The 288,358-nt window shown below is 45.6% G+C and overlaps 3 protein-coding genes and 1 non-coding gene across 7 annotated transcripts in view; 3 read left to right on the forward strand and 1 right to left on the reverse strand.

The window, feature by feature from the left end:
• The first annotated feature begins 27,153 nt into the window (after positions 1-27,153).
• Positions 27,154-79,113, forward strand: GLDN (gliomedin). The gene is made up of 10 exons (XM_055132114.1): positions 27,154-27,534; positions 53,449-53,500; positions 60,556-60,573; positions 60,670-60,777; positions 68,684-68,821; positions 70,792-70,920; positions 71,686-71,769; positions 71,889-72,014; positions 73,045-73,195; positions 75,024-79,113. Exons 1-10 carry the CDS (start codon positions 27,154-27,156, stop codon positions 75,499-75,501), a joined length of 1,665 nt encoding a protein of 554 aa, XP_054988089.1. The 3' UTR covers positions 75,502-79,113.
• An 18,229-nt stretch (positions 79,114-97,342) lies between these two features.
• DMXL2 (Dmx like 2) lies at positions 97,343-232,136 on the reverse strand. Of its 3 annotated transcripts, none has more exons than XM_055129849.1 (43): positions 231,575-232,136; positions 202,712-202,837; positions 200,986-201,057; positions 195,781-195,859; positions 194,697-194,832; positions 193,953-194,019; positions 175,106-175,284; positions 171,724-171,907; positions 170,443-170,617; positions 168,244-168,483; positions 166,225-166,496; positions 164,413-165,109; positions 163,682-163,803; positions 156,989-157,078; positions 154,381-154,498; positions 153,711-153,830; positions 147,231-147,446; positions 142,957-144,633; positions 141,961-142,071; positions 140,626-140,795; positions 138,169-138,266; positions 136,982-137,147; positions 135,377-135,641; positions 132,395-133,473; positions 131,326-131,517; positions 129,377-129,453; positions 127,461-127,588; positions 124,461-124,709; positions 121,610-121,788; positions 116,655-116,785; positions 115,520-115,605; positions 114,942-115,143; positions 113,972-114,089; positions 109,297-109,383; positions 109,095-109,216; positions 105,786-105,924; positions 104,916-104,976; positions 104,686-104,813; positions 104,296-104,373; positions 101,598-101,689; positions 100,996-101,048; positions 99,551-99,768; positions 97,343-98,756 (listed from the first exon to the last, which is right to left on the reverse strand). In XM_055129849.1, the coding sequence occupies exons 1-43, from the start codon at positions 231,659-231,661 to the stop codon at positions 98,547-98,549; spliced, it is 9,096 nt and encodes a 3,031-aa protein (XP_054985824.1). In that variant the 5' UTR covers positions 231,662-232,136; the 3' UTR covers positions 97,343-98,546. The 3 variants fall into 3 exon arrangements, with proteins under 3 accessions (XP_054985824.1, XP_054985823.1, XP_054985825.1); XM_055129848.1 differs by having other exon boundaries at positions 127,461-127,591; XM_055129850.1 differs by lacking the exons at positions 170,443-170,617; positions 171,724-171,907; positions 175,106-175,284; ... (4 more) ...; positions 202,712-202,837; positions 231,575-232,136 and adding an exon at positions 169,922-169,942 and having other exon boundaries at positions 127,461-127,591.
• On the forward strand, positions 178,359-178,564 carry LOC129403746 (small nucleolar RNA U3). Its single transcript, XR_008629424.1, has one exon. It is a non-coding gene; the product is annotated as a small nucleolar RNA U3 (small nucleolar RNA).
• Positions 232,137-266,346: 34,210 nt separating the features above from the next.
• The window catches only part of SCG3 (secretogranin III), a 44,128-nt gene continuing 22,116 nt past the window's right edge, over positions 266,347-288,358 (forward strand). The window contains exons 1-8 of one of the 2 annotated variants that reach the window (XM_004611768.2): positions 266,347-266,734; positions 267,401-267,453; positions 267,939-267,984; positions 268,090-268,305; positions 276,821-276,963; positions 277,975-278,124; positions 282,222-282,399; positions 284,972-285,088. In XM_004611768.2, the coding sequence (XP_004611825.1) occupies positions 266,644-266,734; positions 267,401-267,453; positions 267,939-267,984; positions 268,090-268,305; positions 276,821-276,963; positions 277,975-278,124; positions 282,222-282,399; positions 284,972-285,088 (994 nt within the window). In that variant the 5' untranslated portion in view covers positions 266,347-266,643. Of the gene's footprint in view, positions 266,735-267,400; positions 267,454-267,938; positions 267,985-268,089; positions 268,306-276,820; positions 276,964-277,974; positions 278,125-282,198; positions 282,400-284,971; positions 285,089-288,358 lie in introns of both variants that reach the window. The other variant, XM_055130290.1, reaches the window with a different exon arrangement.

A 288,358-nucleotide genomic window follows, 5' to 3' on the forward strand; every position in this document is an offset into this window, starting at 1 on the left:
CCAGAACTAGTACCAACTGAAAGTGAGACAGAATTTAGAGTTAAAAATTATTGGGCTTGATTCCCTGCCCAAATGAAACGAACAAACAAAATCAGCATGTCCTGATTTTAACAAGACACAGAGCCTCAAAACAGACCATCCCAAATATCCAGGGTCTAATATGAAATTAGTCAGCAGGATAACAAGCAGGAAGGGAAAAAAAAACCCTGCCCAATTCTCAAGGAAAAAGATAAGTCAGAATTATTAGGAAAAAAAATAGTTTAAAACAGCTATTCTATTCATCCTTCTTAATAGAAAGATAAATGCTCTCAAATGGAAAGATAGAAATTTTTTAGTTCAGGGATTATTTTATAAAAGAACTACATAGAACTTGCAGAACTGAGAAATATGAAAACCTTCACTGGATGGGCAAGAGAGCAGCATGTAAACAGCTGAGCAGACTGATCTGGAAGACAGAGCATTAGAAATGAATCCAACCTGGAGGGAAGAGAGAAAAAAAAATGATGGATAAAGCAAGCCTCAGGAGGTCTGTGAGAGAGTTAGCCTCATATTCTTGTCAGCAGAGTTCTTAAAGGAGAGGAAGAAGGAATCAGAGAGAAAGCACGTTAGGAAAATAAAATAATAATGACTGACGGTTTCCTACATTTGATGAAAGACGTAGACTTACAGATTCAAGCGGATGAGCAAACTCCAAAGGGGATACAAGTAAAGAAAGGGTAATTGGGCATCCCAGCATTTCTAATTCGAACTTCATCTGTCCTGACACAGCAGACAAGGAGTTTCTACCCCAGGGCAAGGGAAGGAGAGAAAAGGGATCTCAGCATACTGACTCCCATGACCATAAGTACCACTGCCTGAGCCTTAGTTCTAGAAAATTCTCAGGGTTGAACTGATCTTCTCATCTTCATCCATCTCTAAGGAACACCCATTATCATCTCCTATGAGGCCCTTTTCTGTTAAAAGATTACTTTTAAAAAATCACAGTGTGGGGCCAGAGAGCTAGCACTTCGGGTAGGTCGTTTGCCTTGCACGCAGCTGATCCGGGTTCCATCCCTGGCATCCCATATGGTCCCCCAAGCACAGCCTGAGTGCAGAGCCAGGAGTAACCCCTGAGCATCACCGAGTGTGACCCAAGAAGAGGAAGAAAAAAAAGAAAATTTAAAAATCGTAGTGCAACTGAAGAATCAACCACATTCCTGCCAAGATCTGTTTCAATGCTTATAATGATGAAGTAACTAAAAGGGAGATTCTCACCAAATGGAACCCAAAACTGAAGCTTCATAGCAACAAGATTCTGCAGAGCCTTGAAGCACAGAGAAGCCTGGAATCCATTACAAAGAAAAGGAAGCTGTGTGCAAATCTTTCCCCAGCCCTAATAAGTGCATTTTCAATGTCATCAAGTTCTTCAGCATTCCAAGAAATGGAGTGGAGTCCTCCACCACCTCAGATCCTGAGCGTGGCAGAGAGCCTGTCAGAATCTGCTCGTGGCCCCACATCTGTAAGTTCAGTCTGAGCCACCGCTCATATACACCTAGCAGTTCACAACAGCTTCCCCTGCCTGCATTCTCTCATTTCATCTTTCCTTGCCAGCAGCAGCCTCCGAGCTAGCGGTCATCTCCTCTTTCCTCAGAGGAGACAAATCTGGGAGAGGTTAAGAGTTTTACACCACACCAGGGTAGAGGAAAAACTACTCTGCTGGTTTCTAATAAATTCTAATAAGTTCTCTTCCCCCGCCAACCACCCCGGGGGGTTCCACCATACACCCACCCACGCCACACACCAGGCAGTCTATAAGCGGTGCAGATCCAAGCTGGGTGCTACTGGGCAGAGATCCAGTTACCTCACGTTTGAAAGGCAGGCTGTGATAGATTAGATCCTTCAGCTCCTCCCTTCTGAAAGGAACATGGTGTTGAGACTCGGGCTCCAAGACGCTCTGTCCCTCTTTTAGTCCCTCTCTGCCCCAGGCAGGCTGCTTGGCGTGGAAAGGTCCCTGGTGTTAGACACACAAAGTTCTCCAGCCCCAAACCCTGCATCTGAAGGCCCTCTAGAAACAGTCCTTCCTCCCTTCAGCCCCCCACAGCTGTGAACAGACTTGGTTTGCTTCAAGTGGGCTTCAGGGTTTGGTGGTGGTTCCTACAGGTCTGCCTCAAGCAGTGCCCACTCCCCCCCCCCCCCCATCATTGGATCTCTTGGGCGTTCCTCTCTCGGCACCAGGGACAGGGTGGGACTCACACCACTGCTGTCCCAGTCATTTGGTGGCCTTTGTTCTGCTCTGCTGTGCCCCGAGGTCATCCTTCCCTCCCTTTGGAAGCCATGTCCAGCTCATTTGTTCACACATTGTCTTTTCCGTTTCTTGAGAAAAGCACAAAGTGGTCTGTTTTCCTCTGATAATCTTGAGTCATGGCACATACTGTTGGCATGTCAGAGTAGCAGGAATGAAAAAAAAATGTGCCAAAGGTGGGTGGGCACTAGGTTTTCTCATCTTTCTCATCATCTTACTGACTCAACTGGAAGCAAAACCCAGTAGTCTTGGCCTGGGAACAGGATGTATGTGGGCAAGAGTCACTTGTGTGGGGTCTGGAAGGACAATGAATGGCTGGGCAGCCTGTTACTGTGGGGAACCATCCCCCCTCTCTGGACCTCCTTCTGTATAAAATGTCAAGAGTGGCCTGGGGGCATCTGATGTCCCTGGACCTCTCACTGAGGCTCCATGCCACCCTGCTTGTCGTCTTTAGAGCTCTGAGTAGAGCCGGCTTCTCCCACTTCCCCCCCACTCCCCTTATGTACCTGCTCTGAGAGGTGGTGGGAGAGAGGAGGCTTTGGTGTCAGGTAGACCTGGGGCTGGTTCCAGCCCCTGCCCCTTGCATGGCTGTGTAGCCTTGGAGTGATCCCCTTGCCCCTGTGAGTCTCCCCTTCATGGGTAGAAGAGAGAATAGTGGAGCTGATCCCCAAAAGGTTCTTGGAAAGAGTACAGCTGGCCCGCACCCTGGACCCTGGACTGGTGGATGGCATGGCCTTGCCCCACCTCCCTCATGGGCCCTCCCCTATCTTGTTCTTTGGTGAAAAGGCTTTGAAAAGGCTAACTTTGTGCTGTATGATTAGAGCATCAAGCAAGGTGCATGAGTCCCGCCAATCTCAGACACTGTGGATGCTGCCAGTGGATTCAGGGCTGGGATCACTGAGTTTATAGGGCACAGCCAGCAGGCACTTCGCAATTCTTTTTGTTGTTGCTGTTTGTTGTTGTTGTTCATTGGTTGGTTGGTTGGTTGGTTGGTTGGTTGGTTTTAGGGCTACACCCAGCAGTGCTGACTCCTGACTCTGGATTACTTCTGGTGGGAGTCGAGGGACCATAAGGGGTGCCAGAGACCTAACCGCCATGTGCAAGGCAGCAGCCCTCCTTTGTCCTACTGTCTCCAATGCCTGCAGCAATTCTTGACATGTGTGTGTTTGTGTGTGTGTGTATGTGTGTGTGTGTGTGTTGGGGGGCGAGGGAGAGGGTGCAAAGGATGCAACTTAGGCCAAATTCAGGAACCCTGGGGAGTTTAGAGTCAGAAAAGGGACCAGATTCCCCTTGCACTCAAGCCATGGCCAGGTGCAGAGGTGTGGGCCAGAGAAGTTGCCCCACTGCCATTTTTTCTAGAATGAATAAATAAATAAATAAATACTTTTGGATCATGACAGCATTTGTCTATGACCATGTTCTCTACTTATAGTTGAGTATTGTGGCTCTTTGGCCTGGCCCATTCTGATGCCAGGGTGTCTCACAGCTTGCCCTGGGTCCATTCCATCCCTCGTCGGGACCCTGCTTTTGGAGTGCTAGGAACTGAGGGCAGCTGAGTCGAGAAAGCAGATGCCCAGGAGTAAACATTATTAGAATCAATCGACTCCCAAGTTACAAAGCATATTTACTGTCTTCCTGTGTCCATACAGAAAGGACATTGCTTTAAGGGAAACTAAGTTCCCTGTGGCAAGGCTGAAAGGACAAACCCCATGTTATCCTGAAGCTCCTCAGCTGGGTTTCTGCAGTCTGGTCTGCAGAAGGTCCCACACACAGGCCGGCTGCAGGGCACAGCCCAGGATGGCTCTAACCCGGGGCTCCTGGGCTCTGCAGGACACCTTCAAGCCCCAAAGCGTTCCTTTGGGGAAAGGGCGAGTGTTTTTGCTCTTCTCCCGTGGAACACTGAGACCTGTGCGCTCTGGGCTGTTCTGAGCTGTGTAACGGTCTACAGGCCCCTGGAGGCGCCAACACAGGAAGGCCTCAGGGTACACACAGAACTCAGCTTCCTGGGGTGGGGTGGAGGGGGACAGACTCATCGCCCCAGTGCCTCCTGTCAGCTGGTGTTTCCCTGGCTTCCCTGGGAGAACCAGCTCTTTGTGCCTCTCCCAGAAAATGAGCAAAATGAGGTTGGCGTGGGGCGCGAGGGAGGTAAAACCATCTGCAAAACAAACCCCACACTGTTCTGCCTCTTGCATCAGAGCCCTTCCTTGCCTCATTGTTTAGCCTGGAATGTCCCCTCCACGCCCCCAAATCCTACTCATGTATGAGGCTCAGCTCCAAGCCCAGCTCTTCCAGGAAGCCCTCCAACGTGCTCCCACCCCCACAGTCCTCCCTCCCTCCCAAGCACAGGCATGCTGCCGTTTTCCTTCTGGACAGTGCTGCCTTGAGAGTCATATTTGTTAACATCCATCCTGATTGGGATTTGGTTTTGGGGGCCACACCCGGCTGTGCTCGGGCCTCTTCCTGGCTCGGTGCTCAAGAGTGAGCCCCAGCAGCAGCTTGGGGGGCCACATGTGATGCCAAAAATTCGAAGCATTCCGTAGTTTCCCATATTCCTGGCCTCTTCCCACAGCCTAGAAGCAGTTTTAGAAAAAGCGCCATAGCTGCAGGGGTCCAAGTTGTTTGTCCAAAGTCTTGCCCACTGTCTTTAGTAGCTGCTAAAGGAACAATTTGCGAAGGAATGTTTGGGGGGTGAAGGGGTAGGTGAATCTATGCACCCAGACCCTCCAGGGCTGCAACCATTCCTTAGGGTTCTCTCTGTCTTTCTTCCTGTGCTTTGGGGGCTCATGCCTTCTTGTTGACAAGAAGGGAATGACCGCCTATGGCAGAAAGGGCCCATTATGGCTTGCTCTGCTCTTTGCTGGCCTCCCCCTCTCTCTCCAGACCGAAGGCATGTTTGACCTTCGAGTGTGGCAGATAACCAGCGACTCTCTGGAACCACCTCTGGGTGGACTGGCAAGATCTCCCGCTAGAACGGGCAAATCCAGGCTGTTCGAGATCTCTAGAAGCTGGAAGTTCTGCTCCTCAGAGAGAGGGTTGGCACACAGGTTCTAGTTCCAGTTCCTCTTCACTCATCAGGCAGGAGGCTGAGGGCTAAATCACCTCACCTCAGGAGAGCTGTTTTCTCAGAGAACTGTGGTGAGGGAAGGCCTCTCTGCCCTAGAACCCAGACTTACCACTGAGGAAAGAGACACAGAGAGGAAGACGTGTGTCCTCTTAGCATTGTGCCTGGTGGAGGGGACGTCTGAGATGACAGACCGATGTATGTCCAACTTCAAATCCCCATTCTAACATCTCCCCCCGCCCTGCCCACTGAGACTTACCTTGGCGATGATTGGTGGGTGTTTGGGAAATCACACACTCATGGGCACCAGAGAGTCACGCCAGGAGCCTCCAGGAGTTGCGCCACCCACCCACGTCCTCTACTAGTGTGATCCCCAGGGCTCGAGGGAGTGGGGCTGATGGACACCCAGACTGCCCATGGCTTCAGGCCTCCTGGATGGTCCCCAGCCACACTGTTCCCATCTGGCCCAACCGCCTCGCTCCTGGACCAAACCGTCTCCGTGCGTCTCCAGGCTCAGCCCATGGCCCACATGCCTACCTTTTCTCCTCAGCTCAGGCTGAACCCAGAATGTATCGTCCTCATTTAATTGAAGCAAGATAAAGGCTTCCTCGAAGCCTAGCCAATCATCAGAGTTCTTAACGATTAATAGGATGGTTCATGATTAACGGTTCATCCCTTCCCCGCAAACATGACAGTCAGCATTCCCGTCCTCAGGAGGACCAGATGGGACATCGGGAATCCAACAGAGAGATTTATGCATGACAGAGTGTTCTGGAGAGAGCGGGGCCGATTCCCCACAGAAGCACACAGTGCAAATGCTTATGCTTCTGTGCCATGTAACTTGGGTGGAGCAAACTGGGCAGAACTTGTTGTCACCCCTTGTATACACTGCCCTGCCATAAACACCTTCATGAGCGCCTCAATTCCCACTGTCGCCATCAGAAGGGGCAGCCAGTTCGGTAGCAGCATCCTGCTGTGTCCCCATGCTGCCGTGTCCTGAGCCTTTCATCTGTTGGCCGCCCCCCACATCCCATCCCCCCACCTCCACCCTGCAAGAATCGAGAGTTGGACTTTGAAGTCCTAGATGCCATGACCCGTGTGTCATTGGTCTTTCATACCGACTGCGAAGGAATGGCCCGGCCCAAGTAAGGCTGGGCGCTGGGCCCAGGTCTAGCTCGTGCCAGGCCTTCTCTCGAAACCTCGGGAGTTTGGGCTGAAGATCGGGACGGAGAGGACCAGCCTGGCCAAGATCCACCCTGAGGTCAGGACAGGTCAGGGAAGGGGAAGCTGTTTCGGAGCCCTGAAGCCTCTCCCCACTGTTGGCATGCCCAGAGGTGGTTTCCGGTTTCCATCATCCAAGAGGTAGACACTTTCTTCTTGTCTTTTTCTTTTCTTTTCTTTTCTTTTCTTTTCTTTTCTTTTCTTTTCTTTTCTTTTCTTTTCTTTTCTTTTCTTTTCTTTTCTTTTCTTTTCTTTTCTTCTCTTTTCTTCTCTTTTCCTTTCTTTTCTTTTAATTTTAAACATTCCCGCCCCCCGCCCTCCTCCCTACCCTTCTATGTAGGGGCCTATATCCAGGAGCTACTCCAGGCTCTGAGCTGGGGACCATGTGGTGCCAGGAATCAAATAGGGGTCTTCTTCATGCCAAGCATGCATGCCACCCTGTCGGGCGATTTCCTCAACCCTCCTCTGACAGAATTGGACACTCTGTGAAAAAGCACAGTGGGGTGGGGTGAACGGGGGTGGGGGAGCTGAGGCCCCGAGCCCTCATTTCTCATCTGATACACTTCCTCAGGGCTGAGATGCTGCCGTGGATGGCCCCATCCCTCCTCTCAAAGGGGCCTGTCTGTCCCCATAAGAGCGTGCTTGCCCCACTCCTAGAAAGGGCTGCCTTCCTCCCAGCGCCTGTGCTGAAGATGCTCTGGGGGAAAGCCAGTGGCATCCAAAGGCTCTGGCCAAAGAGATTTGTCCAGCTAAGGCACAAGTTCAGAGGCACGGCTCTGCCACAGTTGGGCACATGCTAGCATGTGACCAGGCGCCCGGTGATTGGGACAAAGGGCCTTCTCCAATAGCTCCATTTGCTGGCACTGACCTCCCGGTGGTCCCCTGACAAATTCAGGAGAGACAGCACACTTACATCGTTCTGCCTCTTTGCTCAGTCATATTCTGGAGGTGCCCTTGAACCCTCCTCCTTCCTGTCCCCAGAGTGACTTCAGTCCCCCTCCCCTATGCCCTAAAAGTGACAGAAGTGGAATGTGAGCTCTGTGTGCAATTGTAAGTTTTCTAGCAGATATATTTTACAAAAGAAACAAATGCAGTCCAGGGGAAACAGATCCAGTTTATTTCACATCTTTCTTTTCTTTCCCCTTTTTGTTTTGGGGTCACACCCAGTGGTGCTGGGGACAAGCATTTGCATCCAGGAGAGTGCTTTGGGGTTGCTTCTGGAGGTGCTCGGGGGACCAGATGGTGGCGGGTTCAGACCAGAGGTTCCAGAGCAGCAAGATTGTCCGCCCCCAGCTCCTTTCCCAGAAATTACTATCAAATCATTCCTGCCTTTAATGTGTGTGTGTGTGTGTGTGTGTGTGTGTGTGCACTGTAGCACTGTAGTCCCGTCATCAATTTGCTCGAGCAGGCACCAATAACGTCTCCATTGTGAGACTTGTTACTGTTTTTGGCATATCAAATATGCCACAAGTAGCTTGCCAGGCTCTGTCATGCGGGCAGGATACTCTCAGTAGCTTTCTGGGGTCTCCAAGAGGGACGGAGGAATTGAACCCGCGTCAGCTGCGTGCAAGGCAAACGCCCTACCTGCCGTGCTATCACTCCAGTCCCATGTGTATATATGTACATGTGTATATACATATGTAATTACTTTATTTCAACACTGTGGCTTACAAAGTTGTTTATGATTTGTTACAGGCATTCAATATTCCAACACCAATCCCACCACCCCTGTCACCTTCCCTCCATCATTGTCACCATTTTCCCAAACACCCCTCAAGCCTGCTTTCATACCAGGCCCACAGTAGTTTGTTTTTATATTGCTTATTACCCACGGAACCTAGGACATTTTTCAGCAGAATCTCCTGCCCCCAGAATCTCCAGGCTTTCTTCACCGAAGCCCCCACAGAAGGGAGGCAGGTTGAGTTTTCCTTCCTGCCCCAAGCAGAGCTCTGGCAGCCGAAAACCTCCAGAACCCAGCCACAACCATGCTCAAGGCCACTATCCACATGCTCAGACAAGCCTCACGCATGAAGGAACAGGCAGAGGAACCCAGGCATGTGGGATCCGTGGCTGAGATCTCCAAGCCTGCTCTAATTGGGACTGGGCCTCCTCCACCCAGATCCCCATTTTCCCAGTAGCTTGGCAGACACACCCACAAACTGGCCCCAGTGCCATGTTTGTGAATAGGAGGAATTCAAGTTGTGAATAGGAGGAAAATTAACACAGGTTTACAGAAATAAGAAGAAAGAGTAAGGTCATGGAGGAAGTAGGGAAACTCATTCTGAAGTAGAAAAAAATCTAAGTTTTTTTTCACCCTTTCCTGATATAAGCTACTGAATGAATCCCGCTGGCATGGCAGAGCCTGGCAAGCTACCCGTGACATATTTGTATGCCAAAAACAGTAACAAGTCTCATAATGGAGATGTTATTAGTGCCCACTCGAGCAAATCGATGAACAATGGAATGACTGTGCTACAGTGCTACAGACAGACTTCCAAAGTGGGACACATGGTTTACACCTTAAGACATTGAAGCAATCTTATCAATGGCCACGATCCAGAGACTATAAAACAAAGCTCCTGGAAGAGAGCGACACAGTTTTTCCTCTTGGAGAGCCCAGCAAGCTACCGAGAGTATCCTGCCCCCACAGCAGAGCCTGGCAAGCTACTCGTGATGTATTTGATATGACAAAAACAGTAACAATAACGGGCATCATTCCCCTGGCCCTGAAAGAGCCCCCAATGCAGCAGCGTTGGGAAGGATGAGTAAGGGGAGGCTTCTAAAATCTCAGGTTCTTGTGTTCCTGAGGCGAGCAGACGCCATTGGGCTATACCAGCATGCGACAGGGACGAATGGAGATGTTACTGGCACCCGCTCCAGCAAATCAATGAACAATGTATGACAGTGATACCGTGATACAGCGATTGCTTGTTATCACTAAAAGCTAATGGAATGATTAAAAATATTTCTGTAGAAGAAAACTTGTGAAAATTATTGCATCTCACCATGGGTCATTAAGCCCTTTCCTGAGGCTTTACCAAGTTGTTGCAAGTGAAGCCTTCTGTGTTAATGCTTTTGTTAGTTGTGATTGATTAGCTTCTATGTTTTCCCATCCAATCTGGTGTGCTCTTACTGATATGTCAATGTTGCAGTGTTTGGAGGAAAGTTCCAGAAAATACAGAATATTTAACTGGGCAGGCTGGAGGCAGGGTGGTTGCTTTGGGGTATGGGAGCGGCAGCTGGAGCTCTGTTAGGGTGAGAGCTGGCCCTCCCCTCCTCCTGAGATCGCCCTCCTGGAGGTCTCAGCCAGGAATGGGTGTTCAAGACATTTTGGGGCTAGTTGATCTCTTTTCAATAATTATTTCTGAGTTTCTGGAACAAGGCTGGTAGAGTGCATTCCTGCTTTTCATCTATGTTAGTGTGATGGTAGGTTTTAATGTGTTTTCTTTGTGGTATGGTTTGGCCGGGAGTGGTCCTGGGAACACTCAAAACTTGTTCTATTTAAATAAGTGTGAATTGCTTTATTTATTTATTTATTTATTTTGGACTGGAGCAATAGCACATCAGGTAGGGCATTTGCCTTGCATGTGGCCAACGTGGGTTTGATTCCTCCGTCCCTCTCGGAGAGCCCGGCAAGCTACTAAGAGCTTCCCACCCACATGGCAGAGCCTGGCAAGCTCCCCATGGCATATTGGATATGCCAAAAACAGTAACAACAAGTCTCACAATGGAGACGTTACTGGTGCCCGCTCAAGCAAATTGATGAACAATAGGAAGACAGTGCTACAGGGCTATTTATATATTTGTTTGTTTGTTTATTGGTTTGGAGGCCATACCCTGTGGTGTTCAGGTCTTACTCTTGGCTCTGCACTCAGGAATCACTCCTGATGGGGCTGGGGGGACCATATGTGGTGTTGGAAATTGGAACCAGGTCAGCTCTGTGCAAGTCAAGCGACCTGCCAGCTATTCTTTCACTATAGTGATAGAAGAGTTGGAAAGTGCAGAAATTGTTTCTTGGCTCTACAGCATTGGAACTCATAAGAGTCCCAAGAAACGCTCCAAAATAGGAGAGGAAACTATAGAGCCCAATGCCTTCTTTTTATCTGCAGATCAATATTAAAGGTGACTGGGAAATCTTATATTTCTTCTATTTTTTTTATCCAAAATCTTGAAATCGGGTGTTCAAGATTCAGTCCTCCATTCTGCCTAGCTGTGCATGGTGCATGACCTCCTTGTACAGGGCGGACAGCTGGATCCCAATGGGCTGAATTGTTCCATCTCTCCATCAGTCCCCCCATCCCACCCCGACTCTGGACCCCAGCTGACTCTTGCTCACCCCCAAGAAATATAGTCTGTTCATTCATAGGCAAATCTCATGACTTCATATTCCTGACCACTGCATAGCAGTCAGCTGTGTAGATGCGCCATATTCTCCATTCATCTGTTCTTGGGCACTCAGGCTGTTTCCAGATTCCGGCTATGGGGAATAGTGCTGCAATGAGCATAGGAGTGCCAGTGGTGTCTCTGCTGTGTGTTTTGGGGGCCCCAGGCTATATTCCCAGAAGTGGTATTGCTGAGTCAAATGGGAGCTCAATTTCTAGGAACTAACCACAAGTGTGTGGGGACTGAGGGTAGGTAAGATAGAGAAGAGATCACTATGACAATAGTAGCTGGGAATGATCACGCTGGACAAGATTTGAGGGTTAAAAGTAGGTAAGGGATATTCTGGATAACCTTTCAGTATCAATATTACAAACCACAATGCACAAAAGGAGGTGATAGAGAGAAAGAGAGAGAGAGAGAGAGAGAGAGAGAGAGAGAGAGAGAGAGAGAAGAAAAAGCATCTGCCATAGAGGCAGGCAGGCAGTGGGGAATGAGGTTCATGAGAGGCAACTTGGGGACACTGGTGCTGGGAAATGTACACTGGTGGAGAGATGGGTGTTGGAATACTGTATGACTGAAATTCAATCATGAAAAGCTTCATAAGGGTTTATCTCACAGTGATTCAATTTAAAAAGTTTTATATATATACATATCATCATCATCATCATCATCATCATCATCCCATTGATCATCAAATTTCCCGAGTGGTCTCTATTTGTCCTAGCCCTGAGATTTTAGAAGGCGCTCTCTATTCGTCCTTCCCAACGATGCCGCATTGGAGGCTCTTTCAGGGTCAGGGAATGAGACCCAGCTTGTTACTGGTTTGGGCATATTAATACACCATGGGGACTTTGCGAGGCTCTCCCATGTGGGCAGGAAACTCTCGGTAGCTTGCCAGGTTCTCCCAGAGGGAGAAGTAGGCTATAAGATAAAAGATAAGATATCTTATCTTATACATATATATGTATATATATATCACTGTAGTAGCACTGTTGTCCTGTTGTTCATCAATTTGCTCTAGCGGGCACCAGTAATGTCTCCATTGTGAGACTTGTTACTGTTTTTGGCATATCAAATACACCACAGATAGCTTGCCAGGCTCTGCTGTGTGGGTGGGATACTCTTGGTAGCTTGCTAGGCTCTCCGAGAGGGACGGAGAAATCGAACCCAGGTTGGCCACGTGCAATGCAAATGCCCACCCTCTGCGCTATCGCTCCAGCCCATAAACATATATGTATATATGTATATATATATGTGTGTGTGTGTGTGTGTGTGTGTGTGTGTGTGTGTGTGTGGCACATCCTCTTCCCTTTCCAGTCCACCTTCCACACTGTCGCTGCCCTTGGAGGCACCCAGGACCCAACCTGTCCCCACAGCCTGGCCATGCTGCTCCTGCATCCTGAAACTCCTGTCTCTTTATCTGTCAGAATGCCGTTCACCTCTCATCACTCCCCTATCCCACCGCTTCCAGTTCCAGAAGTTCCTCCTCCAGGTGCTGCTCCCCACACCTGGGATTGGAAACCAGCCGCGAGGCCAGAGAACTAGTACGGCAGGTAAGGTGCTGGCCCTGTACGCTGCCAGCCTGGGTTCCATCTCCAGCACCCCAGATGGTTTCTTGAGCACCACCAGGTTGATTCTTGCGTGCAGAGCTAGGAATAAGCCCTGAGCATTGTTGGGTGTGGCCAAAAGTAGGGAAGAGAAAGGAGGTGGAGGGGAAGGGAGGGGGGATGGGGAGGGGAGGGTACAACTCAGCATGTGCCTACCCACAGTCCCCAGAGCGGCTCACTGCCTCCTCTTTGCCTCTTTTCTTCTGGGAGTCGAGCCAGATAAGGATCCCGAGGGTGACTCAGTTTCATCTGTCTCTGTCTTTGAGGTGATTTTTATGGGTCCCTTGGGTCCCTCCTCTCATCTGCAGCCAGTGTCCAGGCCCCCTGAGGTGAGCCCAACACAAGCCCCAGCTGCTGCAGAACCAGCACAAAACGCTCAGGTCGGTTCCCCAGCATCATTCTCTGACACAGAGGCCCATGACACGAGGCTGGACTGGGCTTGACCTCTTGAAAAGGGTTCCCAGAGGCCCACCTGGAAAGGGGAGACGCTCGAGGGAGCTCCCTGGGAGGAAAGGCAGAGAAAACCATGACATCCTAAGGACTCGTTAGAAAAGAACTCTTGTCTGTGCAGTGCAGAAAAGAAATTGAGGCCGTTCGGCAAAATAGCATAAGGGTTAAGGTGCTTGCTTTGCATACACCCAACCTGAGTTTGATGCCTGGCACCACATGGTCCCCACAGGCACCCCTGGAGGACCCTTGAGCATTACAGGACCCACACAGCTCCCCACCCCGGGGGCCCTAGCACTGAACAGCAGCCAGGAGTGGCCTTTGGGCTGTGAGCACCAATAAGGAGCTCTCCCTGCTATGAAAGGAAGGGAGGGAGGGAGGAAGGGAGGGGACAGAACAGGCATGTAGCTCCATGGATGTAGCTTACATGCTCACATACTCACATATATGAACCCCTGGGTTCTATTCCGATCCCCAGCCCCATCCCTAGCTCCAACATTTGTAGTACTAGAGAGATAGGGCAGGGGTGAAGGTGCTCGCCCTCCATGGACCCAACCCCATGTCCATCCCCAGCGCCACATACAGGCTCCAGAGCACGGGCAGGAGCAACCCCTAACTGCAGAATCAAAAACCAAAACTAAGTGAAAGCACCCCCTTATAACTGAGTTCCAGGCAGGTCCCCCAGTTCCCCGAGGGAAGCCTTCCTGCCCTGTGCCGTGCTGTGTCTCTGAGTCAAGGGCCAGTCCATGGACCTCAAGGTGGGGGAGATGCTGCAGCGAGTGAAGCCCAGAGCTTCAGAGTGGGGAGCCTCCCCCTGCCCCCAGGCCTTGTTCTGCCCCCTGCAGCCTCTTCCTGAGCTGGAGGGGGGAGGGAGGGAAGGGGCTTTCTGCTCGCACCCAGGCCTCTCCTTGGGTTTCTGTCTCGGCGCAGAATTCTCAGGGCGGCTGATGCTCCCGGCAGGTTTTCTGTGAGGGGTTGTTGTTGCTGCTGTGAACCAGGGTTGGAAATATCCCAATCCCAGGGCCACCGAAGCACTAAGGCATCCGCCCCGCGGCCCCTGCAGCTGTCACATGAGAAAATTAAATGTCTTCAAGAATGCTCTGCCAGAGAACTCCTAATCCAGCGCATGACAAACTGGTCCCCACCCGCTTGGCGGGCCCTGCTTCCCGCCAAGGGCATTTGCAGATGTGTTTGATTGCAACAACTGGTGTGTGGGGGGGGAGAGGGTTTAATTCATCCTATGACCTGGGGCCTGGGGCGTGTCCCTCTCCTTGTGGGTCTCTAGGGTTCACTCCTGCCTGAGACCGTGGGGTGGGGAGTGGGGGTGTCTCTTCCTGTCCCCATAAATTGGTAACCGCTGCCCCACTGGGGGCTGAGGGAGCCCCTTGGACTTTAGGCTACAGGGGCCCCACACTGCAGCTAACACAGGCCTCCTAGGCTTGCCCTGGCCAGGGCTCCAGGGAGCTCAGGACTTACTTTGTGCCAGAGAACTACCCAGAGCCACCTGTGCCCTGAAAAGCCCTTGTTGGCACCGTGGGAAAGGAAGGCAGCTGACCTTTGTCCCTCTGCTTTCCCTTCCTGTGACCACCTGGGCCACTGCCTCTGGGTTCCTCCTTACCCCCTGCCTGGTATCCACCCCTCACGACAGCCCCTATAGCACGGGCCCCTCTTCTGAGAAGCCTCTGCCCAGCAGCACGCCCTGGCTCCCCCTCAGGGTCTGGGTGCAGATGTCTGGGTGTGGAAACCAATCTGTCCAGTCCCCAAAGAAATAGACTTTGAAACAAAGACGTGGAGGGACGGAGGGCAGTTCTGTGGTGGGAGAAACCCTTCAGTGCCAGATTTGGGGCTTTGGGTGTAGCTCTATCCTTTTATTCACATAAACAAACATGCCAATGACTGTGGGCTCTGGGGGAATAGATTGATTCATACTGAGCTCCAGGGACTGTGTCATGGCCCTGAAGCCACAGAGCTGCCACCAAAGATTATGTGAGGGATGTTTGCAAGCTGGAGAGTTCAGTGCAGACCTCTGCGTGCCCCTGCACCCCTCTGCCGACTGACCCCTGAGCCATGTGAGAACACCGGGGTGGAGGGTGGAGGGGGGGCAAGGAGGATGTAATGGGGGGTGGGGTCTGTCCAACCTTCCCCATCTTCAGCCCTGCCCCTCCCCCCAGCCCCCAGAGGGATTCCCAGGATTCTCTCGGTGTGTGGGGATTGCAGCCCCCACCCTGCTCCAAGAGAACAATCCAAATCTCTGAAATGTATAGGCCGGATCTCACTGAGAGAGGTGTGCTGGGCAGAAAAGGGGGAGGGTCCGTGTGGAGCCTGTGGAGGCTTCCTGCTAAGGAAAACCAGGAGACAAGGGGATTTGCCTCAGAAACAAACCAGCAGGGGGATCCAGATGTTCCAGTAGTACAGTGGGCGCTTGTCTTGTACACGATCCTCCCGGGTTCAATCCCCGGCACCCCAGATGGTCCCCTGTGCCCTCCAGGAGTGATCCCTGAGAGCAGGGCCAGGAATAAGCCCTGAGCACAGCCAGGTGTGGCACAAAGCAATCAAAGCAGGACCCAGAGAGATAGTGCCAGGGTTGACCCCAGGGTCAGTCCCCAGCAGCACCTAGTCCCCTGGGTGAAGTCCCGTAGGGCCCTGAGCACCACTGCAGTGCCCTGTGTCAACCCCTCATACTGAACCACTGGTTTCATTGGTGGAGCATCCCTGGGGACACTCTGTGTCTTCTGAGCATGACTTACAAGCCCCTCGCCGCCACCACCACCCCACCCCGCCACCAAAACAAGAGGGGAAAAAGACTACATGTGTCCCTTCTATCAGTGCTCACAGCAGTTCTCAGCCTCCTGGAAGACGCAGCACAATTTTTTTGTTTTTAATTTTATTGAATCACCATGAGACAGTTATAAGCTTTCATGTTTGGGTTACAGTCTCACAATGATCAAACACCCATCCCTCCACCAGTGCACATTCCCCACCACCAATATCCTGGGTATACCCCCCCTTTCCCACCCTCCCCCTGCCTCTGTGGCAGACAATATTCCCCATACTCTCTCTCTACTTTGGGGCATTATTGCTTGCAACACAGACACTGAGAGGTCATCATGTTTGGTCCATTATCTACTTTCAGCACACATCCCGCATCCCGACTGATTCCTCCAGCCATCATTTTCTTAGTGATCCCTTCTCCATTCCATCTGCCTTCTCCCCTCCACTCATGAAGCAGGCTTCCAGCTATGGGGCAATCCCCCTAGCCCTTGTCTCTACTGTCCTTGGGTGTCAGCCACATGGCTTTGGGCTATGCCCACAGAGCCCTATAAATGGAGGGCAGCCCTCACCCCCCCACCCCGAGCCCCAACCCCCCTCAGAGCGCAAAATCCCTTTGTGTGCATATAGGCATTTCGGGTCATTTCCCAAGACTCATGTTTTCCTGCTTCAAAGCCTTAACTTACTGGAAGTGGTGCTCAGTGTCCCTAATTACCATCGGGATCCTCGGACAGCAGTTTATTTCCAAATACATTTGGGGGACTTTTCTTAAAAGCACTAACCCAGAAACAAGAGCGAGTCAGACAGAGCCAGTTTGCAGGCTCTGAAACACTCCCCAGAGAGGGACCTTTATGAAGCACCCGTTGGAAGTAAGTGAATGATCCGTGCCCGGGGACGAGGCCACAACGGTGCCCCGAGCCGGGCAGAACCCCGGCGGAGAAGGAAAGCACTGTCAAGATAATACGGACCGAAAGAGAATTAAGAACTGGGAAAATGAAAGGCAAATTCAAAGCCAGTTCAAAACAGACTAGCCAATTAAACCCAACTAACAAATACACTCGGAAATTAAATTTAATGTTGAAAAGGCGTAAATGGAAAATGCCAGTGCAGTGAGGTGGGGGCTGTGTTAAAAGGAGATTCGTGTCAGCTGCCCACTAACTCTCGTAGCTTAGTGGGGATCTGAGTGGGTCAAAGTGCTGGGATCTGAGTGAGTTTACATGGGGTAGACTAAGGTTCGAGGAAACAATAACAAAACACTAGCGCTTGCAGGTCGACCACATGCAAGGTCAACAGCCTCCCCACTGCACTATCACTCCAGCCCATTCTCCATATTTAAACTGAAGTATAAAGCTGCAGTGATAGCACAACAGGTAGGGCGTTTGCCTTGCATGTGGCTGACCCAGGTTCAATTCCTCTTTCCCTCTCAGGGAGCCTGGCAAGCTACTGAGAGTATCTCGCCCACATGGCAGAGCCTGGCAAGCTTCCCGTGACATATTCAATATGCCAAAAATAGTAACAACAATGGAGACATTACTGGTGCCCACTGGAGCAAATCTATGGGCAACAGGATGACAGTGATACAGTAATACAGTGATAAAGCTGCAGTAGTCAAAACATTGTGGAATTGATTCTATTTGCTGATATCAATTCCACAATGTTTTGATGGGTGCTTGAACATTGTTTGACTGAAATGCAATCATGAATATCTATAAGTCTGTAAATGTATCTCATGATGATTCATTAAAATAAATTTTTAAATTTTAAAAAGCATTGTGGAATTGAAATAAACCATGTGAACCTCTGGACTAGAGTTGAGAGTTCAGGATTGGAGAGCACAGTGAGTAGGGCATTTGCCTTGTACCCATCCTACCCAGGTTCAATCACCAGCATTCCATACAGTCCCTTAAGCCCTGACAGGAATGATCCCTGAGCACCCCTGGGTGTGGCCCCATAACAAAAAACAGTTGGAAGTCCAGAAATAAATCTCTGGCATATGAGTAGTAAGTTTATAGCAAAAAAGCCAAACGAATAAAAATTAAGAAAGGCTCTTTGACAAATGATATTGAGAACATTGGACAGCCCCATGCAGAAAGAATGAAATCTTTGCTTTCTCACACCATGCAAAGGTTAACTCAAAATAGATGAAAAACTTAGATCCAAATCCATAAAATTCATCAAAGAAAACATAGGCAATACAATCTATGGTGTTCATTTGGGTGGTTTCTTCAATAATTCTATCGCCGTGAAAAAAGCAAAAGTAAACAAATGGGATAAGATTAAACTAAAAAGCTTCTTATTGCTTTAAAAAAATCACAAAATCAGAAAGATATCTTATTGAATGAAAGAAAATATCTCACCAAATATGTAATAAATGGATAATATTTAAGATATATGAATTACTCACAAAAACCAACAATTAAAACAATTTTAAAAAACAAAACAATTTTTAAATGGGGATAATAACTTCATGGTGGTAGTGGTGATGGTGATGGTGATGGTGATGGTGATGATGATGATGATGATGATGATTATTGTTGCCTCAGTAAGAAGAGAAAAAGAAGGTAATGACATGAAAGCAAGAGAGGAGGAAGTGTCCAGGAGGAGGGAATGCTGAGGGCTGCCAATGGTGAGACGTCAGCTCATTTATGCATTGCACCAACAGGCCATCAGAGACTTGCTTCTTCTGCTTTCCTTGATGTTTATTCATTCATCCCTCTCTGCAGCTGTGGCTGCCTCAAGCCAGTATTCTTTCCTTTCCCTTGTTAATGTGGGCGGTCTCCTCCTCTTCCTCCTCTTTTTGTGGCTCCTAGTCAAACTGCCATTTTTTCCCAGTAGCAGAAGATGAGCGTGTTCTGTGTTCTGCGGGCGGGCGTTGTTCTTCCTCCCTGCAGGGTGAGGTCGCTTCTGTGCTCTCACTTTCTACGGTTCCACAGCAACGGGAGACCTGCTGACAACTTTCACTGCCCTTCTTTCTACTTTGGTACTCTTGGTTCCAGACTATTATTAACATCCCCCCCCCCGCCCCGAAATATGTCTCTGCTATTTGGTTCACCTCTAGTACACATTCCCAAAACTATTATTATTCATCCAAACGTAACTAATTATGTACTGTCAAGGCACTTGTTCATCACAATTTTTTTCTTTATCCTTTTTACCGTTCCCCGCCCAATCTTCCCTGAAACATTTAAATAGATTCATGTATTGTTTGGTGAGATCTTCTTTTGTTTTATTTTGTTTTGTTTCGAGGCTATGCCGGATGGTACTTGGAGCTTACTCTGCACACAGCCAACCCAGGTTCAATCAATCCCCAGCACCTAATGTAGTCCCCCCACTCCCATTAGGAGTGATCCCTGAGCACAGGAGTAAGTTCTGAGCACCGCTGAGTGTGGCCCAGAAAACAAACAAAAAGTTTATGTATAAAGAAATTAGCAATCCAATCAAAAAGAATTGAGTAGCTAGAAATAAATTTAACAAATGAGGTGAAAGACTTAGACATTAATAACTATAAGTCACTGTTGAAAAAAGTGGCAGTCACAAGAAGGTATTCTGTGATATTCTATGTTCATGGTTCATAAAAATGAATATTGTTCAAATGGTCTTTCGACCCCAAGAATTATATAAATTCAATAAAATCTCAATCAAAATTCTAATAACTTTCTTCAAAGAAATAGAGCATTATTGAAATTGATGTGGAACAGCAAATGACCCTGTTAACCACATAACGCTGAGGAAAAAGATGAGAGGTAGCACTTTCTCCAACTTAAAACAATGTATGTATCGTGTATATATAGATATATTACATTATATAACATATTATATGTATATTATATGATATATAATCTATAGCATGTGATATATTACAGTATATGCACAAAGTTACAAATATATCCAGTAGTACTTAGCTCTTAGAAAAGATGAGAACTTACCTGTGCCGCAGCATGACTGGTTGCAGAATTGGTGTGTATGTGCGGGTCGAGGCGAGTGGGGGCGGGGTGGTCACACCAAGTGAAATGAGTCAGAAGAAGAAAGACAAATACCCAGTGATCTTACTCTTGCATGTGAGATGAAGAAACAAAACAAGGGACCAGATGAAAAAAAAGAAAGTAAAGCTTATCCTCTGACTACACAGTTAAGGCTCCCAGAGGGGGAAGAAGAAGAGGAGAAATGGAGGGACCAAAGGGGATTGCTTGGAAAATAGTGATACTGGGTGATTGGTCTGGTATGAAAACCTACTTTTTATACTTTTTTTTGATAAGGAATCAAACTGTGCCCCTAAAACATGTAGTCTTGTGAATCAAAATTTTCTCAATTGAAAAATAAGAATAAAATACACACAATAAAACACACCAATCTCAGAGAGAAAGAGAAATGGAGAATTGGAGAAAATATTTTGGCAAAATATGTATTTGATAAAAGGGCTAATCTTAAAAATATATAATAAATTTCTGCAACTCGATAGCAGAAAATGTAATAACTTGACTTTAAGAACAGACTAAAAACTTATTGATATTTCTCCAAAGCCTATACAAAGGGCCAACAGATATATTATTTTAATTGTTCATGTACAGCAAAACTACAAAAAGATATCCCCTCACATTGGTCCAGATGGCTATGGTTATTATATATATAGATATGACAAAATAAAACAAAACAAGAGTTTGTCAGGTTGGGAGAAATGGGAAAGCTTGTACATTATTGACAGGACTATGAAATAGGACAGCCTCTATGAAAACAGTAAAAATATCACTGTATCACTGTCACTGTCATCACTGTCATCCCGTTGTTCATCGATTGGCTCGAGCGGGTGCCAGTAACGTCTCCATTTGTCCTAGCCCTGAGATTTTAGCAGCCTCTCTTTTACTTGTCCTTCCCAGCAGTGCCATATTAGAGGCTCTTTCAGGGTCAGGGGAATGAGACCCACCATTGTTACTGTTTTTGGCACATCAAATATGCCACAGGGAGCTTGCCAGGCTCTGCTGTATGGGCAGGATACTCTTGGTAGCTTGCCAGGTTCTCCAAGAGAGAGAACTATACAATAAGTTTCGGGAGCTTTGTTCTATAGTCTCTGGATCTTGGCCGTTGATGGGATTACACGGTGGCTGGGGGCAGTTTGTGGGTGTGGCTGCCTAGCACCTAGAAAATGGGGGATCTGGGTAGAGGAGGCCCAGTCCCAATCCGAGCAGGCTTGGAGATCTCAGCCCCGGGTCCCACATACCTAGGTTCCTCTGCCAGTTCCAATGTGTGAGGCTCGTCTGAGCGTGTGGAGGATGGCTGTGGCTGGGTTCCGGAGGTCTCCAGCTGCCGGGGCTCTGCTTGGGGTGGGGAGGGAAACTCAACCCACCCCCTCCAAGGGGCCCTGGTGAAGACAGCCAGGCAAGGGGTCAGGAGACTCTGCCAGTAAAAAGATATCTTAAAAAGAAAAAAAAACTATCACGTAATGTAGTGATCTTACTTCTCTTCAAAACCAGGGTCTCAACGAGATCTTTGCATTCACAATATCCAGATACCATTCACAATAGCCACAATGTGAAAATAATCTAAAGGCTCACTGACAGATGTGTGACTAGGAAAAAGGGTGGGAGAGCTACAGATGCAGAGATATGTATGGAATGTTATTCAATGTTGAGAAAGAAAGAAATCCTGTAACATGAGTCAACATAGATTAACCTGGAGGGTACTATGCAAAAAGAAATACATCTACTATAGACACACACTGCATGATTTCATTTAGATGAGATAGCCAGGATGGTCCAAGTCACAGAACCAAAGGGTGATAGGGCCTGGAGATGCTGGGGAAATGCAAAGTTAGGAATCAAAGGACAAAATGTTGTGGTCAAGAAAAATAAATACATTCAGGAGAGCTTCTTTCCAACTTCTTTCCAACCAGTAGCCAGGAATACTATAAACATTCAAGAGGGTGGACCTCACACTTTGCGTTCTTACCATATAACCTTTATCTTCCTAAAGAGAAGATAAAAATAACACACCAGCAATTATTCCATTCATTCCTAACAGTTTTGTGAGGTGAAAAAAGAAAAGCAAAAGAAAGAGCCAAAGAAAGAAACAAGAAGGAAAGAAGGAGGAAGGGATGTTGGGGGATGAATATAAAATGAGAAATTCAACCCAGCACCACAGCTGTAAATCTCTCTTAAAACAAACAGAAATAAATAAGGAAATCATTTGAGCCTGGTTCTGTGGGGTAACCTGGCTGGGGACAGGACTCCAGTGGTGACATTCAGTTCTGGCATCTATACCCTGCCAAGACAGACCATTCTTTTCAGGCATGGTGTTGGCAGAAATCCCTTTTGGTCCCTTCCACTGGGCCTCAGGAGAGGCCAGCCATATGGAATCTTGCTTTTCCCTCTGCTTCTGATGCCAAGGAGGGATGGTCCAACATGCTGGCCTCACATCAACCCCCTACTTAAAGGTTCCATGTTCATCTCTGAGAGGCAGAAATGGGACTCTGCTGTCTGGGAAGTCAAGTTCTGACATGTTTGCTCACTCTGAGTCTTCAATAAACTGCACAAGACTGGGGATAGAGTGATAGTACAGTGGGTAGGGCATTTGCCTTGCATTTGGCTGACCTGGGTTTGATTCCCAGCATCCCATATGGTCCCCTGAGCACTGCCAGGAGTAATTTTTGAGTGCAAAGCCAGGAGTAACCCCATTGCTAGGTGTACTAGGTGTGACCTAAAAAGAAAAAGAATAAACAAATAAACTGCACAAGACTGAAATGTTCTCTGTCTATTTCTCTGTCTGTTTCTCTCTCTGTCTCTCTCTCTCTCTCTGTTGTGTTGGATTGGTTGGTTTGTTTGGGGGCTACATCCAGTGGTGCTAGATGAGGGGCAGGGTCATTCCTGGCAGAGCTCAGAGGTACTGAAGATCAAACCCGGGCCTCCTGCATGCAAGCCCCTTTGTTTTCAAGTCTTGGAGCCCAGTCCTGCTCAAAGTCTTTTTGTCACTTTATCAGTTTGAATCCTTGCCCTGCCCTGTCCATGTCCTTGAATATTCCTGACTCTCAAAGATTTAGGCCAAGGATTCCCTCTGCTGATGAAGACAATAGGTTCCATGCTAGGGAGGATTCAACTGTAAGAACTTAGACAAGTCCCTTAGCTGTCCTGAGCGCTGCTTGCCCAACTGTGAACCGGCGACAAGAATCCTGCCTTACTCACTTACGGGGCTTATCCCAGGGCTCAGATGACATGAGAGCACCTTGAAAGCCGAGGTGTTCCATGCCTGTATACATTTCTTTTGTCTAAAACACAGCGGCTCAAGTTCCTTAAGTAGACTTTGTGGTATCAACTTACTTTCAGGGATTCAGCCATTTCGGAGCCACTAGTGGAATTCTTTCTGAAAACAGTCCCGTTTCTTTTGTCGTCTTTGTTGTTGAACCACACTCCGTGGTGCTGGAAGACTATCCCCAGCTCTGTGTTTGGGGCTTTCTTGCGGTGGTGCTTGGCAATTTGGGGGATCCAATCCAGGCCATTGCCATGGAGCCTGTGTCACTTGGGGGTTGCTCAAGCATCACATATGGTGGTTCTTGGGGGGGGATGGGGGACATATGTGATGTCATGATTTGAACCATTGACCTGAACACAGCTGCATATAAGGCAAGTGCTTAAACCTTTGAGTTATCTCTGGCTCTCCAAATCACTTTTTTTATTTATTGAAAGCCCATCACACCGGGCAGGAAAGGTTCCTCTGCAGTCTGGCATGGTTACAATAGAAAGCCTGCTGCTGTTGGAATTTGTAAGCCATGCTGACACTAATTGATGGCTAGCATGATAGACACAGAGAGGCCTTCCAGAACCCCCCACCCCTCACCCTCCACTTAGAAGGAAAGCTCATTGCCCAGCTCCAGGGAGTTGAGGTCTCGGTGTGCCCAAGCTTCAGGAGTTGCCTGACACGGGCCCTGTGGGTGGGCACTCCTCAATCTAGAGTTCCCCAAGAGGTTGTCCATGACCCAATATCCTGCACCTCAAACAAACTCTTCCAGTGTTGATATTCTCCCAGAAGCAAGCCCTTTCCCTTCAGTGCATGTGTAGCATTGTTTCATTTGGGATTTTGCTCCCGTGTCTGTGCTCACTTGCTATTTTTGGGTTTGTCCATATCAAGGCAGGAGCTTTGGGGGCTGGAGTAATAGGGACTACAACAGGAAGGGTGCTTGCCATGCATGTGGTCAAACTGGGTTCAATCCCTTGCACCCCATGTGGTCCTCTGAGCACAGAGCCAGGAATAAGCCTTGTGCCCCAAATCATCTCCTTCCCCCTGCACCCCAAATCCAGGGGCCTCAGGAAGACAGGAATGGTGTCTAATTTTGGTCTCCATCCTATGCCTTGCTCTTAGCATGATCTCTGGAAGATAGTAGTCCCCTGGTTACCATTTGTTGGATAAATTTATAAATTGAGTTGACAGAGTGAGTGATTGAACAAATTAAAGCGAAAGAAAAAGAATCGGTGTTAATTGGTGAAATTGAAGTTTTCTGGGAATTAAAATTAATTCCCAGAAACATTAAAATATAGTTAAAACCAGTGGTGGCTGAGCAGATGTCCACAGTGGCAACTATTGGAGATACTTTCTTCCTAAACTTTGGAAAGAGGAAGGTGGCAGGATGGAAAGCAACAAAGCACCAACAGAGCTGGAGACAGCGTTGAAGGGACTGAGCATGTGCTTTGCATGCAGGAGGCCCAGATTCAGTACTAGGCACCCCTGCTCCCCTTTGCAATGGCAGAGTGGTCCCCAAGCACAGAGTGGGAAGCAGCCAGTGAGCACTGCTGGATGCAGACCCCAAACCAACCAAATAAAAGTTGGAGGATAGTCTTGTATTGGATTTTATTCTTGAGTGCCCTAAAGTTAAGCAGCTGGGATCCTTTCTTAAGGACCAATCTATTTAACTTTTGGGAAGGAAGCATCTGCACGTTAATGGAAAAGCTACTTCTCATTATAAGGCTAGCACACGATGTTCTTGGTTTATCTGACCTGCTGAAAAAGAAGCTCAGATTGCTCCTGCTGTCCTCACTCTAGAAATCTCTCTGTCAACAAAACAGGGCAGACTAATAGCTTTTCATTTTTTTCAATCATAAAGAATTTTTAAATTTATTTAGCTACATTCAGGAAAGACTTTATTATAGGGACGGGAAAGGAAAAGCAAGGAGTGCAAGGAAGCTTCCAGATTATGGGACGGGTCTCCTAAAGAGGGATTCCTAACTCAAAAAAAAAAAAAAGGAAGTTAAAAGTACTGGCCCATCCTGAAAAAATCTCAATTGTCAGCAAAGCCACATTGGTCTCTCAGAGGAACAGATCAGGGAGCTAGCTCAAAGGGCTGAAGCTGTAAGCTATGCATGTTGGGTGAGATCCCCCAACACTTCGTGGCCCCCTAAGTCGGGATGCCTGTTCCCCAACTAAACAAAAATTCTGACACTCAGGAAGCAGCAATGAGTGCGATTAGCTCATTAGTCAAAGATTTCTCATTGGCACAGGGCCTCACTGTGAGGAATACAGGGAGGAGGTCCCTGCCTTACGCTCACTCTAACAATCACTGTAGCACCGTCGTCCCGTTTTCTCATCAATTTGCTCAATCAGGCACCAGTAACATCTCCACTGTGAGACTTGTTACTGTTTTTGGCATATGGAATATGCCTAGGGTAGCTTGCCAGGCTCTGCCATGCGGGCAGGATAATCCCCAGTATCTAACGATCCAACTGGAAAATTAAGGTCTAGAAAAGCTGATCTTTTGGCTGGGTATGGCTTCAGATTTCAGATAGTTCGTGGTCTAAGTCCTCCCATGTATTTTCTCCGTGAATCTTCGTAAGCCTATGAGATGCCATATTACAGTCTATGAGATGCCATATTACAGTCTCCCGAGAAAATCTGGATCCAAGACGCTTCTTTAAAAAGAAGTCTCAGGGGCTGGAGCGATAGCACAGCAGGTAGGGCTTTGCCTTGCACACAGCCAACACAGGTTCGATTCCCAGCAACCCATATGGTCCCCTGAGTACCGCCAAGAGTAAGTTCTGAGTGTAGAGCCAGGAGTAACCCCTGTGCATCACCGGGTGTTACCCAAAAAGAAAATGGAAAAGAAAAAGAAAAAAAGAAGTCTCAGGTCTGTCTGATCTCAAAGCTCATAAGCTCCAAGTTTCTGAGGCTCACTGAGCCCAGATGGAAGGAAAGTTTAAGGCCCACACAGAAAAATGAGCAGCACAGAAAAATGAGGCCAGTGGAGGAAGGGGGCTTGGCACTGAGCCTTAAAGTGGGGTACCACTGAGATGGACAGAAGAGGCAGGAGTAAGAACACAGTAAGAGCACAGTCAGCTCCTCTGTACCAGGCAGGCAGTGAGGGTTGGATGGAAGCATCTGCCTTGCCCGTCAGAGCAATATGCCCACGTTCTGCCAAATGCCATCACCCTGCAGGAAAGCTTTAAGAAGAAATAGGAAAATGGGTGGAGGGGATGAGGATTCTGGGTCTTTGCTTTCTCTCTGCCCTCTCTGATCTCCTCTATGCCCTAACCCCCTGAAACCTACATCCCAAGGAGGGCACCGCGTTGGCTCCAGGGGAGTTCCAGGCCTGCTGGTTCTGGGATCAATAGAAAAGTATGGGGGGGATGGGCAGAGTGTGGCAGGAGGGTGAGGGGGGCTACACTCCCACACCCAACCATTAAGCAAGTGGCCTTCCAAGGAGGGGCGTGTCAGTTCTGGGGCATATGCAGAGTTTTAACTCTTTTTATTGTCATCGTCAGGCTGTTTAGGGGTGGTGCTCAGGAGACGCACCCCCGGACGATTCCAGGTGATTGTCCCGCCAAGCCAGCAGGCGGTTCAACGCGCCGCCTAAGGATGTGGTTCTGCTGGGGCCCTGTGGTGTTGGAGATCCCCGGGCCACGCTGTGGGTCTCCAGCGCCACACCTCGCGGTGGTCTTTACGCTCCCACCCTTCAAGCTCCCACACACCTTTTCAGCTGAGAAGCCACAGCCGGGAGGAGGGATGGGCAGCCCCGGGGGGCTTGCCAATCACTAGGGCTTCCAGGTCCCCACCCCTGGGCACGGACCATGCTGAACCTCTCCACCCGAGAGGACTGAGTCGGGGCGCGGGGCGGTGGGCACGGAATGCACGGCTCCTCGGACCCTTAAAAATGCCTGCTCTCCTCCTCCTCTGACTCGCCGTGCCCGGGCCCGGGGCGGGCGCCCTGCCCTCCAGCGCGCATCTCCGCTCACTTCTCTGCCAGCGTCTGCCCCCAGCCCCCGCCCCGTCCTCCGGGCAGCTCGGGCGCCGCCACCAACTGCCCGCTGAGTCCCCAGGCGGGTGACTCAGAGCGCCGCCGCCAGCAGCCCACGGCTGGCCCCGGGCGGGCATATAAAGGCGACCCGAGCGGGACGCGGCGCGCTCCGAGCATGGCCCGCGGCGGCGGCGGTGGCCCGGGAGGCGGTGGCCCGGGAGGCGCGGGCTGGGGGCTGCGCGGGGCGCTGGCGGCGCTGGCCCTGCTGTCGGCGCTCAACGCCGCGGGCACCGTGTTCGCGCTGTGCCAGTGGCGCGGGCTGAGCGCGTCGCTACGGGCTCTCGAGGCGCAGCGGGGCCGGGAGCAGCGCGAGGACAGCGCCCTGCGCGCCTTCCTGGCCGAGCTGAGCCGTGAGCCGCGCCGGGCGCCCGCACCCGGCCCGGAGCCCGCGGGCGCCGCCGCGCGCAACAGGCGCAGCCACGCCGGGGAGCCCGCGCCGCACGTCCGCGCCGAGAGCCACGACATGCTGATGATGATGACCTACTCCATGGTGCCGGTAGGCCCAGAGGGGCCCCCTCCCGCCCCACAGGGCCCCCCGCACCTCTCCTGGGCCAGCCCCTGAGCCTGGAGCCAGTGCCCCCCTCTCTCTGACACGGGGCGGGAGGCGTTGCAAGTGGTTTCCCACCTTTGGGGCTGCAAGTGAATGAAGGGCATAAGCAGAAGTTTATTTTTTAACTTCATTTTCATTTTGGTGGTGGCGGTGGTGACAAAGAGTTGACTTGGTATGTGTAAAGGGGCTGCGTAGGCCCGCGTGAAATCCACAGGCGGCTCAGGCTGCAAACTCTCTCGGGTGGAGCTGAGCCTGCTGTGCGCAGGAAGGGTTTCTCTTCTCTCGCTTAGTTTGGGGGCCACACCCCAAAGTGCTAGGGGCTACTCCCGGCTCGGTGCTCCGGGGAGAATAAGGTTGTGCTCAGGATTGAACGAGCAAAGCCATCTTCCCCTTCGCCTATGGCAGAATGCCTTTAAAGCTACTTTACTCCTGGCACCCGGCAACCCCAGAACTCAGCCGCATCCAAGGACAGAGAGCAATCCTGAAAGAGCAAAGACACTCTCCTTGGCCGCCTAAATCCGTGGTCTGGCGTTTCACAGCATAGGATCTCCATCCCGAGGTGGCCCATCCAGTTGATACCGTTACCTGCAGACAATCAGCCCTAATTTTTATTACCTGGGACCTGGGTGCTGAGAAGGCTGTTCCTGTGTCGGACGTGGTTGAGACCGGGAGCGAGCCCTACAAAGCTATTTTCCAAACATTCCAAGTTAAAGCTGAGACTCTGGTGTTATGGGCTCTATGACGCTGCTGTGCCCAGGGCCACTAATCCAGCTCATGCATGTTGGGAGAATCCACAGTTTTTTACATTCTGAAAGGACCTTGGCCTGCGTTGGCCCCCAGCCCCCAGCCCCATTCCCACCCCAAGAAAGTAAAAAAAAATCTTTAAAGCAACATTTCAAATATCTTCTTTCCTGGTTTAAGTCATTTGCCTTTGCTGGGTTTACTCCATAGTTACCTTGCAGTTACATTTAGACTGAAGCTCCCCATTGCACTGTCCCCATCTTTCACTTCATAACAAGGAAGATGCCAGTGCTGTCCCCGTGAGCAAATTGCAGGATCCTGGGCATTCAGACACAGATTCACTTATGGCTTCTGCAGTTGAAGCTCTTTAATTCTTATTTGGGCTGAAATGCATTTTAAAGTGGTAATGAAGGACTATCCGTTTCAGACACCTTCTGACAGAGATCAAATTTTACAGTCCTGGCTTCGTTTTCACTCTTGTTGTCATTTGAAAAATCTTGGCCTAAGCAAAAATTTAAGCAAACAAGCAACAGTAACAACAAAAGACTTCAGGCTAGAGAGACAGTACAGCAGGTAGGGCACTTGCCTTGCACATGGTGGACTCAGGTTCAATCCCTTACACCCCATAAGGTTCCCCCCTAGCCTGGCCAGGAATGATCTCTGAGCATAGCCTGGAGTGGCTCAAAAACCCAAAACAAACCAAATAAAAGACCTGTATAAGTTGTAGACATCTTAGAGGAACTAGCTTCCTCTCTTGTTTTCTTACTGTGTCTGTTGAGGGTTTTTTTTTTTTTTTTTTTTGAGAAACTTCTCCAGAGGTACCTCTGAACATTGACATTTTAGTTTGTTTTTTTAGTTAGTTTTAGGAGTTTTGCAAGAGGTACTCATGGGTCTGGGGGGCACAGCAGTGTATGGCCTGGTGCTCGGGAAAGGTGGGATGCAGGCGGCCATTCTGAGCCATGCTTCGTGGCCACCAGAGCCCAACTCAGGTGTTGGGGAACACGCAGTTCTGGGCATTAAACTCTGGGCCTTGGGCCTGCAACTCATAGACTCCATCCCAGGAACCAACTCCCTGATCTTGAATCTAAGATCTAAGACTTAATTTTTAATCTCATCTTGTTTCTTACTTAAATTTTTAATGTAATATTGTTTCTAAGGAGAGACTTTCATGTGCAAATTGTCTAACCCAGGAGAATGGAGAAACTCACGTTTCAGCCATTGTGAGCTTCCACTGCCCGCCCTGTCAGAGGACAGACAGATGCAGCATTGCCAGGCTTAAGCCTTCAGAGGTTCCCACTGGCCCACGTCCACATGAGGGAGTAGGGTGAAGGGGTAAAGGTGAGGAGGTCTGTGCATGCGGACCAGGAGAAGATAGTCATTATATTGCTGCCTTTTCCCCCCGGGGATATTTTCTCAAACAATAGAATTAGGAATGACCCCTAGGAACATCATAAAATGCAGGTTCCAGGGCCCACCCAGATAATTAGGGGGGCTGTAACCTCTGAACTCTGCAGTCCTAAAAAGCCCCTGATATAGGCTAAGCAGACACCCCCAAAAATGTTCCACAGAATTAAGAGTTTTGTCTCAAATTAAGGAGCGTTTATTAGCTGGCCAGTGACTGCCCACTCAAGCCCAGCCTGGATGAGATAGGCAATTCTGAGAACAAAAGGTAAGGTCATATAGCACTGTAGCACTGTAGCACTGTCATCTGTTGCTCATCAGTTTGCTCGAGTGGGCACCAGTAACGTCTCCATTGTGAGACTTGTTACTGTTTTTGGCATATTGAATACGTCACAGGTAGCTTGCCAGGCTCTGCTATGCGGGCGGGATACTCTCGGTAGCTTGCCAGGTTCTCTGAGAGGGACAGAGGAATCGAATCTGGGTTGACTGCGTGCAAGGCAAATGCCCTACCCTGAATTTCACTAAGCAAGCAAGCAGGTCACAGAAGCAAGAATAAATAGTAGTCAGTGAAGCGTGCATCCTGACCCAAGCCGCAACTCAGACGTGGCGAAGTTACTCAAACCCTATCCTGAAAATAGACGCTACAAGTTCCTTTGTTCTGGGAACAGGGCACAGTAAATCCCATTCTTCTTTGTGTTATTTTCCCCCTTGTGTTTTTAGTTTAATTTCCTGATTTTAACACACCCTTAGCTCCAATTTACACCCGTCCCCATGGTCTAGGCCTGCCTTTGGCAAGTTTGAAACAATGCTTGGAGGAACCTCTCAATCACCATTCTCGTGAGTGCTCGCAGGCTCTGTGGAGGGGTTCTGGAGCCTGAGACCGCGTTTTCTCAGCCTCCAGGGCTACTACTCTGCCATCACTAGACCAGCACTTTGAGCTGCATGCTTCTGGTATGTGCACTCAAAAGGCGTCAGGGGCATCAGAGGGGAGCTTTGAGCATTGCTGCTGCCTCAGTCGTACCCCAATGCCCCCACCGCAGGCTCCACTAGCTTCTCGCTTCATACCCCTGGGCTGTGCTTTGCACAGAGCAGCCACTTTTCTTGCTGTAAAGTCTTTCTCTTTCTTCTAACAGTATTGGTCCTACTAAAGAGTCTCCTCTTTTGTCTTGGTGTACCCACAAGGAAACACATTTTAAGAAAGAAAATTCTCTAGCAGAAAAGCCCCTAGAAAAGGGGGGCAGGGCGCTCTCCTTGCATGTGGCCAAACTGGGTTTGATCCCAGGCATCCCTGAGACCTCCAGGAGTAATTCTTGAGCTCAGAGCCAGGAGTAATCCCTGAGCATCGCTGGGTGTGTTCCCCAAACAAACAAACATGAGGGTCACTAAGAGAAACTGTCTAGTTAGAAATGTGGAATGCACTGTTTCGGATGAAGCCTCTGTCCCCTCCGCTTTTCAGATGCTGCTGGAGTAGGTGGAATGGGGGAGGGGTGGAGGAACCCTCCTATCCCCAGGCCTTATTATGTCCGTAGACATCTGGGAACAAAGAAATAAGCTCTATGTCGACTCTTATGTCTGCTTTTCAAACCCCTGAGCACCAAGCTGGGAGTCACCCCTGAACACCACTGGGCATGGGCCCAAGATAGATGCCCCCCACCCCTGAATGGTTCGTTTCTCCAAGATGAGCCTCCTCTGGCTAACAGATGCTTCCAGGTTCTGAATATCCATTGGTATGGCTATTCTGGCTAGCAGCTCCTGAGCAGAAAATACTTGTCGGCCAACTGTGAATGTAGTCATTAAGGACTGCGGGAGCGAGTCGTTAAGTGCAGGGAGCTCGGTATGTCCCAAGCACATAATTCTTTCCAAGCGAGTCAGTGCTTTGGAGAAAAGTAATAAAAGGGCCCCTGGGCTCCAGTGAGTTTGTGCAGTATAGCGAGCCTTCTGCCAGGAAGCCCTGCAAGAGATGCTGCTTCTGTTCTGGCTTGGCCCTGCTGCTTCTCCTGCTCTCTCGCCCCTTCTTCAGGTCCCCTCCTCCCCCATCCCAGTCTAGGCTCACTTCTTACCATGCACCCCTTGAGGAACTCCAAATGGAGCCAGGAGTTAAAGTTAAGCAAGGGAAGGAAGGAAGGAAGGAAGGAAGGAAGGAAGGAAGGAAGGAAGGAAGGAAGGAAGGAAGGAAGGAAGGAAGGAAGGAAGGAAGGAAGGAAGGAAGGAAGGAAGGAAGGAAGGAAGGAAGGAAGGAAGACTAAACTTGCTAGATGAACACATGAGTGAATTCAGTTTTAATCTCTATAATGGGCAAATTATAGCAGAGAATCCAACAGTCAGGATATTTGGATACTACATTTGCACCTTGTGGCTGTGTGCCTTATTTTGACTTTGGAACTGAAATGTGTGACTGTGAGTGGAAATTTCATGTGCTGAGGGTCACAGGGAGTTTTCTGACAGTAGGGGGTGGGAGCTGTGTCCCTGAGGTCCAGAGCTCACAGTGCTCTGAGGGGTTAGCTCATGTGTATTGTTGGTGTAAAGAGTTCAGTGAGCTGCAGTCAAAGAGTGACTTTTCGGTATAATCTCCGGGCTTTTATTTATTTAGTTATTTTGGCTTTTTGGGTCACATTTGGCGATGCACAGGGGTTACTCCTGGCTTTACACTCAGAAATTACTCCTGGCAGTGCTCAGAGGATCATATGGGATGCTGGGAATTGAACCTGGGTTGGCCGCGTGCAAGGCAAATGCTCTACCCACTGTACTATCGCTCCAGCCTCATCTCCGGGCTTTTAAATATTGGCAACAGAATTTTCCTTTGTAAGTGTGTAGGTGGGCCGCCACCAGGTGTGGGGAAAACAACAATGACATTTTCAGGGCTGAGCTACATCCATGCTCAGGTGGAGGCCATCTCCTCAGAAAATCTGAGTGCTTCAGAACACAAATGGCATCATTCTACTAGCCTGAGACCCTGGAGTGCTTCCCCAGCCCTGTTCTGAAAGGGTTACAGCTGCTGGGCCGCCTTTGGTTGCGATGATTGAGTAGGGCTTCTTCCCTCGTGTTCGGTTTGAGTTTGGATTTTGTTTTGCTTTTATTTATTTGGGGGTGGGGGGTCACACCTGGCAATGCTCAGTGGTTAGACCTGAGCCACGTGCAAGTGCCTTCCCCGCCGGATTCTCTCTCGAGCCCCCTGGGTTTGGTTTTGTTGGCTGCTTCTGACAGTCATCTCCACCCATCCCTGGCATTGGAAGCCTGTGCACCCATTCTGTGGGCCGCTCTCAAGGAGGAGAGTCTGGCTCTGCTTGGCATCAGGGTGCCACTGCTGCCGACAGTGCAGTTTCCCAGGACGCAGCAGTGAGCGAGACGGAAGTGAGTGGAACTCTAAATCATCCTCGGGGTGGGGGGGCGGGGTGGGCTAGACTACCAATAGCCATTGCGTCTGTTGCCTTGGGTGCTCTGTTTTTCTTGGAACCCCTGAAATGGCCTGGGTCAGGGCCGACTTCCTGCTCCCTCCCTCGGGTCTGAGTTACTTACACAGAAGGTACGAAAGCCAGGGGTCAGCGGCCAGGGGCCCCAACTAGCCTGCACCGTGTCTGCGTGTGGATCCTGGGTAGAGAATGATTTTCACCAACACGCGTTTAGAAGAGAGTCTCGGGGGAGTAGTGTGCCATGCCACGTGGAAATTAGGTCAAACTTCGGTAGCACTGTAGCACTGTCGTCCCGTAGTTCATCGATTTGCTCAAGCAGGCACCTCTGCTGTGCGGGCGGGATACTCTCGGTAGCTTGCCGGGCTCTCCGACAGGGACGAAGGAATCGAACCCGGCTCAGCCGTGTGCAAGGCAAACACCCTCCCCACTGTGCCATAAATAAAGCCACTGTGGGCTCCATGTTTGCCCCTTTGCTTTCATGGCCTCCGTGGCTGCTCTCCCAAGGTAACTGCACAGCTGGGTAGCTGACACAAATGCCACCCGGGCCAACCTCAGGGCATTCCATATTGATCATTCCCTTTCTTTCAGACCGTATCTATAATCTTGCCCTATTCTCCTTTTGTACCTACCCATTAGACAGCTTTTTTTTTAATTTTTAAATTTTATCTTCATAAGGTTTTTCATAAGGTTTTGCCCCTGGTGCCATGTGATCCCATCAACGGCCAACATCCAGAGACTATAAAAACAAGCTCCTGGAAGCACCTAGTTCTCCCTTTAATAGCCTAGTTCTCCATATTGGAGAATTTGACAAGCTACTGAGAGTCTATTGCCCACTTGGGAGAGCCTGGCAAGCTCCCCATGGCTTATTCATATTCCAAATACAGTAACAAATATATACATACCTCTCGGAGAGCCCGGCAAGCTACCAAGAGTATCCTGCCCACATGGCAGAGCCTGGCAAGCTACTCTACCTGTGGCATATTCTATATGCAAAAAACAGTAATAGGTCTCATTCCCCTGACCCTGAAAGAGCCTCCAATCATTGGGAAATACGAGTAAGGAGAGGCTGCTGAAATCTCAGGGCTGAGTGTAATAGAGATGTTACTGGTGTCTGCTCGAGTAAATCGACAAACAACGGGATGGCAGTGACAGTGACAGTGAGGGTTTTTCACATTAATTGATTACATTTAATATTTCAACACCAATCTTACCACCCTTACACCTCCCCACCACCATTATTTTGAATTTTCCCACCACCATTCAAGCCTGCCTGCCACAGGCAGATGCTAGCTACTTTATTTTCTATTGCTTATTATGAATATCAGGAGAAGTCACGTGGCTGCTTTTGCAGTCGCACACCCCTGGAATTCTAAATATGTAAATGTTTGGGGTCCAGAGACATCTCTGTAGGGAGCTAGTCCATTTTGAGACTCATTTGGGAGTCTCTGGACCAAGGCTGTGAATGCGCTAAGATGACACCTGGGAGGTAATTCATGGGCGTGGCAGCCAGGCCCCCAAGCAGACAGGGAGAGGGGAAGGGGTGGCCTGTCCCTGCTATCACCATGTGGCCTGGCATCTTCAGTCTCTGCTCCCGTGTACCTGGGTTTTGCTACTGGAGGTTAATGGCCACCGGGGGCTCATTTGGAGTGGGCGGAGAGGGAACGGTTCCATCTGAGTTGCCCTGTTGGAATCGGCTCGACACAGGGTCTGGAGAGATCTCTGGCAAGCTGCCGTCTTCCGGGATTCACTGACGAGTCTCTCCCATTAGACAACTTTTAACCCAAACCAGGTCTTGTTGCAGACTCTGTCTGTTCTGGGCTAAAGAGATAGCACAAGACTTAAGATACTTACCTTGCGCACATGCTGCTCTGTTCCATACCAGGCATAATCTCTGGACATTGCTGGGAGTCGCCCCTGAGCACTGCAGGGAGTGGTCCCCAAAACGACAACAAGATGTGAGCCGTTGAGCTTCATCTGTTCTTTTAAAAGAGAGAGACATTAAAAGAGAGAGACATTCCCCTTAACACTTAAACCGCACGGTTCCCCACTGCTTGTCTAGAGCAGTTCTTGATGCGACATCAAGCCAGGAAGACAGGAAGTGGGAGAGACACACTATGGGAGCCTTACCCTCCCCTGCAACACTCCAAGCAGAGCTGGGGAAATGGATGGATTCATAGCCACATTTGTAGACAGACACTGGGGTGCCACATCCCACACCCTGTGGCTTGTTTGCATGTAGGAGTCTTTTTTGGTTGACAGCGAAAGGTAGAAACAAACTTAAAGAACACTTTCCTCTAAGGTGACATCTAGTGTGGCCAGCAGGGAGCCACCCCGAAACCCAGTTCGGTCCTGTCCCGGGGCCTCGTCTCAAGCCAGGGCGAGCTGACCCCCTAGAATAGCCTTTGGACACTGACATCATTGGCTCAGGTGGCGCACATGTGTCAGTAAAGCAGTCGGTGGGCAGGGAGGGAGCGCTGTCGAGGCCAATAAGGCTCTGTGTGAAAAACAGGAACCAAAGCCTGTGCTCTGGGACCTAGGAGAACAGGTACTTGTGTTGACTGCATGAACAGTGGGGGACTATGTGGACCTGCCCCTGGCTCTGAAACTATGATGCAGCTTCAAGTCTCGGCCAAAAGCAGCAGAGGGGAGGGCCATGGGGACCGCCTGCTGAGCTCGCCCGTTGAAGTGCCCATCTCCCCTGCGCTTTCCACCTTCACTCTCATAATGCAATGGATAAAATGGATTTTTTTATTTGCAAGTGGGTGAGGGTTTGGGTTATATCCAGCAGTGCTCAAGGCTGACTCCTGGCAGTACCTGGGGGCCCAAGCTCTCCAGAGTTCCTCTTCCATAGGGTCACTGATGTTAAGGTTTACAGCCAGACACACAGATTGTCCACACTCCTCTGATGGTTCCGTGTTAGCTTCTGAGTACTCCTGTAATTATGGTAGTCCTGAAAACACTATTCAAACGCTTTCATTTGGGGAAATTGAGATGATTTGACAAATCGCACTCATCTTAAAGAAAAATAGACATTTCTTTTCTCTCCACATTCCTCAAGTCCCCTCCCTACTTCCTCACCACCCCCTAGCCCCCCTTAAGAAATCCTTGGCCAAAGCTCTCCTTGACATTCAAGCTTAATTTACATGCATTTTATCTCCACCCTAAAGGTCACTTTGTGTGAAACAAACTGCACTTTGCAGTGGTGGTGATTTGACCACAAAGGGAGCATTTGTCAGCCCATCCTTTGCTTTTATGAGGCCCTTTAGGTCTTACCAATGCCAAGTTTTAAGTCCATACAATTTGCTTCTAATTTAACAAGATACACAGCAATCAGAATCTGTACCCAAAGGTAGAGTTAAAACTAGAGGCCCTTGGGGCTGTAGCGATAGCACAGTGGGTAGGGCGTTTGCCTTGCACGCGGCCAACCCGGGTTTGATTCCCAGCATCCCATATGGTCCCCTGAGCACCGCCAGGAGTAATTCCTGTGCATTGCCAGGTGTGACCCAAAAAGCAAAAAAGAAAAAAGAAAAAAAAAAAACTAGAGGCCCTTGGAAGACCATTGAAGGTGCAATTTGTGGGATTTGTTCTGAATGCACATAGAGTCATCTCATCTGCCACTCAGAGTGGTAGATGGAAAAAAAAATCATGTTCACCAGAGTGCTGGGAGTATTGGGGGCTCTACCTGGGCTGTATGTAGAAACTAAGTAGCTGTGTAGTGCATTGTGAATGACTGTACCCAACTTAGCCACGAAGAGCTTAACAGTAGCAAACTAATCCCCCAGGCTTCCACTACCTTAATGGTGAGTCTGGGCTTCTTCTCACTAGAAGGCAGAAAATGCCCTCCTAATCTAGAAAATGCTCGCAGACCTGAAATCAGTGCCTCTGAAAGGAAAGAAGCTCTTTAGAGCATCACTTCTCAATTGGGGGCTATATGGACATCTCTCAGCGGGTGGGCCACAGCTAAAGTCAAGTGGGTGAGGGATTACAGGAGAGAAACAGGGTCGGGAGGGGACCCCAGGTGACAGAAGTTTGAGAAACGCTGCTTTAGAGGACCAAACTCCCCCCTCCACCCCCAGGGCATGGGAGGTACTTCTGGAAGTTGCCCTACCCACTGCATCATCACTCTGGCCCTTAGAAGACCAATCTGCAATGAGGTGTACGAGGAGCATCAAGGCAGTTGAGAGAACACGAGCCCATAGTGAAGAGGTGAAGGACAGTTTCATGAGGAGACAGTACTTGGAAAGGGCCATGGCGGGCCGGTGAGATTTGGGAGGACAAATGTTCCCAGTGTGGGTAGTAACTTGAGGTCTAGGATTGGGAAGGAAAGTGGTAGCACGAGGAAGCTGGGAGAGCAGGAAGCTGAGAGTGCTTTTCCACAGCGAGTTTGGGTGAGAAGAGAGCCCGGGAGAACTAGGTCTGAGAGAGTCTTGAATTTCCAGTTTGGGGAACTTGAGAATGAATCTGCAAGGCCTGGTGGTCTGGTGGAAGTCGTGAGGAGAGGGCCTGGCCAGACAGTGCAGGAAAGCCTGGCAGCAGAGCCCAGGGCAAGAAGGAAGTGAGGAATTACTGTATTTGTTCAGGCAAGACAGTAGTCTATTTGGGGCTGGAGCGATAGCACAGCGGGTAGGGCATTTGCCTTGCATGTGGCCGACCCGGGTTCGATTCCCAGTATCCCATATGGTCCCCTGAGCACCACCAGGGGTAATTCCTGGGTGCAGAGCCAGGAGTAACCCCTGTGCATCGCTGGGTGTGACCCAAAAAGAAAAAAAAAAAAAGGACAGTAGTCCATTCTTGCGGATGTGGGGAGAAAGGGACTCTCCTTCACTGCTGGTGGGAATGCCGACTGGTTCAGCCCTTTTGGGCCATTCTCAAAAAATTAAAAGTTGAACTCCCATTTGACCCAGCAATACCACTTCTGGGAATATATCCCAGAAAGGCAAAAAAGTATAGTAGAAATGACATCTGTACTTGTATGTTCATTGCTGCACTGCTTACAATAGCCAAAATCTGGAAAAAACCCAAGTGCCCTAGAACAGATGACTGGTTAAAGAAACTTTGGTACATCTACACAATGGAATACTATAAGGCTGTTAGAAAAGATGAAGTCATGAAATTTGCATACAAGTAGATCAACATGGAAAGTATCATGTTAAGTGAAATTAGTCAGAAAGAGAGGGACAGACATAGAAAGATTGCACTCATCTGTTGAATATAAAGTAACAGAGTAGAAGACTAACATCCAAAAATAGTAGAAATAAGGACCATGAGGTTTGCCCCATGACTTGGAAGCTGGCCTCACATGCTGGGGGAAAGAACAGCTCAGTTCGAGAAGGGAACACCAAATAAAGGGTGTTGGGAGGACACGCTCCAGTTGGGAGATGTGTGCCGAATGTAGTCTATAGATTGAAAACAATGGCCACTCAATGCCTCTGTTGCAAACCACAACACCCAAAAAGAGAGAGAGAACAAAAGGGAATGCCCTGCCACAGAGGTTGGGAGGGTGGAATGGGATGGGGGTGGTGGGAGGGATGCTGGGACCATTGGTGGTGGAGAATGGGCACTGGTAGAGGGATGGGCACTCGACCATTGTATGCCTGAAACACAAGCACAAAAGTTTGTAAGTCTGTAACTGTACCTCATTGTGATTCACTAATAAAATTTTTTTTAAAAAAGGAATGAACTTGGTGAGGCTGGAGAGCTGGTAGAGTGCTTGCCTTGCCTGTAGCCCACACAGATGGTGCTTGCCTTGCTTGTAACTCACCCAGATTTGATCCCCAGCATATGGTCTCTGAGCCCACCAGAGATAATTCTGAGCACAGAGCCGGAGTAAGCTCTGAACATCCATTGAATGTGGCCCAAAAACAAAACAAAAGAAAAGAAAAGAAAAGAAAAGAATTGTACTTAATACAGTTGTGCATTGTACTTAGTAACTATTGGTTATAAGAAAAAGGGTGCTGTTCCAGATCCTTCCAACACTGTGACACTGAGAAAGACCCTGGCATCATGAACAGAAAAGAGGAAGCCCCGAGTGTGTCAGCTGAGGAGTAAATAGGCTGAATTTGTATTGGCTCTGAACGAGAGCTAAAATAGAAGGGGGATTAGGGAAGGGAAACTGAGGGAGGAAGAAGTATTCCAGAAAAAGAAAACATTCTATCTCCAAGAACTTGTCTTCTTCAGGAGAAAGGTCTTTTTGGGTCTGAATAGTAGAAGCCAGTGCCCAGATCTTTTATAATAAGCACAGAATTATACTGTGTGTACTCATGGCTCCCCCGTAGCTGTATGGCCTCTGACTGGCCACTCAACCTCTCTGTGTCTCAGTTCCTTCCTCCTTATGAAACAGTAGGAGGGGGTTGGAGTGATAGCACAGTGAGTAGGGTATTTGCCTTGCACGCGGCTGACCCAGGTTTGATTCCCAGCATCCCATATGGTCCCCTGAGTACCACCGGGGATAATTCATGAGTACAAAGCCATGAGTAAGGGGTTGGAGCAATAGCACAGCGGGTAGGGCATTTGCCTTGCACGTGACTGACCCGGGTTTGATTCCCAGCATCCCATATGGTCCCCTAAGCACCGACAGGAGAAATTCCTGAGTGCAGAGGCAGGAGTAACCTGCCTCTGGGTGTGACCCAAAAAGCTGGGGGAAAAGAAAAGCCAGCAGTAACCAGCAGTGCATCACTGGTGTGACCCAAAAAGAAAAAAAAAAACAGTGATAGCCTTTTTTTTTTCTTTGCATGGTGCCTAACATTTGATATATGTTGGCTTATCCTGGATATTTTAGAATTTTCTAAATGCTTTCTTTCTGAACTTCAGGGAATGTTGAAGCCTTGTAAACAGAACAGAAATAGAATGAGAAGAACCTACCAAAGTAAGGACAGGTTTTAAGATGACTCTACGTATAAATTCCACCCTCCCCACCTTTTTTTTGGTTCTTGGGCCACACCCAGCAGTTATCAGGATTTACTCCTAACTCTGACCTTAGGGTTTACATCTGGCAATTCTTGAGGAACTATACGGGGTGCCTGGTCAAAGTAAATCAGCCACATGCAAGGCTAGAGTCCTCCCGACTATACTATTGCTCCAGCCAATTAGTTTCAAATCTTTTATGACTGGGCCAAACACAAATACTTCTGGACAAGTATCTCCAAGAGCTCTACATCTGGTTGATGAGTCCCAAAGAAAGAACTGTGTTTTGCTTGTTGGCTCTGGAGAAGTTAATGATACTTTAATTTCCAAATATTTTCACCCATCGCCAATGGGTATTCAGGTGAATCCATTCGTTCACTGACCATCTTCCTCAACCCCATCCGAAGGGAATATTTGTCAGAACAGGTCCCATCCAGCCCATGTTCTGAAAACATTAAGTTGTTTTGCTGTGTGAGTAACTCGCTTGATTCCAGAGGACCTTGCCCAGACAGCTTCTGGAGCAATTAGTGCCCTGGCGGAGAGGGCTGAGCAGAGAGGAGGATAACAAAACATCTTGACAAATGTTTTTGCTGTGTGTATCCCCGGAGAGAATGTCCCAGACAGTCTTGGGATAATGGTTTTATTCTTTGTCCATTCCCCCAGCATCGGGCAAATTACTTTAGCCATGGTTTTTGTGTACTTTTCTGATTAATAGGATGAAGGGAACACTAAGGTTTTAAAAAATATATATCTAAAATTATCTGAAGACACTTTTCAAAGAGAACAATATGAACTCAGAATGTCTTATTAAGGGTTAGTGAGAGACTATGCTGTCTGCATTCCCTTTTCAGAAAGCTCCATTAGAGGCCTGAGAGAGACAAGTGGCTCTCAGCCCACTTCAGAGCACTCAGCTCTCCCTCCCCAAGCCCCTTCTGCATCACATATAAAAACTTTGTTTGTGTATAGTTATGGTCTTGAATGTGTTACCTTGTCTCTTCAAGGTAACACATTCTTTGCTATACCTCAGGAAAGGTATTCAAATTCCTCCACAGCTCAGTGAGTGCAAGCTTAAGGTTTTGCCATCTGCCCATTTCTCAAGTGGAGTTTGGGAGGTGAGTTCTGGATCATGTTGAAAAAAAAAACCCCTTCCTGGGAATTCATGTCTCCACCAAGAGGAGCTGGGACCAGGTCTTGGTAAGATGGATTCAAAGGCCCGAACCCTCCACCAACACCAACACCCCCGCTGCCACACACACCTCACCCCCGCCCCCAGTCAGGTCACTCATTCATTTGAGCTGCAGTTACTCACTTCTGGCTATATTCCAGGCGCAGCCGAGTGCATGTGAGGGAGCGTGTGAATCTCTGTCCTCATGGGCAGACCAAAACAAAACCGAGTAAATGAGGCCTGAGAGAGATGAGTACTACAGTATATCAGTACATCATGCATCACTTAAACTTGGGGTTATCGTCTGAGAAAAGTGGGTCATGACATCATGGAAATGATTTTAAAGTTGTGTGAACATCATAGAGTTTGATTTCCCAAATCTAGAGGACATCGTCTAGAATATCTCTAGGCTGTTGAAGGTAGAGTTTATTGGGACCAGACAGCTGTGTAGTTGGTGAATCAATGCATAACTCTTTGAGAAGCTGATAAGAGCACCACTGTAAATCAGATGTCCATTCTTTCACTGACCATCTATCTCTACAGTACATCAGTACATCATGCATCACTTAAATTTGGGGTTATCGTCTGAGAAAAATGGGAACTGACATCATGGAAATGATTTCAAAGTTGTGTGAACATCATAAAGTTTGATTTCCCAAATCTAGAAATTGCCTAGCATATCTCTAGGCTATTGAAGGTAGAGTTTATTGGGACCAGACAGATGTATAGTTGGTGAATCAATGCATGACTCTTTGAGAAGGTGATAAGAGCACCAGTGTAAGTCAGACGTCCATTCTTTCACTGACCATCTATCTCTTCCTTAGCCCTATCGGAATAGGATGTTTGCCAGAGTGGGCTCCATCCAGATAGTGTTCTGGAAACATGAACCCTTTAGAGAATGGTGAACCAGGGATGAGGATGAGGGTGGGGGAAACAGACAATGTCTTTAATTAGGTTGGGGATTGAGGCTCCCAGTGAGAAGATGTCATGGAGCAAAAGCTTGAAGGAGATGAGGGAGACCCTGTATGTCACTCAGAGAGGGCTGAGGGTCATCTGCAGAACCTGGAGCAGGAGTGGGAAAGAAGATTAGAGGTTGGAGGATCACTGGGTGAAGATGAGCAAGGGAACCAGTTCTTGTAGGGCTTTGAAGGCAACTGTCATTGGGGCACTGGCCTTTGTGAAACCCCATGATCCGATCTGCCTTTTCAGTGACCACTATGATGAGATTAGACTGCGTGGGCAGAGTAGGCCATGGAGACCTGGGAGGCCATTGAGATGCAGATGCTGGTGGGTCGTGTCTTGGGCTGGATGGGGCTGGGGACATGGTAAGTGGACAGAGTCTCGACTTTGCCTGATGGTGGGGCTGAAGAAACTTGCCACAGCCCGAAGAAGCAATGGGAGGGGGAAAGGGAGTGAAGTGGTGTCCAGTGTTGTGCGTGAGCCTTGGAGAGAGCAGAGTGCTCATCTGAGAGTCCACGGCTGTAGACAGAGTGGATTGGAGGGACGTGTGAGGAATTCCATTTGGGGCCTGCCAATCTCGGCTTTCCACTGGATGGCCAAGAATTGAGTCTGGGAAAGGGTCAGAGGCCAACCCAGGAAATAGTGAGGTGCTCTTCATGATGGTAACAGTCACCTCCTGGATTCCAGAAGGCTCCAGTCCAAAGGCTTTCTTTCTTTTTTTTTTTAATTTAAATTTTTTATTAATGAATCACCGTGGGGGTACAGATACAAGTTTACATATTCTCATGCTTGTGTTTCAGTCATATACAGCTTGAGTATCTATCCCTCCACCAGTACCCGTTCTCCACTGATGACCCCATCATCCCTCCCACCCCCCCATCCCCCTCCCCACCCCCCCCATCCCCCTCCCCACCCCGCCTTATTGGCAGAGCATTCTCCTCTGTTCCTTCTCTCCCTTTGGGCATTGTGGTTAGTAATGGAGGTCTTGGGTGGCCCCAAAGGCTTTCTAATCCTTATCAAACCTAGACTAAATTCCCAAAGCTCTTTTATCAAATGGCCAAATTAAATCAGCTGATGATCAAATTAAATCAGCCAATGATTTATTACAAGCCTTTTGTGCCCCGGAGATTTTTGTCTCATGTCTGATAAACACAAGCCCCCAGCTAATCAACTGCTGACAAATAAAGAGGTACTTGTAAGTCAATCTTGAACCATCTCAGAAAGAGTTTTAAAAGAAATCTTGAAGGAACTAAGTAATGCGAGAGTCAGTTTAATGAATGCTCGAATGCTCGGGGCCTGCCTTGGGTGAGTGGCCTGGGTGTGTCTTGTGGGCGAGAAGGAGGAGAAAGGAACCCTCAAGGAATTTCTTGGCCAGTGGGTGGAAGAAGACAAATCCTCACTCAGGACACAAAGCAAGGGATGAAAGGATGCTAAGAGAAGTGAAAATTAAAATCCAGTGGGTGAGGAGGAAAAGGGTCTGAGAAAGAGGTGGCATTTGTGCCTTGCCTCGAGGGACAAGCTGTACTTCTGCAGACAGTTGGAGAGCCAGTGGCTCATTTTAGTTGGCTCACAATACTAGTGGGCATAAACGTGTCTGGAAAGTGTCTGTGTTGCCTTTATTCCTGAAAACTAATTTGGATACCGAGTCGAGAGTGTTTTCTTTCCTCTCTCTCCTTGGTACTTTCCTCCCTTGAGTCTTCTCATTTGAGTCACTTCCATTGAGAAACCTGCTGCTTTTCTTCTCTGCATGGACACCTCCCTCTGTCCCCTACCTCTTGGTGACCCTAAGATTGTCCTCATAATTGCATGTGTTAAGTGATTCTGTTATGATGTGCCTTAGAATCACTTGCTTCCTGTCTCATGTGTTTGGGTTTTTTCTTTTTTTCTTTCTTTGTTGTTGCTGCTGTTGTTGTTGTGGTTTGGGGAACCACACCTAGTGGTGCTCAGGGCTTACTCCTGGCTTACTTACTCCTTACTCAGCGACCCCTTAGAGTGGTATTTTGGGGACTATAAGTGGTGCCAGGGATTGAACCCAGGTCTCTGCATGCAAGGCAAGCACCCTAGTTGCTGTTCTATAACTCTGGCCCATCTTTGGATTTCATTAGTTTGTTGGAGACGGGTGTTGAAGTTTTCATTAAATTTTGGAGATTTAGCTGCCATTATTTCTTCAATTATTTTTTCCTACCAGCCAGACCACTTACAGTTAACTCACTCAATAAGGATGTGTTCACATGTGGAGTGGAGGGGTGTGGGATGAGCACCCAGTTGTGCTCAGAGATTACTCTTGGCTCTGTGTTCAGGGATCATTCCTGGTCGTGCCCAGGGAAAAGATGTGGGGCTGGGGATGGAAGTGGAGGTCTGCCATGTGAAAAGCAAGCACCTAATCCACTGTACTCTCTCTTCAGCTCCATCTGTTCATGTTTTTGCTTATTGTTTTTGTTTGGGGGCTACACCTGGCTATGCTTACTCCTGGCAGAGTTCAGGAACCATATGGGATACTGGGGATCCAACTCAGCTCGGCCACATGTAAGGAAAGTGTTTTACCCACAGTACTATCACTCCAGCATCTAGTGCTTGAATTTTAAGGTCACATCATCTTTCATTCTCAGAGTCTAATCTGTTCTTAGTCTCATCTCATCCCTTTCCTCAGGCATGGTAGTTTTTATCTCTAAAAGTTTGAGTTGGGCGTTTTACTTTAACTTTTTTTATTGATATGTTCAGTCTTGCCTCTAACTTCTTGAACATTTAGGATACAGTAGAATAACGGTTTCATGGTCTTTGGTACTTCCTTCAATCATGTTATTTCTGGGTGTGTCTCCCTTGATTGACTCCCCCACAACCCCATGATTGTGGCTTGTATTTCCTTTTTCTTTGCAGGCTTGGAAATTCTTTACTGGAGGCTAGAATCTGTGACTTTTATCTTGTCTGGTAGTTTTGCACAATTCGGCACCCCTAATTGCTCAGAAGAATGATCACACAGCCTTTGCATAACTTCCACATGACTGGACCTCCCGGAAACTGCACGTTATGAACCTAAGCCAAAATATTTTTACTGTCTGTTTAACACACAAATTAGGAATGTAAGGTAACTCCCCCCCCACCCCACCAAAGGACGGGAGGTACATTTTGAAGCCAGAAGCCTTATGAGATGCCGAGAGAGGGAAAATAGCCATTTTATCATTTCCAGTGAAGGCTTAGTCAGTGCATGTTGGGTTTTAGAAATAAACGAGTTATATGCTTCCCTACCCCTCAAATGTTTGCAGCTTGTTGGGAACTAACCCATGAGTAGGCCATGAGGAAGCATCCTGATGTAGAACTTGATGGGGTCTCAGGCAGGGACAGGTGTCGGGGTTTCCTGGGAAAATGATATCGAAGCTACAACTAGAGTGAGACAAGGGCTGAGAGAATGACTGGGAGTTTTCTGAGTTTTTTTTCTGGTGGTTAGATTAGCATGTTCATGATAGGAAGCTGGAAAATACCGAAAGATGAAGAAATAAGAAATCAGGTAGGGCACTTGCCTTTCATGCAGCCAACCCCAATGGGTCTCTGGAACCCCATATAGTCCTCCCTGAGCACCACCAGATGTGCCTCCACTTTAATAAAAGAAGGAAAATATAGATATATAGAAAGATGTGGAGACTGCACTTTGGGGGGCTGGAGCAATAGCACAGCGGGTGGGGCGTTTGCTTTGCATGCGGCTGACTCAGGTTCGATTCCTCTGTCCCTCTTGGAGAGCCTGGCAAGCTACTGAGAGTATCCATCCTCATGGCAGAGCCTGGCAAGCTACCTGTGGTGTATTTGGTATGCCAAAAACAGTAACAAGTCTCACAATGGAGACGTTACTGGTGCCCACTCAAACAAATCAATGAGCAACGGGATGACAGGGATACAGTGATAGAGAATAAGTAATCTAATAAGTTAGTGTAGTGCAAGGACCCTGTGGTCCTTTTTTGGCTTTTTTTTTTCTTTTTTAACAGATGAAGGATCATGGGGCAAGGAGCAGAAAGGCAACCGTTTCCCACAGAGGGCAGGGCTGTGTCCTCAAAGTAGGGGAGGGTAGCTTTCAGGAAGTGGAAAAGGGGGCAGTTTGGTGACCTGGAAAATAGAGGTCAAGATGCAAAGTGGGCAAATTCCTTTTGGCTTCCCTTTTCTTGACTGGCCAGGGAGCACTGTCTGCAGGAGGAGGGGCAGCACAGAACCGGGAAGGCGGAAGCCCAAGGGATGCTGGGAATGAGTCTTGGAGAGTGGCACAGCCTTCCGGGGTCCAGAACTGGATCAGCGAGTTAAAAGCCCTGATGCTCCCATCCCCCAATACATGCAGTATACACACACACACACACACCACACATATACACTACATACACAACACTTGCAACGCACACATGTACACTACATCTGTAACACATACAACACACTATACTATACCCACTATACTCTCAGATAACACATACACAACACACAGACACACTCACATATACAAACACAACACATTGGCTACAGTCTCACAACACATACATGCACTATATTCTCACATGAATACAACATACACTCACATATGCATGTATACACAGCACACACATTCTACAGACACACATACAATGCACACTCCCACACCCACAGAACCACTCACCAGACACAGCACACTCACACACCAGACACGTAGTACACACACTCACACATTCTTACCCATTCACTTACACTCTTACACACACACACACACACACACACACACACACAGATCGAGCAGGAGGAAAACAGTGAAGGATCTGCAGCAGCCTACTCAGCAGACTGGGGGCCTCAGAACCCGGGACTAGGCTCTTGAGGGGCTCTTTGGGGAAGCTGGGAAATCTCAGAAGGGGCTTCGAGTGGCCAGGCTGGCTGATAGCTGTGGGGGGAGGCGCTGATTGGGTTGTGCTGTCTGGTGTCCTCCCGCTGTCCTGACGCATCTCATTTAGGATCCGGTTGTAAGCTGAGCTGCGATGAGTCATGCATGTTCCTCTGGTTAGGATGGACTGGATTGAGGATTTCTCAGGAAGAATCAGTTGGTTTATGCTCGAATCAGGAAACTGCAAGTTTCCATAACACCAGTATCAAAGACGCCTACTCAGCTCAGCCACGCTTTGGGGGCCTGGGGAACCTGTGGGGTCCCCGCGGCCATAAGGAACAAGGCAGTTACCCCCAGCCCTTCACTCCCTCAGTCTGACTGGGGGTATGAGGCTCTGGGAGTCCTGGAGGCACACGTAGGGGGAGGTGGGTGGAAAGAAATGCTTCTTGGAGGGTTTCCCTCCTGTGTTTCAGACACCCCAGATTAGAGCTGCGGCTTTGGGGAAAGGCTGGGTAGAAGTCAGCCGTGTCCTGAGGCCCGCAGACAGAAGAGCCATCCAGGGCTGTGGACATGGGAACTCGGGGCTTCCTCACTGCCTGGACCTTGACTGATCTTCCTGGGGCTTGGGGGCCTTGCAGGAAGAAGAGGCCTCAGCTTCCCCCCACCCCACCCCAACCTTAGCCCCTTTCCTTCCTCTGGGCTCACAGTAAACCCTGATGCATGGCGGGTCACAGGTCGCCATCCCCAATGTTTAGTTGCCCTGGGCCCCAGGTTAGCTCCTGCTGCTCACAGGGATGAGTCCAGAGCATCCCTTCTGCCATGGGCTGAGCCTTCTATAGAAGCAGCTGCCCCTCCCTTCCCTGCACACCCCCGTAGCCTTCTTTGCATCTTGGGTCCCTGGACTCTCAATGGCAGGCTGATTATTCAGCCCTCTTGAGCTGTTTCTAAAGAATCATCTGCATGCACATAATAACAGCAATCTGCATAATTAAGGAGTCTCATAAAGAGTATTCAATTGTGTACCGGAAGATGGAATTTAAGTTGCAAGAGAATAGGTCAGGCCTGAAAGGTGACTCAGAATTGGCAAATGTTCCAGGCAGCACAGCGGAACCTTCAAAGACGCCCCTAACAGGACACACTGGCTTAGCCACGTGCACTGCGGAGCTATTGAGTGATGACAGGCAAGTCTGAGCTCTGGCTTTTTCCATGAGTCCATCTGTCCATCCGTTCATCCTGGGAGTCAAAGGTTCGAGGAAGGCAGTAAAGGGAGCTTACATGGAGCAGGGGGGATGGGAGCAGCCAGCAAACACCACCTGGTTCTGTGATCTGGCATGCATTGGCTGCTCCTCACTTTTTAACTCTGTTCACGCTGATGAGAAACAAACACCTTTGATGAAACCTTCCACTTTGGCACTGGTTTGAAATAGATGCATTTTCATGAGTCCAAACTGCCTCTCCTGTTCATATTCTAAGGAGGCTAAAACTCAAACTTGCATGCCAAGTACAGTCCTGACAATTCCCTTAGCAAAGGCTAGGCAGGTTGTCAAAGTAGGTGTGAAGGGGAAAGTACTCAGCTCTGGCAGCTGCTTCACACCCTTTCTGTGCCATTGTGACCCCAGCCCCTTCCCTTACTCCAAGGACACTCTGCAAGAAGCTGGACTTCCACATGCGCAGTCACCTGCTGGGGAAGCGTTTGAGAATCATCTGTCTAATCAATCCTACCATCATTTGACAAGGAAGTAACTAAGGCCAACTCCAGCCCAGTTCCTCAAGAGCAGTTCCACTGTCCCTTGTTTTACACTGGGATTTGGGGGTGGGGGGGAGAGCATTGGCGATTTAAAGTGAAAAAGACTGTGGCTAGTGAATAATTTAAATATCACTGAACTTGAAAACGGTTCTAGTTCATTCTCTGTTCATCTGCCTAGAAGCAGGGAAATCAGTCCGATTGACTCCCAGTTGATGGAGTCCCTGTGAAAGTGTGATTTAGGGGTTCCTAGGGAAATCTAGGCCGTGAGATCCATCTTTTATGTTCACATAATGCTGGTTCTTGTCTTTCTGAATCCCCAAGCTACAGCAAAGAGACAGTCACCCAATTATCTCAACATATCAACATAACAGAAAACCTAAAAAATAATAATTAAAAAAAATCCTGGCCAAAGAGATAGTACGGTGGGTAAGGCACTTGCTTTGGGCCAGCCTGGGTTTGATCCCAACTGCCTATATGGTTCCCAGAGTCCCACCAGTGGTGATCTCTGAGCAGAGTCAGGAGTAACCCTGAGCACTGCTGGGTGTGCACCCCAATCCCCCCATCCCGAAAAGTATTTTATTCCCTATTCTCAGTCTCCTGAAGGGGAAAAAAATAAAGATTTAAATGAACCATTTTGTTTATGACTCTTCCACCTATGAGGTTTGCTTGGACAAAATTGCAACCAGGACCAAATAGCAACTGACTGATGGGACGGCAACATTCCCAGAATGTTATTCCCTGTCCCCAGCAAGGAAGACAGGACTTATGGCCCACCTGGAGCTAGGAAGCCACCATGCTGCATTCTGTGCTTCCTCACCATCAACCCCTATTCCACCTATGAGGTTTGCTTGGACAAAATCGCAACCGAGACCAAATGGCAACTGACTGATGAGACGCCAACATTCCCAGAATGTTATTCCCTGTCCTCAGCAAGGAAGACAGGACTTATGGCCCACCTGGAGCTAGGAAGCCACCATGCTGCATTCCGTGCTTCCTCGCCATCAAACCCCCTGCAGGTGACAGGAGCCAGACCAAGCACACCAGTTCCTCTAGTCTTGGTTCCCTTTTCCCACCCAAGACAACTTTAAAATCCCCCTTAGTCCCTCCCAGCGTACGACTCTAGCCCAGCCTCACCCAAGGCTCGTAGAGTCCAGCCTGGAGCACCCCCAGTAAACTTCTCCTATTTCCTTCATTTACTCATTTCTGTGCCTGTGTCTGCTGAGGGCATGGACCTATCACCGACTGTTCTCTCTGCTTCTCAGGACATATGGAGATAGACTTGCTTAACGAAAAAGCTGCAGTAGTCTTTCGTGGCCAGGCTTGCACTTTGCTCTGACCACCTCGTGGCTTGCCCAGCTGTCTGACTTTCCAGACTAGCGTATCAGGACCGACACCCTCCTTTTGCATCCTTCACTGAGTGCCTCCCCCCAGAGTGCTCGGCTTGAGTGCAGGAGAGCTGCGTGCTTGCACCCTCCTGCTGGTGGCCCGTGCCCGCTTCCGCTCCTCTCTCTGAGATCACTGCCACCTCAGGGGCTGTTTCCTTTCCGCTTGAGTTTAAAAACCAGCTCGCATGGTGCACTGTCCAACAAACCAGAAGTTTGTTTTCCTCCTGGTCCCTTTCCTTCGCCTGTCTTGCTCCACATACATCCCAGGACTTCTACTAACCAGGGAAGACCAGTTCTGTGTCCAGAGAGTCAATGGGAAGGTTTGGTCAGGCCACTGATGGAGACTCATTTCCGTTGATTTTTCTCCATGCTCAGTGTCCAAAGCATGTCCCCAAGCCATATGCTACACCCCTGTTAGGGACTGTCTTGACGGTGTCACTGGAGCTGATCGGCCACTGTTGGTGACCTGTAATGGGGTTTACTAAGTCTGAGCTCTCAAGAGGACTTCTGTTACCCTCAAAGTGACAACCACCGTTCCTCCATCCCCCAGGCACCGCGGGAGTGGCCCCTGAGCGCCACCAGATGTGTTTCTGTTCCCAGATTCAGTCTGCTCAGATCCTCAACAAAAGCATAGGGACTCCCCTGTGCCAAAGGGAATTCCTTAATTTGACGGTCTAGATTCTGTGACTGTCACTATTGGAATTCTTATTTTCATTCAGATTCTTATTATCAGAAGAAAATGTTTTTCTTCTTTTGACTTTTTTCACACCTAGCAGTGTTCAAGGCTTATTCCTAGCTCTGAGCTCAGGGATCACTCCTGGCTGGGCTCTGGGACCAGCTGAGGTGCCAGGGATCAAATCCCGATTGGTAACATACAAGGCCAGCACCCTTCCCACAGTGCTCTTGCTCTGTCCAAGAAAATTATTTTTCTTTTTTCTTTTATTTCTTCTCTTTTTTTGCTTAGTGTTGGTAGAGGTGCTGCAATACCAGGTTGATGTGTAAGGTAGCACTGTAGCACTGTCATCCCATTCGTTGTTCATCAATTTGCTCAAGCGGGCACCAGTAACGTCTCCATTGTGAGACTTGTTGTTACTGTTTTTGGCATATCAAATATGCCAAGAGTAGCTTGTCAGGTTCTGCCAGGTGGGCAGGATACTCTCAGTAGCTTGCCGGGCTCTCTGAGAGGGACGGAGGAATCGAACCTGGGTTGGCCACATGTAAGGCAAATGGCCTACCTGCCGTGCTGGGACAATTCCTTGTAGCAAGTTCAATTCCTTGCTCCAAAAATCCATTTTCAGAACCAGAGAGATAATGCAGTGGTAAAGCATTATCTGGACAACTCTGCTTCAGTCCCTCATTACTACATAAGGCACCCCCAGGGTACCACCAGGAGTAATAGTCTGAACACAGAGCCAGGAGTAAGCCCTGAGCATTGCTTAGGTGTGGCCCATTTATTGTCCTGGGAGAGAGATGTATCTGGATATTAAGCTGAAATGTGTGAGGCCCTGGATTTAATCTTCTGTACTGCAAGGCTCCCCATAACACTGCTGGAAGTGGCCCCCGTAACACTGAGGGACAAAGAAAACTCTATTAGCTGAAAAGCTGAGCAGTTATTTCTGGCTTTCTTATGGCCACATCTTCTCATTCTGTGTATTTCACCGACCTACAATGGCAGCTAGCCCATTTGTTAAAGGACAGTTCCAGAGTGAAGATTAACACAATTTCCTGGTAAATGTCTAAATTGACCCTTAGCAGATAAATGCAGCCCATAGGTCACGAGATGAAAGCTCCTTCTTCATCTTTTTTTTTGCCATTGTTATGGAAGTGGGGGATGGGGCGCACCCCAGACCACTGACAAGGAGACTAGAGAAAAGCTCATTTTTCCCTATTGATGCTCTGTTTTTTTTCCAAGTCCTTTTTCTATAGGGATCCCCCAGGCAACAAATGAAGTATTGTGCAGTCTTTCCCCATCCTGTCAATGGGCAATTAAACATTTTTTTTAAGACAATACATTTTGTCCATCGTGTAGCTGATTACATTCATTTATTTTAAAAAATGATGGGAAACGGCGGATGTCATTTTTCCCTATTTGGTGTCATTAGAGATCATCTTCTAGAGGCCATAATGGAAAGTGCAGCACACCTGGAGTGGGGGCGGGGCGCCCTCTCCAAGGAGGCTGTGTGGCCTTGAGCAAATGACCTCATCCAGCTGCTCTCAGCTTCACTGCTAGAAGTCAGAGAAAGACTGAGCACCCCAATTGGGGAACACTGAGGACCCCACTTGCATTCAGAGAGCTGGAGGGGTGGGGAGGGAAGGGGTGCTTCCTTGGGGGGGGAGTGTCTGGGCTGTTCCAAGGCATGGTCATTACTAGACAGGGGATCGATGTGTTTGCTTGATTACTTGTCCTGAAATGGTTCGTGCACTTCTTAAAATGCCTGTTATGTGAAATATGTTTCACAATAAAATTGGGGGGGGGGGCACACCTGGTGACGTTCAGGGCTTATTCCTGGCTCTGCACTCAGAAATTACTCCTGGCAGTATTCAGGGGACCATATGGGATGCCAGGGCTCGAACCCAGATCAACTCCATGCAAGGTAATTAATCGCCCTACCACTGGCCCCTTATATTTTACAACAAAATTTTAAATAAGCATCTGTTAGTGAATAGAGAGCATTAGCAACTCTCATACAAGGCTCATCAGAAAAATAAAAGAGGAAATAAAAAAGAATGTAAGGTCCAGAGAAATAGTAGAGCAGGCAGGGGGGTCTGCCTTCATGTGGCTGAATCTGAACCTCAATCCCCACATAGGGTCCCCTGTGTCCCACCAAGAGTGATCCCAGAGTGCAGAGCCAGGGGTAAGCCCTGAGCACCACCAGGTGTCACCCCCAAACCAACAGGAGATTCTGTTGAACTGCTGTTCTCAATGACAGTTAGCTATTTGAAGGGTTTCCTTGCCATTTTAGGTCGACATTAACTCGAACTTCTGCATCTGCTATTAAAGTCCCTGAGTGAGGACCTGGAGTGATAGTACAGCATGTCCAATTCCCAGCATCCCATAAGGTCCCCCAAGCATTACCAGGAGTAATTCCTGAGTGCAAAGCCAGAAGTAACCCCTATGCATTGCCAAGTGTGACCCAAAAGCATGTACATATGCTTTTATATATATATATATACATATATATATATATATATATATTCCTTGAGTGAGTTTTTTTTATCACTGCTACCCATGTCTGATTGGGTGAGTTCAGGGTGGCTGCCAGTGTGGGACGTTCCCACACAGTGTGGGACCATCCATGACTAACGGCGCTCTCTCCCCACAGGTCCGGGTGATGGTGGATCTGTGTAACAGCACCAAGGGCATCTGCCTGACAGGTAAGCCCTTCTCCAGGCACCCACAGGGTGGGCACCAGGTTACCCTGGGGCTAGCGGCAGAATGAATAGCACCCCAAAGTCTTTCTGTTATAAAAACATGTTGATTTATTTTTACCAGATGTTGTTAATGGGCTGAAAATTAATTATAATGTAATTATGAGAAAACAATATTTTTGATATTGCTATAGAAACAGAGCTTTGGAAAACAACTGAGTCTTGGGTAATTAGAAACGTGTGCTACCTTGAAGTGGGGCCATCAATGCGAGCTCCTTATTTTTATTAGTTCTTGAAGGAGGGAAGAAGCAGGGAAAGATTGATGCTTGGTGGTAGGTTTCCCTTCCTGGAGAAGGGCGTTGGGCATCCAGAGGGATGGGTGGCCTTGGAAGGGGTGGTGGGGGGGTTGTGAATCACTTTGGCTGGTGTCCTCCCAAACTTGTGGCAAACTGTATTGATTAATACAGTCCCATGGTGTAAATGTATTTCCCTCCCTTGTGATTTTCTTCATGCTCTTTCTGCTTTTATCAGAAGAATGCAGTCTGCAGTACATGTATTGTTTGCATGCTCACTGAGGCCTCCGGTACACAGCAACAATGCATATTTAGTAGTTACCTCTCTGGAGCAATCAAAGTTAGATGCAGAGAGAGATGTTTGACCACACAGGTCTTTACAAACCAGCTGTAACTGTTCCCTTACCTGGCACCGGGCATGAGTGGAAAACTCTAGAAGTCAGCTGCTTCCTTGGTAACCCACTCCGTGTGCCAGGAGAGGATGGAGGTGGAACACCTGTCATCTCTCCCCTCGGCGAAACAAGGACAGATGGACAAGGAGGAAGGACCTCCCATCATGACTAAGAGGAGCAGCCAGCCTTGGGATAGAAAGTGGAAGAGACACAGACAGAAGGTCAGGCTGGGGCCAGAGTGAAGAGCCCTAAAGAGATTGGCCCTAACTCCTGCCTTCAGGAGTTGGGGGCCAGGAAAAGGCCAGTTCCTAGAGGCATCACCCCCTTCTGTGTGCGCTTTGCCCGCCCAGGCTCTTTTTTTGCTGTCCTTGGTGGTGTTCAGGGACCATAGGGGGTGCCTGGGAATTGAACCTGGGTCAGCCGCATGCAAGGCAAGTGCCGTCCCTGCTGTGCTGTGGCTCCAGCCCCACCACATGGCATGTCTGGCCTTACCACGGGCCTGCAGAGTTTGACTTCACAACGCTGCATGCTCAGCCCTACAGAGGAAGCCTTGAGTTCCAAGGAAACAGGGAGATTGCGTTTGTGTTCAAACGCTATTATGGGGTGAACAAACACACAGGCCCTTGTGGAGTTTAAAAACAACCTGAGTCTTTTTTAAACATCTGATGCTTGTTCAAGCCTCCTTAGACCAGAGCCCAGGCTCTGAGGCAAGGCCTGTCCACACCTCCGGGAGCTGCAAGCTCTGAGGAGAAGCCTGAGGCATGTGGGGGTGCCAGACCCCTCACAGAGTCCCCTGTGAGTGTGGCACGTGTCAAACCATGGGGTGTTGGGATGGGGAGAGACACTTCCCAGAGGCGCCCCAAGTCCAAATCTGACTCTCGTTTCGGCCCTCTTGGCCACAGAGAAGAAGCACAAATCCTGTGATTTCTTGGGAAATGCTGATTGAAGTCACATTTCAGCCCTCAGGGAAAATTAAACATCTTCAGCCTGGTCCTTTAATCTCCATCTCTTGTGGCTAAAGCACCTTGCTGCCGGCTCTGGGAGCCCCCCTTTGCGGAGTGCCCACGCGTGGCTGTAATGAGAGCTAGAGAAACACGCGGATGGATGGAATTACAGGCACAAAAGCCCTGCTGAGAGGTCCAGGGAAAGCCTGTTTCTCTTTTATTTTTTCCTTTTATTTTTTTTTTTTAACTTTTATAGTGACACAAGGAGAGCCGGTGGCTCCGAGATTGTGAGGGAGGGAGCTATTGAGACCACTTAGGGGAGATTGCTAGGAGCTGTGGTCACCGTGACCGCACGGGAAACCAGATGAGGAGGTTATTCTTTGGCACCTCATAATGCTTTTCAGAAGCCGGCACCTTCTTCCTTTCATGCCTGCTTGAAATTGCACCTCCTTTCACACAGAAGGCTCTTCAGTCATAACTTGGGTGTGCAAAGTACGATTTGCAGGTGGTACCTTGGGAAAGACCAAACTGCAGGGGTGGGGGCATGGGGGCAAGAGGACTGGCGGCAGGGAGGCGAGAGGAGGCAGGACAGACTTGGGGAGCATCTAGGACAGGGCAGAGAGCAGCGCCACCCCCCCCACCCCACAGCCCGCCTCCTGCCAGGGCTTTGTTCTGGAGTCCTCTTTGAAGAATTAGTCCCAGGAGGCCGGTCCAGCTGTGACCCAGAAACTCCACGGCTGCTCCTTTCCCTGGAGTCGGCTCTGGTTGCCAAGGGGACAGGGATGAATGCCAGGTTGTCCTGTGCCACCTGGGTGATGCTGACCTGCCTCGGAGCCCAGATTTTCTCTGGCCTCTGAAAAGCTGCCTGCTGAAAGAGTGGCTGTTTGGGGCCAGAGTGATAGCACAGTGGGTAGGGCACTTGCCTTGCATGCGGCCAGCCTGAATTTGAATCCCGGCACCGCATTTGGTTCCCTGAGCACAGAGCCAAAAGTTAGCTTTGAGGGTAACTGGGTGTGGTCTAAAAAACAAAGCAAGAGTGGGTGCCTTAGGAAAGGCAGGGTCGTGGGTTACACTCCACTTCCAGTCGCCTGCACATCGGGACACATGGGAGATCTCTGACCTGCCCTATGGCTGGGGTCCTGTTTCAGAGTCTGTGCTCCCATCCCACTAACCGTGCTTCCACCCCGGCATCTGTGCTCCCATCCTGGGACCTGTGCTCCCATCCCAGCATCTGTGCTCCCATCCTGGGACCTGTGCTCCCATCCCAGCATCTGTGCTCCCATCCTGGGACCTGTGCTCCCATCCCACTAACCATGCTTCCACCCCGGCATCTGTGCTCCCATCCTGGGACCTGTGCTCCCATCCCAGCATCTGTGCTCCCATCCTGGGACCTGTGCTCCCGTCCCAACACCTGTGTTCCCATCCCAATAACCATGCTCCCATCCCAGCATCTGTGCTCCCAAATAACGTGCTCCCATCCCGGGACCTCTATTCCCATCCCAAGACCTATATTCTCATCCCAGCACCTGTGCTCCCATCCCAGCACCTGTGCTCCCATCCCAATAACATGCTCCCACCCCGGCATCTGTGTCCCACACCCGCAGCCCCTGGGCACCCTGCAGCAGTGTGGTTCCCAGCCAGGGATGCCAGCGGGCCCCAGGGGCAGTCCTGGCATGGAACAGACTGCAAGCCCAGGCTTGTGTCCTGTAGTCACCTGGTGGCACCTTTCCTGAAGTTATTGAGTATGGTGGTCAGGCAAGCCTCTGCCCACAGGTCCTCCCAGAGGGCCTGTGACCCACAAGGGCACCTGGCATACTCTAGCATGGCTGTGGCATCTGACATCAGATGTTCTTTTAAGTTGGAGCTTCTCCAGGGTGTCAGGAGCCCCCACCCGACTCCAAGAGGCCCCAGGCACGCTTTTGCTCTAACTCTGCTTCTGAGTCTTGGGAACTGCATATCCTCCCCTAGGACACAAAATTCTTTTCTGCAGAAGCCTCAGAACACAGTCCCCCAGATCCGCTCTACAGCCCTGGGTCTCCCTGCTCCTTTCCTGCTGCCTTTGTCTATCCCCTCCCCCTCCAGATGTGGGGGTGACTCCATCCCCTTGCCCCATCCTAAAATTTGGCCCATTTTCCTCTTGCCTTAAGCCTATTAGCTCTCATCCTGTTAGGGACCCTCTCAGGGTGACTGATCATCTTCCCAGAAGATAGTCTCGTTGTGTGTGTATGGGATGGAGGTGTGGGGCCATTCCCGGGACCCTGACATTCCATAAACCCGCAGGTTTCTAAGCCTCTAATTCCAACTGAACTAGAATCTTCGGGTCCCTGCATTTGACCAACATTTCAGATGGTTCTTTGTGCTCACATAGCTATGAACTATAGTCCCGGGAAACCCTAGGGTAAGCACTTCACGCTTGGCCACAGCTAAGGTGTCCTAAATAATCATTACTGCCAGGACTGTGGAAATGGCTATTGGATAGTCCTGGGATTTTTTTTTTTGTGTGTGTGTGTGTGAGGGGGGTTGAGGAGGGGCGAACCTGGAGGTGCTCCGGGGACACTCCCAGCAGTTCTGTATTCCCTGCGGTGCGTGGGAGACCCATGAGGTGTGCACACTGAGCCGGGGTCAGCCACATGCAAGGCAAGTGTCTTAATCCCTGCACATTCTCTTCGGTTCCTGTCCTGGGGATTTTTGAAATGACAGTGTGGTTGATTCTTACTAATTCACCTTTTTGGGAGTTGAATCCACATGTCTGAATTTGGTTCCTTCTGTGGTCAGGAATGATAGATTTTTTACAGGCCTGTGTCAGCTGTCCACATCACCCTCTTCAGAGAGAGACAGAGAGAGAGAGAGAGAGAGAGAGAGAGAGAGAGAGCGAGAGAGCGAGAGAGCGAGCGCACATGTGCATGAATGCCTGTGTATGTGTGTGTTAGGCGTGTCTGCAGGTGCAGGCGTGCGCACACACACCATCTGGTGGTAAAGTCGTGTATCCACAGGCTACACAGACCCTAGAAAATGTGCCGTGTCCAGAAAATTCTTTTTGTGCTATGGGGGGGCCTCTGTATTAGGAGCAGACCAGCAAACACGGACTCTGAGGTTCCCTGTCCCTGCAAACCCGCTTCAGGCAGCAATAACGCACCCTCTCTGAGGAGCCTCCTTTTTTGTCACCTCCTCTGCACAGAGACCTGCCCTTTGTTCTCAGGGGCTAATCTGGTCTCTGTGTTCAGGAGTGACCCCTGGCACTGCTCAGGGGGACCCTCCATGGTATCAGGGATCCAGCTGGGGTTGGACTCTCCCAAGGCAAGCGCCTTCACCCCTGGGACATCCCCTCAGCTATTCCTGTCTCCAGAGGGGATTTCTGACTCATGCTAATTCACAGCCTCATTTCCCCTGCTTAGCGCTTAACACCTGTGAAGAATTAAACCATATTCCAGTGTCTTCAGCATGTCAAAAGTCAACGCCCCGGGGCAAGCAATAGCACAGCAGCAGGCAGGGTGTTTACCTGGCACCTGGCTGACCTGGTTTGCTCTCTGACATCCCAGATGGTGCCCCGAGGCTAGGAGTGATCCCTGAGCACAGAGCCAGGAGTAATTCCCTGAGCACAACCAGGCAGGTGTGGCCCCAAACCAAACAAGAAAGGCCACCCTACTGAAGTGATGGCATAGCGCGTAGGGCACTTGCCTTGCCTGCAGCTGACCCTGGTTTGACCCCCAGACTCCCACATGGACTCCCGAGCCCTGCCAGGAGTAATTCCTGAATGCAAAGCCAGGGGTAACCCCTGAGCACCACCAGATGTGGCCCCAAAGCCCCAGACATAAAATAAACGAAAAAAAGGTCAACCCCCAGCTCCCTGCTACCTCACAGGAATCATCTACAGCTCTGGGTGTAGCTTTCAGGGACCCCCTCCCCACTGCCACCATCACACATACACCCATAGCTTCCTCTCTGCACCCACCAGCCTGCTTGCTCTTCTTCTTCTCTCTTGCCCTGGAAGTTCCCATATGTAATGTTGCCCTTTGAGGGGACAATGTCCAACCCTCAGCCCCAGGGTCTCCTGTCTCCCCGGGGGTGGGGGGGCATTGTTACTTCCCTGCCATCTCCCCCACCCCACGCCCCAGGGAGCCCAGCTGTACCTATTTGAGGAATAACTGCTCTATAGCCCTCTTCCAGACCTGCCCCGTGGCCAGAAGGTCCCGGGCCAGAAGGTCTCGGCACCCTTGAGTGCGCACACTGGGTGGTTAAGTCAGCGATGGTTTTCTGAGCGTTCATGGTCTTGGGGTTGGGGGGAATTTTTCCCACTCCAGCTTGGGTAGCCAGCATCTGAGGGGAGCAGACACCGGGGGTCTTCTCCAAGGCTCCTCACCAGCTGATCCATACACACAGCAGTGAGACTCTTGTTAGGGGGAGCAAAACGTTTGGTTAGTAGCATAAGCGTGAATGCTCCTCAAACCGCCTCCACAGCTCGGGTCATTAGGCACCAAGGAAGGTGTTGGTTACCTGATCTGGGCCCGCGATCTTTCCCAGGCTGCCGGATAGAATGAGAGGAAATAGAGACTCAGCCAACAGCTGCTTCTCTCAAGTGCCCTGGGTCTCAGGAACCCGCCTCAGCCGTGTAGGGACAGAATGAGGGCCAAACCTTATTTAGTAACATTGATTTCAAGATATCTGACCTATGAACCTCAGAAATTATTTTTGTTCCATTGATGTACTTGTGATTGGTTGGAGCGATAGCACAGCGGTTGGGCGTTTGCCTTTCACGCGGCTAACCCGTGTTCGATTCCTCTGACCCTCTTGGAGAGCCCGGCAAGCTACTGAGAGTATGGAGCCTGCACAGCAGAGCCTGGCAAACTACCCGTGCGTATTGGATAAGCCAAAAACAGTAATAATAAGTCTCTCAATGAGAGATGTTACTGGTGCCCACTCGAACAAATCGATGAGCAACGGGATGACAGTGACAGTGACAGTGATGTACTTGTGATTAGCACATCTCCTGTGTCAGGATCTTTCGAGCAAACAAGTTCTAAGTAGAAAGCAGGGGGCAGCCCCGTGGGGGCCAATGGGTGGTTGGTACATTTTTTGTTGGTTGGTTAGCTTTGGGAGCTTTTGAGCCACACCCAGCAGTGCTCAGAGGCTATGACTGGCTCTGTGCTCAGGGATCACCCCTAGCAGTGCTCAGGGGACAATTTGTGATGCCAGGGATCAGCCACCCACAAGGCAAGAGCCTTAACCCCTGCACCGTCTCTGTAGCCCAGGATTGATACATTTAAATATATTTTAATATGCTAATCTGGGTTAATTAAGCTACGTTTAAGTGCGCCTCCAATGGTCTGTGCACGATGGAGGGTTTGTGAAAGCGCCTTTGTTTTGGTGGGTGTCGGGTTTGCCCTCTTCCAACCATGACTTACCATGTAAATTTCTTTCTTTTCCCCTCATAGGCCCACCTGGCCCACCAGGTAAGAGGAACTGTGACTCTCCTTGGGGAAGATGCGGGTGGGGTCAGCAGCCTCCGGAAGACGGTCTCAGCGCTGCCCCTCTGTGCTTTGATGCAGGTCCTCCCGGAGCCGCCGGCTTCCCAGGTCACAACGGTTCAGACGGGCTCCCTGGGCCCCAGGGTCTGAAAGGCGACAAAGGAGCCAGTGGAAAAAGAGGGAAGATGGGTAGGTTGGCAGCTGCTCTCAGCCCCTTGTTACTTGTCTTCATTATTTGGTTTTGATCAGGACCAGATGACGGTGTTGCACCTTGCCAGGACAGTCTGGCCTCACTTTTTCATTTTTTTTTTGGGGGGGTGGGGGGTGAGGGACGTCACTCCTGGCAGTGTTCAGTGCTTACTCCTGGCTCTGCACTCAGGAATTGCTCCTGCCAGTGCATGGGGATGTCAAAAATTGAACCCGCCACCCGCAAGGCAAGTAAGTGCCCTACCTGCTCTACGACGGCGCACTCTTTGTGGAAGCTGCCGTGTGTGTGTCCCGCAGTACTGAGGCATTGAATCCAGCCCTTGTTTGTGGTAGGCAGGGGCTTCCCTGGGCCAGGAGGCAAAGCCCTCCCCGCACACCACGGTCAGTGCCTTCCTCCTCCCACCCAGAAAAATCTCTGACTTGAGATCAGTTTGTCTCCTGTATCCTGGGTTAGGCCATCTCGGAAATGTCCCCCAGAGGGTGGCATGTGGGCGCCGGGTCCCCGCCATCAGGGCCCCCTCTCCGAGAGTCAAAGAAAACCTCAAAGATGTGACTGGCGTCCCCCTGGCACTCACCTGTCCTGCCGTGAGCAGCGGCCCACTGTCACCCCCCTCCCCACCCAAAGGCCCTGAGCGAGCGTGGGGGTGTCGGCTGTATCTAGGAGCGGTGTGGAGTGAGGGCAGGTGTGGGGTGTGCTGAAGGCCGGGGTCCCCCGGGAGGAGGGTGCTCTCAAGGAGTCCCTGAGAGGCGTCAGCATGGGGTGGGAGCACATCAACGACAGCTCACGGTGGGCTTCTGGAAGGCTCTTGGTGGGGGGATGCTGGGGGGCTTCGAGCATGTGCCTGCGGATGGAGAGCAGATGTGGTGGCCTCTGAGGGGAGAGGGGTCCCGGGGAGCACCCCCTCCAGTTCCCGCAGCCTGAGGGCAGCCGTCAGACAGAGAGGAGACCAGAGGTGACCAGGAGAAGCCAGGCTGGAAGGAGCTTGCTGTGCAGATGAGAACCAAGTGTCCAGTGGACAGGGCACTGGGCAGCAGGGATGCAGGAGGCTGGGTAGAGGCGCTTAGGGGAGGGGCGGGGCAGCCAGGAGACTGCAACAGCCAGGCCAGCTGGGGCTGATTCTGCTGACCCACGGAGAGTCCACGGGGGCAGGGATGGACGTGACTTGCCCAAGGTAAAGATAAAGGTCCGTGGAGGGGGCAGGACTTAAAGTCAGGGCTTGTTCTCTGACCTCTAATCCCTGAAGCCAGGGTGCGTCCAGGCGGCAGGTCTGAGTGGGGAGAGGCCTCATGGAGGGGGCCTGGTACTGGGGGCTGGGGCCCGGGGATGGTCAGGCTGCCCCAGGCCATGGAGCCTCCACGCAAGCCAGCCTGGCCTGCAAGTTCTGTGCCAGGACCGTCCGGGGAGGTGAGCTGCCACGCAGGCACAGCCGCTTCCAGGCCTGTCTTGGCTCCCTGCGATGGAGGCAGAAGGCGGTGCAGGGAGGAGGAAGCGGTGGTTGTGCTGGCAGGTCTCTGTGTTCATTCGTGACTCCCAGGTTCTTCAGTAGTTTCAAGAGTGAAAGTGTTAACTGCTAAGGATGCTCAGACTCAGAGTGGGAAAGTAGAAAAGGTTATTGAAAAGTAGAAGAGAGAAGAAAAGAAGTTCCCCAAGCAGGGAGGAACTTAGTATAGGACTAAGTTAAGGTAAGGGAAATTTGTGTAGACCCTCTTAAAGGGCTCCTGGCGTCCCTTATCAGTTGGCAGATGTTTACAAAAGATACCAGAAAATGACGATGATACCTTAACTGGTCTAAATCTCTCCAGGACCAGTTGCCCATGATCTTAGTTTTCCTGTCAGTCCAGAACCCAGAGCAGAGTTTTATGTTCCTGGGAAGCCCCAGGAAGACAGAACCTTGGGGGTGTAATGCATGTCAGGTTGAATGGGGAGAGTTGGAACATCTTGGAGAGAGAAAACTGGCTTCCTGCCTCCCTGGCAAGGGGAAACTGAAACTTCCTCTTTCAAGGGGAGCAAAGAAATGCGTTTCAGGCCTGTGGCCTGTTTCGGGGGAGCACCCTGTAAGCCCAGGGAGAGTCACCCTACCATTGTCAATATTGGGGGCCAGCAGCTCTTACATACTTTCCCATTTATCTAGTTTTTGCTTTGGGGACCACAACTGACAGTGCATCAGGGAGCAACAATGCTCAGGAGACCACCATGGTGCCCGGAACCAACCCCGTGCCAGAGGGTCCCACAACCGAACCACACCCCCTGCAACTGTGTGTTGTCTCCTCAGCACTTGCAGCACGAAAGTGGCCTGCCCCAGTGCTGGCCGGTGAAGGAGAGACTTATTTCAGGCCATCTGTGACTTGGCCGAGTTCTCCATCCTACCTACGGCCAAGGCTCAGGAAATAAGGGATGTATGAATGAAAGAATAAGTGGCAGAACCTGGTCTCCATCCACATGGAAGTGGAAGGAGAAGATGGGCCTGAGCAGCAGGGTGCGCCCTGGGGTGTCACTGGAGCAGATCCTGAACCTTTTGGAGCCAGCCTGGAGGGAGGACTAAGAGGTGTTAGAGTTGTTTTGGGAAATCAGTCAGGAGGAGACAGCAGAGCTTTGTGACGAGAAACCTGATGTAGTTTAAAGCCATCCCGGGGAGAGTGGACTGGCGGAGCTCCCTGCAGTCCTAGGCCCTGGGAAGGCTGGGCCAGAGGCAACGGCTTTGAGATCTGGCTTCTACTGCCCACCCCCCTCCCCACGCACACACACACACACACACACACAGCTGTGTGCCCTTAATCACCATGTAAGTTACTTAATCACCGGGGGATCCTCCTCTAAGCAATGAGAAAATCGCGCCAACCCCACAGTTAGGAAATGAGTTTATAGATGTTTACTACTTAGAATACACCCCATGGGGAGACAATCTATTCCGATCTATTCCTGGGAATTATTACAATTGTTGCTGTTTCCAAAAGTAGACAAGGAAAAACTTTTGGTTTCAGACCAGAAGAGAATTTGAGGTTTGAAATTTGAAAGCCCCAAGTTAGATTTAGAGAGAAATGAACCACAGTTTCAATCAAATGTCTAAAACTTACCCACGGAACTGAATGCTATGTCGTTTCAAAACTGGGTATGTTCTTTGCACCCCCACCCCCGGTCTCCCCTCTTCTCCTCCCAGAGCTTACCTGCCATCCTCCTGATCCTACCCAGTCTTGAGATGGCAGCCCCTGATAGCCCCCGAGACAGCCTGGTCCTGCCAACAATACATTGTCCTCCCTCGGCCCCCTGACACTAAGGTGGAACAGCGAACCCCGGCAGCATCTCACCACTCAAACTCTAAAGCTGGTAGGACAATTAGATTTGAGTGGGTGCTGCTGGGCAAAGGGTATTGCAGAGAGCCACTTCTAGCTGCAGGATAGAGGAACAGAATTTTTCTTCCGGGCAGAATATGCTGACTTCGGGCCTGCCAGGAGTCATGGGACAGACAAGGCCGGGGAGGCCCTCACCGTGTCCAGGGGTCAGGGAGCATCACCCAACAGGCAAGGACCGAACCATCTCCTGATGGTGACTGTGACCTGTTGGTGGCCAAGGGCATTGCCCCGACAAAGAGGGAACACTGAGGGGTAGTGGTCACTGCATGTGGAGAGAACATCCCCAGTCCCTCTTTTTTTCATTTTTCTTTTCTTTGTTCATTTTTCTTTGTTTTTTGGGTCACATCTGGCTGTGGTCAGGGCTTACACCTGGCCTTGAGCATAGAGACCACTCTTGGGAGGGCTCTGGGATCATATATGGTGGCAGGGATAGAATTGGGGTCTGCTGCATGCAAGGAAAGTGCCTTACCAGCCCCCAATGTTTTCTTAAGAATTATAAACACCCAGCAATGCGTCAAAACACATGCCACAGAGATATTGTAGTGGTAGGGCACTTTCCTCACCCACAGCCCACTAGGGTTCGATCCCCTGCACCCCATATGGTCCCCTAAGCTTTCAGGAGTGATTCTTGAGCACAGAACCAGGAGTAATCTCTGAGCACCTCTGGGTATGGTCCAAAACCCAAATCCAAACAACAGCACATACTTAGACCTTGGGTAGCATCGTTTTGGACACTCATCCTGGGTGTCGGGGTGAGGGCAAGGGCTCCCTCGAGCAGCTGCAGTGGAACATGAGCTGTTTCCTGCTTCACACACAGCCTTCTGGAGGAAGAAAAGGCCAAGGAGGAAGGAATGAAAGGTAAGAAGGAGACTCAGCTGACAGTGCAGAAAGGCTCTTTGTAAGCGGGAGCAATGCCTGAGAAAGAAAAACGGGGGGGATGGGGGGTCACGGGAAGATCCATTTCCCTGAGCTTTGCTAAATCTGGGCATGTGAAACCTTTCGCGAGTATCAGTTATCCTCCCTGCATTGTGCCCGCCCGACTCTGTGGCAGCATTCTCACCTTTTGTGTCCTTCAGAGAATGCACCAAGTTGCCTATTTTAATGGCGGCTCCCACAGAGGGCGCTGGCTCAGGGCAGGTCTAAGGTGATGGAGCCACGTTCCAGCAAGACGAGCTGGTGAGCAGGGCGGGATGGAGGCTTGGCACTCAGCACCATAGAGACATGGCCCCACCATGCCCCCCGTGACTTGCCTCTCTGTTAACTGACTCGGGCAGAGCAGCGGGCACCCTACCCTGTGCAGGATCACCCCTGGCAGAGGCAGGGAGCCCCAACTCTTGACCCATAGCCGAGTTGCATGGCCCTCGTGGACATTTTCTTTATGGTGGGCTTCAGTGAGACCCGTTCCATTTCTTATCTGTGACATTTGCTCACTCTGGTCAATACTGTATTTTTTGGGTTTTTTTTCCCCAGCACTGCTGGCTTCCTGGAGTTAGTTTGTAGAGGAGCCCTTGATGGTGGGGGTGCAGAAACCATCTCTAAATGGTTATCACTCCTCCAGTATCAAGGGAAGGGGACAAATGCTCCAGGTCATTTCTAGGGGACAGTGGCCTTTGATGGCAGGACCAAGTATTCCAGAAGGATCCGTGGCGTCCTGTGAGGCCATGCCCTCCTACTGTGAGCAGGGCTGGGAAGAGCTCATCTGGTCTAGAGGGGGGCTTTAGCACTGACAGACATGAGCCTTCGGGATCTGCAAGTCTGAGTCTTTGAGCTGTTTCCACTGACTCCTCTGGTCTTGGCAGGAGGAAGGGTATGGACCACCCAGGTTTGGTTTCCCTGGAAACCTAGCGAGAGGACAGAGTGGGAGAATGGGCACCAGGGTGGTCACTGAGGCATAACCTGCAGGCTGGGACAGGGGGATCAGCAGGGCCATTAGCGGCGGTGATGGATCCGCACCTTCTTGGAGATTGACTGAGAGGAACCGATTTGCTGGCACTGAGCTTGCCTCCAGTGCTTCTCAGTTGCCTGAAAGTGTTGCCACTTTGAGCTGCATCTCTAGGGAGCAGTGTCCCAGAGATGCTGCTGTGGAGATGGGCAGACTGGCCCTAAATAGGGCAGTATGTGCCTTGCTTCACACCTGTCTGTTCCTCTGTTCCACGCGGGCAACAGGATTCTCAGTGTGACTAACTAGCTCTTTGATAAGTCCTTAGAGATTTTCTACACAACCAGCCACTATTGGGACAGGGGTGAGAGTACAGGAACCTAGATGGATGAGACCCCCAGCACCACACGACCTCCCAAACATCACTGCGTATGGCCCTGGCACTCCCCGGCACTCCCTGGCATGGAGGAACTTGACATGTGAATCCATGGTTTCCACCAGGTCCTCTGAGCACTGCTTGGGAGGCAAAAAGTTAAAAATTTTCTCCTCAAAGGAAAATTGGGGGGGGGCGAGGGCACACCTGACTGGTCAGGGCTTACTTCTGCCTCTGCACTCAGGGACCACTCTTGGCAGACTCAGTGGACCATATTGGGTGCTGAGATTAAACCCAGGTTGTTCAGCAGGCAGGGTACTTGTTGCCCTTCTGTGTGGAGCTGAGCCCTTGCGCGGATCTGGCTGTTTCTTGCTGTAGTTCCTGTAGGGGGCGCTGCCACAGGCAGAGGCAGAAATGGCATCTGCTGTAATTTGCTCATGTCTCTCTCTCTGTCTCTCTCAATCTCTCTCTGTCTCTGTCTGTCTCTGTCTCTGTCTGTCGCTGTCTCTCTGTCACTGTTTCTGTCTCTCTGTCGCTGTCTCTCTGACTCTCTGTCTCTCTGTCTCTTTCTCAGAAAATTTTCCTCTGACCTTTCCCACCCCTTGCCCATTTGGGTGGGGTTGGTTTTTTTTAATGAGTATTTTTTATGAGTATTTATTTTAAATTTTATTTTCCCCTTACGCCTTATTATAAACACTGTGGTTTACAAAGTTGTTTGTGATGATTTGCTGGAGACATTCAATATACCAACACCAGTTCCACCACTATTTCACCTTCGTACCACCATTGTCTCTGATTTTCCCAACCATCGGGGCTTGTTTTCATGAAGCGGGGCTGCACATATGCTCGTTGGGACTCACAGTCTTTAGTTCTGGTGTTCATACACACGTTGGGGGCCAGTGGCCACCGGGGTCTGTGCGTGTGGGTGCAGGGCTCACACACATGATTGCAGTGGTGCCCACACACACTTACTTGGGTGCCAGGGATGCCAGGCTGCTGCCAGGATCGCACTTGGCATGGGGGTGTGGGCGGGGCCCAACTCTCAGCCCTGCCCCCACCGCCGGCCCTCCCCCACTCCACGCCCCGCAGCCGCCTGCCACCCCCCTGCTCCTCCTAATACTCAGCTAAAACAGCTGGACGACTGTGCTGTTTTTATGAGTGGCATTTCGAATGGGAATGTCACCGAACAGGGGAATCGGGAGGTCCCTAGCTGCATCACTAACAGCTTCTGAGACCGGTTAGTGCCGATGCTCCCCGCCAACGAGTAGCCCTTCACCCTGACTTCCAATGAGAACTTAAATTCTCCCTGTTCAGGATGAAGTGATGATCTGTCTCGGGGTCTCTCCTCACTCTGACCCTTTGTTCCATCCTCATGCCTCTAAGAATGTTCTAGCAGACTCTGTTGGGGCGGAGAATTCACTCCCCCCCCCCCGGTTGTCCCAAATGAAACAGCCTGGCGTGGGGTCTGGAGGCATGTCTGTGCCATCTCGTTGTGTCTCTCTTCTGAGAGATTTATTGTTGAGCCAGCTCCGGCAGCCGAAAACCTCCAGAACTCAACAGCCGCCATACTCACGGCCGCTCTCCACACGCTCCGATGAGTCTCATCCATGAGTGAATCTATTCCTGGACATCTCATACTTTACACCACTAATATACGAAGAGCAGCACACCACATTTGATGGGGCTTAAAGTAGAAGGCGACCAACCTTAGGGGGAAATATATTTATACATATAGAGATTTAAGCACACAAGGCTCAACCTTTAACAATATGCTACTAATCTCTTACCGAACGGCTTAATGACTCCTGGATGAAATACAACAGTCTTCACACACTTTCCTCTAAGAAACCTTTTTTGAATCATTTTTAGCACATTGTTCATGACAAGCAATACAAAATAAATTATTTCACTTCTGCTTTGGGGGCAGGGTTTGGGGTTCCAGAAGAAAACATCCAAAATATGGTGGTGGGAAGGTGGAACAGTGGTGGGGTTGGTGTTTGAATAGCAAATGTAATCAAATATTGTGAACAAATTTATAAAAATAAAATAAAATTAGAAAAAAAAGAATGTTCTAGCAGAGTCACCCGGAAGTACTGCAATGGAATGTCTGAAAAAATCGGTGTTTTGACTCATCCGTAGCCATGCTGCCATGCCAGCACGGCTCCTGGTGTTGTATGTTTGGATTGGGAGCTGCTTCACCCTCTGGGTGCCAAGAACTTGTCCTGAGGTAGCATGAGCAGAATTTCCCTTTCAATAAGCAAATCTGCCTTATTTTCTTTTCCCAGGGCCACCCGGTGCCACCGGAAGTCCAGGGCAAAAGGGAGACCCTGGTGAACTGGGGTTGACTGGAAATGAGGGCCCAGCGGGGCAGAAGGGTGAAAAGGGGGACACGGGGGATGTGTCCAACGACGTGCTCCCCCCAGGTAAGAGGCTGTCCCCTGGGGCACACAGATGCAGACATTGCCTTCTCACTTGCCCTATCAGACTGTCTATTTTGCCACGTGTTTTGCAGTTCTGTGTTGTCTTAGTGAACTTTACAGTGGGGTGAGGCCCACTGTAGATTGGGGGTATAAATTGTAGCAGCCTAAAGAATCTGGAGCCAAATGCGGCGGTTGACTGAATTCATGTGAAGCAGCGGCTAGCACCACCCAGGACTAGATGGGCCCCTCTTTGGGCCACTGAAGACCAACCAGCTACCAGAAAGCGACTTCACAGTCAAGGTCAAACCACAGTCAAAGTCAAACCCTGCCTTTGAGTCTTTTGATATAGAATGGGGCTAAAAAAAGGTTGATGGTCTCTTTATTTTCTCTTTTTTGGGGGGAGGGGTGGTGAGAGGGGGTTGGATAGGGAGTTTTGGCCACACACAGTGGTGCTCTGGGCTTACTCCTGGCTCTGAGCTCAGGGATCACTCCTGGTGGCACTCAAGGAACATACAGGGTGCTGGGGCCTAAACCAGAGTCGGCCATATGCAAGGCAAGCCGCTTTAACCCCCTATATTCTCTCTCTCTCTCTCTCTCTCTCTCTCTCTCTCTCTCTCTCTCTCTCTCTCTCGCCCTGCTCATCTTTTCCTGGCATTCATGCCCGGTAGAGCCCAGAGCTGGTATCTGTAAGGGTGAGAGTAGAGAAGCAGGAAGAGACCACATGGTGGGGAGGTACCAGCTGAGGGACTTACAGGAGGAGAGAAGGGACAAACTCTAAAGCAGCAACAGGAAAATAAGCAAACCCTGGCGTCTGCCCACAAGAACTTAGGCTGTAAGATGTTCAGAACCAGAGCCCCGAGTCAGCCATCCCTGCCTCCATCCCCAGTGAACAGGGAACCTGTACTCGATGCTGCCCTTGAAGCAACAAGGAGAGATTTCAAGTTGCTCCCCCCGCTGTGCTGTGCAAACCACACAAGCTCTCGGGAGAGTTTGCACAGGGGCGCTAGCTGTGAATGTGTTTTGCCGGTACATGATCCAGCTACACTGTGTAGACTGTGTGTAGACTGGGAATCCACCCATCCCGGAGGCCCCGCTGTCCGCGGGAGGAGAAGGTGTGGAGGGACTGGCCTGTGTTTTCTCTGTCCTTGCCACGTGGCCCGTGACCCAGGCTGGGCTGTTCGAGAGGGACAGAAGCACCTTGTTTGTTCAGGTTGGGAGACCGTAGTCTACCAGTCCCAGTGCAGGACAAAGGAGGGACGGCCCAGTCCAGGGGCCTGAGCTGTGAACACCCCAGAAGCAAGGTCCTGCCCAGGGCTACAGTCACCCCAGAGTCAGAGACCAGCAGCCCAAAGTGGGAAGGGAGCATCCAACCATCCCATCATCCCAGCACTTAGAATTGGTGATTGGAGTGGACACTCACAGCATGATCTGGTCAGTGAGCCAGGTCAAACTTTAAACAGGAATAAGCAGGCCCAGACCCATTCATTTCCCTAACTCGAGCCCCCCATCTCTCCTCTGGAGCTTCTTGTGCCTGGCTGCAGAGTAGACGGATGTCAGAGCTCCTCCTTAGGCCATCTGCCTCCCTGCCCTAAGGGTTAGCTTGGTCTGGTCTGAGCCCAGGCACACAGAGCTTAAGGGGAGTCCCATGGGAGCTGTCATGGAGACCTCCTGACATCAGCCAGGGAAAACGGGGTGTCTCTGCCAGAGATGGGCCGAGGCTGAGTTCCAGCCTGCTTCCGGCCAGGCGGAGCCCTGACCTTCCCGAGGACTCAGGTCCAGAGGGGCTCCCAGCCCACCCGCAAGGTGCCCGGAAAAAAGACACATCACGCCCTCAGCCCATGGCACTGCGCTCTGCATGGGCCTGCAGCTCCCGTAGGGCTGCACAGACAGCCTGGGGCTGGGCAGGGGCAGGCCCTCCTTACACGAGTCTGGCCCTTTAATCGCTGTCTCTGTCTGTCTGTCTGTCTCTCTAGGTATCAAAGGTGACCCAGGCCCACCTGGCCCACCTGGACCCCCAGGTCCTCCAGGCCCCCCAGGGCCCCCGGGAAACAGAAGATCCAAAGGCCCTCGGCAGCCCAACATATTCAATGGCCAGTGCTCAGGTCTCTGCCTTCCGGGAACCCCCCCACCTTGTGCTCTGAGTGACCCCAACTCTCCGGCTTCACTCAGGCCTCTGAGGGAGAACCCGGGCACCGCAGTCACAGCTCACTCAAACCGGGGCTGAGCATGGTCCCCCACCCCTCCCACCTCCCTCTACCTGCCTCCCCCATCACCCAGATACCTGTGCTCTCCAGCCCGGCCCAGACACTCACTGAGGGGACACGGGCTGGAGTGAAGTCCCGGGCCTCAGACCCCTCCCACACCTGTCCTGGACGCTGCACCCTGGCAGTGTGCCGGGTGTGGCCCGCCTGGAGCCCCGTTCTCCCGACAATCCTTGGGAACCCTTCAGGTCACCCGTTGGCAAGTCTGAGTTGAGCTCCCAGCACCTTCCCTTCAGGGGTGAAAATTCACCACCCTCTGAGAGTCCGCTCATGAGGGCAGAGAATGCCCACACTCTGGCAGCCCCCGGCGGGCTTGACCCGGCCAGCTTGCTCCAAGTTGGGGGAAGTGGGGGCGCCATGGGAAATGGAGAGCCCTGTTGAGAGGGAATAACAAGGAGTGCTCCCACAAGGAGCCGCCAGGGAGCACTCCTTAACAGAGTCAGAAATGTGTCACTTGGTGTGGCCCAGCCCCTTCAGCCAGCACAACTGAACACCCACAGAGTGTTGGTGTGCCCGTTAAGGGCTGCAGGGATCAGAGTCCCAGTGTACAGGGGGCAGCTCACGGTCCCCCAACATGCTGAGTGCCCTCGGGTGCCGCTGTTACAGGGGAGACATGTGCTGTTCCCAACGACGACACCTTGGCCGGGAAAGCCGACGAGAAGGCCCACGAGCCACTCTCCCCAGGCGCAGGTAGGGAAGGGGAGCGACCTGCTGGGAAATGTGGATCTGGGACTACCTCCCTACCTCGCCCCGTCCCTCCAGCCTTCCCCAGCTCCAGAGAGCAGCTTTGCTTTCTCGTGCTCTGCCAGAGTCCACCATCGCCTCCATCGGAAGCCCGACGCAAGTGCTGAAGGTGTCGGAGACATTCGGGACTTGGATCCGAGAGTCTGCGAACAAGAGTGACGAGCGCATCTGGGTGACGGAGCACTTCTCAGGTACATGCACCTGGCCCTGCACTTCAGGTCACAGAGGCACCCCTCCCCCCCACTCATGACCCCAGTGTAATCTATCCAGCTTTATTTTATTTTATTTTATTTTGCTTTGGGGGTCACACCCAGCAATGCATGGGGGTGACTCCTGGCTCATGCACTCAGGAATTACTCCTGGCGGTGCTCGGGAGACCACACAGGATGCTAGGAATCGAACCCGGGTCGGCCGCATGCAAGGCAAACGCCCTACCCTCTGTGCTGTGGCTCCAGCCCCTCTAGCCCGCTTTAGACAAAGCACGGAGCAGGAAGTGAAACTGACCAGTAAGCCCCCCAACCCCCCACACCATCTCAAGCAGTGGAGGCAAAATCCTTTGCTTTCTGTTGATAACCAGGAGCCCAGGGTTAGGGCTGAGCCACCTTGCACACTCACTGCCCCCGTGTGGCCCCTGTCACAGCGCCCCCATGGGGTGTGATGAAGAATGGCTGGTGGTGCTGGCAGGCCCCTCAACCTCCCAGAGAACTGGCCTGGCCCTAGGGGTCAGAGCAAGAGCCGGAGGGAGCCGATGACAGAACCATCCCTGAGTGTCCGTGGTCCCTCGAAGAAGGCGTGTGTCCACCTGATAGTTGGTGTCATGGGCGCTAGACTGGGGTGTAGAGCGGGAGGAGGATTCCCAAGGAGGAGCAGAGGCAACTCTGGGGCTACGGACTTGGAGAGATGGTTCAGGAAGCCATGGAAGAACACGAGACTGAGTGTGGGCACCTGAGCCTCATCAAACTAGACCGAAGGGACTGGAGGGACGGCACGGGGGGGGGGGGGTAAGGTGCTCGTGGGGGCTCAATCGCTGCCACTGCCTTCCCAGATCCCGGAGCACAGAGCCAGGGGGAAGCCCCCAGCACTGCCGGCTGGGGCACAACATGCCCCTCCCCCACCCAAGCAAAGCAAAACCCCCACACCAGACCTAAGGACCCTTCCAGAGACTCCCTCTCTCTTGTCCCCCCTCCCGGGCCCTCCTCCCCACGGGGACCGCCTTTGCAGGCATCCGAGTGAAGGAATTCCAGGACCAGCCCGCGCTGCTCAACGGGAGCTTCGCGCTCATCCACCTGCCCTACTACTTCCACGGCTGCGGCCACGCCGTCCACAACAGCTCGCTCTACTACCACAAAGGCGGCTCCAGCACCATCATCAGGTGGGCACCCGGGACTTGGGTGTGCCTGGGGTGGGGACCCCTTGAGGTCCCTGCAGGTCCCTGGGGCCTAGTCAGCAGTGAGTAAGCACACCCCCGGGAGGAGAGGTGGGGCATTGGGGTGCCCACCTCCCAGCCTCTGCCTGCCCAGATCCCCCAGGGGTCCACGGAGGATGGTGGCACCCCAAGACCCTGTACCAGGAGGGTCATCTCACCCTCTCCTGGGGTGCAGCAGTGAAGCATTCCATGTCTCAGCCAGAGCACTGAGACTGAGGCATCCAACTGCCATCAGAAGTCTCACCACCCATGAGCGGGCCCTGTCACCTGGTAGGCCCCAGCAGGCCACCTGTCCTGTCCACTTCCCAGGCATCCCCGCCCCCTTCCCATGAGAGCTACTGGAGTCTCATCTTCCAGGTTCAAGTCTGGGGCTCTAGAGGTAGGCACGGGGCGTCCTGCAGGAATGTGGGGGCTGTGGCCTCAGCCCAGTTTCACCCCCTACTCCCACCCTCCACCCCAACCCCAAGCACAGTTCCAGAGGCGTGGAAGCTGGTTGGGTCATCACTGAAGGCTACGGACAGGGCTCTCAGGGAGCACCGGCCTTTCTGGCCCTCCTCTTCCTCATGAGGCAAGGGGGGGGGTGCGGGGCGGGGGGTGGAACAGCGCTGCCCACCTTGATGGGCCCGAGCAGGGAAAGTGGCATGACTGGGAGGGTCCCTCCTGTGAGCCCCCTCCCCTCTGGCGGGACCCCTCCTCTCTCAGGGTCTCCCCTCCTGGGCAGTCTTGTGCCCCCCCTGAAAGGACACTGGCCCCCACCCACTCCCCGCTCAGGGCTCACAGTGGCCTGCCAGCTTCCTTCCTGTGATGACCCCGCCCGCTCCTGGGGCCCTGGGCTGGGCTCCCCTGGGCCAGTGGGGAGGAAAGGCAGCTGGAGGCTAGGGCACCCCAGGAAGAGACCACATGCTCTAATGAAACGGAGCTGCTGCCCTGAACCCATCCAGAGACACCCCGCCCCCCCCCCCCCCCCCGTGCCAGGCCAGGCCATTGTCCCGTGTAGAAGCCACGGGCAGAGGGGGAGACAGCAGGAGGCAGGAGCCCAGCAGGCGTGCAGCAGCAGGCAGCCCCCAGGTCCAGCACTCAGGCTCCTGCTCGCCCGCAGGGGCTCCCCCACTCGGCCTGGCGTCTCCAGCATTTCTCTTCTCAGGCTCCTGGCTAGCGCCTGGTCCACTCAAGCTTCTGGGATCATCTGCTGCTCACGAGCACCCCCTAGTGTTCATTTCCTTTCTCTGCCTGCCCAGGGCGTTCCTTCCCCGCTGCTGACACCTTCTGAATCCTAATCCACTTTCCAAGAGATGTGAACTCGGCCCCCTTAGACAGCCCCCCTCCCATAGCCCCCAACAGTTCTGGCGTGTGAGGTGGTCAGCCGGGCCCTGGGGGGTTGTGATCCCAAGTTGAGGGCATGTGGGCTTTGTGAGTTGGGGCCGACTCCGGGAGGGTGCGGCCACCAGACTGCCACACAGTGAGCTTGTCACTCCCCCGAACACCTGCTGCTCAGAGCACTGTGAGCAGGACAGGCCCAGGAAACGATGAGAAATGCAGAGCCCCAGGCCCAGCCCAGTTTCATAGGGGACGGAATTGTTCTTGTGCACACTAAGGTGACTCTGTTTTATCTTGTTCCTCTCCCTCCCTTCATTCCGTCTTTCTTTTCTTTCTCTTCCCTCCTCCTCCTCCTCCTCCTGCTGCTTTTTCTTCTATTTTTCTTCTCCTGCCCTTCTTCCTCTTCCTCCTCCTCCTCTTCCTCCTCCTCCTCTTCCTCCTCCTCCTCCTATTTCAGATTTGAATTTGATCAGAAAACATCCCAAACGCTGAAGCTTGAGAATGCCTTCTATTTTGATCGGAAATACCTCTTTGCAAATTCCAAGACTTACTTCAATTTGGCTGCAGATGAAAAGGGCCTCTGGATTATCTACGCATCCAGCGTGGATGGCTCGAGCATCCTCGTGGCCCAGTTGGACGAGAGGACATTTTCTGTGGTACAGCACATCAACACCACCTACCCCAAGTCCAAGGCTGGCAATGCCTTCATTGCCCGAGGGATCCTCTATGTCACGGACACCAAAGACATGAGGATAACGTTTGCCTTTGATTTGTTAGGAGGGAAGCAGATCAATGCCAACTTTGATTTCAGAACTTCCCCATCTGTCCTCGCCATGTTGTCGTACAACATGAGAGATCAGCATTTATATTCTTGGGAAGATGGCCATTTAATGCTTTATCCCGTGCGGTTTCTGTCACCTACGCTAAACCAGTGAGGGGCTGTATGCTGTTCCCCTGGGCACATTTCTGATTTTCTCCGGGAATAGTCACATCCCACCATGAAAGTTGGTTTTAAGGGGAGCCAAGGGGAGCAGGGAAAGCGGGCACAGAGTAAGTAGGGCATTTGCCTTGCATGTGGCTGACCCAAGTTCAATCCCTGGCATCCCATATACTCCCCTGAGTGATCCCTGAGTGCAGAGCCGGTGGTGGTACAGTAGTGGGACAGTGGCAGCCACTACTTAGCACTCTGGCTGTGACCCAAACCTCCCCCCTTCGCCCCCCAAAAAAGGGACTGAGCTGTGATAACTTCACAACACAGTCATTTTAGGGTTCCCGAGAAGATTCTACGAGGGAAAAGAATAGATGGGAGTCAGTTTGACTACATATTGATCACTCCTTCAAAATTAGCTGGGCAAATCACCTCGCCTCTCCTCCTCCCTACACACACCCCAGCTCCTAGGAGAGGGCTGGCTGAGATGGTGGCGAGATTCCCTCTACCTGCAGGGAATTCCGTGCTTCTTGGCTCTTGCTACTTTTGACACTTTTACATGTGTGTGTGTGTGTGTGTGTGTGTGTGTGTGTGTGAGAGAGAGAGAGAGAGAGAGAGAGAGAGAGAGAGAGAGAGAGAGAGAGAGAGTCCTGAGCTAAGCAAACTGGCCTCGGAGTTGATGCACCCCAATCCTTTGAGGATTGTATTCTTTAGTGCTGAGTCCTAGTTGGAGCCGGGAAAAGCTGAACTGACCCTGCAGGCAGTGCCCACCCTATCGGGTACCACCTTTCTCTTGGTTGCACCTGCCCCAGGGCCATGTCTTCTTGGCCTTCATGGCCGCACCAGATTAGCAGCAGCCTGGCAGGGCAACAGTAGGCAGAGCCACAAACTCAGATGTTCTGGTTCCTGCCCCTTTTCCCACCAGCTGGTTGGCAGCTGCGGCTCCTACAGATTCTTGATATTTCCCCTGTTCCGCTAGCCCAGGCCTAGATCTGCGCTCAGCACTGAAGACGGTGTGAGCCCATGGGGTCTGCTGGCTAGAAGCATGGGCCGCTTCCTATAGTCTGCAACCCGGAATCTTCAGCTTCCAAGTCAGGCCCCACGGGTGAGCCTTTGCCACAATCTCCTCAGATCCCTTAGGTGGTTACTCTTGAGTTACATTTGGTCGTTGCACATTCGGAAAGCTTTTTACTGTTGCCAGAATTTTTTTTTTCCGGACACCAAGGTTCCATTACGTGAACATACACCACAACCCACAGTTGAAGGAAAGCTAGGAGCTATAGTGAGTGCAAAGGGAGCTGATCCTTTGAGCGACTGTCTCAGCCCAGCCTATTTGATAGGCTTTGTTTGGTTCGGGGAAAAAAAAAGGCATCATTTCTACAGCTTGAGTTTGGGTAGGGAGAGTTTGGGTGAGGCTCTGCTGAAACCAAGCAAGGGCCCTTCGGAGTAGTGGCAGTGGGTAGTGGACTGGATTTTTGCTTCCTATGTTTTGAGCTAGCGTGGCCAGCTCCCCGTTGCTGCCCAGAGAAAAGCCGTTTGAACTTGCTCCGACATTGCCCAAGAATCACAGGCTTTTGTTGCCAACAAGGTCCCAGGCAGGACCCCCAAGAGGTGGGAGAGGGAAGGGCCTCAGACTCGGTGCTGGGAAGGACAGAGGGAAAATCTTAGGGAAGAATTTTTCAACCACTTGGCTTGGCTGATGTGCAGGGTGGGAGGAGCTGCTAAAACTTTTTCACTGGGTCCAGATCCCTTCTCTCTGGCCCTGATTCCTGGCTTGATACCTTGAGTAGCGGAAGCATTTTAGAACTTAGAGAACGTAGGGTGGGAAAAAAATAGGACAGAGATTAAGGTGCTTCCCTTGCATGCCATTGACCCCAGTTCAATCTCCAACCCACCCTTCCAGCACTGCCAGGAGTAATCCCTGAACACAGAGCAAGGAGTAAGCCCAGAGCACCATAGGGAATGGCCCCCAAACCAAATTCCAACCCAAATTTTTTTCATTTGAGAATGCTTCCATGGATTTTTTTTTAGCAAGATTATTTTTTGTTTGGGGGTCACATCCGGCAGTGTTCAGCGATTACTCTTGGCTCTGCACTCAGGGATCACTCCTGATGTTGCTCAGGCAACCCTATGGCATGCCAGAGATTGAACCTGGTCAGCCACGTGCAAGGTAAGAGCTCTAACCATTGTACTATCTCTACAGCTCAGCTCACTTAAGTACTTTTGTTCAAATACTTTGACTTAAATACTTTTAAGTCTTATTTAGGTGTAAGATTTAAGCATTTACATTTCCCTACCCCTTGAAATATTTAGGCAGCTGTTAGGGACTTATCTATTGTGTTCTCAAAACACCGGGCATGTGAGAGTCCCTTGTCAAGTTTGATTGTGTCATGTCCTCCACAGCTTTTTTTTTTAATGCCCTTTTCATTTCATGTTGTATAACTAAGCAAAATAGAGTTTAAGTAAAAGTTTTATGTGCAAAATCAACATGTCAAATGAGTGCTAGTCTTTTAAAAACTATTTAGGTCTATGAGTCACTATTTCTAGACACGGGATATAATTACACGGTAATAGTCATATTAGTGATAGTAATAGCAAATATGTAATAGTAATTGTGTATATGGCAACAATCAAAGGAAGATAATTATTGAATTAGTACATATCCCCTTTAGAAAAAGATTAAAGGCTTTAGGACCCCCAGTCTTGAAACCTGACCTACCTTGATTCTCAGCAGTTAGGAATCATAGACACATAGATCTTACTTCCCCTACAGGAGAGAAATATAAGAACAATTGAGTTTAACCAGTTGTCAAAGGTTTAACAAGCAAATTCTATAATGTGTTAAAAGTTTATATTTATAGAGTGGGAAAAATAAGGATTTTGTTCTTTCCTGCAAAAATCCCTTGATTAAAAGGAAAACTCATTTGGATAGTTGTAGATATTCCAATACAGAATGCGTGTCTTGATGTTTCCAAATAAAGATAGTCATTTTGACAGCTTACAGGATCACTTCAAACCAAAGTTGCTTGCAAAACACTTTTCTAATATCTGTGCTTCTGATGTCAGAATCAAACCTAATAGTTCTTTCATCTAAGCAGATAGATGGCCCCCGGAAAGTAAACAAGACATCCCTCCCAACCTTCAACCTAGACTGGACCATATTTCAAAGCCTTTGCCCCCATCCCCCAACTGATAGCATGTCCTTTTGAAGGCTTCCAGGTGTTTAGGGCTCAATGGTGTACAGAACCCAGGTGTTGTGAGAGGGGTAGGGGGCGGGTGGGTGGGGGGTGGTTTCTGGGATGTAGATTTTAAAGTGAGGCGTTCCTTCAAGGCTGTAGGGTGAAAAGTCAAATTCTCTAAGAGCCAGTGGTCATTTTCCAGCAGCAGAGATTGGATGGGACTGGCACCCCTTGAGTTCATAGCAGCTGGAGTACGTGATAAGGCTTGCTGTTGCCCCCACACACACCCCTACCATATCTGTCATTCGTGAGAAGCCATTTCCGTGCCCATAACTGCAGATTCCGAACCATTCCAAATAACAAGTGAATAACAGCACTATGTCTCTTTTTTGGTTGTAATTTATTTAATTCAAGTTAGTCAATAAAATAATCATTGCTGATCACAATCACATGTTGAAAAAGACTGTTGATTTTCCCTATTGTGAATTTTCCTGTTATATTAAAAGGAAAAGAAAAACAGCCCAAATTTATTTGACACCAGTATTACAGTGATTGCTCCACTCTTAAAATGCTAGAAAATTTTCTAGGTCCCTCTGAAGACTGAAAAGTCATTGCTGAGGACAATATTGCTGCTTCAGCGCCCAGATCAAAGGAAGATGCTGTTTCCTGAGCCTGCTGCTGAACAAAGCCGCAATCAGCAGACGGACATGGTCCTTATAGTTGGAATGTTAGAATAATAATGACCTTTCTTTTCTTTAATTTTTTTAAGTTTTGTTTTGGGAAAATACTGATGATACTCAGGGTATACTCCTGGCTCTGCACTTAGGAATTATTCCTGGTGATTCAAGGGAGACAAAATGGAATGCCAGGGATCAAACCTGGGTTGACGGCATGCAAGGCAAATGCCCTACCTGCTGTACTATCAATCCAGCCTGAGTAATTCTTTTAAAGGCCAATATGATGAGATAAGATGAAAAAAAGAGGTTTTTAAGAGGAATATGCCAAACCCAGCACATCAGGCAGACAATATGCCCCAACAAAGAACTTGCTGTCACAGGCACAGCCATAAGCCAACACCCCCAGCTGGCAAGTAAATCTACTGCTAATGTGCAGCACCACTTGTTGTTCTAAGTTCTGCTGCCACCCTGGACAGCCCTTAGTCAACTGAATGGCTCCTACCTGGTGCTACCCAGTGTGTGGAAAGCACTACTGGGTATTTTGTTCACAGCATTTGTCTTCACCACGGATACTCAAGCAGCAAAGTCTTGGCACATCATCTCAACTCAAAGTCTTTATCCTCTGTACAAATGTAGTGGAGGCATGATGCAATCACAGCATGGACCCCACTTTAGGGAAGGGCTTGGATGATGCTGACTTTGGCATATTCTTTAGCCCAAGGACTGGGTGAATGTGCCCTCAGCCCCTCAGAAACTGCCACTGCAGGGGCTGGAGCAATAGAACAGCAGGTAAGATGCTTGTCTTGTATGCAGCTGACCTGGGTTCCATCCCTGGCACCACATATGGCCCTGGAGCCCCGTCATGAGTGATCCCTGAGCACCTCCAGGTATGGTCCAAAGAGACAAAAGAGAAAAGAACCCACACCCATCTCAGAGACCCATTTCCCCATTTCCCCAGGACCCACTCGGTCACCCGATGACCATTGTGTGAGAGCCAGAGGTCCAGGCCAGAGGGCGGCTCCACTTGGAACTTCATTCCTGAGGTGCGGACAGGTCTGTGCTGGCGCTCATCACGACAGACTTTTCCTTCATTCCCACCCCCTCCTTCCATGCTGTGGATGCCAAGGGCCCTCCTCACTGGCATCCTGTGGACTAGACTCCATCTTAGAGTGTGTTTTCCTGTTGAAGAGTTGCCGGGCAAAGTACAAGATACCAAGACAAATTTTAATTTCAGGGTAAAGGGGCCCGAGCAATAGTGCAGCGGGCAAGGTATTTACCTTGCATGCCACTGAGCTGGGTTCGATCCCTAGCATCCAATATATCCCCCAAGCATTGCCAGGCATACTTCGTGAGTGCAGAGTCAGGTCTGATCCCTGAGCTTCACCAAGTGTGTCCCCAAAACCAAAAAAAAAAAAAATTAAGGATAATTTGGGATAAAGAGCAACAATAGCAAGTTTTTAACCAGAGGCATATGGCATGATATTTGCTTTTTGGGTCACACCCAGCGATGCTCAGGGGTTACTCCTAGCTCTGCACTCAGGAATTACTGCTGGCTGTGCTCAGGGGACCATATGGGATGCTGGGAATCGAACTCAGCTTGGCCGCGTGCAAGGCAAACGCCCTCCCGGCTGTGCTATTGCTCCAGCCCGAAGGCATGGGAAAGACTCAAAGGTTGTTTGCTTATTCTGAAATTCAAATGTAACCAGAAATCTTGTGCTTAGTGTTCTTGAATCTAGCAACCCTCCGCACATGCTGCCCTAGAAAGACCCCTCTGAGATGGGGCTGGGGGCGGGGCTGGAGCTGGACCGTTCATGAGTTCTTGCCACAGAGAGCCCATTGCTGCTAGTAGACTGAGCAGATATAGCCACTCAGGCAAGGGGTCCAACTGTTCAATGTTCACAGGTAGAACAGTTGTACTAAATGCCAAAGGAAGGGACGCATCAGTCATCGCTGTATCAGGTGTCCATCAGTATGGAGAAATTGGGACTAAAGCCTCATGAGATCAGGTGGTTTTTGCTAAACTTAACTGACACTCGAGTAAACCATCAGAAAAAGCTGAGAATGATTCATTACCAGCTGAAAACTTCATGAGAAGGCAGAGCCTCAGCAGCGTATGAGGAGGTTCTCGCCTACCAGACAGGAGACGTCAAGGGTTACTCGGCAGAGGACAGGACCCCCGGGAAAAGTCTGCTGGACCAAGGCTAGGAGCTGGACGGGACGGGGACCTTCCCAGCATGGCTGCTTGCAACATGCCATTTTAATTTTGTTTTTGTTATTACATGGGGGGGAGAATGTTGGGGTCACACCTGGGAGTGCTCAGGGCTTACTCCCGGTTCCACATTCAGAGATTATTCCTGGCAGGCTGGGGCGGAGGGTGGGGCCAGGGGATGGAGGACAGTGGGGTGAGCCATATGGGTGCCAGGGATTGAACCTGGGTCGACTGCGTACAAGGCAAACACCCTACCTACTGTACCATCACTCCAGCCACTCGTTTATTTGTATTTTTATGGGCTTTTTGTTTCATTGGTTGATTGAGATTCTGTGATTTACAATCCTATTAATAATGTTTTCTCGTGCACACAAGTTCAACACACCCATCACCAGTGTACCCAACAGCATCCTTCTCCCATGGACCCCGATATCCCTCCCTCTCCACCCCCTCTCCCCACAAGTCAACCTTTGTATCTAATAATCTGGAAGTCATGCTTTGTAGGTAGTTTTCCTGCAAAAGTCTTGACAGTGAGTCCTGACAACTCTGAGCCTGGTGTACCCCACCACTCCCTAGCCCTACCCCTGCTGGACCTACTTACTTCCGCTGCTGTAGCCAACCACAAACCGCAGGCAGGACTCCCAAGGGGCCAACAGGCTTGCATTCCCTTGAGGCTGGGTGTTAAGTATCCTAACATTGATTATTTTCACATTACCAGTGTTTTTCTTGAGATTTAAAAGTGCTTTTGAAGAATGCAACTGCTTGAATCTTACAAAGGTCTGAACTGACTTTATTCAGAGATTCCAGAATTGGGCAAATTCTATCTGAGCCGGAACTACAGGGAATTGTTCAAAGTAAAAGGCGTGAGAAGGCAGCCCGCAGAGGAAGGAGGCTATTATGACCTCTGGCTCCCCCTGCCTTTGGAAGGCAGGAGGTGCCAGAGGTCTGGTAGATTACGTGGCTGGTGCTGCCAGTTGGTTCTGGAGTCACTGGTTTAACCGAATATTTCTGGGAGTCCGGTCTTGGTTAGGTGACAAGGTCCGTAGTGAGGACTCCATGTGGGGCTGGTGTCTTTTTGGCTAAGGCAAGCTGTTGGTGGTGGCAGACTGTATACAAACAGGTGTGGGCTGCACCTCAGTGGCAGTTTACTGCCCCTACTGTGATACTGTGATGGTGTGGTATTGTGACGTGGTGCGATGCTGTGACAGTGGGAAACACACTGCTGGCTCTTATGCCCTTTTCCGTGCTCTGGGCCTAAGACCCGGGGCATTCCCTGTCACAGCTGTTCTCCATGATCCTGGCCTAAAGAGGTGTGGGGACCCCTGCTCTGGATCAAGAGCCACAGAGCTCTGTTGGCTTTCTGGGGTGACTCGGAAGGTCCCTGCGAAACCTCCGAGTGGAGGAGGCCGAGGGCTGGGGATTGCCCGTGGGAGAAGGGCTGGACATGGGGCTGATTGCCAGTGATCTCCTCAGGCCTGCCTGTCCTGAAGTCCGGTGGGAAGCCAGCAGGAACAGTGAGCTGTGTTCACGGGGCCAACTCTGTTCGGGGGCCAGACAGGCATTAGCTCACCTGGTCTGCACAGGAAGCCCTTAGGCATGTCTCATCGTGTTCATGTCCAGCACCGTAGCACTGTTGCACTGTCATCCCGTTGTTCATAGATTTGCTCGAGCGGGCACCAGTAATGTCTCCATTGTAAGACTTGTTGTTACTGTTTTTGGCATATCAAATACACCACGGGTAGCTTGCCAGGCTCTGCTGTGCAGGCGGGATACACTCAGTAACTTGCCAGGCTCTTGGAGAGGGACGAATTGAACCCAAGTCAGCCTTGCACCCTACCCGTTGTGCTATCGCTCCAGTCCTTTCACGTCCAGATGAAAAGCAATGAGAATCAGGCCCATTGCTCCTCAGCCTGTGCTGGGTGGAACAAGGATTCGAATTCAGAGTCTGGTCACAGAGCCCACCGAATTAACAACTTCTTTCCTTCCCCTGTGTGGAATGCGAAGACTTCTCCATTCGTGGTTTCTCTGAGAGTTTTAGTAACAAGGACTAAAAGTGCCCCCACTTGTCTGTTTTTCATCTTACTTGTGAACCTTACTCCATACCTCACAGCATCAGAATTTATTTCTTTCAACCGCAGCTTTTCCTTCTTTTTTGTTTTTGGGCCACAGTCAGCCATGCTCAAGGGTTGCTGCTGGCTCTGCACTCAGGGTTACTCCTGGTGGGCATGAGACCATTTGGGATGCTGGTGGCTTAAGGGATGGGATGTCAGGGATCAAACGCAGGTCAGCTGTGTGTGAGGCAAGTGCCCACCAAAGGTACTATTGCTCTGGACTGCCTTAATGTTTTTAGGAACTTCCATGCTGTGTTCCAGAATGGTTACACCAGTTTATATTTCTACTGACAGTGTACAAGGATCTTCGCCCCCCCTTCATATTCTCATTAGCATTAATTTCATGATGACCATTCTGACAGGTGTGAGGTTTGGATTTACATTTCCCTGACGAGTGATGATAGTCCCTTCTCCTGTCACTTGTTTGCCGAATGGCCTAGTTATTATTTGGAAACTTGTATATTCAGATCCTGTGCCCATTTTTATGTTGTCTTTAGTTTGTTTGGGGGTTACACCCGGTAGCACCCGGGCTTACTCCTGGCTCTACACTCATGGATCATTCTTGGCAGTGCTCAGGAGACCATATGGGGTGCCAAGGATTGAACCTGTTTGGGTGCATACAAGGCAAAGGCCATACCTGCTGCACTATTGCTAGACCCCCATGCCCATTCTAAAAATCCAGATACTGGGGCCGGAGCGATAGTACAGCGGTTAGGGCGTTCGCCTTGCACGCGGCTGACCCGGGTTCGATCCCCGGCATCCCATATGGTACCCCAAGCACCGCCAGGAGTAATTCCTGAGTGCAAAGCCAGGAGTAACCCCTGAGCATCGCTGGGTGTGACCCAAAAAGCAAAAAATAAATAAAATAAAATAAAATAAAATAAAAATCCAGTTACTTTCTATATTTTCTTTATTCCATTCTTTCTTATTTCCTTTCAGTTTAGGGACACACGTGGTGGTACCTAGTTACTATTCCCAGCTCTGTGCACAGGAATGACCCCTGGAGATACTCAGCCGAGTCTATTGGCTCAGTCAATTCTTGTTGAATTGCTTTTGATGCAAGCGAAATGGAATTTTCTGAGTTTTTCTTTCTCAGTGTGTGTAGATAAGTAACTCAGTAGTATATAGATATGTAACAGAGGCCGGAGCCATAATATAAAGGGTAGACTGCTTGCTTTGTACACAGCCAACCCAGGTTCAATCTCTGGCATCCCATATGTTCTCTTGAGCACCTCCAGGAGTAATTCCTGGGGGCAGATTCAAGAGTAACCCCGAGCATCACCAAGTGTGATCCCCAAAATAGAAATCCAACTGATTTTTTTGCAGGTTGACTTTTTACCCCACAAATACTGAGTTTATTTGCAAATACTAGCATTCTTTTGGCCTTCATGATTTTTAGCCATCTCTGAGGTTTTCTACATAAAACACACCTCACCTGCAGATATAGTTTACTACCTTAAGGTATGGAAACTTTCATTTCTTGTTGAATTGCTCTAAGAATCTCAGTACCTTGTTGAATAACAGGGAAAAGAGTATGCATCTTTTTTCTCATTTCTGATCTTAGAAGAAATGTTTTTAGTTTCTTACCACTGAATATGATGATAGGTCTGGGTTTATCATATGTGGCCTTTATTATATTGAGTTTTGTTCCTTTATACCCAGTCTACTGCATTTTTCTCATAAGCAAGTGTTGATAAAGCAATAAAATGCTTTTTCCACATAGATTGAGATAATCATGTGATTTCTATTCTTTATCTTATTAACATGGTGTGTGTACCACAGTGACTGGCAGATGATGAATTGTCCTCACATCTTTAGAACAGAATAGTGGCATGTGGTATTTGCTAATATAGATGTGAGGATTTTCACATTGATACCCATTAACAATATTCCTGTATCTCTGTTTATTTTTGTCATTTTCTGGTTGTGTTGTCAGGATTATAGGTTATAGTGACCTTATAAAATGCTTGGGGAAAAATAATAAAAATTTCACCTTCATTTAATATTTTTTAACTGAGTGAAGAATTTCAGTTTATAACTTTTCATTCTTCCAGCACTTTATTTTTTTTGCTCAAATATATTGAATATATTATATATATTGTATATACAGTTGTATACTAGTTTTAGTATATACAGACCAAATAGTGCTTTGACATTTGTAAATATTGAGACACCAGTAGTTACCATTCACCTGACTTCTGGATCTGAGTCTGGGTTTTATTTTTGCTTTGTATTTTCTTCCTTAAAGTTCACGTGTAAGTGAAAATATAACATTAGTCTTTCTCTGCTTATTTCACTTTACATAAAACCTTCAAGGTATATATCCTTGTCAAAAGATTCCTTTTTATTTAGTTTGAACACAGGTCAGCTGCATGAAGGCCTATGCCCTACCCACTATACTATTGTTCCAGGCCCCCAAAACATTGCTATTTTAAACAAGCAATACTGTAGTTGAATATTAGTAATAACATGAATATCCTCATCTTGATCTCATCATAGAGGAAAGATTTCAGCTTTTTCACCATTTAATATGATGTTGGCTGTGGATTTGTCTCATGTGGCCTCTATTATGTTGAAACGCCTGGCAGAGTGTATGGGGTACCAGTTAACCTTGTGAAAGCAAGTACCTTACCCACTATACTAGCTTTCCAGCCTTGTTCAGTTTAACAAGTTGTGAAACACTACAGTTCATGAGTTTCAGAACAAAGCTGAACTCTGGGCTTTTTCCCCTCTGGAGAAGGGGGGTGGCACTGTTTTTGTTTTTTTTTGATCAAAACTGGCAATGCTCAGGAATCACTCCCGGCAGTGCTCAGGGACCATATGGGATGCTAGGGATAGAACCAGGGTCAGCCACATGCAAGGCAAACACCCAACCTGCGATACTATCACTCTGGCCCTGAGTTCTCTTTGGAACATGTATTTCTCTCTTTCTCTACCCTCACATTCTCCCTCTCAAAATTTGCTTCAATAAATACTGTTTTGCATCACTGAAAACAAAACCACACTGAGCTCTGTCAAAGTCCCCAGCGCAAGCCTTAAAGCAAACCTGTCCGGTGCGGGCAAGACCATGTCAGCTCTGGCTGCATCAGGCCTTTGTGGGCAGAGACTGGCCTACGGTCCTGTGGGGTGTGTCTCACCTGCATGTGGCCGCTCCCTGCTCTTGCTGTGATGGGTTGAGGACACGGAGTCTGTTTTAAGCTTCCTGCTGGGATAAAACCCATGTTCTCTAGGTCCGGTGTGCTAGCACCCTCTGGCCCTGGGCTGGCATTTTCCATCTGGTCTTTCTTGCTGTACTTGCTGGTCCCTTCTACTCTCTGCTTCTTCCAAGCTCTGAACATCTACAGTTCTGCATTCTGCAGAGTTGGGTCTCCCTGAAGTGTAAGTTGTTTCCTCCAGGGAAGTTTCTCCCGGGGTAAAATTTCTCTGTCTCATTTTCTGTGTTTTTTTGTTTGTTTTTTTTGTCACACGAAACTGCTCCTTTCACCCATTTGAACTCTTCCCAGGGGAATCTCCTAACCAATATGTCTAAAGGCACTGAAGCACCCCACTTTCTCCCTTTCAAAGTATTAGTTCTTGGTTCCATCTGTCCAGCTGTCATTCTCATTTTTATTATTTCCTTCCTTCCCCTGGCCATTGGCTTTGTATTTCTAGTTCCTTTAGGTCTAAGCTATAAGATTTGATTCATGATTGTTTTTGTTTCCTAAGGGGATTTATATTACCCGTAGGGCCACTTTTTACTACATCACATCATCATTCCATTGATCGTCGAATTTCTCAAGTGGTCTCAGTAACGTTTCCATTCGTCCTAACTCTGAGATTTTAGAAGCCTCTCTTTACTCATCCTTTGCAATGGTGCTGCATTGGAAACTCAGGGTCAGGGAATGAGATCCAGCATTGTTACTGGTTTTGGCATATGAATAAGCCATGGGGAGTTTGCGAGGCTCTCCTAGGAAACTCTCGGTAGCTTGCCAGGTTCTCCCAGAGGGAGAACTAGACTATAAGATGTCTGGGAGTTTGGTTTTATAGTCTCTGGATGTTGGCCATTGATGGGATTACATGGCATGGGGTGGGGGCAGTCCCTGGGTGTGTCTGCCTAGCTACTGGAAAATGGGGAATCTGGGCGGAAGAGGCCCAGTCCTGATCTGAGCAGGCTTAGAGGTCTCGACACCAGGTCCCACACACCTGGGTTCCTCTGCCGGTTCCTTCATACATAAGGCTCATCAGAACGTGTGGAGAGGGGCCTTGAGCGTGGCTGTGGCTGGGCTCTGGGAAGTCTTCAGCCAAGGGAGCTCTGCTTGGGGTGAGGAGGGAAACCGGAGTCCACCCCCTCTGAGGGGCCCCGGGGAAGACAGCCAAGTGTGGGGGCAAGAGACTGCTACATCACATAGGTTCCTATAACTTCATTTTAATTCCTCTGTGTATTTTCAGGTTCTCCTTTGATCTGCTCATATTCAACAGCGCAATTTTCAGAGACTTGTAGCCATCTCCTTTTTTCTTAGTTGATTTCTATTTCATACCACTAAGACATTAAAAAGATACACATTGCAATTATTTCAGTCTTCACAAATGTACTGACTTGTGTCCTAATATACGGTCTGTATTTGAGAATGTTCTATGTGCCCTTGAAGAATATGCTTTGTTTTGGGCAGAATGTTATAGAAATTCCTATGGAGTCCATCTCATCTAATTTTGTTTCCTGTTTTTCTGCCTGCCTGATCTTCTAGGCCATTGCTCTAAGAGGGTATTTAAAGTCCCTTACTATTATTACATTGTCAGTCTCTCTTTAGGTCCTTAAATATTTTTCTAATTTGATGGCCCTATATTGGGTGTATATATTTTATATCTTGATGTATTAATTTCTGTATGTATCCTTTCCCTCATTTTTTCCACTGAAAGATTTTTATTTGATAAGTATAGCAATTGCTATTTAAAATATTTTGTTGTTTCAGGGCTACACCTGACTCAGGGGTACCAGGGATCAAACTGTGGTCAAGTAAAGTGCCTTACCTGCTGTATTTTCTCTCCGGCCCCTTAAACTTTTTTTTCTATTGGCCTTGAATATAATTTTCCACATACTCTTAAGTCTGTTTATAGATTACGTATTTTAACTAAACCAGGTAGCATATAGTTGGGCTTTGGGTTTTGTTTTTCTCCTTGCCTAAAATCCTGGCATGGGTTGGTCAGAATTGCCTTAGCCCACGCACAGCCCTGGGCTGGAGCGATAGCACAGCGGGGAGGGCATTTGCCTTGCACACAGCGGACCCACGTTCGATTTTTCTGCCCCTCTCGGAGAGCCCGGCAAGCTACCAAGAGTGTCTCACCCGCACGGCAGAGCCTGGCAAGCTACTCATGGCGTATTTGATATGCCAAAAACAGTAACAACAAGTCTCACAATGGAGACGTTACTGGTGCCCACTTGAGCAAATCGATGAGCAAGGGGATGACAGTGACAGTGAGTGACGCACAGCCCTGAAGATTCAGCTCAGGCTTCTGCTGGTGCTGGTATATTGTCTTATTCCTCCTAAATCATGGAGCCCTCTACTGGGCCCTTTCCTGTTGGGGACCCCTAATAGCAGAGCTATCAGGATCCCTCATAGCGAGTGGTGGAACCTGGGTTTGAACTTGCCGTTTTAAGCTTGCTGGGCAAGTGTTTTAAGCCATTGAATCGTCGCAGGATCATTTGACTTTGCTCTTTAGTCAATCTCCCCGTTCCTGAGTTCAGTCCGTGGGTATTTAGCATGATTGTTAAAATACAGAAGCATGCTGCTATCATCTTATTCCCTGAATTTCTGTGGCCATATTCAGTATTTTAGTGAACTTTTATTTTTGAGGATAGAAATAGAAGAGCTCCTTTCAACATTTCTTATAGGGGCTGGGGAGAGATAGTTAAATGGGCTGAAAGCATGTTTTGCAGGAGACCCAGGTTCAATCCCCAGCATGGCATAGGGGCCCCTGAACACTGGCAGGAGTGCCTCTGAATAGCTGGGTATTGACCCAAACAAACAAACAAACAGGCTCCCAAATATTCCTCAAAAAGTAACCCCAAACTAAAAACCAGAACAAAATAAAACACCCCACAACATCTTGGTAAGGGAATTATAAAAGTAGTAATGAATTTGTTCATCATTTTTCTACCTGGGAAAGCCTTTTCCTCCCTCTATGTCTGAAATTTTGCAGGCAATTCTTCTTTACTGAGTTGTTTTCATCTTTGAGTGTTTTGAGTGGTAACTTTCTCTCCTGACCTACAGAGTTTGTGCTTTAGAAATCTGTCAGAAGCATGGTTGGTGTTAATGTGGGAAAATGGTATAACTATATAACCAAAACACAAGCTCAACAACACAGAAAACGTGAAATCTAAGCTGCAATCCCAGAATTTTGTAAAGGGCCTGTCAAGGTAACAGGCAGAGGTGGGGAGAGCGATGGAAACACTGAGGGAGGGAAGCTGACACTGGTGGTGGGACTAGTGTTAAAAACTTACATGCCTAAAACTCATCTGGGGCCAGAGAGATAGCACAGTGGGTAAAGCACCTGCTTTACACACAACTGACCTGGATTGGATCCCCAGCATCCCACAGGGTCCCCTGAGCACCACTAGGAGCGATTCCTGAGTGCAGTCGGATATAAACCCTGAGCATTGCCAGATGTGGCCCCCAAACAAAAATAACAACAGCAACAACAACAAAAAGGTGGTTTCTACCAAAACTAACATTAGCAGGATACAGGGAGAATTTTAAAGGTGGCACTTGGGTCCTGAAGAGATTCCCACAGTTCCTGCCCCTCTAGCTAAAATGTTAAGATTAGATGGACCCCTTACCTATAGTCTAGGAGCAAGCTTGCTTTCTTTCCTTTCTTTCTTTTCTTTTTCTTTCTTTCTTTCTTTCTTTCTTTCTTTTCTTTCTTTCTTTCTTTCTTTCTCTCTCCCTTTCTTTCTCTCTCCCTTTCTTTCTTTCTTTCTTTCTTTCTTTCTTTCTTTCTTTCTTTCTTTCTTTCTTTCTTTCTTTCTTTCTTTCTCTCTCCCTTTCTTTCTCTCTCCCTTTCTTTCTTTCTTTCTTTCTTTCTTTCTTTCTTTCTTTCTTTCTTTCTTTCTTTCTCTCTCCCTTTCTTTCTTTCTTTCTTTCTTTCCTTTTCTTTCTCTCTCTCTCTTTCTTTCTTTCTTTCTTTCTTTCTCTTTCCCTTTCTTTCTTTCTCCCTTTCTTTATTTTTCTTTCTTTCTTTCCTTCCTTTCTTTTCTCTCTCTCTTTCTTTCTTTTCTTTCTTTCTCTTTCCCTTTCTTTCTTTCTCTCTCTCCCTTTCTTTCTTTCTCTCTCCCTTTCTTTCTTTCTTTCCTTTTCTCTTTCTTTCTTTCTTTCTTTCTTTCCTCCCTTTCTTTTCTCTTTCTTTCTTTCTTTCTTTCTTTCTTTCTTTCTTTCTTTCTTTCTTTCTTTCTTTCTTTCTTTCTTTCTTTCTTTTTTCTTTCCTTTTCTCTTTCTTTCTTTCTTTCTTTCTTTCTTTCTTTCTTTCTTTCTTTCCTTCCTTTCTTTTCTCTTTCTTTCTTTCTTTCCTTCCTTTCTTTTCTCTTTCTTTCTTTCTCTTTCTTTCTTTCTTTCTTTCTTTCTTTCTTTCTTTCTTTCTTTCTTTCTTTCTTTCTTTCTTTTTAAATTTTATTGGGTCACTGTGAGATAGTTGCAAGCTTTCATGTTTGGGTTACAATCACACAATGATCAAACACTCAATATCAGACATGAATCTATAAGTTACATAGAGGAAAATGTAGGGAGAACTCTCCATGACATTGAAGCTAAAAGCATATTTAAGGACGAAACAGCACTGACCATGCAAGTGGAAGCAAACATAAACAAATGGGACTACATCAAATTAAGAAGCTTTGGCACTTCAAAAGAAACACTGACCAAAATACAGAAAGAGCCCACAGAATGGGAAAGAATATTTACCTAATACCCATCTGATAAGGGATTAATATCCAGGATATACAAGACACTAGTAGAATTGTACAAGAAAAAAACCTCCAACCCCATCAAAAAATGGAGAGAAAAAATGAACATGTTTCCTCAAAAAAGAATTACAAATGGCCAAAAGGCACATGAAAAAATGCTCCACAAATATAATGAAGCAGAGAGGTACGATCTGGCAATGTTGCAACTTCTGGCAGAAATGTCTCTGGACTTAGTTACTAAAATACTAAAATACAGAAATCCAAAACCTTGTGGCCGCTATTGTAGCCACACGACCACATATCTCTTCATTCTCAGCAATGGAAAACAAATTATCAAATGCTTCCTTTCCAGCAGGTCTGACTTTGGAGGGTGGGGGGACTCCAAACAATAATAGTGAGTTTTTTTGTTGAAATATTGAATGCAATCAAAGTAAAGAGAAAGTAAAGTGAAATTTATCAGCTACATAGGCGGGGTGGGGGGCTGGAGAGGTGGCGGGGTGGGGGAGGTTTACTGTGGTTCTTGGTGGTGGAATATGTATACTGGTGAAGGGATGGGTGTTTGAGCATTGTGTAACTGAGACATAAGCCTGAAAGCATTGTAACTTTCCACATGGTGATTCAATAAAAAATAAAAAAAAAATTTAAATTACAAAACAAAGCTTCACATCACTAGTCATCAGGGAGATGCAAATCAAAACAACAATGAGATATCATCTCACACCACAGAGACTGGCACACATTCAAAAGAACAAAAGCAACCAGTCCTGGTGTGGATGTGGGGGAAAAGGGACACTCTTCTTTTCTTCCTTTCTTTTCTTTCTCCTTTCTCTTTCTTTCTCTCTTTCTCTTTCTCTTTCTTGTACTATCTCCCTGGCTCTAGGAGGTGCTTTCAACTGGCTGCTTTTGTGCAACAATGAATGGACTCCACTATCTCCGGTCTAGGGGATCTGCTGAAACCAGCCCCATCATTTCTCGGAGACATTTTTGGGGCTTATCTCTCTGATATTAACCCCAAGCATTTGGGGTACGTGGTGTGTAATACAAATTTGTTGTTCCCCAGGGTGATGACCTCCTTGGAAAGGCACTGTAGCACTGTGGTCCCATTGTTCATTGATTTGCTCGAGCAGGCACCAGTAACATCTCCATTGTGAGATTTGTTGTTACTGTTTTTGGCATATCAAATATACCCCGGGTAGCTTGTCAGGTTCTGCCATGCAGGCGGGATACTCTTGCTAGCTTGCTGGGCTTTCCTAGAGGGACAGAGGAATCGAACCTGGGTTGGCCACATGCAAGGCATGCCCTACCCGCTGTGCTATCTCTCCAGTCCTTGGAAAGGATAGATCATAAATGCCGATCACCATGCCAGTGGCACTTCTCAGGGACACTTTCTCTGCCTCTCCTTGACACGGTTGCTGCTTCCCCCCACCACACCCCTCTAATATGGAGTGCTCTGGGGTTTGTTTTCCATTTAGTCCAGGGAACTTCTATTTTGTTGAGGATTAGGTCTGTGGGAGGAGATCAGGATTTTCCTGTGCTACCTTTAACCACCCTCTTCACGATGCTCCACTCTGGATTTGCTCTACTTCCAGCAGAAATCTGACATAAAAGGCCCGAGTTCCTCTGTATGAAATGTATCTGTTCTCCTATTAGTCTCAAGATCTCCAACTTGATCTGACCTTGGTGTGGCTTGATGCAAATTCTTTCATGTTTTCATTCTTTCAGTGTCTGTGACCAAGTTTCTGGATCTATAGTTCCTAGTCTGCACAAAATCAAAACATCTGGGCCATTATTTCATCAATTGCTTTCTATTCTCTTCCTCAAAGACTCCAGCTACACACGTATTGGGCTGCAGAAAGCTGTGATGTCCTTGTGGAAGGGCTATCCTGGGACAAACCTGGCCAATGGCTGAGTGCTTGGGCTGGTGATGTTGTGCTGCTGTGGCCAAACCATGCTGTGAGCCACCAGAACTTCCCTATGATGCTTGGAAGCCTCCAGGGCTACAGCAATGATGCTGGGCCTGGGGGTGGGTAGGTGCAGGATGTGGTACCTAGAACTCGGGGCCCGTGCATGCTTCAAGCTGCTTTTCACATATTGTCCCAGTGTCTATTTCATTTTGGATAGTTTCTATTGCCGTGGGGCTTTTTTTGGGGGGGAAGGGGGGCAGGGACGGCACCACCCCTGGCTGTGCTCAGGTCAGGATGGAACCAGGATCAGCTGCATGCAAGGCGAGAGCCTTATCCCCTGCCCTACCTCTCTGGCCCTGCTATGTCCTTGTAATCATTCTTTTCTTTAACATTTAATCCAATTTAAATGCATCTGTGTTGTTTCACAACTTGGTATTTTATTTTTCTAGAAATGTGGTGGTTTTCCTCCATGTCTTCCATATTCCCAGTTTAAAACATCAAGTCGTGAACTTGTCGGACACTTACAATAGTTACTTCAATATTCCTTCTAACAATTTTACCCCCATGATACAGTCATCTTGTATTTCTCCTCTAGGGTTCATACTGTCCTACTTCTCGTGCCTGGTCATATTTTTTATATATTAATATGTTTTATATGTTAGACATGTTTTATGTTAAAAATGACTTTGCCTGATAATATTTTTATGTTTTCATGTTTGCTGGATAGAGTGATAGCACAGCGGGTAGGGCATTTGCCTTGCACATGGCTGACCCGGGTTTGATTCCTCCATCCCTCTTGGAGAGCCTGGCAAGCTACTGAGAGTATCCCACCCACACGGCAGAGCCTGGCAAGCTACCCGTGGCATATTCGATATGCCAAAAACAGTAACAAGTCTCACAATGGAAACATTACCGGTGCCTGCTCAAGCAAATGACAGTGGGATGACAGTGCTAATGTTGATTGGGTGCTGAGGGTCCTTGTGTTCCTATAAACACCCAAGCAGTTTGCTGGGCATTTCAGTTTGGAAAGAGGTTGATGCTTTTGGAACTTGGCTACTTGAGACCTAGGCAGTGTTTTAGTGTAATATTAATCTATCCCTTCAGAATACTTAACTGAGTGCACCGTGAACTGTTTGTGGTAGGTGAGGACATGAACTTTGTGTGTGCAGTGAGGCTCTCCTTGGTTTTGTCATTCAGGTGCCCCGATCCATGTAAGCTGGCATTTGAAACCTGCAAAGATTTCTCTTCTCTGGCCTGAAAATGGTAGCTACTGTGTATTCCCTAGAATACTGTGTATTCCTATACCCATCCCACTTACGGCCTGGAAACTTCCAGGCTACTCGTTCGGGTCAGTGACAATGCTCCTCTCAGCAGTACTGCCCTTCATCACAATGGCCAATTGTTTTCTAAAGTCTCTGACAAGTTTACTTGATAAGGTTCTCCCAGTAGTACAGGCTTGAGGGGGAAGGGGCCAGGCGACAGCTCACAATGCTGAAGTCCCTTGGATCTAACTCAGGAACTTACACGTGCTGGGCTACTACTTAAGGTGGTTTGCATTGTTGTCTTCTGGTTTGATTGCGGGGATGGGGAGGAAGGCGCATACCCAGCAGTGCTCAAGACAGCATAAGTGGTGCTGGGGGCTGAGCCAGTGTTGTCTACATGCAGAGCAAGAGCCTTACCCTCCGTTTGAAAGCTCTCACTCAGAACATCTGGGCTGAAACTCTGCTACCCTCGGTAGCTTGGGCCATTTTGCTTTTAACACATTGATGCTGGTGTGTACCTCCATTGCTTCACACTTGCATATAGTTGAATTAACACATATTGCAGTGCCAGGTGTCAACAATAGGAATAGTCTTTTGCAAACTATTTTATCAGGCTATTATTATTATTATTATTATTATTATTATTATTATTATTATTGTGCCTACTCTGACTTCCCTTATTTTGGAAGAAGAATCAAAAGACAGAATGGAGTTTGGTGAAAGAAGTAGGGTACAAAGGATTTGTGTGGTTTGCTTTGGGAATTCAGAGCTACATGAAGAAATAAAGAGCAGAGAAGAAATAAATGTAAGAAAAACTCTTAATTGAGCTCGTGTAAGTGTAACACATGGCAGCAATGTTATACGGAAGGAATTAAAATATAACTGCACTACCTTTAATGACATGTTATTTGAAAGTAACAGAAATTAGTTTTAAGTGGCTGCTTTATGTGGTCTACAATAAGAACCCTTCACAGAAGTATAATTTATAGGGACTGGAATGATAGGACAGTGAGTAGGGCTTTTGCCTTGCGTGCGGCAGACCCAGGTTCGATTCCTCCGTCCCTCTCAGAGAGCCTGGCAAGCTACTGAGAGTATCGCGCCCACACGGCAGAGCCTGGCAAGCTACCCGTGGCATATTCGATATGCCAAAAACAGTAACAACAAGTCTCACAATGGAGACATTACTGGTGCCTGCTTGAGCAAATCAATGAACAACGGGATGACAGTGCTACAGTACAGTGGAATGATAGTACAGCACGTAGGGTGTTTGCCTTGTACATGGCAGACTCATGTTTGAACCCTGGCAGCTCATATGGTCTCCCAAAGCCCCCTCTCAAAATAAATTTTTTAAAGTATAATTTTATAGTAAAATGGAATCATAAAATGCTCAATAGAGAAGGCAGGCTGGAGAGAGTTCAATAGGCTGAGTACGAACAGGAGGCCTAGGTTCAATCCCAGCACTACATGGACCCCCTCCCACCACTGCGAGCAGCTCTTGGTCATGACCAGAACTGTCCCCAAAACCAAAGTTATCCCAGGAAATGAAAAACAATGTAGAAGGAGAACTTAAACTAGTGTTAGGAGAATAGCAGTGAGCGTAAGAGAGGTTGATGCAACAGAACTGAACACAGCTAGGCCAAGAACCACTTTAAATGAAAATGGTCTAAGTATATCAGTGAGATACAGAAGTCAGCAAATAATGCTTACTTTCAATATAATAAATTAAAAGAAAATGAAGAAAAGCCATGTAAACACAAGTCAAAAGCAAGCTAACAGTTATGAAGTTTGTTTTGTTTGAAAGTAGTGGAAGTACAATGGTTAAGGATAAAGGACATAACATGATAAATTCATTTTTAAAGAACATAGTCTTTCAACACATAAGCAACCCAAATAAGACTTAAAAGTGCAAAATGAAAGAAGAGCAAGGAAAAATGGAATAATTGGTTACTCTAGTTGAGGACTCTGACACCCCTTTATAGGTAGCTGATAGAAAATCAGAAAGAATCTAGTTAACAGTATCATCAATCACCTGGATACTTCATCTAGCAGGATTTTGCTGTTTTGGGGGCTATACCCAATGGGACTTGGGACAGTATGGAGTGCTGAAGGTCAGTCCCAGGACTCTCACGTGCAAGGAAAGTGCCCTGCCCCCTATACTACCTCTCCAGCTCCCTGAATATACACATTTTTAAACTCACATGACTAAGTACCAAGATTAGCCAAATTTAAAAGCATAGAGAACATACAATGTATACTCTGACCAAAAATGAACTTAATACACCAATGCATATATCAGTTACATAATTCTGCCACCTATAACTATGGTTTCCATGTTTGTCCAATGTGTGCACCTCAGTATTCAAGTGCTCCGTTATTCCTCTCCATGTCAGCAGCAATAACATGAACGTTTGAGGTTCTGTGAGGTTAGTTCTTACCAACAGTTCTAATATCCTTCTGACTCACCGGTGTGTTATCCCATTTCCTAGAATGTCCCAATACAAATAGCTTCAAACACCTCTAAAAGACGTTCTCAACTGTTGAAACGGACCAAAGAATGTCACAACAGACTAAACTAAGGTAAAACTCTAACAAATAACATTTATTTTTCTTTTACATGTGTATTTCATAGCTCGAACATCACATCGCCTTCAGAGAAAGGTGCTTTTGGGCCATTATAATTTACTATTTACTGCACAGGCATCAAACATTCTCATTAACATGATGAGACAATTTGCTGGTAAACACTTATAAACACAGACATTGGTTTCAATAATAGCTCAAGAACATATTTTTTGGTCATGACCAAGGAAATACATCAAAATATGACAACAGTTGCTAATATCTTACAAGCAAATAATATTTAGCTGCATAGTTTATACAATAGGCTGTGGTAATAAATAATATCACCAATCTCATCAACTATGAACAGGCCACAAAAAAGCCTAACATTCATCTTAAATATGACATGAAATGCTCTACTGGCGGAGTTTCAACATAGCCTTAAGATGCTGCGAGTGTGGAACCCTGATGTGTGAAAAGAAAAACGTATTCAGTCGGTATGTGTTGGTTAGCTACAAATGTCGATGTCATTTTCACATATTCCATTCCTAATATGAAGGCAAATATATAGGAGAGGAGAAAAATAAAATGCCCGAGCAGTCCAAAAGAGAAAAAAAAGTAAATGTGCAAATTGAGGACACTGCACTCTTTGCAAGTTACAGTACTAGCTCTGTGGAAACACTAACGGGAAAAATACTCAGCAGGAACGAATGGAAATGACCTCACAGCAGAGAACTAGTCACTGCACGCTGCTCAGTGCTCAGCAATTCTGAGTCTACGATTCTAACACGGTAGGACTACCCTTCGCTCAACATAAGAGACTGCAGGCATGCTTCAGTCAGCAGGAAGAGTAGGGAGGAACACGACGATATCTTCTTCCCTGTACAAAGACCTTCCTTGCTGTAACTGATTAATACGCAAACTTAGCCGCAAACGGTTTCTGAATCAGGTTTGCTAGATGCTTTAAGGATAGCTATCCTTCTCAGAACAGGAGGCTTGATTTTTTAAATATTTTTTTTCTTATGTCAGCATGATAACAAGGTACATGCAGCCATTCTACCCACCTGTACAGGCAACGGTCAGCTTGGATTGGATTTTACAGAGATTCTCTGTACTGTTTTAAATGTTTCAGCCGCTTGGAAAGGAGGAATGCCTAACTTCAGTATTTTTTTTTCTCAATTGGATTGTTTATAAAAAATAAAACCTCTATCCTTGAGTCTATAGAATGTCAAGAATTCTAGTTGGGAAGTTAAAAGCATTGGGTAGAACCCTGGTTTTCAGCGTCCCGTCTGCCCCACAGGAGAAGATCCGGTTGCCCTGGGTGATGTCAATCTGTGTAACTCCAGCCCCAATGTTCCGGAAGATGGACTGCTTAGCGTGTTCACTTTTAAATGAGTGAATCAGGCCGTGGCCTGTCAATCTCCAAACCTGGTTCAAAAACAAAAACAATGGGTATGTCAGAAAATCGTTTCTCTTGCCTAGACCCAAATTTCTCCCTACCGGCCAGCCTTCCAGCTACTGTGTCACGACTGACAGCTTACCTAAGTCCCTTCTTTGCCATTGCTCAGGTTCTCTTGTAGTTTTCTACCCAAATATACCCCTCTCCCCTAACTTGATTCATTACATCCATTGTCAAGGCTGGAGCTGCAGAATATTTAAAAACCACTCTTAGCCCCGCTATATAATCAGGGAGTGGTAAGGAGACAAAGTAGGAACCAGACCACCCCTGGCCCCACAAAAAATTCCAGGCATTAAAATCATACACTTAAGAATCTGACAATTTGGTTTTCCAGACCATCTGGAAACCTGATTAGAATGCTAGGCTGTGGTAGTCTATTTACTACACAGGCATCAAACAGTCCCAGTAACGTGGGACAATTTTCTGGTAAACATATAAAGGCAGATATTGGTTCCAATAGCTTAAGAACATAGTTGTGGTCATGACCGAGGAAATACATTGCTTACAGCTGTACCTATTTCCTTCAGTCAAGTGATCAAATTTTCTAATAATGTTTCTTAGAAAGAAATCTGATCTCTATAAGAGATCCTTGACACTCCAGAGTATGTGTGTTTTGTTGTTTTGGTTTTAATTCTAACCGGGTTTTTTTTTTTTTTTGGTTTATTTTTAGTTTTGGACGACATTCAGTGTTATGCGGGGGACAGAACCCAGGTGGGCCACGTGCAAGGCAGGAACTATCACTCCAGCCCCTGTTCAGACTCACCTTTATGTTCCCCTCTGCTGAGCCGGTAGTAAAATATTCCTCACAGGGATCCAGCGCCAAGGCCTTGATGGCCGAGTCATGGGCCTGGAACGTGTGCATCAGCTGTCTCTGGCGGATGTCGAACAGACACACCCAGCCTTTCCTGCCTCCCGAGATAAGCAGCTGGTGTTTGGGCGCATACTGGAGCACCGTGGCCCCATGGTCGTGGCACGTGAAGCCTGCAGGGAAACACCCAGGGTCCTTCACAAATGAACTCATTCTAGCGCTGCAGTTCCCGCTGAAGGGAGAACCCGGAAAGGCTGCTGTCACTGTCCATTCTCAGTTGATCTTAACACACTGCGGTGAGGAGTTGGGACCTGAAACCCAACTAATGTGTGTGCCACCTCACTGGAAATGTGCAGAAGTGACGACAGTTCTCCTGAGCTCTCCATGAAGGCCCCAGCGTCCACGAGCAGGGAAATGCTCAGTTGGTGAGTTACCGCAATTCCCAGTACTGGCCACACTGTGATACGGTGTAAGTCCTGGCAGCATGTTTGGTGGACACAGCACCCTGGGCTGGATCCCGGCCCTGCACGGGCCTCTCCCCTCCCCCGCCACCCCTGTGCTGGGGTTTAAATTTTAATCGAAATTAAAACTATGAGTAAAGCCTTAAACGAAAGAGCTGTCAATGATTTTGGAATTAAACAAAACTGGAAATGACATCTTTCAAAATGTACGTCAGCGTGTTAAAAGCCTGAAAGTCTTCTACTAAAATGTCTCTGCTTCAAGCAAGTTTATTTGAGCCTGGAGCACCTTTAGCAGCACTAGGTATGGAAGAAAGCACTTTTAAACCAAATATTTAAATGGGGGAGTTGGGAATGTGCCCCCACCAAACCGGAAGAATTTGCAATGGCATAGTTTTACTATTACAATAAGGTGAACTTGGCAGGGGGTGGGGGGGGCAGTAAAGGGGATTTAACCCAGAATCTCAGATTTTAGATGCAATTTACTTTTGTGTTTAATTCTTTAACTTGTATTGATTTTGATGAGTGTAAATAATTCCTTAAACAGCCAGGAGCACCATTCTCTATACTTTTTTTTTTTTGTCACACCTGGCGGTGCTCAGGGTTTACTTCTAACTCTGTGTTCAGGCTTGGCAGGCTCGAAGGCCCATATGGATGCCAGGATTGAACCTGGGTCAGCCACGTGCAACACAAATGCCCTATCCACTATACTACCACTATACTACCGCTCTGCCCCTGCTCCATGCCCTAGTTTAAATGAAGAGTATAACATAACACTAGGCTAGCTGGAATTCTACAGCTGTACCGTTTTCCCTGCAAACTTAGGTAATTTTAGTCCAAGCACTTTCCCACTTTTATCCTGCTGCTAAACCAGAAAGTCACTGTTGAAAATCGAGGAGGCACCGTCCCACCACCACCTGCTGTGTCCCGGCTGGCACTCACCATGAATGAGGCTGTTCCCGGGGGAGATCAGCGTGTCCCACAGGCAGACGTTTCTTACAAAGAGACAGTCTTAGTCATTCTTAGGCACACAGAATCCTCAAGTCTAATATCTTGACTAATTTTTTTTTAAAACTCACTGCTTCATTCACTCACTTCCACAAAGCAGCAATCCTAAACTGGGAGGAGACTAGGGGGGATCATTCGCCTGGGAGTTTATCCTTTCTAAATTACAAAATCACCAGTCTCATCTTCCAGCAAAAATGAGACATGATTTCCTGCGTAGAAGGGAAGCTCTCTCACCCCCTCACCCCTGTGGCAACCCCGTAGGGAGCTGAGAAATGGATTCCCAGGTGAGTGATGTCAATGAAAAAGATGTCTTAAGTGCCTGAGAGTGTTAACTGAGAAAGAATTTAAGATGCCCTGAAGGGCAAGCTTCAGTTTTCTCTTTTTAGTAACAAACAAAACAAAAACTACTTGAACTATGGTCACAGAAGTTTTTCTGTGTGTGTGGGATGGGAAATACTACTAAATAGAAATCTCTAGTTCATAGCGAGCTTCCTGCCCAACGCCGGCTTATTATTTCGTTTTCTCTACCCACCTACCTGTTGTCATTGGACTGTCCTGATGTGGCAACTAGACTTGAAGAGGTAATAAATGCGAAGTCACTGGTGGCTTTACTGTGGCACTGCCAACTCTAGAAAACACAGTGGAACTAATGTTACCTAAAAACCCAGTAAAATCTCTGTAGCACAGAATTCTACCAATAAAGTATACATGAGCTAAGAACATGAGCTTAAGGTAATAGAACAAAGGACCTGAATGCATGCTTTACACGTGAGAGCCTGAGTTTAATTCCCAACACCACATGGTTGCTTTTTTTCTTTTTTAATTTGCTAAATTCTTCACCATAGTCCTGGGTGAAAAATTTAGCAACCTAAAACAAAATCAAGTGGGGTACAAATAATCAAATTAAACACTACCCACAACAGGCCCCACGGATGTTCTGGCACTGTGGGGACCATTTATTTACAAAGCTAGGTGTTGTTGGATCATGTGGATGAATAAAAAACTGGAGGGGGGATCTAGAAGGAGGCTGTCAAAATTGAAAATAAAATTCTGCTTGGAGGGTTGGAGTGATATAGTACAGTGGGTAAGGTGTTTGCCTTGCATGTGGCTGACCCAGTTTCAATCCCCAGCATCCCATGTGGTCCCCCAAGCAATGCCAGGAGTACTTCCTGTGTGCAGAGCCAGGAGTAACCTTTGTGCATCGCTGGATAGGACCCAAAAAAGAAAAAAAAGATAAAATTCTGTTTGGAATAAGCTCTAACTGAAGGCAAAAAGGCAGATCAAAATCACTTCACACAAAGAATATGTTATTTATATAATATTTTAAACATTATTAGAAATATGGAGCTGTAGCAAGAGTGTGGAAGGTCGGCATGGTTGGCTTGCCTTGCATGTGGTCAACCCAGATTAAATCCCTGGCATCCCATATGGTCCCCTGAGCACCATCAGGAATAATTTTCTGATTTCAGAGACAGAAGTTACCCCTGAGCATTGCCAGGGTGGACCCAAAACAACAAAAAAGAAATGTGTGGATTCCCAGATAAACCCGGAGCCGCTGAGCGCGAATCGGACCCTCTGCGGCGCTTAAAGACTTTGACTCCAAAGATGTAACACATTCGGGCATCCAGCGCAGCACCCGAGAGCAATGCATTGGGACACCAAACTGGGCTACAACTCGGTGCTGCTGGGGGTGGATTTTTTTTCCCCCCCACCCTGTCTTCCTGCATGGAAAGCGGCGGGCTGGCGGCACCATGTGGCAGGCGCCATCTTCTGATTCCAGACCCACAGGTATTCGGATTTTACTTTGGGGGCTCCCAGGAACTCATGGGAAGGGGGCGTAACCGGCACGCCCTCGGCCCAGATAAACCCGGAGCCGCTGAGCACGAATCGGACCCTCTGCGCCTAAAGACTTTGAATTCAGAGACTTCTTACAGCAATGCACTGGGACTGTGAGCTGGGCTATGTAATTTCTGGCAGAATTCTCCCTGGACTTTATACAGAAATCCAAAACCGCGCGGACGCTGCCGCGTCCGCGCGACTTAACATTTATAATTGTTCAGCAATGTGAATTGGTTCCATTTGAACAGGTCTGACTTGGGGGGGAAACTCCAAACAATAACAGTAAGTTTTTGTTGAAAATATTGAAGGTTTTTAATGTAGCAGCCACCTCTGGACTGTGAACTAGGCAAAAGCCCCACGCTGGCCGACGTGGCGTGGCGTACACCATACTATGAGGCACAGGAAGGGGGATGAGGGGGAAAAAGAAAAAAAAAAAAGGGAAAAGGAAAAAGAGAAAAAAAGAGAGAGAGAGAGAGAGAGTTATGTCAACTATAGTGAGTTTTGTGTTGAATTATGGAATGTAATCAAGGTAAAGAAAAAATGAAGTGAAATTCATTAGTTATACAGTAGGGGGTAGGGGGGTGGGGGCGGGGGGTATACTGGGGTTTCTGGTGGTGGAATATGGGCACTGGTGAAGGGATGGGTGTTTGAATATTGTATAACTGACATATAAACCTGAGAACTTTGTAACTTTCCACATGGTGATTTAATAAAAATTAAAAAAAAAAAAAAAAAGAAATGTGTGGACAGTCAGGAAAACCAAAATATGAAGCCATGTAAGACAGCATTTCCTTCTACTCTCTTCTTATTCCATTCCCAAATATTAATTTGTATTAAAGTTTGAGTCTTACTGTTGTATCCAAAATAAATTTCTCCAAGACTGGAAGTAGGGCCCCTAGTTTGATCCGTGGCATTGACTGTTCCCTATAGCACTACCGGGAGTGCCCCCAAACCCGCCAATAAAAAAAAAAAATACAAAATAACTCTCCACAGAATTCTGTCATTAAGATGTTGGTAAATGGACAAAAACAATGTATAATCTATCTTAAATAGGACCAGAGAGAGGAAAAGACCCTGAAAATTTTCAAATAAAATAATTTCCTTCAAACTGAAGGAAGAACACTGTAGGTCATCTCAGTTTTAAACTAGGGGTCTGGGGCTGGAGAGATAGCACAGTGGGTAGGGCACTTGCCTCGAACGTGACCAACCTGGGTTCAATCTCTGGAACCACATATGGTCCACTGAGCAACTCCAGATGTCGCCTCCAAGTTAAATAAAACTAGGACACTGCGGTTGCTGAAGAACTGTCATTTCCTCTCCCCAGATACCTTAGTGAGGCTCAGAAACAGACATTTGGCTGATAATGTGGCCTCCATCAGTGCAGCCGACACTTACCATGTAAGGTTTAGGATTTGATGCCGTTTGGTTTACTTGCCAGATACTCAGAAAACCCTCTCCATCTGCAACACCGCACTGTAATAATGATATAAGTATTACACAAAGCCAAGTACTCCTATCACACACGAAAACACTGAGACTTGAGCAATTCCACTTCCTGACATCCACCCCTATAGCCCAAACATGATTACTTAAAAAAGACATCTGCATTCCATTGTAGCACTATTCACAATAGATCTGGAAACAACCCAAGTATCTAAGAACAAAGGAGTGGATCAAGAAATTGCGGCATATAAATTTGCTCTTTGGTGTTGGCTTGCTTCTATCTACACATAAATATCCACAACTATTTTCAGACGAACACAGCAGTAGCCTCCAAGAACTAACCTTGTTGCCCTGTGAGTTGAAATAGAGCCTGGTGACTCTTGCATTCCCGGCTTGGCGGAAGCAGACAAGTTGCTGGGGGCGCGTCCATTCGAACATTCGGACGCTGCCATCCTGAGCACCTGTGAGATCTGAAGCACGAAAGGAAAAAGAAATGAAGAACCAAAAAAAGTTCCACTATGTTCCATTCTGGAAATCAAAATGAAAGAGGCCCTGGATCAGAGAAGACTTACAGTATTGGTGGACGGGGTGTGAGGTCATTCTCTTAACATTATGTAGATTCCTTTTCATAAGCTTTGAAAGATAATAAAGAACAGGTTTGTTCTGTCATCACAGAAGAGGTGAATCAGGCCAACTCTGATTCTGATAACGCTTATTTCCTGGATTACTGCTAAAACCAGCACTGCTTTGAATATTTCTTTTCTTTTCTTTTCTTTTTTTTCAGGCCATACCCAGCAATGTTCAGAGCTTATTCCTTGCTTTGCACTCAGATCACTCCAGGTGGTACTCGGAGAACCATATGTAGTACTAGGGACTGAACCCGTGTTAGGCGCACGCAAGGCATGTGCCCTACTCACTGTCCTATCGCTCTGGCCTTGTTTTGAGTTTTCAAATCCACCTCATTTGTCTGAACAGATGGCAGAAGAAAACGTCGCTTACGGGCACAGCACCTGGCCCGTATGTTTCTGTGAGGACACCAAGAGTCTTCTCTAGTGGTAAGGATGTGCTCATGGGAGCACCCTATGCAGAGGACAGCCGGTGGGATTTCCAAACTCTTCTCAGCATGAGAAGGGCCCCCTTCAACTACAGTGACTAACCATGTCGTCAAACACATCTTCCCAAAACCTTGTCCACAGGAATTCCTCTGACTCTGCTTTCCTACTCTGTGGTCCCTGTTCGCTCATCTATAAACAATATGGGGAGGCAATAGCAGCACCTCTTAAGAGCAAACACAAGTACCGGATACACAGACACTCTTACTGTTGGCTATACTCATACACTAATGCCTTGTGGCTACTGACCCTGATCTGCCAAACCTTCCCCCTATCACTTAGTTTGAGGGAGCCCAGCCCCAGAAAGCACGCCTCCAAAAAGCCACATACCACACTGGCTCCGGTGCTGGTCTGTCCAGTGCCCAGCCATGGCATGGATGCTGCTGGATGTGCCTGAGCTGTGGAATGGGCTGACGCTGTAGGCTGATAGAGAGTTGTGGTGGAGCCACGATAATCGATGTCATCTGAGCTGTGAAAAGCATCCACATGTTACTCTGCCGCTACATTTTCTCTGAACTCAAACTCTAAGGACACAGCTGCCTATTATCTTCATTAAAAAAATTTTTTTAAGCACAGTAGAAATGACATCTGCACCTATATGTTCATTGCAGCACAGTTCACAATAGCCAGAATCTGGAAACAAACCGAGTGCCTGAGAACAGATGACTGGATAAAGAAATGTTGGTACATCTACACAATGGAATACTATGTGTAGATGTAGACGTAGCTGGTACATCTACACAATGGGATACCATTGTGTAGATGGGTACCTCTACACAATGGAATACTGGATAAAGAAATGCTGGTACATCTACACAATGTAACTGTTAGGAGAGATGAAGTCATGAAATTTGCTTATAAGTGATGGACATGGAGAGTATCATGCTAAGTGAAATGAGTCAGAAAGAGAGGGACAGACATAGAAGGCCTGCACTCATTTGTGGAATATAAAGTAACATGATTCGGACACCCAAGGACAGTAGACACAAGGGCCAGGAATATTGCCCCATAGTTGGAAGCCTGCCTCATGAGCTGGGGGGGAAGGCAGGTGGGATAGAGAAGGGATCACTAAGTCTATGATGGTTGGAGGGATCGTTCAGGATGGGAGATGTGTGCTGAAAGTAGATAAAGGACCAAACATGAAAACCTCTCAGTATCTGCATTGCAAACCATGATGCCCCAAAGTAAAGAGAGAGTATGGGGGAAATTGTCTGCCATAGAGAGTTGGAAAAGGGGAGTATACTGGGGACATTGGTGATGGAGAATGTGCACTGGTGGAGGGATGGGCGTTTGATCATTGCATGATTGAAATTCAAACACGAAAGCTGTAACTGTATCCCATGGTGATTCAACAATAAAAAATTTAAAAACTAAAAAAATAAAATTTTATTGTAACACCCTCGCTCAACAAGTTGTTCTTAATATAGTTGTTTCAGGTATTAAAATGTTCCACTACCAGGGATGGAGCTATAGTACAGTGGGGAGGACATTTGCCTTGCATGAGGCGGACCCGGGTTTAATCCCTGGCACCCGATATGGTCCTGACTGCTGAGCCAAGAGTAACCCCTAAGCATCATGGGGTGTGACTCCCTACCCCCCAAAAAATTCCTTCACCAATCCCAGGAAAGCACACCAGTGTGACCTTTCCTCCACCAATGTCCAGTTTCCCACCCACCACAACCCCATCTGCTCCCTTAGCAGGTGCAAATAAATATGAATTAAAAGAAAAATTGTTGTGGCAGCCATGTGGTGCCAGGGATCAAACCCAGGGCCGCGCTCCGTGAGGCATATGCTCTACCACCTAGCTACATCTCATTTTGGACCCCTACAAAGTCTTTTTAGTTTTTATTAAAAAAATATGTATATCCTTAAGGAATGTACAAGTCCTAATCACCTCTGATTTTAGTGCTGACTAACTTCTTCCTTTTGGGTAAAATAAACATTTAATCTAATGTTGTTTGGGAGCAGCTTCACTGAGGCATGGTTTTGAACAATTTTTTTTTTAAAGAGATTTTTGGGGCTGGAGCAATAGCACAGCGGGTAGGGCATTTGCCTTGCACGTGGCCAACCCGAGTTCAATTCCCAGCATCCCATATGGTTCCCCGAGCACCACCAGGGGTGATTCCTGAGTGCAGAGCCAGGAGTGACCTCTGTGCATTGCCGGGTGTAACCAAAAAAGCAAAAAATTAAAAAATAAAAAGAGAGATTTTCTTTTTACCATATACAGAAAACAGTGTATTTCTTTTAGAGTACCCCATGTATCAAATCCATACATTTCAAAGAACTTGAAGTTTGCCAAGCATCCCCCAAAGTGCCAGCGAGATAATACAGGAGAGAAGGCCTTGCTGTGTACACAGCTGACTAGTTCCACCCCCAGTCCCCAGAGTACTCTTAGGCAGAGCCAGGAATAGCCCCTGAACACGGAAGGGTGTGGCCCAAACCAATCTGCCCGTGAAAAAAGAAATTCTAGTTTATATATTTCTTATAGGTACTGTCCTCTATCGCTCCAGTCTGACAGCACAGCGGGTAGGGCAGTATACTAAGGGGTGAGGACATGTGTGGCAGGCAATGAGCTTGACCTCTGACATCAAGTGGACTCCAGTGTTATTTATTTTAAAAAATAAAATTTTGGGGCTGGAGAGATAGCACAGCGGGTAGGGCATTTGCCTTGCACGTGGCCGACCCGGGTTCAAATCCCAGCATCCCATGTGGTCCCCTGAGCACCGCCGGGGGTGATTCCTGGGTGCAGAGCCAGGAGTGGCCCTTGTGCATCGCCGGGTGTGACCCAAAAAGCAAAAAAAATAAATAAATAAAATTTTGTTCTGGCTTTGGTTTGGGGGGCACACAAGGTAATGCTTAGGGGACCACATGTGGTGAGGGAGATTCGAGCCCAGGTAGGGCACATGCAATGCAAGCACCTTAACCTCAGTACTAGCTCTTCTGCCTGATTTTTAAAAACTGTTTAAAACCACTATGAATAGTTCAAAATCTAACGGAAAAAGTATCACTGTAGCACCATCGTCCTTTCCTCATCAATTTGCACCAGTAACATCTCCATTGTGAGACTTGTTACTGTTTTTAGCATATCAAATACACCACAGGGAGCTTGCCAGGCTCTGCCCTGCGGGTGGGATACTCTCGGTAGCTTACTGGGCTCTCTGAGAGGGACAGAGGAAGCAAAACTGGGTCAGCCGTGTGCAAGGCAAACACCCTACCCACTGTGCTATCGCCCACCCCGGAAAAAGTATATATAATCTTTTTTCAATGATGTAAGTAGAGTGTTTTACTGTCAGCTAAACCAATTATGTTTTTGTTTGGGGTTTAGTTATTTGGGTCAGACCTGGCGATGCTCTGGGGTGACTCCAGTGTCTGCACTCAGGAATCACTCCGGATGAGGCTGGATAATGGGGATTGACCCTGAGTTGACCATGCGTGAGGCAAGTACCCTTCCCACTGCATTATCTCTCAGGCGCCTAAATCATGTTTCTCACCTACCCAGAAAAAGGGAAAATGATATCATTCCAATCATGTACACAGTCACTACTATGTTCTTGGGAGGTAGAGGCAGGGCCAGAGAGTGGGGGAGGGAGGACTGGTAAAAGGGAATACTACACTTAAAACTAACTCCAGCAGATCAACCTTTTAGATTCTCTGTCATATTCTTCTCCAATCCATATATATGACTGACAGGCCAATAGGGAAGTAACATCAAGTTCTTGGACGTCATGTGTTGAAGCCAAAACAATTTCATTACTGTTCGCCTGTAAAGCAAAGGCAGAGGCATTAACTTTCAGCAACTTTGCTAGAAAGAAGCAGTCTTTCGAGGGACTGCAGATTTTACCTTATTAACAGAAAACGCCATGATCATATCGGACTCCTTATGAATGATCTTCGCTTTTCCACCTGGATATCCCAGATCGGCTTCAACCTGCAAAACATTTGTCAACTACGTTAGTGGTGGCAGCACAGCTCCATGGAGATACACACACCCCAGCAGAGAAGGGCAAGAAGAAGATGGAGCAGGAGCAGCAGTATAAGAAAATAGGTGCCAGTCATTTTAGTGTGTTGAAAATTATCTTTGCACTTAAGTTGTCCGATGCCCTGCAATCACCCCAACTGTAAGTATTCTCATTGTGACTGCAGGAAAATGATTGTCACTTAAGATGGCCAATAGTTAATGCAGTTTTTATTAGTACTTAAGAGTAGTTCTATGTCTCTTTTTTCCTCTTCCAAACGTACAAAGGTTATGCAGTAAGGCACTGGGTGGAGGAAGTCAACAGAGAAAGACAAAAGAGTCCCACCTGAAATGAAGCATCCTTAAATAAGGATGAGGAGAGAGAACCACGAAATCAATGCAATGAAACAAAGTACAGTTAGAAAGGAAAGAAGGAGAACGAGAGGGCCGCTAGGGAGGGGGAAGAAAGCTGAGGCAGGATGGACTGTGGAGGAGGAAATGAGAAAACCATCACATTTCAGAAGAGGCTGAACAACGGACAGTGTGAGAATGAAGCAGGGTGTGAGAGAGAGAAGAACGGAGCACAGTGACACAGGCCAAGCCCAGTGCCACTGTGGTGGAAGGGAGCAATGTATACTCTGGTTAGCCAGGGTTAGCCTGAGAGTTGAGTCCTCAAGCTTCAGAGGAGGAGCTGAGTATAGGAGTATGGAACACTACCTTTGTATGGGATTCTCCGGCTATCAAGCGGTGTCTGACCTGCTTCACATGTTCTTCTATAGACTAAGTCACACCACACCGTCACAAACACAAACACATGCATGGAACAAAATTATACAGAGAATGAAAAATTTTAAACTGAAACCATCACTCCAGCACTTAAGGATGGTTAAACTTAATTTTCAAGCTTTCCTTTCAAAAGCACAAAATTAGGAAAGTAAATCGGATAAGATGTGATGTCATAAAAAAAGACGCAGAACAGGCAAAATTAAGGTTAATAAGCATACTACATGCACGATGACAAAAACATTTGTAAACTAAGTTCTTATTTAAACTGTAATCTCTAAAAATAAAATCTACTTGTATACACAGGTGCGTTCTATACTACACAGATTCCAATCCTACATGGATTTGCTCCAAAAATGAATTAAAGCAACTAACTTATTTCTAAATATAGATAGAAAATATTGGTAATTACTTCACCCTAACTCATGCATCAATGTTGTCAAAAATTAGTAATTCATACCACTTATTATCATCTTATTGGCTAAGTATTTTTTTAAATTTTACTAAATCACCGTGAGATAATTACAAGCTTTCATGTTTGGGTTACAATCACACAATGATCAAACACCCATCCCTCCACCAGTGCACATTCCCTACCACCAATATTCCCGGTATATCCCCCCTTTCCCACCCTCCCCCTGGAGGCAGACAATATTCCCCAAACTCTCTCTCTACTTTTGGGTATCATGGCTTGCAACACAGACACTGAGAGGTCATCATGTTTGGTCCGTTATCTACTTTCGGCACACATCTCCCATCCCGACTGATTCCTCCAGCCATCATTTTCTTAGTGTTGCCTTCTCTATTCCATCTGCCGTCTCCCCTCCGCTCATGAAGCAGTCTTCCAGCTATGGGGTAGTCCTCCTGGCCCTTGTTATCTACTGTCCTTGGGTGTCAGCCTCCTGTGATGTTATTCTATGCTCCACAAATGAGTGCAGTCCTTCTATGTCTGTCCCTCTCTTTCTGACTCATTTCACTTTGGCTAAGTAATTTTAACAAATGTGGCATATTTCTGAGCATCATAATGTTTGTCTTCTGACACACTGGAAATTTTTTTTTCTTAGTGAAAACAATTTTTCAGCCTACCTGTGCTACTCAATACAGTAGTAACTAACCACATGTGACTGAATTTAAAATTAATCAGTGACTTTAGTCACACAGGCCACATCTCAAGTGCTCAAGTGGAGGGTGACAACTATACCGAACAGATCCAAGTTTCCATTATAACGAAAATAAGGATGAGGGGGAAGAAAGCTGAGGCAGGATGGACTGTGGAGGAGGAACAGTCCTACTGAGCAACCCTGGACAGGATGACAATTTCATCCAATAATTTAAAATTCAAAGGAAAAAAAGAAATTTTTTTAATTAAAAAAATAAAATTCAAATGGTATAAAAGGCTCCAAGATTCCGTCTCCCATTCAAACCTGCAGTCATATTCGACTGCCTTTCCAGAGTTAACCAAGGCTCACACCGCCTTGAGTAAGGAAATACTCCTGGGGGATTTTTTTCTTGGCCCATTCACACCTTCCTGTTCACAGAGCACCCCTGGTGGTAGAAAAAGAAAACACACAGCTTAAGGGCTGTGGCATCCTAAAGGTACAGAGACCCAAGGGACATGCAGAAGGAGGGGGTCTAAGGAGAAGAGAGAGGAAGACCTATTCGGGTCTTGAATTCAAGACCCAAAGATCCCACGACTGGATGGGTCATGGGTGCAAGGAGCCTTGATGCTGGCTTCCCACGGCACTCCCCAGCTCTGACAGTCCAAACGAATCAAACTGCTATCAACCTCTCATTCCTCAGGAAACTGACCCTTCACTGAGCTTTCTGGGACTAATAAAACCCCAACTGAGGAACTTTGAAATCTATTTCTCAGGCACCTCTACCAGTTTTTATGTATTTTGGACTCAGCATCAGTATGTGAAACGCTATAGAGAGATGCTAAACGAAAGAGCCAACCAATTGGACTCGATTTCTCTAATCCTAAATCAAACATTCCAATCGTTCCAATCGTTTTTAAAAAATAGATTTTTAAAAAATGGCTCTAAAGAATCTTTATAGTTAATTTCCCCTACTCTTCATGGCAGTCCATATTTTTTATTTATTTTTATTTTTTAAAATTTTATTGATTCACTGAGATATAGTGACAAGCTTTCATGTCTGAGTTACAATCACACAATGATCAAACACCCATCCCTCCACCAGTGCACATTCCCCACCATCAATATCCCCAGTATATCCCCACCCTCCCACTGCCTCCATGGCAGACAATATTCCCCATATTCTCTCTCTACTTTGGGGCATTATGGTTTGCAATGCAGGCACTGAGAGCTTATCATGTTTGGTCCTTTATCTACTTTTGGCACACATCTCCCATCCCGACCAATTCCTCCAGCCATCATTTTCTTAGTGATCCCTTCTCTACTCCAGCTGTCCTCTCCCGGCCCGCTCTCGAGGCAGGCTTCCAACTAGGCAGTCCATAGTTTTTAAGTCCACTGAGAAACTAAAATGATGGCCATCAGGGCTGGCCACAATCACTGTCCAGGTAAGTGGGTGAAAAGAAAGTGTCCAGCAGTTACTGCTGCCCAGGAGACAGGGAGGCATTGAGAAGTGGGTGAATATTTTATGCTGGGAAACGGAACCAGCTCATGTGTGACCCTCAGGTTTCACTTTTCTAAGTGAAATATAATTTTCTCTTTTCTCATGGATTTTATTGAGCAAATCATTCATCATATATCTGACAATCCACTCTGAACACTCTCCAAACTACCCATTACCTCATTTTAAATGCTCAAATAGACTGAATGCTTTCTCTGTCATCTAAAAGAGGTCATTTGGAGTTCCAAAGTGCCAGTCTCCAAAAACCCAGCTTCTTCTTAAACCCTGTATTGCATTAATTACTCATGTACGTTCAGCTCAAAATTCAGTATTGTGCAATATCAGACTCTGCCTGCTTCAAAAAAGCAATCTCCCTTCATCTCATATTTTGTCATTTCATAGTTTTAGTCTCACAAAATTACTGTGAAGCTTAAAGTTTACCCTGAAGTTTATCCGCTTCCCATTTCTAGATGCTGAATGTTTTTTAAGGGCTATATTTTAAAAGAATTGTTACTTCCAATTAGATGCTATTTGGAAATCCGTGATATGAAGCACAGTCACTTATATATGAAGGCCTTCAAACCAGCCATCACAATGTTTATTATATGTAAAAGCTCACTGACAAGTACTATAAAGGAAGCACCCACATTCACTTGTTTGGACATGACTTATCAAAGAACCTAAGTTGTTTTATTGTTACGAAATTAAAACTACAGTTTTAATTTTGGGCAGAGTCATGCCTAGCAGTGCTCAGGAGTAACTCCTGCCTCTGCATTCGTGGGACCCAGAGGTGCTGGGACTTCTATGTGCAAAGCAAACACTCCATCCTGCTGAGCTACCTCCCTAAGCCCTAAAACCAAATTTGGTTTATAAAAAAACCCATTATAATTTTTTTTTTCTTTTTGGGTCACACCCAGCGATGCTCAGGGGTTACTCCTGGCTCTGCACTCAGGAATTACTCCTGGCAGTGCTTGGGGGACCATATGGGATGCCGGGGATCAAACCCGGGTCGGCCACGTGCAAGGCAAACGCCCTACCCGCTGTGCTATCACTCCGGCCCCCCATTATAATTTTTTACGATAACACCTTCCAACTAAGAAGTCAAAATAAATCAGGTACTGATTTTCACTGAAGTTATTAATACTAAAGTCACAACAGAAAAAAAAAAACTTTTCCAAATTACCTCGCTCTGTTTTCTTTTCTTTGTGAAAATATATCTAATAAATGTCTCTTGAAGGACTTCTTGTTTAACAAGGAAATGCCAAAGCCGTTTGACTGGAAGAGCTGAAGAATCCCGTGATCTATTTAAAAATGAAACAAAACATATACTGTGTTAGTCTTTAGAAAATGTGTTTCTTATTTCAAGATACTTAAAAAAAAACACCTATTTATTGCAAATAGATACAGCTCTTAGCTCAACAGTATTTTAGAGTTTATTCCGCTTTGAATTTTTGGTTTTTAAAAATCATCAAAACATTGGTGGTAGGAAATGTGCACTGGTGAAGGGTCAGGTGTTGGAACATTGTATGACTGAAACCCATGAACAACTTTGTAACTGTGTATCTCACCATGACTCCATTTTAAAAAAGTCATTCATCAAGGAATAATTCTCTAATCACAGGGTCTCTGGAGGAAGAGATTGAGCTAAGAGCCAGGTGAATCTCTTCTTCTCCTTTAAATTGTATTCTGGATTGCTGCTATCTCCTAGCCAGTGAATCCAATCACAGCTGTCATGCCTAACAGCCTAGTAAATGAGAAAGCCTGAGTCTTTTCAGTCTGTAAGTAACAGTCAGTCACAGCCAGGTACCGCAAAAGAAGCTTCTGTTTAAGAAAGCATTAAAACTTCCATTAAAAACCAATCACCGTAATGTTAATTGTTGCACCAAGCAGACTATTTGCATATGTAAATAACTCTTCCAACACTTTCCACAGTTCTCAACATAATGCTAAAAATGTATGAAAAAGTTTTTTTCCTGATTATAAAAGTAATATGTCTACTGAACTATTTTTACTGGGTAGATAACCCTATTACTAGAAGCACGAGTACAGTTTTAAAGTTATGACTGCTTTGAAGACTACAGGAATAACTTGTCAACTGGTCTTGGAAGGCTGAAACTGAATTCCACTCTCATCAGCATTATTAGTGTTCTTACTTGAACGGCGTGTTCTCAGGCTCTAGCATTGCTTTATTTCGAAGAATAGCTGGTCCAGCTCCAACGGAAAGGTCAGTTGGATATGTGTTGATATAGTTAGGGGGTGGGCCTTCAAACTGATCCATTTTGTCTTGCAAGATCTGTTCCCAGTTTTCCAAGTTCTTTATCACGGCAATACCCAGTGGTGATGTTACAGGCAATTCTGAAAGGTGACAGAATATGGCATTTTATTTTTATGTTTAAGATGCTGATCACTGCATAATTATAAAATTCAAGATCTCAATGAACCAAAACTTTGAAAATCTAATTAACCTAATATTGTTAGCATCTCAACGATTCCAACAAAACGGATCTCTAGAAAAGACTCCAGCGTCTCCAGTTTTTTCTCTCAACAACTAAGCCGATGAGTGACTCTTGTTTTGAATTAAATCATAGAGCAGAATCTAAAATACAAGACTTCATAAAATCTCCAAAGTGGTATTTTAATTCCAACTGCTTTTTTTTATATGATTTTGTAAAGAGTAACTTGGTGGCAACTTAATTATTTTAATAACATAAATTTCAAGTTCCAAACTTACCTGAGAATTCCAATCCAGCAATGGGAAAGAAATTCTTGACATTGTGAAGTGCTAGCTTGATCATTGTCAGATGCAGAAGAGCCCAGCTGTTCGAAGGGAATAAAAAAAAAAACATTCTCCTTAACTGGAAATCAGGAGAGAAACATAGCAATGATCCTTGCCATTTATTAGCTCAATCCCCAACCCAGAAAAAAAAATAGTGTTATTTTCTAATAGTCAACTACAAAAACGGTGCCTTTGTAGTCTCTGAAAATAAAAAAATATATGTAACACCTGAAAATTGTGTAATGCAAAAATATCATATGGTTTCATGTAGTCTAATAGACTATGAATAAACTATATGCTCTGACCATGGATGAATGAACTCCACGGTTCCAGGGACATAGCTCAGTTCTCTGAGTGCAGGCTCTGCATACAGAACACCCATGCCCCATCTCTGGCCCCATCTGGGTCCCTAAGGACTGACTGGAGCAAGCACAGAGCTGGGAGTAGCCCCTGAAAACTGTGATTTTGTGGCCCCTCAGTTTTATAATTTTCCTTACTAAAAGCGCTTGCACCCTGCATTAAAATTTATTCTTGGCTTGCTCTTTAGGCCCATGTTATTCCTTGAGCACATATTTCTCTTGCTAGTCTTTCTGTTTCTTTGCTTATATCCACGTTGGAGAAGCCTGTGTTCTCTCTTAAACACATTTCCCCTCTTTCCTCTCACATCTGTCAAAGCAAATTTTGTTCAATAAAAATTATCTTATAGGGCCAGAGTGATAGTACAGAGGGGATGGTGTCTGCTTAGCAGATAGCCAAGAGGGGTTCAATCCCCTGAGCATCGCTAGGAGTTAATTCCTGAGTGCAGGGCCAGGAGTAACTCCTGAGCATCACTGAGTGTGACCCAAAAAGCAAAATAATAATAATAATAATAATTTAAAAAAACACAAAAAACCTACCTTCCTACCTTGCTTCACCCTCCAAAAATATGTTTTTCTTTAAAGCAAATACTTGGCAAGCCAGAAATTCACCTCAAAGGTACTAAATTCCTAACCTGAAAACATAAGTCAGTTCTTCTATACATCATAAAGCTAGTTAAAATAAGTATTGTAACACCAGAGTTTTCTACAAGAGACAAAGGGGAAGACGTTACCTATAGGAATTTGGATCATGATGCTCCTGTATTTGTGTATCTGAAAAAAAAGCATCATCTTCATCTTCATCGCTATGAATACTTTCATCAGAATCATATATGACACCGCTATCAGACAAAGGAAGGAATGGCTGCCAAAAAAGGGCAAAGTTATTTTTTTTAATATTTACATGAGTGATTTCTGTCCTCATTTACTTAACACTAAACATTTTATTTTTTTGGTTTGTTCTTGGGCCACATGTGACAGTGTTCAGGGGTTAAACTGGCTCTGTGCTCAGGGATCACTCACAGTGGGGCTCAGGGGACCAAATGTTTTGTTGGGGATTGAACCTGGTTAAGTCCCATGCAAAGTAAGGACTCTACCTGCCACAATAGCTCTCCAGCCCCCAACAGTACACATTTTCAATGGTAACACTGTAGCACTGTTTTCCCATTGTTTATAGATTTAGCTACCCTTGGAGTATTCAATATGCCAAAAACAGTAACAAGTCTCACAATGAAGACGTTACTGTTGCCCACTCAAGCAAATCGAGCAAATTTCAATGGTATCAACCTATTTTATTTTCTGTCACAAATTATACTATGCCTACAAAAATCAAGAAAATCAGGTCACAGTGGTTCAATAAAATGAGAAACTAGACATAAGTTCTTTTAAAAATCATAAATTCTTTTAAAAAATCAAGCCTTTTTCTTTACATATCAGCAATAGTTTAGAAGTCTACAGAAAAGGACCATGGGAAACAAAAGACTAAAGGAAAAACTTCATGAAATTGTTAGAATCTATCATTCTAGATTAGAAAAGGAAATTTAAAAACATTCCTGAAGTTGTTTAAGGAGACCGAGAAGAATAAAATCTAATAAAATTCAACTTAAAATTTTAATTTATAAAGTTAATTTATACTTTTGAAATAACTGTAGCACTGTAGCACTGTTGTCCCCTTGTTCATCAATTTGCTCGAGTGGGCACCAGTAACGTCTCCATTGTGAGACTTGTTGTTACTACTTTTGGCATATCGGGTAGCTTGCCAGGCTCTGCCGTGCAGGTGGGTTGCTCTCGGTAGCTTACTGGGCTCTCCGAGAAGGGACGGAGGAATCAGCCAAGTGCAAGGCAAAAGCCCTACCTGCTGTGCTATGGCTCCAGCCCTTATAGAAAAGTAAAAATATAAAAGAAAACTTATTTTTCAGGAAATAATCAGAAACAAAAACTTATTAACTCTTCAAACATTCACTACGGGGAGGGGCTCCAGTGGACCATACAGAGAAATGTGGATATTCTGATGGCAGTGCTGTGTCTTAACATATTCTGAAGAGGTATATAACAATAAAAATTACCGTCTTTTCCTTTTTTGAAATTTTACAATGATTCTTATTTCACAGGGAATAAAATAAGAATATCAGGGGCCGGAGCAATAGTACAGAAGGTAGGGCTTTTGCCTTGCATGCTGCTAACCTAGGTTCAATCCCCCGTATCCCATATGGTCCCCCAAGCACCACCAGGAGTAATTCCTGAGTGCAGAGCTAGGAATAACCTCTGAGCATTGCCAGGTGTTTCTCTGCCACCCCCAAAGTCCACACACGAAACAGGATTAACTGAGGAATCTTTTTGAAATGAAAGAAATCATTTCAGGTGGATATTTTTAAAAGTGTAGATCAACAATTGATAAAAATAGTCTCAAAGTATGTGTGTGTATAATAAATTAATCTATGACAAAAATAATATGAGTGGAAAGTAAGAATTATTCAAGGAGAACTAGAGATGGTTTCAAAGGCAAAGCATGTGCTTGCAAGCATAAAACCTGGGTTTGATCCCTGGCACTGCAAAAAAAAAAAACCAATAACTTGTTGCTTAAAAAAAATTATTAATGAATGATGCTGCTCGAGCAAATCAATGAACAACAGGATGACAGTGCAGTGCAATGCAGATGCCAGACAACTACTTGGAATATAAAATAAAGATAGTGACCAAGTCAGATCCTCACTTAATTAGAGATGAAAGTTAAAAAGGAGGCAAGAGAAAGAAATAAATTCTGGATGAAAGTGCACATATATGTAGCATAAGAAAGTAAGAAAGAAAAAGAAAGAAAGAAAGAAAAAGAAAGACAGAGAAAGAAAGAAAGAAAGACAGAGAAAGAAAGAAAGAAAGAAAGAAAGAAAGAAAGAAAGAAAGAAAGAAAGAAAGAAAGAAAGAAAGAAAGAAAGAAAGAAAGAAAGAAAGAAAGAAAGAAAGGAGAGGAGAGGAGAGGAGAGGAGAGGAGAGGAGAGGAGAGGAGAGGAGAGGAGAGGAGAGGAGAGGAGAGGAGAGGAGAGGAGAGGAGAGGAGAGGAGAGGAGAGGAGAGGAAGAGGAAGAGGAAGAGGAGAGAAAAGGAAAGGACAGGAAAGGACAGGAAAGGACAGGACAGGAAAGGAAAGGAAAGGAAAGGAAAGGAAAGGAAAGGAAAGGAAAGGAAAGGAAAGGAAAGGAAAGGAAAGGAAAGGAAAGGAAAGGAAAGGAAAGGAAAGGAAAGGAAAGGAAAGGAAAGGAAAGGAAAGGAAAGGAAAGGAAAGGAAAGGAAAGGGCTGGAGTGAGTACATCAGGTAGGGCACTTGCCTTGCAGGTGCGCCTGAGCTGGGTTTAATCCCCGGCATCCCATACAGTCCCCAGATCAACAACAGGACTAAGTGCAGAGCCAGGAATAATCCCTGAGCATCACCAGGTATAGCTCCAAAACAAACAACAGTAAAGAAACAAGGCCCCCCCCCCCCCAAAAAAAAAAACCCTGACCATTCCCGGGAAGTTAGCCCTGAGACTCTGCCACCAGAGCAGTGAGCAGAGTGCAGAGGGTGAGGCATCAGGGGAGGTGAAGGGCCCCTGTGGCACTGCTGGTGGGGATTAGCTTTACATCTAAGCAGCATTAAACAGTTAATATGGAAACTCTTGTAAACCACGATAACTCAATCAACATTAACTAGAAAAAATGTTTAAGAGTGAAAGAGAAGAGGCTGGAGCAATAGCACAGCAGGTAGGGTGTTTGCCTTGCACATGGCTGACCTGGGTTCAATTCCAGCATCCCATATGGTCCCCTGGGCACCACCACGAGTAATTCCTGAGTGCATGAGCCAGGAGTAATCCCTGTGCATCATGTGATCCAAAAAGAAAAAAAAAACAGTGAAAGAGATGAAGAGCAGAAGGAGGAGTAGAGAGAGAATAAAATCATGAAAATAAATGTTTATCGGTGAAAAGGCCTGCCTCTGCTTAAGAACTGTACCAAACCCTAAAGAAAAGTAGGGACATGACTACATTAGTATTTCAAAACTTCTGCCTGGAGAGGGGGCTGGTAATGATGGTTGTGGGGTCTCTCTGCAAGGAAGACCATCCTAACCAATCTCTTTAGAAAGTAAAAGCCAGCCTTCCAAATTCACCCTGAAAGGCCCTCCCAGCATCTCGGCCAGCGGAGTCTGAGGTGGAATGCAAGTGCCTGGGATGCCAGGGACCACCGCAGAGATGTTAAAGATGAACTTAGCCTTCCCCAAACGGAAGTGAGCAGTTCCAAAACCCAAAGCTGAGGATACTGTTTCCACTAAAAGAGGCATGAGGGTGCATTTCCTTTTATGTGAGTGTGCATGCATGATGCACTTGCATGTGTGTGCGCGCACACACACACACACACACACACACACACACACACAAAATGACAGACAACACTAGGGCATGCTTCACAAGAGGAACACGGGGCCAGGAAAGAGTCCAGTGCTTAGGGAGCATGCCTCAATGCATCTCATGGGGATTTGATCCCCAGTACCAGATACCTCCATAGCATCGTCAGGTGTGGGCTGAAGGCCCAAGCACAGCTGGGTGGTCCTGGCAGTCCCCAGCACTAAAGGGCCCAAGCAGCACTGCTTCCTTAGCCCCGAGTGCTGAATCACTGACTTGGCAGACCAAATCACTGGGAGTGGCCACTCCCCCACCCCAGCCCCAGCCCCTGAGCACTGCTTGAGGGCCTTCCCCACCCCAAAAAAGGAAAGAAATATTAACAAAAGGGAGGCCATAAGCTAGAAAAAAACAAACCACAGCAAAGCAAGTATTAGCATGAACCAGGGACTATAATAGGTCTAGTCCCCAGGACTGTTCTTTTTCTGTTTTGTTTGCTTTTAGGGTCATGCTCAGCAATGCTCAGGGCTCAGGGGTTACTCCTGAATCTGCGCTTAAGAATTACTCCTAGTGGCTGAGACCGGAGGGATAGCACAGCGGGTAGGGCGTTTGCCTTGCACGCGGCCGACCCGGGTTCGATCCCCAGCATCCCATATGGTCCCCCAAGCACTGCCAGGAGCAATTCCTGAGTGCAGAGCCAGGAGTAACCCCTGAGCATCACTGGGTGTGACCCAAAAAGCAAAAAATAATAATAATAATAATTACTCCTGGTGGTGCTCGGGGGATCACATGGGATGCCATGAACTGAACCTGGGTTAGCCATGTGCAAGGCAAATGCCCTACCCACCATACCATGGCTCCAGACCTCACCCCTTCCCCTGCCCCCTTCCCCAGGACTGTTCTGATTCCTTATATGGAGGAAAAGTACACGCTGTCGAGGAGAAACAGAGTGTGTCTAGAAGATCAGGACACGCGTGGCCTGAGCAAACCATCAAACACCCAGCTATCTCCCTCTGCTCGAATTCCCTGCTGACCCCAAATCAGAGGACCTACGTGGTTGATGCCCATACTGAAGTTGCTAGAGGAGGGTGCTGCTAGAGAAGTTAAAACCTGATTTCTGGCTAATGCCCAAGTCCTATAATTTCATATATTTCACCTGCCACCAAGCATGGCGCTAAACATCAAGTATCTGGTCATCCCTGAATGTTTATTAGTTTACCCAACTTGTGAGATTATGTGTCCCAAGACCGGTGACTCATTTCAGAATCTGCCCATCGTCCCCTTAATTAACAAGACACAGAGAGCTGGCACTTCTTATGCACTTACCTTTGCGACAAAGTAATCCCACATGCTCAGTTCTGGAGGAATAAATTTTTCTTTGTAAGATGGTCTCTCTGCAGGCACGGGGGGTGGGGTGGCATCTTTCACAGGCCTTCCAGGAACCAGCATCCGCATGTTAAATCTCCGTCGGTGCTTATCTATGTCTTCAGAAGGAGTAGGGGGTGCTAAATTTTTTTTAAAGGGGAGAAAAACACCAAACATTTTTTTTAAAAATCAATTCAAAGAGTTAAATCTCATCATTCTACTCTTACCATGTTTCAGCCTAAGCTCAGAGCTTAGCTTTGTGTCTAGCTATTCAATCAGTTTTCCAGCAGTCACGGCACAGACGCATATACAGAGTAAAAATATAGCATAGCCTGCCACGAGCAGTCTAAGATATAATAAGGATTATAACAATAAGGATTGAAGTCATTCTACGTAACACTGTAGCACTGTCGTCCCGTTGTTCATCGATTTGCTTGAGCGGGCACCAGTAACTTCTCCATTGTGAGGCTTGTTATTTTGGCATATTAAATATGTCACAGGTAGCTTGCCAGGCTCTGCCATGCTGAGATTCTCTTGGTAGCTTGCTGGGCTCTCCAAGAGGGGCGGAGATATCCAACCCAGATCAGCCGCATGCAAGGCAAACGCCCTACTGTATTAAATATATATATCAGATTCAATAAGTAGAAAAGAGTACTTGAGTGATTATTTCTGGTGATGCAGTTCAAGGAAGATTCACAGGCTATGTAGGATGCAAATGCAAACTTCAAGGAAGGGCGGACACTCGATGTGAAAAGACAAACAGGAGGCAGAGGAGGCGTGGGTATAGATGGAGAGAGTAAACTATCTGAATCAGGGAACTGGGAGGGGAACAACAGTGACAGGCTCAAATTAGGGGAAGACTAGTCTGAGGCTGTAAGCTGGGGGCTTCCCACACTCCGGGTGATACTCACGGAAACCTCTTTTGCTGGTGATGAATAAGGTAGAGTCTGTGCATACGTGAAAGATGCAGATGGCCTAGGAAGAGTCTGAGCTAGGAGTGAAATGTAGCTCACATGGCAGAGAATCTGTCCAGAATCGTGTGCTAGGCTCTGGGCTCCCTCCCCAGAAGCGTTACCCTCCTGGGTAAGGCCCCACAGCAGAGCAGAGCTGTGCCAGGGAAGGGCACCACCCACGTGGCCAACATAACAAAAATCAAGCACAAGAGTCTGAACTCTTCTTACTGGTGGGTGAGAAAGACAGAGGCAGAGTTTTAAGGAACACAGATGGGGAATAATACTTCAAGACTCAGAACTAATTGGATATTAGAGGGGAAAATTTAAAAAGAGAACCCTCTCCCCAACACTGAAAATGAAAATCACCTCTGGACTCCTCCCCCACCCCCCCCCGCAAAACAATTCATCCACAAACTCGCCAGCAACTAGCTACAATTTTCATTTTTTTTAATGGTTGATGATTAATCCTCTAGGCTAAGCAATCTTTATCTTTTTAAAGTTGATGTATGAACTTACATATATAACTGAGAAGGATTTATTATGCCCCATTATTACACAACTAGCATTTCTATGTAGTTCTGAAACAATCTTCTGAGTTCGATGTCTAGCACCAGCCAAACAATTAAAAAAAAAACACTAAAACCACAATAGCACAGTGGGTAGGGCGTTTGCCTTGCACACAGCTGACATGGGTTCAGTTTCTCCATCCCTCTCGGAGAGCCCGGCAAGCTACCAAGAGTATCCCGCCCACATGGCAGAGCCTGGCAAGCTACCCATGGCATATTCGATATGCCAAAAACAGTAACAATAAGTCTCACAATGGAGACATTACTGGTGCCCGCTTGAGCAACTCTATGAGCAACGGGATGACAGTGATACAGTGACAGTGATACTAAAACCTCCAAATTATTAGCATTCCCCCCAAAAGGAAACCCAATGCCCATTAAGCAACCAATCCCCACTCTTCCCGCCCTCTAGCCAATGGCAATCACCAATCTTTTTTCTCTCTTTTTTGAGTCTGTGGTATTTGGATTATTTCACTTAGCATAATATAATTCTAGGGATTATGCTGGTTGCAACAGAACCCGCATAAGATTTTTTGTTTAAATAATCCCAGCATGTTTTGATTTTTGTTTTGCTTAGTGAAGCAAGATAGTTTTTACTGAAACTGATTTAGAGGATGCGAGAGGAAAGAAAGAGAGAAAATACAAGTGCAAGAGAGAACATAGGCCTCTCCCGAGTGGAAAAAGGAAAGATACACAGAGACAATCAAACAAGATACGTGTTAAAGAGAGAACACGGGCTTGAAGGGCAAGCCAAAATAGGAGCATTTAAAGGGGAATTGAGATTCTGTATTTCAATACCAACATGAAAATCTTTCTCATAGCATGCATGAATCTACATCTGACCATATCCTCCATCCTAAAATGTCGGATGAAAAATTTATTTTAGTCCACAAAAGAAGGAAGGAATATATGGAAAACAGGTTTTAAATGTGCATAAATTAAACAGCTATTTCATACATGGCCACAAACTTATTAGTCTGAAGACAACTGCTTGTACACCCTACATAGTTCATCTTTTTCTAATCAAAATCTATCCTTATTCCATTACCTCTTTCCTAATACTCCTCACTGATGCTTCAGTTTTCCGCCACATTTTTATCCTCACAAATACGTGGCTTATCAAAAATGTTTAAGTAAGATATTTTTGATATGAATTGAATTATTATTATCCTAATGAATAATTACATTTTAAACATCACTGAGTTCCAAACTAACTCAAAACACTTATAAAAAATATTGAACATGGGAAATGATTTACTTTTATATACATTACCAGTATCAAATTTTTCTTACCTGAAATATTTTCTGATTGTTTTTGAGGTTTCACAACAAGTTTCACACCCCCTCCAAAAACAGCGGCCCACATGCGATTATTTAGTGGGTGAGCTGCGAGTCGGAACAATTCATTGGAGGAATTGGTAGCAAGAGCATGGATCAGCAAACTTAAATAAACAGCGACAACGGCCTCACACAACAGAATGTTCAGTTTAGGCTGGTCTTCATCTTGAGCTGAACTCAAGAGATTAATAAGTGAACTCACACCTGCAAGGACACATAATATGACAGTAAATGTATCAGTGTAACACTCTAACGGGTGTGTGTGTTGGGGGGATATCCAAGTTTGCGATTTATTCAAAATTATGTATATACTAAGCAAAACACATGTCTTCATACTTTGAGCAAAAATAATAACAGCACTAGATTGTAGTTCAACAGAATAAAATAAGGATCCATTAGTCTTCATTAGTATAATAAATGAGTAAATAGAAGGGGAGGAGAAGCTACTCCACTTTAATGACACATTACAAGTAACTGTGACATGGGATATGGGGGGAGGGGACAACTGGGGAAATCTGTGGATTAGAGAAGAGTACTGCATTGATTTTAAGAGCTTGAATGATCTTAAATCAATGGGGCTGGAGAGATAGTACAGCAGGTACAGTGTTTTCCTTGTATGCCACGGACTAAGGTTCAATCCCCAGTAGCGCCTGGTCCCCCATGAACTGCCAGGAATAATTCTTGAGCACAAAGTTAAGAGTAAGCCCTGAGCATCACTAGGTGTGGCCCAAATTATCCCCTTACCCCCCAAAAAGAGAGACTGAACATGACCATGTCACTCTAGTGATGTAGAGAATGTCTATTTATAGGAAATATGTCTATTAGACATAAAAGGGTCTAGCTATAACTTACTCTAAAATTTTTTAGAAGAGAAAGCATAAAAACACATACACACCACACTCAGTTAAGTGACTGAGGGGGAAGAGTGACTGGCAAAGCAATTCACTATATCATTGTCACTGTCATCCCATTGCTCATCGATTTGCTCAAGCAAGCACCAGTAACGTCTCCATTGTGAGACTTGTTGTTACTGTTTTTGGCATAGCGAATACGCCACGGGGAACTTGCCAGTCTCTGCCGTGCGGGTAAGATACTCTTGGTAGCTTGCCAGGCTCTCTGAGAGGGGCGAAGAAACCAAACCCGGGTCGGGCAACCTATCCGCTGGGCTGGAGCATTTGCTAACGCTCCAGCCCAGCAAAGCAATTATGATGAAAAAAATTAACACCTGGAACATTGGAGTAAAAGTTGATTTTAAGAGCTTGGATGATTCTTATTACTATTTTTGCAAATTTGTTTTTGCAGTATTTACAAATCTGCAAAATTATTTCAGTAAGATCTTAAATCAATGTGTAAGATCCTGGGTTTGATCCTCAGCAGCACAAAATAAGGTTAAAATGTAAACAATATGTTTCCAGAAGGTCATGCAAATACCACTATGGATATTCCTAATGAACAACAACAACAAAACAGAAAGAAACCACCCCTGAGAACTGTGCTTCTCTGGTGTATCTGCGAGCATACATCCGTGGTACTGCACTGCAGGACTAGTTTGGAATGTCTCGATCCTTATGAAGGATTTCTAAACTTTGCTTTTTTGTTTCTGTTCAACATGGCAGCTGAATGAAACCGGAACTTTCTGAATCTCCAGACAACATGACAGAAATTTCTTAAGTATTCCTTCCTAAAAAACCCAAGTGCCCTAGAACAGATGACTGGTTAAAAAAAAAACTTTGGTACATCTATACAATGAAATACTATGCAGCTGTTAGAAAAATGAAGTCATGAACTTTGCATATAAGTGGATCAACATGGAAAGTATCATGCTAAGTGAAATGAGTCAGAAAGAGAGAGACAGACATAGAAAGACTGCACTCATCTGTGGAATATAAAATAACAGAGTAGGAGACTAACCCCCAAAAAATAGTAGAAATAAGTACCAGGAGGTTGGCTCCATGGCTTGGAAGCTGGCCTCACATTCTGGGGAAAAGGCAGCTCAAATAGAGAAGGGAATACCAAGTGAAATGTGGTTGGAGACCACGCGCGGGCAGGGAGATGCGCGCTGAAAGTAGACTAGAGACTGAACACAATGGCCACTCAGTACCCCTATTGCAAACCGCAACACCCAATTGGAGAGAGAGAACAAAAGGGAATGCCCTGCCACAGAGGCGGGGTGGGGTGGGGGGAGATGGGATTGGGGGGTAGGAGGGATGCTGGGTTTATTGGTGGTGGAGAATGGGCACTGGTGGAGGGATGGGTTCTCGAACATTGTATGAGGGAAACACGAGCCCAAAAATGTGTAAATCTATAACTGTTCTCTCATGGTGATTCACTAATTAAAAAATAAATAAATTTTTAAAAATTCTTTCCTAAACCACAGGAAGCAGCATCATCAAAAACATATGCCCTACACCAAATCCACAAAGAATTACAGTGAGGAAACCACTTAGCATCTTTTTCAAAATGTGCTGCCCACGGGTTGGGGGCAAAGCTCAGCAGCTACGCTAGTTAACTGGGTAGGCTCCTGGTTTTGATTCCCTGCACCACAAAGTTTTGAATTAAGAACATTTTTAATTAGAAGCACATGCTATGCATCTAGATTCAATATCTGGTGCCACCAAAACAAAGATTAAAGAAAAAAAAGTCACTGAAATTTCTGTTGTTCTGTTTCGTTTTGTTTAGGGGCCACACCCAGCAGTGTGTAAGCTTAGGACTTACTCCTGACTGTGTGCTCGGTGATCATTCCCTGCAGTGCTCCAGGAACCATGGGGTGCCAGAGATCGAACCAGGATTGGCTTCATGCAAGGCAAGGCCCCATCTTGCTGTGCTATCTCTCCAGTCCAGTACCAGGAGGTTGGCTCCATGGCTTGGGAGCTGGCCTCACATTCTGGGGAAAAGGCAGCTCAGATAGAGAAGGGAATACCACCTTAGATTCTTCTAAACCACTTAGATTCTTACCAGGCCACTGGGCAGGAGAAGAATTTGGTGTTGCGTGTTCTTCAATGCTTTCTGTTCTCAGTCTTCTTCGATCACTTAAAAGAAGTCCTTGATAAGCCATTCCTGTGAACTGATTTCCTTCTGTGAGACTGCTGAAAAAAAATAAAAGAGGCTCTGGGCTGGAGTGATAGCACAGCGGGTAGGGCGTTTGCCTTGCACGCGGCCGACCCGGGTTCGAATCCCAGCATCCCATATGGTCCCCTGAGCACCGCCAGGGGTGATTCCTGAGTGCATGAGCCAGGAGTGACCCCTGTGCATCGCCGGGTGTGACCCAAAAAGCAAAAAAATAAAAAAATAAAAAAATAAATAAATAAAAGAGGCTCAGTCAGTTATCATTCTAAAGGTGATAGTAACAACTGTTTTATATGTACATATAGATATAGATATAGATATAATGGTTTGGAGTTTTTAAAACTGAATGTAGGCTAGGGGTGTGGCTCAGTGGCAAGCGACCTGGGTTTGATCCCCTACAGCAAAAAAGCAAAAACCTGCTCTATTCTACTAACTCCACTATTCTATGAAGAATTAACTTTGGAAAGTTCTTCAAATTAGTTACATAGGTATAGTCATTTTTTAAAACAAAATACCAAATTGTACTCCTTTAACACAGTATTTCAAAATCTTTTCCAAATGCCACTTGGTAATTTAAAATTCACTCTGTAGGTACCAATTTTTTTTAATGTCTAAGGTAAGGAAACTATTGTTGGTGTTAGGAAATATTAGAAAGTTTAAAAGTACTCTGTGTGTGTGTGTGTGTGTGTGTGTGTGTGTGTGTGTACAAGCACACGTTTCTAAGAATAAAATCCAAGGTCTCACACTGGCAAGGCAAGAGAGCTACTTTAGTACCTCCCTGGGCCTTAATAGACTGTTTTGTGGCTTTTCTTAAGTTGCACAAGGTTGTATAAGCTTTAAACATGAGTTAAAATATTAACTAAACAGTAGAATCTGAAAATATAGCATAGAAAATGCCTAATCCTAAAGTAAAATACCCCTAAGTAGTTACGTCCCTCTCCGTAAGTAGCTATCTTTGGATTCACTCCAAGCAGAAGGTAAAGCCATACTCCTGACCATCCTAGCCTCAGGATGAGAAAATACACATTCAATTTTTTTCCATTTGCTCAAATCCAGTGACTGAAAGCGAACAAGATCTCTTTGATCATTAATTAAGATGACCACAGTTGAGGCTGGAGAGAAGAATCAAAGAGCACATGCTTGGCACATAGAAGTCCAGGTGTGACCCATGGCATCACATGCTCCCCTAGCACCAGTGCCAGAATTGGCCCCAGAAAACTTCCAAGTGTGACCAAAAAGACATGTGCACAGTCAACTCACAGCCTCTTATTTCCATTACTTACGTTACCAAGTCTTTGAAATTACGTATATATGGCTTAATAAGACTGAGTCAATAGTATACGTACAATTAAAAATTTTAGACATATTGGGAGCTGGAGCAATAGTACAGTGGGCAGGATGCTTTCCTTGTATGTGGCCAACCTGGGCTTCATCCCAGCACCGCATATGGACCACGGAACCCTATTTGGAAGGATCCCTCAGCAGAGAACCCGAAGTAATCCCTGAACACATCTGGGTGTGAACCTTCTGTCCCCCCCCCCAAAAAAAAAACCCACATTATAAATTATTTGGTATAGTGAGTATTTCTCAAAGGCAAAAGATGGTAATGATACTTTTCTAGTATTATTTGTTACTTTCTCTATTTGTTACCCTATCACAACTAATCTTGGATTTTACATTCTACCCACTAAAATATCCATAATGACAAGGGTATTGATCAGTTTCTAGGAAACAGAACCTCCATGTAAGTCTGGAGCAGTTTCCTATTCTTACTGCAATAATACTATTTGAATTTGTTTTCTTACCTGTAGCTATGACTGTCACATAATGCCTGGTAGATTGACGCGGAAAGGGATGCTGCCAGTGAATGAAGTATGTGAACCTAAAGCCAAAACAGCCACAATTATATTGTGCACTAACACTTCTATACAGTAGTTACTACCTTAAAAATTAGAAAATATCCAGGGAACTAGAAATATCATGACTAGATTCTATCTTGATGCTAGTATAGAAACTACAAACTCCATGTTAAAGCTTCTAAAATAACAGTCTCTTGACTTTACATGCATGCCCAGGTCAAAGCTAACTGATTCAGACACATCTTCATTAAATATTTACTTACAATGAACGTATCATTTACTAGGCCCTGAGGAAAGTGCCAATGTTCCTACTAACATGGACAGTCAGGCTGCTACAGATCAGTTTAAAAAGTAATATTCTAAAAGAGTAGAACCAAAAAAAGCATAAAATTTTCAAAATGTATTCAACTGGCCTTTATGAAATTTGCCTTGGTAAAAATAGGCTAGCCTGCCTAGAGTGATTCCTGAGCACAGAGCCAAGAGTAAACCCTGAGGACTACCAGGTGTGGCCCCCAAAAAACTTTCTAAATAAATAAAATAGAGGCTAGATCTTATCAATAAGAATGAATTTAACCCCAATGAGTTCAATATGTTTATCACTGTGTCAAATGACTGATTTTCAAGAAAGCAAGTAATCTATTCTGGGTAAGACAGCTGGTGGGTTGGTAGCAGAATAAATCTAGGGTTCCTCAGGAGAATGTTGTACCAAAGTGTGCGCTTTTCAAGCAAAAGGAAGAAAATAGTTTAAGTGATGGCAGAAAGGGCACCCGCCACTAGTATAAGAGACTGCACAAACACAGACCCAGTCTGATAGCTCTCCAGAACCTGGCAGCAGCTCACTAGCCTTTCCTGGAACCTATCAATGGTTAAGTTTTCAACAGAGGGTATAGGTTAAATTCTGCGTAGTCTCTTACCAAGGCTCTGATTGACCCCAACAATGAAGTGATATAAGAAATACCGTATCAGAGAAATGATAATGAGAACACTTTCACAGGCATGATTTCTGGTTTTCTGAAAGATATTACTAGAACTCATTTTTTTTTGCAGTCATCTTGGCACCAAAGAAAATAGTTATAAATATTTCTAATGTAAGGGTAATAGAAGAAAAGAAGGAATTGAGTGGCATGGTCATTGAGTGGCAATGATATAACCCAGAAAATCAATTTCATTACCAAGAAAGTTTGCCTTAAAAAAAAAAAAGACAACTTTTCCAAAAGTAAATGTAAGTAAATGTAAGTTTTACATTACATTCACTGGGAAAATCCATTTCGGAACTTATGGGAAGTGAGAAGGTACCAGATGAGGGTATTTGAAAGATCAGAGGGATAGTACAATGGGCAGGGTACTTGCCTTGTACACAGCCAACCCAGGTTCAATCCCTGATACCGCAGATGGTCCCCCAAGCACTGCTAGAAGTAAACCTGAAAACCTCTGGGTGTGGTCACAAAGCTAAAACTACTCTTTAAAAAATAAGAGTACTTATGGCATGCACCCAAACCAGTTTTGATCCCCGGCACCTCATATGGTCCCCCGAGCCCTGGCAGGAATGATCTCTGTGCACTGCCGGGGTGTGGCTCCCCAAACAAAAATGTAGCACTGTAGCACTGCCGTCCCGTTGTTCATCGATTTGCTTGAGTGAGCACCAGTAACATCTCCATTGTGAGACTTGTTGTTATTGTTTTTGGCCTATCAAATACACCACAGGGAGCTTGCCAGGCTCTGCCGTGCAGGCAGGATATTCTCAGTAGCTTGCTGGGCTCTCCGAGAGGGACAGAGGAATCGAACAAACAAAAAAAGTACTTGAAAGGATCTCCTAGGAGTTGGAACAGGAAGCCAAAGATAACATATTTGCAATGTCAGTATACAATATCAAAGAGTCACAAGCTTTACATTACCTTCACATCTTTGACAGTGGGATGAGGCGGTGTTTTCATCTGAACAATGGTATACAGTATATCGTGGATGTGGTTATTTAGGTACAACACGGGGTTAGCGATGACTGTCTTTGTGGAGGCCACGCTTGCTGACAGCAGGGGCAGGGTGGTAGGCAGGGGCAGTGGAGACTGGAGCTGTTTCACCGTAGTTTCCTGTGGGTGACAGAGCCTTGTTTGGACCAAAGCATGTGATATGAAAGAGGAAGGAAATGAAACAAAACCAGCAGTGGCGAGATAAAAGCACGGGTGATGAACACTGGGAGAAAAAGCAATGCCGACAATGTACTTATTCACGATGGGAGTCTGCAAACGCTACGTTAGACAGACACACGAGGTCAAAGAGCTGAGCCCCACCGGGCCCCGCGGGGCTCTCAGGCTCTGAAACTTCCTCCTAACTGCCAAATTGCTGCCGACAAAGACCCATTCCAAGTCTAAGGACCTGACCACTCTGGGGAGTGAGCCAAACACACTTAAGTTGTCAAAAAAAAGACTAAGTAGATTAATATGCTCTTAATATAAGATAAATATGCTTTTAACATACGATTAAATATGCTTTTTTTTTTTCCAGTTTTTGGGCCACACTCAACAATGCTCAGGGATCACTCCTGAGGCATTTGGGGGACCATGTGGGATGCCACGGACTGAACCCCAGTCAGCTGCATCAGGGCAAATGCCCTCCCCGCTGTGCTCTCTCTCCAGTCCCGAAGCAAATATGCTTTAAACTATAGCTATCAAGTGGAAGAACTACGAAAGCTACTTAAAAATAATAATAATAATAATAATAATGATAACCAAGACTGAGCCTGGAATGATAACTCCATGAGCTGAGCACATGCTTTGCAGGCAGAAGTCTGGACTCACTCCCAAGGCACCAGGAGACACCCCTCCCAACACCAACAGGAGTGACCCCTGAGCACTGAACCAGGAGCAGACCCCAAGCACTATGGTATGGCTCCCAGACAAAACAACAACAAAAAAACGCCAAAAGAATAAAAAAGACCAAAGACTGAAAATAAAGTTGTGTTCGTACCTGCTGTGATTCTTGCAACAGAAATTTGAGTTCCATTCTCACGGAGGCCAGCCCGCCCCCCTGCGCCCCATGCAGGCTACAGTAGCTCAGAAACACTCGCAAGAGATCCTGGTTTTTCTGCAACCATAACTTCCGCTTCTCGGCGTGCTCCCGCTTGGCCTGCAGTCTCCGCCGTTCTAGCTGGTGGCGTTCGTAGGAGCCGATGTCCGGCTTGTCCACCACCTCCTCCCGCTCCAGGAGCTCGCTCTCCGCCTGCGAGTACGCTTGGCTCGCGTACTCTTTGACGACCGACTCGTGGTTACAGATCTCGTGTAAGGCCGCGATCTCCTTCTCCAGCCAGTTATAGAGCTGGAATCGCAGCTTCCCTCCGTCGACTTCATACCCGGTGGCCAGTGTCCTCAGCTCGGTCATCAGGATCTTTAAACAAGCCCTGAATTTCAGTTGCTCCGCAATGACATCAACCTCCGTGTCACCTTCGGGCGAGTCCTCCTCCTGAGGTGTCTGTAACAGGTGAGGGTCCGAGGTTTGCTTCCCTCCTGGCCTCCCCTCCCCGGCATCTGTACTTTTCCTGACAGCACCACCGGTGCCTTCTTCCTCTTCCTCAACGGCACTATCATGCTCATCACCCCAGTCGAGAGTCAGAGGTTCTTCCTCCACTGTTATTGCCGGCTGACTCCAGTCAATCTGGGACGAAGTGACGGCTGACCAGTCGGTGGCAGCACTCGTGCCCCCGTCACTCTGAGTTTTCGAGACCGCGGGCGCATCACCCATCTTTTTAGAAACGAAGCCCGGCTGGTCTTTTTTCGTGGCTGGGGAGGATTTTACAGTGACTTTTGGAATTTTGGAAAGAACCTCCAAGGCCAGAACAGGGCACCCAACCTTAAAGTGAGCATTTGCTGTGGTGAAGAATAACTTTCTCTCTATGAGGTTGATTTTATCCACGTAGCTTTTCTCTGTTTTCAGGCCTAAGGTGGCCAGTGTGCCTTCCGGCGAGGCGAGGTTTCGGCGGATAATCAAAGGATGGGTCCGAAGGTAGTTGTAGAAGCTGAACACCACGGGATTGCAAGCCTTGATGATCCCTACAGAAACCAAACGGAAAAGACCCAAGGCATTCTGTTAATCTGCACCTACAGTAGGGAAAAATAAAATGCTCACCTTCCGTCCAAATAAATGACACTTTCAGATCAACCTAGAATGAAGAGCCTGGAAGGTGTTCAAGCTATAAAGCACACACCTAGCACGCAGGAGACCCTGGATTCAGTTCCAAGCACCCACGACTCCTAGAGCACTGAAAGGCTTTGGCCCTGGGACCCCCCAAGTGCCACCAAATCTAAGAACTGCTGAGAACATGGAAAAAGGCCCTATTAAAAAAATGCTAAGTCGGGGCTAGGAGATACTACAGTACAGAGGTGAGGGGAAACACACCTGCTAGGTATCCAGGCAGCACGGCAGGTCCCGAGGGTCACAATCACCAGTGGGACCCAGGAATTCCCATGGCTCTACTTGGGAGCAACCCCCGCCCCAAATAAACAATGAAAAGTATATGTAAGGCTAAAAAATAATCATTAAAGAAGTACAGAATGTAAGGTAGAAGTTAATTACCTCCCTAGTCTTATTCTAAAAATAATGTAACCATGGCTATAATTTAGTCTTGCAATGTGTGTCAGAAAACAACAAAGGGGTGAGAGAAAGAGAGAGACAACAGCATATGTGCGCACATGCATGCATGTGTGACATCTGTGCAAAATGTCCCAAGACTGTTCTATACATAAAAATTCTTATTACATTACAAACTATGCTAACACATTTGGTCTGCCATACATTTTAATGCACACTATTTCTGAAGTATGAATACCTAAGAATTCATCTAACTCTTTACTGGAAAAAAATAGAATGTTTCATTTTTTTAAAATTGTTTGAAACAATGCTGACAAATTAGCATTTAACAGATTGAAATTACTTGGATGCTTCAAAGATCCAAAGTTTTGGGGAAAACTAAGAGCAAAAAAAGTTTACCATACATGAACAGATTTCCCAGGCTCCTGCACTAAACCATGAGTATAACAGCCAAAGTTTTTGGGTTTGTTTTGTTTTCTTTTTGGGCCACACCCAGCAATGCAGAGGGGTTACTCCTGGCTCTGCACTCAGGAATTACTCCTGGCAGTGCTCAGGAGACCATATGGGATGCTGGGAATCGAACCCAAGTCGTCTGCGTGCAAGGCAAACGCCCTACCCGCTGTGCCATCACTCTAGCCCCAAAGTTTTTAATGGGGGAGGGGGGGAAATGGAGGCCAGAGAGGTAAGAGAGGGGTTGCCTTGCATGCAGCCAATTCTGGTTTTACCCTGAACCCCACACACGCCCCCCTGATCACTTCCAGGGGTGATCCCGGAGCACAGCTCTGCATGATATACACCTCCCTCCCGCCATATGCCAGATGGCTAAGTGATTACACAGGAAGAACTTCACAGTGTGGAAATATTCTGTATACTCAAGATCCCGGAAGAGAGCAATGCAGAATCTCGCATGGCAGAGCAAACTACCTGTGGCGTATTCGATATGCCAAAAACAGTAACAATAATGGGATTTATTCCCCTGACACTGAACGTGACAGGCACAAATGGAGACATTACTGGCACCTGCTCGAGCAAATCAATGAGCAACGGGACGACAGTGATGCTCAAAATACACAAAATGAGAATAGAACTATAATTCTATTCTATAGACCCTCGTATAAAACTGTAAGTGTGAAAATGTGTGTGATCTTAATACTACTCAAATCACATCAGAATCTATTACTCACCCTTCAGTCACACAGAAATGTGGGAAAAAACTTCTCAAAACTGAAAGTTAAGTCTGACAATGATTTTGGATGGGTAGTATGGTGGCTGTGGTGGGGTGTAAGTGTGTTTGTATGTGCGTGTGTGTGTGTGTCTCATCTATATGAGCACTAACTCAGACTCTGTCTTCAGGAATAGAAGCACCTTGATGTTCGTCCTCCTCCTTTGGCGTCTGTTCCAATAAGGTATCCAGGGCTCGGGTATAATCCTTCATCACCCAGTAGGCAAGGCTACGCAGGAAAGGGTCAGGGTGTAATCTTCTGCAGTCGAATCCCGAGCCATCCTTTGCACAACCCAAAATCTTCTGGTTTAGGATGGATATGTAAGTGGATGAAGTCTCAAATTCAGACTCATATAAACGGGCAATAATCATGGCCAGCTGAATATCTTCCATTTTTTCAAGACATACCTGGAAATTGGCAAATTAACATTGCATAGTTAAGATTTTTACAATTAATTTTTAATTAGGTGTAGGTAAATATTCATGTTCAAAGTTACTGCACCCATCACTACAAAATGCCCAGGACCCTCCACCAATGTCCCTGTATCACCTCTGGCCCAATCTTCATCCCCCAACACTGCGTGATCGTCTCAGTTTTATAACCCAAGACCAAGGGTTACGGTGAAAATAACTTAGATATGATAGTGCACTAATATTAATATCTAAATCCACTGTATCACTTTCATCCCATTGTTCATCGATTTGCTCAAGCAGGCGCCAGCAATGTCTCCATTCGTCCTAGCCCTGAGATTTTAGCAGCCTCTCCTTACACATCCTTTCCAATGGTGCTGCACTGGAGGCTCTTTCAGGGAAGGGGAATGAGACCCATCATTGTTACTGTTTTTGGCATATCAAATACGCCACGAGGAGCTTGCCAGGCTCTGCCATGTGGGCAAGATAACCTCAGTAGCTTGACGGGTTCTCCGAAAGAGAGAACTAGACAATAAGAGAACTAGACAATATCTAAATTATCAACCATATTTTCATAGTGGTGGGCATCATGAGGCTGATGGGTAGTTACATGATCATATATTTTAGATGAGCAAGACAAGGGGCTAGAGAGATAGTACAGTGGGGAAGGGACTTGCTTTGTGTGCATCTGACTCAGTACCACCAGATGTGGCCCAAACTCCCCCCCAAAAATCCATACACCTGAGATAATTTTGAAAAGATGATTAATTCCAAAGCACTTTATAGTATACAGGTTCTATCTTACCTCATCCCTGGAACAGCTCTGGACCTGGAGGTGGGGTGCCAGAGAGAGCTGCTTCTCAGGATCGGGCCCTTGGCAACCCATGTACCTGGAATCTCCTCATAATTCTCTCCAGATTCTTCTTTCCTTTGTGGTATTTCTGGGGTTTTTTTGTTTGGACTGGAGTAATAGCACAGCGGGCAGGACATTTGCAGCCTACCCGAGTTCGATTCCTCCATCCCTCTAGGAGAGTCCAGCAAGCTACCAAGAGTATCCCACCCACACGGCAGAGCCTGGCAAGCTACCCGTGGTGTATTCAATACACCAAAAACAGTGACAACAAGTCTCACAATGGAGACCTTACTGGTGCCCGCTCGAGCAAATCGATGAACAATGGGACGACAGTGCTACAGTGCTACCTTCATCTTATTTAGAAAGTGCAAATATTTTAAAGCTCAATGACTTGTTGCTCTCTATCCTTACAAACTACAACCTTTTCCACACCCTTTACAGGCTTCCACCTCTTACAGGTAATTCGTGGCATGTTTTTTTATACCTCAATGGCATCTTTCAGGGAACCGGCTAACAAGAAGAATGCAGCGGACTGTTCAAAGCGCTGTTTCCCGAGTAAAGCAAAAGCATTTTTCAAAGCAGCCTTGCGCCATCGGTCTTCATTAAAGTTGTGGCTGAAAAACGTTGTCATTTTTTCATCATGCTGTGACCTTGGAACCAGAACACAAACATCAATGGTTAAACCAAATTTAAAATATCTTGACTACTTCATAGGGATAGATGAAAGTATCAATGAAAAGCTGGCACAACTATCTAAAATATGTCAGTGACAATGTATTTCTTTTTAAAAATTTATTTCTGGGCCCCACCCAGAAGCACTCAGGGCTAACTCCTGGCTCTGTGCTCAGGGAACACTCCTGGCAGGAGACCAGAGGACCATATGGGATGCTAGAGATTGAATCTGGGTCTCCCACCTGCAAAGCAAATGCCCTGCCTTTACAAACAATATTCCACTCTTTGGGTTAAATTGAAACATCTTTTGCGCATTTCTTGCAGCTAACAGAACCAAGACACAAAGAATTAAGCTGTTTTGGAGCCAGGAAGAGAGCTCACGGGGCTGGAGTGCATAATTTGCATGCAGAATCCCTGGGTTGTATCTCCAGCACCTCACAGACCCCCAATCACGTAAAGAGCAGTTCCCTGAGCACTGTGCTGGGAGTAGCCCCCAAGTACCACCAGGAGGGGGCTCAGAAACAAAAAAAAAATAAAAGAGAAAAAAGCTGACTTGGTTCATTTTGTTGCATTTAAAAGAGTAGGTTTCTGGGGCCGGAGCGATAGCACAGCAGGTAGGGCGTTTGCCTTGCACGCGGCCGACCCGGGTTCGATCCCCGGCATCCCATATGGTCCCCCAAGCACTGCCAGGAGTAATTCCTGAGTGCAGAACCAGGAGTAACCCCTGAGCATCGCTGGGTGTGACCCAAAAAGCAAAAAAAAAAAAGAGTAGGTTTCTGCCTTGCAGCACCATTTTCATTCTGTTAATTCAGGTTAAACGTTGGGCCAGAGAGACTGTTCAGGGGATAAGGTATGTGCTTGCTTGCCTTGCACATGGCTGACCCCAGTTCTGTCCTTGGCACCACACGGTTTTCTGAACCCTAACAAGAGCCTGAAGGAACCCCCAAGCAGCACTGGATGTGCCCAAACTTCCCACAAAAGCACAGAGGGGCCGTTTACCTAAACAGACCCCACACTACCGCTTTCTTCTTCATAGAAAGGTAGAATAACGCAGCATCCAAGGCATCGTTATTCCTTTGAAAAGAAGCTTTGGCAACCTACAAGGTGAACAAAATGTTATATTAACTATCTGACAAAAGAATGACAACAAATTAATCCACAATTTATACTTCCCTGTTATTACTTACATATACCTCCCATTCATCTTACTGAATCAGCAGAACCCAGGAGCAACTATTAATACCCCCTTTCTACATCTGAAGTGATGGAGACAGAGTGAGTGGACTGTCTAAGCTACCCTCTAATAAGGGTCCATCTCACAGTGATTCAATTAAAAAAAAAATTTTTAAAGCCACTGCTAAGAGGAAACAGGGAACCAGAGCCCAGGGAGCAACTAAACAATTTTACCAAAGATAAAATCCTGCAATTATCAACAATAAAAATAGACCGTGAAGGGATTATGCTAATAAGTCAGACAGAGAGAGACAAACTGGGATGATTTCACTCATATGTGGAAGATAAAGACCAAATTCTTATTGCCCCATAAATGGAAGCCTGTCTCATGGGCTGGGGTGGGGGAAAAGGCAGCTGGAATAAAGAAGGGATCACTTGGTCAATGATGGTTGGAGGTATCATTTGGGATGGGAGGTGTATGCTGACAGTAGATCAAGGACCAAACATGATAGCCTCTCAATATCATTATTGCAGGCCATGATACCAAGAAGTAGAGAAAGAATGTCTCATGCCAACGTTACTCCAATTTTTAGAAAAAATTTTTATTAGTGGATCACTGTGAGGTACAGTTACAGACTTACAAATTTTTGTGCTTGCATTTCAGTTCTACAATGGTCTAGTACCCATCCCTCCACCAGTGCCCATTTTCCACCACCAATGGTCCCAGCATCCCTCCCACCACCCCCACCCTCCCTCTGTGCCAGGGCATTCCCTTTTGCGCGCTCTCTTTCTCTCTCTCTCTCTCTCTCTCTCTCTCTCTCTCTCTCTCTCTCTCTCTCTCTGGGTGTTGTGGCTTGCAATAGAGGTATTAAATGGCCATAATGTTCGGTCTATAGTCTATGAGGACCAAGTATAGCCCTCAGCATATGCTCATTCATAGTTTCTTCCACACTAGAACTCTCCAAGTCCACCACCAAATTTTCTTCAAAAGACACTTTATCTCAAGATTTAAAAAATCTTTTTCCCCCTCTCTCTCTATATATATACATAAATGTGTATAAATATGTATATATATACATGGATATATATATATGTTCAAGTGCACATCAGTCAAAACTTTTTACTGAATAGGTGTGCAAAGGGAGTTTGATATCACTAATCTAGTAATGTAGCAATGCACTGCACTGTAGCACTGTGGTCCCGTTGTTCATCGGTTTGCTCAAGTGGGCACCAGTAACATCTCCATTGTGAGACTTGTTACTGTTTTTGGCATACTGAATATTGCATATTGAATTTGGCATATTGAAGCCACGGGTAGCTTGCCAGGCTCTGCCATGTGATCGGGATACTCTCGATAGCTTGCCGAGCTCTCCGAGAGGGATGGAGGAATCAAACCTGGGTCGGCTACGTGCAAAGCAAAAGCTCTACCTGCTGTGCTACCACTCCAGTCCAATCTAGCAATACAATTTTTAAATTAAAAAAATGACTTTTCTATGTAATAAATATGACTGACAAGAACTTAAGTTTACTTTCTAGATTTAGATTTTTTTTCCCCTTACACTAGAACACACACACCTCGACTGGTAGAAAATAATCCTATTTTCATAAAAAGATTACAAGCTCAGTTTACATTACAAAAGATAATGAGTGTACTGTGCGGGTATTTTATAAAGGTCAGTTTCGAAATCTTAAATATTTGTATTAAGAAATTCTGAATATCTTAAGATGTATTATAAACAATACCTCACAAAGGAAAGGTTTCCTGGAACACATTATCTTTTATCTTTTAAAAAAAATACTTTTTTCCCCCACCTAAACCTCAAAACTTAAAGACACTGGGGGAATGGAGCAATAGCACAGCGGGTAGGGCATTTGTCTTGCACATGGCCAACCTGGGTTCGATCCCCAGCATCCCTTATGGTCCCCTGAGCACTGCCAGGAGTAATTCCTGAGTGCAGAGCCAGGAATATACCCTAAGCATCATTGGGTGTAACCCCACACTGTCACTGTCTCTGCCATCCCATTGCTCAAGCGGGCACCAGTAATGTCTCCATTGTGAGACTTGTTGTTACTGTTTTTGGCATATCGAATATGCCCAGGGTAGCTTGCCAGGCTCTGCCGTGTGGGCGGGATACTCTCAGTAGCTTGCCGGGCTCTCTGATAGGGACAGAGGAATCAAACACGGGTTGGCCGTGTGCAAGGCAAACGCCCTACCTACTATACTATCTCGTCTCACACACACACACACACACACACACACACACACAGAGTTAAAGACATTACCTTTTCCATGCATCGCCGAAGTGTATTAATATTCCTGACCCACCAGCCTATTCCCATAGCTCTTAACTCAGACCACTGAGGATCTCCTCTCTGAATTGCTGGAATTCTATTAATCAGTTCTTCTTCAGCCTCAGAATGAAAGGCCCAGGCAAAATGGCAAGTAGACACACCTAAAGAGGGGACACAAAATAGTAACTTCAGGACAGTATCAAACCAAAAAAGCACAAAACAACTCTTCACACAGTCAGGTATCCATTTGTGCTGGAAAGAGCTTTCAAGCAGAAAAAAAGATCAAAGGGAAAACTTTCATCATGCATGATTTTATAAACTTCAAAGATCCCAGATCAGTAAGGATATACAAAACCCCAAAATCTCTTTCTCCCAGACATAGCTGCTTTTTGATTTTACAAAAAGACACCAAAACTAAATGCCAGAAAGACATTTGAATTTGAAGCCGAAACGTATCAATGGTGAAAGCACTGATCAAGTTAAACTATCTTAAGCCCAGCTGGTGGGTGTGGCCTCACAGTGGCACCAGATCCCGGAACCAGCATCTTTAGCACATACTCAAAGTTCATTGTAAATGTCAAGAAAGTTCCAGGGTTGGGGGTGGAGCGATAGCACAGTGGGTAGGGCATTTGCCTTGCACGTGGCCGACCCAGGTTCGATTCCCAGCATCCCATATGGTCCCCTGAGCACCGCCAGGAGTAATTCCTGAGTGCATGAGCCAGGGGTAACCCCTGTGCATTGCTGGGTGTGATCCAAAAAGCAAAAAAAAAAAGAAAGAAAAAGAAAGTTCCAGGATAACAGTCCCTTGGCTTAATAATAATTTAGATGACCCATGAACAACACAAGGCCTTAAGAGGCATTGGCCTCCATAAATCCCGCCAGACTGAAAACAACCAGGCCAAGTACCCCAGAACTCTTCAGCCTTCCCATGGTATCTGTGAGAGACTAATTTCAAGCACTGCCCCGTACCCAAATCTGTGCTTGCTCAAAGTAACTTCTAGTCTGCCAACAGGGTCCGTATCTGTGAATGCAGAACCTTCGGGCGGGGAGAAGAGGAGAGAGCGGGAAGAGTAAGAGGCTGGAGGGACAGTACAGCAGGTAGAGCATTTGCCTTACACACGGCCAACCCGGCTCAATCCCCAGCACCCCATTTGTTCCCCTCAAGCACCACACCAGGAGTGAGCCCTGACAGTCGAGACAGGACTAAGCCCGGAGCATCACTGGGTGTGGCCCCAAGACAAAAGGAAAAAAAACATTCCACTCATGTCGTCCAAGGGTCAGCTGAGCCAGCTGTCTGGGGCCCAGTAAGACCTATTACGTCAATACCTTGATGAAGTAGCTGGACTCGGTATAGAGGAGGTAGTGAGGTCAAAAGGCAGGTGTGCAGGCGCATGGCAAGCAAGTATCTCAGACCACATTCATCCAGCGTGTCTCTCCCTGCAACGGAAATGGAAAATGTGTTTAAGGGAAAGGGAGTGTAACCAGCCACACACCAATAAAGAAGTCAGAAAGGAAGCGGTGCATCTGGCATCAACGTTTTCACAGAACATGTAGGACATTTTAGCGTACTACTGCAGAATACTTTAATATCTAGAGATGTGGCTCAATGACAGCATGCCCTGCGTGTGTGTGTGAGACCCCAGGCTCAACCCTGGGTACTCCCCAAAAAGAAAAAGTCTACACACATGAATGCAAACACTAAAACTCCTATATCAAAAAATATATGCTGAGGATAGTATCAGCATAGGTAACAGATTTATATTTGTAATAAATGGAAAGGAAAATCTCTTGAGATCTAGTTAAAATCAATTCACTGAGGTGACTTCATAACACATGATACGAGAGCATGACTAGGTACAGCTCTGAATGGTCGTGAACCACCACTGGGCATGGTCCTAGAGGCCACTGGGTACCACCAAAGTAGCCCAAGTAATCCCCAGCACCATATCCACTGCTCCAGTAAGTCAAGAATGACTGGAAGTGGCCCCTGAGAGGACCTCTCCCCCGCCAAAAAAAAAAAAGCCCCTAGAAACAGGAACAAATTTGAACTATAAGATTGTTCTAAGTCTCACGGTCCTAATAAAATTAACAACTGGTTCATTATCAAAGTGGAAAAATTAAAAATGAATTAGAGGAATAAATCTGTTTAAAACAGTAGAAGCCTATCTATCTGAAAGCAGATGAAAGTTTCTGCTGAAAACACATGTGAGAATGAAGACAGCACAAATCCACGGAGCTACCTGTGAACTTAAGAGTCCCCCCATCTGTTTTCCTTCACAACTTGGGCACACTGTGTCACCGTAACTGTGTGCGGGAATTTACCTGAGGAGCTCTTGTCTCTGCTTTCATCGAGCTCAGTGTTGGTAGTTGCCACGGTATCAGCCAAGGCTACGAGAAACATCTGCTCCAAGCGAGTGAGGCCGGGCAGACTTGAGTGCATGAGATGACTTGAAAGGACCCTGGCGTGTTCCTGGCCAAAGTACGATGGTCCATACTGAGAAAGATTGATGACTTTCGATTTGCTTTCTCTTTTTTCTGGCTCCAGATCAATATCATCCGTTGTTATGTCCTGGATTTGGAACAGCTCTGAGTACTGATCCTCTGGTTCGCTTTTGGTGTGATCGTCAAAGCTCTGTGGGACTTTTGTACTTTCTTCGGAAACCCGGTAGGTTGTGTCCTGATCTGCAGCGCGCAGGGCGTACAGCGGGAGGGGAGGGATGGAATCGATCTCGGTATAGTCTCGAGTACCGTCTTTCCCTATAGTGACTGTGTCCTTGGCTGTACTGCCACTGACACTGATGGTTCTAGAAAGATGCCGCTTGGTGCCTTCACCGGCATCAGGGTCTCGAACTATGGCAACTTCCCCGGCAATGCACTTCACTAAATGCGAGAGGATCGCTTTCGCCCTTCTGACTCTCCCTAGATCCATCAACTCCAGCAGCTGAGTCGGGTGGTATTGTGGGAGAGTCGGGGAGAGGATGTGGGCCGCCTCAAACAAACCACCATCCTGAACGATGGTTGGGGAACAAAACACGTCATCGGTCGTGGCTGTTCCCTCCACGATACTTTTCCTGGACAACAGATTCGCCTTAAAGGCAGAGTGGTCGTGTCCCCCCATCTCTTCTGGGTCAGGACTGTCAGCCTCAGCGTCGGCAGACTTGACAGCATGCTTCCACTGGGCATACACGTGCATTTCACAGTCCATGCCCACCACCAGTATCCCATCCCGTACCCAAGAGAGAGAAGCAGGCAGCGAAGGGGTGCCGTCCACAGAAGATACTAAGTCTATAGATCTCAGAAGAAACCATCTTGACCTAACTCCTTGTTTGATGCTACCACACAGTGGTAAAGTAATGAAAGCTACTCCATCCTTACTATTGGTCTGCTCCGTCACGATGCCTGAAAGCCGCCCATACATGAAGATATTAGCACCGACCCCGACTGTGAGAATGTGGGAACCATCTTCTTTGGATACCCAGTCCAGATGGACTAAATGCTTGATGTTTGAAGTAAGGTACCTGTCGCTGCTCAAAAGTGCATCTGTTTTACTGTACACGAACAGGTTGCTATCAACACTGACCCTTGAATCAAGGACACTCCCAACTTTGACCAGGTCATCAAGGTGGATTGTTTGTTCTAGAACCCACTCAGACCCTCCTGTTGATTCACATTCAAATATGCAAACGTGCATAGAAAACTCTTTAGACACAAAACCATTGTGCTGAACGGGTTGCTTGTAAGCCACAGCAAGGCGGCCCGTGTACGAGCAGCTCACCGCCACTGGGCGTCCCACAATGCTCACGGTACTGCTATTGTCTTCTCCTTCGTCATTCATCAAGGGCCACCGCCTCCAGTGATAGGTTTCCTTCTCACCGCTCTTACCCTCTGGGTTGGTTTCCATGCTGCATTTCCAGAAGCGGACTTTGTTGTCAGAACAAGTCGTGACCACTAAGTAAGGGGCAAGGCACACTGGATAGATTGAAGAGGAACTCAGATGCCCTGAACAAAGAAAGAGCAAAACATCAGTATCAGAACCACACAACGACCCATCACGTTCTACACCATAATACAAGGGCTGGAGTATAGTACAGCGGGGAGGGTGTTTGCATTGCACACAGACAACCCAGGCTCAATCCCCAGAATCCCATATGGTCTACCGAGCACCAACAGGAGTAATTCTTGAGTGCAGAGCTAGGAGTAACCCCTGAGCATCACCAGGTATGACAAAAAAGAAAAAAAAAAGAAAATTATATATCTGATATAGCACTGTAGCACTGTGGTCCTGTTGTTCATCAATTTGCTCAAGTGGGCACCATTGTGGACTGGAGCTATAGCACAGCGGATAGGGCATTTGCCTTGCATGTATACAACTAGGGTTCAGTTCCTCCGTCCCTCTTGGACAGCCCAGCAAGCTACCGAGAGTATCCTGCCTGCACAGCAGAGCCTGGCAAGCTACCTCTGGTGTGTTCAATATGGCAAAAAGAGTAACAGATCCAGAGCTGCCAAGCGAGAAATGGACCCTCTGCTCCTAAAGACTATGATCCGAGAGGTCTTCTAACCCATTTTGGCACCCAGAGTGGCTTCTTAAAGAAATGCATCTAGACTGTAAGCTGTGCTACAACTCTGTGCCACCCGGGGATGGATTTTTCCTCTCCACCCTGTTTTTCTGCAAAGAAAATCCATGTGGCGAGAGCCACCTTCTAAGACTCTCAACCCAGAGGTATGAATTTTGCAGTTTTGTGGTTCATAGGCGATCATGGGAAGGGGGCATTACCAGCACGCCCTCGGCCCAGATAAGATCCAGAGCTGCCTCTGCTCCTAAAGACTATGATACCAGAGGTGTTCTAACCCATTTTGGCACCCAGAGCAGCTTCTTACAGAAATGCATCTAGACTGTGAACTGAGCTAAAATATCAGAAATCCAAAACCGCGCAGCCGCGACAGCTCATAGAGTCTTCATTCTCAGCAATGAAAAGAAATTATTAAATGATGCCTTTTCAGCAGGCCTGATTGTTGGGGGGAAATTCCAAACAATAATAGTGAGTTCTCTATTGAAATATTGAATGTATTCAAAATATAGAGAGAATAAAGTGAAGATCATTAGCTACCTAGGTGGGGGCTAGGTGGGAGGGAGGTATTTTGGGGTTCTTGGTGGTGGAACATGTGCACTGGTGAAGGGATGGGGGTTCAATCATTATATGACTGAGACTTAAACCTGAAAGCTTTGTATTTTTTTTTCACAATGATTCAATAAAATAAAAACTTAAAAAAATACCCAATAACAAGTCTCACAATGGAGACGTTACTGGTAACCGCTCAAGCAAATCGATGAGCAAGGGGATGACAGTGATACAGTGATACTGCCAAAGATTAATGCTGCCCATCTGTTGCCAACAGGTAGGGAATAATGCCAATAGAAGTAAGATATGGGGTTGGTTACAAGACTTATTTTCAAACTCCACCAAGATTTTTGCAACAGTAGGCAAGTTTACTGTTTAAAACTCATTTAAAACAACCGAGTCTATCGAATCTAATTAACAAGGATGGTGTTGCTATTTTCCTTGAGTGTTGCTGACACATAAGGCACAGGGAAGGTATTTTACAAAACCCCTGCAAAATGCAAAACTTAATTCATCATTCTCAAGTCCCCCAAAAATACAGCTTATCTCAAAATAAACCTTCCAAATACTGTACAAGATTTTAAAAACTGGCCTAGAGCTACACCTCACACAAAAGCCCCGAGGAAAACCAATGTGGTCTTTCTGAACCTGAATCAAAGCTGTCTTTCTCAGGGATGAATAAGAGAATCCTCATACTTGGAAATCATCCCACTAGCAACTGGAATGATCTTAACTCAATTCCAGTTCCTCAAAAATTCTATGCTACGAACTTACCTGCCAGGAGCGACGGATCATCTGAAATACAACTGCAAGTCCCGCCTCCAAACTATTGTAAGCACTTGGTTATAAGCGAGTATCTTCTAGACTCTGCAAACCACAGTCTTTAGTCTACATCCCCCACCACTCCCCACCCACAGTTTCTATCTGCTCACTCTCATTTGAACATTGCTCATAAAAGTGAGACTAGTTAGTTCAGTGGGTAAAAAAGTCTCCATTTTTAAAAAATCAGCAATTTACAATGAACTAATTTGAGCTCTACAATTATACTATTATAGCATTCCTACATATAGACTACCACAGAGCAGGCTGAAGCCACGGAATGGGGGGTGGGGAGGGAACATCGTGTTAGACTATTTCCAACAATCTCTGTCAAGCTGATTAGTGTAGAAAATTATTGTAAAGACATGTTTCTCAACAGATATACCATTACTAGTAACTACTTATTTTATTTTTACTTACTTATATTGTTGGGTTTGGGGCCACGCCTGGAGATGCGAAGGGGTTACTCCTAGCTCTGCGCTCAGAAATCACTCCTGGCGGTGCTCAGGAGACCATGTGGGATGCTGGGGATCGAACCTGGATTAGCCATTTGCAAGGCAAGGGCCTTACCTGCTGTCCTATAGCTCGAGCCCAGTAACTATTTATTTCAATGTCAACATAACACGCTGAGTTCCAATTCACCCTGAGCGCTCTAACCTGCTGAAGGTGTTGCTCTGATCACTTCAACTCCTTCTGGAAGATCCAGAGGTTGGCTGTAGACGAGTCGAGAACTCAGAATAAGTTTACTAGCAGTCTGAAGATTTGCAATCGATAAAGAATGGGGCATGGGGCTCACAACAGGAGAAGTTTCTGGAGAAGAGTCTACAGTCTTCTGTCCAGGGACTGAAAGAAGATTCTCAGATGAGGCAACTTCTGAAGATTTAGATGAAAAGAAATGACTAAAGTTAGCAAATGTATTACTAGCATCACTATATATAGAAATCAGAACACTGTTGTCATTAAAAAAATTTTTATTCCCTAACTTTGGAGATTTTTAGACTTTTGCTCTGTTACCTTGATAAAGTTAGGCTTGTATTTTATAGAAAGATGTCACATTTACCCCATTTTTTGGAGAGGAGGATTCTGTTTGGGGGAGGAGGGGTCACACCCAGCACCATGCCTTTGGATCCTGCTACTCCTGGCTCTGTGCTCAGGGAAACTTGTGGTGCCAGGGATCAAAGCCAGGCAACCCTTAAGCAGAGCATGTATTCCATACGTGGAGCTATCTCTTTGGCCACTGATTTCACATTTCTTAGCATCACCAACTTCACCACGGTATACGACTCAGGGTAAATCATGACATGTAAAAACTAGGAAACAATCATATGTTTACAACTTCAAAGCTCTCAATCTTCAAAACACATCACATGCATGAGGCCCTCATTATCCTGAAAATCCCTGGCTCTAATCATAGAAACACTGGTGAAGTCATCTAGGTGCTTCTGAAACATGGATCACAAAGCAACTATATAAAACCGAAAGGTGGCTGCCTCATAGTTCATAGAGGAAGAAATGTAAACTTGGAGTGTTTACCTAAGATCATATAAATCCACATTGGTCAAAAAAATAAATAAATAAACATTAAAATACCAGTCACGTAACTATGAAGTATCAAAACAAGGTAACAACTTCAATACTATTGCACTGTTGTCCTGTTGTTCATTGATTTGTTCAAGCGGGTAACAGCAACTCTATTGTGAGACTTGTTGTTACTGTTTTTAGTATATCAAATATGCCATAGGTAGCTTGCTGGGCTCTGCCTTGTGGGCAGGATACTCCCAGTAGCTTGGCGGGCTCTCCAACAGGCAAAAAATAAAAACCTTAACAAAGTGAAGATATTATCAAGTAACTAAAGGTTTTTTTAAAATTTGCTTTAAATTTTAGCCATACTTCTACGATGTACATACATATTAATTTCTGAGAAAATTATGAAATCTTTAGTATGATGTAAATAAACTTATTTTAAATCTCAGCTTCCAAAGAGTTTCATGTTAAAAGGGTACTGTAATTCCTAAACAGAATCAGCTTTCTGCACTTTTGACAAACTTTAGAGATGCATTTGTATTTCCGATCAATTTGTGCTCCTGTCTCTGCCCATTATCACTGTCACTGTCACTGTCATCCCGTTGCTCATCAATTTGTTTGAGCGGGCACTAGTAACGTCTCTCATTGAGAGACTTATTGTTACTGTTTTTGGCATATCCAATAAGCACGGGTAGCTAGCAAGGCTCTGCCATGCAGGCAAGATACTCTCGGTAGCTTGCCGGGCTCTCTGAGAGGGGCGGAGGAATCGAACACAGGTTGGCTGTGTGAAAGGCGAACACCCTACCGCTGTGCTATCACTCCAGCCCCTGCCCATTATACAAAGAATTTATCAAGGGCTAGAATGGCATTTCAATGCTTTTTTGATTTGTTTCTTAAACTTTATTTTTATAAAGTTGTTCACAATAATTCATTACATTCAATATTCCAACACCCACCACCATCTCACCTTCCCACCACCAATATTCGAATTTTCCCACCGTTACCCAAGCCTGTCCCAAAGGCAGATCCTAAATAATTTATTTTGTATTGCTTGCTATGAATAATCCGCTAAAAATGATTCAAAGAAGTTTCGTTAGAGGAAAGTGTGTGAAAATTATTGTATCTCACCTTGGAGCCATTAAGCCCTTGTACAAGAGATCACTAACATGTTGCTACAGGTTGAGCCTTGAGTGCTTTTATTTATATAAATACATATGTGTATATATATATTTTGATCAAGATCTGTTGTCTTCTACTTTACACTCCATCAAATGTGGTGTGCTACTCTTGGTGTATCGGTGGCTTAGAGAATGAGATGTCATTAAGTAGGGTGATAGAGCTGGAGTTAAATTTTTCACTGGATGGTCACACTTTAGGCTCAGAAGGGATCTCTATAGCTTATTGCTCTCTTCCAAGATTTATTTGCGAGTCTCTGGACCATGGCCATTAATGAGCTTATATGGCACCGGAGGCAGTTCGTGGGCATGACTCTCAGGTTCCCAGAAGAACAGGGGAGTTGGGGGAGGTCACCCAATCCCAACCCCTCGAGAGCTGGAGATTTCAGTCACAAACAAGCATACCTGGGTTTTTCAGCTGATTCAAGGAATAACATTCCAATGTTTTGTATATCTCAAGAAGAAACCAAAACACGAATACCCATTATGATCTACATATGCTGAATAATAATGATACCTGATAATGGTAGGTCACTCAAAAACAGATTTTTTTTTCATGAAACAAGACGACAAACAAATGAGTAGTCACAGAAGGATTCTTGGCTCTGCCACTAAGTAGAGAGGTTTCCTTAAGTACAGCTTTCATCTCTGCCTATTTTCTCACCTGAAATTCCACCCCTTGGCACCTATCCCAATAACACAGAAACATTAATTCAAAAAAGATACACACATACCTATGTTTGATGCAGCACTATTCACAAGTCCAAGATATAGAAACAACCCAGACCGATGAAAGATGAGTGGATAAAGAAACCGTAGTACACATTCACACAGTGGGATACTACTTAGCTGATGAAAGCTAAGTACTACTAAGTACTAAGTACTACCTAGTACACTACTTAGAAAGATGAAATTATGCTGTCTGCTCTAAGTTGTATAAAACTAGATAGTCTCATGTTATATGAAATAAATTGGAGGAAGGAAGACTTATGCAGATGATCTCACTGCTATGTGGGATGTAAAGAAATACAGAATCCAGGCTGGAGCAAGAGCAAGAGTACAACAGGGAGTGTGCAGCCGGCCCAGGTTTGATCCCTGGCATTGCATATGGTCCCTGAATCCTGCCAGGAATAAATCCTGAGCGCAGAGACAGGTGTAACCCCTGAACATTGCAGGGCATGGCCCAAAAAACAAAAGGGAGGAAGGAAGGAAGGAAGGAAGGAAGGAAGGAAGGAAGGAAGGAAGGAAGGAAGGAAGGAAGGAAGGAAGGAAGGAAGGAAGGAAGGAAGGAAGGAAGGAAGGAAGGAAGGAAGGAAGGAGAGGAGAGGAGGGAGGGAGGGAGGGAGGGAAGGCGGGTGGGAAAGCAGGAGGGAGGGAGGTCAGAGGGAGTGATCCCTGGAGCAAGAACAAGAGAAAGGGAAAGAGCATTCAATGGCCTCTGACAACAGAGCTGAGGTCACCATGCAGGGGACGGGCAGACTGCAGCAGACTAGAAGAGACTTAAGGATGGAGCAGGGCCTTGAGCACTTTGATGGAGTAGAGTAGTAACTTGTACATCAAAGCAAAAACATTTAACTTCCTATAAATCAAATTATGGCAGAGCCTGGCAAGCTACCCGTGGCATACTTGACATGCCAAAAACAGTAACAACGACTGTCCTCATTCCCCAGATCCTGAAAGAGCCCTCAATATGCCATTGGGCTACACTAGCATGCGACAGGGATGAATGGAGACGTTACTGGCACTGCTCGAGCAAATCAGTGAACGGGATGACTGTGATACAGTGAAAAATCAAGTTACCTCTATTATTTTTTGAAAATAAAGGCTTATTTTAAATTAACATAAATGAAATGCAAAGGCTGTCCAAGAAGTTTTGGATTCTTACTACCTTAGATCATAGCTGTATGTAATTGGGTTGGACGACTTTCATGTCTGCTCTGGCCTAGTTAGAACTTTTTTCTTTCTTTTTTGTGTCATACCCGATGATGCTCAGGGGTTACTCCTGGCTCTGCACTCAGGAATTACTCCTGATGGTGGTCAGGATGTGATCGAATATGATCGAATCCAGGTCAGCTGCATGCAAGGCAAGCACCCTACATGCTGTATCATTGTCCCTGAGTTCACGATTTAAAGCAGATTCCATTTGATCTGACTATTGTGTGTGCAGCTCTTCATTTTAATCACCTTTCAGAAACTCAATCTGTTTTACAACAAACCATGCTAAATTTGTTGGCTACATACTACAGATTTCCTAATCTGCTATGAAATATGAATGTGAACAGCAAAGGTGTAATAGAAATAACATATCATTCGTGCATTTCTCAAATCATCTCCAAAAGTAATTCTGGTTGGGCTAAGGAGATAGACCAAAGAAAGGACTAGAGCACACCCCCAATCACGGGAAAACCCCGAGTTGAATTCCCAGCACCAGAGCAGTCCCAGCACTGGTGGGCTTGAGCAGCACCAAGCTGATTATCACTGGGAGTAGCTCTGGGGGCTCCTGAGAGCTTCAACTTATGTATGACATATGCTTCAGCATAGATAGAGTGCTCCTCATACATGGAATATAAAGTAGCAGAATGGGAGACTAACACCCAATAGTAGTACTGATAAGAACCAGGAGGTCTGCCCCACAGCTTGGAAACTGGCCTCACATGCTGGGGGAAAAGGCAGCAGAGACAGAGAAGGGAACACCTAGTAGAGAATGTTAGGAGGACCCACTTGGGTTGAAAGCTGCGTACCAAAAGTAGACTATAGACCGAACATGATGGCCACTCAATACCTCTATTGCAAACTACAACATCCAACAGAAGAGAGAACAAAAGGGAATGCCCTGCCGCAGAGGCAGGGTGGGAGGGATACTGGGAACACTGGTGGAGGAGAATGGGCACTGGTGAAGGGATGTAAACGAAATGCAAACATGAAAGTTCATAAATTTGTAACTATACCCCACGGTGATTCACTAATAAAAATTTTTAAAAAAAGAGAGTGCTCAACCAAACATTTCCAAATAGCAAATATGCCTCTATTAGTATTATTAAAACTACTATATACTCTATCAAATGGCAACAGAGAAGCATGATGCTAATTCCATATGCAAAACCAATCCCTAAGACAAAGCCATAGACAGCTCAGATAGAGAAGGGACCACCAAGTAAAGGGTGCTAGGAGGGCCCGCTCAGGATGGGAGATGCGAGCTGAAAGTAGACTATAGACCGAACATGATGGCCACTCAATCTCTATAATGCAACCACAACACCCAAAAGGAGAGAGAGAACAAAAGGAAATGCCCTGCCACAGAGGCAGGGTGGGGTGGGGGTGGTGGGAGGGATACTGGGATCATTGGTGTTGGAGAATAGGCACTGGTGGAGGGATGGGTACTCAATCATTGTATGACTGAAACATAAGCATGAAAGTTTCTAAGTTTGTAACTGTACCTCATGGCGATTCTTTTAAAAAAAAACGTACAAATTAATTTTCTTCAAATCATGCCAACAACAACAAAAGACAAAGCCATAGAGGCATTAGATAAATATTAGTCAAAATATAAAGTCTAGGGGGGCTGGAGTGATAGCACAGCAGGTAGGGCGTTTGCCTTGCACAAGGCCGACCCAGGTTCAAATCCCAGCATCCCATATGGTTCCCTGAGCACCACCAGGAGTAATTCCTGACTGCATGAGCCAGGAGTAACCCCTGTGCAAAAAAAGCAAAAAAATAAATAAATAAAAAATAATAATAATAAAGTCTAGGGGATGGAGATACTACAGTGGGGAGGGCATTTGCCTTGTAAGAGACCAAACCAGTTTTTTTTCTCTCTTTTATTTTTTTTTATTAATGAATCACCATGAGGCCGTGAGGTACAGTTACAAACTTACAAACTTTAATATTTGCATTTGGTTTATATCCCTCCACCAGTGCCCATTCTCCCCCACCAATGTTTCCAGTATCCCTCCCACCACCCCCACCCAAACCCTACGACCCCAACCTGCCTCTGCAACAGGGCATTCCCTTTTGTTCTCTCTCCTGTTGTATGCTGTAGTTTGCAATAGAGGTATTGAGTGGCCATCATGTTCGAGACCAAACCAGGCTTGATCCCTGGCATCCGATATGGTCCCCTGAGTAATGCCAGGAGTAATTCTTGAGTAGAGTCAGGAGTAACCCCTGAGCATTGCCAGGTATGACTCAAAAAGCCAAAATTTTTAAAAAACTAAATAAAAATAAAGTCTATTAAACTTTTTTTTCCAATATGTCACTCTTTGGCTTTTAGATTAACATATTTCATGAATGGTTTATGACCTTGCAATTAAAAGTCTGACACACACTTCAACTCAACAATAAGTAACAGTGCACCACCTCAACCGACCAAATACATATTAAGCTAGTGAATTTACTTCACATCATCTCTGTATACAACACACCTACACACCCAATCACTTACCTACACATGCCTGGACAGATTTAAGAAGAAGGTGCCACATATGAAGAATGGAGTAATTATTGCTGTCCTTTTCAATTACAACTAGAAAGAACTTTTCTGAAAATGGTGGTGGACGATATCCTAATTTTTGAAAGAAAGGGGTATTTAAGTTAAAATGTCTCCATAGGGTTAAAAAGATAGCAAACATCTCTTCGATATAAAGTTGGGAGAACAAGAATTGCTTAGAGCAGTTGTATAAAAATTGTGTATCAGAAGTTCAGTAGCTTTGAAATATAATAGATTATATCCCAAATACACAAAAGCCAATATGAAGGGGGTACCCATAAATGGGGTGTTCTGAGCATCAAGGAATAACAATGAATACAATTCAGTAAAATGCATTGATAAGAAAAACCAAATTAACAACAGAAATCAAGCAATTATAATTAAATAATTAAACTAGGTCTCATACATAATTTTCTTGGCCAAAGTCTGTGCTGCCAGTGAAACTGTCTTTCAAAATTTCTAATTCACCCACGTGTTCTCTTCTCCTAAAAACAAGCAATTTTGACATAACCGATGCCAAAAATTATAAGTAGTGATTTTTTCATATAAAATCCCACACTCTATAGCAAGGCTGCAAGTTATTTTACGATTAAGGTATCAAACTCAAGCTAATGTTTAAAAGTACCTTGTGAAGGCTGAAAAAATACTTCTGTTTCTTTTTTCTCCTTCTCTTCCTTATGTGGTTTATATCCTATAATAAAGTCTTCTTGAAACACATGGAGCAACTGTGTATTTGATCCACACTACAAATAGGAAAAAATGAAGAATTTAATATTTGAAATTCCCTATCTTCCCCGCCTCCACCACCTCTCCATAATAATGAAGCATAAGAAATAAATCTACCAGAAAAAAAAGGTGGGGGGGGAGGGTGGCCTGGGCGACAGTACAATGGGGAAAGCACTTGCCTTGCACACAGCCAACTCAGGTCTGATCCCCACAACCACACCAGGAATGATCCCTGGGCATAGAGCCAGGAAGAGGCCATGAACACCCATTGGGTGTAGCCCAAACACCAAAAAAAAGCAAAAATGTAGCACTGTAGTACTGTCCTCCCATTGTTCATCAATTTGCTCAAGCGGGCACCAGTAACGTCTCCATTGTGAGTCTTGTTGTTACTGTTTTTGGCATATCAAATATGCCACGGGGAGCTTGCCAGGCTCTGCTGTGCAGGCGGGATACTCTCGGTAGCTTGCCCAGCTCTCCGAGAGGGATGGAGGCATCAAACCCGGCAAACGCCCTACCCGCTGAGTATGGCTCCAGTTCACTGTATTACTGTATCACCAAAAAAGGAAAGAAAAAAAATAACAATTTCTCTCCCATCTTGACTGACAAATCAAAGGACAGAGCAACAAGGATAAAAGTATTTGAACTCCCTTAGCAGAGACCAATTAGTGGTGCTAGAGCCAACACTAATAAAATCCAAACAACAAGGGTCTGGGTTGAGAACCCAACAGACTGAGTACATACTTGGCCTGTAAGGAGGCTCCTGTTTGATCCCCAATACCAAATGGTTTCAAATATCAGCAAGGAGCAACTCCAAGCACAGGGGTCAGCATAGCCCCTGAGCACGAGTGGGGCTGGTCCTGGTGGGGCAGGGCAGAGCTGTGATCTCTACCACTCTGAACTCAAAAACAGCAGATGCCTGGAGCCAGAGCAATAGTACAGTGGCATGGCACTTGCTTTGCATGTGGCTGACCTGGGTTGGACCCCCAGGAGCCCATATGGTTCCCTGAGCCCCACCAGGAGTGATCCCTGTGCACTAATGAGTATGGCCCCCCAAACAAACCCTCAAAAATCTAATATTCCCTCTCTAATTAGCTGTTGTGGTTTGCAATAAAGGTGTTGAGTGGCCGCTGTGCTCAGTCTCTAGCCCTCATTCAGCCCGCAACTCCCTTCCCCCACATGGCCTTCGACTACAATGTAGTTGGTGATTGCTTCTCTGAGTTGACCTTTCCCCGGAACGTGAGGCCAGCCTCAAAGCCATGGAGTCAACCTCCTGGTACTTATTTCTACAGTTCTTGGGTGATAGTCTCCCACTCTGTTATTCTATATACCATAGATGAGTGCAATCTTTCTATGTCTGTCTCTCTTTTTCTGACTCATTTCACTCAGCATGAAACTTTTCATGCCCATCCACTTGACTACAAAATTCTTGACCTCCTTTTTTCTAACCTTGCCACAGTGGCAGGGTGGGGTGGGGGGGAGATGGGATTGGGGAGGGTGGGAGGGACACTGGGTTTACGGGTGGTGGAGAATGGGCACTGGTGAAGGGATGGGTTCCCAAACTTTGTATGAGGGAAGTATAAGCACAAAAGTGTATAAATCTGTAACTGTACCCTCACGGTGATTCTCTAATTAAAAATAAATAAATTTAAAAAAAAAATCTAATATTCCGCCTCGTAAGGCAAATACTCCAAAGCTGAATCTGAAATCAGTAGCAGTATAAAGAGATGACATAAACCAAGACTAAATGCATAATCCTTAACGCACAGTGAACTTCATTTTCCCTCCTGCCTTTCTGTGTGCCCTTTAAACAGGAAGTAAAATTACTGATTCAACTTAACTGGAAAAGAGTAATTCCTAAGTCACTAGGCTTTCACTATGAGTCAAGAGAAGCTGTTTTTCATCTCAAACAAGAGAATAATTCTGAGAAGGTGGTTTATCATCACGATCACAAAAATCCCATTGATCGTCGAATTTCTCTAGCGGTCTCAGTAACCTCTCCATTCGTCCTATTCCTGACATTTTAGAAGCCTCTCTTTACTCAGCCTTCCCAACGATGCCGCATTGGAAGCTATTTCAGGGTCAGAGAAATGAGATCCAGCTTGTTACTGGATTTGGCATATGAATACATCATGGGAAGCTTGTGAGGCTGTCCCATGTGGGCAGAAAACTCTCAGCAGCTTGCTAGTTTCTCCCAGAGAGAGAAGTAGGTTATAAGATATCGATTCTGGGAGCTTGCTTTTAAGTCTCTGGATATTGGCCGTTGATGGGATTACACACACCTGGGTTCCTCTGCCAGTACCTTCATGCATGAGGCTTGTCCAAACGTGTGGAGAGAGGCCTTAAGCATGGCTGTGGCTAGGTTCTGGTGGTCTTCGGCTGCCAAGAGCTCTGCTCGGGGCAGGGAGGGAAGCTGGAGCCCTTCCCCTCCAAGGGGTTTATCACATAAACATATTAAATGCTCTGGGACAAAGTTTTTTAATATAACCAATTCACAACTATGCTTTTACCTGGTTGGTTATCACATCGAGTTCAATTATGCATCCAGGTCGAGCAGTAGACTGTTGGCTCACAATATTGAATACTTCTCCGATGAGTTTCTATAAATAAAAATAACAAAATGTTAAGATTAGCAATTTATGAGTCTATGATAGCACAGCAGTTGGACGTTCGCCTTTCACGCGGCTGACCTGTGTTCGATTCCTCCGCCCCTCTCAGATAGCCCAGCAAGCTACCGAGAGTATTGAGCCTGAGCGGCAGAGCCTGGCAAGCTACCCGTGCATATTGGATATGCCAAAAACAGTAACAATAAGTCTCTCAATGAGAGACGTTACTGGTGCCCGCTCGAACAAATCGATGAGCAACGGATGACAGTGACAGTGACTGACAATATAAAACATCACGTCAGACATTAAAAGCCCCTCTAAATATTCAGATTGGCAATGGCAATTCATATGTTTTTAAAACCCTCAACTTTGTATACTCCTTTTCATTTTTAAAATTAACTAAGTGGTTAAGAATGTTTATACTGGGGCTGGAGCAATAGCACAGCGGGTAGGGTGTTTGCCTTGCATGCGGCCTACCCGGATTTGATTCCCAGCATCCTATATGGTTCCCCGAGCACCACCAGGAGTAATTCCTGAGTGCATGAGCCACAAGTAACCCCTGTGCATCGCTGGGTGTGACCCAAAAAGCCAAAAAAAAAAAAAATGTTTATAGTAATTCAAGGCCCAAAAAGCCAAAAAAAAAATGTTTATAGTATTTCAAGGCCATCTAGTTCTATTAATATGCTTTCCTCATTCTGCAACCATAAAACTCCAAATTAGACACAATTGAGAATTTGACCCAGTGCCAAAGGGTATGGTTTATAGATCTGAAATGTCATTTTATTTTTATTTATTTATTTATTTATTTTTTGGTTTTTGGGTCACACCTGGCGATGCACAGGGGTTACTCCTGGCTCTGCACTCAGGAATTACCCCTGGCGGTGCTCAGGGGACCATATGGGATGCTGGGATTTGAACCCAGGTCGGCCACGTGCAAGGCAAACGCCCTACCCGCTATGCTATCACTCCAGCCCCCTGAAATGTCATTTTAAAGCACCACTCTTACAGCTAGAAAGTAATGACCTTCCATTGAGAAGAACCAGGCTCTATATGTTGGAATGAAGATAAAGTAACCCCCAAACTAACCCAACCATTCTGTCTATTAAGGTTTTTCTGGGAGAAAATATTTGCCCACCACTCATCTGACAAAGGATTAATATCCACAAGAGATAAGCACCTGTAAAACTTAACAAGAACAAAAAAATATCCAAAAAAAAGTGGAAAGAAGAGATGAACTAAAATACACAGTTGGTCAATAGCTATATTTTTAAACATGCTTTCACTTATCAATAAATACAAATCAAAACAATGAGCAAGACTGGCACAAACAGAAAAAGTACCAGTGTTGGTGCAGATGTGGGAAAGGGGACATTCACCCACTACTAGTGGAATGTCAACTGTCTAACTTCCATGAAAAACAATATGAACACTCCGCAAGAAACTGAAAATTGAGCTCCCATACAACCCAGCAATTCCACTTCTCAGCATCTACTTTCCAACCCCCTAAAAAAACTATTTGTGTTCCTATGTCCCTTGCAGCAATATTTGCAACAGCCAAACTCTGCAAAAAAGCTACTGAAAACAGATGACTGGGTAAGGAAACCCTAGTCCATATTCACAGTGGAATACTGCTCGCTATAAGGAAAGACAAAATCATGACAGTTGAAACGACACTGGTGGAACTGGAAGGAATAACGATGAGTGAAGTCAGCCAGAAACAAGACAATGAATGAGCTCTCGCATACGTGAGATGTAAAGAAGCAGAGTCAGGGAACAAAAAATGGGCAAAGACAACAAAATGAGGCATAACTGGGGGGCCAGAGAGATAGTACACGGCGGACCCAGGTTCGAGCCCCAATATCCTATATGATCCCCTCAGCACTACCAGGAGTAATTCCTGATTATAGAGCCAGGGTAGTCCCTGAGCAATGCTAGGAGTAACAAGGAAGGAAGGAAGGAAGGAAGGAAGGGAGGGAGGGAGGGAGGGAGGGAGGGAGGGAGGGAGGGAGGGAGGGAGGGAGGGAGGGAGGGAGGAAGGAAGGAAGGAAGGAAGGAAGGAAGGAAGGAAGGAAGGAAGGAAGGAAGGAAGGAAGGAAGGAAGGAAGGAAGGAAGGAAGGAAGACACAACGTCACACCTACTTGAATCTGGGATCTTGTGTGGATACACCCATTCTTCCCTAGCCAACCACATATTTGTCTTCTCAACTGGGTAACCCTTAGCAGTACTGGGAGAATCCTGGAGGTCCCGCCCACTGAGGGCTGTAGCTCTGGAGGTTCTCAGGCCGTGAGCCACCCGGCATCCGCTGGCCTGAATTCTGAGCCCCTGGCCTGGTTGCTCATATTGCCAGGAGTGGCCCCAGGGCCACCACCTGGAAGATTTCCCCGTTTCAAAACAAAACAAAATAAAATATACTCAATAAAGCACAGGCTCTAATAGCATCTTAATGAGCCATAGTAAGGCTTGAGGCCAAACTCCAGGAATTTTTTTACATATTTCAAACAGTTAATATTTTCCAGCACAGTAAAATAATTGAAAAATGAAAAAGTAGTATATTAAAACTCACAACACTATTTTAAGTTTAAATGAGTGATAAAAAATACTGTAGCTAATTTTACTCGAGTGGTTGTAAACTTATCATGAATATCTTTAAGCATATTCTTAAGCAATACTTCTTTTAAATTTTTTTTATTAGTGAATCACCATGGGGTACAGTGCAGACTTACAAACTTTCATGCTTGTGTTTCAGCCATACAATGATCAAGTACCCATCCCTCCACCAGTGCCCATTCTCCACCAATGATTTCAGTATCCCTCCTAGCACCCCAACTCCCTCCCCCCCACACCCCACCCCGCCTCTGTGGCAGGGCATTCCCTTTTATTGTCTCTTTCCTTTTGGGTGTTGTAGTTTGCACTATAGGCACTGAGTGGCCATTGTGTTCGATCTATAGTCTACATTCAGTTTGCATCTCCCAACCCGAGTTGTTCCTCCAAATACCCTTTACTTGGTGTTCCCTTCTCTAGCTGAGCTGCCTTTTCCCCGAGCATTTGAGGCAACACTCTTTTTTAAAAAAATAAACTACCAAATTGCCTGAAAATTTTATTTCTTTTCAACTATAAAAGATTGGCCAGGGGCTAGAGCAATAGCACAGTGGGAAGAATGTTTGCCTTGCACGTGGCCTACTCAGGTTCGATTCCCAGCATCCCATATGGTCCCCAGAGCACCGCCAGGAGTTATTCCTGCGTGCAGAGCCAGGAGTTAACCCCTGTGCATCGTCAGGTGTGACCCAAAAAAAAGCAAAAAAAAAAAAAAAAAGATTGGCCTACAAGGTCTATTTTATTTCATTAAAGTGTATAACAAGCTGTTTCATGTAAATCTTTGGGGGAAAATGGAGATTTTTTTCAAGCATTTTTTACTATTAGGTCTCTTCACTCTCATCCTAGTTCAGCTTTTGTCTGTTTGGTTTATGTTTGTTTGGGGGGCATATCTGGTGATGCTCAGGTGTTACTTCTGACTCTGCACTCAGGAATTACTACTGGCAGTGTGCAGGGGGCCATAAGGATGCAGGGGATAGAACCCAGGTCAGCTATGTGCAAGGGAAATGCCCTACCCACTCTGCCATCTCTCCAGCCCCTGGGTCGGCAGTTTGACAACTGATTTGGATGAAGACACAGAAAAAGCATTTATCAAATATGCTGGTCCTGTCAGTCCTAAGGAATTAACAAATCATCTGGATTCAAAGAGATACTGCAAAGCAATACTAGTAAGCCACGCAAGATGAAACAGGATCGGGAAAATGGGCTATGTTTGTGCCCCAAATGCAAATGTAAGAATATGGAATAGCTCACTGAAAATAAGAGGGTCTGGGATATTTGAGAGTCAGCTCAGTGGAAACAACTACAGAAAACATCAAATGTGGCTGCCCAAAACAGCAGTATCCAATGAGACAGATCATAATGCTGCTGTGTTCTAGTGGTCCTACAATGCCGAGAGCATAGACCAACTGAGACTTGCTAAAGATGAGTAACCAGGATTTAATGTGCTATGAAGAGTAATTGGCAGGCCAGACACAGATCCAGCCTGAGAGAGGAGTCAGAAGACAATAACAGAGAGAAGGCGCTCCCATCTTCAAGAGGTAGATTTATTCTAAATGGAAACGGGGCAAGTAAATCTAATAAACGCACATTTGGGGACCTGGGTGGTAGTACAGCAGGTAGAATACCTGCCTTGCACACAGCCGACCCAGGTTCCATCCCCGCACCCAATGTAGTCCCCCAAGCCTCACCACAGTCTACCTGAGTGCAGAGGCAGGAGTAAGTCATTTAATGGCAATGTACATTTAATTTCAATATAATATACAGTGAGAATAATTCAAAGAAAGAACCTTTAGCATTGAGTTTTCTTCGTTAGATGCCAAATGACAAAGTGGCAGGGTTGCGGTGCTGGGGAACCAAGCATCAGAGGGCTCGTGAGACTAGCTGACCTTTAAAGTATCTTTCAGCTCTAATTTGGAGATGTGACTTTTCCACACTAGGTCTAAGGCAAGCTTTTGGCTCTGGTGCAATCAGCTCTCTCCCTGCTGAAACAAGCCTTGTGTTTCATGTACTTTCCTGTGTCATGTCCACATTTACTCTCAGGCCATTCTCTCTCATTCACGCAAAATACAAAGGATTCATCTTTCTAGACCTTATCCACCCATCAAAAATTAATCCAAACACTGCCCTTTTATTAAGGCTGCTTTGCCTATACTGATCTGGTCTCTTTCTCCTCTGCATTATGAACTAGTTCTAATACAATTAGTTCTAATTGTTTGGCAATTAATCATAGCCCACCCTGAGATGCCTTTTCTGTCTTAAACTGTTACTTAACCTTTTGTTGAGAATTCCTCTCTGAGACAGAGAAACAGACACACAGACACACAGACAGAAAGACAGAAAGACAGAGAGTGAGAGAGAGAGAGAGAGAGAGAGAGAGAGAGAGAGAGAGAGAGAGAGAGAGAAGAAAAGCGCCTGCCATAGAGGCGGGCAGGGGGTGGGGAGTGGGGGGTGATGGGAGGGAACCTGGGGAAACTGGTGCTGGGAAATGTATACTAGTGGTAAAAGGAGAGAGAGAGCAAAAGGGAATGCCCTGCCACAGAGGCAGGGTGGGGTGGGGGGAGGATGGGGTGGGGGTGGTGGGAGGGATGCTGGGACCATTGGTGGTGGAAAATGGGCACTGGTGGAGGGATTGGCACTCGACCACTGTATGACTGAAATGCAAGCACAAAAGTTTGTAAGTCTGTAACTGTACCTCATGGTGATTCACTAATAAAAAAAATTTTTAAATAAAATAAAATAAAAATGTACACTGGTGGAGTGATGGGTGTTGGAATACTGTATGACATAAATCCAATTATGAACAGTTTTGTAATGCTCTAAAAAAATAAAATTAAAAAAATGACAAAATTAAAAACAAAGAATTCCTCTCTGCAACTCAATTAAAAGCTCCTGAAAGTTAGACACTGAAGCTTACATACTATATATATATCTATATATATATATAGTACCCCTAGATATATACATGCATACATATATACATATATATATCTAGGGGTACAAGCGGACATTTAAGAATATTTTTTATGCTTTTCAGTATTGGGAAAATTTTAATTAGAATTGTTATTTTATAAAGCAGTATGTTATTACAGGCAAGTACAAACTTACCATACAAATCTGCATATTAATGTATGTGACTTCCAGTTCAGATAAAGAACTGCCAGAATAAAATACTTTTTTGGGAGGGGGTGTGGGGTCACACAGAGCAGTGCGCAGGGGCTGGCTCTGCACTCAGGAACTACTCCTGGCAGCACCCAGAGATTCCAGGGATGTGGGATTCCAGGGATCGAACCCAAGTAAGTAGCATGCAAAGCAAATGCCCTACACACTGTAATAATGCTGCAGCCCCTAAAATAAAATACTTTCACCCACTGATAACATGTTCTAACCACAGCATTCTTTTTTTAATTCTGAACACTTCATTTTGATAAATTAAGTAGAAACACAACTAAATTTAAGGGATCACTAAATTCACCACCACGGCTCACCGCAAACTACTGTCCAAATGTCAACAAAACGTCACTGTTGAATTTCTCCTGCATGTCTGTGACACCAAAACAAAATTTTTTTAAAAAGCTACAGTAAGTATTGAAAATAAAATAACTGATGTGGGGCTGGAATGACAGCACAGCGGCGAGGGCATTTTCCTTGGATGCAGTCAACCTGGCACTCTGTGTGTTTCCCTGCGCTCAGCAGGAGTAACCCCTGAGTGCAGGGCCAGGAGTAAGTCCTGGGCATCATCAGGCACAGCCCAAAACAAAAAGCAAACAAAAAAGAGTTACAGTATTGGGGAAGAGGGACATATTTCATTAAATATAAAAGGTACTGATGTGCAATGATTTGATCATAGTTTTTATTCATGCACCCCAAAACACATAAAGAAAAAACATTTTTGTCAAAGTCCAAAATATATTCTTGTCACCTAAACACTGACAAACACAACACAATAAAGAGAGAACTCTTTTTCAGCTCAGACGTATTCGTAAAGGTCAGGAAATACTTACTGAAGATTCCGGATCTGAAAGCTCATCCAATAATTTCCTTGCATCTACCACAGCTTGATAAAGTCTCAGATTTGTGCCATCAGATGCAACAAAGCAAGCACTTGCAGAATTACAGTATGTGCCTGAGAAATTAAACGCATTCAAATGCAGTCAATAAAATGCATTATTGACTCAAATATGAGAGATACTTGTCTTTTTAGGCAAAAAGTGATTCAGAATCATAATTAAACAACTAGAAAATATAAAATTGTGTTTTTAATTCAACAGAAAGTTGATGAGAAGGAAAAGATGGATCATAAGATTCTAGCTGTTGTAAGCATTAAGTTTAGTGTCTACACAATGAGTTACTATTTAAAAACATTTAACAGCACACATGCTGCCCGAGCCTATGTGCTGCTTATGCCCACATAGCCAAACACACGTGACACCGAACACATGTGTTGCCCACATCTCCCCTCTTGGGATGTGTACCTTCATGCTACAGTGTCTAAGGCTAGGATGTGTGTAGGGGCTCTCTCTGCCATTGGAGAAGCCCGCATTCGTTCTCTCCCTCTCCCCCCCACCCCTTTACTCTCTCTCCCTCCCCCACATATACCTTCAAAAACCCTCCAAATAAAATCATTTAACTTCAAATAAAAAAAACAACATTTAACAGCAACATATATGAGCCATTTTGTGGCTACAAAATAATTAAGCCTTCTATTATTTTTACAATGAAAACAAACACTTACCAAGACAATAACTGGGAATAAGAGTTGGAAGCCAAGCAACATTAGAGAAGGCTGAAGTATGTAAAGAATTAATTCTAGCCAATTCTGAGACTCCTCCAGTGTATGACAAAGGTCCAATTGGGTCTACACGCCATAGAATAAGTTCGCTGTAAATTGCATTTGGGTCATGAAATGTACACGTTGCTGCATTTCTAAGGGACTGTTTGGAGGGGCCTTTTAGATGTCTCATAGGATCCATAGATTTACTTAAATGAGCATCGGCGTCCCACTGACAATCGGATTCAGGCGTCAAGAGAGCGTTGTGATGAGACGAGGTAAGCAACAGTGGTAAGACTGAATGGCATGCCAGGTCATTGAGGTGAAATCGATGACCACAGTACCGAAACTTGTGAGATACGGTAAGGACAGTGGTAAAGGCAGACTTATCGGCAAACGTGACTGCCCACTGGTTTAGAGAGCCATCGATGTGTTTGGAGACCATCATGACCGTAGGAGCTACAATGTTCATATTCATGCCGTGTGAGCGAGACTGGGGCTGTGATTGGTGAGGGCTCTCTGCAGCCACCGAGTCTGCATGTGAATGGGTGTGGTGAGAATCTTTGGAAGCATTTATGCAGGCATACATCATGATATTTTTACTCAGAGAACTCGCATCGCCAGATGGGAATGCAACAGGTATCCGGGAAGAAAAAGAAACCTGCAAGACACAATGACACGACACAGCATGAGAAGCTGCCGCCTCCAGAAATACGTCCATTCCCAAGGTGCCAAACCCCAGCTCCTAAGTGGAGACAATCTCTTCGTGGTCGAGTCCCCTTTTCTCTGTTTATGTAACAGCTCTATTCATAGTCCCAGAAAAGACGGCAGAAAACCCACTTCAAGCATTTGCTGATACACCTAAATGGCCACAACCACAAATGTACATGAAGTTGAGAAAGATAACAGGTAAGAGGTAGCCAGATTTAAAAACCAGGACAAAGGAAGGTGAGTCACATTTTCAGTGTTGTTTCTTAGGCTCATTCAAAATACTGTCAATCCCCGAAAAGGGGAACTACCATATTTATATTCAAATATTCACGAATGAATTCAAAGTTAAATTCACTTGGCTTTTATTAATTAGGTTTGTAAAAATTTTGGTCACCGATTCCTCTTCCTAAGAATACCTCTTTTTGAGGCTGGAGTGATAGGACAGCGGGTAGGGCATTTGCCTTGCACGGGGCAGACCTGGGTTCAATTCCCAGCATCCCATATGGTCCCCTGAGCACTGCCAGGAGTAATTTCTGAGTGCATGAGCCAGGAGTAACCCCTGTGCATCGCCGGGTGTGACCCAAGAAAAGCAAATATATATATATACCCCCCTTTTTTCAGTTACTTTTTTCAAACAGATTATTACATATTTGCCATTGTTAATAACAGTACAGGAAGTAGGGCGTTTGCCTTGCACGCAGTCAACCTGGGTTCGATTCCTCCATCCCTCTTGGAGAACCCAGCAAACTACCCAGGTATCCCGTCGAGAGTATATCGCCAGCACAGCAGAGCCTGGCAAGCTACCCATGGCATATTCAATATGCCAAAAACAGTAACAACAAGTCTCACAATGGAGAGGTTACTGGTGCCCGCTCGAGTGGGCAATCAATGAGCAACGGGCTGACAGTGATACAGTGATACAATTAATATTGATGATTACTTTTATTATTAGTTTTTAAATAATTACCAGCCAAAAATGGTGTATTTGGGTAAATCTGAAAATCCACCCTATCTGCAGTGTTTTGTTTTTAGAGAAATGTAATAATTGCTTCATCAAATGCGTACCTGGACTTGTCTAAATATTCCAGGATTATATTCATCCAAATACTTTATGTGCCACACTAGGAAGGTACCATCTACCGGGTGGATAGTAAAAAGCATGTCAGGATTCTTGTTCCATTCGGCGAGCAGCATTTCAATCTTCCGGTCAAGCAAGACCGTGGGCAGAGGCAGAGAGGCTCGAGGGCGAGAGCAGGTTCTGGGACTTCCTTCTCGCTCCCCATCTTCATGTTCAGATGACCCAGTACCTGCCTCGGATTCTCGATCCAGGGACAAATCTGAATCAGGACATAAATAACACATCAACACAGGCAAAATATGAGAACATGAGAATAACATTTAAAAAGTGCAGTTATAAGCTAGGCTATCAAGAAATAACATATTAAGTTCAGAGTATATGCCCCTTTTACAATTTGGGGGCTGGAGACTATTCTCTGGTCTTATTGAAAAGCACTATATATCACTTGGAGATAAATTCAAATTTTATTTACCCTAGCATTACGACTATCCACTAGTAAAAACTCTTCGGGGGGGGGGGTGCAGCTGGAGTGATAGCACAGCGGGTAGGGCATTTGCCTTGCACACGGCTAACCCAGGTTCAATTCCCAGCATACTATATGGTCCCCTGAGCACTACCTGGAAATATCAGGGAATGGTAATTCCTGAGTGCAAAGCCAGGAGTAACCCCTATACATTGCCAGGTATGACCCAAAAAGCAAAAATATGGACAGTTCTTCAAAAACTAGAAATTGAGCTTCCATATGACCCTGCAATACTACTTCTGGGAATATATCCCAAAGATGCGAAAAAGCACAGTAGAAATGACATCTGTACCTATATGTTCATTGCAGCACTGTTCACAATAGCCAAAATCTGGAAATAACCCAAGTGCCCTAGAACAGATGGACTGGTTAAAGAAACTTTGGTACATCTACACAATGAAATACTATGCAGCTGTTAGAAGAGATGAAATCATGAAATTTACTTATAAATGGATAGATATGGAGAGTATAATGCTAAGTGAAATGAGTCAGAAAGAGAGGGACAGACATAGAAGGACTACACTCATTTGTGGAGCATAGAATAACATCACATGAGGCTGACACCCAAGGACAGTAGATACAAGGGCCAGGAGGACTACCCCATAGCTGGAAGACTGCTTCATGAGTGGAGGGGAGAAGGCAGATGGAATAGAGAAGGGATCACTAAGAAAATGATGGCCGGAGGAATCAGTCGGGATGGGAGATGTGTACCAAAAGTAGATAATGGGCCAAATATGATGACCCCTCAGTGTCTGTGTTGCAAGCCATAATGCCCAAAAGTAGAGAGAGAGTATGGGGAATATTGTCTGCCATGGAGGCAGGGGGAGGGTGGAAAAGGAGGGGTATATCGGGGATATTGGTGGTGAGGAATGTGCACTGGTGGAGGGATGGGTGTTTGATCATTGTGTGATTGTAACCCTAACATGAAAGCTTATAACTATGTCACAGTGATTCAATAAAATTTTTTTTTAAAAAAGTGAAAAAAGAAATATATGGGGCTGGAGTGATAGTACAGCAGGTAGGACTTTTCCAAGGTAAGACATCACTAAAAGCAGAATGTTACCAACACGCAGGCAAACTAGATGACCGACCATAAATAACACACAGCAAGTATTTGTGGAAATGGAAATGTTGAAGGGAAGGAGAACAAAATAAGTATGTATTACAAACTGGGGGCTGGAGCGATAGCACAGCGGTTGGATGTTCACCTTTCACGCTGCCAACCCAAGTTCGATTCCTCCGCCCCTCTCGGAGAGCCCGGCAAGCTACAGAGAGTATCAGACACTCGGCAGAGTCTGGCAAGCTACCCGTGCATACTGGATATACCAAAAACAGTAACAATAAGTCTCTCAATGTGAGACGTTACTGGTGCCTGCTCGAACAAACCGATGAGCAACAGGATGACAGTGACAGTGATTACAAACTGAAAGAGGAACCACTAAATTGCTAACTTGGAAAAAAAAATCTGAGCAAGGCTACTAACCATGGTCCAGCTTCATGCGCAAACCCCGCTCCCGTTCCTCCTGTGACCGCTCCTCGTCTTCTCTACTTGCATCATCACTTTCAAGATCGATCTGCTTTTCTGAAAGTTTTCGTAACTGCTGCATAAATATCTCAGTAGAGGATGTAAAATGGAATTCCTTGTTGTTCAGCCAGTGTACTACAAAGCCGCCGCTCCCGTCATCAATGTTAAACGCGGTGCCAATCAAGACATTAGGAATATCTATGGAAACAGAAAAGGCGGCATTGAAATGAATTTTAACATCTTCAAACAAAATATATTAAAACTGTTCATGTGAAGGAATAGGTCTATACTTACATAAAAAAGGTACTGAGCAATCTTTAATTGAATAGTGAATGTAAATATTAAATATAGTGCTTCACATTAATTGAATTAACTAATTTTAAAATGAAATACATGAAACGTACAAACCTTTACTAAATCCTGGTCTGGGGACAACAGAACAGAAAGATAAAATTGAAAATCAGCTATTAAAGATACTTTAGAAAGATGTGGAGAAATCTGAATATGAAGTGGGTATTAAAAGTTACAGAATTACTTCTGATTTCTTTAGATACTGTGACTGTGTGAACTGCCTTACTCTCTTCTAAAACCCTTACTTTGAGCCTGGCATTCATTCAGGCAATTATTGTTGCTCTCTACTAGATTAAGACGAGTTTGTTCACTGCTAGCTTACTAAGAGATGTGACACATTTTTAATTAAAAAAGTAATGTTGGGGCTGGAGCGATAGCACAGCGGGGAGGGCGTTTGCCTTGCACGCAGCCGACCCGGGTTCTAATCCCAGCATCCCATATGGTCCCCTGAGCTCTGCCAGGGTAATTCCTGAGTGAAGAGCCAGGAGTAACCCCTGTGCATCGCCGGGTGTGACCCAAAAACCAAAAAAAAAAAAAAACAAAAAGTAATGTTTTGGGGGCTGGAGCAATAGCACAGAGAGTAGGTCATTTGCCTTGCACGCAGCCGACCCAGGTTTGATTCCCAGAACCCCATATGGTCTCCTGAGCACCACCAGGGGTAATTCCTGAGTGCAGAGCCAGGAGTAACCCCTGTGCATCGCCAGGTGTGACCCAAAAAGGAAAAAAAAATTAGTGTTTCATTTATACTAGGAAGAAAAAAAAACTTGCTCAAGTGCAAAAGGATGATGTGCAATGACGGACATATTTTACATTGAATGACTAAAATTAAGGCCTTGGGAAAGGCACAGAGAGCAAAAGAGCATGCCTGGAAGCCTGAGGCCTAAAGTTTGATTCCCAATAGCACCCACAGAGGGACTGGAGCAATAGCACAGCGGGTATGGCGTTTGCCTTGCCAAAAGCACCCACAGAATGATTCCGGGAGCTCAGCGCTCTGGACCTGATCCCACAGCAGTATAAGATCTCTGCAGCGTGCTAACGTGTGTGACCCCAATAAACGCCACCCCACAAAGCATTCACCCTCACATTTGGTAAGCGCTATCCCAAACCAACACCACAGTGACCCCCGGTGAGTACTACAACCAGAATCAGTGTGAGTGCCACACTTGACTAGGATTTACTCTAAGTAGATCTAAAAATCTGAAAATATTTAGTCTTCTCCTATGTTTTTAATACCGAAAGAAAACAAAATTCACTCAAATATACTTTTTTGCCACATAGAACCCACCTTAAAACACTTCTCCACACCATGGGAAGAAAAGGAGTAAGAGAAAATATCAAGAGTAAAAATATCTTTCCTTAGGGTGGGACCAACAGACTGTGCAAGTAGAAACTAAAATATGCTGATATAGACTTAAAAACCTGCAAAAACACATTAAAGTTATTAAAATTTTGAAAAGGATATTAATGAAAATATAAGAGAAAGGGAAATTATATCTTTAACCAGACATCAGTAGTGCTCCAGGTTCAACAGATGCTCTGATTTACTCAGAACTCTTACTTATAATCTAGATGAAAACTTCTCACAGGCCAGAGAAACAAAGGTGCTCAAAGTACTTGTTGGAAGCTATTCCCTAAAAATCACATAGTCCAATTTAAGAAATGGTGCCTTATATTCCTATCCCAAGAGGAAGCATTCTATACAACAGTGTAGAATATTAACATCCAAATCTTATAGACAGCAGGAGTCTTCCTTTTGTGCTGCCCTTACCCTGGCATGTCTGTAAGAGACACTTGGCGAGCCCTTACCTGTGGCAGGATTGATGCTTGCAGCAATGTGGAAGTGACACAAGGCATTTGCATGGTGGGAAATGTGCCTCTGGACCTCATGCATGGGCCCCTGGTCAGGCAGAAGGTCAGTGTGAGTCACGAGAACAGATGACCTCCTTTGTCCTTTTCTCAAATTTTTTAAATGGTGTATTGTCTAAAATAGAAAAATAATTACTGAAGTCAATTCTGGAATATCTCATGAACACAAAAGCACTTTTAATTACTGAGGCTTTCTGATTCTTCTCTCTGCAAAACTTGACCACTTTAAAAAAAAAAACACTTTCTTAGCTATAATAAGATAATCCTGGATATCGTCTCCATAGTTCCTAGACATTTTGAGATTCGAGGCAAAAAAAAGCAGTTGCCCTAAATTAATTACTAATGTTTTAGTAGGATACTGATCACCTGCTAATATTATTTTGGATTTTGAGCTAATCATTTATTAATAACATCACTATACAGAGGCTTCAATAGATAAAGCATCCAAAGTCTTGGTTTTCCCAGGAAGGTCTCAGTAATGAAAAGGAATTACTTCACTGTACTTCCTTATATTCTGTAATTTAATCTACGCCCAGACCAGGCTTGATACTAATTTCCTTTTATTTTCAAGGACCTATACTGTTTAACCAAAGATGCTGACAACTATATATTTCTACATCTGAAATGCAAATTAAAGAATCATAATTACTGGGGCCAGGGATTTTTTTTTTACAGCTTAAAAAACTGAAGCACATGTATGGCATGTGTGAGGCCCCAAGTTTGCTCCCAATGCCACATAGTCAGCCCCCTGAAGTCTGTCAAGATTGTCCCTAGCCAGCCCTGGGTACCACTTCCCAAAGCAGCACCACGTTGCTGATGCTGAGCATGCACCACACCACTGGGTCCAGGGGAGCCAGACAGAAAACTGGGCCTCTGAGGACCACTGAGGAAGTACCTCCCCCAAAAAAGAGGCAACAATTAAAATTACTTATTTACCTAGACTGACCGCCTGTATGAGACCATTTCTGTCTATGGTTTCTAAGTGGCCTAAAATTAAGTAGTCTTATAGGGATAAAGAATTATTTACTGTTATTTTTATCACTTCATGTACCAGGTGCAATCTCTGCATCTTAACTTATGAATGTCTACCAGATAAATAATCAAAATGTACTGACCATCTAGAGCGAGAGAGCGAGAGAGTGAGAGAGAGCGAGCGAGAGAGAGAGAGAGAGAGAGAGAGAGAAAGAGAGAGAGAAAGAGAGAGAGAGAGAGAGAGAGTACCTCAAGGGCATGCTGTATTCTGTCTTTGTGTTTTCCATGATGAGCAATGTTGCCGGCAATGCTGGAAGTGGTGGTCTCACAAATCTGCTCACCCAAAAGACAGTCTTCGGGTAATAAGGTTTCTGCCCAGAGCCGACAGACACCATCATGGCATGAAGTCAGTAACACATTACAGACAGAACCTCTAATGACAAAGAGAAGGAAACAAAAGCTACTATGAGCACCGCCGCCATCAGCAAATTAAAGGCTACTCATGTCTGGTTCGTGGGTCAAGATGATTGGTACACAACAAGTAGCAAATCTGTATGCATTGCTCCTGTCCTGATCAGAGGGATCCACTATTTTGCACTATTTACCAAACACCAGTTTTCACCTGCTCCTACCCATTAGCTAGCAGGCTGGATAAAAGACCACAGGCCTTTTTTCCTCTACAATCTGTGCCCATGGTACATATTCTACTTTGTATTTTTAAATTCTGTATTACCATTTATTTTCTCACATTAAAGTGGGGATCACAGAACAGTAACCATGTCATCAGCATATCTTATCTCTAATAACTTAGAGTAAATGTTTTTTCAAGTGAATTCATAAATATCTGTGCTTAGCCTGCTGTCCCATACCATATGTGAATATTCAGTGATGATAATGGAAAAGGAGAAAAAAATGCTTTTCAACTACTGTTAGAAAAGAAAACCACATGTGACTCATTTAATTAAAAAAATACAGGGAAAAAAAAAGACCACATGCAAGTAGCATGAAACAGAACCCAATAAACTGACAGACACCAGAATTCTACTTATGTCTTGAACAGCCAAGCTAGATTAGTAAACAGTGCGTTTCCAGCTGCTTTAGAGATGTCTCTATACTAATTGCTTTACAAATGACACAGTACACAATGGAATACTATGCAGCTGTCAGGAAAAATGACGTCATGAAATTTGCCTATAAATGGATAGATGTGGAAAATACCATGCTGAGTGAAATGAGTCGGAGAGGGACAGATATAGAATGACGGCATTCATTTTGTAACACATAAAAATATATATTGTAGAAGAATAATATCCATGGCCAGGAAATACAGGGGTTAGGAGGACTGGGAAATGGTTGAAACTAATCACAAGTGCGTGGGGGGCTGAGGGTAGGTAAGATAGAGAAGAGACCAGAATGACAATAATAGCTGGGAATGACACACTGGACAAGATCTGAGGGTAAAAGTAGGTAAGGGGTATTCTTGATAACCTTTCATATCAATACTGCAAACCACAATGCTCAAAGGGGTGGTGGGGAGAAAGAGACAGAGACAGAGAAAAAAATACCTGCCATAGAGGCAGGCAGGGGGTGGGCAGTAGGTGGGGGGAGTGATGGGAGAGAACCTGGGGACACTGGTTCTGGAAAATGTACACTGGTGGGGGGATGGGTGTTGGAACACTGTATGACTGAAATTCAATGCGAACAGCTTTGTAATGGTCAATCTCACAGTGATCCCATTAAAAAGTTTAAAAAATAAATACAAGGGCTGGCGCAATAGCACAGCGGGTAGGGCGTATGCCTTGCATGCGGCCTACCCGGGTTTGATTCACAGCATCCCATATGGTCTCCTGAGCACCGCCAGGGGTAATTCCTAAGTGCAGAGCCAGGAATAACCCCTGTGTGTTGCCGAGTGTGACCCAAAAAAGTAAAATAAATAAATAAATAAAAATTAACAAATAAAAAAGAAATGGCACTGTACAGAAAAAGAGGAGTCAACTAAAGAGCTTAAAATCATATCAGGTATCACTGTGGACACCGCAACAACAAGGAAATGGTCATGGCAAAGGAAATAAATGAATGCCAGGTTCAAATATGTTCCTTGAAGGCTCTGCGTGAATACTAACATCTTCTCAACAAAATCAAGTAGCAAGAATGATCTTAATGCTAACTTGAGAGTAACTCTAAGAAAAGATGATTAAATGTCCAAGAGCCTCAAGGCGGCAGTCACGTCATTTTGCATCTTTCTTCTCATAATCTATGACAGTTACAATACATACACAACTCACCATTAATAACATGGTAAGAAGATAATACTTTCAAACTTTAAGTTAATTTCCACTTAAAGAAGTAAAAATGTCATAGCAGCTGATGGCTCAAGTACAGAACAAAAAGATTTTATTCTTCCTTTGAAAAAAAATACTTACATGAAATCTGAGTCAAAGTGTTTTAGAAATATTTTCATAGATGCAATAACTTAGGCATAATTAGCCTTTTATTTAGACTCAAAAAAATGAGTAAATTCTCCATGTTGCCATTTATAGCATACTTCCATTATGGGCACTTTACTTCCCATCAGGTATCTACAGTTCTTAGATATAATTAGTTGACACAAGAATCCTCCATCAGGAATGAATAGACTCGAACTGGAACCTCAGAATATGAGGTTCAGTGGGTAGAGCATTTGCCTTGCATGCAGCTGACCTGGATTCGAGTCCCAGAATTCTACATGGTCCCCTGAGCACCACCAGGAGTGATTCCTGAGTGCAGAGCCAGAATAAGCCTTGAGCATTTCAAGGTGTGACTCCCCCCAACCCCCAAAAAGTTAATAAATAGACTTTTGGGACCGGAGTGATAATACAGCAGGTAAGGCACTTGCCTTGCACCTGACAACCCAGGTTCAATCCCCAGATCCCCGCCAGGAGTGATCCCTGAGCGCAGAGCCAGGTAAGCCCTGAACACAGCAGGGTCTGACCCCAAAACAAAACAAAGAATGAGTAGATTCTTAGCAGATATTTTTAAGCAACCTTTTCTAAACTGTAAGTTTTAAATAGAAACCATTTGCATGAGTGGATTTGTACCTTCTTTAAACTTCTGAACACTCTGAAGGAAAGTTTTAACAAAGAAAAAAACATTTAAAAGTCTACTAAAAATGTCCTATTGGTAGCACTAGGAAAAACCCAGCCACTTTATTTCTGGGTAAGACATCCTTTATCACAGTATTTATTACTGATAGCTTTATTTCCCCATCAATATGTAACTTGCCAACATTTTCTAGAATCTTCTACTATTGCTGCTCCTACTAACATTTCTGGCTAATCTACCCGTGCACATAAAGCAAACTATGGACTCACATACTAAGCAATCATACACTCATACTTTTTTTGTCTGACGACTCTCTAACTCTCAATGTTCTCGTTCAACAGAGGAAAAACTGAGGCACACAGAGCTTAAGTAAGAAATAGCATCACAAGCTTCCAAGGCTGAAAACAGCAGCATGAACGGAAGGCAGGTGGCTGGGCCCAGAACCTCTGGTCCTTTGCAAGCGCGTGGCTGCACTGAAGGGACTTGTGCTTTCAGTGTCTTTATGAACATAGTAAGCATAAGGTGAAGTCGCACGAGGCGGCTCTCTAACCTGGGCATATACTTGCTAGTCTTACGCCATGAAAAGCCTGTCACAGCTCGCGGATGAGCCAAGTAAACAAAAGAGAACTGGGTGGCCGCCTGACGTTTTTTCACTTCGTGATGATCCTGAGGTATGATCGAAGACTTCCAACCAGTCATGGGATACCACACTTTCAAAAGACAGTCGTCCTGCAAAGACACAGAGGGCGACATCAATTCAATGTATACATACACAATTACTTCAGTGTCTCGAAAAAGGTTTAGAAGTTAAGTCACATATTTTAAAATGCACGTGACCTAAAGCACTTATAGGGTGGGAGAAAGCTCCAAAGGCCCAAGCACAGGACTTGCAAGAAGAAGTTCTAAGTTCCATCCGCAGTACCACATGGTTCCCCCCGAGTACTGCTGGAGTCAGTTGCTGGAGCAATGAGCCTGGGCTAGTGCCTCAATACTATAGTATGTTCCTTTTCCCCCTCCACCCACCAAAAAAAAAAAAAAAGAGGACTAACGATATGCTGGCCCTGGCTTGATCCCCCAGCACCAAATGTGGTCCCCCAAATACTGCCAGGAGACACTCCTGAGCATGGAGACAAGAGTAGCTCCTCTGCACCATTGGGTGTGGCCCAAACCTCCCTCCCCACAAAAGAATAGCATAAAATATTGTCATCATAATTCATGATACATATATATGGGCCAAAGGACAGTACAGCAGGGACGGTATATCCCTTGTATGTGGCTGACCTAGGTTTGATCCCCACCATCCCATTTGGTCCCCTGAGCACCGCAAGGATTAATTCCTGAGTGCAGAGCCAGGAATAACCCCTGAGCATTGCCGGGTGTGACTCAAAAACAAAACAAAACAATAACAAAGCCATAATTCATGATAGAATAACTAAATTGGCTTGAGAAATATGAGTCCATGAGCCTGAGAAAGAGCCAGAAGTAAGCCCTGAGCACTGCAAAATATTTCACTCCTCCACCCCGGAAAGGAAAAAAAAAAGGAAAAAAGAAATAAGAAGTCCATCAAAAGGCCAGGAATATAACTCACAGATAGAGCATATGCTTCATATGTATGAGGTCATGCACTAAATTTCTGGTACTTTCCACACACAAAACTAAAATATGCTCTCATAAAAGTGTCTATGTACTTGTATTTATACTTCTGTGTGCTTCATGAAAGGATCAGAAAGTCTGGCAGATTGCATACTATATACAGAAATCTGATTTTTACCCCCAATTTTAAAGCTAATTAGCAGGACATTTTATTTTCTCTGCCATTTTTTAATAAGCACATACTGTTTTAATAATAGGCATTTCCATTAAAGTGTGGGGTGGGGAAGGGAAACATCTGATAAACCAGTTCTTTAAAATCCAAAACACTGAATCTCGGAAGAGAGCAGCAGTCTGAAAAGCAAAAGCACGTGTGGAAACATTCTCTATCCTCTGCCTTCCCTTCCTGCCAAAATCAGCCTCCACAAAAATTCTCATCCTTTCCCTTAGGAAAGCCCAATTTTGTACTCTAAAGCAGCTTTCTTGTGGGGTGAGTATAGTGGGCAGGATTCTTGCCTTGCACACAGCTGACCCGGGTTCAATCCCTAGTATCCCATGTGGTCCCCCAAGGCCCACCACGAGTGATCCCTAAGCAGAGTCAGGAGAAAACCCTGCACAAACACCAAACCAAAAGTAAATAAAAGTTAAAATACTTGTGGGGCTGGAGCAATAGCACAGCAGATAGGGCATTTGCCTTGCACGCAGCCGACCTGGGTTCGATTCCCGGCATCCCATATAGTCCCCCGAGCACCGCCAGGAATAATTCCTGAGTGCGTGAACCAGGAGTAACCTCTGTGCATCGCTGGGTGTGACCCAAACCCCCCCCCCAAAAAAAAAGTTAAAACACTTGTTTAACTCAAGAAAAATTTAATTTACCACACTTATTTTTAAGTGCTCAATGAATTGCCTAATATATTAACTCCTGAAGGTAACAGCATTTAAATCCCACAACACCTTCTAGTGATGGATCCCACAGTTACCATCTGCTTCTTTGAGTCAGACAAAATCTGGCTTTATTAACAGAAACAAGGCAGATGGAAGAAGGCGGGGGGAACGCCAACACAACGAAGCTAAATTTCTGTTCTTTTTTACCAAAAGGATCTTAATTAGATGTGGTATCTTCTAAAAACACATGGAGATAAGCTTTTTTTCATTTCGTGACATTGTACTAACCTGCAGAGGAGCACTGACAGTAAGGCACTGTTATAGTTTCCACAAAAATTATAAAACAGTTCTTAGCACTGAATATAAAGAAATTAGAGAATTAGAATACAATTTTAAAAAATGTTGTCAATTGCGATGGCTTAGTATAATAAAAAAGTCAAAGAAGCTATTAAGCATGTTGGCACATACAAACAGTACCAACTCTAAGGAGCACAAAATCTAGCTGTCCCATTTAACAGGATGTGCTTTTAGTTACTTTATTTTTGTTTGAAACACAAAGGCACCTTTCCATACATAATAAGGTTCAGATGCTACAAAAATATTCAATGAATATTTATCATCTCACATGGATAATTAATAGTTTAGGTACTAATTGTGACCTTGTCAAAAAGTAATTCATAAATAGTGTCACGATTCACCCATCAGGTAAGCAAAGAGAGATGATCAGAAACATTATGAACATATAGAGAAAATGTATTCTTTGTTTTGTATGTAATTTGGTGGCTCATGTGTCTCTTGAAGGGAGAAATGGACATTCCGTAATTTCTATCAATAGACCACTCTTGATTCAATCCAATTACATGTGTTCAATTTATCTCAAAAGAACCAATGATGTTATGACATTTGATCATGATCTGGGGCTAGAGCAACAGTACAGCAGGTAGGGAGTTTGCTTTGCACACATTCAAACCCAAGTCCGATCTCTGGTATCCCATATGGCCCTCCAAGCACACTAGGAGTGATTTCTAAGCACACAGCCAGGAGTAATCCCTGAGCACTGCCAAGTGTGGCCCCTCAAAAAAAAAAAGCACACAAAAAAACATTTGACCATGATCTGATCCAGATTGATTAAAAAGCCAAACATCACTGAGTAAACTCAATAATTGTTTTCAGACTACTTCTGACATACAATCAGAATTGTTCTGCAGTGAACCAGGGGTAATGATTAGCCCACAGCGACTGCAGAAAAATGGCCCTAGGACACAGAAGAAGTGTGTGGTGGCTTAGAACAGCAGGTTGTGGCCTCAACCATTAAAGAATGCCTGTCAAAGACTACACTTTCAGGGATCATTCCTATAGCATGCTACTAGAGAAGTTTTTCCAGTGGAGCACCTGAAACCTTGAAGAATCAGAGCATCCTCTCCTGAGCACGAAGGTGGTACTAGGTGTAGCTTCTGCAACTGCCTTTTACCACTGGTAATCGTTCTTCTCTTTCTTTGGAAGAGGGAGAGGGAGAGGATGCCAGCTAAGTGGTCCTGGTAAGTCACCTTGATCATAAATGCCAGTCTGTGCACCTACATGCAGGACAGGCATGGTCCACAGGTGTAAAAAGGCAGAAGAATGCCAGCTTAGAGCACCTGCCTTGCAAGCACCAGTTCAAATCCCCACTGCCCTGCAGGTCAACAGACAAGATACTAGCAGTTATGTGCAGGCACTGACCAGTCACTGCTTTTTTGTGTAAGCTCTTAAGACAGCTAGGATCCTAGGATTCTACATGTTTATTATAATGTATGCACAAGTGGACTCTTCCTTTTTACACATATGTCCACACGGTTTCACTGTTTGTACATGTCCCAGTTAAGTACTTCCTCCTCCATGAATTCTCTTCACCCAACCCTTCATCCGACTGACTTCTCAAGCATCGCAGTATCCCGGTTTACTTTGAAGGCTTCTCCATCTTTTCTATTTCCACCTCTGTTCTTTTGTTGTAAGCCTCGATCTCTTCTGCCACACATTTTTGCCTCCAGCTGGCTTCACCACGGCCCTTAGTTTAAGACACCATCTTTTGACAACTCCAAAATTCGATCTCTCGGGGGGACTTCCCGCCAGATTGTACTACCTGGTATATTAACTTGCGTGTACCTCAAACTCTCACCTGGCCTCTACTCTCCATCTTTCTGCAAGCCCCACCAATTCCTAGCCCAGAGTCTCGGTACTTGGGGTTCCTTGGCCAAAATTACTCTTTCCTCTGAACTTCACCACTGTCTCCTTCCTACTATTCAGCTCTCAGTTAAAACTGATTTCCCTAGAAAACACAAAAGTTTTCTTTACAGATCACCCACACGAAGAGACACCAACACTGCCACGTCATCCCATCTTCATTTCCTAGGTAGCACTTATTAACACATAGTATTTTGTCTTTGTTCACTAGAATTTAAGAACCCTGAGGCCAGAACTCTTTATTACCAACTGTCTAGCAGAGGGCTGGGAAGATACCCCAAAGGGCAAGAGCACAAGCCCAGGGTGTGACCCACATGTCTTTCTGAGCACTGACTGGAGCAAACCCCAGGAGGACAAATGGTGACATTCAAAAATATGTCATTTTACATATGCATATATACATATACATTTGCTAAACATTTGCTAGTTTGCTGATTTCAAGTAAAATGCCAAATTATTTTCCCCCAAAATACACTACAGAGAAACAAAGTTAATATTTGGAAGGGGGTGTTTGGAGACTTCTCATGATGTGACTATGCTAATCAGAAGTCTTCAAGCCTTGTAAGAAAGGTTGTTAAAATTTTAAATTCATTTTACTAGTTTTGTGATAAAAAGTACACCCGATCTTATTGTTAGGTATGACCCCATCCCCAAATACCTAAATGTGTGTGTTTATGTGTGCATGCATGTGTGTGTTCTGTGTGTGTGTGTGTGTGTGTGCACGCACATGCAAAATCCAGTAAGGATCCCCTGGAGAATCCAGCCACCCTCTCCAAGAGAAGAACCACCTGAACCCTCAGGAACATGAGGGGGCCACAGGCTTGGGGGTGGGGAGGACGGCACAGGGAAAGGGAGAGCAAGCTGAAGGCCTGCACCCCAAATTCTACTCTACTCTGGCAAAGCCTGTTTAGGAGGCAACAGCTCTACTGGGCAAGCACTTCTGCCAGGACACACCTCAGAGGCAAGTGGCAGAGTTCTGATCCCTCTAGAACAAGGAACAGCCGAGGGCAAGTTCTACCCCGCCAAACCAAGTGCAGAGCTGCGGCAGGCTGAGTGACATCCGCTTGGCAGGGCCAGACAACACCAGCTCCTCCTCCACCCCCCTCACTCGGCCAATCCCAGCAGCGGGAATGAAAGCCTGGAACTAGAAAGATCTTCAGATCTTCAGAGAACAAAAATAGCACCAGCAAGCCCTCCCATGCCTGCTGTGCCCGTTTTCAGTATGAACACTCGAATACTGGAACTTGGTGGGGGGTGGGGGGTGGGGGAATTTTTGTTTTTTTAATTTTGGTTTTGGGTCACACCCAGCGATGCACAGACATTATTGTTGGGATTTTCCAGGAGACCATATGGGATGCCGGGGATCTAACCTGGACTGGTGGTATGCAAGGCAAGCACCCTACCCACTGTACTATCTCTCTAACCCAACACTTGAATATTTGCCCAGAGCCAAGGCAGGTCAAAATGATGACCTCAGGGGCTGGAGCGATAGCACAGTGGGTAGGGCATTTGCCTTGCATGCGGCCGACCTGGGTTCGATTCCCAGAATTCCATATGGTCCCCCAAGCACCGCCAGGAGTAATTCCTGAGTGCATGAGTCAGGAGTAACCCCTGTGCATTGCTGGTGTGACCCAAAAAGCAAACAAATAAAATAAAAGTATGGCCTCAGGGTCCCACGTGATGGGCACACAGATGGCTGCCCAGGCCAGTTTGAGTCTGGTGTCAGCTGTAATACAGTCTTGCAGTGAACACAGGTGTGCATGTATCTTTTATATCTTGAAGTGAATATGGTTGTCCATCTATCTTTTTGAGTTAGTGGATTTGTCATTTTTTTTTTATTCTTGGAATACATACAAAAGGTAAATAAATTTCTGGGTTACATGTAGTTCTATTTTCAATTCTTTGAGAATGCTCCAAGCTATTTCTCTACAGGCTAAACCAGTTCACATTCAATAGTGAATGATGACACCCTTTTCAACACAGTCCCATCAGCCCTGATTTGTTTTCAGACTTTTGTTTGCTTTATATTTCTAATTGAATTTTTTATTTGAATCACAGTGAGATATACAGTTACAAAGTTGTTCGTGAGTGGGTTCCAGTCACACATGTCCCGACACCCATTGTACATTCACCTTGGCACATTTCCTACCACCAGTGTCCTCTATGGCAGGCACTTTTCTTTTATCTCTCTCTGTCTCCTTCTGTATCTGTGTGTGTGTGTGTGTGTGTGTGTGCGTGCGCGCGCGCGCGCGTGTGTGTGTGTGTGTCTCCTTTTGGGCATTGTGGTCTGCAATACAGATACTGAAAGGTTATCAGTATATCCCTTTACCATTTTCAATGCTCAGTTCCTGTCCAAAATCATCATTTCCAACAAGTACTGTCATACTGGTCCCATTATCCTACCTGCTCTTCACCCCTCCCCCTAAAAACTCTCGTGGCAAGCTCCAACCACTGACCAGTCCTCCTGGCCCCTGTTTTCCCTGGCCTTGGATATTAGTCTCATACTATTTTTTTATATCCCACAAATGAATGCTATATAAATGCTATATAAATCATTCTATATCCGGGGGCTGGAGCGATAGCACAGTGGGTAGGGCGTTTGCCTTGCACACGGCTGACCCAGGTTCGATTCCCAAAATCCCATATGGTCCCCTGAGCACCGCTAGGAGTAATTCCTGAGTGCAGAGCCAGGAGCACCCCCTGTGCATCACCAGGTATGACCCAAAAGGCAAAAAAAAAAAAACAAAAAAATTTGCCAATAACCTGTTACCCACTTCAGTCAATAGCCATCTGAGCAAGTTGTTATTAAAGAAATTCATGGCAATTTCTTGAATAATAAAGAATTTATTAAAAATAAATTATTTAATTTATTCACCTTGAAGAAATTCAAGGCCTGTCTATTTTATTTTGTTGTGTTGTTCTTTTGGGGTCACACCCAGCGATCCTCAGGGGTTGCTCCTGGCTCTGTACCCAGGAATTACTCCTGGCGATATTCAAGGGACCATATGGGATGCTGGGAATCGAATCTGGGTCGGCCGTGTGCAAGGCAAACACCCTATCCATTGTATTATCATTCCAGCCCCAGCAAGGACTTGTCTAGAAAGATTTCAATTTTATGGCACTGCTCAATACATTTGAAGATGGTGTTTAATAAAGAAACCCAATCCCTTACCCTTCCATGTTGGTGTGAACACTCCACACAGCTGACTTGGATGTCATCGTTGGGGTGTGACCCAAAAAGAAAAAAAATCATTCTATATCCAACCCTCTCCTTCTGACTCATTTCACTCAGCATGATACTCTCCATGCCCATCCATTTATAAGCAAGTTTCATGATTTAATTTTATCCTAACAGCTGCATAGCATTCCATTGTGTAGATGCACTATGGTTTCTTTATCCAGTCATCTGTTCTTGGGCATTCAGGATGTTTCCAGATTCTGGCTACTGTGACTAGTGTGTTTCTAGCTTTTTAAATACAGACTATTCTCCCAAGGTTTACAATCAACACTATTTACAACAGCTAAGATCTGGATTCAACACATGAAAAATAAGTAGGTAGGAAATTATGGAATATGTGTGTGTTTGTGTAATGAAAAGTCCATGAGTTATAAGGAGAAAAAATGAAACCTTGCACTTTGCTCGCCAAAGGCAAGAGAACTGAACCTAGATTGGGGGAAAAGTGGATGAAAGGAAGGAACCCTTGGGGTCTTCAGGGAGGAAAGTGACCACTTTGGTGGTGGGTGAGTTATTCAAATATGTATGCACGAAACCATCATTAACAACAGTGTAAGTCAAAGCACCTAATACTTTTTTTGCAGGGAGGGTAAGAGGTTGGGGGGTCACACCTGGCAGTGCACTCCTGGCTCTGGGCTCTGAGATCACACCTGGCAGGAGGTTCAGGGGACAATATAAAGTTTATTGACAATATAAAGTATCAGGGATTGAACCCCAGTTTGGCAGCATGCAAGGTAAGTGCCCTCCACACTGTATTCTTGCTCTGAACCTGCCCCAGGTTTGGTTTTTTTTTTAATCTCTCATTTTGCTGTAATATGGATGGAAGTGTGTGAGGCCAAAGTAAATCAGAGGAGAAAGACAAATATCAGATGACCTATCTCACTCATCTGTGGTAAACAGAGAATGAGAGCCAGGGGATAGATGTGGCCAATGGAAACAAACTCTTAAACTCTTGTCAATAGAACTGAGTTTACCAAGTAGGAGGTGGCAAGAACGAAGGAAGAGGACAAGAAGGGACAGGAACCAGGAACGGAGGAAAGCAGGGACATTGACACTGGGGTGGCACAGCGAGACTTTGAATGCCTAAAGCATAAACGCTAACACTATTATAAACTATGTTACTTTTATTATAGTTATATCTAACTATTAGAAACTACGTTACCTCTATTATAGTTGTGTATAACTAAAAACATAAACACTATTATAAACTATGTTAAGACAATTAAAAGAACAAAGCAGGGGAGACATGGTGATAACAAGCTAATTGAAAGACGGCAAGCAAAAAAGTTGAAAGAAATCCAAGAGTGTTCTATGTCCCGGAAGTACACTGGAAAAAGGGTTGAGGGTGGGCGTGAGAAGCAGCTATATTACATCCTGTCCATCGGTTAGGAAAGAGCCAACCACAAGCTTCAGTAACGAACTAGCTGTGGACTTGCTGCTGTGTGGGTACAGCAGGAAATGAGGAAAACCTACAATCTACAGCAACCTTGTCTTCAAGGTGCTGTAAATCAGGCAGAGAAACATAGCCAAAGCTGGGAGTGAAGGTCAAGAAAAGACTTTTGTTATTGTGGCTTTTCTGTTTCGGAATGGGCCACCTGACAGCATGTCTGACACCGTTGGGCTGGATTTGTGAGCCTGGAGTGCCGTGATAAGAGGTCAGAGAGACTGGATGACTTAAAAAAAAAAATAAGTTTCCTTGAGGCGGGGAGGTAGCTCAACAGCTACTACAATACCTGCCTCAAAAACACAAGGACCCGGGTTCAATTCCTGGTGCTGTCCTGTGAGTTGAGTATGGAACCAACAACTCTGGAACTTGTGCCTGGCAGCTGTGCAGTCTGTGATCCCCAGAGCCACAAATCATTTTGTCTACACCACCAGCAGGGAATGAAGGCTGCAACCCCACCCTCCACGCCCATCCCAGCAAGCCCTGCAGCAAAAGGTGAGCACCGTGGCCAGGGGGACGGTCCTTGGCACACGCCACTGGAGCACTGCAGCAAGCACCACAACCAAACTTGGCTACAGCAGCACAATAGCAGCACAAGCCGCCCATTGGGTACTGTGACTGAGTACACATACCTCACACAAATCGGCAATCCCTGGTGGCCACAACTAAACTGAAAGGAGGGGACAAAAACTATGAACAATTGCCTTGGAAATGCATTTTCCCCTCATCCTGGAGCTGGAAATGTGAGCTCAGGGCTCTGCATGGTTCGTTCAGGAGAGAACTCTCTTACGAACTTGCAAACAGCCACCTCCTTGCTTGTCTCCAGGTGGGACGAAGGGGGGGCAGCTCTCCAGTGTCTGTTCTGCTAAGGGAAGCCCTCCCATCATGAGGCCCCAACCTCTGGACACCAATGAAACCTCAGCACCTCCCCAAGGCCCCATCTCCAAATGCCACCACAGTGGAACTTTCAGTGGGGAGGCCACAAACCACCAATTCATTCCACGCAAATGTGATGAGTCAGTGAAGAAGGGAAAACCAAGAGGAGAAAACTGCAATAAAGAGGCCCTGAGTGAGCAAGGACAAAGGGGGTCTGCCACACACTGGCAGAACTGGCTCCATAGCAAAGCACAGACGGCACCCACAGCAGCACACAGGCTGGCCACAGTACATGCACAAATGTGGGATGAAGAATGGACAGAGCTAGACAGCACAGCCTGGTCAGAGAGGGGGTATACAGGGGATACTGGTGGTGGGGAATGTGCACTAGTGGAAGGATGGGTGTTTGATCATTGTGTGACTGTAACCCAAACATGAAAGCTTGTAACTATCTCACAGTGATTCAATTAAAAAAAAAAAAAGTCAAAAGAAAAATAAATCCTTGTTTGACTCTCCATTGGAAAGAATTCTGAGAAAAATATAGGGCTAGAGAGATAGTACAGAGGATAAGGAGATTGCCTTCATGAAGTCAACTCATATTTGCTTCCGGCACCCCATACGGTCGTTCCCTGAGCACCACCAAGAACGAACCCAAAGTGCAGAGCCAGGAGGAAGCCCTGGTCCAAAAATAAACAAACAAAAAAAAATTCCTAGAAAAGGGCGCGATAGCACAGCAGGTAGAGCATTTGCCTCACACAGAGCCGACTTGGGTTTGATTCCCAGCATCCCATATGGTCCCCTGAGCACCGCCAGGAGTAATTCCTGAGTGCAAAGCCAGGAGTAATCCCTGTGCATCACCGGGTGTAACCCAAAAAGCAAGTAAAAAAATTCCTAGAAAAACAGACTAGAGAAATAATAATTGGCCAGCAGGTGGGAGACAGAGGGGTGATAAGGAGGGAGGAAGGAGGTTACACACCTGGTGATGCTCAGGGGTTACTCCTGGTTCTGCACTCAGGAATCATTTCTGGTGGCGGTCAGGGAACCATATGGGATGCCAGTTATTGAACCTGCGTCAGCTGCATGCAAAGCAAGCAGTTTACCCACTGTGCCATAAGAGAAATAGCACCAAATAAGCTGGAGTACATGCTTTTGCATGCAGGACGCACAGGTTCGATCCCTGGCACTGCATATGGTCCCCCAAGCACTTCCAGGAGCGATTCCCCTCCCCCAACAGCACTGAGCCAGTAGTAGCCTAGAGCATTGTCAGGAAGCCAAAAAAAAAAAAAAAAAAAAACCCTCATAACAAATTCTGAACGGGTGAGTAGATGTTCATAGGGAATCTCCCAATAATCAGTGAGTGGCAAAAAGCTCCTGTTCTAGAAGTTACACAGAAACCACAAGAGAGTTCACACAAGGTAGGATGTCAGGACAGAGGCACCCGCAAATGCCAATAAAACTGCTAAGAAAACCCCTAAATAAAAGCAATAAATCGAGATACGCCTATTGAAGAGTAAAGGGTCTCTGAGTGGAAGAAAAAGTCCACCAAAGAAAACTCACAGTCCTAATCACCATCAGGAAATATTTAAGAGGGGCTGGAGAGATAGTAAAGCAGGTAGGGTCCCTGCCGTGCACAAAGCCAACCTAAATTCAATCCCTGGCATCCCATATGGCCCCCAAGCACCATCAGGAGTGCAGAAGTGATTCCTGAGTTCAGAGCCAGGAGTAACCCTGAGCACTGCCGGGTAGCACTAGCACTGTTCTCCTGTTGTTCATCGATTTGCTGGAGCGGGCACCAGTAACATCTCCATTGTGAGACTTGTTGTTACTGTTTTTGGCACATCAAATATGCCACAGGGAACTTGCCAGGCTCTGCTGTGCGAGCGGGATACTCTTGGTAGCTTGCCAGACTCTCCGAGAGGAGCAGAGGGATTGAACCTGGGTCGGCTGCGTGCAAGACAAACGCCTTACCCACTGTGCTATCGCTCCAGCATTGCCGGATATGGTGCAAAAATGAACCAAAAAAGCAAACGGCAGAGGGTAGAAAGAGGTATCTCGATCAACAGTGCTTGACAACCAGGCACGCATACAGGATTAAAAAGAAACTTGATCTCTTTCTCAAACTGTATGTAAGAACTATTCCACCTATATTCAGACCTAACTGGGGCAGACAAGAAAGTTTCTAGGTTATATCTAGTGCAAAATTCTATAGCATGGTTCTTCCTTTACCTGAGATCCTCTGACCCAAGGACCAAAGGAGAGAGTCTCAAGACATAAAAGATACTTCTGAGGGGCTGGGGGAAGCTGCTTAAAAGTTAGGGGTCCATGCAAAACCCTTGGACCTGAGTTCACACCCAAGCACCCTATGATCTGCCCAACACAGGAGGCCACTAAGCAGACTGGGGGTGGCCCCTCACGCGTAGAGCAGCACCACCTCCCCAGGCCTAGCTTTGAACCACTCCTAGGCCCCCAGAACTATTTGGGTGGCCCAAATAACAGAAGCACTCGGGGCTGGAGTGATAGCACAGCGGGTAGGGTGTTTGTCTTGGAAGCGGCCAACCCAGGTTCGATTCCCAGCATCCCACATGGTCCCCCGAGCACCACCAGGAGTAATTCCTGAATGCAGAGCCAGGAGTAACCCCTGTGCATCGCCGGGCATGACCCAGAAAACAAAACAAAACAAAAAAACCCAAATAACAGAAGGACAAACAGATGGTATTTTTGATGCATCACATGTATCCACGCTTCAGTGGGTAGATCCAATGGACAGTGTCTGTGTGCCTGGTTTTTCTAGGAGATTCTGTGTGGGCTGAAGACTCAAGTTTTGCCCTGAGCAGTTCCTCAGCCAATGACCAGTGTTTGTGAAGAACAGATGTGACGAGGGTGCCATTGTGTGAATGTGGCTCCAAGAGTTACCCCACAAACCCAAGCCTATCAATCAGCCTTACGGTAACACCTATCTAGGGCCTTTATTTCCCTGCCCCCAACCCAGTTTCTCTGAGATCACTCTCCATCCTCATTATTTTACTTAAACCCCCACCACAAGGTCTGTTTGTCAGAAAACCCAAAGTTGCCAAATACTTCAGGGGGTAAGATGAGGGGGGGGGAAGAACAGTTTCCTAACTACAAAATGAAGGCAATGCAGAGTAATAGTACAGGAGGTAGTGGGCTTGCCTTGCACACAGGAGACCCAAGTTTGATCCCTGGCACCGCATATGGTCCCCTGAGCACAGCCAGGAGAATCCCCAAGCACAGAGCCAGAAGTAAGCCCTGAGTACCACCAGATATAACCTAGAAACTTTTTTTCAAAAAATATGGAGAGTGAGGGAGAGAAAATGCAAATTTTCCATTATGAATGACTGTAAACAACGTAAGCAAAATAGTTATTAGCAGCAGTAATAGTTCATGTGACTTTTCCGGAAATAACAAGTTTTTTGTTATTATATGGAAGTTGGTGCAGATGACTCAAAATATATTCCACTCCTCACCACTGTGCAGTTGCTCATGAGACCCGCTCCTAAACTGCACGTGACTGCTATCTTCCTGTCCAGGAACTCAGAGGCGGTTGAGTAACCGCCTCTTTGCCACGTTGTTACACAGCCACAGAACACTGGCACAATCTGCAACTAGAGATGAACTCAAAAAGCCTCAGGTGCTGTTCTTGGAAAACATGCCCTTGCCTTACAAAGCATTACAGGAAAATCTTCATCCCTATTCAATAATTAAATACAATTCAACTTTGACTCATGATTTAGGGCTCGGGGGAGGGTGCTAGGGATCAAGCCAGCTCTCATACAAGCAAAGCATGTACTCTACCACCGAGCTAGCCCACAACTTGCAATTTCCATGTATGTATGTATTTATTTATTTATTTATTTTGGCGGAACCTGGAAAGCTCCCCATGGCGTATTCGATATGCCAAAGACAGTAACAGTGATGGGTCTCATTCCCCTGACCTGAAAGAGCCTCCAATGTGGCACCGTTGGGAAGGACAAGTCAAGAGAAGCTTAAAAATCTCAGGGCTATCCTTCTGGAAAACAATTTGGACGACTCTCAAAAAATTAGATATTGAATTCCCATTTGACCCAGCAATACCACTGCTGGGAATATATCCCAGAGAGGCAAAAAAGTACAATCGAAACAACATCTGCACATGTATGTTCATCGCAGCACTGTTTACAATAGCCAAAATCTGGAAAAAACCCGAATGCCCCAGAACGGATGACTGGTTGAGGAAACTTTGGTACATCTATACAATGGAATACTATGCAGCTGTTAGAAAAAAGGAGGTCAAGAATTTTGTAGTCAAGTGGATGGGCATGAAAAGTTTCATGCTGAGTGAAATGAGTCAGAAAGAGAGAGACAGACATAGAAAGATTGCACTCATCTATGGTATATAGAATAACAGAGTGGGAGACTAACACCCAAGAACTGTAGAAATAAGTACCAGGAGGTTGACTCCATGGCTTCGAGGCTGGCCTCACGTTCCGGGGAAAGGTCAACTCAGAGAAGCGATCACCAACTACATTGTAGTCGAAGGCCATGTGGGGGAAGGGAGTTGCGGGCTGAATGAGGGCTAGAGACTGAGCACAGCGGCCACTCAACACCTTTATTGCAAACCACAACAGCTAATTAGAGAGAGAAAACAGAAGGGAATGCCTTGCCACAGTGGCAGGGTGGGGTGGGGGGGAGATGGGATTGGGGAGGGTGGGAGAGACACTGGGTTTACGGGTGGTGGAGAATGGGCACTGGTGAAGGGATGGGTTCCCAAACTTTGTATGAGGGAAGTATAAGCACAAAAGTGTATAAATCTGTAACTGTACCCTCACGGTGATTCTCTAATTAAAAATAAATAAATTTAAAATAAAAAAATAAATAAAAAAAAAATCTCAGGGCTAGGACGAATGGAGACATTACTGGCTCCCGCTCGAGCAACTCGAAGATCAATGGGATGACAGTGATACAATGATTTATTTATTTATTTATTTATTTTTCATTTACAGGGGACTCACACAGAAATGCTCAGGGGCCTGACGCCACTCCCAGAGGTGCCATCTAACGCTGGGAATCAAACGCAGGGCCTCACATGTGCTAAGTGTGTGCTCTAGTATTTGAGCTACCTTTATAGAAAATAATGTGTGATTTTTATTTGTTTTATTTTTGTTGTTGTTGTTTTTGTCATGCTGAGGATCCACCCAGGACCTCCAGATGCAAGGCAAATGCTTTATTGCTGAGATACATTCCCAGTCTTAAATATAATTTTAAAAAGTAAATTGTTACCAAGTGTATTCATTAAAATGGACACAATGGGGAGCCAGAGAGATAAGGCACTTGCTTTGCAGGACATCAGCTTGGGATTGCTTCCCCAGCATCCGTTATGGTCCCCTGAGCCCACCCATACTGATACCTGAGTGCAGAGACAGGAGTAAGGCCTGGGCACAGCCAGCTGTGGGTCGGGGAGAGTTGCCAAAAACTTCAGGGAGTGGTGAGGGTGGGGGGAAGAATAATTTCCTAACTGCAAAATGAAGGAAATACAGGCCAGAGTCATGGTGCAGGATTTTCTTCACCAATAAAAAAAGGCATACAATGATGATTATCAGAAATTGTTACTGTGGATATACTTTAATGACTACAGAGTATAAATTTTACAGAAACAAAAAAAACTATTAAAAATATTTTATCTCATGAAATGATACATTCCTTGGGAATTTTTACGAGTGAAACTGTTAAACGAAGATGAAATAAAACATACAATTCAAGATTCTGGCTGTGTAAAAGGACAAAAGAAGAGGCAAGCATGAAGACAAGAAAACAAAATTAAGGTCAAAGACAACACATAGGGGTTGAGGCATTTGTCTTTCATGTAGCCCCAGGTCAACCCCCCATACTGCATATGGTGTCCCAAACACTGACAGAGCCAGGAGTATGCCCTGAGCACTGCCAGGGATGGGAAGGAAAGAAAGGAGAGGGGAAGGGAGGGGGAAGGGAGGGAAGGAACGGAGAGATCAGATTATGAGCTTTTACTTTATAAGTAAAAGTATTGGTATTGGTCTCAAACTGGGTAGTGAATGCCTCTGTATTTGTTATTATATTTTATAAAACGTATTTTTTTTATTTTTTACTTACAAAGTATTATTTTTCATTTGAAAAGGAGCACTCAGAATATGAGGGGCGAACACTATCAAAAGGTTGGAATGTGATTGCAAGAAAGATTGCTTCAAAGTTAAAGCCAAAAATTTCCCCAGAATGTAAAGATGAGTTGCTAGTTAATAGGAAAAGGAGGGGGAAAAAGTAAGAAATCTATATAGAAGGATCTATATATGAACAACAGATATCCAGAAAGAGTTCACTGTCTGTAGCATTGTTGTCAGATTGTTCATCGGTTTGCTAGAGCGGGCACCAGTAAGTCTCCATTGTGAGACTTGTTGTTACTGTTTTTGGCATATCGAATATGCCACGGGTAGCTTGCCAGGTTCCACCGTGCAGGCAGGATACTCTTGGTAGCTTGCCAGGCTCTGTGAGAGTGACAGAGGAATCAAACCCAGGTCGGCTGCATGCAAAGCAAACACCCTACCTGCTGTGCTATCTAAAATGAAAAAAAGAAATAACAACAACAAAAAAATAGCATGAAGTAATAATTTCTGGGGGCAGTGGGTTGAGGGATGGGAGGGAGCCTCTTGTAGGGGTGTTGGAACACTGTATGCCTGAAACCTATCAATATCAAAGTGCTGAAAATTAAAATATTGAAAAAATATTTTTCAATAAACAACTTCCCTGAAATGAAGAGCATGAGTTTTCAGGCAGTAGGCCCAACTCACTGCCTGGACACACAAGTACCTTTATTCCTTAGAGATAAATGTTGGGGACCAGAGTGGTATCACAGTGGTTCAGATGCTACCTTTGCACGTGGCCAACCAAGTTTAATCCCTGGCACCCCACATGGTCCCCTGAGCACCACCCGAAGTGACTTTTGAATGTAGAGCCAGGAGTAACCCCTGAGCATTGCCACCAAAAAAAAAAAAAAAAGTAAATAATTTTTTTTTTAAGAGAGATAGGGATTGGAGCAATAGTACAGTGGGTAGGGTGTTTGCCTTGCATGTAGCTAACCTAGGTTCAATCCCCGGCATCCCATAGGGCCCCCCAAGCACTGTCAGGAATGATTTCTGAGTGTAGAGCCGAGAGTAATCCCTGAGCATTGCCAGGTATGACCCCAAAAGCAAAAAAATAAAAATAAATTAAAAAATTAAAAAGAGATAAATGCTGGAAGATGGAGAGATGACCAACCCATTTCACAAACTCACCACAGAAGTTCACAGCACCAGGATAAAGGGAAAGTTCTTTTGCTAATTTAGCACTGCACTGTCGCAGCACTGTTGTCCCATTGTTCATCAATTTGCTCGAGCGGGCACCAGTAACATCTCCATCCGTGAGACTTGTTACCGTTTTTGGCATATCAAATATGCCATAGATAGCTTGCCAGGCTCTGCCATGTGGGCAGAATACTCTTGGTAGCTTGCCGGGCTCTCTGAGAGGGACGGGGGAATTGAACCTGGGTTGGCCACATGCAAAGCAAACGCCTTGACCAGTGGGTTAATTTAAAAAGAAAAAAAAAATTTTTTAATAGGGCCCAAACACAGTGGCATCAGAGGCCCCAGGGACTGGACTCAGGGGCTTTCACTTGTCAGGCAAAGCTCTGAAAGGAAAGAGTCTTTAACCCAATAGAGCTGGCAATGGGGAGAATGAGGCCACAAAAACACTATCCTCAAAAAAAGCAACACTAAAAGCCATAACTTCCAAAATCCTGAGGGGAAATCATTTTTATCCTGTGACCAGCCAAAGCAAGCATCAAAGAAGAAGAAACCACTATTCAGATTTGCAAGGCCTTCGAGATGCTTCCCCCACCCCCACCTGCCCATTCCTCTCTGTCCAGGACCTACTAGCGGGTCCGCCATCAAAATCGGAGGGACATCCACCATGCTGAGAACCGGGGCATCCACAGAGGAGAGAGGCACAGAGAGTCTTCTGAAGATAATAAAAGAATATTCCAAAGTGAGGGCTCTGCTATTTCGGACCCAAGGGCACCTTAGGAAACTGGAGCAAAGAAGAGCACGCACTTCTCGGCCACCACCTCTATTTTGTTCACGCTTCGAGAAATTCCAGGCCTGTCATAGGCCTGGGGGTATGACTCAGGTACACAGAAAACTTGGCAAATAGCAAAACAATGTAACTATTCACTCCACAGTAATCTCTCTGCTAACAGCATTTTATACCATATTAATCCCCTCAACAACAGATACTGACATACCCAAATATGTCAAGAAAGGAAGGGGACATGCGTGCCATTATTTTATTGCATAATCCACCACTTAATTATTTCTTAATGCAGGGACAATTATTTTTTTTGCAAGAAACAAAAAGTGATGTAAAATGTGGAACACTTCTGCAGTGAAACAGGTCCATCCCAGGTACAAGGGGCTGGGGCATCCACTAAAGCACAGTTTATTAAACTTTTTCCTCTTGTGATCCCTTTTCACTCAAGAATTTGATTTTGGGGGAGCAGGGCCCACACCCAGCAATACTCAGGGACTACTCCTGGCTCTGTTCTTGGGGCTACTCCTCGCTCACTCAGGAAATTCTTATGCAAGCATGAGCATTTGCATATGTACACTAAGTATACAAATGATACATCTATTGATCATAAATCATAATTAAATTTAAGTGCCAGAGAGATAGTTCTACAGAATATCTCTGGCACAAGCAGAGTCCAGATGGAGAAGGCCTGGGTAACCCAGATACCTCATGGTCTCCTGAGCACTGCCAAGAGCGACCCCCAAACACTGAACTGGGAGTAGCCCCTGAGCACCCACAAAAAAACAAAGAGACAGGGACAACTGAAAAAGATATTTATTCTGGGGTTGGAGGGATAGTACAGCAGGGAGGGTGCTTGCCTTGCATGCAGCTGACCCAGGTTTGATCCCTGACACCACATTTGGGCAAAGTTCCCCAAATTTGCAGGAGAGATCTCTGAATGCAGAGCAAGGAGTAAGAGGGTGCCGTGTTTCCCCCCAAAAGAAAAATAAAAGAAAACTGAAAATATGAGTAAGAAACACTTTCAATTGTTTAATTTTTCTGTCTTATTTGGTCCTTTACCTTTCCAGCAGTAGCAAAATATTCACCATCAGGGGACCATTCCATCAACTGAACAGAGACGGAGGTTCTAAAAATACAAACAAAAAGAGTTAAGCAGCAGTTTTAAAATCTGCAAGACTGTAAATATAAATAGCCAAAACAAGATTTTCATTAAGGAGCAGAGTGTTCTTACCACTTTAAGACGAAAGAACTATTTCACGTCCTAAAATATAAGTTAATTAAAACTAAGCCAAAGTTCACTCTGGAAATCCAAAGAATGTAAATTAATATGCATAGTTTATATTTCAACCTACAAACATGTCACCAGCAGTATCCTAAATATAACATGATAAAAACTGAGCCCATCATCATCTTCTCAGTTTACTGGGCCTGCATGAATGGTACACCCATCTTCCCACTACAAAGTGGCAGGAAACATCCACCTCCTCCTCCCCTTCCCTGACAGAGCCACATCTTAGCTCTCAATGAGTTATTTCCATGCATCCGCCGTGACCAACCAAGTCCTGACATTATTACTAAGAACTGTTTCTTCTTTTTCTTTCTGTTTGTTTTGTTCTGTTTCTTTTTTTTTAACAATCAATGGTAGCACAAACAGAAATACGATGTGATAATGGATTAAGGTTCTCATGTTTTTAGGAAGGTTTCCAAATGCAATGGTATCGTCAAACAAGGAAGATCATTTTGAAAGGGACTGTATTTTAGAAAGCATTTTTATTAATAAACACAATAGCATCAGACACTAACTTGCACTGCCAGATGCACTTCCAGTCATTTAAAACAGGAGGGACTTTATTATCGGTTTCTTCCTCCTCTTCCAGTATGTCACCTCCTGGGGGGGCCCACAACTGAATAGAATCAGTTGCTGTCAACAATCTGTTGTCTGAAAATTAAAGAATGTTCTGATGAATAAGCCAGGATTACCTAGAGAACAAAATGCACAGATGGGCTTCTACTTAGGTATATGGACTATTTAGTCTATGAAAAATACGCAACATTGTCTATGAAAAACAGTGTATTTCAACTAAGAGGTTTTTTTTTAATATTTGAGAATTTTAAGAATGCATTAGGTCTGGGGAGATTTAACAAAATGTTGACTGACAAAAGCTGTATCCGATTAAAATCTTACACATTCACACTCCCAATCACACACAAAGAATAACAAAAGATGCCCACCAAACTGATACACACAACTCAGAATACGGTCTCAAGATTAGAGATACAGGGCTAGGGATATGACTCATTAGAACTCTTGCCTTGTAGAAGTTTCCAATCTTTCAAAATTAAAGATGATTTCTGTGTGTGTGGAGGGGGGGCACACCCAGCAATACTCAGGGCTCATTCAGCAATACTCATTCCTGGCTCTGCTCAGGGCTCAATCCTGACAGGGTTTTGAGGACCAAGGCCAAGGGTTGAACCTGGATCAGCCACTTGCAAGGAAAGTGGCATGCCTGCTGAACTATCTCTCCAACCCTAAACACAGTTACTTCTTGACATAGAAAGAACAAAATGAGGTATGGTCTTTTTGTTCCTCTTCTCTCCTCCTCCACTTTCTACTCCTCCTCCCTTCCTCTTCCCCCCCTCACTTTCCCTCTCTCTCTCTCTCTCTCTCTCTCTCTCTCTCTCTCTCTCTCTCTCTCTCTCTCTCTCTCTCTCTCTCTCTCTCTCGCTCTCTCGCTCTCTCGCTCTCTCGCTCTCCTCTCTCTTCCCCCCTTTCTCCCTCTCTTCCCCCTCCCTACCCTCCCTCTCTCTCATTTCCAAAGGGAGATAAAGTTAAGCAAAACAATCATCGATCTTTTTCCTATAATAGGAGATGAGTATAATCACATACCTTGAGGGTCCCATGCTAAATTGTATGTCACAGAACTCAAAAAAAACTGTCCAGTTTTAAGCCACTGACACTTGAGTTGCTGAAACAGGTAGAGGAAAAAAGGAGTTAGTTACATATTATCCATAAACACCATGGTTCTATCATTTTCTTTAATTCAAGAGCTCATCTGAAACAAAGGCTTAAATATTTCACTATCACTTGCAGAATAGCATATTGAAAGTAACTTCCCATGGCTTGGTTTACTATCCATCTCTCTCCCTACCAAGCTGCCGGCAAACAAAGAATGTGCCCTCCGGCCTCCTCTGGGGCCTCTCTCTTCTGTGCTTTCAAATTCAAAGTCCTACAGGAAATGTTACCTCTGCTACAAAGCCCTAACCTCTGACAGCACCCAGAGCACTTTTAACATTGTACCATTAGAAAACTGGCCACCTTGAACTATTACTTCCTCTTACATCTGACTCACCTATTAAACTGCACTTCCTGGGGCTGGAGCCATAGTGCTGCAGGTAGGGCATTTGCTCTGCACGTGCCTAACCCGTGTCCCATCCCTGGCACTCCATATGGTCCCCTGAGCCCACCAGGAGTGACCCCTGAGCATAAAGCCAGGTGTAAGCCCTGGGCACTGCTTCGTGCGTGGCCCCCCCAAAAAAAAATAATAAAAAAATAAAGTAAACTGCACCTCCCAAAGAGAAAGAACTATGCCCAACTCATGACAGTTTCCCCAGGGGCCCAAAGGCCAATGCCAGTTTGTTCAGGAAAAGTTTAAATACAAGTTTCAGATGCACTGTCTAACATGAAGCCAGAGCACATCCCCAACAAGTCAACACACTGGAACAATGTGATATATACAATCCACAAACCTGACCTATACTTATTTGAATAATGGTCATCCTTTTCTCACTAAGGTCAGATTAACAGACAGAAGCAATCATTTAAAGTCTAGGACTTTTGACATGATAGTACCTAAGTAGGAAAACATAAATAAAAAAAGGAATTCTTAGATATAGTTGTTGAAATATATCCTTGCAGTACATCTTCTATAAAACGTCCTGTTAGCAATGCATAGTACAAGACAGAGCTGTAGCCCCATTTGCAAATGGTACAGTTATTGCTTGGCAAGTAATAATAACCTAATTACACACAGAAATTCCTTCTCAGTTGACAATACTTGAAAAATATTTCACAAGGGGCCAGGGAGGGGTCAGAGAGATAACTCAGTGGGCTGTGCAGATGCTCTGCATGCAGAAGGCCTGGGTTCAATTCCCAGTACCACATGGTCCCCCAAGCACTACCAGGAGTGACCTCCGAGCACAGAGCTAGGAGTAGCCTCCAAGCATCACCGGGGGTGGTCCAAAACAACACTCAAAAAAAAATTTTTATAAAAAGGAAAAATCAAGGGCCATTGTGATAATGCAAAGGCTGGAGCACATGCCAGATGACCAGGTTTGATCCACAGCACCTCGTGGCGTCCCTTGTGCTACCAAGAGTCACTGTCACACTGTCACTGTTATCCCGTTGCTCATCAATTTGTTTGAGTGGGCACCAGAAAATCTCTCATTGTGAGACTTCTTGTTACTGTTTTTGGCATATCTATCCAATACACCACGGGTAGCTTGCCAGGCTCTGCCGTGCGGGCTCGATACTCTCAGTAGCTTGCCAGGCTCTCCAAGAAGGCCCTAAAAATCATCAGCGTGGTCCAAACCATTTCCATATATATATAATATATATGTATACATATATACTTAACGGTTATTTATTCAAGATTCCATGACTATCTAAAGGTAAAATTTAGAAATATAATTAGAAAACATGAAGTTTTCTATCTAAAAAATGTTTATATATATATATTTGGGGGGGGGTAGCACCTGGCAATGCACAGGGGTTACTCCTGGCTCTGCAGTCAAGAATCACCCCTGGCCATGCTCAGAGGACCATATGGGATGCTGGGAATCGAACCCGGGTTGGCCGCATGCAAGGCAAATGCCCTACCCACTGTGCTATTGCTCCAGCCCCAAAATATGTTTATATCTTGTAATCAATAAAAATGCTAGTTTTCAAATCCTACTATTCCTAACCAAGTAATCTGTCACGATAATATTTAGAACCTTGGACAACAGGTATATTTTAGAGCAATAATTAAATCATTTCAGGTAGTCTTTCTCTTAATGTTTTTAATAGTATGAAACAGCTGCATAGTAGAAATTTTGTCTTAAGACCTGGAATCTTAAATTTTAAATGTGCACTAGATCACTGGTTTTTAATTGCCAGTTCACAGAAATTTTTAGTTAGTCTTCAAAAAAGTTAATGCCAGAGCCAGAGAAATAGTATAGCGGGTCAAGTGGCTGACACAGGTTAAATCCTTGTTATCTCATATGGTACCCTAAGCATCATCAGGTGTGGTCCAAAAACAAACCAAAAAAGGTAATACTATATGCATGATATATGCCTGAACCATGCATGCAGTGGTTACAAAGTGGCAGAAAAATTTCTGCATACTGGCAGCAATCCATGGACCATGCATTAAAAACCACTGTTCTAGGTGACCCTGAAGCACTCCAACATTCGATACCTACTTCCTAAAACTCTGAGAAAAGAAAGCTTTTGCTTTCTGGGTCTTGGGCAGGCGGGGAGAATGTCTTGGTTTGGCTTTTGGTTTCTGTGCTACACATAAATGCTTTGCTCAGAGCTTACTCCGCTGTGTCCGGGAATCACTCCTGGTGGTGATCAAAGCACCATATGTGGGGCCGAGGATCAAATTCCTAGGTTGGCTATGCTCAAGGCCAAGGGTCTGAGCCATGTACCATCTCTCCTATCCATGACTATGATGTAATAATTTGGGGGAAATGTGGTGCGTGGGAAATCGAATACATATATAATAAAAAATATATATACCAAAAGAACTTTTGTTTGCTACATTTAAATGCAGAATTCTGGGGGAGGCTGGTGGGGAGATACCACATCCACCATGCTCAGAGCTTATTCCTGGCTCTGCACTCAGGCATCACTCATGGCAAAGCTCGAGGGACTATATGGGGTGATTAAAACCTACCAGCCACATGCAAGGTAAGCACCCCACCCACTTTATGTTCTCTCCAGCACCAAAAAAGATTTTTTTAATACTGGTACATGCACTGGTGGCACTCAAATCTCACATTGCCAGTTTGAGTGATGATGGGCTTTCTAGAATGCATGGAGTAATTTTTAAGGTGGGTAATAATGAATTTTAATGGTTAATAGCAGATCTCAATGTGATCTGCTATAGTACTTAGTTGGTGTCTGGGTTTACCTAAGTTCCTCCTCATTTCAACAAATACATAGGAGTACCTAACAGGGTCCAGATAAAAAACAAAGTGAAAAGAAGAAACAAATATCCCTATTTTTATGGAGTCAGGAAGTCTACCTAGGTATTTAGATTTTAAAGAGTAGTAACAAATCAATCAATCAATCAATCAATACTATCTTATTAAAGGTTTAAAAAGTAGTTTAAAATAGTGTGGAGGGGGACAAAAATAGAGGGACAAGAGGGCTAGAAATAAAGGTGGCAAAAGTGGCATTTTTTTTTTATTATGCTATCAAACTCAGTGCCTCAGATGTGCAAAAGTATGCGCTTTGGCACTGAACTACATGCAGCTGAGGGGGAAGAAAACCAGTAGCAATACATAAAGGAGAGATCATGTAGATTTTACTGAGATGCACAGGGGTTACTGAGCAAAATCGAAGAATCTGTGAGAGCTGGGTCCATGACCAATTAGAGGGAAAAAGGAATACAGTTCAGACAGGAGAACCATCAGTGTGAAAGACCCTGCCGGAAAACTTCTGCTTGAAGAAAATTAAGTGCCAACCACCTAGAGCCACGTCAGCAAGGGCATTAGTAGGAGATGAGATCTAAGAGGTGATAAAGATGTGCTGGAGGAAAGGAAGGTGGCATCTTTTATTTATTTTTGGTTTGGGGGCCTGGCAAGCTACTGAGAGTATCTTGCCTGCCTGCACGGCAGAGCCTGGCAAGCTCCCCGAGGTGTATTCGGTATGCCAAAAACAGTAACAAGTCTCACAATGGAGACGTTACTGGTGCCTGCTCGAGTAAATTGATGAGCAACAGGGTGACTGATACAGTGACAGTGATTGGGGGCCACACCTGGTAGTGTTCTGGTTCTGCACGCAGGAATCACTCCTGAAGATCTCAGAGGACCATAGGAGACGCCAGGGATAGAACCTGGGTCTGCTGCATGGAAGGCAAGCAGCCAACCTGCTCAACTATCTCTGACCCCAGTGGCATCTTTTTTTTTCTTTTTTTTTTCTTTTTGGGTCACACCCAGCGATGCTCAGGGGTTACTCCTGGCTTTGCACTCAGGAATTACTCCTGGCGGTGCTTGGGGGACCATATGGGATGCCGGGGATCGAACCCGGGTCGGCCACGTGCAAGGCAAACACCCTACCCGCTGTGCTATCGCTCCGGCCCCCCAGTGGCATCTTTTAATCAGAGAAATATGGAGCAACTGTGACTCTTATTTATTAGTTATTTATTTATTGGTTGTGGCGTCAAACCCAGCAATGCTCAGGGGCTAGTCTTGGCTCTGTACAAAGAGATCACTTCTGGTTGGTGCTCAGAGAACCAAAAAATAGTTCCAGTGATCAACTCATGTCTGTCCCATGCAAGACAAGCACTGAAAGCCCTGTACTATCTTTCTGGCCCCATTTTCAGAGGTCTTTATTGGTTTTTTTTGTGGGGGATCGACTCAGCAGTGTTCAGACTTACTCCTGGCTCTGGGCTTAGGGATCAAATGCCAAGGATCAAACCCAGGTTGAGCACATGCCGGACAAGTGACTGGCTGTACTATCATTCTGGCCCCCAATTACAGGATTTTAATGATAAGTATTATTATTGACTCTGTTGTAAACGAAGATTATGGGGTAGGAGATAGAAAACATGTATCAGATAGAGACCAGTGTAGTAATATAGGCAAGAAATAACAGTAATTCACAACTAGATCTCCATTTACTAAGTAAGTCTCAATTAGAAATATTCTGAACAATTCCTCAAAGGCTTATGAATTTACTTCCGGCATCTATAAAAAGCCCTTACCACAAAGAACCAAGAACCAGATCAACTTCATAATAATATTCCACTCCACCATCAGCACTGCTGTCGAGTGAATTCTCGAGTAAACAATTCTTAAAAGTTCTCCACTACTATTAAATACTTACACAATTTCTCTTATGAGAGTTTATGCCCAAGGGCTCAAAAATACAAACAGCATTACCATATGAAGCTGCAATCTAAAAAATAAAAATGAAGCATTAATATTCAGTTAAAGATCAATGCATTTTACTATTAATACATAAGCTACATATATTAAAAATAAAAAAAAAGAGTAGACATGGTTTACTCCACCCCACAAATAAAACTGGAAAAAGTATTATACCTAAGAATTTCAAACCAAGGGGCCGGAGAGATAGTACAGTGGGAGAGACATTACAGCAGGTAGGGCATTTGCCTTGCATATGCCAACTCAGGTTCGATCTCTGGCATCCCATATGGTCCCCTGAGTATCACTAGGAGTAATTCCTAAGTGCAGAGCCAGGAGTAACCCCTAAGAATTGCCAGGTGTGACCCAAAAAGCCAAAAATATATATAATAATAATAAATAAATAATTTCAAACCAGGGACCGAAGTGATAGAACAGCAGGTAGAGCACTTTCTAGAATACTGAGATACTTTAGTTGTTACTGGAAAACATCTTGTTTTTAGATTCTTATAGAGCATTCAACTATGCTACACAATATTAGCTTGACTAAATGAGAATACATAATAAAAATGTTAATATTTTACATTTAATAAAAATGTTTGAGTGTGTGTGTGTGTGTGTGTGTGTGTGTGTGTGTGTGTGTGTGTGTGTGTGTAGTGGCGGGAAATTTTGGTGATATCAGGCAGTGCTAAGGGCTCACTTCTGGTTCTGGGTCCAGGTGTCACTCCTGGAGGTGTTCCAGGACCAAGAAGTGACAAGAATTGAGTGAGGGTCATTGCACATAAGGCAAGCACCTTCACCCAATTTACTACCTCTCCAGCCCTGTCTTAAAATTTTAAGAGGTATACATGAAGTTTGAATTATTTCCAAAAAAATCCTGTTCCAAAGAGTGAATGAACTTTTAAGGTGCTTCATTCCACAGAAACTTTATAAGTAACTGTCACACAAATATGTCACACTAACAACTTACTACATTTCTTGATAAAATTTTTATCATATTTGGTAGTAAAGAATATCAGGTAGAAAAGATGAAAAGTTTACTTTTATGCACAGGATAGTGAGACCTACAGATCTTTCTAGACAGTATACATCTATAAAGCATTTAAATATTGTCAACTTAATGGTGCTTTAAAATTTGCAAATAGGGGCTGGAGTGATAGCACAGTGGGTAGGGCATTTGCCTTGCACACAGCCAACCCGGGTTCGATTCCCAGCATCTCGTATGGTCTCCCAAGCACCGCCAGGAGTAATTCCTGAGTGCAGTGCCAGGAGCAACCCCTGTGCATCACCAGGTATGACCCAAAAGGCAAAAAAAAGCCAAAAAAATTTGCAAATAACCTGTTACCCACTTCAGTCAATAGCCATCTGAGCAAGTTATGTTATTAAAGAAATTCATGGCAAAGACCTGTCTATTTTATTTTGTTGTTGTTGTTCTTTTTGGGTCACACCCAGCGATCCTCAGGGGTTACTCCTGGCTCTGCACCCAGGAATTACTCCTGGCGATATTCAAGGGACCATATGGGATGCTGGGAATCGAATCTGGGTCGGCCGTGTGCAAGGCAAACACCCTATCCATTGTATTATCATTCCAGCCCCAGCAAGGACTTGTCTAGAAAGATTTCAATGTTATGGCACTGCTCAATACATTTGAAGATGGTGTTTAATAAAGAAACCCAATCCCTTACCCTTCCATGTTGGTGTGAACACTCCACACAGCTGACTTGGATGTTTCCATGCTTAGCACCAGGAATGATCTGTACACATTCAAAGTCACTGGCCAAAATAACAATGTCACAGCCTGATCCATAAGCCTAAAAAGAAAAGCACAATCTTAGATTTTGTTGCCTGTTATAAAGCATACTGACATATTTTATGATAGTCAATACAATAATATGGAGCACATCAATTTCCAAATGAGAATAGTAAAGAAGAAAATAGAGTGAAATACAACCCCATGAATTATCTTTAAATAACCGTGAACCGCAAAGGCCTTCTTCTGGTTCTTCAACACTAAAATCTGTTCCTGCAGGTCACAAGAGTTTCTCTCAGAGCTAGAAAGTTGGCTGACAGGGCTAGGGCACTGGGCTTGCATGCAGGAGGGGCCCAAGTTCAATCTTGGTACCTCTTAGTCCACAAAGCACCACCAGAAGTGATCCAGGAGCATCCCCCAGGAGGAGTCCACCTGAGCATCATTGAGTAGGGCCCAACAACAAGCCCACACCCCCCCACACACACACCCCGCCAAAAAAAAAGTTATCTCAAAAATTCACTATAGGAGACTAGAGCTATAGTACAGCGGTAGGGCATTTGCCCTGCATGCAGCCGACCCAGGTTCAATTCCCAGAATCCCATACAGTCCCCTGTGCACCACCTGGAGTAATTCCTGAGTGCAGAGCCAGGAGTAACCCCCTGAGCATTGCTGGATGTGACCCAAAAAGAAAAAAAAATCATTATAGTCTTATAGTAAAACCGCAGGAATAAAACTCCATCTGATAGTTTTAAGGCACTGATGACTGCAAGTGTGCGTCCGGGCTTAAAACAGGTGCGAGAAAGTTCCACGGAGATATCAGATACATTTTTCAACACACTTGCACGTGGCTTAAGGAACTAGTTAAAAAGACATGAACGCCCAAGATGAAATTACATACGCTAAGACAAGGAATAAATTAAGCTCACTGACTACCCACTGAAATCATCATACAGGCTGTCCAGCCCCCCTCCCCTAAATCTATCAAACATGATGGAGAAAGGATATCAATGAGGTCTCATTTAAAAAGGAAAAAAAATAGGGGCCAGATACTACAGTGAATAGGGCACTTGCAGACCTAAATTCAATCTCTGGCTCCCCAAATGGTGCCCTAAACCCCGCCAGGAGTGATCCCTGAGCGCAGAGGCAGGAGCAAGCCCTGAGCACTGCTGGGTGTGGCCCACGAACAAAACAAACAAAAAACTTAAGGTTAAATACAAAATAAACTGAATTATATATATAAAAAAAAAGCGGGTAAATATAACTATTGGTCTGGAAAATCAATTGCAACAAAAAATGAGTTCCTGGAAAATTCCCTCCTTCAACCTAACTATGAGTAAAACCACATATTTCACATAGTTGCCACACTTCTGAGTGCACACTAGTTCTGCTTTGTAATTCTGTGAATCTTATGAAGACATAAGGCGCACAGAGAGTAGGGACATTTCCATTGTTCTTCAAAAACTGACTTCACTTAAATTACTAAAGACAACCGAAATCATTCTCGAAACTGGAAAGATATTATAGTGGTGAAAGTGTTGACCTTCAGGCAATCCCCAGCAACCCACCCCAAACCCACCAGAAGTGATCCCTGAGCACAAAGCCAGAAGTAAGCCCTGAGCACAGCTGGATGAGGCTCCAAAAACAATCTTCAAAATAAAAATCTCATTTGAAAAAAAACAAGACCATTTTTATGAGGTGGCATTTTCCCCACAATTTCTATATCCTTACACGATAAGGTCATGTTCTAGAAAATACAGTGTTCAATAGGCAAGGCTGACAGGTGATGTATCTAAGCTCTGACCTATGCCTTACGATCCAACTAGGGGCTGGAGTGATAGTACAGCGGGTAGGGAATTTGCCTTACATGCGGCCGACCTGGGTTTGATTCCCAGCATCCCATATGGTCCCCCAAACACCACCAGGAGTAATTCCTAAGTGCAGAGCCAGGAGTAACCCTGGGTGTGACCCAAAAAGCAAAAAAAAAAAAAAAGAAGAAGAAGAAGAAGATCCAACTAAAGCTGCTCCTGAAAGAGGGAAATGGAGAAAAGGATTTGATAGACTTGTTTCAAATGCTTTCAATACATCCAATACTGCAAAAACTAAACCGTCTTCAATTCATGTGTATACAAATACCGAAGTGCCCACCAAAGAAAAAGCAAAGACAGAAGGGAAATCATGTATTTATGAAAGCTAAATTGAAAGAGAATAATTGTGTACAGGCAGAAGAAATGTTCCCTAGTATTGGGTTCATCTTTAAAATTATATTTTTTATGGCCCAGTGAGCACCACTAGGATCACTTCTGAGGACAGAGTCAGGAGTCCCTTTAGGTGTCATCCAAACCTGTCCCAAAAAATTAAAACTAAAGACTGGAGTGCTAGAACACCAGATTGAGCATTTGCCTTGCATGCAGCCAATCCAGGTTCAATGCCAAGCACCCTAAATAATCCAAAGCCCATCCAGCAGTGATAATAATAAAATTAATAAAACATTATTTGCATGTCAATGGATTGAACTCCCCAATCAAAAGATACAGAGTAGCAGGTTGGATCATAAAATAAAATTCAGGCCCAGAGCGATAATGCAACAGGTAAAGCATTTGCCTAGCATGTGGCCAAGCGGGAATGACTGTGGTTTGATCCCTGGCATCCTCTATGGTCTCCCGAGCACCATTAGGAGTAATTCCTGAGTGAAAAACCAAAGAGTGAAGCCAGAGTGATAGTACAGTGGGGAGGGCACGCGTCTTGCATGCGGCCGACTCAGGTTTCATCCCCAGCATCCCATATGTGGTCCCCCTGAGCACCGCCAGGAGAAATTCCCAAGTGCAGAGTCAGGAGTAACCCTGGAGCATTGCAGTGTGCTACCCAAATAAATATAAATAAATAAATAAATAAAATAAAATAAAGGAAAAAAAAACAGCAGTAACCCCTGAGCATCGCTGGGTGTGGCCAAAAAATAATAATAATAATTAAATTCAACCTGCTGCTGCTTATAAGACACACTTGAACTCTCATGATAAACACAAGCGCAGAGTGAAAGGCTGGACGACAATCACACAGACCAACTCGAGAATGAAAAAAGCAGGGACAGCCACACTTGTACCAGACCAAAGAGCATTCAAGCTAAAGCACACAGGAAGAGATAGGGCCAGGCCTCGTGAGGTTGGGACTGGGCCACCCCTTCCCATCTCCTGGCCCCTCCGGTGTCCTGGCTGTCACGCCTACGAACTGCCTCTGGGTGCCATTTAAGCGCATTAATGGCTATGACCCTGAGTCACAAATGAGCAGCTCCACGCAGGGATAGTTCTGGACTCCAATGATTTAAATTTTTACCTTCCCAGGACTGCACAGCGGCAAGAGCAGACATGAAGCATCTCGTATATACATATAGCACTGTCGTTCCATTGTTCATCGATTTGCTCAAGCGGGCACCAGTAACGTCTCCATTGTGAAACTTGTTGTTACTGTTTTGGGCATATCAAATATGCCACGGGGAGTTTGCCAGGCTCTGCTGTGTGGTTGGGATACTCTCAGTAGCTTACCGGGCTCTCCAAGAGGGACAGAGGAATCAAACCCAGATCGGCTGCGTGCAAGGCAAACGCCCTACCTGCTGTGCTATCGCTCTAGTCCATATATGCATATCTTTTTCTCTTTTTTTTTTTTTTTGTTTGTTGAAACACTGTGAGAACATGGTGCCTGGGTTCTGGAAGTTTTCGGCTACCAGGGCTCTGTTTGGGGTGGGGAGGGAGACTCAACCCGCCCCCCTCCAAGGTGCCCCGGTGAGGACAGCCTGGTGTGGGGTCAGGAGATTCTGTAGCGCTCTCTTCTGGGAGCTTTAGTTTATAGTCTCTGGGTCTTGGCGGTTGCTGAGATTGCATGGCACAGGGGCAGTCCGTGGGTGTGACTGCCAAGCTACTGGGGAGAGGAGGCCCAGTCCCAATCCAAGCGGGCCTGGAAATCTCAGTCATGGGTTCTCACCTACCTCTGCGCTACAGGCCCTATCTACATCTTTTGATCTCTTTCAAGATTTATGGATCTCTGAAATAAGGTCAATAAGTGAGCTTATATAGCTGAGCTGGAGGTGAGATGTGGGTGCCAAAATACATATAAGGAATATTTGCTGACTCATTATGTATGGCAACAAAATCTGAAAATAAACCTGTAAGTAGGAGAGTGGCTAAATTACTGAATATTCATCTACTGAGACACTACAATGCATGTACTAAAAGTTTAGAGATTAGTAGTCTGAAAAGGTCTTAAATTCCTTATCAAAATAGTAACTCCCATTAACACACAACAACTGATTTCCTGTGCAGCCATGCTCAGGCAAGTCTTCCCACTTAACATGCAATTCATGATGTGGCTACAATGGAATCCCCAAAATAACTGCACAACAGCCTGCAAAAGTACAAGGGAAGAATATTAATAATTCTTGACCCTTTTCTAAAGAGTCTAAATAAAGCACAGATAACCCAAGTGTGAAAGACTCTGTCAGAACTGAATCACATGCATCCATATGTGAAGGCTCTCAAGACCACAATGATTTTTTGTAACCTGGTGTTTTAATGTCTGTCTGTCCTCAGTACACTGACAGGTCCCTTGGAGCAAGGATCACGTCCTTGCTTACCACTGTAGTAACAGGGGAGCACATGGCAGCCTCAAACAATAAGTGGGACAAATAGATACTCAAAATCTTCCCACACAGATTTTTTTTTCACTTTTTGGGTCACACCTGGCATTGCACAGGGGTTACTCTTGGCTCATGCACTCAGGAATTACTCCTGACAGTGCTCGGGGGACTACATATAGGATGCTGGGAATGGAGCCCAAGTTGGTGCATGAAAGGCAGACGCCCTACCCCCACGTAGTTTTTGGCTTCAGAAGTCTAAGTATTTGGTCAGGGAACATGGCGGTGCAGAAGCTAATTTCACCAAGCTCGTGAGAGTAGCTATACAAAGAAAGAATTTTCCAGTTCACATCCTGGATATAAAGTTCTCCCAGAAAGGAATCTGCCAAACCTTCCCTCAAGCATTTCCCATTTAGCCCTGGGTTCCTACTGAAAAGAGAGAAAAGAATAAATTATTCATGAAAAAAATAAATGATTTACCATTTAAGACCAGGCTGTGTGTAGTCTTTATGAAAATTATATTTTCACGGGCTCCTCTTAAAGAAACTGAGACTGTAAGGAAGCAGCACTCTGCCCAAATTTACAAAGATTAATTTTTGCTTCTCAATAAAGTTACTGCTTTTTCTAGCCAATCCCATCTCTAACCCATTAAGATGTCTCAAACACTGAGGAAAAATAGCCACCCTTAATTTGGACAAGAAATTCTTAACCAAATCTCGGTTGCCAAGTTAAAAGCCTGTTAGTTATAAACATTTCCTAAGATGTATGTTTTTAGCTAAAAATACATTAAACATGAATAGTTTATGCTATATAAAAATAATTCTGTATTGTATTTTCTACTTCCAATAGTATATCTTAAAGATTTTCCTAATAATGCAAAAGAAATGACCTCATTCTTCTTAATGATTTCAAAACACTTCATTTTGGGGCTTTATCATAATTAATTGAGTTAGGCTATTTCCAATCTTTCACGATTATAATAGATATGTCTGCCTGTGCTCAAATATACACACAGGATAAGTTTTAAGAAATTATTTGCGGGGGCTGGAGCAATAGCACAGCGGGTAGGGCATTTGCCTTGCACACAGCCGACCCGGGTTCGATTCCCAGCATCCCATATGGTCCCCTGAGCACCGCCAGGAGTAATTCCTGAGTGCATGAGCCACGAGTAGTCCCTATGCATCACTGGGTGTGACCCAAAAAGCAAAAAAAAAAAAATTATTTGCTGGGTCGGTGATTGGACTGGAGCCATAGCACAGCGGGTAGGACGTTTGCTTACACATGGCGGAGCCAGGTTCAATTCCTCCACACCTCTCGGAGACCCCGGCAAGCTATCGAGAGTATCCCGCCCGCTCAGCAGAGCCTGGCAAGCTACCCATGGAGTATTTGATATGCCAAAAACAGTAACAACAAGTCTCACAATGGAGACGTGACTGGTGCCCACTCGAGCACATCGATGAACAAGGGGATGACAGGGTCGGTGATTAAGACAAATACTGCAAATTGCCCTCCAAAGAGATCCTACTCCAAGGTATATAAAGTACCTGCTCTGTGGGCAGCAGGGACAGTACAGCAAGGGTACGAGTAGGGGGCGGTGAATGCTTTCCTTCTACATGGCCGACACAGGTTTGACTGCTGGCATCCCAGACAGTTCCCCAGCACCACCAGAAGTAAACTCTGAACCCAGAGCTAGGGGTAAGTCCTGAGGAGGGAAAACAGCACTTGTTTCTCAGGGTGGGGAGGTGCTCAAAGGGCGGGAGTACAAGGCCTGCATGCACAGTACGCAGGCTTGGCCCTCAGCACTGCATGTCTTCCCAGCCACAACATGGAGACCCCACCATTAGTGAGCACCCCCTCCTGCCATGTTTTATGTTGTTACAAAAGATCTTAATTGGGGGGGGGGGAGGGAGTCACACCTAGCTATGCTCAGAACTTATTCCTGGCTCTGCACTCAGAGATCACTCCTGGCAGTGCTAAGGGGAAAGACGGGGTGACCAAAACCCAGATCATCTGCATGCAAGGCAAGTACCCTACCCACTGTACAATCTCTCCACGGACTATTAACTTTTCTATTGAATCACTGTGAGACAGACCCTTACAAAGCTGTTCTTGATTGGATTTCAGTCATACATACAGTGCTCCAATACCTATCCCTCCACCCGTGCACATTTCCCAGCATCAGAGTCCCCAGGTTCCCTCCCATAACCCCCCCACCCCCTGACTGCCTCTATGGCAGGCGCTTTTCTTCTCTCTCCCTCTCTCCCCCTCCCTCCCTTCCTCCCTCCTTCTGTCTCTCACTCCCTCTCTTCCCCTCTCTGTCTCCCTCCCTCATTCTCCCTCCCTCATTCTCCCTCATTCCCTCTCCCTCCCTCTCTCTCTCCTTTTGGGTATTGTGGTTTGCAATACTGATACTGAAAGGTTATCTATAATATCCCTTTACCTATTGTTGGCCCTCAGATCTTGTCCAGTGTGATCATTCCACAGACTATCTTAAAGGCCCAATTCTAGATCAGATATGTAGCTCAAAGGGCTGGGCACAGGCTCTTCTTGAAGGACAAGCTCCAAGCACTAGGAACAGCTCCTGAGTACAGAGTTGGAACCAGCTCTTGGGCACCGCTGGGGTGGACCCCAAACCAAATCATTTATGGGGGGAAACTATCCATTACCAGAAAGCTTTATTTAATGTATCAAAAGGACAACGCTAGGGTGCTGGAGGGCAAGCACAGGGGTGACGGTGCTTGCCACACATCCAGCTAACCCCAGTTTGGATCCCCAACACTTCCCATGGTCCCCCAAGCCACTGCCAGGGGTTACTCTTGAGCACGAAGCCAGGAATAGCCCCTGAGTGCTACGGATGGCCCTGAACTCTAAATAAAAAAATTAAAAACACACAGAGCAAATGAGTTCTTAATATTCAGCCGAAATGTTGGAGACGAGCAATATATTTAATCACCCTCATTTGGCCTTTCTACCAATTTCTATGACCATTTTGTCGTGGTGACTTTGGGGCCACACCCAACAGGGTTCAGGGGTTACTTCCGGTGGTGTTTGGGGGACCATATGGGGTGCTGGAAATCAAATCAGTCAGTCCCATGCAAGGCAGGTTCTACAGTCCCTGTCATGTCTCTCGCCCCACCCCACCCGCCAGTTTCCATATCTAAGTCAAACCCTTTCCACAATCAACTATTGCTTAACACACCTACACCCCCAAATAAGCTTCCTGTTACTCAGACATAAACCCATGACTCTGTTAGAGAAGTGGGGGAAAGGAGCACTTAGGAACAAAGCTATTCTTTGTACATCACTAAGAACACACTATACTGAGTCAATAATTCTAACAGACTAAAATCCACCTAAGTGTGCTGAATAAACAAATGGGCAAGAAATGAAAAAGGCTTGGTGAAGAAAAAATGAGGCTGGAGAGACAGCAGAGGGGGGCAGGATGCTTAACTTGCATGCAGCTGCCCCAGTTAGATCCCCAGCACCCCATACAGTGCCCCCAAGCACCACCAGGAGTGATCCCTGAGCACAGAGCCAGGAGTAAGCCCTGAGCACTGCTCGGTGAGGTCCTTCCCCCCAAAAGCAAACAAGAAAGTCTCAAGAGCAGAATCAAGGAAGAGGAAGCCACCAATAATAAACAAGTTGGTTTCTGAAACTGAAACTAGTTTGACAAGCGAATTGATCAACTATGCATGCAACAGAAAACAAAGATATAAATGACCCGGAAGGCTTGATTATTTAGCTCTTACCACTCAGAAGTCCCAATACTTGCTTTTCTTTAATGGTTAGCTGTGTGTCCTGAAGTAAGCTTTCCCTTCACCTTACCTGACTACATGTCCTGGAACATCGGCTGGGGAGATGCAGCAAAGAGCTTCAAAGAAAATGTGGACTTAGCCATAATATCAAAATACGGAGTAAAATGAGAAAGCTTGAATGAAAAATAAGCAAACCTGGATGTATAAAATAACTACTTAAAGCCAACCAACATCTGTGATCCCTTGGGCCCAGATATGTAAGGCCCTGGAACACTGGAGAGTCAAATATACTTTTTTTTCCCTATCTTAAATAAAGCAAAAACATGAATAAGAGGTGGGTATACCTCTTCTCATTCTCATACATCACTGTGAATCTTTTTCTAAATATGACTAGGCCAGAAATGTGCTCCAAAGGCCAAGCACTTGCTTCTGTCAGAAAGGAAGCCCTGGGGGCTGGAGTGATAGCACAGTGAGTAGCGCGTTTGCCTTGCACTCGGCCAACCCATGTTCGATTCCTAGCATCCCATGTGGTCGTCATCCCCGGAGCACTGCAGGAAGCAACCACCAAGTACCGAGCTGGGAATAGCCCCAACACTGCTAGGCATGACCCCAAGCAAGAGCAAAAAAGAACAGGACTTCTCTGAAAAGTAATCTAGTAACATGAATTAAGAAATTTAATATGAATTAAACCAAAAAGATGGTACAGGTGTAAGCCTGTTGCCTTGCACCAGGGTGACCCAAATTCAATTCCTGGCACCACATACGGTCCCTCACCAGAAGTGATCCCCGAGACAGAGCACCACTGGGGCGGTGGGGGAGGAGGGAGAGAGGAAGGGCAGGAATGAAGGAAATTAAAAAGTGCTTTGATTATGTCTATCTAAATAGTCTATCCTAAGAAATTAGTCTATTATTCTTACAATTATTATTTAACATTTAATTATCCAATAATTATTATCTATCATCTGCATTGTTTTATTAATATACTGCTACCCGTGGCATACTTGATATGCCAAAAACAGTAACAACGATGGTCCTCATTCCCCTGACCCTGAAAAAGCAACAGGCATGAATGGAGATGTTACTGGTACCTGCTTGAGCAAATCGATGAGCAATGGGATGACACTGATACAGGGATAATTGTTATATATAATTATATAATATATTATTTCATTATTATGTAGGTACTATATTGCCTACATTATTATCTAACATTCTTACAATTATCATTGCAATTTTTATTGCAACATTAAATTTTTTAATGAAATCAAAAGGTCCAATAAAAAATGTGTGCTTTATCATGTCATATGGATTGTCCATCTTACATAGATCTTTCTAGGCAAAAATCATTGCACCCAAAATCCTTCTGAAAGGGCCACATTGGCAGACAGATGAGTAACTTCCACTGAATACAATCAATTGGACCAGAGATTGACCTTGGTTCCCAAAGCCAAGAATTTAATACCAAAAGCTGTCAGCTGGCCAGCAATCTGTATGTGTCTGGCTTTTAAAGATGAGCTGGGGACCAAATATAGCTCAATGGGCTGAAGCACATGCTTCGCACACAGAAACCTAGAATCCAGGAATAACCCCTGAGCATACCCAGGTGTGGCCCAAAAATAACAATCATGAAAAAAAACATATGTTTTGGGTGAGCCTGGCTCTACTTTCTATTTGTTTATTTGTTTGGGGGCCACACCCAATGGTGCTCAGGGCTTATTCCTAGCTCTTCACTCAGGGATTACTCCTGGCAGGCTCAGGAGACCATATGGGATGCTAGGGATTGAACCTGAGTCGGCCACATGCAAGGCAAACACCCTCCCCTCTGTACCGTTGCTCCAGCTGTACCCAACTCCATTTTCTAGATACTCTATTAGGTATTACTAAGGGAGCACTGGAGTTAACAGGCACCAGGTTCAAAAAGAGAATACCCCTTTTCTGTATTCGTAGTCATACTGGCGGCCAACACAATCCCTAGGATCCTCATCAGACAAGCCAGTTTTAATAGATTAATCAGAGAGAGAGAGAGAGGGCTAGACCCTAACAGCCTCAGAATCCACTCGTGACAGCATAACCAGTCATCCAAGTTGACCAAGTTCTTGAGAATAACAATAACTTGATTCCTAGAAGATTTGTCTACTTTTCTTCTGTATTCCATTTTATACAAAGAGAGGCTTCCCTAGTATTACTCAAGGAACACAAGGACTACAACCAGCACTAATGTAGGTGTCTTGGGGGAGGAAGATGGAGGGAGGGAGAGGAGTTGGTGAGACATAGTATTGGGGATCAAATTCAGAGCTTCCAACATGGAAAACATGCCCTCCACCCCTTTGACTATCTCCCTGGCTCCTTTCCTGTATTCTAACAATCAATTCCCCATAACTTTTTTTTTGCCCTGCTCTATTTACATTTTAGCAAATATTGAGAGCATAATCGCCTAGGGATTCAATTCCTTTTGAATAGTATTTATTGAGCCAAGGCTGGAACTGACACAAAGAACATAATGCCTCAGAAGACTTGGTCTCTTCCACACCAAATTGTGTCTGTGCATCTTTTGTTTTTTAATTTGCAAAGAAGGCTCATGATTCTCATTAAAAATAGTAGACAATGAGCCAGGGATGAGCTCTGAGAGTTAGGGCACTTCCCTGACAGGTGCGAGGCCCTACGTTCCATCCTGCCACCAGAACAATAGGCAACATACTTTCTATATCCACTCCCTCACTATTCTATTCTATTAAAAATCTATTCAACTGGTATTTTGTGAAATGTAGTTGTATATAAGACCAATGCACATCAAAAAATAGGAAATGAAGATGTGGTATCATCACTTCAAAAAGGAGATACGGGAGGGAAGGCATCTTCCTTGCTTGTGGGCCACCTGGATTCAGTTCTCAGCACAAAGCATGGTGCCGGAAGACTGCCAGGAGAGATCCCTGAGCACTTCTGGGTATGGCCCAAAAGAAGAAGAAACTATTTCCTGCAACCCAAGACTATTCCTTCAAAAGCACACTTCTTGGGGCTGGAGCAAGAGCACAGCGGGTAGGGCGTTTGCCTTGCACGCGGCCGACCCGGTTCGATTCCCAGCATCCCATATGGTCCCCTGAGCACCGCCAGGGGTAATTCCTGAGTGCAGAGCCAGGAGTAACCCTTGTGCACCGCCAGGTGTGACCCAAAAAGCAAAAAAAAAAAAAAGCACACTTCTTGACTTCTTGAGCTGAGTGATAGTGCAGCGAGTAGGGGTTTGCCTTACATGCGGCCAACCTAGGTCCAATCCCCAGCAACTCATATAGTCCCCCAAGCACCACGCAGAGTGATTTTTGGGTGCAGAGCCAGGAGCAATCCCTGAGCTCTGGGTGAGGCTAAAACAACTAAATAAATAAATAAAGCAAACTTCTCTCTCTAGCAAAAGAATACTTCCCTAACTTTCTGGGAAATCACCTCCTTACTTTTACATTTCCTCTGGTTTATCTTCCCCTAAACACAAGCCTAAACAATGATCTACGGGGAAGGAGGGGGGAAACTGGGGACATTGGTGGTGGGAAATATACACTGGTGAAGGGACGGGTGTTGGATCATCATATGCCTGAAACCCAATCATGAACAGTTTTGTTAACTGTGTAGCTCACTGTGATTCAATTAAGAAAAAAGATTTTAAAAAAATTTTTAAATGATCTACTTTACATGTCTTCTGGACTTTGTGTAAATGAAATCACACTGTATGTATCTTTTCTTGTCTTGAACTACTGATCATGGGTTTATTCATGGGTATTAACTATGATGCACTCATTTGCTTTACTTATAAACACTCACTTATATGTACCACCAGTAAGTGGTACATATGTACCACAAAATATTCAAATAAGCAATGCAGCTTTGCGCATTCTGTGGGAATACCCAGCATATATCCTTGCATTTCTCTAGAAATACATAGAGGGGGATCAGAGAAATAGTACAGCAAGTAGTGTATTTGTATTGCACACGGCTGACCTGGATTCCCTCGCCAGTACCCCATATGGTTCCCTGAACTCTGCCAGGAGCAATCCCTGAGTGCAGAGCCAGGAGTAAGCTCTGACCACCGCCAAGTATGGCCCCAAAACAAACCAAAAATATAGAACATACATAGAGATGAACTAGCGTATGCATATGTATGTACAGATATTTGTATAGCTCAAGGATTTTTGTTTTTGTTTTTGTTTTTTAATGAATCCCCGTGAGATAGTTAGAAACTTACAAACTTTCGTGATTACGTTTCAGTCACACAATGATTGAGTACCCATCCCTCCACCAGTGCTCATTCCACCCAATGTTCCCAGTATCCCCCCAACCCCTCACCCCCTACCTCTGTGGCAGGCACATTCCCTTTTACTCTCTCTCCCCTTTTGGGTGTTGTGGTTTGCAATACAGGTACTAGGTGGCCATCATGTTTGGTCTATAGTCTACTTTCAGCACGCATCTCCCATCCCGGGTGAGCCCTCTAAACACTATTCACTTAATGACCCCTTCTCTATCCCAGCTGCCTTTTACCCCAGGAGCTCAAGGTTCTGGAATACAATGATAAAGCCTTGCCAGGAGTTCCTGAGCACAGCACCAGGAGTGAGCCCTAGCACTGCCGAATGTGGCCTAAAAACCAAACAATGGAAGTTTTTAAAATTTTAAATTATTTTTCTTAGACAACCTAGTACTGGCCAGTGCACTAACTTAGAGCTAATTAGACATGATCCTAAAAATAGGATAAGCACAAGGATTAGGAAAAAGTATCTGGGACCAGAGGAAGAGCTCCTACATGGAGGACGCCCAAGTTTGAGGCCTGGTACAACATGGGCCCCTGAACACTAAGCCAGGAATAGTTCTAGCGTACCACCAGGTGTGGCCCAAGAGCAAATTTAAAAAGAATTAACCAAAAGAGCTGGAATGTGAATCAAGTGGTAGAGCCCTAACCTTATGTGTGCAAGGCCCTGAGTTTGTCCCCAGGCACCACATGGTCTTTTGGAACACCTCAGGGTGTAGCCCAGAGGATGTAGCTGGCACTTCTGGGTGTGGCCCCAGAGCCCTCAGGCACCAAGGGCCTAAGCACTGAGCCTCAGAGTGATCATCACTGGGTGGATGCTCCCTACTTAGCAAACACTACAGGACTAGGAATAAACCCTGAGCAGCAAGTGTTGTCCCAAAACCAAAAAGAAAAGCTGAAAGTCTGTGGCAACTGTAAGCAAGTTTACAGAAGCCATTTTTCTAACAGCTTGTGCTCACTTCCTACCTATGTCACATTTTAGTTAATTCTTGCAATATTTCATAATTTTTAATAATTATTATTATTATACCTATCATCATGAACTGTAATCTCTAATATTTCCACTGTAACTGTTCCAGGTCACCCAAAATCATGGCCAAATAAGATAGGAAACGTGTGTGTGTGTGTGTGTGTGTGTGTGTGTGTGTGTGTGTGTGCGCGTGCATGCACACACGTGCACATTGTTCTAACTGACCCAACAGCAATTCCCCTGCTCTCTCCCCTCAAGTCTGCCTTACCTAGTATACAACACTAAATGACTAGCCCTATAATGTTCAAATGAGAGTAATCATCCCAAGTCTCTCACTCTAACTCAAAAGCAGGAAAGGACTCAGCTTGGTGAGGAGGGTATGGAGAAGGCCTAGGCTTAATGTTAATCTTCACATCTATCTATACAATACAGATTGTGCACTATCTACACCCTCTTGCATGAGAAGGCAAGTTGTGTCTTCAAAGTTCTCAAAGGGAGTGAAAAGTGCTACGTCAGTGACTGTGCGAATGATAAGGAACAAGAGCTAAGGTCTAGGTGGTCTGTACAGATCAGACACTGTCCAGCCTTTTCCATAGGCTGGAGCCTAATCTTAGAGCCACAGCTAACTCTCCTCAACTATCGAAGATGCTAGAGGTGAGGAGGCTGGAAGGAAAGCGGGAATCTTGTAGAGGCTGGTTGAGGCCGAAGGAAAGAAGCCATAGCTATAAAAGGCGGTTGGGGGTGAAACAGCAATAGCCACTGCAGACGCCACAGCAAATGATCAGAAAGATTTGGCTAAGGTCATTGGTGAAGGTGGCTCCACTACAGTACAGTGCAAATTAAAGGGTTTTCCATTGGAAGGCAACATCTAGGCCTTTCATATCTAAAACCAGGCCTGGCATCAAAGCTCCCAAAAATGGATTCTTCTGGCTTCCAAGCTGATTCTCATCGTGGACAAATACAGCTGGTAACTTTCAGTTGAAGCCCATGTTCATTTACCATTCCAATTAGCTTAGGGTCCTCACTACTCTTCCTGTGCTCTGTAAATGGAACAACAAAACCTGGGCGACAGCCCATCTGTTTCCAATATAAAAAATAAATACATAAATCTACTGAATATTTTAAGCCCCCTACCCAGAGGCCAAGACGAGTGCTCAGGAAAAGATTTGTCTCAAAGGACTACTCGATGCAGTTCACTTGGTCACCCCAGCATCCTGGTGGATGTATACAAGACTCGTGATGCCTTCATGCCTGCCACAGCATGTATTCCTCAGCACAAGAGCCAAGGAGTAATCTAGACTTTCCAATCTCATTATTTACAAAGTACAGTGTGGCTGGTGCTTTTTGAGGGGGACCACACCCAGACATGCTCAGGGACCCCTCCTCTGCAATGCTCAGACCATATGCGGTACAGAACAGAACCAGCTTCTGATGCATGCATGCCAGGCAAACACGTTAACCCCTATACTCTCTCTCCAGCCAAAAAATACATTTGTTTGGTTTTGGAGCCATACCCAGCAATGCTCGTGTCTGGAGCAATAGCACAAGTGGGTAGGATATTTGCCTTGCATGCAGCCAACCCGGGTTTGATTCCTCCACCCCTCTCAGAGAGCCCGGCAAGTTACCGAGAGTATCCCGCCCACACAGCAGAGCCTGGCAAGCTACCCGTGGCATATTCGATATGCCAAAAACGGTAACAACAAGTCTCACAATGGAAATGTTACTGGTTCCTGCTCGAGCAAATCAATGAACAACAGGACGACAGTGGACAGTGCAGTGCTACCCAGCAATACTCAGGCCTTACTCATGGCTTCATACACAGGGATCACTCATGGCAGGGTTTGGGGGGACCACATGTGTTGCCAGGGATCAAACCCAGGTGAGTTGCCCACAAGGTAAGCACCTTGTCCGCAATACCACCTCTCTGGCCTCCAAGATATTTTTTAATGTAAACCTCCCACCCCCCCACACACACACTTCCTTTCCTTTGTTGAGGTGGTGATGTGAGATCATGTACTTGGTTTTGTTACTCACCACTTTAACACACACCTGGTTGAGAGCTTCGAGTGCAGGAGGCTCAAGCTTATACCCCTGTGATCCCCAGTACCACATCAGATAGGGATGTGAACCAGAAACAACAAGTGTTGATTCCAAGGCCAGAGCAATTGTACCGCAGGTAGGATGCTTGCCTTTCACACGGCTGACCTGGGTTCCATCCTAGCACTACATAAGGTCTCACATTCACCAGGAGTGATCTCTGCACACAGAACCAGGAAGAAACCCTGAGCACTGCTGGTGTGGCCCCCCAAAAACCATCACACAACAGAAAGTTGATTCCAACTCTACTGAGTGTCTTTGAGGGGCTCAGCACTCCAGCAGATACACATGGGGCAGAAACAGAGAACTACAACTAGAAGCAGCTGAAGATGTGAATAAATTGCAAGAATCCCATGACGCAAATCTAACATACCCAGACAAAGTGGCTTCAATGAGCTGAAATCTGCTGGTGAAGGTCATCCATGAGGGCTGGAATCAACTTCCTCTACGCCTCTGCTGATGCTGATATTCTGACCTCCCATGACTCACACATGACAGCCAAATATCCCATAGGGAACAAGACTGCATCCAGTGGAAAGCCGCCAGTGGAAAGCCGCCAGCAGAAATGTTAGGGGGGATCTCGCTGGAAACACAGATAAACCATGCACTCACGGAAGGATAGCTCTGCACAGTGACAAATGATTAGCGTCTTCTCAAGTGACGGCTGACCATCTGTACGTCTGCTTTAGAGAAGCGTCCATTCACATCCTCCACCCACTTCTACTTGGGGTTTTCAGGAGGAAGTGGGCGACACCCAGCTGTACCCAGGGATCACTGCGGGTGGTACTCAAGGAATCATACACACGCCAGGGATGGAACAAGGAAAGTACCTTAGCCCCTGTACTATCTCTTTATTGTCTGACTGATTTGCTCAGCAGGTTGTTTTGTGGTTGAGAGGGTTTTTTTTAATGAAGTAATTTATTAAGCCACTATCAGCTGTTCTCATGCTTCTTGGCAGCTGCCTCTTCTCTGGTGACTTTGCCCAGATCTCCATGTCCCCGAAACGTCAGGATGGTGTCTCCGCACTGTTCTTTTCCACCATCTCTGGCACCTCCAGACTGTGGGCGACCAATGGTGATGCTCTTGGAGCCTCTGCTGGAAGTGACAGGGAAGGCACCATTCCCTTAAAAACCTTCACAGAGCCTGGTCCTGGGCCCCAGAAGCATGGCTGCTGCACTGTGGAAGCAGCTCGGGTGTGGGGCCAGTTCTCATCCTGGGGAGCAAGACCCCCATGCCTGGCCACCCTGACCACGCCACCCTCTCAGGGACTATCTGTCTCCCAGAGTTTCTCGAGGACACTGTCAGCGCTGACAAGCTACTGCTGGTTCACATGTTGCTTTTGTATTTTTTTTGTTTTCTGGGTCATACCTGGCAATGCTTGGAACAACTGCCAGCACTGTGCTCAGGGTCATTCCCCAATAATGATGCTGAAGGGATCGCGCGGCTCCAGGCCCCCTGTGTGCCTTGCACACAGTCAGCCCAGGTTCAATTCCACATATGGTCCCCGAAGCCCTGCCAGACTGATCCCTGAGCACCACCAGGTATGGCCCAAAAAACAAACAAAGACAATGCAAACACTCAACCCCTTGAGCTAACTCTCCAGCCCCTTAGTCACATCTCTTTTTGTGGGGGTGGGAGGAGGAAGCCCCTGGTAGAAGCTGCGACATTTACTGTACAGGAAATCACTCCTGGTGGTGCCCGGGAGCCCATACAGTGCTGGGGATGGAACCAGCCCTCCTCCACACAAAACCTGTGCTCAGTCTTTCGAGCCGTGTCTAGGGCCTTAAGTTATGTGCGCACGTGTGCGTGTTTGTGTTCGTGTATGTGTATGTGTATCTTTCTGTCCCCGTCTTGCCTAATGCCCAGAGGGCCTCAGATTTCCTGAGTTTCCCCTGAACTCACATGAAGAATACATCACAAATTAGCATAAACTGTTACTCCTGGGAGAGCTCAATTTTTTTTGGGGGGGTCACACCCGGAGATGCACACAAGGGTTACTCCTGGCTCTGCACTCAGGAATTACCCCTGGCGGTGCTCCGGGGACCATACGGGATGCTGGGAATCGAACACGGGTCGGCCACGTGCAAGGCAAACGCCCTACCCACTGTGCTACTGCTCCAGCCCTGGAGAGATCTCAATTTTTAGAGGATATTAAGATTCAGAAGAAGTTGCCCTAATGAAATACACCTCCAATGCCAAACTAACAGGTTTTTTTTTCTTTTTGGGTCACACCCAGCGATGCACAAGGGTTACTCCTGGCTCTGCACTCAGGAATTACTCCTGACGGTGCTCAGGGAACCATATGGGATGCTGGGATTTGAACCCAGGTTGGCCATGTGCAAAGCAAACGCTCACCTGCTGTGCTATTGCTCCAGCCCCGCCCCAAACTAAAGATATTTTTATGCTTTTCATAATCATCAAATGATTCTGAGCTGTGTCTAAAGAGTCCATCTTTATCCACTGGCCCTTTTTTTATACGAGGTGGGGGCACGAGTATGGGTTTGGACCACACCCAGCAATTCTCAGGGGTTAGTCCTGGCTCTGTGCTCAAAAATTACTCCTGGCAGTGTTCAGGGAACCATATGGAATGCCAGGGACCAAATCCAGGTCAGCTGCATGCAAGGCAAACACCCTATCTATCTATTGTACTACAGCTTCAGCCTTTAAACCCTAAAGCTCCTGACTTCCCAGAGGATATAAGATAACCATCACAGTTTTCGCTTTTGCTTGGGGGCCACACCCAGCTGTGCTCAGGGGTCATTCCTAGCTAGGCTAGGGGGACCATATGAAATACCATGGATTGAACCGGGGTTGGCTGCATGCAATAAAAAGCACCTTAAGCTCTGAACTATGGCTCTAGTCCAACCATCATATTTTAACTGCACTTAGGATGGGGAGGTAAGGGAGAAATAAAGGAGCCCCTGGAAATCATGAAAAGAGAAGGTCTGAGGTTTAAAAAAAAAAAAAAAAAAACCTGGCTTCATTTATATACATAAGTCCTACAGTTAGTTACAACGTTATCTTGGAAAGAAAAAATAAATAAATACCATCATAACACCTTTATAATTTTAACTGCTTTTTTCATAAGAGGTTTCATCCTGTGACATACTTTAATGGTTCCTTACCAAAAATATAATAGCAAAGGATTCTACAACTCCACCAAGATTGAATAACATCAAATGTCTACAAATATTTGGTTCCCAAACATTTTTGAAAGGATAACCCACAGGCTGAAAGAGGCTTACTAAATCTACATGACAAATATTCTCTATTATTATCCCCCTTTTAAGCACTGCGTGACTTTCTATTATAGAAAGAAATTAAATTGGTCGAGCATGACTAGCTTTTCCTCTGTGCCCTTGTGGTTATAACCCAACATCTTCCAGTCTCTCCCATGGTGAAATATTAAACCTGATTTGTTCTAAAATTTTTCCCAAGATCCAAGTTAAGAGGCTGATTATAATTTCTAAGGCCATCTTTTAAATTGCCCAAATCCTAAGAAAAGTAAAAACAGTCAACATTTTTAGGGAATTGAAGATCTACCTGTAGGAACCGGAGAAATACAGTACCGGGGCTAGGGTGCTTGCCTGGCACACAGCCAACCCCGGTTGAAGCCTCAGCATCCCACAGGGTCCCCTGAGTACTGCCAAGAATGATTTCTGAGCACAAAGCCAGGAGTAGCCTTTGTGCACCACGCCCAAATAATAAAAATTATATATTTTTTTAAAATACCTACCTATAAACTATCACACTGAACCAACCCCAACTCCCCACCCCAAGGATACTGTGGCAGACCCCAGCTACTTCCATCTACCTGAGGCTAAGGACAATCATGAACAAGCAAGTCACTACTTCACATAGCATAAAGGCTCTGTGGATGCAGTTTTGCACATACAAACAAAAGTGTCATGTCTGACAGAGACTCCTGACCCATGGGCCCCCCATAACTACATTGGTGCTGATACCCCTGCAAATGTAGAGTGGTCCAGGTAATGCTAGTCAAGATTTGAATATCTAAATAAAACCTCATGTAAAGAACCTCATTTTTCAGAATGAAAAACCAAAACACGCTTCTGTGATTAGTCTCTGCCCCCTCCCAGTCTCCTTCCCTCCCCCACCCCCATCCCCGACCCCTACGACATTTCCAGAGAGAGAGGTTATGGTTAACTCGGTTAGCTGCTTAGAGGTTTTCTCAATAAAGGCAGGAAAGCAAATTAGCAATCCCCAAAGGAACTTCAGAACTAATCCAACCTCACTCATCCAACCTACAAGCTGACACCAAACACAAGTCCACAAACTTTGTAACTTGCTGATTTAAATAAGAAGTATACTGCAAGAACAGAAAGGGACCAATTTATTTGGGAAAAACAAGTCTGCCCCACGCCACACTGCAGGCCGGAGACCAAACCCAGGGCCTCACAGACTCAAGGCAGAGATGCTCTTCCACAGAGCTAAATTCCCAGCTCCAGTCTAAATTCCTTTCTGTGCTTGTTTTTGTTCTGAGGCCACACCTGGCAGTGCCCAGGGTCAGGGTGTTCTCTGCTCAGTGAACATCCCCCCACCAGGCTCTACATGGGGTGCTGGGGATCGAATCTGAGCAGGGCACAAGCAAAGCAAGAACCCTACCCTCTGTACTAAACTTCTCTGCTCCTCCACGCTAAAGGCTTTACCTTTATTTCCCTCTGCTGTCAAAGGGAGGGTGCACTGTGAAACCAGAGAGAGTTACTGCAGAGCATTTCTCTGTTCAATTCCCAATCCCACCGCCAAAGTGATCTGCTGCTCCTGAATTTTCACAAGAATTAAGACATCTCTCAAAACCGTACAGTTGAGCATATAATAAAAACCATGTTTTGACACACGTGATATTAAGTACATGTCCTTACTCTCCTACTAGAGTACCAAGTTCCTGAAACTTCTGTAATGAATTCTCAGGAATCAGGAACATGCCTTCATTTTCTTCCTCTCCACAGTTTCAACTCTTAGTAAATATATAATCAGACTGATCATTTTCAAAGGTTGACACTGGCATAATTACAGCACTGAAATGTTATTAAACTACAGAAGAATTAATATATATCCAAATGCCAGTAAAAGACATCAGGGAACATGATCATCTAACTCTTTATTCTATCAACCTCCTGGTCACTGTCACTGTCACCCCATTGCTCATCGATTTGCTCAAGCGGGCACCAGTAACATCTCCATTGTGAGACTTGTTACTGTTTTTGATATCAAATACGCCACAGGGAGCTTGCCAGGCTCTCCCATGCAGGCAAGATACTCTCAGTAGCTTGCTGGATTCTCCAAGAGGGGCAGAGGAATTGAACCCGGTCGGCGGCATGCAAGGCAAACGCCCTATCCGCTGTGCTATCTCTCCAGCCCATCGACCTCCTGGCATATTTCAAAATAAAAAAACAGTCAAGAAATGTTAGAATACATCAATTTTATCATAAAAAGCAATGGGGGGGGCTGGAGTGATAGCACAGCAGGTAGGGCGTTTGCCTTGCACGTGGCCGACCCAGGTTCTATCCCCAGCATCCCATATGGTCCCCTGAGTACTGCCAGGAGTAATTCCTGAGTGCAAAGCCAGGAGTAACCCCTGTGCATCGCCAGGTGTGACCCAAAAAGCAAAAAAAAAAAAAGGCAATGGGGCATATGTGCAAATTTTACTTTCATCGTGTAGAGAAGATATTCACTTTTTTTGGTTGTGGACCACATCTGGTGATGCTCAGGGGCTCAGGGAGTCCCCAGTAAGTGTTGGGGGACTATATATGGTCTATATATGGGGATCAAACCAGTGTCACGGAGGCAAGACAAGCGCCTTAGTCCCTGTGCTAATCTCACCGACCCAGGGTATTTGCTTTTAATAAAATCCATTTAATAATTTCCTTTTAAAAATGCCTTCTGTGGGTCTGAGCAATAATACAGAGGTAGGGCATTTGCCTTCCACACAGGCCAACCCAGACCTGACAGCCAGCACCCCATAGGATCCCCCAAGCTCTGCCAGGAGTGATTCCCTGAGTACAAATCCAGGAGTGATCCCAGGAGTCTAAAGCCAGTGGGCATAGCCAGGTGTGTTCCTCACCCCCCACAAAATAAAATGACTTCTGTGGCTGCGGGAGAAATAGTACATTGACTAGACTACTCAGCATGCGACAACTCAGTTCAATGTCTACCATCACATACAAGTCCCCTGGTGTATGCCGGTGTGGCTCTGGACCACCAGGGGATTGTCTAGCCCCCTGAGCATCCCTTTAGAGGCCCAAAATAAGCCCAAAAAAATCACTTTCATAAAGAGACTAGTCACCCAATAATTTACCCTTTATATTACACGTTCTCTGCCTTGTTATTCTTGCCATTTAGAAAGCTCTCATACAAACAGAGCCCCAGCAGCTGACAACCTCCAGAACCCAATCACCGTCATGCTCAAGGCAGGACTCCACAGACTTGGGATGAGCCTTATCCAGGAATAAATCTTCTGAAAAACTCAGGTATGCGGATTTTGTGACCGAAATCTCTCCAGGCTCTCAGAGTTGGGGATGGGCAACCTCCCTCCATACCCCTGATCTTTTGGGAGCCGGGCAGTCATGCCCATGAACTGCCTGTGGCACCATCTAAGCTCATTAACCAGCCATGATACAGAGACTCATAAAAAAAATCTCAAAAGAGAGCTGCTGAGATGCTTCTAGACCCCAAAGTCACCATCCAATTAAAAAGTTAACTCCAACTATAACACCCTATTTGAAATTTTAAAATTCCTGGAGCATGGGGAAGCATGACATCTCATACTCTACACCACTGATATACCATGAGTCACACACCACACTGGATGGGATGTAAAGTAGAAGGTAAACAATCTCCATTAAGAAAATATTAACACACTAGGCTTAACCTGTAACAACATGTTAGTAATCTCTTATACAAGGGCTTCATTGCTCCAGGGTGCAATCTTCACAAACTACTAAGGAATTTCTTTTATCATTTTTAGCAAAGTATTCATAACAAGCAATACAAAATAAATTATTTAGGGCATGCTATTGGGGCAGGCTTCGGTGGTGGTTGGGAAAATTGAAAATAATGGTGGTGGGATTGGTGTTGGAATATTGAATATAATAAAGCATCATGAACACCTTTATGTCACTGTCACTGTCATGTCACTGTCATCCCATTGCTCATCAATTTGTTCGAGCAGGCACCAGTAACATCTCTTGATTGTGAGACTTATTTGTTACTGTTTTTGGCAAATCCAATACGCCACGGGTAGCTTGCCAGGCTCTCCGAGAAGGATGGAGGAATCGAACATGGGTCAGCCGCATGAAAGGCGAATGCCCTACCGCTGTGCCTTTATAGAAATAAATTTTAAAAAGTTCTAATACCTGTCTTTTCCTATGTCAATCTTCCATGAAATTTACCTTTCCAGCTATATATAAACCTTTGCTAGCCATTCTAAGTATGTATATCATAGAGATATTTAAATCTCTATCAGAATAACACAGACTCCCTGAAAATAAAATAACTGCCCCTATATGTCCAGAAATACCATCCATAGTGAAAATATGGGCTGGAGTGATAGCACAGCGGGTAGGGCATTTGCCTTGCATGCAGCCAACCCGGGTTCAATTCCTCTGCCCCTCTCAGAGAGCCCAGCAAGCTACTGAGAGTATCTAGCCTGCACGGCAGAGCCTAGCAAGCTCCCCGTGGCATATTCAATATGTCAAAAACAGTAACAAGTATCACAATGGAGATGCTACTGGTGCCTGCTCGAGCAAATCGAGGAGCAATGGGATGACTTTCACTGTGACTAAGTGAAAATATATACATTATATTAATAGTCATCATGGTCATTATTATTTTTAATATTTTAATGCTTATTGAAAAGTAAAAAAATAAAACTTATTTTTCAGGAAGTAATCGGAAACAAAAATTTATTAAATCTTCAAACATTCACTACAGGGAAGGGGCCCCAGAGAAATATGCAGAGGAACATGGCTATTCTGATGGCAGTGATGTGTCTTAACATATTTTGAAGAGGTATAAAATTGTACCCCTGAGAAATATATGCAACCTTGTAAATCACTACTTCAATTTTTAAAAATGCACTTAGGGGCCAAGAGCTGGGTTAGAGGGTTGCAGAACATGCTCTCCGTCCAGGTTCAATTGCCAGCACCCCATGGTTCCCCAAGCATGACTGGGTGTGGCCCAAAATATCATTTTCATTTATTTTTAACAGGATAATTGAAGATAGTTAAAAACATCTTACAGAGCCAAGAGATGATACAGCAGAGAAGGTGCTTGCCCGACACACAGCCAACCCAGTTCAATCCCCAGAACCACATACGGTTCCAGGAGCACCACTAGGAGTAAATCCTGAGCACATAGAGAGGAGCAGCCCCTGAAAACTACTGAGTGTAGCCCAAATTCCCCACCACCACCCCCAAGAAGTCTTAGGGACCAAAGAAATAGCACAGAGCTTAGGACACTTGCCATGCATGCAGAGACCCTGTGCAATGAATCCCTAGCACCTCATTTGGTGCCCCCAAGCCCCACCAGAAGTAATCTCTGCGCAAAGGAGCCAGGAGCTAGCCCTGAGCACACCACGTATGGCCCAAGGCCCCCCCTTCCCCCAAAAAAGAAAAATATCTTCAAGGCAACATAAATCCAAAACACAAAGAGAAAAATGGCACAGCTCACTTTATCACTAAAATTACACACACTGAGGCCTCAGAGATAAGACAGCCGATAAGACACTTGCCTTGCACACAACTGACCGGGGTTCAGTCCCCAGCACCACATATGATTCCCCAAGCCCTGCCACAAGTGATCCCTGAGCACAGGAGTCAGCCCTGAGATTCACGGGGTATGCCCCTCCAAAAACTAAAAAATAAGATAAAGCTCCATATATCGCTAAGATCATCCACTACAAACCACACCGCCAGATCAACACTGCACAGACTGAGCCTTAGTGACATAATCAGTCACTCACAGCCCAAACGATCACACCACCCACCACACACACTGGACTACATACATATGTATATACATATAGCACACCGTTTTCCGTTATAATGTCATGAATGCTTAAAAATCTGGGATGTGGCTCCAGTGGTAGAGCAAGCCTTGCTTATCTGAGGCCCTGGATTCCACTACGTGCAGAAAAAAAAAAATTAACTTGACCATACACAGACTCCAAAATGAACAAGATCCTCAGCTTACCATGGGAACAACCATCAGCTAAGAATCACTGACTAGATGCAAGAAAGTCCTCTGCCTCAACACCAGCTCCAGCTAGATTTGAAGCCTAGACTAGCGCTTGCACGCCCAGGCCCCTGAGAGCAAGCACTCTGCTCATGAAGAGACCCACCACAGAGAAAGCACCCCTGACGAGGGTGGAGTCATAAGACCACCAATGGCAGCCCAGGCTGACCCCCTTTTTTCAGTCCCAGAACTAAAATGTCATCACTGATGGCTTCACAAATCAAACGACAAAGCTCTCCATTGAAAGGCACTTTTTTTTAACGATAAAACTATACCAATATAGGCATTCAAATATTTGTTAGATCATACTAGAGCACCTAGAAGCAGTTTGTTCTTATTCTATTTTCCAGAGAAATCTGTTCAGAGTTCAGAAGTTCACTTCTAACTCATAACAAAATTATAACTGGATCGGCGCCTTCAAAACTGAGATATTAAAATGAGATGGTATGCAAAATGGATTTGTAGATGTCACAGGGTCAAAATCATTAGGGTTCCAACCAGGCTTTGGAAACCAAGTGAAATGTAGGTCTAGGTCTTGCCTGGGAAGATGTGAGAAGTTCTCTTATTGTAAATCAAAAATGTATGCTAGTCCAAAAGTAGAGAGAGAGTATGGGGGAAACTGTCTGTCATGGAGGCAGGGGAAGGGTTGGAAAACTGGAAGTGGGGGAGGGGATTTGCTGAAGACATTGGTGGTAGAGGATGTGCACTGGTGGAGGGATGGGTGTTTGATCATTGTATGACTGAAACTAAAACATGAAAGCTTTGTAACTGTATCTCACGGTGATTAAATTTAAAAAAAAAACCTGCAGGCTAGAGCAACCACCTTTTTCCAATAGTGACCTCCTTCCAACCTTGTTTCCTTCCTGGGCGCACCCTGTCCACCAGGCTGGCTCTCTTGACTCATACCATGGCCCCCTTGGACTAGCCTAGGGGCTCACAAGGGCCAAATGTTCCCAGCTGAGAATCACTAAGAGGCTGGGAAACAGCTGAGCGCTTCACAATTCTGGGGTCTTGGGTTCAATCCTATAATCTCCCACCCTCCAACAACAACAAAAAAAAAAGTAAGGTAGCAGAGGAGTCAAGGCAAAGAGTAAAACTCATCAAAGATTAAGTGAAGTGGGCTGGAGCAATAGCACAGCAAGCAGGGCATTTGCCTTGCACACGGCCGACCCGGGTTCGATTCCCAGCATCCTATATGGTCCCCTGAGCACCGCCAGGAGTAATTCCTGAGTGCAAAGCCAGGAGTAGCTGCTGTGCATCGCCGGGTGTGACCCAAAAAGCAAAAAGATTAAGTGAGGGAGCTGGTGTAACAGTACAGCTTGCCTTATACCCAGCCCAACCCAGGTTCTATCCCCAACAGCCTTAAAGGCGAGAGCAACCTAAGCACCACCAGGTGTAGGTAGTTCCTGAGGGCAGAGCCAGGAGTAACCCCACGAGCACTGCTAGGTGTGGCCCCCAAACCAAAAACAAACAAAAAAGATTAACTGAAAAATAGTGTGTGGGGGAGGGTGGCAGCAAAAAGTGTGCAATGGCAGCATCTTAGAAAAGTTGAATTTCCTAACAGCCCTGTTAAAGAACAGGTGAATATTCTTTAATCCATAAGTGATACTGTAAAGCAATACTTATCCCAACAGCTGTGAAGAGGAAAAAATGAAGAGATGAATTGAAGAGATGAATGTCAGGGAAAGCAGTCTGTAAGTATTAATGGGAAAAAAAAAGGTGCAGAAAGAGGTGATAGCTAAGGTCATGAAAGGGGGTCAGTCTGATGGAGCCTGCAGAGAGCCGATCTGGTGGCAAGGTGGATAAGGGACATGCTAAAAGATGCTCCCCAGGACTGGGGGGGAAGGGGGGGCTACAGCATGTCCACGCCTGAGTAGTACCAACAAGTCCTCCACTGGGGTTTTCCAGATGGCATTTAAAACCATGCAGCCTTTAAAGAGAGGTACCACTCCATTTCAGAAGAAAACAGAAAACTAACACCACTGTCAAAATAATGTGGAAATACCCCAAACCCCAAGGTGCCAGATTTGTCCCTTCACAGGGGAAGCCAGCTTGTCCAACCCAGGGGAACTTCCTCTCCACCTACACAAAACTGCAGGAGAGGAAAATTCCTTCTCTCCATGCCCCAGAGATCTCTCCACATCAGACGCTCACACTCAGTTCTGTATGAATATTGTGGGTCACATGCACACCATTGATAAGGACACGTTGTCACAAGTCAAGCAAATTAGAGTTCTAATGGTTGCCTGCTGCTGGAACAAAGCCAAGAAGTTCCTAATTAAAATTTGAAAGGGGGAGTGGGCAGAAATATGGCATATGTGGGAAGACCTAGGTTTGCTCCCAGGCACCTATGGTCCCCCTGTGCAGCTGGGTGTGGCCTGGTGCCCCCCCCACTCCACTGCCTGGAGCGACAGTGGGCCCTTAACTCTGCAGGGTGTGGCCCCCATGCAGCAATAATTTTTTTTCTTAATTTTAAATGCCCAAAATGATATCTGATGGGGTGATTTTTAATGTCCCAAATGATAAATTCTGCTCCAGAATGCACTGTGCTACATAATGATTCTGCAGTTTTACAGGCCTTTTATTTTCTGCAGCTTCAAAAACATGCAGTTGGAAAGCAGACATCAAAGTGTTCCCCTTGTCTAAAAAGCCTTCCATGATGCGATTTCCAATGTTACCAAGCAGAATGGCTGTCAATAACAGTGTATTGACTGCCTAAATTCCTTCTATGGATAATCACGTAAATTGAATACAAAAATTTATATATATATATATATATATATATATATATATATCCTCATCCTAACTAACCCGTGGGATTCTATCTAGGGGCAAAAGGAGCCCGAGGGCTTGATTCGAATTAGCTCAATTAGCCACGTCCCATCCTCAGAAAGGTTTAATCACCCACCAGATTACTAAAGACGATCCAACACGTTATTTACATACACATTTCTCGCATAAACGGGGGCGTGGAGGAGGGGGGGAGCGAATTCCATCGCTTCAGTTTAAAAACAAACCCGCCAGCCTGCCTTGCAAATGGATTTTTTTTTTTTTCATCACCCAGGAGGGCCACCGAGCTGTGACCTCGTGATAAATAAGCGCTCCCTGAGCGCCCTCCCCGGCCCCGCTCCGGCCGTCCTTAAACCCTTCCAACTCTAGGTCTCTCTCGGACCGAGTCCCTGAGAATAAAACCTTTGGCTGGGGAAATGAGGATCCCGCAGCTCGGGAGTGCAGCGGGCTGCGCCGGGTTGAGAGCGCGGCTCCCGGGAGGCGCAGCCCCGCTCCCCGCCGCCGCCGCCCGGCCAGCGCGGACGGGGGAGTCGCGCCGCCTCCACGCGGCGCCGGGTGCCGCGTCTGCCCAGCGCCCGGCCGAGGGCAGGTGCGAAACGCACGCCCGGCGCCCGCAGCCGCTACCTTCTTGTACCGCAGCGCGGGGCCGCGGGAAGCTCCCAGCCCGTCGGTGACCCCCACCCCCACCCACACCCCCCCCCAACAACACCACCACCACCACCCAGGCCCGTTTGCAAAGGACGACAGTGCGGCCGATTGCTGATCCTCTCCCCAGCCGGTAACTTCCCACCCCGAGCCTGAGCACTCGCCGTCCCACGCTCTCCCCACGGCCGGGCTGCAAAAGGGGGCGGCGGGCGAGGCCCACCCGCACCTTGCAGCCTGCCGGGGAGGCGTGGGCCCGGGACCAGGATCGGGGTGCGGGGGATGCCTCGGGCTCCGCGTCCCGACCCCTGTCTCCCCCACCCCACCCCACCCCCACCCCCACCGCACCCTCTACCCCTCGGACTCCGGACGCCGCTCACCGTGAAGGGGACATCCCCGACGCTGCCCACGGAGTAGCAGTTGTCTCCAGGGTTGACAGCCCCGGTGAGGACCTGATGCAGATGCATCTCCGGATCCCGGGTGGGCGAGGGCAGAGAGCGCGGCGAAAACGAGCCCCGAGCCCGGCCCTCCGGGGGCCGCGAAAGCCGCTTCCCCCCTCCGCCTCCCTCCGGACCCCGCCGCGCCGCGGCTCGGGCTTAACGCCTCGCCCCCCTCTCGCCGGCGCCCGGCGTCGTCCCTGCCATGGGGAGCTCGGGGATCGCCGCGGTCGCCCGGATCGCCGCTCGGCAGCAGAAATGCCCGGATGCTCCCCCAGCCTGCTGCACCGGCGCACAAATGCGGGAGGAGGGTCAGGGTGCGGGTGAGGCGGGGAGCGCGCGAGCGGGGCGCGTGCTGGGCAGGGGACGCTCCGCCCGAGGGAGGCTGGGCGGCGCGCACGCCCACCCGCCGGGGGAGCGACCGGCGAGGGGGCGGGTCAGTCCCGCCTCCTGCTGCTGCTGCTGCCGCCGCCGCTGCTCCAGCCGGGGGCTGGCCCGGCCCGCCGCGCCGCGATTACGCGTGCGCGCGCGGTGGTTTCCAGGGCGATGGAGCGCGCGCGTACCGCGCGGCTCTTCCCCCCCCCCCCACCTCACACCCCACCCGCCCCGACACGGGGTTGCGCGCGCAGTCGTGCGGGGGTTCCCTCGGAGCCTCCCGGGCTGCGGCCCCCGGGGGCGGGGACGGGGGCGGGGCGGAGGCCGCTCGGGGCCACTCAGCGCTCCCAACTCCCTGGACGCACGGCCGGTCTGTTTTGCAGCGGCTGATCTGTTTCCTATGACACGGGGGTGATGGGCAGTGGATCTCTGCAGGCCAGCCGTCCCGAGGAAATTCCACCCCGGGGAATCTGAGATCCCTTAGGTCTACCGCGGGCTCGTGCATAAAATATTTCACTTCCACCGCGGAGGCATCCGGCGACTGTTGGGAACAGTCGTACTCCCCTGATGGCAAGTTATTTTCCTGCCACCTTGTATCACCGTTGCTCTAGACAGCGGAAAGGCTCCCTAGAGACGGGTGTCTTGAGACTTTCCCTCCCCCGCCCCCCACCCATGCGTGATGTCATGGATTCGCAGCATCGCCTGATTTTTTCCAGACAGTCTGGCTCAACTTTGGTTGAGTCCACCGACGCAGATTCTTGCTCCAAGTTCAATTCATCACAGACGTCTGAGTCTGGCTGTGTAAGCTCACAGGGAGGAATTAAAAGGGGTACTAAGACTCAATGACCAGTAAGTAAACAGGGAGAATACCAGGTACTGTGATTGAGACACAAAAGTTATACACTTCTTTTTTTTTTAATCAAAGGCATGTGTAAATGGGGACACTAACATAAACGGTGGGTAGAATGCTGGCAGCTTGAAATTGACAAGAAGCAGGGCATTCAAATAGAAATCACGTGAGCTAAAGTTTTTTTGGTGTAAAATGATAGAAAGTGTTAGAGGAACAATGATAAATGTTCGAGGTAGATAATAGGAGTGGTACCCTGGGGTGGATTTGAAGGTTCCAAGTACTGCAGAGACCTGAATTCCATTCTACACTCAGACAGTGAACCACTGAAATCCGTATCCGCAGAGCTGCTTTAGGAGGATGACTTTGTCACACTATGAAGAATAATTAAAAGGGTAGAGAAAATTGGAGGCAAAAGTCTGGCAGAAAATTGGCCATTTGTTCCATTTGTGAAAATGAGCAGAAGTCAAAGATATGCCCAATGACCTGAGCTATTTCTTTGTCACTTCATAGCATGACTAATCCCTGTCACCTAGACCAGTACCTCAGAACCTCAGAGCTCACTCCCTCTCCCTCTCTCCCTCCCCACCTCTGTCCTCTCGTCCCCAAGTCCTGGTTCACGCCCCTATCATCTATCATCCCCACTGCCATTACCTTCTTTTCGGATTTCATCATTTCTTACTCAGTTACCAGAATAGCCTCTAAACTGGTTTGACTGCCCTGTTTGTTTGCTCTCCAGTCCATCTGCCACTACAGCCCAAGAGACCATTTTAAAGCAAAAGCTCCTCTGTTCAAAATGCCCCACTCCCTACCAAATAAAGCTGAGATTCTTTTTCCTTGGCCGAGAAACCATCCCATCCTGAAGTTCGCCTAATCTTGAAGGGCTTTATCTCAAGACTGTTCCCTCACACCCACGACAATTCAGCTCCATCCAAATGTTTCTCTTTGCTGTTTCTAGAGCATACCATGTTTTTCTAGGCTTCCTTGTTTACATTCATGCCTTCACTCCTCTGACATGCCCTTCTGCCTCTTGACTGGAGAAACCATGGATTAATTTAAAAGTTATCTACTCATGGGGGCTGGGGAGGTAGTCCAGAGAATAGGGTGCTTGCCATGCTTTACGGCTGAGCAGAATGCAATCCCCAGCACCCTACATGGTCCCCCAGTCCCTGCCAGGAGTCATCTGTGAGCACGCACAAGGAAGGAAGCCCTGAGAGCCACTGGGTGTGACCCCCAAAATACAAGTAAATAAAAAATAAAATAAAACTTAACTATTCTGGGTGCCAGAGCAATAGTGTAGTGGGTAGGCATTCGACTTGCATACAGCTGACCCAGGTTTGATCCCCGGCACCCCCTGTGATTTCTGGAGTCTCCCAGAGTCACCCCTGAGTGGAGAACAAGTAGTAAGCCCTCCCTCAGCAACATCTTGTTTTGTTTTTTTTACCACCCTCTTGTTCTGTGACACCCCCAAAAAAGTTACCTATTAGTATTCAGGCCTGGGACATAGCTCAGGGCAGAATGCTGTCCTGGATGTATTTGATTGCCTGGGTTCAATTTCCAGTACCACACAAAAAAATGAACTGTGATTTGGACTGGGAAAATAGCTCAAGGATCTACATGTGGGACACCTGAATTTCATCTCTGGCACCTTCAGGTCCCTGAAAGCATTACCAGGAATGACCCCAAACACCAAGCTGAGAGTAGTCCCTGAGCACTGTTGCCCTTCCCTAAAAAGGGGTTACCTATTCTGAATCCCCACTACCCCAATCAAACATGCCAATGTGTGAGCGTCTAATGAGAATAAGTGAACCCAAATGAAATGGGACATGAACCTCTTATTATAATAATATTTGTTTGTAAATGTGTTATATGATGATTTTTACAGTAGCTTGGGGTGAAAGGTATACATGCTAGTGTGAATTTTAGTATTCTGTGTACAGAATATTGGGTTTTAAGAAATCACAGGATCTGTTAAATTATTTAGTACTAACCATGAACCACTAAAGAAAATTTACCAGACAACAAAACAAAGCATGGGTAAGTGAAATGAGTCAGAAAGAGAGTGACAGACATAGAAGGACTGCACTCATTTGTGGAGTATAGAATAGCGTCCCATGAAGCTGACACCCAAGGACAGTAGATACAAGGGCCAGGGAGATTGCCCCATAACTTGAAGACTGCCTCATGAGCGGAGGAGAGAAGGCAGATGGAATAGAGAAGGGATCACTAAGAAAATGATGGCTGGAGGAATCAGTCGGGATGGGAGATATGTGCCAAAAGTAGATAATGGACCAAACATGATGAGCTCTCAGTGTCTGTGTTGCAAGTCATAAATCCCCAAAGTAGAGAGAGAGTATGGGGGATATTGTCTGCCACGGAGGCAGGGGGAAGGTGGAAAAGGGGGGTATACCCGGGATATTGGTGGTGGGAAATGTGTACTGGTGGAGGGATGGGTGTTTGATCATTGTGTGATTGTAACCCAAACATGAAAGCTTGTAACTTCTCACAGTGATTCAATAAAAAATTTTTAAAAGCATGGGTATATGAAACCCTGTACTATGTAATAGATACCATGAAGAAAAGTATTGATGCTGTGTCTTGGCAGTAGCAACTAAGGAGCATGCCAAAGGACCAAATAAGTTTGAAATTATTTCTATACCTTCAGCTTATATCTTTAATGTATGGTACAAACAGTCAGAAATGTGGCTTAAAGGACCAGAGCACATACTTCACATGCAGGATCCTTGGATTCAAAGCCGAGCACCTCATTGTCCCTTGAGCACCTCTGCGAGGGACACTTAACACATAATATGGAGTGGACTCCAAACTCATAATAAGGAGTACCCCAAAGTACTGCTGGGGATGGCACCTCCAAAATTTTTTTAATTGGTATAAAGCAAGTAGTTAAATACTCCAAATAAACTCCTTTATAAGAAAGTTAACACATTTAGACACACACCAATAGAATCACTGAATCACTGTATCACTGTCATCCTGTTGTTCGTCAATTTACTTGAGCAGGCACCAGTAACATCTCTATTCCTCCCAGCCCTGATATTTTAGCAGCCTCCCCTTACTCATCTTTCCCAATGATTGGAAGCTCTCTCAGGGTCAGGGAAGTGAGACCTATCGTTACTGTTTCTGGAATATCGAATATGCCATGGGTAGCTTGCCAGGCTCTGCCCATGTGGGTGGGATTTTGAAAGGCATATATATAGCTCTATCACTATAGCACTGTCATCCCATTATTCATCAATTTGCTTGAGCAGGCACCAGTAACGTCTCCATTGTGAGACTCGTTGTTACTGTTTTTGGCATATCAAATACACCACGGGGAGCTTGCCAGGCTCTGCCATGTGGGCGGGATACTCTCAGTAGCTTGCCGGGCTCTCTGAGAAGGATGGAGGAATCAAACCCAGGTTGGCTGCATGCAAGGCAAACACCCTACCCACTGTGCTAGCACTCCAGTCATACTACTCTCTATGATTTGTTGCCTACTGTCTGAACTCCATCAAATATGGTGTGGTAATGATGGAAAATGGGTAGGAAGTGTCTTATAATGAGCGGCCTGGAGTGTGGCAGTGGTTGGGTAGTGAAGGTCAACTGCCGGGGCTGGGTCCCTTGGGGTGGGGAGGGTTCTTACCCACTCCCCTCTGGGGCACCCTGAGTGAAAACAGCCTACAAGGAGTTTCTACACCAGTAGAACTAGTACAAAATATAGCAAAATAACATTTGAAGAAATTTCAACATCCGAAACAAACAAACAAACAAAAAATCCAACAACATGATAATATATAAAGGTGAAACCTTTTTTTTACTATCAACACACATTGAACAACAAGGAGAAAAATTGCACAAGAAAAATATATAAAAGACAGTGTTCTCATGAATAACAGTTACATTTTTAAAAGAACACTATACCTCAGGGTCAAAGATTTTAATCTTTGTTTTGTTTGGGGGCTACACCCAGGCTTTGAACTCAGGGATCATTCCTGGCCAACTAGTGGGGGCAGAGTGGGGTAACTAATCTGGGTCAGCCATACGCAAGGCAAGCACCCTACCTGCTGTGCTAGCTCTCCAGCCCCTAAGTTTTGAATCTTAACTCTCAATTTTTAAAAGTCTTAAAAATCATAAGACTTAAAAATCATAGCTACAGGGCCAGAGTTATAGTACAGCGGGGAGGGCATTTGCCTTGCACTCAGCCGACCTGGGTTCCATATCTGGTATCCCATATGGTCCCCTGAACAATGCCAGGAGTAATTCCTGAATGCAGAGACAGGAGTAAGCCCTTAGTATCACCAGATATGATCCGAAAAGCCAAAAAAAGTAAAGAAAGGAAAAAAGAAAGAGAGAGAGAAAGAGAGAAAGAAAGAAGGAGAAAGAAAGAAAGAAAGAAAGAAAGAAAGAAAGAAAGAAAGAAAGAAAGAAAGAAAGAAAGAAAGAAAGAAAGAAAGAAAGAAAGAAAGAAAGAAAGAAAGAAGGAAGGAAGGAAGAAAAAGTTATAGCTACTACTGGACTCTTAATGGTCCTATTCATCTTCAACCTTCTCTGCAGCAGAAGGAGAACCAAAACCAACATCAAACAATCAAATATACTCAGGCTGTCAAGAACGTTCTAAATCCCATGTTATTTAAACCATTTCACAATTATTCTTGCTGCACAGCATTCCATGAAGTTTTGAGCCATTCACACAGAGTTGTGAAATGACAAGCTTCTTCCTGCTTCCTTTTGGTTTTCACTCGAACTCTGAGATTGTGGCCACCTGTTTCTTTTTCCCTCATGAATCTTTTAAATTAGTTCTTGATAGGGACATGTGACATGAGCCAGTTTAGGTTCCTGAAATAATAGCTGAGTCTTTTGTTATACAAGCTGATCAATCGAAACTCATTCCAGATTAATATGACAAGTTTTCATAGTTACCACCCCTCAACGAGGCTCACGGAAGCACATTTTGACATCCACAACTTCATTTTCTTCTATTTCCTTTTTGTTATTGTTGTTCACTTATTTATGCTCCAAAGTTGCTGCTTCTGGCAATGCTGGGGAGCTATATAATGCTGGGACTCAAACTTGGGCCTTCTGCAAGCAGAGCCTATGCGCCAGCCCTTGCGGCCATTTTCCTGGCCCTTCATTTCCTTCTTTTTCATACAAACTTTTACATGTACGTAAGGTAGGAACTTCCTTCTCAGTTAGAGATAGCATTTAAAAAAAAAAAAGTAATAAAAGGAGCCAGAGAGATAGTACAATGATTCAACGAGCAGGGCATGGCTAACCTGGGTTCCATTCCCTGCATGGTCCCCCAAACACCACCTGGAGTGATCCCTGAGCACAGGGTCAGGAGTAAGCCCTGAGTACAGCTGGGTGTGCCCCCCCCCATAATAAAAATGTAGCACTGTCTTCCCATTGTTCATTGATTTGCTCTAGCGGGCACTAGTAACATCTCCATTGTGAGACTTGTTGCTACTGTTTTTGGCATATCAAATACACCACGGGTAGCTTGCCAGGCTCTACCATGTGGGTGGGATATTCTCAGTAGCTCACGGGGCTCTCCAAGAGGGATGTAGGAATCGAACCCAGGTCAGCCCCATGCAAGGCAAATGCCCTATCCGCTGTGCTATCGTAGGGGGAAAGTATTAGATTTGGTTCATTAACAAAATATGTGAGATATAACTATAAGGTACCATTTCTTTTTGGTTGGTTGGCTGGTTTTTTTTTTTTGCTTTTTGGGTCACACCTGGCGATGCACAGAGGTTACTCCTGGCTCTGCACTCAGGAATTACTCCTGGCGGTGCTCAGGGGACCATATGGGATGCTGGGAATCGAACCTGGGTTGGCCGAGTGCAAGGCAAACGCCCTACCCGCTGTGCTATCACTCCAGCCCCGGCTGGTTGGTTTTGGCCTGGGGCCACACCCAGAAGTGTTCAGGACTTATTCCTGGCTGTGCACTCAGGGATCATGGCTGGAGGAGCTGGGGATGGAACCTAGGTTGGCCACATGCAAAGCAAGCGCCTTAGCCTTTGTACTGTCTCTCCAGCACCCCTGTCTTTTGTTTTGCCTCCACACCTAGCTGAACACCACTGGGGGGATCCCTATACTGAAATATTCACAAATTTAGAGCTTAATTGGTTTTACTAAGTGATTCATCAATTAAGTAACAGCCTATTTAGTAAGGAGAAAAGAACTACCAGTTTTGTAGAGTTTTATAGACTGAAAAGGGGTGGGACAAGGTACTCCAGCCTTACCATCCTGATAAAAATACCGAATGCCCTGAACAAACAGCATGACCTCTAAGCATCTGTACTTCAAACCATAATGTAGAAAAGGAAAAGGAGAAAGAGAGCAAGAAGGAAATTACCTCCCATAGAAGGAGGCTGGGGGCGGGGGGCAGGGTGTTGGGGTATGGTGGGAGGGAAATAGGAGACATTGGTGGTGGGAAATGTATACTGGTGGAGAGATGGGTGCTGGATCATTGTATGACTGAAACCCAATTATGAACAGCTTTATAATGGTCTATTACAGATATTCAATTAAAAAAATTTTTTTAAAGTAATGTGGAGTTCATGCCCAATTCAATCAGCTTAATCAATGGCTGAATAAATATCAGTGCTCCTACTTTTTTTTTTAAAAAAAAAAAGAGGGTGGGACAAGGTTACTGGCTAAAGTAGAGATTTTGGGGCCGGGAAGATGACTCAGAGAGCTGGAGCTCTCGGAGGAGGAGGAGGGCTGGTAAGGTGCTTGCCTTGCTTGTTCAATGCTGGCACCTAGTATTGTCCCCCAAGCCCCACCAGGAGTGATCCCTGAGAGCAGAGTCAGGGATAAGCCCTGAGCACCACTGCAGACTGACTGGGGAGGGGCTGGAACTGCTGTTAGATTTGGTGTTAAATTTGGCGGCCCCTCCCATCTCCACTGGGGGCCTGTTCTTTCTGGTTTGGATTCTTGGGGAGAATTTTGGGGTGCCACACGTGGCAATGCTCCTGGCTCTGCACTCAGGAATCATTCCTGGTGGTGTTCAGGGGACCACATGGGATGTCGTATGAGATCTAACCTTTGTCAGTCATATGTAAGGCAAGTGCTCTACCTGCTGTACTATTACTCCGGCCCTCTTTCTGTTTTTAACACCAACACTAAACATTCATTATCTCAGTTTTCAGAACTCAACACTGGATTTAACTGAGAGATTCTGGAATCTCTCATGAGATTGTCCAGTATGTTAACTAAATATTAAATTAAAAAGGGAGTACTCCACCCACAGTCACTCCCGTCCCAGCTCAGGCACACAATTGCTCTTCCTTTACCTTACCAGATTTTCTTTTCTTTCTTCTACTGTGCTTCCTACATAGAATGGTTTTGCTTCACTAAAAATAAGAAATAAGAAACACAAGCGTTTGGGATATAGTTTAGTGTATAAGGCCCTGGGTAATCCCCAGCATTCCCCCCCCCACTACACACACAGACACACACACACACACACACACACACTCATATCACAAAAGATCACATTGTGATTCTATTTCAATTGCCTTCTGAAAAGGCAAATCTATACAGAACTGAAAATAGACTCATGGTTGGTCACCTGGGGCTGAGAAAGAATAGGAGGTAACTGCTAATGGATATGGGGTTTCTTTTGGCTTGATGGAAATATTCTAAAATTAGGTTGTGATCAGGCTAGATACTTAATAAATTTACTCAAAATAGTTGAATTATATACTTAAAATTAGTAAATTGTGTGCTAAACAATCTATTACTTCAATAAAGCTATCTTTTAATAAAAAAAGAAAAGTCAACGAGGCCTACAGAAGCCTTGTCTGAGATTAAAATTCTTCCAAGATAGTGGCTGTTCCTAGCCACCAACTTTATTTTGGGGATTCCTGGAAGGTCTTGTGGTCTTACTCTATGACTTCTCCCCCAGAGTTATCTGAGTATCCTCAAAACAGAGCAGCTGGATTCCCCTACAGCTAGTGATCCGAGGACGGGGCATATGGCTCCAGAAACATAGCATATGCCTGGCATATTCATCCGGGTCCCTCCCTGGCACAGTAGGCCTGCCACCCCACACTGCCTGGTAAGGCCTTAGCAGCCTCCCAGCATCAGTTGGGTAGTAGCCAGAGGAGGAAAAAAAAATGAGAAAGTCATCCAAGAAAAAGACCAAAATGGGAATGCAATGTCTTTTATAATTTAGCCTTAGAAGTCACAAACCGTCACTTTCACCATGTATTATTGAATAGACAAGCCACCCATGATTCAGTGAGGGGCAGTATCCCAAGAGTGATATGGAGTATCCCTGGAATGAGAACCGAAGCAGGCAGCATCTACACCGGTGTTCTTCAACTTTCTTATACCTGCAGACTGGCACTCATCCATGGACCAGCCACTGGAGATCACTTCAAAACTGACATCATTGACATCATCTTGAATTTTGATTCTTAGCTGCAGAAGAAGCTTTAACCTAGAGTACTGTGAATAATGCTGACCTTTGTTCTGCTACTACCCGTAGTGCTCAGTGCTCCTCAGGGCTCAGGACTCCTCCTGGTTCTTAGGGGACCATGTAGTGTAGGGGATAAACTTGGGCTTCCCACATGCAAAGCATGTGAACTCGCCCTGTCAGCCTGTTAAAAAAAAAAAAAGGTTCCTCATTGGGAAACTATTTATTTTTTAAATGTTAAATTTTCCAAGTGAGTTTATTTGTTTAAAGGATCAAATACCCATGTTCCTAAATAGTTCTTCTAGTTGTGAAGATCCTACAATTTTCTGAGATGTCTTACACCTTAAGCTGCCTTTCTGTTTTTGTCCTGGGGTGGGGGTGGGGGGTGGGGGTTGTGGATTGTTTTCTGTTTGTTTTTGCCAATGTGTTGGTGCCACACCTAGCTGTGCTGGGATTATTCCAAGCTAGGTGTTTGGGGATCACTCCAGCAGTGCTCAGGGGACCACACAGTGCTGAGAATTAGACATAGGGCCTTCCAAATGTAAAGCAACAGTTTTACCACTGAGTCAATTCCCTGGGCCCTTAACTGTTCTTTTCTTCAGCTGCTGTTCTCTTCACATTCTGAAAACTCCTATTCCCTATTCCCAGTTCATTTTGAAAAGTCTATGACACTAAGCCCAAAATTGGTGAAATAGCAATGCCTTTGTTTCTTTTGAGTGACTAAGGTGGTTTTTTAAATCTAAAAGGGGGGCTGGAGCAATAGCACAGCGAGTGGAGAGTTTGCCTTGCACGCTGCCAACCCGGGTTCGGTTCCCAGCGTCCCATGTGGTCCCCTGAACACCTCCAGGGGTAGCTCCTGAGTGCAGTCAGGAGTGACCCCTGTGCATCGCCAGGTGTGACCCACCAGGAGTGATCCCTGGAGTTCAGAGCCAGAATTAAACCCTGAGCACAGCTGGGGTTGGCCTCCAAGCCAACATAAATAAGCAAATAGCATAAAATATCAAAGATCTGACCTTATGTCAGTTATCTACTGCTTTGTAACGACTACTCTGAAAATTAGTGCTTTGAGACAATAGTAATGTTGGGGCCAGAGTACAGTGGGGAGGGCGTTTGCCTTGCATGCAGCCAACATGGGTTCAGTCCCCTGCACCCGATATGGTCCCCCAAGCCCCACCAGGCATATGTCATGCATACTGCTGGGTGTGGACCAGAAGTCAAAAAAATAAAATCACTGTATCACTGTCACTGTCCTCCTGTTGTTCATCGATTTGCTCGAGCGGGCACCAGTAATGTCTCCGTTGTGAGACTTGTTACTGTTTTTGGCATATTGAATACGCCACGGGTAGCTTGCCAGGCTCTGCTGAGTGTCTGATACTCTCGGTAGCTTGCCGGGCTCTCCGAGAGGAATGGAGGAATCGAACCCAGTTCAGCCACGTACAAGGCGAACGCCCTATCCACTGCGCTATCACTCCAGCCCCCCAAAAATAAAATAGGGAAAAAAATGTCTATATAATAAAACAGTGACATCTATGCCTGTGCTCTGTGAACTGGCTGGGGAGCTCCCAGTTGGTCACATCTGGGCTCATTCATGCCGCTCACTGCATTCAGCTGCAGAGCTCGCCTGTGGTGGCCTGGCTGCCCGCTGATGCTGGTTACGGCTGTGGCATGTTGGTGTCTTTCCATGCAGCCTCTCTCATTCTCCATAGTGTGGGTCAGCAACGCAGTCGAACACCTAAAACACGCGTAAAACCACACATGGAATTGGAGGGTGGGGCAAAGAGATAGCACAGCGCGGATTGCACGCAGCCAACCTGGTTTGGTCCCTGGCACCACGCATTGTCCCTTGAGCCCCACCAGGAGCCGTGCTTGAGCACAGAGCCAGGAATGAGCCCTGAGCATTGCAGGTGTGACCCAAAAACCAAAACGAAAAATAAGTAAAATAGAGTTGTGATCTGTGATGGCTGGAGATGTGGATTGAAATGAAAGGCTGAGGTATATAACTTCAGGTGACAAAGAAAGCAAGACATTTTTTAGTCAGTCCCAAGCTTGGGGGACCTTACCAGCAAATGGCTTCTATATCAGAATGACAGTAAATTTTTATTTTTTTTGTCACACCCAGGGGTGCTCCAGAGTACTCCTGGTTCTGAAGTCAGGAATCACTCCTGGCAGGTTCAGGGGGAACCATATGGAATGCCGGGGATCAAACCTGGGCCAGGAGCGTGCAAGCCCCTACCCACTGTACTGTCTCCAGCCCCAGGGCAACAGAAACTTCTGCCTTGTTTAGGCCACTACCTTTTGTGCCACTGTAATCGTTTTCCGAATTTGAACTCATTATTTTAGCACTTTTATTTTTTCATTCCTGCCTGGCAGAATGCCTAGAACACAGTAGGAACTCAAGAAATGTTTATTAAGCCAAGTAGTGATTAACTATATTGGGGATACATTATATAAATTAAGTTAGTGAAAATGTCACAAATATTTTAGAACTCATGTATCTTCCCAAGGCCTTAGAAAACAATAGCAGGCATGCAGTGGGGAGGGGCCAGGGTGGCTGTGGGAACAGAAGGGCATGGTGATGAGGGATAAAGAAGCAACAAGAGTTGAACATGGGTAGCAAAGCCCGGTATGGCCTGCTAAGTATCAAGCAAGACGCACCAATTCTGTGACACTGTTGGGTGAGTTTGTGTGACTGGTGCTTGAGAAAAGATCATTTTTATTATTTATTGCATTGTTGCTTTGGATACCACACCCAGCAATGGAAATACTTTTTTTAAAAAAATTCTTCTTTTTTTACAGTGGGGTGGAGGGGGGTGTTGGAGCCACACCTGGATGTGTTCAGGGCTCACTCCTGGCTCTGCACTCAGGGATCACTCCTGGCATGCCTAAGGGGACCCTATGAAGTGCTGGGGATTGAACCCTGGTCTGCCACGTGCAAGGCAAGCACCCTACCTGAAGGAAGTATCATCTCTCCTGACCCTTTTTCCTTTTTTCACAGTAGTGATTCTGTTGTCTGCCTCACTCCTCCTCAGAGGGAAGAAAAATAATGCCAACTCCTAATTTATAGAGGTCTTGAGTTATTCATTTAAGAAGTCTGAAGATGCACAAACACCATGGAACACCAGTATGTGGAGTGCTCAGAAAAGGCTGAACCCGTGTGAAGACTGAGGCTGCAGGTTATGATCTCTCAGATTTGCACGCTGAGGTTCTACTCTGAGAGCTCTTTTTTTTTCTTTAGCTTTTTTTGGGTCACACCGGCAATACTCAGGGTTACTCCTGGCTCTGCACCCAGAAATTACTTCTGGTGATGATCAGGCCACCATATGGGATGTCCGGGATCCGGGTCGACCACCTGCAAGGCAAACACCCTACCCACTGTGCTGTCTTCGGCCCCATACTCTGGGAGCTCTTGCTTGCAGGACTTGTTCTTTCTTCTCAAGCCTGCTCCCTGTATTGTGTTTGCAGAGGTGTCCTCCTGGCTCCACTCTTGGCAGTATGAGCATCCTTCTGTACTCCCACATGCCTTCATTTCACACTAAGTGACACACTTGTGGATTTGAACAGACAGTATGGTGAGTGAGTGCCAAGTCCAAAGGTTGCCTCTATACATTGGCAGAGTCTCAGATCCCCAATTCACAGGGATAGGTTCCAGGTCTATGACTCAAGACAATTACCTATGAATATAATACAGTTTTACTGGAGGGAAATCCACATTAGAGGGTCCACAGATCCAATGTGATTGACAGTGAAGGGTGGAAAGAGAGGGTGCAGCACATAAGAGACACATAGATGACAAGCAGAGTGGAGGTCCAAGGAGTTTCTTCTCAGCTGCTCCTTCACAGGGAAGGAAGAGGGCATCCCGGCCATTCTTATTGGGAAAGGATTCAGGATCTCAGGGGACCCTGAAAGTGTCTAAAGCTGGAACCAATTCAACGCTTGCATTTACTATATTTCAGAGGTGTCTCATCAGGCCCATCTATAAGTTTAATAAGGGGGTGCAGTTCTCACATGGTCAGGTTTTTGTTCTTGCCTTTACATGTCTGCTTTTTAATTTAATTTCATTTTGTTTGGGGACCACACCCAGCAGTGCTCTTACTTCTGACTCTGCACTCTTAGGTCTCTCCTGGCAAGACTTGGGGGATCATATGCGGTGCTGGATATTGAGCCTGAGTTGGCCACGTGCAAGGTAAGCTCCTTATCCACTGGACTATCTCTTTGGTCCCTTTAATTTTAATCTAATTCTTTTTCTCTGGGAACAAGAGGTTGGAAAGCCACACCTAATGTGCTCAGGGGCTGTTCCTGACTCTGTGCTCAGGAGAGATCCCTGGTGATGCTTGGAAAATGTGGTGCTGGGAATCAAAGCTAAGTAGTTCATGTGCAAGGCCTTAAGCCCTGTACTACCTTTCCACCCTACATTCAAAATATAGGTCACATAGAAGCAGGGGGCGGGGTGGAAGGAATACTGGGGACATTGGTGGTGGAAAAGGTACACTGGTAGAGGGATGGTGTTTGATCACTGTATGACTAAAACTCAAACATGAAAGTTTTGTGATTCAATTAAAAAAATTTTTTTAAGATATTTGTAAGGCTTTACCATGGCCAAATCAAAGCCAAAATAAATAACAAGGTGGTATCTCCTAAAGAGACATCACAATTTTCAAATTCTCCCTCTATATATATGTATATATATGTGTGTGCATGTATATATATATATATGTCACTGTCACTGCCACTGTCATCCCATTACTCATTGATTTTGCTCAGTGAGCACCAGTAACGTCTCCATTGTGAGACTTGTTGTTACTATTTTTGGTATATTGAATACCAGACGGGTAGCTTGCCAGGCTCTCTCTCTCTCTCTCTCTCTCTCTCTCTCTCTCTCGATAGATAGATATAGATAGATAGATAGATAGATAGATAGATAGATAGATAGATAGATAGATAGATAGATAGATAGATATCACTCTCTCTTGTCCCCACCCATGCATCATTGAGGTGCTTTTCCATCTCAGAGGCCACCATCTTTTCATCAGCCAAGGTCATTCTAATGTCAAGGCACATACCAGTTCAGTCTGTCCCAGGACCCCTATAGTTATTTGTACAAATTATATGGGCCACGGTTTTTGTTCAGACAGATATTGTACAACTGGAATTTTACTCATCATTTTTTTCCCTAACAAAACTTGAATGGTTCTGGGCCCAGAGAAATCAATGGGCTGATCAGTGGGCTGAGTGCAGGGGATCCCACCCCCAGCACCGCATGTTCCTCTGAGCATCTTGGAAAAGGGTTCCTGGCACAGAGCTGGGAGTTGCCACTTAGCAACGTTAGGTGTGGCCCAAATAAAACCAAACAACTCCCCAGATTGAACAGTTCCTTTTTTTTTTCTTTTTGCTCTTTGGGTTATGTGCTCATGATAATACACTTTGCTCTGGAGAAGCTGGAGGTCCCAAACCATAGTGCCACTGGAATTGCACTAGACATGCGACACGCTGAGGGCACGACCAGGGATCAAATCTCTGACCGCACATTTGCAAAGCATGCATTATTGATACCCACCTTTTTCTGGGCCCCTAAGAGATGTTTTATTAGTCTTCTAGATTATCTTTTTTTCCAGATAAGTGACTAATATATACATCAATGCAGTATAGCACTGTCGACCCATTACTCATAGATTTTCTAGAACAGGCACCAGTAACGTCTCCATTGTGAGACTTGTTACTGTTTTTGGCATATCGAATACGCCATGGGTAGCTTGCCAGGCTCTGCCATGCGGGTGGGATACTCTTGGAAGCTTACAGGACTCTCTGAGAGGGAAGGAGGAATCAAACCCAGGTCAGCCACGTGCAAGGCAAATGCCCTACCTGCTGTGCTATCACTCCAGTCCATATACATCAATAATATTAATAATATGAATATTATTATTAATAATAATAGAATAGTAGTAATATTCATAAACAGGTATTCTTTGGGGGTCAGGGTGGTAGTACAGCTATTACGACACTTGCCTTGCATGCAGCTGACCCAGAATCATAATGCTACGTATGGTCCTCCAGCCTTACCAGGAGTGATCCCCAAGCCAAGAGTCAGAAGTAAGCCCTGAGCACTGTCAGGTATGGCCCAAAACAAACCAAACAAAACCCCAACCAAAATAAACTGGCATCTTTGTTTTGAGGGGCCTCCAAGCAGTACTCAGGGGCCTGGGGAACACCCTCAGTGATACTCAGCCACCCTGTCTAGACCATTCAAGGCTGGTACTGAGGACATGATGCTGCCCAACCCCTATGGTTGTGAGGCCGCAGGGTCTACACCTGGCAGGGCCTGGCAAGGAGGGCATGAGTTTCGAGGCTTCAAGCTCAGATCTGGTGCTTGCTATGGGATACATCCCATCTACTTAGCTATCTTCCTGGCCCAGATAAGGAAGCTTAACTAGGATTCTTCTTTGGAAAGAAACCAGAATGCTTAGTTACAAAGTAAGAAGCAGTGTTGTGAAACCAGATGGTAAAACCTAGAACATTCCTTCACTCTTCCCCTCTTTCACTTAGTTCTGATTTGCTGGAAATGTTGAGATGGGGTAAGGGGGAAGTTGATGGCAGAACTACTAGCTGGGGGAGTGATAGGTTACATCTAATGGGTTTGAGTAACTCTTCTTAAAGGGCCAGCGTGATTCTCCCGGGTGTTTAATTTACCATGCTGGCTCCTCTTAGAATCTAGGCAAGATTTAGTAACCGAGCTTCGTCAAACTGTATCTACTCAGATGATATCTAACAGTAATTTGTTCCCATAGACACAATTAATTCATAACTTTCTGCCAATGTATTAACTAGAGTTTAAGAAAAACACTATTAAAAAGCATGACAAAAGCAAGGACAGAGTTTGAAAGCTAGCCAATAGTCAACGACCTGTCACAGAAGAATTAAAATAGATAAAATTCACAAAACAAATTATGTGGCCAGTCACAGAAAAATAAAACATAAAAAATATTTTTAGGACTGATGAGAGCATAGGGAAAGCACCTTATTGGAGATGGAAAGTATGAACTATCTGAAACTAGGTTTGGTACCTTTAGAATAGTTTCCCAGAGGATTTGTTGGCTACAGACCAATTGCCAAAGCTCTGACATTTCTCTCTTTTCATTTCATAAAATGATTGTGGTTTTTCTTTTTTACTTTAACAGTAAGGTATTTTAGCATGCTACATTTAGAGCTATCCTTGAAAGAAATATTGTTAAAATTAAATTACCGGGGCCAGAGTGATAGTACAGCAAGCATTTGCCTTGCACACAACCAACCTAGGTTCAATCCCCGGCATCCCATATCGTCCCCCAAGCACCACCAGGAGTAATTCCTGAGTGCAGAGCAGAGCCAAGAATAACCTCTGAGCATCACCAAGTGTGACCCAAAAAGCAACCCCCCCAAAAAAAAAGGTACAAGAGGACCAGAGAGATAGCTCAACAGGTTACATACATACAGTGCTCTGGGTATGGGAAAGGCCTTGATTCAAGCCTCAGCTCCACATAGTCCCTGGAGCACTGTCAGGAGTGACCCATGAGTATGGAACAAGGAGGAGGAGAAGGCCAAAGAGATAAGAGAGAAGGGGAAAGGAAAAATACATATAAGTCCAGCAAATAGGTCCACCTGTTCTAAAAGTGACTCGTACTCATACTCCAACTCTACTGAATCCCTTTTCAGCTCAGAACTGCCAATGATGGCTCCTTCCTGCACCATGTCATACTCTACAGACTTTCAACTTTTCATACCTGAAGACCGGGCCTGAATGTTGCATAGGCAACTGAAAAACTGCTCTCCACTATCAAGAGTGCTGAAGTCAAAGACTCTCTCCCAGAGCTCAGCAGACACCGGGCATCTGGGAGTTTCTCCAGGATTCTGACATCCAGTGTAAGGAACTGACATACGTGTCCAGGCAGCCACAGCTGCTGTGTCATGATGGTTGCCTGAACTATAGTGGCAAGTGTCTGAGAAACATAGGGCTCTGGTTCCGAAATGTCCATCACTGGTGCTCAGCAAACTGCAAGGGACCTCCTGGGAAGCCTGTTAAAATTCAAGCTCAAAAGCCCTGACTCTTAGAGGTTGATGGAGCAGAGAGATGGAGGGTTTCTAAATGAAAAGCTCACTGATAAAAGTACACTCTAGGCAAATGAAGCTTGCTAGGTTCAAGACCTAGCACTACTATTCATTAATCTCGTTGTCATCTGCTCCCCACCCCTTCTCCTCTTCTTCTTCTTTCTCCTCCTCCTCCTCTTCTTCCTCCTCCTCCTTTTCCTCCTTCTCATCTTTCTCCTCCATATCCCGTGGTACTCAGCGAATATTCCTGGATTTGTACTCAGGAGAAACATAGATTTGAAATGGGGTAGGCTGCATGCAAGGCAAACACTAAACCCTTATACCCTTTAGAAAGCTCTATTTTGGGGCGAGGGGGCACACCTGTCAGGGCTTATTCCTGTCCTAGCTCAGAAATCACCCCTGGCAGGAAACCATATGGGGTGCTGGGGGTAGAACCCCATTTGACTGGGTGCAAAGCAAGCGCGCTACCTGCTATATTATTCCAGTTCCTGCTAGTCTTCTTAAAGAGCCTCCCATGATGGGTCACACTACTGGAGAGCAGACATAGATATTTTGTTTTTAGCTTTGGATTAAGATTATTTGCTTTTGGTCACTTCCACTTGGTTTTATTTTTTATATGTTTTATTTTGTTTTGGCAGCCACACCGGGTCATGCTTGTCCTCAGAACTTATTCCTAGCTCTGTGTTCAGGGATCATTCCCAGCAGTGCTCTGGGGATCATAATTGGTACCAGGGATCAAACCAGGATCAACCAAGAACAGGCAATCCCTTTATCTCCTGCACTACCTCTTCCACCCCTTTATATAGATTTATTTGACTTGATTTTGGCTTTCAGTTTGGGGGCCATATTTGCAGTGCTCAAGGGTAACTCCTGGCTCTGTGCTCAGGGGTCACTCTTGGTGGTGCTCAAGACCACCTGCTCGAAACACATGCATTCAGCCCATTGATATCTCTCTTCAGCCAATCTTTTTTTTCCTTTTTGGGTCACAACCAGCGATGCTCAGGGGTTACTCCTGGCTCTACACTCAGGTATTACTCCTAGAGGGGCTTGGAGGACCATATGGGATGCCGAGGATCAAACTCGGGTTGACAGCATGCAAGACAAACACCCTCCCCGCTATTCTAGTACTCCGGCCCCTCTTTCCAGGCAATATTAAGATTTTTTTTAAGTATATTTTTAGAGGTAAGGGAACTCAAGTCACATCTGGTGTTCAGAGGCTGCTTCTGGTGCTGTGCTCAGAGGTTGCTCCTGATGGTGCTTGAGGAACCATATGTGGTGTCAGGAATCAAACCAGATTCATTTGCACACAAAGCAAGCACCTTAATCCCTGTACTATCTCTCCAGACCTGAGACTTGGGTTTCACCTCCTAGTACTACACACATACACCAACACACACACACACACACATACACACTTCTAAAACAAATGTTAAGGGAGTGCTACACCCAGCAGTGCTTAGGAGCTACTTCCAGCTTTGTGCTCTGGGTTTTCTCCTGGGAGTGCTCAGAAGACCCTATGTGGTGCCCATGATTCACTTGGGCATCCTGCATGCAAAGTATGTGCTCTGGCCTTTGAACTATCCCCTATTTCTGTTTCAGAAAAAATAAAAAAATTTTTGACTTTTTGGGTCACACCTGGCGATGCACAGGTGCTACTCCTGGCTCATGCACTCAGGAATTAACTCCTGGCGGTGCTCAGGGGACCATATGGGATGCTGGGAATCGAACCTGGGTCAGTCGCATCCAATGCTAATGCCCTACCTGCTGTGCTATCACTCCAACTCCAGAAATTTTTAGTGGGTCAAAGTTTCCATTTAAAAACAATGTTTTACAAAAGCTACTGTATTAGTGAAAGCAAAATTTAATTTTATCCCGTATTGATACAGACTACAGCCAAGCAATCTTTTTTTTTTTTAAATTCTGGAAACCATAAATTGAGAGAAACTCATAGAGATGACTAGCACTAAATTATTCATTCAACAAATATTTTATATTTACTTCATGCCATGCATGCACTATCATACTGGCTGGGGAATAACAGCAAAGAAAATGATGAAAGTCCTAAAAAATAAAATAAAAAAAAAGAAAATGATGAAAGTCCTGCCTCATGCAGAAGGGAAAACTAAAAGAAACAAATGAATATAACTGGTTGGATCTGGAGGCGTTCAATAAAGGAATAAGAAAGAGAGGGCCAGAGCGATAGTACAGCAGGTAGGATGTTTGCCTTGCATGTGACTGACCAGAGTTCAATCCCCAGCATCCCATATAGTTGCCTGAATACTGCCAGGAGTAATTTCTGAACCCCTGAGCAACATCAGGTGTGACCCAAAAAAGAAAGAAAAGAAAGAGAGAATGAATGAATGGAAGAAAAGAAAGGTAAAAAAAGAAAAGAAAGAAAGAAAGATGGAAGAAAAAATGGAAGAAAAGAAAAAGGAATAAGAAAGAGGAAGGCTATTTGGAATAGCCAGAGTTCTCCAAAGAAGCTCTGCTTAGAGAGAGACCTGAACTTCACAAGGCGGGACTTGGCAAACTATATCTTATGGCCAAGTTTGACTGAAATAAATATTTTTTTGTGGGGGAAGGAGTTTGGGGCCAGACCCAGCTGTATTCTGGTCTTTTTCCTGGCTCTGCACTCAGGGATCCCCTGGCAGGGCTCAGAGGACCATAAGGGGTGCTGGGGATGAGACCCAGGTTAGATGCATGCAAGGCAAGTGCCTTACTCACTGTACTATGGCTCTGGCCCTTGATTAATCATTTTGAAGAATAATATTTTATGATATGAATATTATGCTTTAAATTTAAAATTTTAAATTTCATTGCCACTGAACCACAACCATTCCCATTTATTTATATCTATGTCTATGCACTTTGCAGTAGAGACCATCTAGTTACATAAATTAAAACATTTACAATCTTGCCTTTTATGGAAAATATGCATTCACCCTGAAATAAAGAAACAAGTCCTGCCAATATCAAAGAGAAGAACGCCTGGCAGAAAGAGAGGCAGAGGCCAGGACTGTGGCTGGCTTGCGTTGAAAGAGCATCTGGAAGGCAGTGTGCCGGAGGGAGCCGGAGGGAGAGCCTGGGAGGAGATGGCAGGAAATGAGGCCAGCAAGGGAACAGGGGGCCAGATCTCAGGTTGGACTAAGGACTTTGAGACATGTGGAAATCCATTTAAGGGTTAGGAAAGGAAACACGATTTGACCACTGACTGGAAAATAGATTAAAAGACAGTGGTCTTCTATTTTGCCCTGCCTTTCTGTCGATGTGGTGTGGTGGCAGAGGCAGGGATCACACCAAGGGTTGCTTCCATCCCGAACCCCAATCCCTGCCCCAAAGCAGAACTGAAAGAATATATTTGTATTGTTTGTTCTGGGCTGGAGCGATAGCACAGCGGTTGGGTGTTCGCCTTTCACGCGGCCGACCCGAGTTCGATTCCTCCGCCCCTCTTGGAGAGCCCAGCAAGCTACCAAGAGTATTGAGCCCGCACGGCAGAGCCTGGCAAGCTACCCGTGTGTATTGGATATGCCAAAAACAGTAACAATAAGTCTCTCAATGAGAGATGTTACTGGTGCCCGCTCAAACAAATCGATGAGCAACGAGATGACAGTGACAGTGTTTGCTCTGAAAATGCAATAAATAAAAGTATCCTTAGAGGAAAGAGGGTGAGGATTGTTGTATTCCACCCAGGGGCCATTAAACCCTTCTAGAAGATCTCACTGACATATTGTTAGAAGTTGAGCCTTGTGTGCATATATATATATATATATATATATATATGTATATACATATATATATCTGTAAAAATAAAATTCCTCTAAGATTGGTTGTCTCCTACTTTGAACCCCATCAAATGTGGTGTGGTACTCTTGGAGTATGGGGAGGGTGTATGGTATGAAGTGTCCAGGAATAGGCTCACTCGTGGATGAGGCTCGACCCAAGCGTGTGGAGAGTGGCCGTGAGCATAGCGGTGGTTGGGTTCTGGAGGTTTCCAATTGCTGGTGCTGGGTCCCTTGAGGTAGGGAGGAGTCTCACCCACCCCCCTCTGGGGCACCCTGAGTGACACAGCCTGTCTCGGTGTCTGGTGGCATGGTTATGGTGAGCGTCATGTTATCTCCCTTCTGGGAGAGAAGGACGTGCGATCTCGTCATACTTTTTTTTAAAGATATTTTTCTCGTTGGTTTCTGTTTTTGTGGTGGCAGGAGTTGAACCCAAGGCCCCAGATATGCAAAGCAAGTGCTCTAACTCTGATATGCATCCTAGCCAGTATTTGTATTTTAATATAATTTTGTTTCCTGTTCTAAAATAGCTGGAGTTTGTGTTTGTTGCTGTGGTTTGGTTTGGGTTTTGGGTCACTCCCAGCTGTGCTCAGGCCTTACTCCTGGCTCTATGCTTAGGAATCATTCCTGGCAGCCTCAGAGGACCATATGTGGTAGCAGGGATCAAACCCAAGGCAAGGACCTTAACCGCTGTACTGTCTCTTCAGTCCAATACTGTATGTTTTATATTCATCATCATCATCATCATCATCATCATCATCATCATCCCGTTGATCATCGAATTTCTCGAGCAGTCTCAGTAACGTCTCCATTTGTTCTAGCCCTGAGATTTTAGAAGCCTCTATCTACTTGTCCTTTCCAATGGTCAGGGAATGCTTAAAAATTATATTAAGCATTTAAAAACATTATTTGGGAGTCCATATATTTAACAGGCTGGTAAAGAGGTACAGGCCCTAGGGTATACCAGTGATGTGGGAGAGTGATTTAGCTATATGTCCAAAGCACAAACTCAACAACACTGAAAACATGAGATTTAAACTACAACCACTAAGCTTTGAAATGTGCCTGACAAAGAGGCAGGTAGGGGAAGGAGGGACAGACAGTGGCGGGAGATTGCACAGGAACACTGGTGGGGGGAAGTAGACACGGTGGTGGGATTGGTGTTTGAATATTGTGTGCCTAATACTCGACTGTCAATAACTTTGTAAATCACAGTTCTTTTTTTTTTTTTTTTTTGCTTTCTGGGTCACACCCGGCAATGGCGATGCTCAGGGGACCATATGAGATGCTGGGAATCGAACCCAGGTTGATCGCATGCAAGGCAAACGCCCTACCCGCTGTGCTATTGCTCCAGCCCCTAAATCACAGTTCTTTTTTTTTTTTGCTTTTTGGGTCACACCCAGCGATGCACAGGGGTTACTCCTGGCTCTATACTCAGGAATTACTCCTGGAAGTGCTGAAGGACCATATGGGATGCTGGAAATCGAACCCGGGTTGGCCACGTGCAAGGCAAACGCCCTACCTGCTGTGCTATCACTCCAGCCCCTTTTTTTTTTCATTTATTTATTTTTTTTGCTTTAAATCACAGTTCTTAAATAAATTAAAAAAGTTAAGTGCTAATAATAATAATAATCCCGTTGCTCATCGATTTGTTCGAGCGGGCACCAGTAACGTCTCTCATTGAGAGATTTATTGTTACTGTTTTTGGCATATCCAATATGCACGGGTAGCTTGCCAGGCTCTGCCGAGTGGGCTTGATACTCTTGGTAGCTTGCCAGGCTCTCTGAGAGGGGTGGAGGAATTGAACTCGGGTCGGCCGCATGAAAGGTGAAAGCCTAACCGCTGTGCTATTGCTCCAGCCCAATAATAATGATAATGATAATAATAATAATAATAATAATAATAATAAAAAGGTACAGTCCCCGAGAAAGGCTAGGGCTAGAAGCAGAAAGAAGCATGAGAAGGACTAGATTATTATTATTATTATTACATTAGGAGAGAAGACTAAGTGGGTCTGAGATACGTATTGGAGAGCAGTGGTTAGAGTTTACTCACAGCACTTGCTGCTGCTGCTGCTGCTGCTGTGTGTGTGTGTGTGTGTGTGTGTGTGTGTGTGTGTTGGGAAGGGGTTGCTCTCAGCAGGGTTCTGGGGATCATCAGGTGCCAGGCTGAACCCAGACTTCCCACATGCAAAGCTCTCATGCTAATTCTTTGAGCTATGTTCCCAGGCCCCCCAAATGCCTATTTTAATCTATCTGGCATATTATAAGCACTAAATAAATGTTCATTATTTTTGCTATTAGATGTGAGATGTCGCTTTCTGGCCCCCATTTTTTCACAAAAAAATGTGAATATTGTTCCTTATCACTGCACATGTTTTATCACTTCAGTGATCAAAGAGTAGTTTATTATAATGACATACCATTCCTTATTCCCTTCACCCTCCATCTTTGGACGTTCACAGGCTTGTTTGTCTTCATCTTTGCATAGTGATGCACAATTTGGGATGAATGCAAAAGTTGGAAGTTGGAACTAGAGAAAATCACTCAGGATGCTGCATGCACAATTCAGGCATGGGGAGAGATCCACCTCAGTTCCCTCCTAGCTGAAATCCCATCTCTCCTCCTTGGCTCACACATACATTCCCATCAACCTGATTTAACCCTCCAAGTTCAACATAAGCCCCCAGCCCCAGCCCCAAGGTTCCCTAGACACCCACACACATCCTTGGTGTGGTCTGTTCTGCATTTAGCAAATTAAGGCTCCAGGGCCAGCAATACAGCTCAGCAATAGAGCACTTGCCTTGTTTACTTCATGTGTGTGGTCTGGGTTTGATCCCCAGGGCTGAGGTGAGGAGGGAGATACGGCTTAAAATTAAATTTTGTTTGTGGATTTTTTTTTCTTTTTGCGTCACAGCCGGAGATGCACAGGGGTCACTCCTGACTCTGCACTCAGAATTACCCCTGGTGCTGCTCAGGGGACCATATGGGATGCTGAAAATCGAACCTGGGTCGACCACTTGCAAGGCAAATGCCCTACCCGCTGTGCTTTCACTCCAGCCCCCTTAAAATTAAATTTTAATTCTAAAATTTAAAATTTAAATGAAAGCTGTTTAGTGACTGGACAGCAGATAGGGTATTTGCCTTGCACAAGCCTAAACCGGTTCGATCCTTGCCATCTCATATAGTTCCCCGAGCACCACCAGGAGGGATGCCTGAGTGCGGAGCCAGGAGCAATCCCTGAGCAGTGCTAGGGTTGACCCTAAAATAACAAAAAATTAAAGGCATTTAAAATCAGTAGATCCAAGCTAAATTCCTACTGTCCGCGTGGTGGCAGTGTTTCCCAAATGTTGGGTAGAATACCCCAGAGGAAAAGAGTATACCTTCTGCTATTTCAAGAGCACTTTTCCATGTAAACCAGTCCTAATAAAGTCTTGTCCAATGTCACATGAACGGAAAGAGGTAGGATGACTCTGGCAACTACTACTAGGTCAGTTCAGTTGTGTGGTCATTCGAGAAGTTTTCTTTAAGGATTGTTTCAACAAATACCCTCCTTTTAAAAAGTTCATTATGTTGTTTTTTTCCCCCTTTCTGGTTAAAATATCAACTTTCCTAAGTATTTAAAAGTAGAGAAAAGAAACCCCATGTACTTATACTAATATAACTTATTAGTCTCTCATTATATTCCTTTATAATCCTTTTCCGCCTTCAAGGCATATTTTACAGTTGAATCAAAACAGTATATGAAATTGACTTCCACATAGCACCCAGCACTAATCAAAATTTTTTTTTTTTTGCTTTTTGGGTCACACCCAGTGATGCTCAGGGGTTACTCCTGGCTTTGCACTCAGGAACTACTCCTGGCGGTGCTTGGGGGACCATATGGGATGCCGGGGATCGAACCCGGGTCGGCCGCGTGCAAGGCAAACGCCCTACCCGCTGTGCTATCGCTCCGGCCCCCAGCACTAATCAAATTAAAAATTAATCTATTGAGGACTGTAGCAATAGTACATCTGGTAGGGCACTTGCCTTGCACTCAGCAGATCTGGGTTCCATCCTCAGCATTCCATATAGTCCCCTGGGGCACCTCCAGGAGTAATTCCTGAGTGTAGAGCCAGAAGTAACCCCTGAGTATTGCCAGGTATGGCCCAAAAAGCCAAAAAGTAAGTTTAAAAAAATGAATCTATTGAAGGCTAGAGAGATGGCTCAAAGAACTGGAGTGTGTGTTTTGCATACCAGAGACTTGCGGGTGGAGGTCTGGCAAGAGAAGAGAGGGAGGGAAGAAAAGGAGTTTCCCTGACATACTTCCTCAGCTCCATCCTTCGGTTTGTCTCCTGCTAGCTGAAACCCTTACCAAAGCAAGCACCCTGGTCAGTTGGCCCTCGGCCCTCGGCCCCCTGCTTGGCACTCAGCCCTGGTGCAGTGCACTGAGAAAGGATTCCCTGGTGACGAGGCTAAACCCTCGCACATTGCTTTGCTTTTCCCTTCGATCAGACTGACTGGGGCCCACATCCCAAGATCCTTGAAGGACCATGAAGTGCTGAGGGTCAAACCCATGGTCTTGTACATGCAAGGCCTGTGCTCTTTCTCTTATTTAAAAAAAATTTATTTGCATGCTTTCATGGCAGCCATATTAATGAGTATGAAGTGATATCTGGTTTTGTTTTGTTTTGTTTTTCTTAATCACCATGAATTACAGTTACAAAAGCTTTCATGTTTGAGTTTAAGTATATTTGGTTTGGGGATCTCACCCAGCAGTACTCAAGGGCGATTCCTGGCTATAGGAGTGACCCCGGGTGCTGCTTGGAGTTCTGTGTGCAGTTCCAGGTTGACCTTTTACTAATAGAACCTTCGGATCCCCCTCCAGACCTATATTTTCAGAAAGTGACTCCAGTGCCTTTAAACTATAAACTGGAGGGATGGAGCACCACTCGAGTGGCTCCGGTAATACACAGCACCACATCCTCAGACTCTAGTCTTGAAACGCTATCTGGAAGTTGGAGGGATAGTACAGCAGGTAGGGATTTCCTTGCATGCAGCTTGCCCATGTTCAATCCCTGGCATCCCATATGGTCTACCAAGACCTGCCAGAAGTTCTCCCCTAACCACAGAGTCAGGAGCAAGTCCTGAGCACTGCTGGATGTAACCCCTAGACAAAAACGAACAAACAAAAACAGGAGGTGCTGTCCTGGTTGGCTGATTATCACAAGGAGGGGCCCCTGGATCTCCTGGGTATGGCTTAGAGCAAAAATTAAAAAATAAAGAAAATTCGGCCTCCCTCCCCTAATCTATATGCAGCATGGGAACCCCAGGCCATCCCAGCAGGGACTCTTCAAACATTATTACCAGGCAAAGAAAGGCTGGCTTGACCCAAGCCAGTGGGTTCCAGAGGGTCAGGGGCTCATTCATCCCTAAGCTCCCAGAGAGAGAGGCTTAGGAATCCTCCTGTAGAGCAACTGAATGTGGAGTCAAGGCAAGGAACAAGCTGACTATCGTCTTTGCAAACTCCTGCATCTGGACATTACAACAACCCCTCCATTCCTGGATGTGCTCATAGTCAGACAGCAGCTGGTCCCGATAAGGAAAAGCTGCTTCCCACTGTCTGCTTGGGCAGAGCTCCAGAGAGATCCCTTGGAGACCTCCCACCCAGAAACCAGCCTAACACCATACTCCATTGTAAAGTCTGAAACTTAGAAGATCCAGACCCTTTGGTATTCAGACAAATCCTTTAAGCATGGACCCAATAGAAACAAATTCCAGTTTGTACTCGTGATCCATTTTCCCTCTTAGCCCCAATTCTGCGTCACTGAATGGGAAAAGACATGGCATTATCTTCTGAGTTACATTTCTGAGAATAATTTTTGCATTTCCAGAGCCACAGAGGCTAGCTGCAGGATCTGAGAGGTCATAGGGTAGGTCCTGACCCATGGAGACTTCAGATTCTGATCACCCAGAGGACCAGCACCTGGGAAGGAAAGGCATTGGATAGTTGACAGGGAAGATGGGTCTGGTGCAAGCAGGCTACTTAAGCTACCCTTATGGTTTGACAATACATACCAAGACTCATGTAAGAAGTATATTTATTTATATATATTTATCATAAATATATTTATATATTTATCATCTAAGTGTATATTTATTTTGTCATGTTGTCATAGCACTGAAGCACTGTTGTCCCATTGTTCATCAATTTGCTCAAGTGGGCACAGGTATATTTATAAGACAATCAAATACCTTTACACAAACATTTATAGACTCTACTATATGCCAGACATTGAGATAAAGAGATGAATCCTGACAAAACGTCCCCCTTAAAGGGGTCACAATAAAAATAACATAAGCATGCATTGCAGAGCCCTATGAAAATTATTTAGGATGAAATTCAAGTAGTAGCAGAGTGTCGGGGAGACAGGAAACACTCCTACCCACTGACCTTATTACAATCTGGCCTCATCTTGTGGAAAAAATAATTCATTACAACTGCTAGAAGCATAATGGAATATGTTTGTAGCATACAAAACTATTTATATGGATTTTGTTGTTGTATCCATTTTTCTAATGAGAAAACCAATACATACTCATATTTAAAAATCTAAAAATTCAGAACAGCCTAATTAACAACAAAAGCAAGTCTAACCGACAACCACCAAACATTATGAAAACAGCTTTTTTTTTTAAAGGTAGATAACTAGTGCACATGTACATGCATACACATGTGTTTTATAATGGGAATCAAAATGCTATTTTACTCAATCATGCTTAATCCAGGGCTCGAGAGAGTATAGTGCATAGGGTGCTTGCTTTGCATGCAGCCAACCAGGGTTCGATCTCTGCCAGGACTGATCCCTGAGCACAGAGTCAGGAGTAAGCCCTGAGCACCACAGGGTGTGGCCCAAACACCAAAGATCAAATGAAATAGTGATAGATCCACCTTTAATACTTCATTCTCTGGTAAAGTGATAATCAATGGGGAAGAGTGTTTGCCTCATCCCATTAGGCTGATTCCTTCTGAGAAACTGCTTCACCCCTGTAGTTCTGTAAAGAGCCTTCAATCACAGTATTTCATACCACTTTTCTCTGGCTTTTTGGGCAGATGAGAGTCCTCATACAGTTCAACCATGGTACAAGCAAGGTAAATTAAATAAACAACTAAATTTTACTCTCCTGCTCACTCTCAGATTCAGTTCTAGCACTTTATTTCTTTGTGAGCCACATAAAATAACTTGTTGTTTGGGTTTCTCTCCTTCCTTTTCCTTCTTTCTCTCTTTCTCTCTTTTTCTCTCTTTCTCTCTCTTTCTTTCTTTCCCTCTCTCTTCCTTTCCTTCTTTCCTCATATATTTTTCTTTTTACTTCCATACTTTCACTTTCTTTGATTGTCCCAGTGCTTTTTTTTTCTTTTTGGGTCATGCCCAGTGATGCATAGGGGTTACTCCTGGCTTTGCACTCAGGAATTACTCCTGCCAGTGCTTGGGGGACCATGTGGGATGCTGGGAATTGAACCCAGGTTGGCCGCGTGCAAGGCAAATGCCCTACGTGCTGTACTATAGCTCCAGCCCCAACTGTCCTAGTCTTTTTACTTGCACAGTTTACATTATTCTGGGTTATGTCAACATTCCTCTGATGGAAAATTTCTGTATTGCATCCTGACTTCTTTGAGCTGTGTCAGCAGCTTTAAGAGCATGTGATCCATTCTTTTCATTCTGTAACTATGGGGGCCTTTGCCAGCTCTGGTTCCCTGTTTTGAGGTTTTTTACAATTACTTCTACAAGACTTCTCTTGGAAAGGAAATGCTGAGTAGAAAATTTACTGGTAGAGTGTCTTAGTGCGATTCAAGGAGCTGGTGGTTCCTAGCACTGCAAGACATACATACAAGACATACATGACTCTCCAACGTAGGTTGGAAATCATAGTACCAGAACTTGAAGGCCAAACACAAACTGGTAACTCTCCATTACTCTATTCATTTCTCTTAGCAAATGGATTTCTAGATGCTGTAAGAAGGGTCAAAAATGAAAGATAAGTAAGACAAGATCTTTTCCCTCAAAGGGTTCATAGTTTACTGGGATAGAGAGCCAGATATATAAGCAGATAGTGACAGGGAAGACAGAGTTTTTAAAATGCTTAATATAAAATATTTTGCTAGAGGGGCTGGAGAGATAGTGCAGTAGGTAGGGTGTTTGTCCTACATGCAGTCAATCTGGGTTCTATCCTTGTGGTCCCCCAGATATGGTCCCCTGAGTCTGACAGGAGTTATCCCTAGGCACAGAACTAGAAATGAGCCTTGAACACCACCAGGTGTCCCAAAACCCAATACTTCCTCTAATATTTTGATAGAAAAATATGTTCCAAAGAGACAAACCATAAGTTAGCAGTAGTTATCTCTACTTGATGATGTTTTCATTCATCTAGGTCATTTTTAAAATAAGGGGAAAAGGAGCATCTACCAAAAGTAGCATGATGAATTATAGCACTGAGAAAACAACTAACATGTCTGAAAAAGTCAAAGAAAAGCTCGGATAGCTGCCTAATTTCATACTCATGTGATTCCCACATACCAACAAAATGTGATGCCTAACCTCCAAATGAATCCAAGCTAACCAAACCAACTATAAAAATATTTACAAAGCAAGTGAGGAAAATTTGAAATCTACATATAGGCATGATATGGAATTACAAACAATGTTATGAAAAAAGAATCCGTCCTTATGTTTTAGGTAAATATACCGACATACATGTGGAAGAAATTATATAAAGTTTGGGATTTTGATGAACCCATATTCCATTGTGCGTCCAAAGGGTCATAAGTTCATAAGGAAATGTAAACATGTTTCCCTGCTCATGGATTGGGAGAGTTAACATTGTTAAATGGAAATACTCCACGAAGCATTATACTGATTCAATGTGATCCCTATTCAATGTGATCCCTAATTTCATAGGATACCATTGAAATTCTTCAAGGAAATGGATCAAACACTTCTAAAATTCATATGGAACAACAAATTCTCATGAATAGCTAAAACAATTCTGGGGGAAAAGAAGATGGGATGCATCACTTTCCCCAACCTCAAACTCTACTACAAAGCAGTAATAATTAAAACAGCATGGTACTGGAACAAAGGCAGAACTGCAGACCAATGGAACAGGGTTGAAGATCCTTACACACACCCTCAAACATATGATCATCTAATCTTTGATAAAGGAGCAAGAAATCTGAAGTAGAGCAAGGAAAGCCTCTTTAACAAATGGTGCTGGCAAAACTGGACAGCTACATGCAAAAAAAATGGGCTCACACCTCTATCTAACACCATGCACAAAAGTCAGATAAAAATGGATTAAAGAGCTCAACATCAGACCAGAATTCATAGGGTACATTGAAGACAAAGTCAGCAAAACCCTCCATGACATTGAAGCTAAAGGTATCTTCAAAGATGACATACCACTGGCCAAGCAAGTGGAAACAGATAAGCAAATGGGACTCTACAAGAAAAGAACATCCAACCCCATCAGAAAATGGGGCAATTAAATGAACAGAAACTTTCTTTTTTTTTTTTTTGGTTTTTGGGTCACACCCGGCGATGCACAGGGGTTACTCCTGGCTCTGCACTCAGGAATTACCCCTGGCGGTGCTCAGGGGACCATATGGGATGCTGGGATTAGAACCCGGGTCGGCTGCATGCAAGGCAAACGCCCTACCCGCTGTGCTATTGCTCCAGCCCCAGAACAGAAACTTTCTTAAGAAGAAATATGAATGGCCAAGAGGCACATGAGAAAATGCTCTTTATCACTAACCATCAGGGAGACACAGATCAAAACAACAATGAGATATCATCTCACACCACAGAGACTGACCCACATCCAAAAGAACAAAAGCAACTGGTGTTGGCACGTATGTGGGGAGAAAGAGACTCTCCTTCACTGCTGGTGGGAATGCCTACTGGTACAGCCCTTTTGGAAAACAGTATGGACATTTCTCAAAAAATTAGAAATTGAGCACCCATTTGACCCAGCAATACCACTCCTGGGAATATATACCGGAGATGCAAAAAGTATAGTAGAAATGACATCTGCACTTGTATGTTCATTGCAGCACCATTTACAATATCCAGAATCTGGAAAAAAAAAGCAAGTGCCCGAGAACAGATGACTGGCTAAAGAAACTTTGGTACATCTACACAATGGAATACCATGAGCTGTTAGAAAAGATGAAGTCATGAAATTTGCATATAAGTGAATCAACATGGAGATTATCGTGCTAAGTGAAATGACTCAGAAAGAGAGGGACAGACATAAAAAGACTGAACTCATTTGTGGAATATAAAGTAACAGAATGGGAGACTAACACCTAAGGATAGTAAAGATAAGGACCATGAGGACTGCTCCACGGGTTGGAAGCCAGCCTCACATGCTGGGGAAAAAGGCAGCTCAGATAGAGAAGGGACCACCAAGTAAAGGATGCTTGGAGGACCTGTTAGGGATGGGAGATGTACACTGAAAGTAGACTATAGGCTGAACATGATGGCCACTTAATACTTGCATTGCAGACCACAACATCCTAAAGGAGAGAGAGAGAGAGAGAGAGAGAGAGAGAGAGAGAGAGAGAGAGAGAGAGAGAGAGAATAAAAGGGAATGTGCCTGCCACAGAGGCAGGGTGGGGTGGATGGGTAGGGGTAATGGAAGGGATACTGGGAATATTAGCAGTGGAGAACAGACACTGGTGGAAGTATGGGTACTCGATAATTGTATGGCTGAAATGTAAGCACGAAAGTTTGTAAGTCGGTAACTATACCTCACGGTGATTCATTAAAAAAAGTGGTTATGAATTAATAAGTATTGAAGTAGGTAATGAATTTAGGAGCACTCATTTGACTATTTTCTCTAATTTCCACATTTGTTTGAAATATTCTAAAATACAATGTTTCTATAATAAAATATCATGGGGGGCCGCTGGAGCACTAATACAGTAGGAAGGGTACTTGCCTTGCACATGGCCAACCCAGGCTCAATCCCTGGCACCCCATATGGTCCTCAGAACACCACCAGGAATGATCTCTAACAGACTGGAGCTATAGAACAGTGAGTTGGGCACTTTTCTTGTATGTGGCCGACCCAGGTTTGATCCCAGGCACTGCATATGATGCCCTAAGCTAACCAGTAGTGATCCCTGAGCATAGAGCCAGGAACAAACCCTGAGCACCGCCAGTCATGGCCCAAACAAACAAAATCTTTTAAGAATCTTTATTTTCTTGGGGCCGGATCGATAGCACAGCGGGTAGGGCGTTTGCCTTGCACACGGCCGACCCGGGTTCGATCCCCGGCATCCCATATGGTCCCCCAAGCACCGCCAGGAGTGATTCCTGAGTGCAAAGCCAGGAGTAACCCCTGAGCAGCGCTGGGTGTGACCCAAAAAGCAAAAAAAAAAAAAAAAAGAATCTTTATTTTCTTAAGACTCAGTTCAAAAGATATTTTTTTCACCAGTGAATGAGCATACAACCACCAATCTTACTATAGTAAATACTCCTAGGATCAAAATTTACCAGACATACTCACTTGTGCACAAGAGCAGTGTGAAATACACAGAAACTGCCATCTTGGTTTTCGAGAAGAGGAAATGAAAGAAATTTACCCTCCACTCAACTGGTACTTTTTAAAAAATTCTGTTTGTTTTGGGGCCTTACCCAGCAATGCTCAGAACTTACTCCAGGCTGTGTACTCAGGAAACACTCCCAAAGGGGTTTGAGAAATCATTTTAGGTTGTCAGGGATAGAACCTGGGTAGGCTGCGTGCAAGGCAAGCACCCCACTCACTGTACTATTGCTGCAACCGCTCAACTGGGATTTTCAAGCGTGACTTAATTTTTGAATGCAGTGTATGAATTTAATGTTATCACTGCTAAGAACCAGCTATTTGTCTGAAGTAGCTGTCAGATGAAAAGCATTCTTTAGATTCTTAAAGGAAGTGTTTGAGCTTCTTCCAAAGAGTGGGGGGGAAAAGAAAAAGAAATCTCCAGTAGGGAAGAGATTTTTTTTTTTTGTTAGCTAGTTTGTTTGTTTTTAGGTTCTTGAATGACTAACTTGCTCCTTGAAAAGCAAGAGCACAGAAATCAAAGGCCTGATTATGCTGAATCCTTCTCTTTGGTTATTATTCAAACTGGTTCCCAGCATGCCACGGTAAGAAAGAAAGGGTTCACAGGCCCTGTTTGAAAAACAGACTAAAGAGCTTACTCAGCACTCAGCTCACATTGTTTTTGCCTGTATTCATCATTTAAAAGCCTTTTGATCTGTCCTTTTGTGCAACACTTTTTGGCTTCTGGGATTATTCTCAGAATATAGGAAGCACCTTCCTGACCTAGTTATAATAATTGTTTTAAATATATATTTTTTGTGACCCCCCCCTTTCTCTTGAAGGATGTCTGGAATGGAAGAGGCCGATCTGTATGCATACTTGAATCATGGGGTAACTTGTACAAAAAAACGTAATTTCTTTCGTTCGTTCCTTTCCTGCTTAAGTAGTGGTTAAACTGGGTGTGTGTTAGCGGTAGGGGGTAGGATGGGGGGGTTGCCTCTTGTTGGAGAAGGGTCATTTTTAGAATGAAACCAACTCAGGGCGTTTGAGGACATTCGCGCTTCGGTGAATAGGCAATGCTTTTTCGGTTTTGTTCCAGCCTGAAAGAAAGCGAGTGTGTTGCCGTGGTTGATTGGAAGGATGTTTTAGAAAATTTCCTAATCCGAAAGATTCCAGAGATCCTCCGAGGCGCAAAATAAAAGAGCTGAGGAATCCTAGGGCTATCACAAAAGGCTAGTCACTCCTTTCATTTTATTTATTTATTTATTTGAGAGCGAAATACCTTTAGGGTGCAGAAGGTGGAATGCAAAGGAGAGACTCCAGTCGGGGCGGGGGAGGAAGGGAGGGAGGACAGTTAAGTCATTCCGAGAGGAACAATCCAAGAGGACAGCCCGCCACCCCAGGCCCTGCGCACGGACGGAGCAAGCGTTGGGTCCTCTGGGTGCCGTTCACTGGGGAGGTCGGCACAGCTGAGCGCGCGGGTGACCCTGAGCGCCCGCGCCCGCCGGCACTGCGGCACGGACATCACGCCGCGCGCCCGCTCGCCCCGCCCGCCGTCGGTTCCCTTTGGGTGGGTGGGTGGGGGGATCCGAGTAGCGTAGGAGCCGCTGACGCCATCGCCCCCGCCCCCGGCTCGCAGGGAGCATGCGTCTGCGCGCTCACTTCCTCCCGAGCGCCGAGCGCAGCGTGCAGCCTCCGCCCTAGCGGAGCGGCCACTTCAGCACCCGCGGGCTGGACAGCGCCCGCCGCCCCCCAAGGCGTCCCGCCGCGCCCCGCGCCCGCGCCCGCCCCTGGCCGCGGGGGTCCCGGCCGCGCTCGCCCCCCGCACCCTCCCGCCTCGCTCTCCCGGCCACCCCCACCGCCCCAGACTCCCTCTTTTTCATTCATAACAAAAGCTGCAGCTCCGGGAGCCCGGCGCCAGGCTTGCTCCGAGCCAAGAGCGGGCAAGAATGGGATTTCTTTGGACGGGCACTTGGATCCTGGTGCTGGTGCTGCACAGCAGCCCCATTCAAGCGTTCCCCAAGCCCGGAGGCAGCCAAGGTAGGTGGGCACGGCTCTCCCCCCACGGTCCCAGCTCATTTCCCCGCGGAGACACGCAGGTTTGACATAATCCCGTGAGCCTGTGCATCCTCGCCTCGACTCGTTTTCTGATCAAGTTCTCCGGACCGAAATCGTTCAGGGACAATAGACAGACTCTTCCCCCGCCCCCTCCATCCCACTCTCCCACCCCCCCACCTACCCCTCCTAGCTATTTAAAAGCTGGCGTAATAACATGAGTGGTTTTGAAAGATCTTTGAAGAGAGGAGGATGCCTGACTTGTTTTATTTTGTTTTAGTTGTCTTACAACCTTTCTCATGTATCTTATTAGCATGCGAAGAAAGGCCGTACCAATAATGCCCATTCAAATCAGGCTCTGTCTCCTTGAAAACAGCAGGTAAAGCTTTATTTCTTAGGAGAGTCAGGATAGCTGTATCAACTCGGGTCAGGAAAAAAAAAAGTGTAATTGTATCAACACGGGAAAGAAGGATAATAAGCTTGACAATGTTCATGATTATGATTGTATAATTTCGATCGTCTTCATTAATAAACATGTTTGTTTCAGCCATCCAACACCGGTTTTTCTAGCAGTTTTGCTTTAACCTTTTTTATATAATAGGAGGTGTGTTTTGTTTCCATTGCACAATTGAGTTTATATTTGTATTTCAGACAAGCCTCTACATAATAGAGAACTGAGTGCAGAAAGACCTTTGAATGAACAGGTAAGTTAAAAGTAAAATCTAAATGCTATTTAATTTTACTTTAGTTATTGACAGTACAGTTGTGCTGTGACATTTTAACTGGTTTGAATTCACAAATTTCAGAACCTAATAACCTTTTTATAGGATACAAAATATAGTTTGGGCAATTTCTGTGTCCTTAAAATTAGAGAGTTACATCTACTGTATAGAGCTGACTACAATAACCCAGTAAGTTCAACACTTTTTTCATTGACTCTTGTAAGGTTGTTTCATTTACCCTACACTTGTCTTTCACCAACATTATAAAGAGGGATTAATATTTGTAGAGCACCTGCCATTATTTTTATCTTACTTAATCCTTTTGATACTACTTTGAGATAGAAAATTTCTACACTGTACAAACAAGAAAACTAAAATCCACAGAGATTTAAATCATTTAGCTGTCATACTTGGTAAGCAGCGGAGCAGTCATTAAAAACCAGCTCTATCTCTGGTTTGTTTCACAGATTGCTGAAGCAGAGGCAGACAAGATTAAAAAAACATATTCCCCAGGTAAAAAAAAAAAGAAAAAACCTATACTGATGTTAATGTAAGTTATGCCGGTTATGAGAATCTTAACTAAAATAAATGTATTGGGCTTGGGGGCTTTGCTTACAGAAAGCAAACCAGGTGAAAGCAATTTTTCCTTTGTTGAGAACTTGAACCTGCTAAAGGCAATAACAGAAAAGGGAAATAATGAGAAGGAAAGACAATTTATGAGAAGCTCCCCATATGATAATAAGTTGAACATGGAAGATGTTGACTCAACCAAAAACCGAAGACTGATTGATGATTATGATTCTACTAAGAGTGGAGTGGATCATAAATTTCAAGGTAATTTAGGACAAAGAACTTTTGTCACGAATATTCTCAAAATTGGGGTTTTCTGTTATTGGTTGGCAGAAAGTTCTGTTTCTTCAAAATACATATGTTCTACTATCAATTTTTAATTCAGTCTAAAATACAAGTCTAAATGTACTGATAATGTGTAAAGCCCTAGCTGCACAGATGCCAAAATTTTATTTTCTCCTTAAACATTTCTTCACTGAATTTTTTTAAATTATATGGTAGCACTGTTGTCATCCCACTGTTCATCGATTTGCTCGAGTGGGCACCAGTAACATCTCCATTGTGAGACTTGTTGCTGTTTTTGGCACCCATGGTGTATTCAATAATCCAAAAACAGTAACAACAAGTCTCACAATGGAGATGTTACTGGTGCCTGCTCGAGCAAATTGATGAGCAATGGGATGACAATGATACAGTGATACAGTGATTATATATTATAATATGTATAATATATTATAGTCTATTAATACAAGCAAATGTTATAATTCTCATATAATTAAATCAATAAAATACCCCCAAAAGGTGAAATAGCCATTACCTCCTTTTTTGGTCTTAGGGTCACACCCAGCAGTGCTCAGGGCTTACTCCTTGCTCTATGCTCAGAGATCACTCCTGGCAGTACTTAGGAGCTCATATGTAATTAAACCAGGGATTAAACCAGGCTGGCCTCATTCAAGGCAAGCATCTTAACCCTTGCACTATGTCTCTGGCCTTCATTACTTCCTTTACAGCCTTCTCTTTCTATCCTTTCATAGCCTCAGTTACCATTTATTCTAATGTCTCATCTATTATTCATGCAAATTTCTTTGAACTATAGACCTGTATCACACTTACATTAAGAGTGTTTCCCAAAGTAGGGGATACCACCCTCTGGGTTTTCCTGGAATGATGGGGGAAGGTGACTGGATCGATAGCACAGCGGGTAGGGTGTTTGCCTGGCACAGGGCTAACCGGGTTCGATTCCTCTGTCCCTCTCGGAGAGCCCGGCAAGCTACCGAGAGTATCCTGCCCTCACGGCAGAGCCTGGCAAGCTACCCGTGGTGTATTCGATATGCCAAAAACAGTAACAACAAGTCTCACAGTGGAGATGTTACTAGTGCCCGCTCAAGCAAAATCAATGGGGAAGGCAGTAATAGGCACTGGGGGGCATATTCTAAGATTGATGTCTAAGAAGGTTCTGAGTAATATTTTTTTCTGAAAAGGCGGAGATAGTCAAATAACTTTTGTGAATCTCTGCCTGAGTACCTCCTTGTAAGTCTCTGAAATACCTCAAGTTTATGCAGGAGCCAGTGAATTATTGCTGTTTGACTTATAATCTAGTCCCTACAGAGTACTCTCTCTAGGAAAAAATACTACTACTTACCCAATTTTCAGAATAGAAATCTTAGAATTAAACGCTCTCCATTTGTTTACCTCTTAAACTGTAATCCACCAATCTTAACCATTTCACATCCTCTATATGTCTTTGGTAGAAGGAGGGGTTGACTCCCAAGGAATGTTCAGAGGCTTCCCGGGGCCCTTCCAGTGATATTCATCAGCTGGTCCAGATGATTCAACACTAGGGCTCAAGGATGTTGCGCTGCTCAGGCTCTGTGGTGCTGTTTCTGCACATCTCTTCACTTTTTCCTCTTTTCCCATCAGCACTAACATTTTCCAAGATCAAACCATGTCTCACTTGACCACAGCAAAGTCTTCTCATGGGCTTTGTCCCTTTCTAACTCATTCTTCAAGTAGCACCCAGAGGGATCATTTCAACACACACTTTTAGTATTCACTTTTTTGCACAAAACACATAGATTCCCAGTTCTTTTGGAAAAAGACCCAAATTCCTTAACGTAGCCTCTGCTGTTCTCCATGGACTGGCCAGCTCAGATACATTTCGAGATCATCCAGAGCCAAGATGTGACTCCAGCAGTAAAATATATGCCTTGCATGCACGAGACCTGGGTTCAATCTCTGGAATTGGAAAATAAAATAATCTCATATCATTCAGCACACATGATCAGATAGAAGCAACCTTCTTGGAGTTGGAACAATGATACAGCAGGTGAGGGTCTTGCCTTGCATGTGGCTGACTCAGGTCCGATCCCCAGCACCCCATAGGGGGTCCCCCAAGCTCTGCCAGGAATGATCTTGGAGTGCAGAGCCAGGATTAAGTTCTAAACAAACAAACAAACAAACAACAACAAAAAAGCAGAGGGAGGTGTAAGAGAAAGAAACGTCCCTTTTTCCTTTCTGTCACCTAATGCAGTTTTACTTCCCTCGCCTTGACTATGTAGCAGGGTTTTATTCCCCTCTGAAACTAAATTGAGAACTTTATGAGAGCAAAGACTACTGTCTGGATGCTCATGAACTCACTGCAGAAACTGATAAATGAACAAATAGAAGAATAGAACAAATGAAAGAAGACAAGGCACTAACAGCACTATTGTCCCTAGGTACTGGAGGAGATAGCACGTTTCTCATTCTGAAGACCCATGTCCCAATTTTCTAACATGTCCTTACACTGTTCCATGGTCACTAGAAATGCTGCAGATAATCACTGCCAGAAAGCAAATACTCATTAGATTTTCCTCTTAGAAGTTCTCATAGCTGGAGGCAATATCAGAGTATGCTGTGCGTGTTTGGAAGAGGGGTCATGGTTTATATTGGGACATATATTATGTTGTGTATGATTTAGGGAAATTGCTTATTTTTCTCTTGAATTCTACTTTCTGTTTCTTGAGTTTGGGGTTTCTAGGGAGGGGCAGTTATGGAGATCAAACTTGGGGCTTCACACGTGCAGGACACTTACTCTAGCACTGAGCCAAACCTCCTGCCCTGACATACATTTTAACCTAAAAATACTTGTATTCTCAGAGTGATAGCACAGACGGTAAGGCTCTTGCCTTGCACACAGTTGACTCAGGTCCAATCCCTGGCACCCCATATGGTCCCCCAATTTCTTCCAGGAGTGATTTCTGAGTGCAGAACCAGGATTAATTCCTGAGGTATTACCAGATGTGGCACAAAAACAAAAACAAGAAACCACCCCCAAAAAGAAAATATTTGAACTAGAATACACTGGACATTGTTTATAATGGCATGCAAAAATAGAGTCAACTCCTTTGAACTGACCATTTAATAAAATTTAAAACAGTGGGTTTTTTTTTATCACTGTATCATTATCATCTTGTTGCTCACCAGTTTGCTCGAGCAGGCGCCAGTAAAGTCTCCACTGTGAGACTTGCTGTTACTGTTTTTGGCATATCAAATATGCCACAAGTAGCTTGCTAGGCTCTGACATGCTGGTGGGATACTCTTGGTAGCTTGTCAGGCTCTCTAAGAGGGACAAAGGAATCAAACCTGGGTCAGCTGTGTGCAAAGCAAATGCCCTACCCACTGTGCTATCGCTCCTTATTAATAATTTGGGGGTTATATTGGTAGTCCTTGCAGGCAGTAGCACATATATACTTATGATATAGCCACTAAGTTTACCAACTTATTTTGAAATTGTTCATCATTTTTATTATAATCCCAGTGGGATCAGAGCTATCCGGTGCTAGTCCTGATGGCTCACAGTTTTACCACAGGACTCATCATGAGTTTATCTGGGATTATAGAGAAGATTCTTGGAGACAATGATCTATGAGTTAAGTTACTCATTTCCTAGAAATTCTGCAGCCAGAGGGTTTGGGACCACAAAGGTGACTAAAGCCTCAGCAATGTGCAGACTTACCTTGCAACGGGAGGAGAGGGAGCTTACCTGCAGGTATTTTCTCAGCTCAGTCACACCTGTAAGAAAACTCTAAATGGGCTTGTGCTATCGAGCTGATCAGTTATTGTTTTCGATGTTTTCTGTAGTACATGCAACTCAGGTTTTCCCCAAACTTGGAGGGTTTTATGTTTGTTTTCTTGTGAAGTAATGCTTTGGGGTTCCTACATGCATCTCCCAAATACTCATTTGTCAATTCTGCATGTCAGATGATGAAATGGACAGTTAGCTCTATGCATTTAGGGACCATAACTAAACAAACCCTATTTCCAGTTTGGTCCCTGTTAAGACTCTTAAAAAAAAATCTACCAAACAGAAATCAAGGGGAGAGCTGAAAGGGCTGGAGCAATGGTCCACTCAAATACCAGCAGGTATATATAACCCTGGTGGTGGCCTCCAGCCCCCCTGGGCCCAAGCAGTTCAGTACTGCCCCACTGAGCATGGCTAAGTATCACCAGGAGTGACTCCCGGACCCCAAACACTGCTCAGAAGTGCCTCTGTAAAATGTATTGAACAAGTAAATATCAAATGCCAAATTGGATGCTTGGAATTCAAAACATTACTGTGCCGATGGGACTGGAGCGATAGCACCAAGCAGGGCCTTGCACGCCTTGCACGCGGCCGACCTGGGTTCAATTCCTCTGTCCCTCTCAGAGAGCCCGGCAAGCTACCCGGGGCTTATTTGATATGACAAAAACAGTAACAACAAGTCTCACAATGGAGACGTTACTGGTGCCCGCAAGCAAATCGATGGACAACGGGACGACAGTGCTACAGTGATACTGTGCAGATGATGACTTAGTATGTGACTTTCATGTCCACCCAAAATGTTGAAAGCTGCCTTTAAAATGTTCTACTTGGGAGGCTAGAGGGATAGCACAGTGGGTAGGGCATTTGCCTTGCACGCGGCTGACCTGGGCTTGATCTTCGGCATCCCATATGGTCTCCCGAGCACCGCCAGGAGTAATTCCTGAGTGCAAGAGCCAGGAGTAGGCCCCTGAGGATTGTCGGGTGTGACCCAAAAAAGAAAAAAAAAGTTCTACTTGGGCTGGAGTGATAGTACAGTGGGTAGGGCAATTGCCTTGCATGCAGCTGGCCCGGGTTCAATCCCCAGCATCCCGTATGGTCTACCAGCACCACCAGGAGTAATTCCTGACTGCAGAGCCAGGAATAATCCCTGAGCATTACCAGGTGTGACCCCCAAAATGTAAAACAAACAAAAAAGTTCTACAGGAGCCAGAGTGATAGTACAGTGGGTAGGGTGCTCCCTTGCATGCAGCTGACCTGGGTTTTATCCCCAGCACCATATACAGTCCCCTGAGCCCTGCCAGGAGTGACCCCTGTGTGCCCAACAAACAGCAACTAAAAATAGTTGTATTTGTTGAAGCCGTTCGGCTTCCCTCTGAAGGGTTTCTTAGGAGGGTGAAATATCCCTTCGTGAGCAATAGAGAATTCATCCTGCATAACTCCGTTTCCAAGGGGTTAGGGAAAAGCAGTGACCCGAAAGGAGCAGCACCTTGGTATTCCTCTAGTACCCCTCTGAGCACAGCTGCACTAGAGGAGACCCACGTTCTGGCTGAAGACCGCACAGAGTACAGCTGAGGAGAAAGGCTATATTTTTTCAGGGCTGTTCTCCCTGTTGTGAAGTAACTGAACTGAAAAGCAGTCATCTCAGTTATTTTCCAGCTCCATCAGGCAGCCAGTATTCTTCCTTTGTCATATCCAGAGGGATAAGAGACAAGGGAAATAAATTCTCCACCTCTCCTTAGACCTAGGCTGTTTCTGCTCCACATGTTCCCAAGAGTCTTGGCTTGCAACCCACAAATGGAAAAACCAGACCAACATGATCATAAGGCTTGGCTGCTGAATTTAAGGATGATGAACCAGATTCTCAGTCCCCCAGAAGGAAAACTGAGATTTGGGGAGGTTTTGCTTAGGGGCTTCTCAGCTCATTAGTCATGCTGGTACACAGGGTTCAAAGGGCTCACTGTATCTGGGTTAGCCAGCAGCTTGGCAGCAACAGACAGCCAGAGAAGCTCCGTGTGTAATCTCCAACTCAGCCCCTTTCCGTACAACGAGATCTCTGCACCAGGCTCAACACATTGCCCTCTTCACAGAGTCTGCAAGGTGGGCTATGGAAGAGTCCTGTCCAGATCCTCAGAAAAGAGCAAAAGCAGAAGGGGAAAAAAGGCCAGGCTCTTCTTTCTCTGAGTGAATAAGATCAGAGTTGTTTAGGCAGAATTTGGCTAGCAACGCAGTCTACTTTCTCAGAAGAAAATTGCAGTTCCGTTATTTCAGGGACAGATCCACAGTTTATAGTTGCAGTGTAACATTTGTGTTCACATAATATTTCATGGTTTTTATAGAAGTTTATTATTTTTGGTTTGGGGGGGGACACACTGGAAGTGCTCCGGGGTCACTTTGTGCCCCAGAGGAGGTCCCTGATGCTCGGGGGACCACATGCTGCTGGGAATCAAGTCAGATCCCCTGCATGCAAAGTTTGTGCTCAGCCTGCTGAGCTTTCTCTCCAGCCCCAGCTATTTAGTGATTGAAAGGTACTTTTTACCTTATTTAACCTGAACCTCTTGCCCGTGTGCCTGGCTGTCTTCCCCAGGGCCCCTCGGAGGGGATAGGCTCCAGCTTCCCTCCCTGCCCCAAGTAGAGCTCCCGGTGGCGGAAGACCACCGGAACCTAGCCACAGCCATGCTCAAGGCCCCTCTCCATACGTTCGGACAAGCCTCACGCATGAAGGTACCGGCAGAGGAACCCAGGTGTGTGTAATCCTATCAAGGGCCAACATCCAGAGACTTAAAAACCAGCTCCCAAAAACTCTGAGATATCTTATAAGCTACTTCTCCCTCTGGGAGAAACTAGCAAGCTACTGAGAGTTTCCTGCCCACATGGGACAGCCTTGCAAGCTTCCCATGATGTATTCATATGTTAAAGCCAGTAACAAGTTGAATCTCATTTCCCTGACCCTGAAAGAGCCTCCAATGTGGCATCTTTGGGAAGGCCGAGTGGAGAGAGGCTTCTAAAATCTCGGGGATAGGATGAATGGAGAGGTTACTGAGCCCGCTCGAGAAATTGACGATCAGTGGGATTTCGTGATTCGTGATTCATGATTAACCTGCACCTCATAATTATGTAATTGTTTTGGGCCACATGTGGCAGTTCTCAGGGCTTACTTGTGGCTTTGAGCTCAGGGATCACTCCTGACAGGTCTCAGGGGACCCTATTTGGTACCAGAGATTGAACCTATTAGGTACATACCAGTCAAACGCCTTACCCACTGAACTATCTCTCCAGTTCCATGAGTCTCATAATTGCATTGAATATCTTCCTTTACTGTTACCCAAGGATTTGTTGATAATAAGAGGTCTTATTGGGGCTAGAAATATGATTTTTTTTCTAGTCTACCCAAAAGATGACAAGTGCTAGTGACTTTTAAACTTGCAGATAGTTATATGCTGCTCAGTGTCCTAGAGACTGGAAAACACCAATCAATTCCTGGGACTGTTTTTTTCTTTTTGGGTCACACCTGAAGATGCACAGGTGTTATTCCTGGCTTTGCATTTAGGAATTACTCTTGGTGGTGCTCGGAGACTATCGGGGGTGCTGGGAATTGAACCCAGGTTGGCTGCGTGCAAGGCAAATGACCTACCTTTTGTACTATCACTCCAGCCCCTCCTAGGAATTTTTCATGGACATAGAGCAATGCTTCCTTCCACCAAATCCCTGTAAGTTCTTTTTTTTTTTTTTTTTTGCTTTTTGGGTCACACCTGGCAATGCTCAGGGGTTACTCCTGGCTTTGCACTCAGGAATTACTCCTGGCGGTGCTTGGGGGACCATATGGGATGCCGGGGATCGAACCCGGGTCGGCCGCATGCAAGGCAAATGCCCTACCCGCTGTGCTATCGCTCCAGCCCCATGTAAGTTCTTTTTCTCTTAGAATGGACCCTCCTTTAGCCTAAAGTAGTGCTGCTAAAAGCTAACGATACATACAAGCTCCTCTGCAAATATTGACGTAGATTTCAAGTGGCTTTGTGTCATTCTGTTGTCACATTTTGTTATTTGTTTTTATATTTGGGCCATACCCAGCAGTGCTTAAGGCTTACTCCTGGCTCTGTGCTTAAGGATCACTCCCTGGCAGGGCTTAGGGGACCATATGGGGTGCTAGGGATTGAATCCAGGTCAACCATGTGCTAGGCAAGCACCCTACCTGCTTGTTCTAGCACTCTCTGCCGTGTTATTGTTGCTTGCCAGAGATCACACATCAGGTTGTGGTGCTTAATATTGCTAGCATAATATTGTTTGCATTATTAATGATAATAAAAATAGAGAGGCCTTTTGGGGGGATTTTGTTGGTTAGGTTTTCTTGTTTGTTTCTTTCAGGGACACACTGAGCAGTGTTCAGGGCTATTCCTGGCTCTGTGTTCAGGAGTGACCCCTACATGGTATAGGGAAGAACTTTACCTGCCAGGCAAGAACTATGACCCCTGTTTATCTCTCCAGCCCAAGGAGAAGCCTTTTCTATTTGTCACATCAGATGCTTTCAGAATCTTTCTTTTATCATCAGGCTGTTCACTTAGAGTCAAATATTATTTGAAAACCACAGGTTTACATGGACCTCTGTAAATATATTCCAAGCATAGTTGAATACACTAGAGCAAAGACAGATTATGATGATGTGATCCATGAAATAGGCTTGCACACATCGTGGGGTGAAATTGTGATCGCTCTCTTTAGATGATCCAGACGGCCTTCATCAGCTAGATGGAACTCCTTTAACTGCTGAAGACATTGTCCAGAAAATTGCTACCAGGATTTATGAGGAAAATGACAGAGGCGTATTTGACAAGATTGTTTCTAAACTGCTGAATCTTGGCCTAGTAAGTTATTTGCATGAGAAGAAACCAAAGTTCTTGGTCTAGTTTGGAATAAGCTAAGAAACTAAGACACTTGTTTCAAGTGTCAAATGTTTACAGTGAACTTACTTTGGACAAGGCACTGTAGGTTTCAAGGACAGATTAGACGCTATTCTTTCCAGTAGGAACTCTGTCTCAGAGGAACTAAACAAGTATATACATGTCTATAGTGCAAATTGCGTAAGAACCAGAGAAGTGGTTTCACTGTGCCAGAGGTTGAATTTTATCCAGCTGGGAAATTAGCTACAGAGGAGGAGGAGGTATTTGATGAAAGCCTTGAAGGATGTCTAGGACTTAGCCAGCAGAAGTAAAAGCCATATGTACAGCCAGAAGGAGCAGAGATTTGCAATGTTGGATGGAGTTTTTGCAATGTTGGAGAGAGAGAGGGTACAGGGAGTAAGGCACTTGCCTTGCGTGCAGCTTACCTGGATTCTGTTCCTGGCACCATTTATGGTTTCCAGAGCACTGCCAAGAATGATATCTGAGAACAGAGCCAGGAATAGCCTCTGAACTTCTCCAGGTATGGAGCCCAAATAAAATACAAAATAAGGCAAACAAAAACCAATATGCAATATTTGGGAAATCTAAGTGAGGACCCTACCCTCAGACAACCCTGGCAGGCTTTAGTTGGGACATAAATTTGCAGAGTTTCAAAGGTTATTGGACCTCCCATAGTTGAGGGCTGAGAAACAAGTTCTAAGGAGTTTTTCAGAATCAATCCCATGGGTTTCAGGAAGGACTGACCTCTGCATAGTGGACAGGCAGACACTTCTTCCGACAGTGCTGAGCAATTACCTCTAAAGTTACTCTCTCACAGAGGATCCCACATACAGGCTGAGAGAGTTCACAGAGTCTGTCTACAGACTAGGTCCATAAAGAGTGTCTTGTCATCTAAATATACATCTTCAGCTACAGAGTTTGCGACTTTTTTAAATTACAAAAGTTGGAATAACGTACATGTTTTGACTATACTAGATTACAGAAAGCCAGGCACAGACACTGGAGGATGAAGTAGCAGAAGTTTTACAGAAATTGATCTCTAAGGAAGCCAATAACTATGAGGAGGAGCCCAATACACCTACGAGCAGGACTGAGAGTCAGGCTGGAAAACTCCCAGGCAAAGTGGTGAGTACACGTGAGTGCATCTGCCTGTGTTGTATCTGCCTGGCTGTGTCTCTACACATACTTTGAAAATAATTCAAAGGTGCATATCATATTATGGAACAAAAGTTAGATCCTATATGCCACAGTAAAGTATTATTTCTTGAAAGGTTTCATTTTACATAAAAGCTATTTGTATGAATCCAGTGAACTGGAATCAAACATTTTTTGGTCCCTCCCAGTGATGCTCAGGGGTTACTCCTGGCTCTGCATTCAGTAATTACTTCTGGCAGTGCTTGGGGAACCATATGGGATACCAGGGATCGAACCTAGAGTTGGCCGCTTGCAAGGCAAGTGCCCTACCTACTGTACTATCACTCCAGCCCCTGGAATCAATTATTTTATAGTTGTTCTGCTATCCAAGTTGTGTAGATAGAATTTGCCCCCAAATTCCTAAAAAAAAAAAAACTTGGTTTGATGTGCCTTGTGCCAACCAATTTCCAGATTCCCAGAGCAACTTCCACCCTAATATCTATTCGCTGATGCTGCCTCTGGTCTACCCTGTGCCCTTCCCTCTGCTCCCCCCTTTTCTGTTTGTTCAGAAGTTCATTGGCTGTCCTTGGCATGGACCGACAGTTCAGCCTGCCTTCCCTGTGCTGGACTCCTTGTCTCTTTATCTTTTTGGTTGGCATTAAACAGGTGATTAAAACCTTTCTCCTCACCTTGAATTCTTGAGTATACTCTAGAAACTCAAGCTCCTCATGTCTCCTTTGCTTTTCCCTACCATGACTCCCTGTCACCATGACTCCCCATCACTATGACTCCCCGTCACCATGATTCCCCATCACCATGACTCCCCGTCCCATGACTCCCCATCACCATGACTCCCCATCACCATGACTCCCTATCTCTATGACTCCCCATCTGTTACAACATGAATCCCAAATACAAGGACCCAGGATGCATATGCTACAGGGGTAAGCTAGGGGAAGCTAGAAAACAGAATTGGGTTTGGACTTCTGTTTTGTTTTGCTTGGGGACTACATTCATGGTGGTCAAGGCTTACTCCTGGCTCTAAGTTCAGGAGTCACTCCCAGAGGGCCTCAGGGGACCATAGGTGGTGCTGGCAATCAAACCCAGGTTTTCTGTGTGCAAGGCAAGCCTCCTTCCTGCTGGACTATCTCTCTGGCCCCAATGGATCTGGGTCTGTTTGTTTGTTTGTTTGTTTGTTTGTTTGTTTTTTAATGCTGATTAAATAGTCTGAAAACTCTTTTGCTCCCCTTACTTCTTTTTATTGTTTTTTTTTTTCTTTTTGGGTCACGCTTGGCGATGCACAAGGGTTACTCCTGGCTCCACACTCAGGAATTCCTCCTGGCAGTGCTCAGAGGACCATATGGGATGCTGGGAATCAAACCCGGTGGGCCGCATGCAAGGCAAACGCCCTACCCGCTGTGCTATCGCGCCAGCCCCACCAAAAAAATTTTTTTTAATTAATTAAAAACTTATTTATTTTGGGACAGTATTTGGGCCACATCCAGAGGTGCCCAGGGGCTTTTCCAGCCCCGCCCCTTACTTCTTTTGTTTTATCTTGTTTGGGGGCTATACCACAGTAATGTTTAGCAGCTACTCCCAGCCCCATACTCAAGGGTGGCCCCGAGTCACAGCCACATTGCTCGGGGAGGATTCTGGGCTTCCAGCACACAAAGGCTGAGCTCAGCCCATCAAGCACTCTCTCCCGCTCTGCTACCCCCTCCAACTTCCATATTTTTGGTAAATAGCTTTTGAAGATCTCCACTCTAAAATTTTTTTCCTAGATTTTGTCAAAGTGCTCATGACTTTCACGCAAGCTTATCCCTGGACTGAACCTAACTATTTCTGAGCTCCTTCCCTCCTCTTATGGTCTTTTTTTTTTTTTAATTTTTAAATTTTTTTTTTTTTTTTTTTTTTTTTGCTTTTTAGGTCACACCCAGCAGTGCCCAGGGGTTACTCCTGACTCTGCACTCAGGAATTACTCCTGGCGGTGGTGGGGGACCATATGGGAACCGAACCCGGGTTGGCCGTGTGCAAAGCAAACACCCTACCCGCTGTGCTATCACTCCAGCCCCTCTTATGGTCTTCTTGCCTGCCCATCTCCAAACTGTGTCTGACCTGTGCGCTGAATGCAGCAGTGCACTGAAAGGTCCCTTCAGTAAATATTTTGGTTTAGTTGGAGGGAGCTATAGGAGGCAAGCCCAGTGGTTCTCTGAGGACCACCAGGGCTACCCCGGCAATGTTTGAGACTGGGAATCCGTGCAGTATCAGGGGTTAACCCCATGGTCCTGCGGGAGAAAGGCATGTGCTCTACCACTTGAGCCACAGCTCTGGCTCCTAAATATTTGCTGATTTAACAGTTGGATCGTAAGTACTGGGGATCCAGTGCACATTTCAAAAGATGGAATACCTGAGGGTATTGAGATAGTATAGTGGGTAAGGAATTTGCCTTGCATGTGGCTGACCTGGGGGTGATATCATCCCTTGGGCCCCACAGGGGGTGATCCCTGATATATATAGCCAAGAGTCAACCCTGCGCACAGATGGGTATGGCCAAAAGAGGTGTAAGGTGTAAGAGGAAACAGACCATCTTCATGCAGCCATGTGCCTGAATGACAGCTCATTCAGTGCTCGGAGGAGAGAAACTTGGTGCTGTGAGATCTCATAAAAAGAGTCTCTGCCAGAAATTTAGCCTTAGGAAAGATGTTTCTGGCAAGTGACTTGAGCCCAGAACTGAAGACTGGATAGGAGTCAACTTGTGAACGTGAGAGAAGCGTGCAGGAAAGGATGTGGGGGAACCAGGCTGTTGGCACGCATGGTGTGGCTGGCACAGCAGGCCTTCAGGGATGTTTCGGGGAAGGTGGACCCAGGCCAAAGCAGGAAGGACCACCAAACCAAAGAGGGACCCTGATCCTTACTTGAAAAGCCATGGGAAAACGCCAAAGGATTTTCAAGCAGCGAAGTTCCATGGTGAGTTTAAGCAAGGTTACCATGTGGGGAATGGACCGGAGGTGCTTGGCGGCCCACTTTGAAAGTGAGACATGCAGGCAGCTGTGAGAGAGTGGGATGGGGAAAAGAGAGAGAGAGAGAAATGTACATATATGGGATCAGTTTTGAAGATCAGGCGACTGGTGGGCTGAATGGAGGAAAAGAAGGTGGAAGAGGCCAGAAAAGTGCTTAGGTTTCAGTCTAATCCACTGAGTAGATGGTGCCTCATTAACTAAGATGGCAAGCAAAGGGGTCACATCAAGTCTGGGAGGAAGTCCTCTGGCTTCTTCCATAAATCCCTGAAAATGTCCCCAAGTGTTGTGCTTCTCTGTTGATATTGAACATTCTGACCAATTTCCCTTACCAGGGCACCATCCTTCTAGATATATTCTGGGGAACTCCAAGCTCCCATCCTCAGAAAAAGTCCTATTTTTGGTGTTTTGGTTGGTTTTTTTTTCCTTTTTGCCCCACACTTGGCAGTGTTCAGGGGTTGCTCCTGATGATGCTCAGAGGACCTTATGTGGTGCTAGGGATTGGACCAGAGTCAGCAGTGTACAAGACAAGTGCCTTACTTGCAATGCTATCTCACCGAACCCAGAAAAAACATTTCTATATGTCACTTAAGAGACCCACTGAAGGGGAACTTGGTCAGAGAAGAAACCTAGAAATCACTTCCCCCGAGCAGGATCAGGGTCTTTAGGGTAAGCGTCAATCTCTTAAGTATCAGCAACACCTCCATGGGCCTCTGTGCCCTCATGTGAGATTACGGTTGGATCCCTCAGAGACCAGCACAGAAGAGGCATTCTTTTTTTTTTTTTCCTTTTTGAGTCACACCCAGTGATGCACAGGCGTTACTCGTGGCTCTGCACTCAGGAATTACTCCTGGCAGTGCCCAGGGGACCATATGAGATGCTGGGAATCAAACCCATGTTGACCGAGTGCAAGGCAAACGCCCTACCTACTGTGCTATCGCTCCAGCCCCGGAAGAGGCATTCTTGAACTTGGCGTAAGTCAAAAGGATAAATCAAGCTGGAGGGCCATTAGTTCTAGCAAAAGGCTTATTCGTTTATTTATCTTTATTGATTCCCCCACTCCCCCTGGAGCCTTCCGTGGCAGCCATTCAAGAAGGTTTTCCTAATAAGGAGAACGATGAGACCGTCTCAAACACCTTAACCTTGGCCAGTGGCTTGCAAAGGAGAACTAAAACCTACAGTGAAGATCATTTTGAAGAACTTCAGTATTTCCCAAACTTCTATACGCTGCTCAAAAGTATTGATTCAGGTAAGCCTGATGTTTTGTTCAGATGAGGTGGAACAGAATGGCAACTCCAGGAAATGTGTGGGTGGGGTCTTGTTCTTCCTGTTTTCAGTGTTCAAATGCAGTCCTGGGTGACATCTCTGCTGGCCTCCGGGAAGAGTGCACATTGATTTCTTTTTAAGTTTATGTACACTAGTCATGGAAATATTTTTTTTAAACAGCAATCAGGAAGGAGGGAGTTACTGGATAGTTTAATCTTTCTGTTAACAGAGGGTTCATTTATTTGTTCAACAAATACTTGCTGAGCATGCACTGTGTTCAGGGGATGAGATGAATATTGAACAGATGTGGAGATGAGTCAGTGTCCCTGACTTGACCCAGTTCAGCCTCAACTTATTACAAATATCATATAAAAGATTTATTTTCCTCTGTTAGTGGAGGGCACAGAACATAGAACAGTGTGTGTGTGTGTGTGTGTGTGTATGTGTGTGTGTGTGTGTGTGTGTGTGTGTGTGTGTGTGTGGTGATCAGGATAAACCTAGGGCCTTACACATGCAAGGTAAGTGCCCTGCTGCTGAGCTACATCCCTCACCTATAATTTATTCTTTTTTCTTTCTTTTTTTTTGGGGGGGGGTCACAACTGGCGTTGCACAGGGGTTACCCCTGGCTCATGTACTCAGGAATTACTCCTGGCAGTGCTCAGGGGACCCTATGGGATGCTGGGAATCAAACCCAGGTTGGCCGTGTGCAAGGCCAATGCCCTACCTGCTGTGTTATCACTCCAGTCCCTCTTTTCTTTATAATAAATTTTTCTTTTTAGATATTTTCAACTCAGTCTCCAAATGAATTAAAATAGCTAAACAATGAACTGGAGGAGGTCAGGAGCCCAAAACACACCAGGGAAATTATTTGTTCTTTAAAAACAAAGTTCTTGAGACGAGGCAAGAGTTCAAAGGCCTGGCGTGCACAGAGCCCGGGAAATAGGCAGCAGCATAGGGGCTCAGTGGCATCTGGCTAAGGCCTGGAGTCAAAGGACCAAGGATGGTCTCCAGAAGCAGAAGCTCATTCTAAAGTCATTTCCAGGGGAAACAAGTTACATGTACAAGCGTTTTTATTGCCATCATTCATTCCAGGGTTTGAATGAACCCTACAAAAACAACAACCAAAAAACTGAATTATGGATTAGGCACAGTCATCTCACTACTAGTGTAATTTGTGCCAAAAGAGCTTGAATAATCTGGGAACCAGAATTGCCCAGCCTGATAATGAAATGAACCAGAGGTTTTCACCCCTTTATAGATCTAACTCAAGAACAGACATTTCAGGGCTGGAGCGATAGCACAGCAGTAGGGCATTTGCCTTGCACACAGCTGACCTGAGTTCGATTCCTAGCATCCCATATGGTTCCCTGAGTACCTCCAGGAGTGATTCTTGAGTGCAGAGCCAGGAGTAACCCCTGTGCATTGCTGGATGTGACCCAAAACACACACCAAAAAATGAACAGACATTTCACATTTGTTTCGGATAGAGAGCAAGAGTGGGGAAGCCACGAAGGCCAAGCGAGGCCTGTGTCTATATAACAAACAAAAATTTGATCACTGTTGTTGATGTAGACAGCCTGAAAATAATAAACTGAAATCTTCGGCTACTCTGGAGTATGCAAAGCAGAAAATAACAAGGGATGCTCACAACTTTGTTTTTATTGGTTTTTCTTGTGGGGTGAGGGTGAGGTCCTCCCTAGACATGCTGGAGCCACTGGGGCTACACCTGGTGATGCTCAGGTGCCAGGGTGGAATCCAGGGCAGCTGCATGCAGGCAGGACACCTTAATCCCTGCACTATCTCTCAGGCCCTTGGATGGTGTTTAAAAGATCCACCTTATGGAATTTTCTTTATTTATTTTTATTTTTCATTTTTCCTCATCTTGGCCCATATTCTTTTTTCCTTTTTTTCCCCCTTTATATAGAAAGATATAGATCACAGTATCACTGTCATCCTGTTGCTCATCGATTTACTTGAGCAGGCACCAGTAACGTCTCCATTGTGAGACTTGTTGTTACTGTTTTTGGCATATCAAATATGCCACGGGGACCTTACCAGACTCTGCTGTGCAGGTGAGATACTCTCGGTAGCTTGCCGGGCTCTCCGAGAGGGGCGGAGGAATCAAACCCGGGTCATCTGCATCCAAGGCAAATGCCTACCTGCTGTGCTATAGCTCCAGCCCATCACCATAAATAGAAGATAAAAACTGATGACTATTGCACACCAACCTCCTCTTTGGGGAAGATTTTTAAAAAAGTAGGTTAGAAGCATTTAGAGAAAAAAAATTCCTTCCTTGTACCTGAAAAAGAAGAGCCATGGGGAAGTAGACTTTGTCTAGCCTTAGAGTTTTATTTCTTCAGACAAGGAAATTAATTTTTTTCTGATTTTAGAGTTAATTTTTCCATTAAACTGCTATAAAATCAATAGTTATCTTACTATAAATTTAGCTATAAATATTGGAAGAAATAGTTCGCTAAGGTTCTGTACTTCATACATCACCAGTGAAAAGTGAAGTTATACTAATTATTTTTAAATTGTTTTGCTCTTTCATATAGAAAAAGAGGCAAAAGAGAAGGAAACTCTGATTACCATCATGAAAACGTTGATTGACTTTGTGAAGATGATGGTCAAGTATGGCACCATATCTCCGGAAGAAGGTGTTTCCTACCTGGGTGAGAGGTTTCTGCTGTGGTAGTTTTCATTGTCAAAAACAACAGGGATTAAGGAATTGCCTTGCACTGTGTAAGGTCCTTGAACAATGCTAGCAGCCTCCCTTTACATGGTACCAGAAATACTCCTGAGCACTTCTAGATGTAACCCATACCCCCTACAAAAACAACAACCAAAAGAATGAATTACAGATGATTAGGCAACAGTCACTTCACTACCTGGGTAATTTGTGCCAAGAGTTTGAATAATCTGGGAATCAGAACTGCCCAGCCTGATAATAAAATTGACCAGAGGTTTTCTCCCCTTTATCGCCATAGAATCAAGTGTAACATTTTGCATTTGTTTTATTCATCTTATTAATGAAGGTGATTCCTTCCAAGTGTGACTTTGGTTTTTCAATTTATTGTGAATGGCAGAGAAAGGAGTCCTGATTTTCACTACCTCTGAGGCTAGAGGCATATGGGGGGCTTCAGAAGCTCTGCTGCCAGCCCCAGTGCATCGTCTTGGCAAGGAAGGCCCTGATCTGTCCCCTGCTAAAGGGCTTTCCTCTCTGTGACAGAGATCGGGAAGCCACTGCTCATACACCTAATCTGGCACTTCACCTACTTTTGTATAGCACACAAGCTAAGAACGACTTGAGCGTCTTTCAATGGCTAAAACGCTAAGAGAAGAATAGTATTTGGTGATAAGAGAAGACCATGTGAAATTCAAACTTTAGTGTCCATAAGAACTGGAGCACAGCTGGTAGGGCATTTGCCTTGCACACGGCTGTCCCGGGTTCGATTCCTCTGTCCCTCTCGGAGAGCCCGGCAAGCTACCAAGAGTATCCTGCCCACACGGCAGAGCCTGGCAAGCTACCCATGGTGTATTCGATATGCCAAAAACAGTAACAACAAGTCTCACAATGGAGTTGTCACTGGTGCCCACTCGAGCAAATCGATGAACAACAGGACGACAGTGTTGCAGTGCTACAGTGTCCAAAAGTGGAATTAGTTGGCGCTCAGCCATGCTCATTTTAGTGCAGGTGGCTGCTTTCCTGCTCCAACAGCAGGGATAGATATAGATGCAATGGAGACCATCTGGTCTGCAGAGTGAAAAAAAATATGTACTGACCTTCTACAGAAAGAGTTAGCTGAACCCTGATTTCCTAAGCTGAAGGGGGAATATATATATATATATATATATATATATATATATATATATAACCATTGACATTCTTTAATTCTACATGTAGATATTTTGTTTTGCTTGGTCTTAGGCCCTTTATTTCTCTTCTTGGTGTCATCAGCAAATACCATTCATTCCTACTATCCTTTAGACAAGAGCACTTCAGTGTCTTACTCTAATCTTTAGTACAGGAGGGAGAGTTAATCAGAGAAGAATTCTCATAGGACAGAGCAATCCAGAATCATTCTGAGTGAATTTATTTTTTCTATCAAAATAATATTGCTGTTTTTTTCTGACGATTAAAAAAGATATTTATTTCAAAACTCAGTCAATGCAAAAAGATGTTTGAGAGGAAGTGAAAAGTCACCCGTAATACCTTGACCCAGGTAACATTCTGGTTTAAATCTCCCTCCCCCAAATGTTTTTCTATGTGTGTCTGCATAGCCATTCATACATATATACTTATGTCATTTTTTCCTTTTGTTCAACAAGAGAATGACTTTATGGTTCACACAGTGCTTTGTGACCTCTTTTTCACTCACTTAACAATAAGCCAAGGGGCCGGAGCGATAGCACAGCGGGTAGGGCGTTTGCCTTGCACGTGGCCGACCCGGGTTCGATCCCTGGCATCCCATATGGTCCCCCAAGCACCGCCAGGAGTAATTCCTGAGTGCAAAGCCAGGAGTAACCCCTGAGCATCGCTGGGTGTGACCCAAAAAGCAAAAAAAAAAAAAAAAAAAAAAAAAAAAAAAAAAAAACAATAAGCCAAAAGCTTTACTCAGATGAATCATTGTTTTGTATCAGTGCCTTCAGAAATCCCACACTTATGTAATTTATCCTATAGAAATAAAGCTGCCACAAGGTTTATGTGCTAGGCAGGTATTTCCACTATTATTTATAGTTGTGCTATTCCATATGGCAGCTACCAGTCACATGTTACTTAAATTAAAATTGGCATGAGAGATAGCATGGAAGCAAAGAGCTTGCCTTGCATGTGGCTGACCAGATTTCGATCCCTGGCACCACATATGGTTCCCTGAGTTCCATTCAAAAGTGAAAAATACAGAAAAAGATTTAATTACACCAAGATAGTGTTCCTGTTTATTTCCCTCCAACTTTCCTCCCATGCATACTTCAATTTACACACACACACATACATATCTATATTAGGGTTTTGTAAGGCAAGTATTATCTGAATTATCTCTAAGGCAAGTAACCCAATGTATTATTTCTCCAGTCCCACTTTCAGTTTGGGTGGGGGTTTATTTTTTACATATATAGCAATTTTAAAACACCTGACTGAGGTCATGTTTTAAATGAATCATGGCATTTAAAAGAACAACATGGGGCTGGAGCGATAGCACAGCGGGTAGGGCATTTGCCTTGCATACGACCAATCTGGGTTCGATTCCCAGCATCCCATATGGTCCCCTGAGCACTGCCAGGAGTAATTCCTGAGTGCATGAGCCAGGAGTAACCCCTGTGCATCGCCGGGTGTGACCCAAAAAGGCAAAAAATAATAATTAAAAAAATAATAAAAGAACAACATAAACATTACCCCTGTAGTTAATCTCTATAAATATCCATATATAAATGAATTTAAAACATAGAAACAATTATTAAAAACACAAATATTTGGGGGCTGGAGAGATAATGCAGCCAGTAAGGTGCTTGACTTGCATATAACCAACCTGGGTTCAGTACTCAGCATCCCCATTGGTTTCCGGGGGCACCACCAGGATTAATTACTGAATACTGAGCCAGGAGTAACCCCTGAGCATTGCCAGGTGTGGCATTCCAAAAAACAAAACCTAACACACAAACATTTAACAATGAAAATTGGTCTAAGAACAGAGCAATGATTGTAGCTTCTCTCCCTTGGTGGAGTATCTCCATTTCTTCCACTGTTTTGTTCTTAAAACCTGTGCAGACTAATATCACTCTCTCCAATACTGAAAATAATCATTTATCATCATCCAGTATGGTGACATCTCGATACACTGGTAACTGGAAATTTGAAATGTGCCTAGTGAAATCAAGAAACTAGGAAAATGGTGGTGTGGTTGGTATGTGGTGAGCAGGCCAAACTGCAGGTGTCCATTAGA

Source organism: Sorex araneus, chromosome 3 (genome assembly GCF_027595985.1).
Source record: "Sorex araneus isolate mSorAra2 chromosome 3, mSorAra2.pri, whole genome shotgun sequence".
Classification (NCBI taxonomy): domain Eukaryota; kingdom Metazoa; phylum Chordata; class Mammalia; order Eulipotyphla; family Soricidae; genus Sorex; species Sorex araneus.

Excerpts from the sequence above, each read along its gene's own strand:
- DMXL2 (XM_055129848.1), bottom strand. The coding sequence starts at position 231,661 with ATGCATCTGCATCAGGTCCTCACCGGGGCTGTCAACCCTGGAGACAAC. Across the intron at positions 175,285-193,952 it reads ATTTTGCTACTGCTGGAAAG|GACGACTGTCTTTTGAAAGT; the intron begins GTAAAGGACCAA and ends GTGTCTTTGCAG. Across the intron at positions 114,090-114,941 it reads CCTGAGAACACGCCGTTCAA|ATCACGGGATTCTTCAGCTC; the intron begins GTAAGAACACTA and ends ATTTTTAAATAG.
- GLDN (XM_055132114.1), top strand. The coding sequence starts at position 27,154 with ATGGCCCGCGGCGGCGGCGGTGGCCCGGGAGGCGGTGGCCCGGGAGGC. Across the intron at positions 68,822-70,791 it reads CAACGACGTGCTCCCCCCAG|GTATCAAAGGTGACCCAGGC; the intron begins GTAAGAGGCTGT and ends CTGTCTCTCTAG. Across the intron at positions 73,196-75,023 it reads GGCTCCAGCACCATCATCAG|ATTTGAATTTGATCAGAAAA; the intron begins GTGGGCACCCGG and ends CTCCTATTTCAG.